At 38.8% G+C, this 225639-nt stretch overlaps 9 protein-coding genes and 1 long non-coding RNA gene across 12 annotated transcripts; 6 read left to right on the top strand and 4 right to left on the bottom strand.

Moving 5' to 3' along the window:
* Window positions 1–10505: 10505 nt before the first annotated feature.
* On the bottom strand, window positions 10506–40539 carry sec24c (SEC24 homolog C, COPII coat complex component). Of its 2 annotated transcripts, XM_063002973.1 has the most exons (24): window positions 40223–40539; window positions 37575–37756; window positions 37340–37426; window positions 35808–35928; window positions 31665–31831; window positions 30507–31187; window positions 29116–29255; window positions 25928–26039; window positions 23736–23863; window positions 23483–23621; window positions 23272–23387; window positions 23041–23165; window positions 22420–22611; window positions 22220–22313; window positions 22012–22128; window positions 19723–19893; window positions 19504–19600; window positions 18770–18915; window positions 17824–17962; window positions 17611–17729; window positions 17343–17522; window positions 15259–15450; window positions 15064–15153; window positions 10506–13746 (listed from the first exon to the last, which is right to left on the bottom strand). In XM_063002973.1, exons 2-24 carry the CDS (start codon window positions 37735–37737, stop codon window positions 13606–13608), a joined length of 3657 nt encoding a protein of 1218 aa, XP_062859043.1. In that variant the 5' UTR covers window positions 37738–37756; window positions 40223–40539; the 3' UTR covers window positions 10506–13605. The 2 variants fall into 2 exon arrangements, with proteins under 2 accessions (XP_062859043.1, XP_062859044.1); XM_063002974.1 differs by lacking the exon at window positions 37340–37426.
* On the top strand, window positions 40431–51584 carry hexd (hexosaminidase d). The gene is made up of 13 exons (XM_063002975.1): window positions 40431–40626; window positions 42117–42246; window positions 42339–42454; window positions 42558–42645; window positions 42761–42925; window positions 43511–43694; window positions 44768–44839; window positions 45666–45864; window positions 45957–46039; window positions 46807–46885; window positions 48086–48196; window positions 48305–48394; window positions 50089–51584. Exons 2-13 carry the CDS (start codon window positions 42172–42174, stop codon window positions 50258–50260), a joined length of 1434 nt encoding a protein of 477 aa, XP_062859045.1. The 5' UTR covers window positions 40431–40626; window positions 42117–42171; the 3' UTR covers window positions 50261–51584.
* A 4687-nt stretch (window positions 51585–56271) lies between these two features.
* Window positions 56272–69351, top strand: kctd2 (potassium channel tetramerization domain containing 2). The gene is made up of 6 exons (XM_063003709.1): window positions 56272–56834; window positions 59169–59277; window positions 60642–60733; window positions 62905–63000; window positions 63521–63646; window positions 68139–69351. Exons 1-6 carry the CDS (start codon window positions 56463–56465, stop codon window positions 68166–68168), a joined length of 825 nt encoding a protein of 274 aa, XP_062859779.1. The 5' UTR covers window positions 56272–56462; the 3' UTR covers window positions 68169–69351.
* Window positions 69352–84441: 15090 nt separating this feature from the next.
* On the top strand, window positions 84442–103560 carry slc16a5a (solute carrier family 16 member 5a). Its single transcript, XM_063003708.1, has 5 exons — window positions 84442–84622; window positions 86876–87297; window positions 90913–91056; window positions 93970–94800; window positions 103208–103560. The coding sequence occupies exons 2-5, from the start codon at window positions 87012–87014 to the stop codon at window positions 103459–103461; spliced, it is 1515 nt and encodes a 504-aa protein (XP_062859778.1). The 5' UTR covers window positions 84442–84622; window positions 86876–87011; the 3' UTR covers window positions 103462–103560.
* A 4055-nt stretch (window positions 103561–107615) lies between these two features.
* tap2t (transporter associated with antigen processing, subunit type t, teleost specific) lies at window positions 107616–121853 on the top strand. The gene is made up of 12 exons (XM_063002972.1): window positions 107616–107689; window positions 109459–110468; window positions 111310–111424; window positions 111509–111639; window positions 112054–112259; window positions 115485–115682; window positions 115786–115914; window positions 116051–116239; window positions 117125–117298; window positions 117777–117936; window positions 118032–118168; window positions 120927–121853. The coding sequence occupies exons 2-12, from the start codon at window positions 109937–109939 to the stop codon at window positions 121134–121136; spliced, it is 2181 nt and encodes a 726-aa protein (XP_062859042.1). The 5' UTR covers window positions 107616–107689; window positions 109459–109936; the 3' UTR covers window positions 121137–121853.
* faap100 (FA core complex associated protein 100) lies at window positions 121795–131999 on the bottom strand. 2 transcript variants are annotated; one of them, XM_063002970.1, is made up of 10 exons: window positions 131985–131999; window positions 131630–131782; window positions 131442–131554; window positions 129265–129926; window positions 128919–129170; window positions 127286–127442; window positions 126325–127198; window positions 123953–124069; window positions 123780–123866; window positions 121795–122303 (listed from the first exon to the last, which is right to left on the bottom strand). In XM_063002970.1, exons 2-10 carry the CDS (start codon window positions 131774–131776, stop codon window positions 122172–122174), a joined length of 2541 nt encoding a protein of 846 aa, XP_062859040.1. In that variant the 5' UTR covers window positions 131777–131782; window positions 131985–131999; the 3' UTR covers window positions 121795–122171. The 2 variants fall into 2 exon arrangements, with proteins under 2 accessions (XP_062859040.1, XP_062859041.1); XM_063002971.1 differs by lacking the exons at window positions 131442–131554; window positions 131630–131782; window positions 131985–131999 and adding an exon at window positions 131131–131289.
* Window positions 132000–142479: 10480 nt separating this feature from the next.
* Window positions 142480–174451, top strand: acsf2 (acyl-CoA synthetase family member 2). Its single transcript, XM_063003707.1, has 16 exons — window positions 142480–142691; window positions 144096–144291; window positions 145889–146017; window positions 146110–146163; window positions 146246–146364; window positions 146823–146985; window positions 147099–147194; window positions 148666–148817; window positions 149947–150038; window positions 150186–150262; window positions 166541–166648; window positions 168657–168808; window positions 169011–169152; window positions 170904–171014; window positions 171136–171204; window positions 173789–174451. Exons 1-16 carry the CDS (start codon window positions 142585–142587, stop codon window positions 173837–173839), a joined length of 1818 nt encoding a protein of 605 aa, XP_062859777.1. The 5' UTR covers window positions 142480–142584; the 3' UTR covers window positions 173840–174451.
* On the bottom strand, window positions 153455–159651 carry chad (chondroadherin). Its single transcript, XM_063003706.1, has 4 exons — window positions 158869–159651; window positions 154661–154824; window positions 154398–154543; window positions 153455–153510 (listed from the first exon to the last, which is right to left on the bottom strand). The coding sequence occupies exons 1-3, from the start codon at window positions 159649–159651 to the stop codon at window positions 154402–154404; spliced, it is 1089 nt and encodes a 362-aa protein (XP_062859776.1). The 3' UTR covers window positions 153455–153510; window positions 154398–154401.
* A 523-nt stretch (window positions 174452–174974) lies between the features above and the next one.
* Window positions 174975–177771, bottom strand: armc7 (armadillo repeat containing 7). Its single transcript, XM_063003704.1, has 4 exons — window positions 177743–177771; window positions 177204–177291; window positions 175730–175873; window positions 174975–175598 (listed from the first exon to the last, which is right to left on the bottom strand). Exons 2-4 carry the CDS (start codon window positions 177280–177282, stop codon window positions 175252–175254), a joined length of 570 nt encoding a protein of 189 aa, XP_062859774.1. The 5' UTR covers window positions 177283–177291; window positions 177743–177771; the 3' UTR covers window positions 174975–175251.
* A 275-nt stretch (window positions 177772–178046) lies between these two features.
* Window positions 178047–179228, top strand: LOC134321861 (uncharacterized). The gene is made up of 2 exons (XR_010013935.1): window positions 178047–178250; window positions 178622–179228. It is a non-coding gene; the product is annotated as an uncharacterized LOC134321861 (long non-coding RNA).
* The last annotated feature ends 46411 nt before the right edge of the window (window positions 179229–225639 follow it).

Here is a 225639-nt window from a genome sequence, read left to right as displayed (position 1 = left end):
GTGATCAGAGTGTGGCTCTTCGTACACAAAGCTGATCCACATATGAATTCGCCTGGTGCAGGTGAAAAGATGCAGTCAGGTACTGCTCACGTGTCGGAGGGGGCGTGTGTCAGTTCGTTCTCCTCAATCAGGGCAGGGGTCAAAAGAAAAAGAAAATTTTGGCATTTTTGATGTGTGATGAGATGATTTTAGGCTATTTTATCATTTTTAGACAATAAAAAGTAAAAAAAAATTCTTATATGGATAATTATTCTAGCTGGTAAAGTGGGTACCATAAAGCAGCGAGAATCCTGGATACCTGGGTTAATTGTCGCTTCCAGTCACTATACATAAGAAGTTTGCCATGTTCCTCTGTGCATGTGTATCGTTCCTCTGAACCTCCCTGTGTCCTCTCACCTCCCAAAAACAGTGGGTACACAAAATTACCCTTTGGTATGATTAATTAAGTAAACGTATGAGTGTGTGTGCTATGTATTGGTAGCTTTGCTGAGGGTTTATTCTAGCTCCAGACCGACCATGAACCCGTTCAGGATGGCGCTGTTCATGGCAAACATTCATCATAAAGCACCAAAGTGACCCAGGATCGGCAAGGGGAATTGCTGTGAGGCATACTGCTGGGTTCTCCTTTGCGAGACCTCAGCATGTATTAGACAAGGTAATGGATGAGCTAGGGGGCCTGGGGAGTGTGAAAGGGTGCAGCTCTCCCTCTTCATTCTTCCTTCTGTTCTGTTTTACTGTTAGCACAGCTTTAGACTGACTATAGGCAAACCCCAAGCTCATTTGACAAAACCATGGCCATCTGCATACCTCTTATAACAAGCATAAACAGTAGGCACTAAAAATGTAAACACACTTCACCTCTGTATTTAATATGTTGCACCAGAAGAAAAATAGGACTAAAATTTTAGCATTGTGCTAAAATGCTTTTTTAATCAGCACTGTGTAAGTAACATCGGTCTGCATTTTGCAACCAGGACAGGTAACTAAGGACACACACTCACCAGTGACCTAAATCGTGCACAGGTAGTGATGCAAGAGGAGACAGGTGGTCATCCTGGTGGGCGGGTAGAGCTGTCTGTCCACAAACACACACACTAATACACACGTACACACACACGCAGATGGCCGCAGAGTCCTGCCCCCCATCCCCCGCCCCCCGCATCTTTCAGACTCACAGCTAGCTCATTAGTAAGTCTCCAGACATTAGACAGGAGCCCTAAATTTATGCAAAAATTTAAGTTCTTGGTTTAATAAGGAGGTAAGAGGACAGAAGTGTTGGACAGAAGATGTAAAACAGGGAGAGCAGCATCTACTGGACAAACAGCAACAATGCAGCATAAGAGAAGATGCAGCACAACTACAGTACTTGGTTAGAAACAGCTCTGCACCATCACTAAAAAGGCCAGAATCAGTGAATATTCATGACATACCAATCGCAAATGCACCTATTTATCCTGCCATCCCAACCTCACACCTCTAGGTAAATCATTTAGGTTTATTATTGCTTGAGTCTATTTCACTGGGTTAAAGGTAGGAAACACCAGCCTATCCCAGAGCAGACAACACACATTCAAACACACAAACTCACACCTAGGGCAATTTTAGTAGCTCCAATTGGCCTGACTGAATGGTTTTGGACTTGTGAGAGAAAACCGGAGCACCCGGAGAACATGCAAATATGACACAGAAAGCACCCCGGCCGCCCGACAGGGCAATCTAACCAAGGCCCTCTTTGCTGTTTAAGTGACAGTTCTACCCACTGTACCAACGTGCCACCCATTAATAAACTTAAAATAAGAAAGATCAGAATGGGAAGCTTTGTACATCATATTTAATTCACAAAATCTTAACTTTAACAATTGACAGTACTGGTATTATCAATAATAAGTGAGTATTATCAATAATGTGTGAGAGAAATCTGGTACTTCGATGTTACTGTTTTAACACAGTCTGAGTCATTTACTTATAAATAAATTTACATTTAGCAGACGCTTTTATCCAAAGCGACTTACAATTATGACTGATAAGAGTTTGAGCAACTAAAGGTTAAGAGCCTTGCTCAAGGGCCCAACAGTGGCAACTTGGCACTGGTGGGGCTAGAACCAGCAATCTTCTGATTACTAGTCCAGTATCTTACTGAACCCCTCAACTCCACTATACAGATAAACACTTCATTTAAAAAAAGAATTGTATTTCTTTTTAACTATTGTTCAATTCTTTTGAAAGCCAAAGTATTAGACAGTGTGAAGATGTAAATGATTTAGAGTAAATTGGTCCTTGCCCAAGTGATTAAGCCATGTTTAACCTTTTCAAAAAATGTTAGGCATGGTAATATTTTCCAGAGTCAACGTTTCATGTGCTTTGGCTTTCAAATTTTTAAAAGATTTTACTCACTAACCTAGATTTGCCCACACTGGGTAAAATCTGGGCATAATAAGAACAGTACCAAGGACAGAACCGAGATAAGAACAGGAAGAGCTGCATCTGCTGGACAGACATGTTAAATGCAGCATTAAAAAGGTGACAAACACCTATTTTAAAGTACCACTGGTGTTTTATTTGAATATGAATAATTAGTAGCAATAAATTATTTATGATAAATAGTTTAAAACACTACATTAAAAATTATTGGGACACCCCTTTAAATGCTTCAATTCATGTTTTGCATCTACAACAGTTCCTAACAGGTATGAAACATTAATTAATTAAAGGAAATAATATGCTTCTACATTTGCAGCAACATTGTAGGGATCAGCAAGGTAAATACAAGCTGCTGGGTTGTTCCATTTCAAAATGCTTTATTTTAACTATTTTTCAGCCAGCCTAGTTGAAGCTATTTCCCCAATTTCTATTGCAATCTTTTTAACACACAGGAAGCAGACACCTCTATTCAACTGAACACTGGCAATTGCCATTGACACTGGGCACAACAAAAACTCTTCCTACTTAAAAATCTCTGATCGCACTTTCAATGAGCACTTTGAGCAGCACTGTGGCTCACAGCAAGAAGATCCTGGGTTCAATCCCCATGTGGGCCAGTCCGGCCAGGTCCTTTTTTGCGTGGTTTGCATGTGCTCCCCATGTCTGTGTGTGTTTCCTCCAGGAGCTCCGGTTCCCTCCCACAGTCCAAAGACGTGCAAGCGAGGTAAATAGGAGATACAAAATTGTCCATGACTGTGTTTGACTTTAAACTTGTGAACTGATAAATCTTGTGTAACACGTGCCTACCATTTCTGTCATGGATGTAACCAAAGTGTAAAACATGATGTTAAAATCCTAATAAATAAGTAAATAATAATGTCATGACTGTACCCTTTTCATCTGGTGGCCATAACGCTGAAACTGAGGGTAACTGGAATGATGAGTGATGAGCTCTGAAACAGTTCAGACTTAGGGTGTCAAACAAAAAAGGAAATATATTATTTGATTATGGCCACGCCAGCTCCACAAACAAGGCAAACTGGTTTACTGTTTTAAAAGTCTGATTTCATAGTCCACTTTTTGTTTTGCCATTTCTTTGGGAAGCCTTTTTTAAATGTAATTAGAACTGATAATTGATGCTATTGACTTCTGACCTTGGATAAATGTGCAATAGAGTAGGGAACTGTGCTTGCAGTTCTTGGCAGTGCATTCTGGTACTTGTAGTTTCAACATCCTGTATACTGGCAGGCCGGATATAATTGTACCTTGGGCCTGGTGTTGTTTGTTTGTTTATTAGGATTTTAACGTCATGTTTTACACTTTGGTTACATTCATGACAGAAACGGTAGTTACTCATTACACAAGATTCATCAGTTCACAAGGTTATATCAGACAGTCTTGTTAATTGTGTCTCCAAATCACCTCACTTGCACGTCTTTGGACTGTAAGAGGAAACCGGAGCACCCGGAGGAAACTCATGCAGACACGGGGAGAATATGCACACAGAAAGGCCCTGGGCCGCCCCACCTGGGGATCGAACCCAGGACCTTCTTGCTGTGAGGCGACAGTGCTACCCACTTAGCCACCGTGCCGCCGGGCCTTGTGTTTGACATGTCTGGTTTAGACTAAAGACACTGGAGATACATGATAAGCCTGACTGTGTTTCATTATACTGTACACTCACACATTTGTAATAACAATATACTCGAATTAATAAAAATAGCATTTACACATCTTTCTTCCTCCACTTACTAAACAGTGTTCCCCGGGGCCTGATCTAATCACTACAGGCACTGATTCAGAACATCACACAGATTCAGTGCATGAGGAGGCTGGTTAATAAGATCTCATTAATGCTAAATGTCTTTTGCAGAATCTCACAGCAGGTGTGAAAGACTCAAACCGACAGAGAGAACGGAACAACCACGGCGATGCTGCCGAAGATATCGCCCCTTACTTTATGCCTCACTACGCACGCTACAAATGTGTAAAATGATCAGAAATCTCTTATGTGCAACATGGTGCTTTAGAGGCAGAGAAATTAGACTTGATTTGTGTGTATGGAGGTTGCGTATGAGAAAACAAATGGAATTAGCATAGCTGAGCAGGTGTTCATTTAATTAGATCCCCGTATGAGATCGAGAGGGGGTGTGTGAGAAAAAAACAGGCGGAACAGAAATTAGTGTTTGCATATGGCTGGAGGACTGGAGAACTTTAGTGTGTGTTTCTGACTTGTCTTGGACCCATTAATATACACTGATCAGCCATAACATTAAAACCACCTCCTTGTTTCTACACTCACTGTCCATTTTATTAGCTCCACTTACCATATAGAAGCACTTTGTAGTTCTACAATTACTGACTGTAGTCCATCTATTTCTCTACATACTGCCTGCTTTCACTCTGTTCTTCAATGGTCAGGACCCCCACAGGACCATCACAGAGCAGGTATTATTTAGGTGGTGGATCATTCTCAGCACTGCAATGACACTGACATGGTGGTGGTGTGTTAGTGTGTGTTGTGCTAGTATGAGTGGATCAGACACAGCAGCGCTGCTGGAGTTTTTAAATACTGTGTCCCCTCACTCTATTAGACACTCCTACCTAGTTGGTCCACGATCGCTCATCTATTGCTGCTGTTTGAGTTGGTCATCTTCTAGACCTTCATCAGTGGTCACAGGACGCTGCCCACGGGGCGCTGTTGGCTGGATATATTTTGGTTGGTGGACTATTTTCAGTCCAGCAGTGACAGTGAGGTGTTTAAAAACTCCAGCAGCGCTCCTGTGTCTTATCCACTCATACCAGCACCACACACACTAACACACCACCACCATGTCAGTGTCACTGCAGTGCTGACAACGATCCACCACCCAAATAATAATACCTACTCTGTAGTGGTCCTGACCACTAAAGAACAGGGTGAAAGCAGGCTAAAAAAGCATGCAGAGAAACAGATGGACTACAGTCAGTAATTGTAGAACTACAAAGTGCTTCTATATGGTAAGCGGAGCTGATAAAATAGACAGTGAGTGTAGAAACAAGGAGGTGGTTTTAATGTTATGGCTGATCAGTGTATTTTCCCTGACTCGTCTCCGCCTTGCTCACTCAAGCTACTATTCATGTTGTGTAGAAAAGCTGTCTGCTGTTATTATGAACGTTTTCTATTTAATAATACTGCACAGATCATTAATTTATTGCACCACTTCTAAAACCCAATAGTTCTGTTGCTTTATCTCAAAGCCGTAGCCATGAACTGAACATTGAGGGGGGCCAAATGTACCTGGGTGTGGGGGATTGGGGATTCCTGCCATTCTAAAACATTTCTGCCATCCATAACTGATAGGAACACTGCATAATGTTAAGATTCGTCAAAGCTAGTAAGTGTTTATTATTATTTATTTATAATATGTTTATTTATCATTTTCACATCAGTTTATATATAGGGACATCTTAAGCATATCTAAATATTGGAATCCCCCACTATATATACAGCCTTGATTTATCTAAAAGAATTAAAAATAAATATTGCTCTGTTATAAACAGCATATATAATATTGTTTTTAAGTGTTATATGCTAGTATGTCTATTATAAACCATTGATGTGTAATTATGAATAAAATAAATTTTACTATATAACTACTTGTCCAGCAGTAAAACCCATATTTACTTAACATATCAAAATAAAATTATTTCAATTCATAAATGCACTGATGAGCCAAACATTATGACCACCCACCTAATGCACTACCACTTACCAGATACTGAGAGATGTTCATTCATCAATGTCCATTGATGTTACCAGCAGGTCTGTACACAACTACTGTACACTGTTATCATCCCATCACCAGTATTAAAATGATCTGCAATTTAAGCCCCGGTAGTCCTTCTGTTAGTCTATACCAGACGACTGTAGTTATCTTTTGGTATCAATGCATCTTAGAAGTCCAATTGTGTCCCCCTTCTCGGGCCACAGTCAGCAGGTACACAGAGATACGATTTGGTCCAAAGTCATTTAGGGCTTTAAAGCTTACTCTGCACACAGGGGCACCATCACGCTAATAATGGAGAAAAACTCACCCGCTCAGGTGGCTCAGCGGTAAACCACGCTAGCGCACCAGAGTTGGGGTTTCTAATACATCATATCGAATCTCAGCTCTGCCTTCCGACTAGGCTGGGCGGCTGCATGAACAACGATTGGCTGTTGTTCAGGGTTGGGGTAAAAAGTCGGATCATAGGTCCTCATAACTGGTACAACTGCAGCCCCTGCTGGCTGACTCATGGCACCTGCACAGGCCTGAGGAATAATGCTGATGGGGGTGTGGCCCTCCATACACAGTGCCCGTCGGTGTATGAACTCAACTCGTGCAGGTGAAAAATGCAGTCCGTACTTACTGTACGTGCCGGAGGGGGCGTATGTCAGTTGAGAAGCGTCCTCAGTCAGCGGTGAAGGGTCAAATCAGTATAGAGGACGCATTCAGGGTAATTGGACATGACTAGATTAGAGGAGAAAATTGGGGGGGGGGGGAGTGGGAAAAATTATATATATAAAAAAAAAAAAAAAAAATATATATATATATATATATATATATATATATATACAGTGTATCACAAAAGTGAGTACATCCCTCACATTTCTGCAAATATTTCATTATATCTTTTCATGGGACAACACTATAGACATGAAACTTGGATATAACTTAGAGTAGTCAGTGTACAGCTTGTATAGCAGTGTAGATTTACTGTCTTCTGAAAATAACTCAACACACAGCCATTAATGTCTAAATAGCTGGCAACATAAGTGAGTACACCCCACAGTGAACATGTCCAAATTGTGCCCAAATGTGTCGTTGTCCCTCCCTGGTGTCATGTGTCAAGGTCCCAGGTGTAAATGGGGAGCAGGGCTGTTAAATTTGGTGTTTTGGGTACAATTCTCTCATACTGGCCACTGGATATTCAACATGGCACCTCATGGCAAAGAACTCTCTGAGGATGTGAGAAATAGAATTGTTGCTCTCCACAAAGATGGCCTGGGCTATAAGAAGATTGCTAACACCCTGAAACTGAGCTACAGCATGGTGGCCAAGGTCATACAGCGGTTTTCCAGGACAGGTTCCACTCGGAACAGGCTTCGCCAGGGTCGACCAAAGAAGTTGAGTCCACGTGTTCGGCGTCATATCCAGAGGTTGGCTTTAAAAAATAGACACATGAGTGCTGCCAGCATTGCTGCAGAGGTTGAAGACGTGGGAGGTCAGCCTGTCAGTGCTCAGACCATACGCCGCACACTGCATCAACTCGGTCTGCATGGTCGTCATCCCAGAAGGAAGCTGACGCACAAGAAAGCCCGCAAACAGTTTGCTGAAGACAAGCAGTCCAAGAACATGGATTACTGGAATGCCCTGTGGTCTGACGAGACCAAGATAAACTTGTTTGGCTCAGATGGTGTCCAGCATGTGTGGCGGCGCCCTGGTGAGAAGTACCAAGACAACTGTAACTTGCCTACAGTCAAGCATGGTGGTGGTAGCATCATGGTCTTGGGCTGCATGAGTGTTGCTGGCACTGGGGAGCTGCAGTTCATTGAGGGAAACATGAATTCCAACATGTACTGTGACATTCTGAAACAGAGCATGATCCCCTCCCTTCGAAAACTGGGCCTCATGGCAGTTTTCCAACAGGATAACGACCCCAAACACAACCTCCAAGATGACAACTGCCTTGCTGAGGAAGCTGAAGGTAAAGGTGATGGACTAAACCCAATTGAGCACCTGTGGCGCATCCTCAAGTGGAAGGTGGAGGAGTTCAAGGTGTCTAACATCCACCAGCTCCGTGATGTCATCATGGAGGAGTGGAAGAGGATTCCAGTAGCAACCTGTGCAGCTCTGGTGAATTCCATGCCCAGGAGGGTTAAGGCAGTGCTGGATAATAATGGTGGTCACACAAAATATTGACACTTTGGGCACAATTTGGACATGTTCACTGTGGGGTGTACTCACTTATGTTGCCAGCCATTTAGACATTAATGGCTGTGTGTTGAGTTATTTTCAGAAGACAGTAAATCTACACTGCTATACAAGTTGTACACTGACTACTCTAAGTTATATCCAAGTTTCATGTCTATAGTGTTGTTCCATGAAAAGATATAATAAAATATTTGCAGAAATGTGAGGGGTGTACTCACTTTTGTGATACACTGTATATATACAGTGTATCACAAAAGTGAGTACACCCCTCACATTTCTGCAGATATTTAAGTATATCTTTTCATGGGACAACACTGACAAAATGACACTTTGACACAATGAAAAGTAGTCTGTGTGCAGCTTATATAACAGTGTAAATTTATTCTTCCCTCAAAATAACTCAATATACAGCCATTAATGTCTAAACCACCGGCAACAAAAGTGAGTACACCCCTAAGAGACTACACCCCTAAATGTCCAAATTGAGCACTGCTTGTCATTTTCCCTCCAAAATGTCATGTGATTTGTTAGTGTTACTAGGTCTCAGGTGTGCATAGGGAGCAGGTGTGTTCAATTTAGTAGTACAGCTCTCACACTCTCTCATACTGGTCACTGAAAGTTCCAACATGGCACCTCATGGCAAAGAACTCTCTGAGGATCTTAAAAGACGAATTGTTGCGCTACATGAAGATGGCCAAGGCTACAAGAAGATGCCAACACCCTGAAACTGAGCTGCAGCACAGTGGCCAAGATCATCCAGCGTTTTAAAAGAGCAGGGTCCACTCAGAACAGACCTCGCGTTGGTCGTCCAAAGAAGCTGAGTGCACGTGCTCAGCGTCACATCCAACTGCTGTCTTTGAAAGATAGGCGCAGGAGTGCTGTCAGCATTGCTGCAGAGATTGAAAAGGTGGGGGGTCAGCCTGTCAGTGCTCAGACCATACGCCGCACACTACATCAAATTGGTCTGCATGGCTGTCACCCCAGAAGGAAGCCTCTTCTGAAGTCTCTACACAAGAAAGCCCACAAACAGTTTGCTGAAGACATGTCAACAAAGGACATGGATTACTGGAACCATGTCCTATGGTCTGATGAGACCAAGATTAATTTGTTTAGTTCAGATGGTCTCAAGCATGTGTGGCGGCAATCAGGTGAGGAGTACAAAGATAAGTGTGTCATGCCTACAGTCAAGCATGGTGGTGGGAATGCCATGGTCTGGGGCTGCATGAGTGCAGCAGGTGTTGGGGAGTTACATTTCATTGAGGGACACACGAACTCCAATATGTACTGGGAAATACTGAAGCAGAGCATGATCCCCTCCCTCCGGAAACTGGGTCGCAGGGCAGTGTTCCAGCATGATAATGACCCCAAACACACCTCTAAGACGACCACTGCTTTATTGAAGAGGCTGAGGGTAAAGGTGATGGACTGGCCAAGCATGTCTCCAGACCTAAACCCAATAGAACATCTTTGGGGCATCCTCAAGCGGAAGGTGGAGGAGCGCAAAGTCTCGAATATCCGCCAGCTCCGTGATGTCGTCATGGAGGAGTGGAAAAGCATTCCAGTGGCAACCTGTGAAGCTCTGGTAAACTCCATGCCCAGGAGAGTTAAGGCAGTTCTAAGAAATAATGGTGGCCACACAAAATATTGACACTTCAGGAACTTTCACTAAGGGGTGTACTCACTTTTGTTGCCGGTGGTTTAGACATTAATGGCTGTATATTGAGTTATTTTGAGGGAAGAATAAATTTACACTGTTATATAAGCTGCACACAGACTACTTTTCATTGTGTCAAAGTGTCATTTTGTCAGTGTTGTCCCATGAAAAGATATACTTAAATATCTGCAGAAATGTGAGGGGTGTACTCACTTTTGTGATACACTGTATATATAATGGAGGAAAACTGGTCTAAAATTTGCAGTAAAATTTCTAAAGGATCTTCACTGATAATTATTTTCCCACCAAACTTAACAGCTGACAACTAGACAACTATATATGATGATGATGAAGTTTGTGTCTAAAAGAGAACAAGTTTACAGTAATTTTCTTTTTTAAAAGTAATATTTCCAAAACCCATTTCCAGAAAAGTTAAAAGGGATATTTTGTAAAAAACAATAAGGAGTCTGTGATTTGTTAATTCTCATGAACCTTTATTTAACTGACAAAAGCCAAGATGGGTTGTGGCTCACTACTTTATACCAAGTTCCTGAGAAAAATTAAAAAAAAATGTCTAAGCGCAATATTGCAAATGACTCAGGGTCTTTCACAAACTAATACTGTGACATAATTTTGGGAATCTCAAGACTGGAAAACCAGCATCTCTTGTGGTATGGGTGGAGGCGGGGGGTATCAGTGACCACAACATGGGTGACTTGGATATGTGTAAAGGTTCCAGCAACGCCAAGGTGTATATTTGGATTTTAGAGAGACACTGCCAACAAGTCAATGTTGTTTAGATGAGTGTAGTGACTGTAAAGTGTGAAAACAGGAGGTTTCATATTTTAACAGTCCATTTTTATTGGTCATCTCTTTGTCAAACTTCTCCTGTAATGCCATTTCTGAGCACATACAATTTCTAATAAAGTTAATATCAGAAACAATGCACACTGTTACATCAGATTGCTTCCAAAGGTTCTGATATAATAACTGGATTTATTACATTGGAAGAGCCAACGATTTTTGTTTTTTTAAATGTAGGTATTTATTCAGAATTGAAGGGGGGGATAAAACGTGTCATGAATTCTAAATTAAAACCACAAACACTGGTGATGAAGTGCGATATGGTGCAAAAGCAGGCATGGAGATGGTACAAATAATTACAAAAAAAAACAGAATAGGACAAGTCAATATTTAAAGGCAGATCCCTCCGTTCTAAAAGAATTTCACAAGGATCTGATTTTGTACATACGGTTGAGATTACAGTAGGACAGTAAGACACACCCTCCCGTCAGCGATCATCTTAAAGCTCGAACACTTTGCAGACACTTGTATCCAAAACGACTTATGACTGAATACAACAAGAATTTGAGAGTTTGGGGACCAACAGTGCAACTTGGTGGAGGTGGGGTTTGAACAAGCGACCTAATGATCACTGATCCAGTACCTCAACCACTGAGCTACCACTGGCCAGTGTATACATGTTAGTTTTGTTAAAAAGCAGTTTGATTATGAGGTTAAGATTAATAAGCTCAGATGATTCATGGACCAGAAACCAGTCTCTGTCATGGTGGTTAGGAACCTCTGCTGTTGAGGACTTGGCTCAACAATGAGGAAAAAAAGTCTAGGATGGTGCAACTCTTCCATTCTAAGTGTTCGTAGGTACTATAATGAGTCACTTGTACTAGCTGAAACCCTCCAACAAAGCACACTAACCGAACATCCTTTTTAAAATGTGATTTTAATTATGTACATGTTATAAATGTGATGACAAGATATTTGGTGTTGATTGCTTTTCAGATCACAATCCTGCACATGCTTAAAAATGGTTCAAAAATAGGCAGTTGTAAATCCCTCCCGCCACCCGTTCTATATGCTTTTATTGTACAAAGATAATAATCAATAGAAAGATGGTAAGGACAGAGGCAGCCGGGTTTAGGTCGGTGGAAGCCAGCACTGTAACCCTTCTGCCCCAGGATTATAACTCTTCACATGAGATTTAGAAAATAATATCTGATTGTAAAATAATCCATGATGCATGATACAGGTTAGCACTGGGTCATAACCTAAAAGAGAAAAGAGGAACAAACAAACAAAAAACCCTGCATTACAGTACTTTTAGGCCAATTTTTTGGGATGCACCAGTGGCCACATACAGATGTTACCCATGCGTTCACAGCAGCAGCAATGAAGTGTCAATTTCGTCACTTAGGTTAGCTGCTTTTGTTACAAAGATCCAAACAGTCTGTTGTTTAAAAGATGCAGCATATTACAAAAGAACAAACATTAGCTATACGTCAGGTTGCCAGGTGTCAATAAAACAGTCAGTTGTGGTTAAAACACACAACTGAGACAGACCTTGTTTCAAGGCATCCAAAACACCAGTCATGTTCAATTTGCTACAGCCAAGCTATACTTATTAGGCTGAATGACTGGCAGCCATACCCACCAGCAACATGACAAGGTGAGGGATTGCTACTGTTGTGAATGCTGATTGGTGCGGCAATAAATGCTCTAGTACTGAAGCTTTCTGCTACCACCTGGACTACAATTCCCATCCTCTTTACAAGAAGCTCAACTGTATTAAGTCTAACCAGTTGGCTTATGTGTGCTCATCTGGCCAGTCAGAAGTTTCTAGTAGGACCCATACACTCTCCACAATAGGAGAATCCTACATCCATTCTCAGAGCTCCCGCTATATGAATAACCACCTAAAACAGAGGCTGAAAACGGCCCTTAAGTGTCTACTAGACGAATCGAGGCATCAGGCTCTCTCCATTACATCGGTATACATTCCAGACTAAGCTGATGCATAGAATTTTTATAGTGAGTGTTATATCAGAACAGTTAGACGTACGGACAGTAAACGGCACACCAGAACACTCTGCTTATGAAATAATCTCCATCAAAGGGACGTTGCACACTTTAAAATGAAGCTTAGAATGACAAAAAAAACAACACAAAGACTGGGGGGGATTGTGAGTGAAAAATGAGATGGGGTACGCAAGACCATGGATAATACGTAGGAAGGGAAAGAAAACAAAAGATGGAAAGCAATAAGTTATTCAGAAGCATTAATTTGTCTACGTTCATTCTACGTTCAGAATTTTGTATTTCACTGTTAAGAAAATCAGGTTGAATCAATAATGCTGTCTACTAGCAGCTACAGTGCAGGGCAAGTGTTTCCACACAGTCCACACACACACACACACACACATTTATAGCCCGTTCACCTGCATCCTCATCAACACAATGTGAATCCTGCACCTCAGCTTTTGATTTGATTTCTGCTGGATCATCAGTTCCTTCAGTTATGGGGATTGGTGGCTCACAGAAAACATCTCTCATACATCCATTCGTAATGAATTCATCCACACACTCTTGCTTACACACATGTGCGCACACACGTGCGCACACACCTTCCCCAAAACCGAAACAAGACACACCAGAATGTGACAGAGCATAGAGAGAAGTGATTTTGTCCCTCACTCTGGAGGAGGTTACATTAGAGTAGAGATGAGGGGAGGACAGATTTTAATATGCCAAATAAAAAAAGAGAGAAGCGGGGTGTTCCTAGCTCAGGAGCTGGCGAATCTCCTTGTGCATGTGACACAAGAAGTCCACGTAGGAGGAACCGCCGCTGTTGTTCTTGTCCTCTGCGAGGAAGTGCTTGAAGATGAGCTCCAGTTTGTCCTCCTGCTTTACTACAATCAGCTGGAAAGAGAAGGAAATATTAGTATGGATTTCCAAACTGTTCCAACTGTACATATCTCCTTGATCAGATCAGGGGCTGCGCAAGACGCGGCGGATATAACTGGGAATTGGAAATGACTAGCCTGAAAAAAGTAATGTAAACAACTTTCAAGTGTTCAGATCAATGTACAGTTCACACTACACAACCTGATCTCTAGTAATCAGAGTCTTAGAAGTCATGGTTTTCACACTACACGATTGATCAGTGATGGGGGAACACACACTACACGATTGATCACTATTAGGAACCTCAGACGAGTCTGTCTGGTCCCCCAAACTAAGTTTTGTCACAAAAACACACAAAAATTGACAAGAAGAATACACGTCATCAAGAGTTGGACGTTAATAAATATATTTTTTGCAGCGCAACATTGGTATTATGGTTTGGCAAATACTGCAAAGCTTGTGTATGCTGATGTATTCTGATAGAAACTATACCGACCAGGCATAACATTATGACCACTAACAGGTGACATGAATAACACTGATTATCTCTCATCACAGCACCTGTTAGTGGGTGGGATATATTAGGCAGCAAGTGAACATTTTATCCTCAAAGTTGATGTGTTAGAAGCAGGAAAAATGAGCAAGCGTAAGGATTTGAGTGAGTTTGACAAGGGCCAAATTGTGATGGCTAGACGACTGGGTCAGAGCATCTCCAAAACTGCAGCTATTGTAAGGTGTTCCAGGTCTGCAGTGGTCAGTATCTATCAAAAGTGGTCCAAGGAAGGAACAGCGGTAAACCGGCGACAGGGTCATGGGCGGGCCAAGGCTCATTGATGCACGTGGGGAGCAAAGTCTGGCCCGTGTGGTCCGATCCAACAGACGAGCTACTGTAGCTCAAACTGCTGAAGAAGTTAATGCTGGTTTTGATAGAAAGGTGTCACAATACACAGTGCATCACAGTTTGTTGCTTAAAAGGGCAGCAAAAGGGGAACCAACACAATATTAGGAAGGTGGTCATAATGTTATGCCCATAATTTTACATAAGCCTAAAATATATGCAAGTCTACAGGACCATGGAATGCATTAACAGGTTTGAATACCTTGAATACCTTGAAACTCAACGCCTTTTAAACTCTATGCCAGTCCCAGAACCAACTGACGTTGAGTTTCAAGGAACCACTGTAATACAAGCAAGCAAGTTGTGTGTATATAGTGTGTATATATAAAAAACAAAAGATGACCATCTAAACAAAAAGGGAGGTAAAAACACTGTACTGTAAAATACAAGATAACTGAATGAGTTAATGGCCAACATATGTCTTATGAATTTACCTTCATGTAGCGAGAGCGCTGCACACGGAACGTTTCAATAATCTCCCTCAGCCTCTGGGAGTATGGATTATCCAGCACCGGCAAAGACGTCTAACAGTATACAAAAGCACGAGTCAGACTTCACTATTCCATTTACTATTTATAGACCGTTAGGAGGTATTATTTTTAATATTATTATGTAATTAAAAGATGTACCATGCTGGGGTCGATTTGACTGAAGGCAGGGGTGCCAAAGATGTTCTGGAGGAGTTCCTGCTGTGTGTTAGCCCCCACCCAGAGGAAGAGTTGCAGGCCTGTCTCCAGCAGGTACATGCCACCCTTGGACAGTCTTTCCTCTGAATCCCTCACTGCCGCAGGCAGAGCGTCGCTGTCTACGTCCAACTCGTGCTACATGGACGAGAAGAGGTTCATGGTCATTTACACTGATCTACATACAAACTTGAGGGTTTATAATCTTTAAAATATGATTGTACTGTATAAATGTATGCAATTCAATGTTAGTGTGCAAGTGCATATTCTTTGTTAATTGGTTGCACTTTATTTTGAATGATATGTTTTTTTTAATACTAGGACCAAATCAGATCTAAATGACTACTGCAGGCTTATGAAATCAAAATTATAACAGGCCCATACTGTCAAAAAAATTCACTGTTTCTTCATCTAGCCAGATTAGAAATCTGGGAGTAATTTTAGACTCCACTCTGTCTTTCAAGCCCCATATTAAACATATTTGTAAGGCAGCCTTGTTCCATCTAAAGAACATTGCCAGGATTCGTCTCTTTCTCGCTTATGCTGCTGCTAAGACTATTATCCATGCATCTGTAACTGACTACTGCAATGCTGTACTTTACAGACTCCCTGCTCGGATTTTGAGCAGGCTGCAGTATGTGCAAAATCCAGCTGCAAAGATTATAACCCATACTAGAACCTTGGTAGTCTGCTTACGTATTGTTTGGTCTCTTTTAAACTCTTTTATACTTATTTTTTACTTTGATTTTTCTTAATTTGTATTGTACACTACCCTTGGGTGTCTTAAAGGTGCTTTTTTAATAATTGTATTATTATTATTAAAAATATGAACCCTCACATCTTGTCAACCATTACTGAGAGCACACTGTCCCAATGGCTAACCTGTTTGGCCATCTACCTCAGCCCTAGCCTATCACGTCTGTTCAGATGCCTGCCTGGCTGAAACAACCACAAAGATTAGAAGCCCAAATCTCATAGTGTAACATACTGCTGTGCTACTTGAGATCCCGCTTACAGGTTCAAGACCAAATAATTAGCTTGTGGCCAAGAACTGGAACATAACTGGCCATCAGTGGTACATTTTACCGCTGTGCCACCCAAGCACCATTATTGCAAAATTTGTGTAATACCTATATATTTACACAAATGCACAGTGTAAGGAAACTAAATAAGAAATCATAAATAACACTGTGAAATGAAAAATGCAGCTGCTTTGTTTTAACTGAATTAAAACTTTAATTATATACAGTTAGTGAATTTCTTGTGAAAGTAAGGCAGCATTAGATCTGATTAAGCAGAAGATTAATGGAATTGTCCCACTATACTGTTTTGGTAATGTTTAAGTACACTGGTTTGTTCTAGGCATTATTAACTATGTAAACACGAATACATGCACTTACACTGTTTCTATTCAGCTAATGGTTTCTGCATATCCTCAAAACAATGCAAGAAAAGCATTGTGCATGGTCCTTGTCATTAATAGTGGCAGTAGGTACATTTAGGTGGCAAAGCAGTCTTATATGATAACTCACAACCGCAGAGACCAGAGCTCGAGTCTCAGTGGTGGCACTGGCCTTGCCATTGACTTGATTGAATAAATGATGCTGTATCCCAAACCTTACAGCAAACCGTAATAACACTACTGGTAATGCCCCAACTTGACCAAGATGACTTGGAACACAACCTGACTGTACTTGCTGGTAAACAGGTTTTCCCACTGTTCTGTACCTTAGTAGAAACTTTATTAAACCTTAAAGCACACATAACAAAAACATAGGTGCAGGTCATAGCATGAGTGTGTACACAGATACAGCAGGTATAATCTTGGCCTATCAAATTTCAAAGTAATCCAAGATCTGTTTTTTGGTCTGACCTCATTTTCCATGTCCCAAATTAAAAATTGATTTACTAACGTCTAATGGAAAATGAAACTGTTTTACATAAAAACATTACAAAATACACAGAATTAGCTTCTTTTTATCCATACCAGGCCTTATGGAACATGGTGTGTGCCTGTATGTGTGTCTCACCATTGGAAGCAGGCGTGGATAAAAGAACACATGGCTCTCAGCCACGTCCATAGCGCTGACCAGCTGTCTCAGGTAGGCACGATCATCTAGTGAAACATCTGCCCCAGGTTGCAGCACATCACTCTTCACTACACAGTTCAGATACACAGGGAGCAGCTTCATGCACTCTGGTAAAATCAACTACACACAGGGGACACACAGGACACAAATCAATAAAACGTAAACTAGCACTGGTGGTTGTACTAAATAGTGGTGGAGATCAACTCACCTGTCCAGCAGAAGAGGGGCTAGCACAGTTCTTGCGATAGCATGCCAGGATCTGCGCACACTGGTTGACTAGACTGTCCCGCACATTCTTGGTAGGGTGGTTCAGAACACTGCGGAATGCTACGAACAGAGTCACACAAACGTTGGATATATTGCTAAAAATTGGAGCTCAGATATTTAGTAGTTTTGGTGACCAGCGTTGGTTCTTACTTACCAGATTTAGCAAAGAAATTTATTATGGTGTCTGTTTCACAGTTCCTGTACAAGTCAGACAGCTGGGCACAGCAGTTCACTGCCATATTGTGGACACGCAGTCGCCGCTGACCGCTACAACTGGTGTACAGGACAGCACACTGCTCACACAAAGAACAAGAAAAGACAAGAACAAAGAACGGTTAACAAAGATAAATGTGGTAAGATAATCACCATCAATAGTGTCAGTTCTATGCTGACGAAGTCAAACACAGATAGGGGATTTGGGACGCTGCCTCACTTAAAATAGCTGGACGCAATTCTGCATTATTTTCACACATAAAGATTCAAAGGCGCTCAAGTGGTGCTGCACTAAGACACATTAGCACATGAGAGCCGACACCTTGAACTCCGGGTAGGTTAGACACCTATACGAACAATGATTGACTCGTTGAGGGGTGGGAATGCCAACAAAGAGGGTCTCCTTATAACTGGTGCAGTTATGACCTCTGGCTGGTCGATAATGTATGCACAAAAAAGGGGGATCATTGAGATTGTTGCATGACTTGCACGATATCCATGCACGATACAGATCTCCATATGAGCTTGCCTCGTGCAGGTGAAAAAGAAGCATTGGGCTGCAGCACGTGTGTCTGGAGAGCCAGATCACCACATGCCCCCTCCCACATGTGTCCAATCTGTGGTCCACTCCCATACCCCCCATGTCAGTCCCACCTTTCCCTCCTTCAAACATGGCATTTAAAATAGTAATGGGTCCACCTTAAAGAACAGCTTCACCACAGGTTTACACAGAGAATTCTGAATACTAACCAACATGTAGAATCAGTATTTTTGTATCAGTTATTATCAGAGTATTTTTGTAGGTAGTAAAAAACATGAACTCTTGGTTATTTAGTTAAATTAGCTTTTTGCATGTCCAATTATTTTGTACACGTAAACACACTTACCTGGATAAGAGCACCAGTCTCCTCACTGAGCTTGTCGTCATGTTTGAACTCTACCGTGACCGTCTTGTCACAATCCAGACCTGCCAGCTCTACGTCTGTGGTGTTGCTCATGTAGAATGAGCCAAAAAAGTCTGTGGCTCTGATACCTGGCAGAAAACATACAAAAACACACCATTAAAGCCTGCTGTAAACCAATCATTTCTCATAGTCATGATTTAATTTTACAATATGGCAGATGTTTAGTCAAAAATATCAAAAACTCCAGAAACTTGAACAGATATTTAGAAAAACAAGCCACTATTTATTAAAAATCTAAGTAAGTCACAAACAACATCGGCCTAATGGTTAAGGTCCATTTTTCCTGAAACTCGAAATCATAACAGATTGTGATAGTGTAGTAGAAAGCATTTAATTTAAACATTATAACCCCTTTATTGCAAGGCTGTGACTGGATTTCGAGGATTATATCTGCATTAATTGTATTCATACAGATAAAGGATTATTACATAACAATAAAGGTGCACTCTAGGGGATTTAAACCATAAACCATTTAGAAAGGCCTATAAAAATAGGTACACATTTTAGGCATGTAAAATATGAATGTGTTTTAGGGCATATCAAACAGGGATTCGCAGAAGTTTCTTAATTGAGCACTTGGCAATCCCAGTAAAAATACAAAGTGTTTTATATAAGGTCAACATACATTCTCCATGCGAGTAGCCTGCTTCACTTACCAGTGCTAGTGCGGACACGCATCACTGCATCAAAGCCCATCTGCTTCTGAACAGCTCTTCTCAGATCATTCAGGAAGCGTTCCTGATCAGACTGCGCCTGACAAACAAAATATTATGAAAAAAATGACAGCATGTCTATATGCATTTTATGATCTCACCCATTAAGAACAGCCCCCTTCCCCCGATAAGAAAGCTTCAAATGCAGTGATTGATATTTACCTGAAAATATGTGTATTTGTAAATGGAACCTCCTGTTGAGGTGGGCACCACTCCTAACGTCGCCACGTCCACATACTGATTAGGAAAGAGGAACAGATCCACACAGCAGCCCTGTGCTACACATTCCTTTGTCAGGTTAGCGTAGAAGTTTATCTGGGGCTGGAATAATGACTAAGAGAAAGGAGAGATTGAAATAAATACAGATACTAAATTAAAAGCTTTTTAACACTTGCATGTTTTTGCTGTACAAATACAGACATCATGGCAAACACTATGCAGAACTAAATAGATCACAACTTTAATAAATGTATTTGTTTATCCTGTGCATTACATTCAGTACTGCTATATTAGGCAGGTCCAATCCTTGTCAAGCATCCAAAACAGCTTCTTACTGTTCTTCTTACTTACTAACATACCGTATGTAAACATGGTATTGTAAATGTGTATTAAATATGCTAATTTCATAAGAACAATAATATCACCTAGAAATATGGGGGGAAAACACAAAAATCATCCAGCTAAAGGATTGCTTTATTTCTTAACAAGGAGAGTGCTTGGGTGGCACAGCGGTCTAACACACTAGCACACAACTGCTGAGTGTTTGAAAGTTGCAAGTTCGAGTCTCAGCAAGGCCACCGACAATTTGCCACAGTTGAGGGAGGGAAGGTTGGGCACATCCCACTGCTGCTGAAATATGCGATCTCTTGGTCTGGTCCAGGCACTTGCACAAGTCAGGCCGTGGAAGTCAGATGGACTTTATAAGGTTCTCCATTAGGGCTGCAACTAACGATTATTTTAGTAGTCGACTAATCTGACGATTATTTTTTCGATTAGTCGACCAGTCAGCGATTATTTATGTCATACCCTCCATCTCTGCCTTAACATAAAACCCTGTTATGTTATTTAAGTTCCAATATCAAATTAAAATAATGACCCATGAAACATGAATATGAAACTTAAGCTTGATAGTTTAATTAAATATATTTGAAACATTAATACACAATCACAATAAAAAAAATTCAATGAAATAAGAAAGCTTTGGACAGCATTAGAAACTGTTATGTTTCAGAAGTTATCACTCTGGAAGTCAAAAACATATATAACGTGGTTGAGAAACATGTGAATGCTGTCTGTGAAGATCTCAGCCATCTGAGGGGTGCATGAAACTCTTCTCTTCTCATCCACACGCCATTGCTTAGTGCTATTAATAGAAAGCACAAAAGAGAAAGCTGTATTAATTATTACAAACTGAAGGCTATGTATCATAGTTTATTACAAATAGTGTACTGGCTATGCCAACTAAACCATAACAGGTTAAATATCTTAACTGAATTATCTGCTGAGCTAACTAGCTATCATTAAGTGGAGGAGGCTTATTATTTAGAATGAATGCTCTTATTAACGAGAGCAAAAAATATGGAAGACGAGACAGGGTAACGTTAGGCTATAATGTTAAGTTATATAACATTACTCATATAAATGACTGATTAACTATTGCACTTAATGTGTTAGCTAGCAAACAAACCTGAAAAATAGCGAACTCTTAGATAGTTTTCCGACAAGTACTCTAGCATTAACAAACATTAACTACGTTGGTTAAAGCACAAAGTGGTGTAAAAACTTACCGTAATAACGCTGCTCATCACAGCTGCAAGGCGTTTCACCGCAGTGCCGGCGTGAAACCACAACTCTGCTCTGTAGTGTCTGCGTCCAGCTCGTTTCTTTGGGTTATTTTGGCTGAAATACTTGGCTGAAAGTTTCAGTCTCTCTATCTTTGCCTCTCTCTTTATAAACTCCCCGCTGCGCCATGGAAGCGATGCTGCGCCCCCTGCAGTTCCTTTAGTGCATTGCATCAATAACGACTAGTCGACAATGAAATTCCACATCGACAAATTTTTATAGTCGACGTTATCGACTACGTCGACTAATCGTTGCAGCCCTATTCTCCATATGTGATACGGCTTTGTGTGGGAAGCCAATATGAGCATGTAATGTTCTGGCTCTTCTAGATCAGATCGGGGTTTGTGCAAGAGGCAGCAGATTCACAATCAGAAATTGAAATTGGCTATATTGTGAGATAAAGAGGAGTGAAACTCCAGGAAAAAATGAAGAAAAAAATAAAATAAAATAAAACATGGTTTGTTAGGCCTTAAAAAGCACATGATTTTATCTGAGCATGACAAGCATGCAGAAAAACTGTAATGCGAAAGACCAGTCTTTTGAACCAGTCAACCACCCTGTCATTGCTACTTGTTACATAAATGGAAGAAATTGAAACTTAAATTTTACCTTTTCCTTGTCTGTGCCCACAAGTTTTTTATCCTCCCTGTTCTTCAGCTTGCCAGGAGCCTCAGCAATGGGCAGAGAAGTGTGGAAGACGAACAGCTTTCCAGCACAATCTGCAGCCTAAAACCAACAAACCAGTATTCAAACACTTATTGCACTTGCACGTTATGCTGCATAGTGTCAAACGATCAATCCCATTTTGTTTTAATACCTTTAGGGCTTCCAGTCCTGCCTGGATAACAGGGGCAAATACTGTCTCTGTCTCTCGTGTGTCAGCAAACATCTCAGGAATCTGGTCCAACAAACTGGAGACAGAAAATAACATCAATAATTGGTCATTAGCAAATAGAATAAGGGAAATAACATTGATATTGCCTTTTGACAAAAAGCTGAACAAAAAGTAGGACTTACCTTTCAATGACAACCCTGGAGTCTGATACATTGACCAGAAATCCATCGAGCAGAGGTACAAACATGTCGGCCACATCTGATACTACCATCATCTGAGGCTGGGCTAGAGAGGCCTTCACATTGTAGAAGTGCAGGACTTTGTTGTAGGTTACAAATCCTACTCGAACATTGGACTCCATATTGGGGTTCTCTCTTTGGAGGGGAAAAAGACAATGTTAGGAGACTTGCTTCGGTAATAAATATGCACCATTTTACAAGCTTTTATAAGTTTTAAGACAACCTATTATCAAATACAAGTAAAATTGCATATATATATATATATATATATATACGTATATATAATAAAAAGTCTGAAAAGCTATAGAACTTTATTTTCTTTTAACAATATTTTTTCTAAATTAGATAGGATTTTTTACTAGAGACATAAAGCATCAAAAGACAACACTAAAATCTAAGCTCTTAGTTTTAATTTAAGGATAAAGTGCAAAAAAATGTTTACACATTAACATTTATATAATTAATTATTTATGGTGCTCAAACAAAAAGCAAAATTTGACCATTAGATTAATTATTATTGCAAATTCCTACTAAAAATAAACACTTAATTCTATAAAACTGTACCTGGGTAAGTAGTTCAACAAGCTCTTAAGTTCCTGGCATACAATGCTGACCATGCCGCTTTTCACAGCATTGTATGACACATCAATCAAGAAGACATATGCAGGAGGCTGAGGAATCTTATTGTTCTATAAAAAAATAAAAGCAGAATAAATAAAAATAAATACAGACAGTACTTACTACTAAATCTGCTCCAATCCATCTAGAGCCTAAAATAAAACAGGTCACGCATACCTTACAGTAATCCACTGTGGCTGCAAACTCATAGCTGCCCATAGAGAGCTCTGGGCGCTCGTAGCAGTCTACACGCTTTCCTGTGTGGTCCAGATGCTGAAAGTAATGAGGAGGCACTGTAGGAAGAAAAAAATGTGATTAACTGATTATGTCGACCAAAATAATATACAAGAGAGCCTGACATGCTGCTGCTAGATCTTAGCTGACTCACCTTCTGTGACACAACTGCAAAAGCCACACTGAAAGCGCCGCCCTCCCTCGATGAACTGCATGTAGGGACACATGTAGGCCTTACAGCGGTTACAGCGAATGGGACCAACTTCTCCATGGTCAACAATATAAGGAGGACTCTGAAAGAAATACATATGAGAAAAAAGCATAAACAATGAACAAAGCTAATGCAGACTTACGCCCAGATTCTAGACAGGGAAGGTCAGAAAGTGAACAATGAAGCAATGTTTTACCTCGTCTGAAGGGAGAGTAGCCAGGGGTTTGATGACTGCAGCCAGCGGCACCTGGGACTGTTTGGCCATGTCTGAGGTACATGGTATGTTATAGGCTGTGCAGCGGATATAGCGGGGACTCGAATTTCCTTTAAACAGAGACAATAAACAAGCAGTTATGAACAGCTAAATTACTGCACAAACAACATTTGAATAACCTGTAAAAAAGCATGCAGGTGGATATACACGCATAAAGTTATATACATACATACACATATACAGTGTATCACAAAAGTGAGTACACCCCTCACATTTCTGCAGATATTTAAGTATATCTTTTCATGGGACAACACTGACAAAATGACACTTTGACACAATGAAAAGTAGTCTGTGTGCAGCTTATATAACAGTGTAAATTTATTCTTCCCTCAAAATAACTCAATATACAGCCATTAATGTCTAAACCACCGGCAACAAAAGTGAGTACACCCCTAAGAGACTACACCCCTAAATGTCCAAATTGAGCACTGCTTGTCATTTTCCCTCCAAAATGTCATGTGATTTGTTAGTGTTACTAGGTCTCAGGTGTGCATAGGGAGCAGGTGTGTTCAATTTAGTAGTACAGCTCTCACACTCTCTCATACTGGTCACTGAAAGTTCCAACATGGCACCTCATGGCAAAGAACTCTCTGAGGATCTTAAAAGACGAATTGTTGCGCTACATGAAGATGGCCAAGGCTACAAGAAGATGCCAACACCCTGAAACTGAGCTGCAGCACAGTGGCCAAGATCATCCAGCGTTTTAAAAGAGCAGGGTCCACTCAGAACAGACCTCGCGTTTGTCGTCCAAAGAAGCTGAGTGCACGTGCTCAGCGTCACATCCAACTGCTGTCTTTGAAAGATAGGCGCAGGAGTGCTGTCAGCATTGCTGCAGAGATTGAAAAGGTGGGGGGTCAGCCTGTCAGTGCTCAGACCATACGCCGCACACTACATCAAATTGGTCTGCATGGCTGTCACCCCAGAAGGAAGCCTCTTCTGAAGTCTCTACACAAGAAAGCCCACAAACAGTTTGCTGAAGACATGTCAACAAAGGACATGGATTACTGGAACCATGTCCTATGGTCTGATGAGACCAAGATTAATTTGTTTGGTTCAGATGGTCTCAAGCATGTGTGGCGGCAATCAGGTGAGGAGTACAAAGATAAGTGTGTCATGCCTACAGTCAAGCATGGTGGTGGGAATGCCATGGTCTGGGGCTGCATGAGTGCAGCAGGTGTTGGGGAGTTACATTTCATTGAGGGACACACAAACTCCAATATGTGCTGTGAAATACTGAAGCAGAGAATGATCCCCTCCATCCGGAAACTGGGTCGCAGGGCAGTGTTCCAGCATGATAATGACCCCAAACACACCTCTAAGACAACCACTGCTTTATTGAAGAGGCTGAGGGTAAAGGTGATGGACTGGCCAAGCATGTCTCCAGACCTAAACCCAATAGAACATCTTTGGGGCATCCTCAAGCGGAAGGTGGAGGAGCGCAAAGTCTCGAATATCCGCCAGCTCCGTGATGTCGTCATGGAGGAGTGGAAAAGCATCCCAGTGGCAACCTGTGAAGCTCTGGTAAACTCCATGCCCAGGAGAGTTAAGGCAGTTCTAAGAAATAATGGTGGCCACACAAAATATTGACACTTCAGGAACTTTCACTAAGGGGTGTACTCACTTTTGTTGCCGGTGGTTTAGACATTAATGGCTGTATATTGAGTTATTTTGAGGGAAGAATAAATTTACACTGTTATATAAGCTGCACACAGACTACTTTTCATTGTGTCAAAGTGTCATTTTGTCAGTGTTGTCCCATGAAAAGATATACTTAAATATCTGCAGAAATGTGAGGGGTGTACTCACTTTTGTGATACACTGTATAAAACCACAAAAATCCTATGCAGCACTTAATAAAATAATAAAATAATTGTACAATAAATAAGCAGTACTAGCTTTAGAAATGACTGTGCAATGTCATTCTACAGGAAAGCAAACAGCTTCACAAAAGCATTGTAAACAACATGTATGTAAACCCAGTAACACTGTAATACTTTTGACATGCATTGAATAATTGTTTGCATTTACCATTTTTGCATGCTGCTTTTTTACAAGGTGACAAAGAGCATTGTGATACAGGTTTTGGCAGCCTAAAAAAATCAAACAGCTCTTACCTTGGTCTTTAACCTGAAAGTTTGTAGTGACAAGGGGTGGGACTTGACCTCTGACCCCAGTGATGAAAAGTTCACTGCCCTTGTTTGCTTTGTCATCCTCGATCACCTGGATCTGAGAAAGCAAATCCCATAGAATTCACTCAAAACTCTCAGCTTCCCCACTGCTTTACACTGAGACAAACCAAGTCTAGAGATCTTACTTCTGAATAAAAAGCTGTTAGACATTGAATCATGCAGAGGCACAGACACACAAAGCTTCTACTGGCTCGCTAATAGGTCAGTCATGAAAAGGGTGACAGAAGCATGCAAGGAGAGAGGGAGGGGCAAGGAACCAATCAGTGATGGGCAGAAGTAGCCGACTACTTGAGGACTTCATGTGGTATTACTTAACAGAACACTACTTTAAATTCCTAACTGGACTTTCATTGAACTAAAAGAACAGCCAAAGCCTGGTGTTTATTTTACATAACAATGAGAATCCATCGTGTAGCACTGGTCTACTCTTTGTTTTTTATTACGTAAACAAAATGAACATAGCAATATTTTAATATTAGTTTAAATTGAGAGCTATACAAAACAGTCATTTATTTTATTGCCTGAATTCCAAATACCATTCAGCTGGGAAGGCAGTTACCAATGTATGTAAAATCCAGACACTAAGGTGGAGCAGCAGTGCTTACTGAAAAGATCTGGAGTTTGAATCTCAGAGCTGCTGTGTGCCAGTAGGACATCTACACAGACAAAACTGGTTAAGTCTGTTTGAGGGGCCTGTCCATAGTATATACAGTGTTTTCAAGGAAACCAGACCCACCAGGATAAAGGTGGCAGAGATGAAAATTAATGTCTAAAATTCAGAATAAAATGCATTTATGAAAAGGTCATGCTTTAAATAACCAATCAAATACTTGTTTATGCATTTGTTAAATTACACGACTATAAATGACTCCTGCCCATCACTTACACCAATAACCTGTAAATATAGTAACTGACTGTAGTAACATGGTGTGATCCTGCATTGCAATTTATTTCTAGCCTCTTTGTTATGACTGGACTGGACAGTCACTTTCATAATCACAAAAATCTGGGCAAAACAGTAGAACCTATGAGAATATCCACTTTACAACAGCATGGCTAAACTTATTTCCTTTGTTGCACTTTAGCACTTTCTCTTCATTCAATCAGTTTATTTGTCTTGTTTTTACACCTATAGTTCTCTGCTCTGGTACGAATCAGTCGATTAGTTCATTAACTTGGAGTGTTTCCCACTTGGTTCAGTTTCTTTTCACAAAACTTGTGACAATGTTTTTCTCCACTTACTGGTCTAATGAGTCTGAGGTGGGAGCAAAAAAGTAAATACAGGAAAAAGGTCCTGTGTTTGACAGGTTGATATTTCTATGCAATTAAACGTGGAGATGACAGTAGTTCATAGCTGTGGCAATTATCTGTGCAATATGGCAGGCTAAATTACATCAACAGAATGCTGAATTCACTTTGAGGGCACGTCTTGAAAATGCTAAACTGCTTCCGACTTCTGACGGCTAAGCAGAAGAAGGGAGATGATATTAAGAACATACAACAACATGCTAGCTGGGTCAGATTGAGGTCAGACCATGTTCTCACCACAAACTGCTCAAGAGTTTGCTTGGGACTGGACAAAGAACACCTCCTCTTTAGGGTCTCAGGTACAGTTTTGGTTCGCACCCAAGTACGATTACTGTGTTCATATACTGTTAAATAAATCGCACCAAAGGGGAAAACGAACCTGTTCAGCCAACCGCTAATCCCAGACATTGCGAATTGTGTCTGTGTAGACGCCTGACTGGCTGAGACCACCCGAGTGCCCACTATAAAAGTAATATAAATATTTTCAAAAAAATCCACTTAACCAACAGTTTTGTGGCATTCCGGGTTCTGACAGCCCTGGTTTTGTACGAACAATTTTATACTGGTCCTAACTTTAAACCCAATTATGAATATATTTATAATATAATATATATAATACTTTTTTTATATAAAAAGCATTAAGGAACTTTGCAAGAAACAAATCTTTGATTTCAGTAAGCAGCTCAGATTCTGCATTAAAAAAGTGGACACAGGGTATCAGTGTAAATCTTTATGAACAATGGAGCTTGTAATAGCTTTGTTTGTTTGTTTAATTCTTAACACCATGTCAGCTACTATGGCTATTATCATGGCTGGACAGTAGACTCAGTCTTTAAATGTGTGTATAGTATTATTATTATTTTTTATAACTTATATGCTTGTAGTAGGTAAAAACAGATTTCTCAGACCAATTAATTGCCAAGTAAGTAACTACCACCAGCACCGAGCAGGACCATGAATTTGCCCTTTAATTATATTATTCTACATGATTCAGTAGCAAACTGTGCTTTAAACCACTGACTTCCAAGAGTAAATCCCCAACAGTCAAATACATAATCACACACAAACAATGGCCCACAAACCCCGTAGATTTCTTTAGCTTGATTATTTCTACTAGAGGTCATTGGTGTTTTCAGGAAACTGGTGGAGAGGAGAAAAGGTAGGAGGATAAAGGTTCAGGTTAGTGCAATAAAGACGTGCAGAGAGACACATGGCACTTACTGGGCTGGGAATAGCGTCTGGGTCTATTCTATGTCTTGTTTTCTGCACAGGCGGTATGTCAGAGGCTTGCTTTACATTTTTAACAATTTAGTCCAGCAAATTAAAGAGAAGAGAGGAAAGCCAAAAAAAACAGAAAGAGAGCAGAGAAGAGATAAACAAACGTGTAACCACAGTTACAGTAGCTCTGCTGTCAGACTAGAACAACAATGATCAATCACCTTGTCTAGAAAGCATTTCTAGTATATATGGATGCAGGTACGGCTAGCAGCACATGCAATATTAAAGCAAAACATTTAAGCCCTGGCAAATTTGAATGTTCCGCCGTAGTGCATGCACATCAGACACAGGAGACTCCAGAGCATGGTTTTGCTTACACAAACCACTCCACATACTGGAACACTTTACCCACATTAACACAGATAAACAAAAATCAAGGATTATGGTGTTATCTGGAGATGTGTCTTTTAAGCATGTGGTGGTGTAAAGACAGCAGACGTCTAACACGTGTTCGACAGTGGCAGCAGAGTGTGCACCGTGTAAAAGGCTGAGTGCTTGTGTGTCAAACAATAGTAATGTGAATGTACCGGGCTAGGAATGGAGTCCGGATGAAGTCTCTTCTGTGCAGGAGGAGCAGGGGCTTGTGCAACGGATGGAGCTCCATAGCCCTGTTGTCCAGGATATGGTCCGCCAAAGGTGGGCTGAGGAGCTCTCTGTCCAAAAGCACCTGGACACAGAACATGTACACGATCAACAACCCTGAATACTAACAATAAATTAGTTAGTTATTAGTATAGAACCATGATGTAACACATCAACCCCTCACCAAATCAATACAGAACTATTAATAATTTTTAATAAATTTGGGTACTGAGGACACCAATTTGTAAGTTTTGCAAGCTGAATTTTTAGCCATTTAAACTTGAAACAAGACTTTAGCTGCCCAACCAACCATGACCACTGTTGTCTGATTCTTCTCTTCATAATGCATCATACATTTTCAAAAGAAGTCAGATCTGGACTGCAGGGAGACCAGTCAAGCCCATACACTCTGTGTCTACAAAGCCACAATGTTGCAGAATGCAGACTAAGGCCTTACAATAATCTAGCTGAAACATATATGAACTTAGAAGAACAAGTCGTCACCTCGACAGCAGTATATGTCACACTAAATCTCAATGTATACATTGATGCATCAATGGTACCTTCACACATTTGCAAGCCACGCAGACAATGGGCACTGTTGCATCCCTATACCCTTATGCCTATAATTAAGGCCCTACCTAATTAATGGCTGTGAAAATTAAACTTTATGGTTTGTGTTTAGCGGTTTAACGTTTTTTATTCGTGTAGCATTCAAGTGTCTCACGTTTACTGGTTAATTTGCACTATGAGGTGTCCTAGCAATCCTACGGAAATTAATTTAGCAAGCGGTTAGTCAAAATGACCAAGATGTCAAAGTCTAAAACAGCTAAAAACACAACTTGTGTAACTGAGTTTGAAAAACTCCCAACCAATTCTGTGGACGCAGAGGGGTGCGTGTCCAAACACGGATGAGAATTTCGCAATATAAATTATATATTTATATCTCTAAACACATAAAGCGGTGCCTCAGCTGGTCCCACATACACACATGGAGGTGTGCTGTATTGTCATGTAGTAGAGGTGTAGTCTTATTGATGGCCTAACATTTCTATTTGGAACACAACCCTACAGGCCATTTGTCCAGTGCAGTACTGTAAATAGAGGCACATTCTGCAGCACAAGAACAAAGTGATTTTCATTTAAATATTAAAACATATTAGTGTCCATGGTTTTGAAATAGGGCATGTTTATGGTCAAGTGTCCACATATTACTGGTTAAGTATTTTAACAATAACTGCTAGGCTGTGATTGAATGTGTAAGGAAATAAGGCCAGGCATTGAAAGCGTTTGGGATGCATGAAGTCTGATGACACAGTATGGTTAAGTCACTTACCATTTTGCTGAGGTGGATAGCCCTGCATTCCTGGCTGCTGTGGAGGCATTCCTGCAGCCCCAGGGAACATACCAGGCTGTGGAGGACCAACATGGTTGGCTTGGGACATTGGAGGCCCCTGAGAGGCCATAGGTGGGCCCTGCATGCCTGGATGCGAGGGCCTGGGTGGAGCACCCCCTTGGGGTGGAAATCCAGCAGCGCTAGTTGGTGGAGGGGGGAGACCAGAATTGAAAGGTGAAGGTTGAGACAAGGGTGGTATGCCTTCCTGGTACTGAGATGGGGTGGACGTGGGTGGAGGCCCACCAGTGAAAGCAGAAGGCTGAGAAGTGGCAAGGGGTGGTCTAGGGTAAGAGACTTGCCCTGGGGGTGGAGGAGCTCCAAATGATGAAGTGGCAGCTGGAGGTGGTGCTGAAGAAAACTGAGACTGTGCAGGAGGGACAAAAGGGGCAGTCTGCTGAGAGGCCAGAGGTGGGGCAGGAGCAGTGGAGAAAGCTGGGGCTGCTGATGCAAAAGGCTGATGAGGAGGATTAGAAGCTCCATAGTAAGACTGAGATGGAGTGTTTGGGGTTCCCTGGATAGGTGGGGGACGAACAGGACCAGTGGACATCGGGGCTACAGAGGAAGGTGGAGCTGAGGGTGTATAAGGTGTAGCGGCGGGAGCCTGGGAGCTGACAGGTGGAGCTGGAGGAAAAAAAATTGTTCTTTAAAAAATGACCTAATAAAACTTCAATAACACATTATTTATTTATTTATAAGGATTTTAATGTCATGATTGACACACTTTGGTTACCTTCATGACAGGACAGGTAATTACTTGTTACACAGGATTCATCAGTTCAAGTTTAATGTCAAACACAGTCATGGACAATTTTGTATCTCCAATTCACCTCACTTGTATGTCTTTGGACTGTGGGAGAAAACTGGAGCTCCCGGAGGAAACCCACACAGACAGACACGGAAAGAACAGGCAAACTCTACACAAAAAGGAGTCGGACCGCTCCACCTGGGAATCAAACCCAAGACCTTCTTGTAGTGAGGCGACAGTGACATACACATAGAGACAATGTATTATTTTGTTGCATCGTGGCCCTGGAGCCACAACATTTAGTCTCATAAAATTGTTAATAAACATGCACAAGTAAAACAGAAAATAATTACCATAGCCTGGGCCAACAGGGGAGGGAACGGTGGTTCCAATCTGCATGCCTCCCAACTGATTGGTCATCTGCTGCACACCGGTTGGTGGCACTCCAAACTGGTTATATGTAGGCTGAGGACCAGACAGGTTCATTGCCCCTTGAGTGTATGGCTGAGACACCGGTGGCCTAAATAGTGAGAGGAAAAACAAAAATGACAAACCTTAAATACAAACAACCTTTAGTTACCTCTCCTAATAGCTTTGGAGTCAATTTGGCCCCACTCACTATTAAACACTGTTAAATAAATTAACAATTATTTGATTCATATTTAAGGAGTTTTCCTAATTTAATGGGGAATTAACAAATGAACATGTCCTGTATCATGTAAAATTAACAGGTATGCATGTTGCACGCAGTGTTCTTTGGGGTTACCCTGGGCTGTTTAAAACAAACAACAACATTACACACATTTGTTTTGGTCGTTTTGGATGATAGCATTCACAACCATTGAATTTGGTCCATTAAATCTTAAAAAAAAAAAAAAAAAAAAAAAAAAAAAAAAAAACTTCCCTCCATTTAAGGGTCCTAAACTAACAAAACTTTACCTGTAGAAGTGTGAAAACCACTGATAGTACACTTGACATGAGGATGGGAAACCTAATTCCCCTTAGAACTTTTAACATTGTCCCTGCCGTGGGAACAGAAGAATATGGTTTCTAAAAGGACGTTGATTGTTCACACATGGGGAGGAGCACATGTATAAAAGCTTGCACAGCAGCAGGTCGTCACAACTCTTTGTCAGTAAAAATGACAGAGGACAAAACTCTTACAGATGTTCCCACAAATGTGCTTGTAACTTGCTTTGTTTTGTCCTTTTCTCCAGTTCAGCCAACAGCAAATCTGGAGACTGTGTTGGTCATTATACAGCCTCCCATCTGGTTCATGTTCCCTAAGGTAGTTCATAACCTTGGGGTGGATGTACAATTACTAATACAATAAAAGCAATTAAGGCTTCAGGGCCTTGCACAGGGGCTCAACAGTGGCAGTGGTGGGGCTTGAACCAACAACCTTCCAATCAATAATTTAGCACCTTATCTGCTGAACTACTACTGCCCCATGGATGAATGTTTCAGGTCTTTTTCTAGCTTGACCAACAAGACATAGACTGGAGTACTGATGGAACTTGGATACCATATCATATTTCTGTGCCATGCAATACCTTTGATCTCTCAGATCTCTTTCAGATTTAGCAGCACAGCAGCCTGCATGACGAACTGAAGATATCCACATACATATTGATACTTGGCTTAGTTTGCAAATTTCTGCTTAAAAAAGGACCCACACTAATGGTATTTTATAATGCCAGCAATTTACTGTATCCTGCAGTGCAGTATTTGCAATACTGTCTATTCCAAAAGTGTTACTAAATGGTTGGGAAGTAATCAATGTTTAGGACACCTGTAAAAATTAAAAAAAAAAAAAAAAAAAAAATTCTGTAAAAAACTCCAAGTTGTTAATCAATGACTTGTTCCTGATGAAGCCTTTTGTTATAATAAATTTTAAAAAAAATAGGATATTCTGCATAATACCTAATTATAAAATGTAGGGGTGGGTTTATAAAATCGATTTTTCGATTCGAATCGATCTTTATTTGAATGATCCGATATCGATTCATATAAACGCGAGATCGATCTTTTAAATACGCCCCTTTTTACGGTGCACACGGAAATCTGTTACCCTTTTAATTTCGCGTGACCAGCCACTGTTTTTTTGCGCAACGAGATCTGACCTGCACATCAGAAGCTCAAGTTATGCCTGGTTCACACTACACGATTTTTGCCCTGATTTTCGCTCGGCGACGGGTCAGCGCTAGGTTCGGGAGGAACTCGGTGTTTGATCTGCGATCAAAACTCGGCTCTCAATCAATGTGAGAAACAGCGAGGGGAAACACAGGGGAGAGGTTGGAAACAGGTGGAGCGCAATATAGTTTCTATCAGAATACATCAGCACACGCGAGTTTTACAGTATTTCTGACCTGATCGTTCTCTACAAAACAAAATATTTATTAACCTCCAACTCACTATAGAACAAGCCATGCTGCTCGTGTTGCCAAATCCACTCAGATTCCTTTATTTTTCTCCTTTTTCTACATCAGCGCACAAACTTTGATCGTTCGCTACTTGTTGATGTGCATGTTTGGACGTGGTATCATTAAACCTTTCATCACTTCTCACGTGTGTTTTCGTGACAAAACGTAGTTTTGGAGACCAGAGAAGCTCGCCTGTGATTCCAGTTGGAGATAGATGGTGTAGTACAGGGGTCATCAAACTACGGCCCGATGCTTTAATTTGACCGGCCCCTTTAACCACAGCAGCAATACATGTTGTCTGGCCACTGTTCATCTTCGAACTCACAGTATTATAACGGGGAAAAAAATAACAAAGGAGTCTCAGTAGATTATACGGCAGCGATCCAACGGGTGGCGCTCCAAGCATGAGGAGAGTGATTGGCGCATCAATAGAGACATGAGTGACCGCAGCCACTGTGGGATTTCGTTATGAAAATCCTCGTGTCCTGTGTTAATTTGTGTTAACTGATTTTTTTTAAGGAAACACTGTATGAGGTAGGATAATGGAAATTATTAAAATAAATAAAGTTTCTGCATTATCATTATGAACTACAATTATACAAAGCCCAGACAATACATCCAGTATACATAGTAAATAGCTTTTTTGGGTGTCTTTACTATTTCACCCGCGGTCCGGCCCCCCGAAACACTGAAGAACAGTAATCTGGCCCTTCGGTTAAAAAGTTTGAGGACCCCTGGTGTAGTGTAAAACCCCCCTATCACCTGTGAGTCGTGCAGTGTGAACTGTACAGCGACCCGGCAAATCAGAAAGTCGTGTAGTGTAAACTTGGCATAAGCTGTTCAACAGCCAGGTGTATGTTTACATTACATTTACAATGTTGTAGCGTGTCAGACATATAAAATAATAATAAAAAAATGAATGTTACTGTTTTCTGTTTTGGATTAATTATTTATGTAAACAAAATACACAAATATTTTTAATAATGAGTTTTCTTTGTACAATTATCACATTCGTTCTCTGAACATCTTTACATATTTAAACAAAACCTGTTAATGTAACTCAAATATGCCTAAATGTGTTGAATCGAAATCGAATCGAATCGGAAATCGAATCGAATCGAAACCTTGTGAATCGAATCGATCCAGGAAATTAGTGGCGATACCCAGCCCTAATAAAATGTGTTCATCACACTCAAGTGTTTGCTACTTTGCAACTTTGTTTAAAATCTACATTCAAAATGCAAAATTAGCTCTGCTCAGTGTTTTATTTATCTTACTTTATTACATTACAGTCACATTAAGCTGTTTTTATGAAATAAAGTGTGAACCCCTACTGATACTTGAATTTTGATTGTGGTTAACCATCGACTGGTGACGGAAGAGGGTTATCGGTTAAAAGAAATTGGCTACAGCATGAGCTCAACTTTGCTACAGTTTATGACCAACTTTTGAAAAGACCGTCCACAGAGGTTACAACAGTTCCTAACAGCTAATCTTTTTGGTTTATAAATTTTTCATAGTCGTAGAGACTGAGTTAATAATAATTTCCATATTTCAATAAACCTACTAACTTCTGTCTGAAAAATAATGCATATCAGGATGACAAAAGCTAAACAAAGTAATTACTCCCATCCTCTAGGGCTGGTTTAGAAACAGTATCAAATGCAACATGGCCCTTAATACACTATGAGGGCGGGATGGAAGGAAAAAAATAAGGATCAAATTGCATTTTATATGCACACTGGAAAACACAGCAACTTTAAGTGCATCATATATTTATGAAATTTATGACCTAAAAGAAATGAACCTAAAAAAAAGCACCGTAAAATTAAATCAACTCCGATGCACATCAGAAAGTTGATCGTTATCAGTAAAATTAGACAACCAGACTAAAACTGCCCACTATTTTAACAAACTTTAGTCTCAACAGAACACTGCATGACGAACACTCTATATTTTTTACATTTCATTTGTATAATATGCATTTTCTAATTTAATTGGAACTGTTAAGGACACATCATCAATATGAAATAGATCATATCTAGCAGTCAAATAAATGTTTTTACACTGCACCTCTGTGAAGGGGCACCCATAGGTGGTGGTGGTCCATTCTGTACATCACCCTGCCCAAACTGAGAATATGGCTGAGCAGCAGACACTGGAGGTGCATCGGATGTTGGAGGTCCTCTCATACCTGCAAAATATGGAGTATGAATTAGAACTCATCCAGTACACATTCTTAAGTGGATATATGGTGGTATATATGTATGGGGGGTCGTACAATGCCCAGGTCTGACCTAAGCGCTGACCAACTTCATATTTTACAGTTAGAATGCTGTTATGTTCCTGATGGGTCATTTGAAATATAAGCAACACATGACACTTGGGAAATGCCTTTTCTTAATAAGGATTTTTCCTCTCCAGGTTTTCCCATAAAGAACTGCAACTCTGTGTCAGTGCCTGGCTTATTTAGTGTGGGGTCTTCTAGTATTAAGTGTTGGTGTGTCGATCTGGACAGTCCCTTCTACATCTAGTGTAGATAACTTGGCCTGCACGTTTTCATAATGTATTTTTGGTTTATTCCTGATGTTGGGGTAAATTTAGTGTAGTTTATTGTTTGTGTGTTCCATTCAAGTTGCCATTTATTTTGAATGTAGTCATTTATAAAGGGTTTGATGTCCATTGATAAAAGTTTGAGGTTAATGAGGCATCCAGCATAGTCTAATATCAAACTTTTTTGACTTTTTTGAGTTTTGATTATTGTTGGGTGTTCGGCTGTGGATGTGTTGAGAGCCTCTCCAAGTTTTCCCATTAAGAACTGCAACTCTGTGTCAGTGCCTGGCTCATTCACCAAATTACAAAGAGTGGCCTGACCTAAGCAGTAAACCTGTATTTTTTTTTTATTTCTACACATTTATAATGGACTGAACTGAGCTCCGAAATGTGTTAAGTGCTTTTGTGATTTTTTTTTTCTTCATTTGTAATGACTGTGATATTGTCAGAATTTTATATTTATGTGGACATACTTAACTATACTGATAGACCAAATTTTTCCCAGCAAAGTAATTTAAAACAATGTCCTTTTACACTGGAGCTAACCATCAGCAAATTTACTAAATCAACCAGGTAGGTGTTGACATTTTTTCAAGTCATTTTATATTGCTTTTAAAGCAATGTACAATGTTATAAATCTTTTAATGAACAATAAAAGGGGTTTCATATTTTGTAAAAGCACAATACTAGTCATTTTAAATCATCAAACATTTTACCTAGACATTGTATAATGTCTCCAAGTGAAACGTGATATTGACATGCATAAATAGAGACAGAAAAGACAATCTTAATAACCCAAAGTTACCAATGACTTTGCAAGGAATTCATATAGGGTAAGAAAGGGACAGAAAAAAAAAGACAAAAACTAAATTGATTTAATTGGAAAAATCGGGTGACAGTGTCTGATTCTGAGTGATGGCCTTAGTGGAAGGACAGTGGGCTTTAATAGAATCCTGGTGAGACATAATCCAGCTATCCTGCACTGTACTGTCACTATAAACCACAGGGAACATGCAAAAGAACAGACAGTCCAGCACAATTAAATCAGTTACCCAAGTCAACAGGAGAGGAAGAGGACAGGTCAGTAACTAAGTTTGCAGTAAGAGCCTTAGAGGGAAAGCTTGCATAAGGAGAATAACCTGAAATACAAGAGAGAGAAAGTAGTGAGAAAAAGTAAGTGAAAAAGCACAGATGAAAGCCAGGGGGCACAGAGATGATGGTTCAAACCTTACATGGATTTTACACAGTGCTGCTGGAATAACCAATAAAGATGAGAATTAGCAGTACCTTGATGTGGGCCTGATTGGTAATTAGAGGCAGGCCCATTGTATGGAGCTGCATAACCTCCTGGCACCTGTTGACCCCCGTAAGCGGGCTGGGCGTAGCCCTGGTAGCCGGGTTGTGGCTGCCCATAAGGAGAGGCCATGTGAGGTTGCTGGTTGACATTCATTTTCAGTTCATCACTGAAGCTGAAAAGAAAAATAAAGAGAAAATGTCAGGCTTGTTTTAACTGAACTTTTTAAACAAAAGCATAAATCAAACAAACATCTTTGTTGAGTTAACTGGTTTATCATTAATATTTTACCCAACACACCCAAGTTTTCAAAGCAAACACAGTTTAAAGCATCCCTTGTATTACCAAATTCTTAAAACTAGAATACAACCAGGTAAGAGTAAAGTAAAAGTATGTCCTGCTACAGTATGTTTTATACTGTATGTCTTATAAGCAAAATATTATTATTATTTTTTTTTTGGTTTTCAGGCATTGTCAGTGGTAAACTGTTTTGTGTGTGATACAGTAATAGATTATTTCACATTAGCAACTAGGACCCACAGTTTATTTTATTTACTTAAATCTGCAGACATTTCTCTTGTTTGAAATAAGTTTTAATCTGGGAAAGTGAGTAAATATGTAAAAAAAAAACAAAAAAAACACAATATATTAATACTAGATACAAATCCAGGTAAATGTCCTGATAGGACATGACATTTACCATATGACAAGACATTTACCAAGAATTTAAATGTCACATCTCTAATTACTCAATCAATACATAATAACTATGATTTACCATTAACATTATCTCACATACCTTAAAGCAAATACTGGTTAAGAAATGTTCTTAGCAGTATCAGCTAATAAAATAATCAAGCATGTGTTTTGTGGCCTTTACAGATGATCCACTCCCTGATACTGTAGCAGTTTCACAAAGACGTTACACTTCTGAATAATTCAATGAAATCCACACCGTAACACTGTACAGTGGGTAGTGTGTGTATTGTTTCCCTGACATCATGTGTTGGTTAAGATAGTTACTACGGCATAAATATGGAAAACCATATAATCAATACAGAACAGTTTCATCTTAGCAAATTTATTCATTATACAATTTCATATTCCACTGAAATTGGAATTTTTGGGGCTGTATTTTTGGGGCTTTGTAGCAAAGTGGCTTGCTAAGTAACTACTATATGTGTGTATTAATTAATCTGAAATAAACACTACAGCACTACAAACTTAAAATGTTAACAGGAATCTATGCAGCACAAGAATAATAAACTAGTTATTAAAATGGGATGGGATCATGGGAATATTGTATTTGTACATTCTAGCCTTAATTTTGCATACATGTATTATCAATCTTAAGTTGACGTAATGTTACAATCCTTACAGACGTCCTCCTGAAACACTACTGTAATGGTACAAAGCAGATACATGACTAGAATTATCCATTTTCAGATTTTTATCATTCTTTCCAGTGTTTTTTTTTTTTTTTTGTAGATTAATGTTTTGAACATTCTGATTCTGTTTTTATTGCCGGTAATACACCAGCTTATGGTCTTACATTTACCTGACCCAGTAAACGACTGTCTCAGTTTAAACCATTTTGCAATCATTAAACTTGCAAATGTATAGGGAGCTTCAGATATTTCTGCCAAATTGCCACATATACAAGGTAATCCACAAATATAGACCACTGCAGGTCCAGTATGTACATATTTACACTAGCAGGATTTACCAAATGCTCTTATCCAAAGCTAAATACATTTGTGACAATGAACAATTCAAGCAATTGAGAGTTAAGGGTCTTGCTTGGGGGCCCAACAGTGGCAACCTAAAAGTGGTGGGACTTGAACCAGGAACCTTTCAATGACTAGTCCAATAACTTTACCCTTGATAGCTAACTACACACGTTTATTACCAGTATAAAAAACTTCTTAGATAAATATAGTACCAAAGCAACTAACGACCCATATAAATAGTTGGCACTGAAACCAACGCTGTTTATCGAAATTGGTGGCACTTACATTATATCCCATAATATCCATTTAACCTGTTCAACACACTAGTACTGTAGTTTGTAGTTTAAGCCACAGCCCACATAGGTGCTTATTAAAGTTATTTATTTTTTAAAACCGTTGAAGTTGGGTTTATATGCTAAATAAACTACTGCAAGTTTATCATTGACATAGCTAAAAGTAAGGCAAGCTTATTTCGCACTAGCAGATTAATTCGTATTTTGGGCCATAACATAAAGGCTGCATCTCAAACCTCATAGTTGTTCACTACGTAGTATGTGAAATGAACATTAAAGTGGTGTCTACATCACCACACTACTTAGTAATATATTGTGCGGTTTGATACGCAGCCGAAGTGTAGCCAGATAGCTAACTCATTGGCTAGCTACGCTACAAGCTAGTAGAATCCAAAGCATACATATTCGACTAAGACAGGAGCAGCTGGTTGACATGCCCAAATAATAACATTAAATAAATTATCTTAGCAGCCAACGTTCAACAGACATTCCACTTAAAGTCGACATTGAGTAAACTACCGGTTAGAGTATGTGCTAGTTGGCTAGCGTCTGTGTAAAACTGGATAGCTGGGGCGCTAGCTAAGTCTGTTAGCTGTAAATAACTAGTTCATGACTTACCTCCGATATAAACCGATATTTAAATAGACACTTCAAAGCAAAATCCCTCCTTCTGGTGGATTACTGAGATCCACAGTCGATCTAAAACATATGCGAGAACAACTGCAGAGAATCACCGCTAGCTAGTTCTGTTAATCCTTCTCTTTTACTCGATTCCTACAGTCGAAGCTGCATTAGCACCGCGGTGACATTCGCGCCGGAAACACAGCAACTTTGTGCCACGTCCACATCCGGATCCGTCAGAGTTTGTCTCTCGACGTCATCTGTTATGGATGTAACACCTTGAATGTGTGCGTGTAAACACCCATGTGTGTAAAAGAAGCAAGTGTAGGTAATTCTGCAACAACAACAGCTGTAACAGCAGCAGCAGCAGGGTTCATCAAGAGCACACAGCGCAGACAACGGTATGCAAACACGTGTTTACTCAAAGCTACTCTGTACGTGTCTCTATTCAGTCCTGCTACTGAGTGATCGAGCCAGACATGGACTCTTATAAAAGCTATCTGGATTAAAGAAATAACAGTGATGATGCCTTATTGCTTTGTTTACACCCTGATCAATCTGCATAAACACGATCTGTTGTTTAGAGGTTTGCAGAACACATTGTGTGTGTGTGTGTTTTGTTGATTTGTTGATTTGTCTTGAACCACCATTATTTACCTGACAGTGCAAACAAAACCTTTCATAATTTGGCTGACCAATTGGATTGTATTTTGTAAATATAAACACATTTCTGCAACACTTAAAAATAAATAAAATACACTCACTGTCCATTTTATCAGCTCCACTTACCATATAGGAGCACTTTGTAGTTCTACAATTACTGACTGTAGTCATCTATTTCTGTACATACTTTTTTAGCCTGCTTTCACCCTGTTTTTCAATGGTCAGGACCCCCCACAGGATCAGACACAGCAGCGCTGCTGGAGTTTTTAAACACCGTGTCCATTCACTGTCCACTCTATTAGACACTCTTACCTAGTTGGTCCACCTTGTAGATGTAAAGTCAGAAGAGACGATCGCTCATCTATTGCTGCTGTTTGAGTTGGTCATCTTCTAGACCTTCATCAGTGGTCACAGGACGCTGCCCATGGGGCGCTGTTGGCTGGATATATTTGAAATGAAATGAAAGGGGGCTAACAAAGCATGCAGAGAAACAGATGGACTACAGTCAGTAATTGTAGAACTATAAAGTGCTTCTATATGGTAAGTGGAGCTGATAAAATGGACAGTGAGTGTAGAAACAAGAAGGTGGTTTTAATGTTATGGTTGATTGGTGTATATATCATTTACACTATTTTAAACATTCATTTTAAATTTTTCTTGTTCAGCATTTAGCAGGCGCTTTTATCCAAAGCGACCTACAGTATACAGTCTAAGCAATTGAGGGTTAAGGGCCTTGCTCAAGGGCCCAACAGTGCCAACCTAGCAGTGGTGGTGTTTTAACCAGCGACCTTCTGCTTACTAGTCCAGTACCTTTACCGCTAAGCTACAACTGCCAACATTCCACAGTAAGCAGGTAATTGCTAACACTGTGGGTACTATGAACCACCAAATGCTCAGTGAATGCAAACAAAAATAATACTGTTGTTAATCAATTGATTCAATCAAAAATTTCTTAATTAATATTCAAATAATTTAGGTCTTTTTCTTATCTACCATACATAATATTGTGTACATATTGTGTACACAGACATGACTGGGGGCTGAGTGTCCAAGGGGGGTGTGTCTGAAGCCCTGTGATAGATTGGCAATAGGGTATTCCTGCCTTGAACTCAGGAAATCAACATGAAATAACAAAAAAAAAGAAATGAACAACTTTTAGGTAGTGTGATGCGTTATAGATGTTATAGCTTTCATGTAGATGAATTTAATAAACATTCTATAATTTCAGGTTCTAGAAATACTACCATCAACTGTTTGTTACTGATTGCAACTCAGGACATGCTATGGAGGTTTCCGCCAAAAAATTGGTCCACTTGGATTTGAAGGGGGCACCTCCCAGATTTGACTACTTATGTGAGGTACAAAAAGCACAAATCTTTTTATTTACTGTATTGTATTGGTATTTGATTTTAAAACACTGTAGATTTCACCATAGTCTCTTACCCCTCAGCTGATCCAGCTTTTTGCTGATCTTGGTGCAGATGGCATCCTCATTGAGTATGAAGATATGTTTCCTTATGATGGTGAGCTGAAGATTCTTCAATCAAAAGCCCATCCTACCTACAGGTGAACAAGATGTTTTGTGTTCCTTCAGACTGCCATTAGGAATAAAAAGCATTTTGAAATTTCCTTTGAAAGCCTGAAGTTCTTGTCACTGACCCACTTACAGCACGGAGGAAATTATTGCCATTCAAGATGTCGCAAATTCCAGAGGGTTGGAGGTCATTCCACTGGTGCAGACATTTGGGCACCTTGAAGTAAGTTAGTAAATAATTAATTAAGTAAGTGAGCTGTCAGTTATGTTACATCATATCAGTTATTGCGTTTTTATACAAATGTACTGATGCAGTGTTTCATTATTTCCCCTACCAGTTTGTCTTGAAGCATAGCACTTTCAGCAGTTTGCGAGAGGTAAACCACTGCTTAGGGACTCTGAACCCACACAACAAGCAAGGTCTTGCGCTTATACTGGAAATGCTGCACCAAGTAATGAAGCTTCATCCAAAGACTACCACCCTGCACATCGGGGCAGATGAGGTACGGCACAAGGCATTACACTGACTGTCTGCCTGACTGTGTTACTGCATTGTGGGTTTGATAAATGTCTAGATAACACTAGACAGACTATGGTTTTGGGGCCCCTTGTCATTTGGTGTGTCAAAATTTTTTAGATATACCATGTTTTATGATAAAATACCCACATACATCGTTTTGCATTCACTCACCCACTCATTCACACTCGGGGACAGTTAACAGCAACCGATTCTTCATAGTTTTGTGTGTTAGTAGGACACCAGAGTATTCAGAGGAATCCACACAGCACATGGAAAACAATGCAAATCTCTTCACAGACAGTGTCTGGGATCTGTTCCTCATGACTTATGTTGCCTTTTACTCTACCAGCTGTGCCACTGTTGTGCCCATTTTGTATTTTTGTTATACACAATGTATTGGACCCAGTTCTTGTAGTCTCACTCTTTGTGTCAATGTGTTAGAAAATGTCTTGTATCTCTTTTTAGCAAAAAAGTGCATGTGTGGAAGTAGCTTAAGTATTCCTATCACCCTCTGTAATAGAAATCACTATATGTAATTCACATAGTAAATAATTAAGAGATTTTCTAGGTCTACATGCTTGGTGAGGGAGAGGAGTCCAAAAAGTGGTTAAGCATTCCAGGTCACAGCATTCACAAGCTGTTCCTCAAACATATCACTGAAGTGGCAAAGGGAATACATCAGAGTTACCCCACCCTTAACCTGATAATATGGGATGATATGCTCAGAACCATGACCTCTGACACAATCAAAGGTAAACACTAATACATTCTTACTTTGATTTTGTTTTGCTTATGTAGGATAGAAATGCATTGTTGTGTTTGTTTATTAGGATTTTAACGTCATGTTTTACACTTTGGTTACCTTCATGATGAAAGGTTACACATGATTCATCAAGTCAAGTTCAATGTCACACACCCTCACACCATTTCCAATTCATCTCACTGTATGTGTTTGGACTGTGGGAGAAAACCCACGTAGAACATGCAAACTCAACACACACAAAAAACCCCACCCACGCAGACATGGGGAGAACATGCAAACTCAACACACAAAAGGAAACCCACCCACTCCACCTGTTAATCAAACCCAATGCTACCCGCTGAGCCACCGTGCCACCCTAAAATGCATTAAAACACATACACCTTTAAAAGACATGCATATCAGGGACGTTTGGGGATTTCAATGATTTCTGGATTTCTATTTCTTTTCTGTTACTGAATAATTGAAGCACATACAATTTAGCACCATAGATTACTAATTTGGTAGGGTAGAACATTTAAAGTCATTTATAGTTGTGGCATGGCCTTCTAATTTTTAGTTAGTGAATATGATTGATACACTGAATACACTACTGCACCCTTTACAAAGTACCTGGTGTAATGATCACTTTGCTATGGTGCTCATTTTTTACAAGGCCATTCAGTATGTATAAAGTAAAAGGTCTTCAGATTTGTGACTGTTCTGTATTTGACTAAATAGTTTAAACAAATACATATTTGACCAAAAGACCAAAAACAGGTCTGTCATGGATTAGAAGCTGCTAGAACAAAGGTAACACTGTCCACCTTAAAGCTTGTCATCATCTTGGAAAAGAAGCCATTGCTCTACGATTGAGTCCTTAATTTACAGATGTGCAATGTAGGTTCCATAAACAAAGTGGCAGATCGTGTTTCATGAGATAGTTATTTGCTTCTTTTGGTCAAATATGTAGTTGAAAAACCCAAAGTCTGCCATGACTTACATGTCACTTTACACATACATACCTGTAAGGTATGAGCACAGCGAGTATACCCAGTTAAATGTCTTTATATTTCATTTTTGCAGAAAGTGGTCTAGTTGGATTAGTACAACCCATGCTGTGGGACTACAGTCCTGTAATGGATGTGGCCAGCAATAGTAAGTTTGCTTTTGATACTGACTTCAACAAGTCCCTAAATATGAATAAATATGAATTACAACACATATGAATTAACACAGTGCAGTTTTAGCTATTTTATAAAAATATAACTATTTTCTCACCAGTGCATTGTTCATGGTACAACACTGTCAGAGCCTTGAATATCAGTGGATATTTTTGACCTTTTTGAACTATAAAGCCTGCTGTAAACATTTGGTTTGTTTATTAGGGTTTTAGGTCATGTTTTACACTTTGATTACATTCATGACAGAAGAGAGTTACAGGTTACATATGATTCTCTGTATCCACCAGAAAAAACATCATACCAGCAGCCAAAACAAGGTGGTGTTGTTAGCGTGGCTCTCCATGCATGATAAAGCTCTGTGCAGGTCTCGCTTGCCAGTTTCTATGCCGGGCTGTGCAGTGTTGGAGGAAGTGTGTACTTGTACTCGGCCCTGGTGCGGCCATATCTGAGAATTGGAGATTACTAGATTGGGAAAAAGTTTATACTGCAAATAAAGACACAAAGCAGTGATTTGTAAACTATATCTTTATTAGAAATTTATTTGAAAACAATACGAAGAATAGATTGATGATCACCGCTATTGATTTGTATGTATGTATGCTAATTCATAATGTAACACCTGCAACACATTCCAGGAAAGTTGTGACTGAGGCAATGTAACTAACAGGTGATGCTATCATGATAATAAAAGGCTAAATCATTTACAAGCAAAAATGGGTGAAGGTTCACCACTTTGTGAAACATATATTGTATTAAGGCAGGTAATAAAATAATGACGTGTTTGTTTTCTTTTCACTCAGTTTCACTAATGGAGAAATACAAATCTGCTGGTTTATCACAACAGTGGATTGCAAGTTCTTTCAAAGGTTCAACCACAGTGTACACATGTGTTACCAGCACCCAAAGGCATGTGGACAATCACATTCAGTGGTTAAAAGTGATTTCTGGTCTCTCGCCTGGTATTGAGCTACAGGGTATTGCACTCACTGGATGGCAGAGGTACTTTAATATTTAGACTATAATTTAGAAATATTCTAGCTGGTATTTTGTATAGTTACTGTTTTATGTTTGTTTGTTTTTTTTGTCAATAGATACGATCATCTGTCTGTTCTGTGTGAATTGATGCCCCTCGGCTTGCACTCTCTTGCCTCATGTCTGCAGACACTTCAGTATGGTTGGTCCCTGCTGTTTAACAGTTATTTTGCAAACATTTTATTTAGAAACTACATTTCAAGTTAAAGGTTAATTGGCACTTGTTAAATTGCAGTCCTAGAAGTCCTGAGAATCATTAGTAATGATTGAAACACTTTATGTACATACACATTTGCTGTATTTAAGCATATCCACTAAAAAGGGAAATTGGAGATCAGGCCTTGAAGTTAAATGACATGTAGTTTGATTTGTTTTAATATTTTACACTGTGTTTACATTTATGACCGGACAGATAGTTACAGGTTACACATGAGTCATCATTTCTAGTTCAGTGTCAGATACCATGACGGGCAGTTTTGTATCTCCAATTCCCATATCTTACATGTCTTTGAACTGTGGGAGGAAACCAGAGCTCCCGGAGGATACCCACATGGACACAGGGAGAACATGTACATACAGAACATGTACAACACTCCATACAGAAAGGACCCAGGCCACTTCACCTAGAAATCAATCCCAGAACCTTCTTGCTGTGAGGCGACAGTGCTACTCACCAAGCCATCGTGCCGCTCAAATTACATTATGGATCTTTTTATAGAATCTGAGTTTCTGTATGCATATTTTTGACCCAGCTTGTCTTTTAAACCTTACAGCTACTTTATCAAATAACTAATTTAAATTAATTATACCCCAAAACTGCCATGACATTTATGTTCCATATAAGTTCCTATTAAAGTTCATACTACTACTCTGTTCCATGTAACTTGTGGATCACTATGGATACTGCAGGAAGCTTTACTCCGGAAGCACAAAGCAAGGTGATGGAGGTGCTGTGTAGTGCCACAACAGAAGTAGAAGACACAACAAGGTATTACACTTTAATGCTTGGAGTTTTATTTACTGTATCTCCCCGAGTCCTCAATTATGTTGTTCAGGCATCTATATGCAAGTGAAAGCATTTTTAGGATTCTGTGAGATAACTAATTCCAGCTCTCCATCAGCAGATGTCAGCATTCATCTTCTACATTTAGCTTATTTACTGTTTTGTTTTTACCTGTAAAAAAAAACCTAAAGAATTCCATGCCTGTCGTGCAATTCATCTTTCACTTAAAAAGATATTAACATTAAAAAAACATTTAAAATAATAATAATAATAGTAAGAATGTCTTTATTTGTCATATATATACATATACACGTCTACAGTACAATAAAATAATTTTTTTGCGAATTCCAGCTTGTTTGAAAGCTGGGGTCAAAGTGCTGGGTCAGCCATTGCATGGCGCCCCTGGAGCAGACAGGGTGAAGGGCCTTGCTCAAGGGCCCAACAGTGGCTGCATAGCAGAGCCTGGATTTGAACCGACAATCTTCCAACTGATAGCCCAAGGCTCTACCCACTAGGCTATCACTGTCCCATGAAGTAACATTTAAGATTGTAATTTTTTACCCCGACTGACTTAGTGCTTATGTGCTGTAGTGTCGTTAGAATCCCCAAAGTGTCAATACTGGAAGGAGAATAGTTCTCCAATCTTAAATACAAAGCCAACAGCATCCTGTGATCAGAAAGTGTCCACTGATAAAAAATCTAGATTAAAAAATCTAATCTAATGGGTGCTAACAGCCTATGTGTTCCTAATAATGGGGGCAGTTAGTTTAAAGAGTATTTAAAAATTCCAACAACCCTTCTGCACCCAATCTAATCATATTGGAATAGCACAAGCTATCATGTCATCACCATTCAGTGTCATTCAGTTCTGAAAATAGTCCACCACCCAAATATCATTTGGGTAGTGAGATCCTATTTTATAGGCTTGAAATTTTTGCAATATTGTTACAGTCTCACTCTATACACAATGAGCATTATATTTCAGTGCATTACTATAGTTAACATAGTTATACTGGTAGTAAATAAATTAAATAGCCCCAATTAGTCAAATGATGTAATGCTAGAAAACATGTATTTTTAAAATCCATTAGCTAAGATTGCCCGGAACATGTTTAAAACCTGTATAATACTTATTGATAAAGTTTACACTGTTTCATTTGGGTTGTTGATTACTTTGTGGTTTAGGTTGTCTCAGGGTTCCTCTGGATCCTATCCTGGAATGAAGCTATCTGAAATAATTGTAAATTTAACAGCGATGCTGGAATCTGAAGAATTCAGACACTTTGAAAGTAATATGTAAGTTGCTACAATCTACGTAGATGTATGTGTTAATCAGTGAGTACAAAATGTAAAACCAGGTAACAAAAATATTTAGTACTGTTTATTCTTACTCTTTCTCTACAGGTATGTCAGAGGCTGGTTGTCTCCTTATCAACGACAGAACAAAATTATGAATCCACTAATTGCACCACAAATTCAGCTACAACTAAAAATGTAAGCTTTCTTAACCTTTATAGTATTATATAAAATACATTTGTTGGAAATGTTTGTTATTACAAATCAGGGCTAAAATATACTAATAGTCATATTAGTAAATGTGTTTTAGTAAATGTGTATACTGAAAATGCATTTCCCATTCAAAATTGTATTAGGGGTCTATTCTTTCTAATTTGTTTTTATCCTCATATTGTACATTTTCTTGTGTGTGACTTACGTTTTAGTTGGGAAAGTGATGGCTAAAAAGAATTGTGATTTGAGTGTCTGTGATGTTCCATATAGTGTTTTTTATGCATTTCTCTCTAATGATAAGACACATTAATATACTATAATAATAATAATAAAAATAGTACTACTGTTAATAATAGCAATATAGCCGCTCAGGTGGCACAGCGGTAAAACACAAGCTGAACACCAGAGCTGGGATCTCGAATACATCGTATCGAATCTCATCTCTGCCTGCCGGCTGGGCTGAGAAGCCACATGAACAACGATTGGCCTGTTGTTCAGATAGGGGTGGGATATAGCCGGATAGGGTCTCTCTCATAACTAATGCAACTCTGCTGGCTGATTGATGGTGCCTGCACAGAGATGGGAAAAGAGTGCTGTCAGGGTGTGTCTCTCCATACACAGTGCTGATCCGCATTGCACTCGTTAAAGTGTAGGTGACAAAATGCATACGGCTGCTGCCCACGTGTCAGTGGGGGCATGGGTTAGCTTTGTTCTCCTCAATCAGAGCGGGGATCAGCATTGGTGGAGAGGAAGCGTGACACAATCGGGCAATTAGACACGCTAAAAAGGAGAAAAAGGGGAGAAAATGCATAAACAAATATATAAAAAAATAATAATAATATAAATGTTCCTTATAACCATTCATTTCCAACAATGAAATACAGTGGTACCTTGAAACCCATCATCAATTGGTTCTGGGAGTGGCGTTGAGTTTAAAAGACATTGAGTTTTAAGGTATGTTTTCCCATAAGGATGTATGGGAAACCTGTTAATGCATATATTTTAGGCTTATGTAAAATAATGGGGTTGTTTTTGACACCTATACACTGAAAATAACACAAATATAATATAAAAACACTGACATAAAATTAAAAAACCGGCTCTTTACCTTTACTTCTTTATTGTTTTCTTATGCTTTTTAATTAGTGGAGAGAAATTATGAGGAGTAATAATTAAGAGAGTTGCGTGTTAAGAGAGTTAAGAGAGTTAGTGTTCCTGTGTTGTTCTATTAATACATTAAGTCACATTAAGCTTTTTATAATGATAAGTGTTTTAGACTCTCTCGGAAAAGCTGATTCTCACAATTTCTCAGAAGTAAAACGGTGAGGATAATCCAGATAAACACATATATGTGGACACTTTCAGAGTGGATTTAATGGTTATTCCACACAAATGCAGATTTGTCTCGTATTCGCACTTTAATGACGTTTTACTGCACCCTTCATGCTGAGCACTGAACAAAGCAGCAGTCGCACACACGTTGAGTTTAAGGGAAACGTTGATTTTAAGGGTACAGGGTGTTGAGTTTCAAAGATTTTTAGTTTAGGGGACGTTGAGTTACAAGGTACCACTGTATATCAAAATGAAGGAATTTATTTTATGAATGAGCTATTATTAATATTATTATTTAACAAGTTGTTTTATTTATGTATTATGTACTCCTTAAAAATTGTTCCCAGGTTTGTAGAAGCAGTAGAGTTTAAAGTGCAGGAGTTGAGGGCAGAGATGGTACTGCTTTATCCAGACACAACCGTAGAGGAATGGATTGCTGAGCATGTCACTCTAGTACTGAAGCCACTGCAAGATTTACTGAAGGACATTCACACTGCCATGCAGGATATGGGAGTTTAAACCAGAGACTATACAACACAAATCAGGCACTGCATTTTGGGTAATAATTCCCAATAATTGTTTACTGATAATGTCCAGTAGAATGTCTATGTGAATAGAATTATTAAATATATGTAATGCATAACAAAAGGGTTTTACATGTCCAAATGTTTGCAATTTTTGCTAATAAGGTTATGTTGGTTGAATTCAGGATAATTGATTTTGTTAGTAGAAAGACACTGGTTATGTTAATTAAACGTTTTTATGTATTGAATACAATGTGACCATTTTTAAAATTGTAATGATGCTGGGTCATCACTTTTTTCTGTTAGAGATTTTTTTTCTCTTTTTTTCCCTCTTTCTTTCCTCCAATTTTCTCCACCAATCTTGTCGTATTCAATTATTCTGATTGCGTTACGCTTCACCTTTAACGATACAACCCTCCACTGCTGACTGAGGAGCTTTGCAACAGCCATACACGTGTGCAGTACCGACTGCATCTTTTCACCTGCACGAGGCAAGTTCATATGCCCTGAGCCTTGAGCATGGAGATCACAACTGCCACAACCGATCAGCATTATTCCTCAACTCTGCGCAGACGACGTAAAGGAACCCCACCCTGTGAACAACAGCCAATCTCAGCGTGCTGGATGGCAGAGCTGAGAATCAGTACGATGTGTTCGAAATCCCAGCTCTGGTGTGCTAGCCTATTTTGCCACCTGAGCAGCAGAGATTTTTATTTGAACAAAATATTTACAAGTTCCAGACATTTGATCATAATAAGAAGAGTGTGGCTGTTAAAATCCTGTTTTTATACTGAATTCTGTTTGGTCAATATATTAAAAATTTTTTACAAACTAAATGGCTACATCCCATACCAAAGCCCCCTGTTTGGAGTACGTCTATGGGAATTTGCACCTATTTAGTAAAAAAAAAAAAAAAAAAAAAAAAAAAAAAAAAAAAAAAAAAAAAAAAAAAGCAGCACTTTTTACATTACCAACTGGGGCGGCACGGTGGCTCGGTGTGTAGAACTGTCGGCTCACAGCAAGAAGGTCCTGGGTTCGATCCCCAGGTGGGGCGGTCCGGGTCCTTTCTGTGTGGAGTTTGCATGTTCTCCCCGTGTCTTCGTGGGTTTCCTCCGGGTGCTCCGGTTTCCTCCCACAGTCCAAAGACATGCAAGTGAGGTGAATTGGAGATACAAAATTGTCCATGACTGTGTTCGATATAAGCTTGTAAACTGATGAATCTTGTGTAATGAGTAATAACCATTCCTGTCATGAATGTAATCAAAGTGTAAAACATCTTCAAAGTATTCAAATCCTAATAAACAAACAAACAAACATTACCAACTACCCCTGTCACTGCACATCAAACTTTGACCACAATTAATTACTGCTTATGTAGTTTGTTTATGTTAGACCTATATTGCCATGACTTTAAAGATTATTTACCTTGAAATTTTTTTTTTCAATTTTACCTTTTTTAGCTTTGAAACTGATAACACCTGGAATATGGACACTAGTTTGCTTTTTAAAGTCACCTTAGCCACCACTGTTTCATCTTGGTTAGCATCGCTGTAAGTCCTGTGCCACTCAGACAAACTTCATACAAGGCAGGAATACACACAGGATAGGACACCAATCCAACACACAACACAACTTACTCACATGTAGGGGCATGTTTAAAGCTTCCAGTCCAACTTCTGCATGTTTTGGGGATTTGGGGGTGACTGATGTACTCAAAAGAAAATTCACATAAACAAGGTTTTTGGGATCCAGGTGCTGTGTGGCACCTTTTCCACTTTCTGTGATGCCACTAGGTTATTATGCCAGTTATAGGATTCGAAATTTTAATTTACCAACTACCCCAGTCACTGCACATCACACTTTGACCACTATTCATTACTGCTCTATAATGCTCTATAATGCCATGGCATTAATTATTTACCTTGAAATTTTTTTTTTTTTACCTTTTTTAGCTTTTGCAACTGATAATACCTAGAATTTGGACACTAGTTGGCTTTATTAAAACTAAAATGTATGTACACTGCCTGGCCAAAAAAAAGGTCACACTAATATTTCGTTGGACCGCCTTTAGCTTTGATTACGGCACACATTCGCTGTGGCATCATTTCCACAAGCTTCTGCAATGTCACAACATTTATTTCTTTCCAGAGTTGCATTCATTTTTCCCCAAGATCTTGTATTGATGATGGGAGATTTGGACCACTGCGCAAAGTCTTCTCCAGCACATCCCAAAGATTCTCAATGGGGTTCAGGTCTGGACTCTGTGGTGGCCAATCCATGTGTGAACATGATGTCTCATGCTCCCTTAACCACTCTTTCACAATTTGAGCCCGATGAATCCTGGCATTGTCATCTTGGAATATGCCCGTGCCATCAGGGAAGAAAAAATCCATTGATGGAATAACCTGGTCGTTCAGTATATTCAGGTAGTCAGCTGACCTCATTCTTTGGGCACATAACGTTGCTGAACCTAGACCTGACCAACTGCAGCAACCCCAGATCATAGCACTGCCCCCACAGGCTTGTACGGTAGGCACTAGGCATGATGGGTGCATCACTTCAGCCGCCTCTCTTCTTACCCTGATGCGCCCATCACTCTGAAACAGAGTAAGTCTGGACTCATCAGACCACGTGACCTTCTACCATTGCTCCAGAGTCCAACCTAATGCTCCCTAGCAAATTGAAGCCGTTTTTGCCGGTTAGCTCCACTGACAAGTGGTTTTCTTAAAGCTACACAGCTGTTTAGTCCCAATCTCTTGAGTTCCCTTCGCATTGTGCGTGTGGAAATGCTCTTACTTTCACTATTAAACATATCCCTGAGTTCTACTGTAGTTTTTCTATGATTTGATTTCACCAAACGTTTAAGTGATCGCCGATCACGATCATTCAAGATTTTTTCCCGACCACATTCCTTCCTCGAAGATGATGTTTCCCCACTGTCCTTCCACTTTTTAATAATGCGTTGGACAGTTCTTAACCCGATATATACAGTATATATATATATATACATATATATACTGTATATATATATATACAGTGTATCACAAAAGTGAGTACACCCCTCACATTTCTGCAGATATTTAAGTATATCTTTTCATGGGACAACACTGACAAAATGACACTTTGACACAATGAAAAGTAGTCTGTGTGCAGCTTATATAACAGTGTAAATTTATTCTTCCCTCAAAATAACTCAAAATACAGCCATTAATGTCTAAACCACTGGCAACAAAAGTGAGTACACCCCTAAGAGACTACACCCCTAAATGTCCAAATTGAGCACTGCTTGTCATTTTCCCTCCAAAATGTCATGTGATTTGTTAGTGTTACTAGGTCTCAGGTATGCATAGGGAGCAGGTGTGTTCAATTTAGTAGTACAGCTCTCACACTCTCTCATACTGGTCACTGAAAGATCCAACATGGCACCTCATGGCAAAGAACTCTCTGAGGATCTTAAAAGACGAATTTTTGCGCTACATGAAGATGGCCAAGGCTACAAGAAGATTGCCAACACCCTGAAACTGAGCTGCAGCACAGTGGCCAAGATCATCCAGCGTTTTAAAAGAGCAGGGTCCACTCAGAACAGACCTCGCGTTGGTCGTCCAAAGAAGCTGAGTGCACGTGCTCAGCGTCACATCCAACTGCTGTCTTTGAAAGATAGGCGCAGGAGTGCTGTCAGCATTGCTGCAGAGATTGAAAAGGTGGGGGGTCAGCCTGTCAGTGCTCAGACCATACGCCGCACACTACATCAAATTGGTCTGCATGGCTGTCACCCCAGAAGGAAGCCTCTTCTGAAGTCTTTACACAAGAAAGCCCGCAAACAGTTTGCTGAAGACATGTCAACAAAGGACATGGATTACTGGAACCATGTCCTATGGTCTGATGAGACCAAGATTAATTTGTTTGGTTCAGATGGTCTCAAGCATGTGTGGCGGCAATCAGGTGAGAAGTACAAAGATAAGTGTGTCATGCCTACAGTCAAGCATGGTGGTGGGAATGCCATGGTCTGGGGCTGCATGAGTGCAGCAGGTGTTGGGGAGTTACATTTCATTGAGGGACACATGAACTCCAATATGTACTGTGAAATACTGAAGCAGAGCATGATCCCCTCCCTCCGGAAACTGGGTCGCAGGGCAGTGTTCCAGCATGATAATGACCCCAAACACACCTCTAAGACGACCACTGCTTTATTGAAGAGGCTGAGGGTAAAGGTGATGGACTGGCCAAGCATGTCTCCAGACCTAAACCCAATAGAACATCTTTGGGGCATCCTCAAGCGGAAGGTGGAGGAGCGCAAAGTCTCGAATATCTGCCAGCTCCGTGATGTCGTCATGAAGGAGTGGAAAAGCATTCCAGTGGCAACCTGTGAAGCTCTGGTAAACTCCATGCCCAGGAGAGTTAAGGCAGTTCTGGGAAATAATGGTGGCCACACAAAATATTGACTTCAGGAACTTTCACTAAGGGGTGTACTCACTTTTGTTGCCGGTGGTTTAGACATTAATGGCTGTATTTTGAGTTATTTTGAGGGAAGAATAAATTTACACTGTTATATAAGCTGCACACAGACTACTTTTCATTGTGTAAAAGTGTCATTTTGTCAGTGTTGTCCCATGAAAAGATATACTTAAATATCTGCAGAAATGTGAGGGGTGTACTCACTTTTGTGATACACTGTATATATATATATATATATATATATATATATACAGTATATATATGGGTGATTCTTCAGTTGCGGGCTTTTAGAATTTTAAAATTTACCATCTTAACTTTTGAAAAATAAAATTAGTAATAATTTAGTTTTAATTATGTCAAGATAATGCTTACATGCTTTAGAGCAAAGACTTAATAATGGCTACAATTGAGCTTATATAGAATTTTAATATTTCATATTTATTTGTGGCATAGCAAAATGTCATTATGTGTTGGTAATGACGTGTTGCGGTAATGACAAGTTTTACTTTTTTAAAGAAAAAAACTATCAAGGCCATGGATTTGCTAAAGCTAGTCAACAGCTAGTACAAGATGCACTTTAAATACATATAAATAATGTGTACATTTCTTTTTTTTTTTTTTTTTGGTAAAGTACTGCCATACTGATGTAAATGGTAATGACGCTGAATAAATATACTCTATGATCAGGAGGAAAACATGATTACATTACTCACATTTCCAGACATTAAAATGTCAATCTTCTCTCATGGCTGGCATGTGCTTCCTTGCGAGTCTTTGTTTCCATGGTTACAACATAAACAAGTGTTACCTTCAAATGATTCCCTACAGAAACCATACACTGTTGCGGTAATGACGATAATGCTGGGGACAGTAATATATTGCTCAAAAATATGCATAGGTTGTACAAATATGAAAAAAATTTGTTTCTTTTTAAGTTATTATAAAACTCATATTGTTATTTTTATAATGAATTGATCAATTTTAAACATTTTATTAGAGCAGAGAAGTTTTTAAGTCTGGGATGGCGACAAGGCCAAAGTAGCAAAATATTGATGTTTAAATCATCATAAAAAATTAAAATCATAATTATTTTTGTATGTGATTTTTTTAGTGATGCAATGAATGATCTTTTTAATACCTAAAATATTTGTTTTGTAGTAAAGTATTTCTAACACAAATGTATAACCTAGGGACGTAAAAGTTCCCCCAATTGAAGAATCACCCATATATAAACGTAAATAAATTCGAGAAAAGGGCAAAATAGACGCATTTTAGACTTTTTATCCCCACTGTATATGTTTATGAACTTATTTGAAGGCAACATAATCAATTCTGGCAAATCTAGAGCATTTTGGAAGATGAACTTCATGCTTTTATTATGGATGCTGAAGCTCGACCCGGAGGTTTTATGTTCCAGTTCCTTCATAATATTTGTAGGGAGCTAGGCTACATGAGTCGTTTGAATAAACAAAGCGGATCGGTGTTTGTTTTTGTCTTTTCTTATACAGAATTATAAAATATGTCTCACTGCAGTGTTATTATCTCAGTCAGCGTTTTTATCTGGTGTCAGCTGTGTGTTTAGAGCTCGGCTGGTTCATTCTGTAACGCCCTACAGACAGACACCATTAGAGAAGAGCGATCTGTGTGTGTTGGTGAAGGAATTAGGTGAGGTGGGTGAGACACATCACTGAGTGCAGGAGTTATTGTTGGTGTGAACGGGACATTATCAGGATATTAAGATCATGGCGGAGTTACAGATGGAGGCTAGTGCAGGAGGCCTGTTGGAGCAGACAGAGCACCGGGAGAACCGCGGCTCCCTCAGTATTCTCCTCCCGTCACCCAGCCTGGTTCTACCGACGCGCAGCGGAGCAGCCAGCCCGGGTCTGTCAACCTCTAGTCCGGGTCTGTCCGCCTCCAGAGCCGCGGTGTTCGGCTTTCCCGTGAAGAGCAACCCGACCTCCCCGTCCGACCCTGCAGAGAAACCGGGCTCGCGGTGGGTCCGCCTCAATGTCGGTGGGACCTACTTTATCACCACCAAACAAACCCTGTGCAGGGATCCCAAATCTTTTCTGTACCGACTGTGTCAGGACGACCCTGATCTGGACTCAGATAAAGTAAGAAATGTCTTATTGACTCGGGATTCTAACAGCTTAAACCCCTCATTGTGCCATACAGTTAACCTTCAATTAATATTATAGGTCCAGTCAATTATTTATTTACTCTTTGGTTACATTCATGACAGGACAGGTATTCACTGGTTACACAAGGTTCATCAGTTCACAAGTTTAATGTCAAACACAGTCATGGATTTAATTTAGTATCTCCAATTCACCTCACTTGCATGTTTTTTGGACTGTGGGAAGAAACCGGAACACCCGGAGGAAACCCACACAGACACGGGGAGAACATGCAAACTCCACACAGAAAGGACCCGGACCTCCCCACCTGGGGATCGAACCCAGGACCTTCTTGCTGTTAGGAGACAGCGCTCCCCACTGAGCCACCGTTCCACCCGGTCCAGTCAATAGCTCACCCACACACACTTGTAGGGAACACGTGTTAATATTTGAATGATTTTTGTTTTTTTCTATCACTACGCCAGAGACATAACAATAGGAAAGTCTAAAAAGCTTTGATCTCAGTATGTTCATCATAGATATTTACATTTACATTTTCAGCATTTAACAGACGCCTTTATCCAATGCGACTTACATTACAGTTACAGTATACAGTTTGAGCAATTGAGGGTTAAGGGCCTTGCTCAAGGGCCCAACAACAGCAGCCTGGCTGTGGTGGGGCTTGAACCAGCAACCCTCTGATCACTGGTCCAGTACCTTAACCACTAGGCTACAGCTGGCCCCACGTTAGGGTTCACATTAGGATTGTAACATTAGTCACACATATGCAAACAGTTGTCTGCAAGAATGACATACTTAGTGGGCTTTTAACAAGGTTAGGAACAAAAAAGATGTAGTTTTATTATATTCTCATACTGAAGCTGCTGGATCACAGTTGACATTAAGCTTTATGTTGACATAAAGGCTTTTTGTGCAAAACTTGTCACTGTAAGACTCGATTGAACTTTTGTTGCTAATCATAATGACAATTGAAAAATACTTTTGTGGTCAGACAGGTTATTTGGCCACAATGACTAAATGTACGGATGATGTAAAAATCTCGACTATTTATTGGCTGCTATCCAATCATTTCATGCATCATTTGATCCCATTGTTTCCATAAGCTGTGTGTCTGCACCATTATGACTAATCCCAAATGTACCCATCAGTTGGCAACAGACAGTGGATTTAATGCATCCATTGGATGTAAATAATATGGAAAAGTTGATGTTCAGTTAATGATATTATTTCATGATCTACATTTCTCAAAGATTTAGGTTATGCGTTTTATGTTGCTTTGTAATCTAACCCATTAATTGGTAATATGATTTTTTTTTATAGCTGAGTCATGTTATTCAACCTTATTTTACTCCCCTGTTCATCTCTGTCTGTATTTGAAATTTAGTCCACTCTTGCATCTATGATTGCCTGTGTCTGCGGGGAACTGGTGCCTTGTTTTGTCTATTCCTGTCTTGATCCCAGTGTTTCCTGTTGGAACCAGACCTGACTTGACCCTGACCAGGATAAAACATTTAATACAAAACAAATAAAACGTTTTGAAATGGTGTCTGATCAGATATGCAAACTGTCTTGTAGCTGAGCTCATCAGTGGGTAGCACTGTCGCCTCACATCAAAACCCAGGTCCTGGGTTCGATCCGCAGGTGGGGTGGTACGGGTCCTTTCTGTGTGAAGTTTGCATGTTCTCCCTGTGTCTGCCTGGGTTTCCTCTGTGAGCTCCGGTTTCCTCCCACAGTCCAAAGACATGCAAGTGAGGTGAATTGGAGATACAACATTGTCCATGACTGTGTTTGACATTAAACTTGTGAACTGATGAACCTTGTGTAATGAGTAACTACCATCTCTGTCATGAATGTAACCAAAGTGTATAAAACATGACGTTTAAAAAATAATAATCTCGACAATAAGACGCTTTGCAAGTCTGTATAAGTTCAGGATTCACAAAGCTGCAGTTCCCCATATGCAAAGGTTTTATTGAGAATTCAGCATGTGTATAAGAAGCAGGTGTAATGTCTGGGAGTAGAGAGCAATTACTCCAATTATCCTCACGTGTACAGTCTTAGACTGCAGTGCCCCATTTCTGTGCCTTTATTCCTGCTTTAGAATGTTCTTGTGTTTCTATGTGTAGCTCTATTTAGGTCAAGGAGTAGATGAAAGACATGAACTAAAAAGATGAATATAAATATTACCCAATAATTACTCCTCTCGACATCTGTATAATAGGAGAACACAGAAAACATCCAATTAAGCTATGATATAAGGTGAAACTGTGGTCTTTTAATTATAACCTACAATTGTTTTTTTCTGTACAGGATGAGACAGGAGCTTACTTGATTGACAGGGACCCCACATACTTCGGCCCCATCTTAAATTATTTGAGGCATGGAAAACTGATCATCAACAAGAACCTTGCAGAGGAGGGTAAGATTGTCTGTGTTTTGTCTATCATTATATGATTGTTTTCAGAAGAACTCTTCTGTAGAGAGAGAATACAGAGTTCGATGGTAAAGGATGACTTTGCTGGAACTTTGGTTAAAGTAAAAGTTCATCGTGGGGTAAATTTAAAGAAGTCATTTGTCTATTACTGTCAAAATGTACCTCAGCAGTCACTATTTTCTATATTGTAAATGCATCTTTACTCACTGCTGCCTTACTGATAGCCTTCACATCCAAGCTTATTGGCTAAAAACATCGGGACTAATAAAACTCACACTCATCTCACCAAATCCTATATTTTATACTTTCACAAATCATATAATTGGGCGTATAAATCCTCTTTAGTGAACTGCTGCATTTACACTTGGCACCCCTTTACCACCCACTTCTCTGAGGCCTTCACACTGTTTGGTATACAGTGGATGCAAGCAGGGCTAATGTTGATAAAACAGTTACACACAATATGTAGGGATGCTGCCACTTTTTATATTAGGAATTGTTTTTAATTGTTTATATTCAAAGATATCCTCTTTATTTATATTTAATTAATGTGTAACACCTGAATATTTTATTGTAGCTGCTCCAGATATTGTCACCATAATGCTAAATCACAAAGCTTGTTTAAATTAAACATTCTTTACCGGAATTTATCATCTTTGTTAATGTAGACAGAAATAGTATGTGTTTACCATATAAGATTAATTTTTGGTTCAGTTAAACAATTTAACACAAAGCAGATCAAAGACCAGATCATTTTATGTGTAAACCTGTGCACAACAGAACTTAAAAAAATGATAGATTAAAGTATAGTTTTTTTTGCTTTGCACACTTCAGAAACTGTTTAAGAACTTTAATCAGAATCATCTGTTTTTTTTAAAAAAATTTTAATGCATTTTCCTCCCGATTTAGCGCACTCAATTTTGTCTTCCGCTTCTACCAGAGATACCAGATTGCATCCGAGGAGAGCACGTCGCTGTACACGCCTCTTCCGACACATGCACAGCCCTCCTCTTCTCGCCCCTGCTTTCTGCACAGGCATCTCTTCCGCCAATCAGGGTCCTTACAGGGTCCTTATGAAGACCCACCCACCCACACGTAGTCCGGCCCCCACCCTGCAGATAAGGTGGCCAGTTAGTATCTGCTGCAGGCACTGCCAATTATGCCCTCTAGATGGTGCCCAGCCGACCGGAGGCAACACTGAGTTTCGAAACTTGGTGCTGGTGTGCGAGCGAAATATCCCGCTGCGCCACCTGGGCGCTATAATAGTCTGTTTTCCAGTTGCAATATGCTCATTTTAAATACAAGAGGCTGTAACAACCTATGTGTTTAACAGTGATTGTCTCTTGCAGGTGTTCTGGAGGAAGCTGAGTTTTACAACATTGCATCGTTGGTGAGACTGGTGAAGGAGAGAATACGAGACAATGAGAACAGGACATCTCAGGTGAGTGGATTAAAACATGCAATACAAATCTGTGAAAATACACAGCTGTGGCTTAAGTCCCATAGTTTTTCTTTTCATTACTAATTTACATTTAAAGTTGAAGATAAAAACCTCAACATGTCTTCAAAAAATTGAATATATGAGCTACACACTGAAATGTGGATCATATATGGTCTGTACTTGTTATGTAGTATAGGGCAGTTGTAGTCTTCTGGTTAAGGTACTGGACTAGTAATCAAAAGGTTACTGGTTCAAGTCCAACCACTACCAGGTTGCCACTGTTGGGTCCTTGAGCAATGCCCTAAACCAGTGTTTCTCAACCTTTTTTCAGTCACGGCACCCTTTAAAAGTTTTCAAAATCTCAAGTCACCCCAGTCTAAAATTTATTAAAAAACTTACACTCTGCATCCCTCGTACTGCTAACACACAAAAACACTACAGGGAAGAGACGTACTGTGGTTGCATTGCATTAAGTTTCAGAAAAATCCTCTCTTGTGCAGAGATGAGCCCGTGCTTGTTTCTGCTTTAAAACATACGTGCCATGAACCAATCAGATTTAACATCATTAAACAAGTTTATAGTTTATTTCTCAATTATTTATCATTATCCCGCTACCACTGCTCATTGTCTGCATGGTTTCTCTGTAGCTCGGTTATGGCTCTCAAACTTAAACTCAAAAGAAGCTTTATTGGCATGACAAATAAGGACATTCGTATTGCCAAAGCAAGTTAGAGAGAAATAATAAAAATAACAATAAAAAAGAACAAATATATACAAAACAGTTACATGTGCAAAATATTAAATATAATAAAATATTAATAAAAACAGTGCAAAATAATAACAATAAAAATGATAATATTTACATTAATGAGGTAATAACCTCTCTCTCTCTCTCTCTCTGTGTGTGTGTGTGTGTGTGTGTGTGTGTCGCTTGCTCTCTCCGCGATACTGAAAGTGATTTGAATTTCGACAATAAACAGCTTTTATTATGACTGATTAATTCCCTCTACTGATGGAAGCGGAATGGTTGAATTACAGCCGATAAGAACTACAAATATATATTATAACGGCTCCCAGAGGCGCGACTCGGTTCCTTTTGTTCATTTTAAAAAGCCCTTCAATAGAATCGGATCGTTCGTGAACGACTCATCACTATAGGCAACGCACGCAACCCGCGTTGACGTTGTAGCATGGGGAAAGGGGCGTGTGAGACCATTTTTGATGTTTGAGGCTGCTAATGGTCTACATTTTCATGATAAGTTGACTTTTTTTGTATTTTAAATTTTATTTCATTTTCAATATCAGTAACGTCAGAATATTTTTGATGGCACCCCTGACGAAGCCAGACGGCACCCCGGTTGAGAAAGGCTGCCCTAAACCCTCAATTGCTTAGACAGTATACTGTCACATTACTGTAAGTCGCTTTGGACAAAAGCGTCTGCTAAATGCTGAAAATGTAAATGTAGCTTAGAAACTGTAATAAGGTCAGCAGAGCATTGGTGACTTTTTTGCACTTTTATGCACTATGAGCCTCAGCACTTCGCCGACATCACTCAGTAACTTTGTGGTCTGCTACTTTGTGGCTGAGTTGCTGTGATTCCTAAATGCTTTTACTTTTCAGTAATACCACTCACAGTTGATCGTGGAATATCTTGAAGGGAAGAAATTTTACTAACTGAATGTTGCAATGGTGGCATCCTATTATAGTACCACTTTTGAATTCAGTAAGCGCCTAAGAACGATCCATTCTTTCACAAATGTGTGTAAAGGCAGACTGCATGGCTGGGTGCTTAATTTAATACACATGTGGCAATGGGACTGAATGTAATGCATGAAGTCTATGAATAACAGATGAGTCCTAATATTTTTGTCCATATAGTAAAGCTTCTCCAGCTGTTTGAGTGAAACGTGAAGTGTCCCATGATATGTGTATTTTACACAAATGTGTTTTTTGTACTTGTATTAATTCTGGAGTTGGTTGTATCTGCAAGCGAGATCTCTGTATAATACTGGAACGCTTGCACAAATTTTGAGCATTGAGCAGTTTTGTTCTACATCTGTTTATAGTTTCTTCATGTTTATGCTTGACTTTTTTGCATCACTTCAGTTTTCAGTGTCTGTATTTTGAATTGTAAAAGCAGATCTAGAAATAAGAGCTTTTGTATTTTCAGGGTCCTGTAAAGCATGTGTACCGTGTGCTCCAGTGTCAGGAAGAAGAACTCACTCAGATGGTTTCGACAATGTCTGATGGTTGGAAGTTTGAGCAGGTGAGTCTCTTTCTTTTCTTTGTGTGTTCTTGTATGTGCTTGTGTGCATTTCTTTGTATGTGTGCATGTGTGTGGTCCTGTTTACCTCTGATGACCCCAATTGGCGCTTGGTGGGGGGCAAGGAAGTATTTCACTTTCTTTAAATCTATAAGCTTTTATTCTCTGGCTCTTGGAAATGACATTTGCAGAGTGGAGGTACTCGGATGTAATTTCAGTCTAAGTGAATTGGTCTTTATTAGATAAATGCTTGAATGGGTCATCCGGTCCTTTATTCATTCACTCAGATTAAAAGCAAATCTTTTGTAAGTCTACTGATTGTTTTTTGCTAAGTTTAAGCCCACTAATTTCTTTCAGGGCCGAGAATCAATGGCAGACTGTAAGTTTATGTCGTGGCCTGTTTTTGCAGTCCTGATAAACGATTTGTATACCAGAGTCTCTTTGCGCTTGTCACCCTTTTACCTTTGTTTAGAAAACTGTTTACAGTGGCATCGACTTCATTCAATGTCTTCACTTTTTCCAGCTTATAAGCATTGGCTCATCTTACAACTATGGAAATGAGGACCAGGCCGAGTTTCTGTGTGTGGTTTCCCGGGAACTCAACAACTCCACTAACGGGATTGTTATTGAGCCGACCGAGAAGGCTAAGGTGAGATCAAGCCAGGAGGTGAAGAGTTTAAAGCTTTTACAGTCCAACTTTTATGATGTTAGATGTTGTTCTTGTACATTAGACACGTCATAAAAAAATTCGACAGGTCCTCACTAATTACCTCCAAATAAGTGCAATCACAAAGTTGTAAACAAATCTGAGCAAGAATCAGTATTCTTGGCTCTGCAGTATACACAGATCAGCCATAACATTAAAACCACCTCCTTGATTCTACACTCACTGTCCATTTTATCAGCTCCACTTACCATATACAGTGTATCACAAAAGTGAGTACACCCCTCACATTTCTGCAGATATTTAAGTATATCTTTTCATGGCACAACACTGACAAAATGACACTTTGACACAATGAAAAGTAGTCTGTGTGCAGCTTATATAACAGTGTAAATTTATTCTTCCCTCAAAATAACTCAATATACAGCCATTAATGTCTAAACCACCGGCAACAAAAGTGAGTACACCCCTAAGAGACTACACCCCTAAATGTCCAAATTGAGCACTGCTTGTCATTTTCCCTCCAAAATGTCATGTGATTTGTTAGTGTTACTAGGTCTCAGGTGTGCATAGGGAGCAGGTGTGTTCAATTTAGTAGTACAGCTCTCACACTCTCTCATACTGGTCACTGAAAGTTCCAACATGGCACCTCATGGCAAAGAACTCTCTGAGGATCTTAAAAGACGAATTGTTGCGCTACATGAAGATGGCCAAGGCTACAAGAAGATTGCCAACACCCTGAAACTGAGCTGCAGCACAGTGGCCAAGATCATCCAGCGTTTTAAAAGAGCAGGGTCCACTCAGAACAGACCTCGCGTTGGTCGTCCAAAGAAGCTGAGTGCACATGCTCAGCGTCACAACCAACTGCTGTCTTTGAAAGATAGGCGCAGGAGTGCTGTCAGCATTGCTGCAGAGATTGAAAAGGTGGGGGGTCAGCCTGTCAGTGCTCAGACCATACGCCACACACTACATCAAATTGGTCTGCATGGCTGTCACCCCAGAAGGAAGCCTCTTCTGAAGTCTCTACACAAGAAAGCCCGCAAACAGTTTGCTGAAGACATGTCAACAAAGGACATGGATTACTGGAACCATGTCCTATGGTCTGATGAGACCAAGATTAATTTGTTTGGTTCAGATGGTCTCAAGCATGTGTGGCGGCAATCAGGTGAGGAGTACAAAGATAAGTGTGTCATGCCTACAGTCAAGCATGGTGGTGGGAATGCCATGGTCTGGGGCTGCATGAGTGCAGCAGGTGTTGGGGAGTTACATTTCATTGAGGGACACATGAACTCCAATATGTACTGTGAAATACTGAAGCAGAGCATGATCCCCTCCCTCCGGAAACTGGGTCGCAGGGCAGTGTTCCAGCATGATAATGACCCCAAACACACCTCTAAGACGACCACTGCTTTATTGAAGAGGCTGAGGGTAAAGGTGATGGACTGGCCAAGCATGTCTCCAGACCTAAACCCAATAGAACATCTTTGGGGCATCCTCAAGCGGAAGGTGGAGGAGCGCAAAGTCTCGAATATCCGCCAGCTCCGTGATGTCGTCATGGAGGAGTGGAAAAGCATTCCAGTGGCAACCTGTGAAGCTCTGGTAAACTCCATGCCCAGGAGAGTTAAGGCAGTTCTGGGAAATAATGGTGGCCACACAAAATATTGACACTTCAGGAACTTTCACTAAGGGGTGTACTCACTTTTGTTGCTGGTGGTTTAGACATTAATGGCTGTATATTGAGTTATTTTGAGGGAAGAATAAATTTACACTGTTATATAAGCTGCACACAGACTACTTTTCATTGTGTCAAAGTGTCATTTTGTCAGTGTTGTCCCATAAAAAGATATACTTAAATATCTGCAGAAATGTGAGGGGTGTACTCACTTTTGTGATACACTGTAGGAGCACTTTAAAGTTCTACAATTATTGACTGTAGTCCATCTATTTCTCCACATATCTTTTTAGCCTGCTTTCACCCTGTTCTTCAATGGTCAGGAGTTTTGCTGCTGGAGTTTTTAAATACCGTGTCCACTCACTGTCCACTCTATTAGACACTCCTACCTAGTTGGTCCACCTTGTAGATGTAAAGTCAGAGACGATCGCTCATCTATTGCTGCTGTTTGAGTTGGTCATCTTCTAGACCTTCATCAGTGGTCACAGGACGCTGCCCACGGGGCGCTGTCGGCTGGATATTTTAGGTTGGTAGACTATTCTCAGTCCAGCAGTGACAGTGAGGTGTTTAAAAACTCCATCAGCATTGCTGTGTCTTATCCACTCATACCAGCACAACACACACTAACACACCACCACCATGTCAGTGTCACTGCAGTGCTGAGAATGACCCACCACCCAAATAATACCTACTCTGTAGTGGTCCTGGGAGAGTCCTGACCATTGAAGAACAGCATGAAAGGGGGCTAACAAAGCATGCAGAGAAACAGATGGACTACAGTCAGTAATTGTAGAACTACAAAGTGCTCCTATATATGGTAAGTGGAGCTGATAAAATGGACAGGGAGTGTATAACTGTCCATTTATTAGACATGCTATTATTATGCTTGTTGCAGGAGAAAATGAGTCCTTGAGGCATCAGTAACATACCATATTACTGGTATGTTAAAAAAAAACATACCCATTTTCAAGCAAACAGAAGACTTTTGTGGTTGGTTATTAAAAGTCACCCTGTTATGTCAGTTGTTTATTGACAGAGCCTCAAGGAATACGGACAAGAAAAATATGAGATAATATTAATTTTGCAATACAATGCATCATACTAGTATGATGTAATTGTGGGTGTTGTTCCACAATTACTCACAGCAAAATGTGGCTGATGGTGGAATGTTTAATTTTCTTGATTTATTTTTCTTGACTATTCTTAAAATAGAATTTTGTATTCTTATTTTGTAGTCTTAAGTAAAAACCATTAACGTCCAAAATAAGAATAAATAGAGAGTATAATAACAAGTATATTATAAATAACAAGTACACTGTGCTGCATGAACACAACTGGAGCAGTATCAGCCCAGAGACGAAGGTACTGGACGATTGATTAGTAGGTTACTGGTTTAGGCCCCACCAAGCCAAGCTGCCACTAACTCTAAATTGCTTGCATTGTATTTGCTCACAATTGTCTGCTAAATGACTTAAATGCCCCCCTTTCTGATACAAATAATGTCACCTTGCATCAAAACTGTTCGTTTTTTTTTATTATAAAACCTTCAGTACTTTTATGACCCCTCTGCAGTTTGCCTCCCTACGTGTGTGGTTGCCAGCAATTAATTGCACACACAAAGCTATACCGTTTATGGATAGTCACGTACGCGTTTCTCCACGGCTCGTCTCGACGCATGGGGTTACTGAGAAACCCTATTTGACCCCTCCTGTCTGAGTGTCTGACCAGGCCAGTAGTACAGCTGAGAAATAAGGAGCTCCAACTCTGCAGTGGTAGGCTAGTGTTACACTAGCTGTGCCACCCAAGCACCACTGGTCTGAAGTATAACGCCAGTGTAAGGGTGAGGGCGGGGGGGGGGGGACAATGTCCACTATGTTACCAATGTCACATGATGCATGACATCACATCGCCACAGTTCTAACAATTTTAAAATCAGACAAAATTAATTCTGTAGTTCTCCAAAAAGCTACTGATAACATTACTCAGGGTTTTACGCAATCATCACATTTTTCATTTTTGTCTTACTTACACTTCCGCTTTCCGCCATCTTTCAGCTCCAGTTGAATTATGGGATAGATTATCAGACCGCAGTGTGCTGTGTTTGCATAGTTAAAAATGGTTGTCCATGCAGTAGGTCATCCATGTACTTTTCACATACTGTTTAATGAATACTACGTATTTGAACACACTACTCACTTTTGCGTACTGCTTTCATGTACTGTTCAGTATGGAAGTATGCGATTTTGGACGCAGCCATTGATTTAAAATTTTATATCAGTCTGATTCACAGTGTGCACATGGGCATAATATTAAATCTTTATTTGATATGTATATATGTATATATTAGCATTTTCCCGATTTCCCTCCCAATCTAATCATGTCCAATTACCCAATTGCATTACGCTTCCTCTCTACTGCCACTGACTTCCACTCCTGACTGAGGAGAGCTGTGACTAACAACCCCCCCCGACACGTGTGCATCTTTTCACCTGCACAAGACGAGTCCATAAGGGGCTCAGTCTTGCGCATGGAGAGTCACACATCAATCTTCATTATTCCTCGCCCCTGAGGTCGTAATTGCACCAGTCATGAGGAATACTTTCCGGCATCCAACTGTGATGGACAAGCCAATTATTGTCTGTTTGGGCATCCAGCCGGCCAGTAGCATAGCTGAGATTCTAACTCACGTTCGAGATGTCAGCTCTGGTGTGCTAGTGTGTGTGCTGCACCACCTGAGTGCCAATATGTTTGGTTGACTTAAAATCTGACTGATTTATCAATTTTTCCTTTGTCTTTTTTCTACAGATCCTTCAGGAGAGAGGTTCTCGGATGTAAGGAGACCTTCATAGCTGTGCCCACCCTGATTTTCCCCTCCTCTCCTTTACTCAGTGCTTTCCTTACCGTAAAGCTGACTCCATCAGCTCACATGGCTGCCCTTCCTTTCTCTCATCCTCCTCCCTTGTGCCTTTTCACACTGGGGGTGTCCCGATTCCCCCTCCCTGCAGTGCTGCAACATCACCCATTCAGCACCACCACTAGACATCACTGCTACTATCAGAAATCCTTAAGAGCTTATACGTCAGATCTGTGATGACCCGAGACTGTTCGTGATGCGGACGGAGGAGTCCAAGTATGGTTACCCATAGTCATCCACTATGCCTCGGAACGTGATCATAAATCATTTCATATCCTAATCGTAACCATCTTTAATCTCTGTTGTTGCTGGCATGCTAGTTATAAAAATGCCTGTGCCCTGGTCAGCTAGGCTGTGTCTCAATCACGGAAATCTCCTCAGGACTTCAAGAGGGGGGACAGGAAAATAGACGACAGAACTTATCACCCCTTGGTTCCTACTCCACTCGTCATAACAAGCACATTGACTCACTGTGTAGGTCGAGTGAGTGAAAATTAGTGGTAGCACTCGCTCGGTATCATTTCAGTGTCTAGCGCAGCCTGGCACAGCCTTTAAACATGCAGCACCAGTGTTTGGTTTGCAGTGTGTGTGTGTGAGTGTCTCCTAAGTTGTTCAATCCTCTTGGAGCAGTCCAGGAAAGCATTAAACAGGAAGGGAGGACACGGGCAGACAGTTTCCCGGTTGGACATCCCACTGCTCTGATGCTACTTTTCATCCTGTGGGTGTTTTTTTTTCCACCCCTCCTTTCCTGGACATGGTTTCAAACACCATAAAACTGAAACATGCAATGTTGGGGGCATGTAAGGATCATCAATATAATTGTATTACTAAGAGTTTAAATGCAAGTTACTTATACAGTACAGTATATTGACATGTACCATAACAGTCATATTTGACTTCGGGAAGCTGAACTGACCCGTGGTTTTTGTCTATTTTGTCCAGTGCCTCGTCACTTGTATGTATATTTTGTGTTGTGTTCTCCCTCGAGCTGTTCATATATGACTGGAAAATAGGACATTCCCACAGGCTAACGTATTTCACACTATTTCTTAAGAATATTTAAATTTTTTATGTATTTGCATTATTTCTTTGTCCTGTCACATATGAGCTCTGTGAGACTGTTGATAGACAAAGTGCTTTGACTTGCATAGATTCAAGTCAAATCAGAACTACATGAGTGGTTTCATATGTGTTTGTTTATTAGTTTTGCTTAAGCACTACCTAAATGCTTTCAGTGCAGTAGCTTTTTTTTTTTTTTTTTTTTTTGGTGTTTTGATTTTCAGTTTTGAACACATTATTTAAAAACTGGTCTTATTTTTGGTTCTGTTAATATAAATATAAAAAAGGACATGACATGGTTTCAATAATTAAATCCTCCTGCGTGTTGGTTGCTTCAGTAGTTAATCGTACTGCTGTTAACAGTCTGCGTCAAACTGGCTGACTGATGGCGCCTGCACAGAGACGGGAAAAGAGTGCTGTCAGGGTGTGTCTCTCCGTACACAGTGCTGATCTGCATTGCACTCGTCGAAGTGTAGGTGACAAAATGCATACGACTGCTGCCTACGTGTCAGAGGGGGCATGGGTTAGCTTTGTTCTCCTCAATCAGAGCGGGGATCGGCATTGATGGAGAGGAATCATAACGCAATCGGGCAATTGGACGTGCTAAAAGGGAGAAAAAGGGGAGAAAATGCATAAACACAATATATTTATATAAAAAAATACAAGTATTATTGAAGTGGAGAACCCTAAGCTTTTATTGGTGGGCAAACTGCTGCCTAATAGATATAGAAACATAGTACAACTGTATTAATAAAGGCATTTAGCACATTCAGTGCAGCACAGCATTAGGTAATATGTCAAAAAGCTTTTTTTACAAAACATATCTTCCCTACATTTGGATTAAATTCATTAGATTTATATACAAATTTATAGGCAGTTGTAGCCTAGTGGTTAAACTCCACCACTGCCAGGTTGCCACTGTTGGGCCCTTGAGCAAGGTCTTTAACCTTTAATTGCTTAGACTGTATACTGTATGTCGCTTTGGATAAAAGCATCTGCTAAATGCCAAAAAATTTTATGTAAATACAAATGTCTCAAAGATATTGAGGCCAGCACTGCCGGAAAAGCTCAATTTAAGTTTTCAGCTGTTTGAGATTAGAGATTTAACTGCTTATTAATACAGGATTGGAGACGTGTACAGGCAAACCCTGACTGCCTAGGGTCCTGCACAAAGATCAGAGCCCCTGATTGGCCAAAACTTATTAGAGTTCTGTACAAATGTCTCAAAGAGATTGAGGCCGGCACAGCCAAAAGTGTTTAATTGGGTCTTGTGATTATAATGCCTTTGACATCGTTGTCATACCAGTATTGGCATTGTCTTTATTATCTGCTCCTAATTTATCAGAATTTTTTTAACTTGACTAGAAAAATATGGATGAATTTGGACATCTCTAAATTTGTACAACACACTATATTGTCAGGAAAATAGCATTTAGGAGCCGACTGCTCTTTCTTGCTGTCACAAGGCTGCCGTACTGATGTGACGGGCTCACAGAGGCATCACCTCACCTCAAGTTTGTGGTGTGTCTCAGTGTCACTTAACTAAGGAAAACACCCTGACATGTTCGGAAACCAAAATTGGCACAGCACAATAACTTATAAATAATAATGAATATTTAGTGTTATGTATGTATTATGTTAGAATTAGTTGAAACAATGTAACTAAGCCTTTTTTATAATCATATTAACAGAAACAAAAACAGACAAGTTCTCTGTTTTACATTATTGGTTGTCAAAGGTACGTGAACCACTTTTTGTCTGTTTTTTTGACTGTTTATAACTTAAAGACTTGTTTGATAAGTTATAGTGGAGCAGAATTGAATGTTAAGGGCTCTATTTTGCAGAATGAGATGATTGCCCTTGTGTCAAAATGCACACATTGTACTACTTTAGGTAGTGTGCTTCTGTGACGTTTAGACACCAGGTTCAGTATTTGGTCCTTCTTACACAAAATTAATTGCCCTCAGTGTTTGACTAGCTTCCAAACATTTACTAGTAATGTCACACCTTTGATAATTCACCTTTGGAACCTTCAAAAAGTTGCATCCATGCATCCTGTTGCATCCTGTTGCATCCATGCACAATCTTACCTGGAAAAATCCATTGCACAATGTAATATATAACAAATTTCTTACATAATAGATTTGATATACAAATAACTTTGTAATTCTGAACCACTTCAGTTTGCAGACATTTCTCCTCTTAGTTGACTTTTAAAATTTGTCCGTTTTTAATCAGCTGCCTTTTAGTGTCAGTATGGCTTATCTTATATCTTATGTATTAGGTTTTAACCACTCACACACCATCCCAAAATTATAACCAGGTTCAGACTCGGTACGCTACAATGTCAGTCCACCTACGGTTTTGACTACGAGAGTCTGTAAATTATTAGACATAATCCATAATTGTTCAGCTACTTGCCTACTACTCTAATAGTTGTTTGCTGTTGAGTATGCAGCAATCATTACTTGGTAAAATAGACAGCATGTGACTACCAGAAAGTGCAATGCATTATGGGATCAGAATTTTATTCAAGGCCTGTAGTTCTATTTACTTGTGTTACCGTCATTAAAAGTTGCAGTTTGTGTTGAATTTGGAGAAACCACTTGTTTAATTAGTTGTGTTGAACTATTTTGTTTGTTTATTAGGATTTTAACATCATATTTTACACGTTGGTTACATCCATGACAGAAACGGTAGTTATTCATTACACAAGATTCCTCAGTTCACAAGTTTAATGTCAAACAGTCATGGACAATTTAGTATCTCCAGTTCACCTCACTTGCATGTTTTTGGACTGTGGGAGGAAACCGGAGCTCTCTGAGGAAACCCACGCAGACACAGGGAGAACATGCAAACTCCACACAGAAAGGACCCGGACCCGGCTCCACCTGGGGGTTTGCTATACATTTTGCTAATTAATCTAATTTGCAATGGGGTTGGTATAAGTTTGATTGCATCTGTAAATTATAGTTTGATTGGCAGTTCATGATTGTTGAGTTTTGTTGGGCTTGTAGTTAAAATTTGTTTGAGTGCATTATAGGGCACAGAGCCAAACCCACCTCAACAGTAATAAACTACAGCTTCATTACCTGAACTGTATAAAGGACTGATGGGAAACTTTCTGTTTCCAAAACAAGATCTATAATAGGTCAGAGCTAAATAAGTTACCTGGATTTTGTCCTTATCTAGTGGTACTTTTTGTGTTCTTCGACTTTTTGTCACTAGAAATGTGTTGTTTTCACTTGGTGGTAGCACATTGTAAATACAACTAATATTTTCTCTCAGTTCCTGCCTGTGTGTTAGTGGAACAGTAGAGTGTTATGCCACGCACTCAATGTGTGTAAACCATATCCCCTGATTACCTTTATCCTTATACTTAGTCATTTTAAGTATTATTTAGGTCTGGTGTGCTAACTAACTCACAATTCAAATAACTAGAAATGACTGAAAATGCAGCACCAGATATTCATCTAAGGTCCAGATTTGCACTGGTATAAGTTCTAAAGCTCTGTACTAGATGTCACTGTTGCTGCCTGACAGATGTTTTCCTAATTGTGTTTTTTAAACAACTGCACTGTAAAATGCAGGATGCATCAGTATAAATGTAGATTTGGCAACATATTGACAAATTTAGCCAGATTAGAATGTCATCCAGAAGTATCTGACGTCCTGGAAACTTCCAAGCGAATGTTGTTTGCATACTGCTTACTACATACATCTGTTAGGTGGGATTTAGTATGGTAGTTAGCATAGAATATCATTCCATAACAAGTCAAACTTCTTGTCTGAAAGGAGTTTAAATTGGCTATTACTAAAAAATAGTGAAATCTTAGAATATGCTATTCAGTATTTTTACATACCTTTTATGGTCAGTATCATATCAAAGTGTAACGGCATGCTTTGATGTTGGTTATGTTATTTGCATCTGTTGAAAAGCAGTTGATGTCAGTGTGAAGCTTGTTTAATCCCACATACAAAAGCACTTATTTTCTTTGTGTTAACATTGGTATTCTATCTTTGCCTATTAACTGCCTTTATGTGTTGACCATCAAAGCAGGAAAAGTCTTTGCGATAGAATTTCACACAGTAGAGGTTCTCAGGAGGATCACTTTTCAAGACCTAGATTTAAGGTCCAAGATCAAGACAAGCTCATCCAATAGAAATGCTCTGAAAATTCTTGCACAGCTCAGTGAGAAATCCGACTTGTTGATATTCATCCCCTGAGTGTTTTTATGTTTTTATAGTCTGTTTATCAGCCCTCCGAGCTGCTACAGGACAGCGAGATTTGATCTGCACCACTGTGCTTTTTGAAACATGTAGCAGGGGGGATGTGGTGATGGCTTGCAATAGGTATCCTGGTAATGTGTTTGTACTATACACACACATCTTTCTGTCCTATTATCGCTGTCTAACAATGTGTGCAGTATTTTTTATTCTGATATTTTCATTCATACAGTGAGGTTAAGACAAATACCTGTTTAGTTGGGCTTTCAGGATGCTTTACTGTTTAAATATTATTAATGTATGTTCAGTACTGATACAGTACTTTTATAGATTTCTGTGTACTGTTTCTATGTTTCTACTTATGTCTAAAAAAAACGCTAAGATTAAAGTTGCAGTATGTAACTTTTGGTGGATTTGGAGAGCTTCCTGGTAGGAATGTGTTGTTCTAAGTATTTTGTGACACTGATTGTGCTTCACATCTTGCCCATTTGCTGACTCCTTATTTAAGCAGGGGGTAATGTGAAAAATGTGAAAATATGCAACAGACCAAAACAGAATTGGTGTGTATGTGTATTTTCAGGTAGCAGCAAAGGGGGAATCATCACTGTGCTCATGCATGGCAGTTGAGATGAAATAAAAGTATCTGTTGCTCGTCTATCGTCAGTATTCCCGTTACATCCCGTTAAGTCGCTCCTTACTCAACCCGTTTTAGCCGATTTATAAAAAGGTATGGGCCATGCCATGCACTCCAGATGTAAACATGCACTGAAAAGACTGCATCCCAAATTATAGCTTATTGTAGGTTAATAGAATTGAGATGTTATAAAATTTGTTTGGGTGCATTATAGGTCACAGAGCCAAACCCACCTCAATAATAATAAACTACAGCTTCATGACGTGAACTGTATAAAGCAATGCCATTCACTCCAGATGTAAACGTGCACTGCAAAGACTGCATCCCAAATTGTAGCTTATTATAGGTTAATACAGTTGACATATAGAGTCATTAAGTATGTAAAGGTGTAACATTTATATTAATGCAATGTTTTAAAGAAGCACAGGAGGATTTATAAATAAATAGTTTATATTGAAAGAACGACAGCCAAATCTGTAAGGTCTCTAAATGCTTTAGATATTTAGACATTTCTTTCAAGAGTATTGTAAATATTCTTAGTGGGGGCAAAATATTTGTTTGACTATTTTATTCAGCATGCTCATTAAGCTTTACATAACATCATAAAAAACTTTTTTCCAGTTGACTTTTCTAATTGAAATGTTTTTAATTGAATTATATCTAATCATAAATCAATATCATAATTTAAATTGCATCGAGCCGAGTGTATTGTTACAAACCCTTAATGATTCCACAGGTTACACAAATCTGAAAAGCTTGTGCCAAGCCAGACCCAGAAAATGACTTTTAATTCATATTTCAGGCTTCAGAATTCTATCAAAAACATTATATACTGCCACTTTAATATTTTACTTATTGCACTTTAAGTGTGTCTGTGTCTTAAATATTCTGTTCAGCAGCAGTCGTTAAGATGTCAAGTCAACACAGTTTACTTTGGGTCATTTAAGTACAGTGATGTCATAGTGGCCGTTAACTTTTTCCACTTCTAATTAATGGAAGACTTTGTAATAATATATGAGATATAAGAGTATATAAGAAATTGTAACTTTTGTGTATCATTTAGCACTTATGGCAACTTAATTAAGTTATTGTTCATCTTTTGTGGTCCTCTCATTTGATTGTTGTCAAACAAAATATATTGAAGCGAAAAGATGTTTCTTTGTGGGGAGGAGGGAGGGCGCTGCCGATATTCGTGATCATGTACACTTGTGGGGTGGGAAGGGGCCTGTGTTTTTGGTACGTGAACTTGAACGCATGCTTTGTGTTAGAGTATATGATATCCTATACTGGGACTTTGTGGTCGTCTGGGGGTAAAGTGGTGCATGGGCCGAGAGTCGGGATGATGTGTTCAAGGATAAAATTATAGACCGTGAGTCTGTTTTTGTGTTTCATTTCATCTTGTTTAAACAAGATTATTCCTACCATGAGATTTTTATAAAATAATTAGCACTAACTAAACAATGGTGAACAAGAGGCCAAGAATGAATAGAGTCATGAGTATTTTATTCATTAGTTTCTAAGAGTAAGAGATAGTCATGTGCATGCTTCGTATACAGTACACAAACTCGTGTGCATGTGCACACCTACAGAGAAAGGCTTTTGAACATGTATAACTAATCTGCTTCTTACACCAGATGTTCTGAATGTGTTAAGTTATTGACTGTATTGATGTCATGTGTTATCTTTTGTCCAAACAAAGTTTGTGGAGCTAAGTGTTCTGGAAATGAATAGTCTTGGTCAGACCGTACTTAATTTTTTATTATTATTGGTTTCGGATGCATTTTATTTTTCAGTGTACAGATTGCAATGAGGAAAACAAAAATGTCTGATTTTTATCATAAAATGTATTTGTGTTCGAAATGTTGTTGTACCTTTCACCTTATCACAGAACTTTGTTGCAATTGTTTACCAGAGAACTGAGCATGTATGTACACCGTATCGGAAAAATAAACCATAATGTTTTACAGAAGCAGAAAGACTAGTAGTTGTGGATATTTGTAACGTGCTGGTAGCCTTCATGAAAACCCTATAAACTGAACCAGTGTCTGTTTATTTATGCTATGCTTACAGGATGAAGCCAACACTGTGATCCTGAACAGCTTGAACAGCACTACCAATCTTCTGTATTTTCAGTTATAGGGCAGGTCTATTCATCTGGTCATTGAGGTCATTATACTGGCCCTATTATTGTTTCGTTACAGTAAATCATCCCACTGCAGTATCATTAACAGTAAATTATGTAATTGTCTTGTTCCCATGTTCAGAATTAGCTACACAGCCTGTTGTGAAAATGTTCCGGTCTACAGGAAAACTACAAAAAACATTTTTACAATGGGTGAACCTAAAAATGTTTGTTTAATTAGGATGCTAAAGCCCCTGTGTTTACCGTGCACCTGTAATCCACACACAGACTTTTTACCAGGTTTAAATATCCACCGTTTGTGATGAATAAAAAATAATCATAATATTAGTAGTGTATGAATATTTCTCTGAATACACACACACATACATATATGTACTGTATGTATACACTGACCAGCCTGATCATTTAAGAACAGAGTTAAAGCAGGCTTAAAAAGGTATGTAGAGAAATAGACTGTTTTTGATTTTTTCTTAGACAGGATGTACACTCCCGGCCCATAAATGGGTAAAACAGGTCAAGTCATAATTAATACTCGACAAGTAAAACAAATGTAAGATGAGTCAAACATGGCATTTATACTGTTGGCATAAGCTGTGTAAATATTTTTAATGCCTGATTGTATGACTCATTTTATTACTAATGATTTTTTACTAATGATTTACTTTTTATTGCAGCATTGCTCATGTTTCTGTTTAATGTCTTCATTTCGTCTGTTTTATTGATGGCCACTTCCCGGACCTGGGTTCAGTCCATCAGCTTCTAGTCACTGTGTAATTAATGTATAATTTTCTTTCTTCGTAACTACATGGGTTTTCTGGGAATGGTTTCCTCCCACCTTCTCAAACATGCAGAAGGTAAAGTGGCTACTCTAAAATGACCCTTGGTGCTTGTATGTGTGCACTCTGCCCTGTAATGGATTGGTTCTCTGTTATGGGAGTATTGATGTGTTGCATCCATGTTTCTGGGTTTTTTCCATACTTAATGAAGCAGATCATTTATTCCTTTATCCTTAGTCACTGATGAACAAAATGTGAATGCCATTATGTGAAATGACCTTTATTAATAGCTCTGTAAAGTAAAAGTGTGTGTTACTCTGCTACAGATTGGCACCCCATCCAGGATGTTACCCTGGCTTCTGCCCAGTGTCCTTTGTGTATGCTCTGGACAGCATATCTTTGCTAAATGGTTTACTTCTAATTTCCACCCAACATTTGCATTAGCCCAAAGTTAACTTTTCTTCAACATCTGTGCCTGTTTGACAAGTTTGGTATAGAGCAATTCCAGTGCACCGTGAGTCATTACCCCAACCTCATTAAACACTTTTTGAATGAACTTAAGTGTTGATTACAAGCCAGGCATTGCTGTCCAACATCAATACCCGATTTTGCAAATACTCTTTATGCTGAATATGCACAAATTCTGAGAAAAAACCTCAAAGATCTTGTGGAAAGCCTTTCCAAAAGAGTGGAGTGGGATATCCAACATATCGTGGTCAGGTGTAAAGATTCTTGTGGAGCAAGATGTGACCTGATAGAATGTTCTTAAATAAATACATTTCATTGTTTGAAAAACAATAAATATGGGCTTGTTTACTTTGGATTAGAAGAAGTGAAGCTGACTGGGAGGTAAGTGTTACAACAGAGCCCTGGTCATATGATGCAGTGCCTCTGCCTTTATCAGCCCTGAGGTGGTGCAGCAAGCCAGGTCCTGGTAACCTTGATTTAATCCTTGCTTATGGTCATGGTTGGTGAGTTTCAGATAAACTCCCTGTGCCTGCATAGTACAGAGCATTTCTTCCACCTTCCGAAAACATGTAGACGGTGATGTGTCTTGGTTAAAATGCCATCAAAGTTCTAGTTAGTAAGTCCTATCTGGCATTCAGAGTTGTCATGTGGTGCCCTAATTATATTTCTAAGATGATGAGTATAAATAAAATATAAAAGTGAGAAAAGTTGTTCTGGACAGCTGCCAGGACCCCAGTAATATCCCACTTTTTACCCATAATGGCCCCACAAAAAATGTTGGCTGGGAAGATGACTAAATGTCAGTGATTACTGTTGTAAAATTGTTAATTCAAGTTTTAGCCACACTGTTTGCAAAGACATTTGTATTGGGTATACAATTACTCACTTTCTTAACCACTTTTCCAATTAGGGTCCCCAGTCCATCGCAGGACATACACACACACACACACACACACACACACATACACACACCCATTCACCTATAGGGCATATAGGTGTAGGCATAATTCAGTGTCTCCAATTAACCTGACTGCATGTTTTTAGAGCCAGGCAGGGACAAGAGGCTACAGTGGGGCCAAAAAGTATTTAGTCAGCCACTGATTGTGCAAGTTCTCCTACTTAGAAAGATGAGAGAGGTCTGTAATTTTCATCATAGGTACACTTCAACTATGAGAGACAAAATGAGGGAAAAAAAATCCAGGAAATCACATTGTAGGATTTTTAAAGAATTTATTTGTAAATTATGGTGGAAAATAAGTATTTGGTCACCCACAAACAAGCAAGATTTCTGGCTCTCACAGACCTGTAACTTCTTCTTCTGTCCTCCACTCGTTACCTGTATTAATGGCACCTGTTTGACCTCGTTATCTGTATAAAAGACACCTGTCCACAGCCTCAAACAGTCAGACTCCAAACTCAACCATGGCCAAGACCAAAGAGCTGTCGAAGGACACCAGGAAGAAAATTGTAGACCTGCACCAGGCTGGGAAGAGTGAATCTACAATAGGCAAGCAGGTTGGTGTGAATAAATCAACTGTGGGAGCAATTGTAAGAAAATGGAAGACATACAAGACCATTGATAATCTCCCTCGATCTGGGGCCCCACGCAAGATCTCATCCCGTGGGGTCAAAATGATCATGAGAACGGTGAGCAAAAATCCCAGAACTACACAGAGGGACCTGATGAATGACCTGCAGAGAGCTGGGACCAAAGTAACAAAGGCTACCATCAGTAACACACTACGCCGAGAGGGACTCAAATCCTGCAGTGCCAGGCGTGTCCCCCTGCTTAAGCCAGTACATGTCCAGGCCCATCTGAAGTTTGTCAGAGAGCATATGGATGATCCAGAAGAGGATTGGGAGAATATCATGTGGTCAGATGAAACCAAAATGGAACTTTTTGGTAAAAACTCAACTCGTCGTGTTTGGAGGAAGAAGAATGCTGAGTTGCATCCCAAGAACATCATACCTACTGTGAAGCATGGGGGTGGAAACATCATGCTTTGGGGCTGTTTTTCTGCAAAGGGGACAGGACGATTGATCCGTGTTAAGGGAAGAATGAACGGGGCCATGTATCGTGAGATTTTAAGCCAAAACCTGCATCCATCAGTGAGAGCATTGAAGACGGAACGTGGCTGGGTCTTCCAGCATGACAATGATCCCAAACACACCGCTTGGGCAACGAAGGAGTGGCCTAGCCAGTCTCCAGACCTCAACCCCATAGAAAATTTGTGGAGGGAGTTGAAAGTCCGTGTTGCCCAGCGACAGCCCCAAAACATCACTGCTCTAGAGGAGATCTGCATGGAGGAATGGGCCAAAATACCAGCTACAGTGTGTGCAAACCTGGTGAAGACTTACAGGGAACGTTTGACCTCTGTCATTGCCAACAAAGGTTATGTTACAAAGTATTGAGTTGAACTTTTGTTATTGACCAAATACTTATTTTCCACCATAATTTATATATAAATTCCTTTAAAATCTTACAGTGTGATTTCCTGGATTTTTTTTCCTCATTTTGTCTCTCATAGTTGAAGTGTACCTATGATGAAAATTACAGACCTCTCTCATCTTTCTAAGTAGGAGAACTTGCACAATCAGTGGCTGACTAAATACTTTTTGGCCCCACTGTATGTTAGAGGGGCCAATTACTTTCTGCCCAAGTGGGCATTAAGAGGAAACAGTCGATATTCAATAGAATTCAACATTTTATTTATGCAGTTTTCAGTCTACATTTTCTTGAGTTTGAAGTAAACAGATCAACAAAGAATCACCATTTAAGGCATTTGCTCTGCTTAAATGTCATTTATTCAGTCCTTTTCTTTTTCATATTCAATTTGATTTACATATAATGTATTCCTAGGGGGGCCGTAGGGGGGGCCAAGCTGGTTTTCACAGGGGTACTGGCTACCTCTATTCTATTCTATTCTATTCTATTCTATTCTATTCTATTGAGCATGGTGACCATATGTCCGTTTATATACATGTACAGTGTATCACAAAAGTGAGTACACCCCTCACATTTCTGCAGATATTTAAGTATATCTTTTCATGGGACAACACTGACAAAATGACACTTTGACACAATGAAAAGTAGTCTGTGTGCAGCTTATATAACAGTGTACATTTATTCTTCCCTCAAAATAACTCAATATACAGCCATTAATGTCTAAACCACCGGCAACAAAAGTGAGTACACCCCTTAGTGAAAGTTCCTGAAGTGTCAATATTTTGTGGGGCCACCATTATTTCCCAGAACTGCCTTAACTCTCCTGGGCATGGAGTTTACCAGAGCTTCACAGGTTGCCACTGGAATGCTTTTCCACTCCTCCATGACGACATCACGGAGCTGGCGGATATTCGAGACTTTGCGCTCCTCCACCTTCCGCTTGAGGATGCCCCAAAGATGTTCTATTGGGTTTAGGTCTGGAGACATGCTTGGCCAGTCCATCACCTTTACCCTCAGCCTCTTCAATAAAGCAGTGGTCGTCTTAGAGGTGTGTTTGGGGTCATTATCATGCTGGAACACTGCCCTGCGACCCAGTTTCCGGAAGGAGGGGATCATGCTCTGCTTCAGTATTTCACAGTACATATTGGAGTTCATTTGTCCCTCAATGAAATGTAACTCCCCAACACCTGCTGCACCCATGCAGCCCCAGACCATGGCATTCCCACCACCATGCTTGACTGTAGGCATGACACACTTATCTTTGTACTCCTCACCTGATTGCTGCCACACATGCTTGAGACCATCTGAACCAAACAAATTAATCTTGGTCTCATCAGACCATAGGACATGGTTCCAGTAATCCATGTCCTTTGTTGACATGTCTTCAGCAAACTATTTGCGGGCTTTCTTGTGTAGAGACTTCAGAAGAGGCTTCCTTCTGGGGTGACAGCCATGCAGACCAATTTGATGTAGTGTGTGGCGTATGGTCTGAGCACTGACAGGCTGACCCCCCACCTTTTCAATCTCTGCAGCAATGCTGACAGCACTCCTGCGCCTATCTTTCAAAGACAGCAGTTGGATGTGACGCTGAGCACGTGCACTCAGCTTCTTTGAACGACCAACGCGAGGTCTGTTCTGAGTGGACCCTGCTCTTTTAAAACGCTGGATGATCTTGGCCACTGTGCTGCAGCTCAGTTTCAGGGTGTTGGCAATCTTCTTGTAGCCTTGGCCATCTTCATGTAGCTCAACAATTCGTCTTTTAAGATCCTCAGAGAGTTCTTTGCCATGAGGTGCCATGTTGGAACTTTCAGTGACCAGTATGAGAGAGTGTGAGAGCTGTACTACTAAATTGAACACACCTGCTCCCTATGCACACCTGAGACCTAGTAACACTAACAAATCACATGACATTTTGGAGGGAAAATGACAAGCAGTGCTCAATTTGGACATTTAGGGGTGTAGTCTCTTAGGGGTGTACTCACTTTTGTTGCCGGTGGTTTAGACATTAATGGCTGTATATTGAGTTATTTTGAGGGAAGAATAAATGTACACTGTTATAAAAGCTGCACACAGACTACTTTTCATTGTGTCAAAGTGTCATTTTGTCAGTGTTGTCCCATGAAAAGATATACTTAAATATCTGCAGAAATGTGAGGGGTGTACTCACTTTTGTGATACACTGTATATATTTTATTTATGCATTTTTTCCCCATTTTCTCCCTTTTAGAGCGTCCAGTTGCCCGATTGCGTCACGCTTCCTCTCCACCAATGCCGATCCCTGCTCCGACTGAGAATAAAGAAAGCAAACCCACGCCTCCTCCGACACGTGAGCAGCATGCCTCTTATCACCTACACTTTGACAAGTGCAGTGCAGCTCAGCACTGTGTACGGAGAGACACACCCTGACAGCACTCTTTTCTCATCTCTGTGCAGGCGCCATCGAGATCCCAGCTCTGGTTCCAGCGTGTGTTTTTACCGCTGCGCCGCAGCCCTATATGTCCGTTTTTTATCTGCCTGTCCGTAGTCTGCCGTAACGCCTGGACAGACACATATTTGTTCTCTTTTGAAAGCTTACTGAATGCTTACTTTAAACTGGTGTAAACCATCACTTTCTGTGAGGACATCCACCAATTTATTACAGAACGTCCAGCCCTGAAATGCTAGTTAATTACTAACTTTTGATACCTGTTCATGCTGTCAACATGCCAAAACAGAAAAGAACGTACAGCTCTGTGTGGTCGGTTCACCACCCTTTCATTTCGAAGAGAAGGAAAGATAAATTTTATGCTTTTTGTACTAAAGTATCTCAAGTAGACTGTGGTGAATAGAACATTCATTAAAATGGATATTTTCTAGTTCATTTGCTTGCATCACAATTACATCAATTAGGGTTTTAATTTTGTGTGATGTAGACACTATCTTGACTGTCTACTGTCATGCCCTCCTTTTTTGGGGTCTTACACACAGGACAGGGACAGTGGTAGCCTAGTGGGTAGAGCTTTGGGCTATCAGCTGAAAAGTTGAGAGTTTGAATACCAGCTCTGCCATGCAGCCACTGTTGGGCTCCGCATGATGGCTTACCCTGCGCTCTGACCAGGGGCGGCTCGTTCCTTAGGGCGATCGGGCGACGCACCACCCAAGGGCGAAAGGGAAGAAATTTTTCTATCACAGCTGTGACTGTTCTGGAGTCTGTCATGCCTCGGAATATCGTCCAATCAGCGTCGAGTTGTGTTCCGTACAGTACCGCCCCTTTTGGGGTGATTTCAGTCTAACTGAAAATCGCCCCGGATTGCTCTCATAGACTCTCATGTTAAGGCTCTTTTTTTCGAACTGCAGGCGCTGCAATACATTCTAAATGGCTTCCGGGAGGGCTCGCACTTACGTGCTTGCGTCACACGTAACCTGGTGTAGCGATCTCGTCACCATGACTACTATTACCTCAGTTCGGAGCAACTTCATCGTAGTAATCAGGATAAATTAGCAACTTAAGAATTAGGGCCACCCAGACCAAATTTAAACATCAAGTATCTACAAAGGGGCGGAAATCATATAAGTTACACGTAAATTACAAGTAAGTAATATAATTTTTAAATTGTGAATTGTGATCGCACTTATTGTATCTCCCCAATTGTTTAATTGTACTTCTTTATTTATTGCACATCAGCCCAGATGCCAATCTTTATTCTGGATCTGCTGCACCTAAAATAAAATGCTATCTGATGAAGACTGAATTAAATTGTTAGTGTGAAGGCTTTACTTCATTTTATGATTAATGGCAAAGCTGGTCTCTCTCCATGTTCAAAGTTATTTGTGAGGGCAAACTGACAGATGACTTAAGATGTTAATTGTTTAAGCTTTAATTTACCCATTGAACGGGTCACCTTGGCCATCATTGCAACAATTGCCCCCCCTGAGAGATTTGGCAGGAGCCGCCACTGGCTCTGACCCCAGCTTCCGAAACAAGCTGGGATACACGAAGAAAGAATTTCGTTGTACTGCACGTCTGTATATGTATATGACAAATAAAGGCATTCTATTATATTAAATTCTATTCTATGTCCTCCTGCTGGGGGTTATGAAAGTGGCCACCCTATAACTGAGGAGCAAAATGTAACCCGACGGTCAGATGCCCTTTTCGGACTATGTGGTAAAAATCGTACTTTAGATTGTTTGCAGAACGTCTGCTATGGACAAACGGACAGAAGTGTGTGTGTATGACTTCTTTACTTCACATTTGACGAAATAAAGCCGTGTGTTACGAAAGATCCTGGTTATATGATGCGTTTTCTCCGCCTTCGTCAGCCCTGGGGCCACAGGAACTGCCACCATGACGCCTCAGCACAGCAGCACAAAACAAGCGCGCAGCCTTCAGCTCACGTTACACATTACACACAGCCTGCCTGTACTATTTAAAGGAGCCGCGCCCGCCTGATCAACACTGCACCTCCAGTACAGTTTAAACCCGTTATAATCTCATCATGGAGGCACCAGGAAGAGGTTAGAACGTTCTACTAACCGACCTAACAGCTCGACACAGTGTTTAGCGTCCATAGAGTCTTATAAAACAGCGGCTTCAGCTACAGAGCCATGAGCAGACATGCCGACGACTGTTCTGACTGAAGGTAGGATCCTGTTTTTACTCAAATACACAAAGCACTACAGCCACAACAGTGTAAATAATTCTGCACCTTTAGGGCATCTCTTTATCTCCTCATCTCCTCACTGCTTTATACGTACTGTGTTCAGTGAAACTTATAACTGGATTTATAACTGCACTAAGCATTGCTGAAGTTTAGTGCCCTATACTGGACTAAGTAAACACAGAGAACATAGTGTACATATCAGCCTCATATATATAGTTTTTAAATACATAAAGATTTTGAAATGCAATTACATTGTTTAAGGATTTTACAGAAACATACTGTAGCCTGGGATAACTGTGGGCTTCCCTGCACAGCACAGGGAACACTGTGTGTACACTGTATGTGGTTACCTGGGTTTGGGATTGTGAGTAATGTGTACCTGGGAGTGGGTTGATATTAGGGTGAAGGATAATTGCAACTGGGGTGAGTAGGGTCCAATTGAAACTGTATCTCTGATGACATTTGAAATCCAGTACGACTTTATTAATTGCATGACCCACCAACTTTCATAAAGGTCAGATCACATGTGATTGATATGCAGTTGTTGGTGAGGAGATCATGTAGTGTTTATCTGTTATCTACGAGATGGTGAATTGCACTTTTCTATGCTAAGTAAAGTTTTCTATAACCCTCTAACTGACCTTTAACGTTCCTCTATTATAGAGGCTTAGTGTTACTCCTGACTCACAGCAAGAAGATTCTGGGTTTGGTTCCCATGTTATACTGTCCCGGTCCTTTCTTTGTGGCCTACGCATGTTCTCATTTACATTTACATTTTCGGCATTTAGCAGACGCCTTTATCCAAAGCGACTTACATTTCTGTGACAGTCTTAGCAATTGAGGGTTAAGGGCCTTGCTCAAGGGCCCAACAGTGGCAACCTGGCAGTGGTGGGGCTTGAACCGGTGACCTTCTGATTGCTAGTCCAGCACCTAGGCTACAACTGCCCTTAACAGTGTCTGAGTTGCCTCTGGTAGCTCTGGTTTCCTCCCACAATCCATAGACATGTAGGTTAGGTAAACTGGAAATACATAATTGTATGTGACGGTGTTTGAGACTGAACTAGACGTGATGAATCATATATAACCATATATAACAAAATTAATTGCCCTCAGTGTTTGACTAGCTTCTAAACATTTACTAGTAATGTCACACCTTTGATAATTCACATTTGGAACTTTCAAAAAGTTGTTAACCTGTTGCATCCATGCACAATTTTACCTGGAAAGATCCATTGCACATTTACATTTACATTTATTAACCGCTAGGCTACAACTGCTGTTATTCAGTGTCTCCAGTGTCTGAGTTGCCTCTGGTAGCTCTGGTTTCCTCCCACGATCCATAGACATGTAGGTTAGGTAAACTGGAAATACATAATTGTATGTGACGGTATTTGAGACTGAACTAGACGTGATGAATCATATATAACATGTAACTACATGTTCTGTCATGAATCTATTCAAAGTGTAAAACATGACATTAAATTCCTAATAAAACCAAAACAAAATGTACTATGGGGACAAATAAAAGGGCTCATAAAAGCCACCAGTAGACATGTTTGGAGTTGTCAACTGAAGACAAATACCACCTTTTGTTTCCAAATTATTTAAAAGTATATCTAAAAGACAAGGCGACGTGACGCAGTGGTAAATAGCTTAGCTTTCTGAGTGCGTTTCTAAGTTTGTTTACATTTAACAAACAAAAATAAGTTTGTCATTGAAAGCAATGAAAAGTGATTTATAGATTTTAGTTGTTTTTTTTAATGCTGATGGGGGTGTGGCCCTCCGTGCACAGTGCCCGTCAAGTATATGAACTCGACTCGTGCAGGTGAAAAATGCACTATCTGTGCTGACTGTGCGTACCGGAGGGCCACACCCCCATCAGCATTATTCCTCAGCCCTGTGCAGGCGCCATCAGTCAGCCAGCAGGGGCCGCAGTCGCACCAGTTATGAGGACCTATGATCCGACTTTCTTACCCCTAAGAACAACAGCCAATCGTTGTTCATACTGCCGCCCAGCCTAGTCGGAAAGGCAGAGCTGAGGTTCGATACGATGTATTCGAAACCCCAACTCTGGTGAGCTAGTGTACTTTACCGCTGCGCCACCTGAGCGGCCTAGATTTTAGTTTTTGTTGTATTTTTAAAAAGTGTTTTAACTTTTTCTGGAAAAACATTGTGCAGACTGTCTTGTAGATGACTGTAATTGCTCAGCTAATATTTTATCTTTTCTTACAGAGAGCTTTTGGTGTTGGAGTGGAGATCTGGAGGTCCTGAGACGAATGTAAAAATGATTAACCATGTATCTAAACCCACACTGAGACGACCCCAGCGACAGAAGTAAGGGGCAGGTGATCACACTCCGGTAGCAACTATGGCACCTCAACAAGCACCAGGGTCATGTGATACAGAACCAGACGAGGCCGACGATGCCGGAGCAGAGACCCCACTGGCTCAGGAGCAACCAGCGGCGTTTGATTCTCCTGATGGAGGCTGGGGCTGGGTGGTGCTGCTGGCTACCATCGTAGTTTTAGCCCTGACTCTGGCTTTCCCATCCTGCATCGGCATTTTCTACACTGATCTTCAGGTCGAGTTTAGTGCCAGCAATAGTGAGACATCATGGGTGCCATCCATAATGACAGCAGTCCTGCATGCTGGAGGTAATCATCATAATCATCTCATTTTGTATTTGAAGATCAAATATAGTAGGACCCACATGTATAATTTGGTTTGCAAACTGCTTTTATTATAAGACAAAAAAAAAAACCTAGAAAAGCAAGAGTGTTTAAACTTTTTTGGAGATGACCTGACTTTACAGTATTAAAATAATCAAGGACTCTTGGTTACTCTTTGCCAAAGTGGTATTTAATAATTATTAAATTAAAACCATGACACAAACCAAAAATCATTAATGTATAAAACTGGAGCTTTAAAACATTTGTAGACTGAATGTTTCTGAAAGCTGGTTTCTAATTTTTAAAGCATATAATCACAAAACTGCATCTTAAACTTAAACTTCTGATTCTGAGTAATAAAACTAATAATAGAGGTTTAGTTTTGTTTCAAACAAAATCATTTAACCCCAACACTTTCAATATCTTTGCCTAACCTCACAAATGCTTATTTGACAGAATGAGCATAGTTTCAAAAAATTTCCCACACTTTATAACCTTCCCACTTTACAAGCCTTTCTAGAAGAGTGGAGGCTGTTATAACTGCAAACTCAGGCGAACTTTATATTATTGTCCTTGGTTTTTAAGTAGGATGTACAAGTCAACATAGTTTTGACCATATATATATAACATAAACAATACACAAACACATAGGTAATATCTTGATATATTAGTGATTTTTAAATTTAAAAATATGTAGTATTTACAAGGATTGTGTGTTTGTTTTTTATTATTGATGTGTAATGAGAAACATGAGAACTGAATGTTGCGTCAGATTTTATTATCTCTGTGTGTCTTGCCTTTGACTTTTTACCTCTGGTGAAGAAAAAAAGGAAGTTGTGGTAATAAGTTTACATCTTTTTTGCTTCGTAACTCTGATATGTACAGTTGCATTTGGAAATATGAAAACATATTAGTAGTCTTAGTGAACAGAGAAAGAATATTTATTGATACGTACAAGCAATTTTAGTTAGCTTAGGGTTTAGGACAGGTTAAGGGTAATGTTTCATGTGTTTAGATTAGCATTAGCAGTTAGCATTTAGCATAGTTCATGTGTTAGTGTCTTGTGTACCCTGTCTTGTCTATAGTTATTTTGAATTAGCGTTTTCTATAATAAACATCTCTGCATGTGTGTCCACCCTCATGTCTAGTCTTGAGTCCATTGTTACATAATAGCCTCCCTTTAAATACCCACAGCATCTTCCTTAAATGCCTCCAGCATTTACCCTGCAATAAGGTTAATTATCCTGTGGATAATTAGCTAATTGTCCAATATTCATGAGCAGGTGTTTGCTTGACAACATAAACAAAACCATCTCAAACATGTGCACCCGCCCAGAGATAGGGGCGTAGCACATACACATGAGGGACCACAGAGAGGCTGGATTCATGACAGCCCCTGGCAACCCTAAAGTATTACAAATATTCTTCAAAAATATATATATAAAATATATAAAAAAAAGTAACTGTATTTTGAATGCTGATTTTTTTAAATTAAATACAACCAACTATTTGTTGTATTCTGAATACATTGTAGAAGTTTTTTTATTGCTCTGCCACCCTATTGGCTTTGTAGTTATCTGTCACATAGGTTTGCAAGCTCACGATGACTGTGTGCATTAGAACTATATACGTAAAAAAAAAAAACCTTCAAAGTGCATTGTGGGAGTGTTTATTTTTTGATATGCCATGTTTTATAAAGGTCATTCATCTGAGTCATTTAACTCACCTCATTAGTGGTCCGACCTTCCTAGGTGCCAAAGTCAAAGGGAAGCTTATAGGTTATATTTTTAAATCATGGGCACTCATTTTATAAAGCCATTCTTGTGGCTTTAATGGCCTCTCTAAAAGGCTTTTCACAAATATATGGAGTGTGTCTGTGGAGACTGAAGGACAATCGGTCAAAAAAACATTTGTGCTCAGGTAGTGCCATTGAGCATTCCAGTTCAACTTAAAGGTCTTCACTGTGAAGCTCACTAAAGTTCCTCCATATCAAACTTGCTAAATTATGTCTTTATGGATCTCACTTTACACACAGGGCCTTTCAATGCTGGAGGCAAATCATTTGTTTGATAGAATTTTACACCTGTTGGCATCTGATAACTAATTGTTCTGATAATAATTAGTTAACAGTGGTTCTAATCTCTTGCCTCTTACTGTACTGTACAAAGAAAGACCACATGATTATAGTATTTAATCCCCAGTTTCTGAGAAGCTTTTACCATTTATCTTGTGTTTCTCAGGTCCTTTGTGCAGTGTATTAGTGGAATGTGTACATTAGGACTAAATATGCAAAAGAACTTCAAAGTGCATTGTGGGAGTGTTTATTTTTTGATATGCCATGTTTTGTCATTTAACTCACCTCATTAGTGGTCCGACCTTCCAAAGTCAAAGGGAAACTATAGGTTATATTTCAAAACCATGGGCACTCATTTTATAGTTAAACCCCATCCTAGTTAGTGGCTTCTCACGAACATATGGAGTGTGTCTGTGGAGATTTAAGGCCAATCAGTCAAAAGAGCATTTGTGCTCAGGTAGTGCTATTGGACGAGTCCTGCATTCAGAATTCCAGTTCAACCTAAAGTGTTCACTGTGAAGCCCACTAGCATTCCTCCAAATCAGACTTAATAAACCATGTCTTTATGGACCTCACCTTACACACAGGGCCTTCTAAAGCTGAAAGCAAATAATTGTTTGATAGAACTAATAGTGCTGATGTTAAGACTAGTCAGTAGCATGCAAGAATTATAGAGTTCCTCCAAATCAAACTTAATAAACCATGCACAGGGCCTTCCCTAAACCGATACAACAATGCTGGAAGCAAATTTGTTTGATAGAATCTTACACCTGTCAGGAACTGATATCTAATAGGTCTGTTCAAATACTTTTGGCCATATAGTGTATATCATGCAATGTTTATTTTTTGATATGCCGTGTTTTAAAAAGGTCGGAGTCATTCATCTGAGTCATTTAACTTTGGTCCAACCTTTCTAGATGTGCCAAAGTCAAAGGGAAGCTATAGGTTATATTTCAAATCTCTCGTTTTATAGTTGTGGCTTTTCACGAACATGTGGAGTGCATTTGTGAAGATTGGAGGCCAAACAGTCAAAAGAGAATTTGTGCTCATGTAGTGCTATTGGATGAGATTTGCATTCAGCAGGTTTCACTGTGAAGGACATTCAGGTTTTACTGTGAAGCCACTAGAGTTCCTCCAAATCAAACTTAATAAACCATGCACAGGGCCTTCCCTAAACCGATACAACAATGCTGGAAGCAAATTTGTTTGATATAATCTTACACCTGTCAGGAACTGATATCTAATAGGTCTGTTCAAATACTTTTGGCCATATAGTGTATATCATGCAATGTTCCTGCTTTAATTTTCCATGAACTGAATCTAAATTAAAAGCAGTAGTTCTAATGTTAAGACTAGCCTGTAGCATGCAATAATTAGTTTACTAAAAGCTTGCTGTTTGCTGTACAGTGGTTCTAATCTCTTTCCTCTTACTGTACTTTTGTAAAGAAAGACCAGATGATTATAGTATTTAATCCCCCGTTTCTAAGATTTGTTTGAGCTTTTAACATTCATCTTGTGTTTCTTAGGTCCTTTGTGCAGTATATTAGTGGAACGATTCGGTTGCAGGGCAACTGTGATGATAGGAGGAGTACTAAGCGGTTTAGGAATGGCGTCAAGCTCTTTTTCACATTCCATCATGGAGCTTTACATCACAGCTGGGGTTATTACAGGTCAGTACATGCTACACAGACAAAATATTTGTGACTTAACAATGTGAATTAAATCATTATGTAATTACATAGAATTGTTCTATGCTGTTATTTTATCTGAATTCTTTTTTAATCACAAGTTAAACATTCTCGTAGCTGTATTTGCTCATCTGATTTGCTCCTAGGTGTAATACCCATTACAATGTATTACTGAAGCATACTCTAATTTTTTTCTTTCGGGGTTGCCCTAGCGGATCATTAAACATCAGATGTTCCTTCTCACACCACCGTCCTAATTTTTATTCATATTTGGGACTAGCACTGAAGGCCAACTGATAAGTGCACCTCCCAATGACTAGGCTGTTTGGCTACCCCCTCCTTAGACATAGGCAATCGAACCCATGTACAGTATTTTATCACTGCACCACCCGACTGCTCCGAGCATGTTCTCATTTATAATTTATTTATAATTTTTTTGTTTTTAAATAATTTATTCATTAGTGTCATTATAACTAATTAATATAGGAGTATAAAAATGTACAAAACTTTGTTGGACTTCAGAAATCAGACAATGGCTAGAACAATCAAAATATACTCACACTAATTGTAAAAGGAATTACTAAGAAGTGGGGCTGTAATAAACCTGCCCAGACACGAACGTGTGTTTTGCTCCTACACACAGTAAGGGGGGTTATTATTGAAGCAAAAAGAATTCCAAGAATTCCAAGAATTAGGAAATTTGCATAAATGGGAGGGTCCAAATCTTCCCAAATCTACCATGAGACACCACCTCTAAAGCATTTTCTTTCATAAAATACAAACAAAATGCACCTGTACTTTCTTCGAGGCTACTGCAACTGTGACGTGAACCAGGTTTAACGTTGAGATGAGACAGAAATAGAGGTTTGGAATGAACTGGAACATCAGTTGAGTTCTTGACCAATATGTGTATTGATGTCCAGCCATACTAATGCTTTATTTGACTAAATGGACACAAATTTCCACAGACATATTTTAAAGTCATCTGAGAAGCCTTTTCAAAAGAATGGCTATAATGTATTCTTCTCACAATGTGTCCAAAATAAGAGCTTCAGTTTGGTTATCTGGGTTTATTTGTGAGAGGTTGGGATTGATTTGGTCAAGGATCCATTTGTTTGTCTACTTTGCTGTCCAAGTTTTTGCCAGTACCACAGATCAAAGGCATTGATTTTTCTCATGTCCTGTTTTTTTACTGTCCAGCTTTCACATCTAAGGACCACTTTGATATTTCTTCGAAAAGACAAATCTTTACATCTAAAGATCTTCTCTAGTTCCTTTAATCACTGTGCTTCTTACTAATGGTTTATTTAGTAAAAACATGGGCGGCACAGTGGTAAGGTGGGTAGCACTGTCGCCTCACAGCAAGAAGGTCCTGAGTTCGATTCCCTGGTGGTGCGGTTTGGGTCCTTTCGTTGTGGTGTTTGCATGTTCTCCCCATGTCTGTGTGGGTTTCCTCCCACAGTCCAAAGACGTGCAAGTGAGGTGAATTGGAGATACAAAATTGTCCGTGTGTTTAAGATTAAACTGATGAATCTTGTGTATCCAGTAACGACCTGTCCTGTCATAAATGTACCCAGACTGTGTAAAACATGACATAAAAATTCTGATAAATAAATAAATAGTAAAACATGCAGTATAACTACTGTTTAGCTAGTAGTTATAGGTGTATCACTTATCTTCAGGTGGTTCCAGTGTATTTTTATGTTTTAAGGTTGTTTATAACAGTTGTGTGGAGCAAGGCACAGAAACGTATGTTCCATGACAGGATTCGGGTAGAAAATAAAGGCCCTTAAAAGGAAACATGGCACTGTGGGGTGGTGCAGTGGGTAGCACTGTTGTTTCACAGCAAGAGAAGTTTGATTCCCCAGCCTGGTGTCCAGGTTCCTTTCTGTATGGAGTTTGCATGTTCTCCTTGTGTCAATGTGGGTTTTCTCACACAAATCCAAAGACATGCAGTCAGGTTAATTAGAGCTACTAAAAATTGCCCAGTTTAAATATGTGTGTGTGTCTGCCTTGTGATGAGCTGGTGACCTGTCCAGAATGTTTACTACCTTTCACCTAATTAATCAGACTCACCACCACCACTCTGACGAGGATGAAACAGTGGCAAACAAACAATGAATGATTAAATGAATTAACTTGAGTAGCACTGTTGACTCTTAAGTGTCAAAAAATTTAAATGAATACTTGATTGCCTTGCTCTGGATTTCCATATTATTATTATTTCTCCATTATTATTATGATTATTATTATGATTATGATTATGATTATGATTATTATTATTATTATTATTATTAATTTCTCCATTATTATTATTAATTTCTCCATTATTATTATTTCTCCATTATTATTATTATTACAATTATTATTATTATTTCTCTATTATTATTACTATTATTTCTCTATTATTATTATTATTATTATCATTATTATTTCTCTTATTATTATTATTATTTTATTATTATTATAATTTCTCCATTATTATTATTATTATTATTTTTCTATTATTATTATTTTTCTATTATTATTATTATTATTATTATTATTATTATTTCTCCATTATTATTATTATTATTATTATTTTTCTATTATTATTATTTATCTATTATTATTATTTCTCTATTATTATTATTTTATTATTGTTATTATTATTATTATTATTATTATTATTTCTTTATTATTATTATTATTATTTATCTATTATTATTCTGATTATTATCTAAAGAAAGACTCTAAGATGCTGTAATGTTGGCAAAGAAATGTTGCACAAAGTATGAAATATTTATTAATTAAATTATTTTTTACCAACTTGTAATAGATTTAAAACTAGATTTAAAATATATTAAATATCATCAGTAGAAACCGTAATGATACCAAATATTTTTTCTCTCTCAGGTCTTGGCTTTTGTTTCAGCTTCCAGCCTGCCGTCACTATCCTGGGTCACTATTTTGTCCGCCGCCGTGCCTTCGCCAACGCCATGTCATCTACAGGCACAGCTCTGGGCCTGTGCACGTTGCCCTTCCTGGGTCACTATCTGCACAGTCAGCTGGGCTGGAGGGGCAGTTTCCTTGTGCTGGGTGCTGTGCTTCTTAACTGCTGTGTCTGCGGTGCTGTCATGAGGCCTCTGAGGCCGCGAAAACGCAGACAACCCAAGGAAAAAAACAAGAGCACTGCACCACTGGCTGAGGAGCGACTGAAGGGACAGATGTGGGCAGCGTGGAAGAGTTTAACGTCCTCTTTCCATAAACACATGGCCTTTGACTTATTCTGCAGTAACCTTCACTTTCGTGTCTTCTCACTGGGCATTACCTGGATGATGCTGGGCTTCGTGGTGCCGCTGGTGTTCCTCGTACCTTACGCTACAGATAACGGAATGGAGTTGAGCCGCGCTGCCCTACTCCTCTCTGTCTTGGGTTTCATAAACATTTTTGTGAGGCCACCTGCCGGCATTCTCTTTAGCATGCCCTGGTTTAAGGGCCGCCATGTTTACGTGTTTTCAGGTGCGCTGCTACTGAACGGACTGAGCAACAGCATCTGCTGTATCTCTGCGTCTTTTCCGGTTCTTTTGGCTTATGTAATCAGTTACGGACTGTCCATGAGCATGGTGGGATCTCTAATGTTCACTGTGCTGATGGATATAGTGGAGATGAGCAGGTTCCCTTCGGCACTTGGCCTGCTGTCTATCATGGAGAGTGTCACGCTGCTGATTGGGCCGCCCTTAGCAGGTACAACAATAACATTTACAAATTTTACACACTCAATCACACACATACACACACATTTTGGGTCAATTTAGAGCAGATAATCTACCTTCTGAATGTTTTTGGAAGAAATCGGAGTATTCCATAGACATAGAGAACATAAAAAACTCCCTATAGACAGTGAGTGAAGGCTATGTTTTTGCAATTTAGCAGAAGCTTTTATCCAAAGTGACAGTACTGTGACAGTATACAATCTAAGCAATTTAGGGTTAAGGGCCTTGCTCAAGTGTCCAACAGTGGCAACCTGGCAGTGGTGAGGCTTGAACTGGCAATCTGCCCTTTACCTATAATGAAGTGACAAAGTTTTTACTTTTTCAGCTTTTATTTTCAGCCCATTTTCCTTTCGATTTAGCGCACTCAATTTTGTCTTCTGCTGCTGAGAGATACCAGATTGCATCCAAGGAGAGCACGTCACTGTACACGCCTCTTCCAACTTGTGCACAGCCCTCCTCTTCTCACCCGTGCTATCTGCACAGGTGTCTCTTCCGCCAATCAGGGTCCTTACACAGCATATGAAACCCCACCCACCAACACATAGTCCGGCCCCCACCCTGCAGAAACTGTGGCCAATTAGTATCTGCTGCAGGCACTGCCAATTATGCCCGCCAGATGGTGCCCAGCCGACCGGTGGCAACACCGAGTTTCAAACCGAGGAATTCAGAAACTCGGTGCTGGTGTGCTAGCGGAATATTAATAAATTATGGAATTTCATGTTTACCAAAGCAATCAGACCCTTTGTGGCCGGGTGAATCCAGTGTGCTTGATTTATGCAGGAGATGTGTCTAGAACTCACTTAGTCTTCCTGTTGCAATCTAAATTCTTTGTACATAATTTGGAAAGGCACACATATGGGTCTACAGGGTCCCACAATGTACGCATTATTATAGTAAAGTCTGTTGACCTTCGTGAACTTATTGTGGCAAGGCACAGATCAGGGCGAGGACACAGAGCAATATCTCAGGCTTTGTGTGTTCCCAGGATAACACTGGCCTTGATAATTTTGAAGTGAAGGAAGGTTTGCACAACCTTGAAATTTCTGTGTGTTGGTATTCGAGTCACATTGGGTAGCCGGGCAAGAAAGGCCTTGGTCAGGGAGGTAAACAGAACTCAGCCAGACATCCCAAGTTGCAAAAACTCATTGCAGGGAGGTACCCCCGGACACGGATCTTGACCCCAACCCCCCAAGCCCCAAAAAAAAAAAAAGAAAAAGCCAAAAAACCTCTCACACACACCAAAGGATATGGGTGATAACAGAACTTTTAGGAGCTGCTAACTGAGCTACTAAGCTAACTGTTCGTGTCACAAACACATTAATGTGTACTACATAGTGCACTAGATAGTGTGAAAGATAATAGATTTATGTTCCCTACATAGTGCACTAGATTGTATATTAGAAAAGAATTTATGTTCCTTACTTAGTGCACTAGATAGTGTACTAGATAATAGACTTATGTTTCTTACATAATGCTTTAGGTAGCGTATTAGTTAACGGATTTAGGTTCCCTACATAGTGCACTAAATTGTATATCAGATAACGGATTTATGTTCCCTACACAGTGCACTAGATTGTATTTCAGATTACAGATTTATGTTCCCTACATAGTACACTAGATCGTGTATTAAATAACGCATTCATGTTCACAATATAGTGCACTAGATAGTGTATTAGATAACGCATTCATGTTCACTACATAGTGCACTACAAGGTATAACTAGATGATGATTTGTGTTCCTTACATAGTGCACTAGATAGTGTATAACATAATTAATTATGTTCCCTACATAGTGCACTAAATTGTATATCAGATAATGAATTTATGTCCCCTACATAGTGCACTAGATTGTATATCAGATAACGGATTTAATACGCGATCGGGGAAAAAAGTCTGTGTTGCCTGCGTGTGTGTGTGTGTGTGCGCATGTGTGTTCGCGCTCCTGGCCGCTCGTTCTAGATTCCGGGAGATTTTATCTGACTTGCGGGCATCAGGTTATGTATCAGGCGCTATGTATATGCGGGAGCCTCCCGAACTTCTGGGAGACTTGGGATGTCTGCTCAGCAGTCAGTCGTAAATTCCCGTGCTGAGTTGGAAGAACCTGTTAAATAGAAAACCATCTCTGGGAGCCTAGTGGGTAGAGCTTTGGGCTATCAGTCGGAAGATTGTCGGTTCAAATCCAGGCTCAGCTTTGCAGCCACTTTTGGACCCCTGAGCAAGGCCCTTAACCCTGTCTGCTCCAGGGGCACTGTACAATGCCCCAGCTTCCAAACAAGCTAGGATATGCAAAAAAATAATTTCACCGTACTGTACACCTGTATATGTATATATGACAAATAAAGGCATTCTTCTTATAACAACAAAGGATATTTTCCTGTTCCAGCATCCTGTTCCAGCAGGTACATGGTTTGATAAGATTGGTGCCTGACATGCACCCCATTAAAAACCTGTGCAATGAATTAGAATATTGATTGATCGATCCTCTAGTCCAACATCAGTGCACACATTACAACATGTTTTGGAATGGGTGGTCAAACAGGCTGTTCAGATGTCATGATCAGGTGTCCAATTACATTTGTCCATGTGGTATACTTTGAATAACATAGTAAATTTTTTACTTTATTCTACCCTGTCTTGTCATGTCTGCTTTCTGCTGGGGTGAGAAAACCTGTCTAAGAAGTAGGCTAGTAGATAAATAGTTCCTTCTCTGGTTCTGTAATCATTTATTCAGTAGTTTTTACTCTGTTTACTCAGGTATGATTTGAACTAGGGCTGGGAATCGCCACTAATTTCCTGGATCGATTCGATTCCGATTCACAAGGTTTCGATTCGATCTTCGATTTTCGATTCGATTTTTGATTTGATTTTTGATTCGATTTTCGATTCGATTTCGATTCGATTTCGATTCAACACATTTAGGCATATTTGAGTTACATTAACAGGTTTTGTTTAAATATGTACAGATGTTCAGAGAACGAATGTGATAATTGTACAAAGAACACTCATTATTAAAAATATTTGTGTATTTTGTTTACATAAATAATTAATCCAAAACAGAAAACAGTAACATTCATTTTTTATTATTATTTTATATGTCTGACACACTACAACATTGTAAATGTAATGTAAACATACACCTGGCTGTTGAACAGCTTATGCCAAGTTTACACTACACAACACTCTGATTAACACCTGGTCGCTGTAATGTTCACACTACACGAATGATCGGCGATGGGGGGTTTTACACTACACCATCTATCACCAGGGGGAATCACAGGCGAGCTTCTCTGGTCTCCAAAACTACGTTTTGTCACGAAAACACACGTGAGAAGTGATGAAAGGTTTAATGATACCACGTCCAAACATGCACATCAACAAGTAGCGAACGATCAAAGTTTGTGCGCTGATGAAATAAATGAATCTGAGTGGATTTGGCAACACGAGCAGCATGGCTTGTTCTATAGTGAGTTGAAGGTTAATAAATATTTTGTTTTGTAGAGAACGATCAGGTCAGAAATACTGTAAAACTCGTGTGCTGATGTATTCTGATAGAAACTATATTGCGCTCCACCACCTGTTTCCAACCTCTCCCCTGTGTTTCCCCTCGCTGTTTCTCACATTGATTGAGAGCCGAGTTTTGATCGCAGAGCGAACACCGAGTTCCTCCCGAATCCCGAAGGTTGGTACCCGTCGCCGAGCGAAAATCAGTGCAAAAATCGTGTAGTGGTCATAACTTGAGCTTCTGCCATGCTAAACTGATGTGCAGGTCAGATCTCGTTGCATGAAAAAACACTTTAATTAAAGGGGGTAACAGATTTCCGTGTGCACCGTAAAAAGGGGCGTATTTAAAAGATCGATCTCGCGTTTATATGAATCGATATCGGATCGTTCAAATAAAGATCGATTCGAATCGAAAAATCGATTTTATAAACCCACCCCTAATTTGAACCAATATTTTCTCTTCATCCACTGTAATGATGGAGCGCTCACCCGATTTCCTCTTCCTTATATGTTTGTAAAACACGAATGACAACTTTCAGCATTTAATGTTTAGACTGTAGTAATGTATCATGTAATGTGTCTTTGTCCAAACACGCATCTGACAACCTAAAACCCACTTAAACAAAACACAGCACAACCAGGTTTCCACAACAGATCAAAACTAAACACTAATACATATAAGTTCTGCTTAAAAGTACAGTTGTTCATTACAACCAGCACAATAATGCTCACCAATTAAGTTATGTGCTTCAGAGCGGATCTGTTCAGTTTCTCTCCTGCTGCTACATTTTATGCGTGTGTTTGTTCTCGTGCCGACTTGTGGATGTACACGGAAGGGAATGGAAAAAGAATGGAATGTTCCTTGCATGTGAAAGGAAAGCCTTAGGGCAGGTGCCAGGGCCCTGGGCTCTCCTAAACCTGGCTGGCTGAAACTGGCTGAGTTGCTTGAACTGGCTGGGTTGTGTGAGCACCATGCCAACTGTCCAGTAGCTGCATAATAAAACCTTCTCACGTCAGTAAATCGGATCACTTGAGAGACGTCAGGAAATTTTTAATTGAAAGTATTTATTCATCCAGTATAATGTACACGCCTGTAGACTAATGGGACAGTGCAGGTCTAGTGGGTAGAGCTTTGGATATCAATCTGAAAGTTGTGGGTTTGAATCCTGGCTCTGCTATGCAGTTACTGTTGGGCTCAAGAGCAAGGTCCTTTTGGCACAAGTTGGGATATGAGGAAAATGAATTTCTTTATACTGTACACAAGTATATCTACATGTGTATATAATAAAAGCCTTCCATCTACCTTTATTATTATTACTAGACGTCTATTACATCAATCCCTTTTACTTAATTACATGGTAATTTTGTATGATTAATCTCTAGGTCTGTTTAATCTCTAGATGTATCAGACCAGTTATTAGAAGGTTGCTGGTTCAAGTCCCACATCTGCCAAGTTGTCACTGTTGGACCCTTGAGCAAGGCCCCTAACCCTCAATTGCTTGCTATGTGAATGGTCACAATTAAAAGTTGCTTTGGGTAAAATTCTCCAAATGTACAGAATGCCACTATGACATGACAGTTTCAGCCAATATAGTTTATATACTTTTAAAACAGATGGTATATTAAAGGCATCATTTTTTTAAAGTAAACATTAAATAAGGGGCTTCCCCTTATACGTATTAATAAAAATTTTTATATTTAATACAACTACAATTATTCTAAATATACATATGCACTTACAGAATACAAACAGATAAATAAAATAACATTGGTAAGTAACTTTCTATTGGGGAAATAACAGACTCATGTCTAGCATGTTCTGTGTACATTCTGCAGACAAAACGTCAGTTTCCCCCCCCCATTTTTCTCCTGACTTAGCATAGTCAATCTGTCTTCCGCTGCTGGGGATCCCTGATTGCACTCGAGGAAGGTATATTTCCTGCTCACGGTTCTTCTAACCCGTGCGCAGTCCTTAGCGGACCCTTTTCTTATTCACTCATGCTTCTGCACAGGTGCCTTTATCTGCTAATCAGGGTCCTTGCACAGTGTTTGAAGACCCCACCTACATAGAGTCTGCTACAGGCACTGCCAATTATGCCCACTGGATGCAACTGGTTGCAACACCGAGTTTCGAACCGAGGAGTTCAGAATCTCGGCACTGGTGTGCTAGTGGAATATCCCGCTGTGCCACCTGGGTGCCTGAAATGTCAGTTTCTACTTTAAAATAAAAGAGGAAAGTCAGCTCTAAAAATACATTTTTATAATTAGTAGAAAAAAATGCATTTGTTACTTTAATTTGCATAAAGCTTGCATTCTTACAGTGCATTAAGTGCTAATTAGGGCCGAAAGAGTCTAATGTGCAAAGCAATTGCTAAATAACACACTATAATAAACATAACTACAGTGGGGGCAAAAGTATTTAGTCAGCCACTGATTGTGCAAGTTCTCCTACTTAGAAAGATGAGAGAGGTCTGTAATTTTCATCATAGGTACACTTCAACTATGAGAGACAAAATGAGAAAAAAAAAATCCAGGAAATCACACTAGGATTTTTAAAGAATTTATTTGTAAATTATGGTGGAAAATAAGTATTTGGTCAATAACAAAAGTTCAACTCAATACTTTGTAACATAACCTTTGTTGGCAATGACAGAGGTCAAACGTTTCCTGTAAGTCTTCACCAGGTTTGCACACACTGTAGCTGGTATTTTGGCCCATTCCTCCATGCAGATCTCCTCTAGAGCAGTGATGTTTTGGGGCTGTCGCTGGGCAACACGGACTTTCAGCTCCCTCCACAAATTTTCTATGGGGTTGAGGTCTGGAGACTGGCTAGGACACTCCAGGACCTTGAAATGCTTTTTACGGAGCCACTCCTTCGTTGCCCGAGCGGTGTGTTTGGGATCATTGTCATGCTGGAAGACCCAGCCACGTTCCATCTTCAATGCTCTCACTGATGGAAGCAGGTTTTGGCTTAAAATCTCACGATACATGGCCCCGTTCATTCTTCCCTTAACACGGATCAGTCGTCCTGTCCCCTTTGCAGAAAAACAGCCCCAAAGCATGATGTTTCCACCCCCATGCTTCACAGTAGGTATGGTGTTCTTGGGATGCAACTCAGCATTCTTCTTCCTCCAAACACGACGAGTTGAGTTTTTTTTTTACCAAAAAGTTCCATTTTGGTTTCATCTGACCACATGATATTCTCCCAATCCTCTTCTGGATCATCCATATGCTCTCTGGCAAACTTCAGACGGGCCTGGACATGTACTGGCTTAAGCAGGGGGACACGCCTGGCACTGCAGGATTTGAGTCCCTCTCGACGTAGTGTGTTACTGATGGTAGCCTTTGTTACTTTGGTCCCAGCTCTCTGCAGGTCATTCATCAGGTCCCTCCGTGTAGTTCTGGGATTTTTGTTCACCGTTTTCATGATCATTTTGACCCCACGGGATGAGATCTTGCATGGGGCCCCAGATCGAGGGAGATTATCAATGGTCTTGTATGTCTTCCATTTTCTTACAATTGCTCCCACAGTTGATTTATTCACACCAACCTGCTTGCCTATTGTAGATTCACACTTCCCAGCCTGGTGCAGGTCTACAATTTTCTTCCTGGTGTCCTCTGACAGCGCTTTGGTCTTGGCCATGGTTGAGTTTGGAGTCTGACTGTTTGAGGCTTTGGACAGGTGTCTTTTATACAGATAACGAGGTCAAACAGGTGCCATTAATACAGGTAACGAGTGGAGGACAGAAGAGCTTCTTAAAGAAGAAGTTACAGGTCTGTGAGAGCCAGAAATCTTGCTTGTTTGTGGGTGACCAAATACTTATTTTCCACCTTAATTTACAAATAAATTCTTTAAAAATCCTACAATGTGATTTCCTGGATTTGTTTTCCTCATTTTGTCTCTCATAGTTGAAGTGTACCTATGATGAAAATTACAGACCTCTCTCATCTTTCTAAGTAGGAGAACCTGCACAATCAGTGGCTGACTAAATACTTTTTGGCCCCACTGTATACAATGGTACAAAGTCTGTATAGTCATCTGAAGAGGGGTGGTGGTGAAGGGATTACAAAAATGGCCTGGATTCAGCTTACCTGACCAGTGTCTGCACAGATTCAAAAGCCTGTCCTCAAGATTTAGCATCTCATGATTCCACACACCCAAAACTAAAGCAACTGAAAAGCTGAGGCCATGACATAAAGTTCTGCTGGATCCCAGGACACTGTGGCCTTAAATGAAATGAAAAAGCAGACTTGATAGCAAAGCAAGCCATAACATCTTCGCTCCAACAATGTTCTTACCCAACATCTGATCTCAGACCAGCCATAAAAGCATACACCAACACACTATACGAATTTAACCCTACCATAAATGCTGATAGAGCTTAAAACCCCAAACAACGCCAGGAACAATGTATATACACAAAATGCCGCATAGGACACACCAAATTGGCCCATACATACTTGCTAAAAGAAGACGAGGCCCCCACTTGCCCCCTCTGTAAATCGAGAACTTCTATTAAACACATCCTCTACTCGTGCCAACAAATGAACACCATCAGAACAAAATTCTACAATACAAACAGCTACAAGCAAATCTTAATGTCAGTACTCCCCTAAAAACTGATTAAATTCTTGGAATCACTTGCAATTAAAACTGGCATAAAAGTTATATATTAGTCATACATAGTCACACAAACACTCTTAACCACTATATGCACATATGCACCACTTTCACGGTTAAATTATCTATTAGCTAGTCATGATAACAGCCATAGCAGCTGACATGGCGTTAAGAATTAAACAAACAAACCTGACCAGTAATGCAGCCCAAGGTTAAAATTGACCTGTTATGTCTGTTTTTTTTTTCTTTGGTTTAGGCTGGCTGGTGGACAGCACTGGTCTCTACACGTACATGTTTGTGGCCTGCACTATCACAGTGGTTTCATCAGCTTTATACCTCATGATATCTTTCTACTGGCTTGATCGGCGTGTTGCAGCACAAGAAGAGCTATCGGCATATACCCCCGCTACACATGAACTTTCAGCCTCTGATAGACAAAGAATCCCGGTATCTGCAGAAGAAAAGGACAAGCAGCCTGTGGTAGAAACTGAGCGTGTCACCACTGTATGACTTACCACGCCCTGAGTAGCTAAGTTAGTATACGCTCTTTGTGGCCTGTATCAAATAAATAATTATTATGCTCACTAGTTTTGTAACCTAAATAATATTTAATGACCATTCGACTGTCAAATGCTTTTATTTTATTTCAAGAGGAAATATTATGCCTTTAAATAGTCAGATCAATAAGGTAATATACTGTACCTTATTACTGTACCTTATTAATCAAATGTTTCCAGAGGAGATGCTAAACTGTATTGATTTTTGGAGGTCTGACTTTTAGAAACCTTTTCTGCATTAATGTTTAGATTTGGCATTCTGCAGCGTTTTCCACTGTAAAAGCAGCTAAACATGACAGATTATTTAATCTTTATTCAAAAAGCCCACACACCCATGGAAATATAAAAACACCACTATTTTTTTATCAGCAAGACCTTAATGAACATAAAAAAGAGAAAGACGCTCTTATTAAACATATACACTGATCAGTCATAACATTAAAACCACCTTGTTTCTACACTCACTGTCCATTTTATCAGCTCCACTTACCATATAGAAGCACTTTGTAGTTCTACAATTACTGACTGTAGTCCATCTGTTTTTCTGCATGCTTTGTTAGCCCCCTTTCATGCTGTTCTTCAATGGTCAGGACTCTCCCAGAACCACTACAGAGCAGGTATTATTTGGGTGTTGGATCATTCTCAGCACTGCAGTGACACTGACATGGTGGTGGTGTGTTAGTGTGTGTTGTGCTGGTATGAGTGGATAAGACACAGCAATGCTGATGTAGTTTTTAAACACATCACTGTCACTGCTGGACAGAGAATAGTCCACCAACCAAAAATATCCAGCCAACAGTGCCCCATGGGCAGTGTCCTGTGACCACTGATAACAAACAGCAGCAATAGATGAGCGATCGTCTCTGACTTTACATCTACAAGGTGGACCAACTAGGTAGGAGTGTCTAATAGAGTGGACAGGGAGTGGACACGGTATTTAAAACTCCAGCAGCGCTGCTGTGTCTGATTCACTCATACCAGCACCATGTCAGTGTCACTGCAGTGATGAGAATGATCCACCACCCAAATAATACCTGCTCTGTGGTGGTCCTGACCATTGAAGAACAGGGTGAAAGCAGGCTAAAAATATATGTAGAGAAACAGATGGACTACAGTCAGTAATTGTAGAACTGAAAAGTGCTTCTATATGGTAAGTGGAGCTGATAAAATGGACAGTGAGTGTAGAAACAAGGAGGTGGTTTTAATGTTATGGCTGATCACTGTCAGTGCCATGACTGGAGCAAGGATGACATACAGAACTCTGCTTCTGATAAGACAGTAGCTAGTAGTGCTTTTCAGGCTTTTTGTGAAAATGTAGGTGAATTTACCTACTAACTAGAATGGACACCAGCTATATGATGAAGCTATCTTTAACACACAAGCAACATTAGCTAATATTTGATGGTGAATTATACTCTACCTTAACAGTCGGCTTTGGGTCAAAATATTGCAGTAGTTATTGTTGGCACATATCCACCTGAGCTTCATCTGTTACACACTATTCTTCTTCTTCCTCTGCCTTTGTCCCGTTCGATTCCGGGGTCGGCTCTCGGCGGATCATAATCCGCATTGATTTGGCACAATTTTTACGCCGGATGCCCTTCCTGACACAACCCTCCCTATTTATCCGGGCTTGGGACCGGCACTACAATGCACTGGTTCGTGCATTTTAGCGGCTAGGTGCGTATAGTACAATTCAGTGTCTCCGATTAGCTGCATGTTTTTGGACTGTGGGAGGAAACCGGAGTACCCGGAGGAAACCCACGCAGACACGGGGAGAACATGCAAACTCCGCACAGAAAGGACCCGGACCGCCCCACCTGGAGATCGAACTCAGGACCTTCTTGCTGTGAGGGGCAGTGCTTCCCACTTAGCCACCCTGCCACCCATCTGTTACACACTATTGCAGAGAATAACTGTGCTGCTCTTACATGAATGTGAAGAAGAGTCAGATTTAGCCTAGTCCAATTTTGCCAATATTGCCTTTGTCTCACAATGATGTTTAAGCTCCTTTAACTGTTGGAATGTAATTTATTACATTTTTCTTAGCACTATTATTGGTCAGTTACGTAATTGTTGGTCATTGGTTTAGTGGTATTCATTAGTGTAAGATTTTAAGTGTTCAGAAATGTTTATTTTGTATATTTTTTTTACGCTTGCCAAAATAATCTAAATGTCAAAATCATCTGTCAGTATTTTAAATAACTTCTGATCATGTTGATTTCTATTTATTAACTATTTTTTTTTATCTAACAAAGTTGAGGAAACAAGACAGCTTGTTTTCAGAAATGTTCCTGTTTACATTTATGCTTCTGATTTGTTTGTCTTCTCCACCAACTCTGAATAATTGCTTGTATACCTTCTCTACCAATCTGGAAATCAGATTTCATTTCTACATTGTATCTTCATGTTAACCATGTACTCAGCTTACTCATTGCATTGGAAGCTGCTAAAAATAGAAGGAGTTACTGTCTGTGTTAAATGTCATAATGTTGCAATTTCTCTGCACAATATCTGACACACATCACTGATGTTACAGTATTCAGTGTCATCTCTGCGCTGTGACTTAGGTGCTTGAAAGTACTTTACTGTTAATGCCTTATATAATTCTATCAGGGAGCTGAACGCAAATCTAGTTAAGTGTGCAAGTATGAGTGTATTTCTGTACTCCCAGTGTGTTTGTCTGCACTGTACACCAAAGTCCTGCTGGTTTCAAAGTGTTTAAAGATAAAAACAGATTTAATGCTTTTCATATTACTTATCTTAAATGTTTATTTTCATTGTCACAGTTCTTAGGTTTTTTCTTTTTTTAGCATTTGCCAGCACTTAAAGCATTTGAAAAGGCGAAAAGGGCTATGCTCTAAATAGTATAAATGTTATACTATGTTTTACATACTTAATAAAACCAAATAAATACTCATGTTTTATTTTATATAAATAAAAATGACAAATAAAAAGGTGTGATGCAAATCTTTCAACCGCATAGTTTTCAAAGCTAGACATTCATTTTTGAGAGATGTTTCATACAAATTCTTTTTTTTGTTGCATTTTTCCCAATTTTCCTCCCAATCTAGTCGTATCCAATTACCCAAATGCATTATGCTTCTTCTCTGCTGATGTTGACCCCCATTCCTGACTGAGAGCGAGACTGACACACGCCCCCTCCGACACATGCGCAGTAGCCGACCGCATCTTTTCACCTGCACGAAGCGAGTTTATATGCGGATCAGTTTGGTGTATGGAGAGCCACACCTTGATCAATGCATTATTCGTCGACTTTGTGCAGGCGCCATCAACCAGCCAGCAAATATTGTAATTGCATCAGTTGTGAGGTCCCTATCTTGCTTCCACCCTGCTGTACGAACAACATCAAATTGTTGTTCATGTAGCCGCCCAGCGCACTGTCAAGTTTGAAATGTCAGCTTTGGTTATCTTAGATAACTTGTTTGCAGTAGACGTCCTGTTATCTGCTTGCAACACTAAAACAAACCAAACAAAAACAACCTTGAACTTCTAGTACTGTGATATGTGGTTTTGTTTTCTTCCTCATTAGGGTGTGTATGAGGATGCATAACTGACAGTGGTAGCTTAGTTACGTGCAGGAAAAGAACTAAAGGTTTAAAAAAGCAGGTAAATCAACGCCAGTGTAAAAGTCTACATGGGGTAATCTCTATTGGGTATTGTACAGTGAAATCTTAGGAAGCTCTTTTAAAAGGGCCACATATATGGAATATAAAAATGCAATTATTTTAAAAAAAAAGTACAAAACCCATTTCCTGTAAGATTTGTAAAAAGCAATAAAAAATAATATGTGATTTGCAGAATATACAGTAGATCTGCACAGGCCTATGTGAAGTCGAGCTAACTGAATATTGGGTTCTTGCTGTTGTTAGCTGCTTCCCTCTAGTGGTTGTGTAACAATTTACAGTATATACGCTGAAGTAAACAACAAAATTCCATAATACGTTAACAGAATACAGGAGTTATTTTCGTATGCTCATTATAATTTTATAATTATATTATAAAATATTACAAATACATGTTAATTTTAATATTTGAAGAAATAGTGTGGCCTGTTTGTCTGCGTGTGTTTCATTCCAGCAGGAGATGTGTTCGCACTACACTAATGAAAGTGAAAGTAACACTGGAGAAACCTGCAAACGGAACAGAAAGACTCAACGGTAAGATCGTTTACCTCAATAATAGTGTTTTTGTCTATGTGAAAACACCGTATAGTATTATGTTATCTTATACTGCTTTTTAATCATATATGTCGTTATATTAGTGATATGTTGAAAAATTGCTCAACCGCCATTAGCTGGTTGTTGGTTGCTGGTTTTGTGGCTAAATATTGTTCTATGTTGTTCTATGCTAGTTATAGATCGTATTACCACAGAAACCAGCATATACGTGTTCCCAATGCAAAAGTGCTGGTCTTTGACCATCAGAAACCAACAAAAACGTGCCCACACTCAAACGTGCTGGTCTTCGGTTGGTTTTTGACCATCAGAAACATGTTGCAAACACAAAGGTTCTGTTCTTTTACCACCAGAAACAAACTTAAACTTGTTCCAAACATAAAGTAATGGTATTTGACCGTCACAAACCATCAAAAAAACGTGCCACCACACCAAAGTGCTAGTCTTTGACCATTAAAAACCCATCAAAAACGTTTCCACACACCAAAGTGCTGGTATTTGACCATTGCAAACCATCAAAAACGTGCCCACACACCAAAGTGTTAGTCTTTGACCATCAGAAACCATCAAAAAACGTGCCACCACACCAAAATGCTGGTCTTTGACCATCAGAAACCATCAGAAAACGTGCCACCACACCAAAATGCTGGTCTTTGACCATCAGAAACCATCAAAAAAGTTTCCACAGGTAGAAGTGCTGGTCTTTGACCATCAGAAACCAACATAAATGTTTTCACACACCAAAGTGCTAGTGTTTGACCATTGCAAACCATCAAAAACGTGCCATCACACCAAAGTGCCGGTCTTTGACCATCAGAAACCAACAAAAAATTTCCACAGGTAGAAGTGCTGGTCTTTGACCATCAGGAACCAACATAAATGTTTTCACACACCAAAGTGCTAGTGTTTGACCATTGCAAACCATCAAAAACGTGCCCACACACCAAAGTGCTAGTCTTTGACCATCAGAAACCATCAAAAAACGTACCACTACACCAAAGTGCTGGTCTTTGACCATTAGAAAACAACAAAAATGTTTCCACAGATAAAAGTGCTGGTCTTTGACATCAACAAAACACAAACAAATGTTAGTGGTCACTAATAAACACAAACTGTAATGTGTGGTTTAGCTCAACACATACTATTTGGAGTCCTATTAACACTAGAGGTGTTTCAGTTGCTTAATCAGGAGGTGGATATTGACTTCTATTTGTGAATTGAACAAATATGACATGCAGGTAAGACTTGAAGCCCAGCCAGTGGAGCTGTGCAGCACAAACACAACCTGTTGTACCACTGTGTGACCCAGCTTATGATAGGATTATAGCTTGAAAAGATGAGCTATAGTTTTGAACTTGATGGTCTGGTAAGTGTACACAGTGGTGGAAAATTCCCAGATGCTGCACATAAGCATTCATGTAATAACTATCTCAGTGAATCACTGCCGTGATGTGAGAGGTTTAATACACACATAATATGTTTCAGAGATGGTGCTATAATGGTGACTGTTTCACTGATGAACAGAGTAGAGTCTGAGTAGCAAAACAAAAGGTGGACTACAGACTTGAAGTGTTTACCCATGTGTACTTACACTATATGGACGAAATTATTGGGACACCCCTTCTAATTTTTCAGTTCATGTGTTTCAGCCACAACAATTGTTAACAGGTGTAATAAATCATATATATTTAGGAAAATGTATGCTTCTGACTTTGCAGCAACATTTTAACACAGGTATTTTTCTGTTCCAGCATTGCCGTTGCTCTGCACACAAAAGCAAAGTCTGTAAATACATAAAGAAAACCTTGGCTTTAAGAAACACCAGTGGCCTGCACAGAGCTTTGACCTCAGCATCACTGAACAGCTTTGGAATTAACCGGAACATCAATGATGCTTTCTTGACCAACATCATTGCCCAATTAGTCAAATGTTCTTTTGACTAAATGGGCACAAATCCTCACAGATACTGTATTTTAAAGTCTTGTAAGAAGGCTTCTCAGAAGATTGACTTTAGTTATAGCTGAAAAGATTGCATACTTTAATAGGTCAAACTTTGTTTTTAGGATGGGATGTTTAATCTTCTGATCATGTGTCCAAATATTTGTCCACATAGAGTTTATGGTTGGTGAAGTTAAAAAAGGCCAGTAATTATAAGTATGTTGTATCTAATACATTGGTAACAAAGTGTGCATTACTGCATTTGCTTTCAGATAAGTAAAGTGTTCTACAATGGCTGAGTTAAGTAAAGGTACACTTTGGACCACATATGGAGTTCTCCTCTTCTTGGACCTGCTTCTCTGGATTTTACTATGGATTGCACTTTTGATCTCTGAAAGCACTTTTCTTGTCAGTCTGTCATCGCTGTGGATTTTCAGGGCTCTGAGCTGGGCCATGTTTCATAAAATCAGTTCATTAATCCTGGACAAGCATTTAAAGCAACTGATAAGACGCTGGGTAGCACTGTTGTGTTTTTTGCCTCCTGTGTTTGATACCACACAAACAGTTCTTTTTAAAGCCATCTGTGGCTTTAGTCCTGTACCTGTACCCTCCATGGTGCTCCTGAATGCAATGACTGCCACTTTGATTCATGCGCTGTGGGAACTGGCATTTCCTTATAGTGGTTCAGCTAAAAGTGATCCAAAGAAGAAGAAAAAGAAAGAGCAAGAGGCCAAAGCACTCCTAATGAGAGTGATACACTACTCAAGACCAGACTTTCCTCACCTAGGGGCTGCCTTTTTCTTCCTCACCCTGGCAGCATTATGTAAGTTCTATATCTGTGCTTAAGTGTTTCTTAACTAATAAGCTGTGACGTTATGTGGTTATGGAAACCTTATTGCACTGCAGCCAAATTGTGTAATATAATATTTACTTAAAGAAAGAAAACCATATACAACAAAGTCAAAACCATATACATTTTTTTGAAAAGCTGGAGATTTTACACTGTATTACACTGTAAGACCCACGGTCCACTTTATTAGACCCATTTGTATATATTGTTGGTACCTTGTGGACTGGTACGCCTTGTAAAGCCCATGGAAAATCTGTGATCAACCTCCTGTTAGCTCTTTGCCAGTGATCTGACAGCAGTGCCCTTTTAGCTGGATATATTAGGTTACTGGGCTATTCTGAACTCAGCAGTGACGTTAAGGTGTTTATCATTATAGCTGCTCTGCTTTCATTTTGTACCAGCACCAGATACATTACAGTCATATTTGTGCTGAAAATAGTCTTTTAACTAAACAGTATCTGGTATACAGTGGTTCTTTGGTTGTCCCCTTTTAATGACAGACAGAAATGGGGTACAAAGTCGAATCAAATTTATTTGTATAGCACCTTTTTCAATTGACATTGTCTCAAAGCAATTTTACAGAATCCAGGACCGACAGACCAAAAACCCCTGTTGAACAAGCCAAGGGCAACAGTGGCAAGGAAAAACTCCCTTAAAATTACAGGAAGAAACCTTTAGAGGAACCAGACTCAGCAGGGACCCATCCTCCTTGGGTGGCCTGGAGAATAATTTGAATGAAATAGAAATAATTTGAATTCTTCTAGTTTGTATACACTAAAATCAGTGTTACATGATTTTGCACTTTGTCTTGCAGTTGAATCCTGTATCCCATACTACACTGGGAAAATCATTGATGGTTTAAGTGAAAATTACCAGTACAACAAGTTCATGTGGGTCATTGGATGCATGGCATTTTACTCTTTTGGAAGGTAGGTGCATCAATGCATTTCTTTGCAGTCTTTCTGAATCAGTGTAAAACAACTCTGTAATCCAGTATGTTTGGTTTCTTCCAGCTCTATGTTTACTGGCTTGCGAGGAGGAATGTTCATGTGCAGTCTAAGCAGATTAAATAAGAGAGTTAGACATATGCTGTTCCAGAATCTGATGAAACAGGAAATCAACTTCTTTGAAGACAATAAACCAGGTTATGCATAAAATAACATGTGTTTTTGGCTATTGCACATATATAATAGTTGTTTTGATTTTCAACAACTGCGTTATCCTGGTCAGGGTCGCAGGAGGCACGATTCCACCAGGAAATACTGGGCGCAGCAAGGCAGGAATACCTCAAACAGGGTGCCAATCCATCTCAGGGCTTTGCCCTTCTCCCTCCCTGCCCTAGACATAGCCAGTCATAATTGTGTAGACACCCGGCTGGCCGATAGCACCGCTAAGATTTAAACCCAGGTCTCAGCTGTGATGGGCTAGTTTAATAGACTGCTGCCCCAACCGGATGTCTAAAAATGGCTGAGCACTGTGTGATAAATAACTGACTTATTTGCTCATTGAGTGTGTATAGATTTCTCCTTCACCACAGACCTGTTTCTTCCCCTGACAGGAAGCCTGACTTCGCGATTGAACTCAGATACAGATAAGATGGGCCGCTCTATAGCCATGAACATGAATGTGTTTGTGCGCAGTCTGGTTAAGTCATGTGGCATGTTTGTGCCAATGGTGAGCTTGTCCTGGCAGCTTACACTTCTCACATGTGTGGAGATGCCTCTTCTTGCTGTATTGCAGAACTTTTACAGCAACTATTACCAGGTAATATGTTTTTAGTAGACACATTTCTTTTTTTCGTACGTCAAGTTCTTTATGTAGTTATCCTATGATATTAAATGAGTGGCAATAATGTGATATACAATTTAGGATTGTCTCCATCAGACAGGGCCAGTTGTGTCTGTTGAGCGCTGACCAAGCATGACATTGTTGAGACTTAAACCTAGTTTTCAAGAGTGTTGGGCCAGCTTAATACAGTGATGTGCTAACTGAACCCTGGTAAACCTGGTTAATGTGCAGTCCTTCTAAGACCTATAGTAGCAACAGCTCTGTATAAACAGTCACTAAATTCTGACTTCACTAGAATAAAGCCCTACTGACATGCCATTACAGAAATAAGAAACTTAATAAATATAACATCTGCATTAAGAAAAATGTATAATGTGTTTATTAACTCTGCTCTGTGTAACAGAGGGCTATAGACAGTAGACGAGGGCAAACGTTTATTTCTAATAACAATAGACAAGACAGGTTGCACAAGACAAGACACACCAACACATAAATTAAGCTAAATGCTAACTGCTAATGCTAACTACATATAAAACATGATCCTAAACCCTAAGCTAAACTACACCCTGCAAGCTAACACGAATGCTAATGCTACACACAAACTAGGCTATGACATGAAAAAAAGACAAGATTAACCAAGATTCCTAACAACATACAGTGTATCACAAAAGTGAGTACACCCCTCACATTTCTGCAGATATTTAAGTATATCTTTTCATTTGACAACACTAACAAAATGACACTTTGACACAATGAAAAGTAGTCTGTGTGCAGCTTATATAACAGTGTAAATTTATTCTTCCCTCAAAATAACTCAATATACAGCCATTAATGTCTAAACCACCGGCAACAAAAGTGAGTACACCCCTTAGTGAAAGTTCCTGAAGTGTCAATATTTTGTGTGGCCACCATTATTTCCCAGAACTGCCTTAACTCTCCTGGGCATGGAGTTTACCAGAGCTTCACAGGTTGCCACTGGAATGCTTTTTCACTCCTCCATGACGACATCACGGAGCTGGCGGATATTCGAGACTTTGCGCTCCTCCACCTTCCGCTTGAGGATGCCCCAAAGATGTTCTATTGGGTTTAGGTCTGGAGACATGCTTGGCCAGTCCATCACCTTTACCCTCAGCCTCTTCAATAAAGCAGTGGTCGTCTTAGAGGTGTGTTTGGAGTCATTATCATGCTGGAACACTGCCCTGCGACCCAGTTTCTGGAGGGAGGGGATCATGCTCTGCTCAGTATTTCACAGTACATATTGGAGTTCATGTGTCCCTCAATGAAATGTAACTCCCCAACACCTGCTGCACTCATGCATCCCCAGACCATGGCATTCCCACCACCATGCTTGACTGTAGGCATGACACACTTATCTTTGTACTCCTCACCTGATTGCCGCCACACATGCTTGAGACCATCTGAACCAAACAAATTAATATTGGTCTCATCAGACCATAGTACATGGTTCCAGTAATCCATGTCCTTTGTTGACATGTCTTCAGCAAACTGTTTGCGGGCTTTCTTGTGTAGAGACTTCAGAAGAGGCTTCCTTCTAGGGTGACAGCCATGCAGACCAATTTGATGTAGTGTGCGGCGTATGGTCTGAGCACTGACAGGCTGACCCCCCACCTTTTCAATCTCTGCAGCAATGCTGACAGCACTCCTGCACCTATCTTTCAAAGACAGCAGTTGGATGTGACGCTGAGCACGTGCACTCAGCTTCTTTGGACGACCAACGCGAGGTCTGTTCTGAGTGGACCCTGCTCTTTTAAAACGCTGGATGATCTTGGCCACTGTGCTGCAGCTCAGTTTCAGGGTGTTGGCAATCTTCTTGTAGCCTTGGCCATCTTCATGTAGCGCAACAATTCGTCTTTTAAGATCCTCAGAGAGTTCTTTGCCATGAGGTGCCATGTTGGAACTTTCAGTGACCAGTATGAGAGAGTGTGAGAGCTGTACTACTAAATTGAACACACCTGCTCCCTATGCACACCTGAGACCTAGTAACACTAACAAATCACATGACATTTTGGAGGGAAAATGACAAGCAGTGCTCAATTTGGACATTTAGGGGTGTAGTCTCTTAGGGGTGTACTCACTTTTGTTGCCGGTGGTTTAGACATTAATGGCTGTATATTGAGTTATTTTGAGGGAAGAATAAATTTACACTGTTATATAAGCTGCACACAGACTACTTTTCATTGTCTCAAAGTGTCATTTTGTCAGTGTTGTCCCATGAAAAGATATACTTAAATATCTGCAGAAATGTGAGGGGTGTACTCACTTTTGTGATACACTGTATATGATTACAATACAAGATTCTTAAGATACCGAACAAATTACCCATCACTACTATGACAAAGTATTAGTCAATATTCATCAAAATGCTGCTGAATGATCCAGAGGCAGAGGTATAGCTGTGGATCATTAGCGTTACAAACCAATCATAACAAAGAGACATCATGTGCTCCCTGAGACAGGGGTGTGGCACATACACATGAGCTCCGGGAGGCTGGATTCATGACACTCTGCTACTTAATCTGTAAATTAGTGTAACTCCTTACAACCGTGTTGATTTTAAAATAAATTATGCTACCAGCATTTACACTTATAGCATTTGTTTTTTTCCAAAGTGACTTATAATTGCAAACAATTGAGGGTTAGGGGCCTTGCTCAGGGACCCAACACTGGTAATTTGGCAATGGTGGAGATTAAATCAGCAACATTCCAGTTAATAGTTTGGTACCTTCATCACTTAGTCACTGGTTCACAACATTTAAGTAGCATTGTCTTAAAACTAGACATCTCTAAAGTTTGAACCATAGGTGACATTCAAAACAACACAGCAAGAATATAGTAATATAAGTAGTATATATACAGTATATATAGTAATTATTAGTATAATATATTCTATATTGTATAATAATATACTATATTATAGTAATTATTATAGTGGTTATTAATTTGTTTATTAATTTGGTAAACTATTTTGTATGGTAGTTTGCTGTTCTTGACACATAACAGAGTTATTGTCCACCCATCTTCATTGCCTTTATCTAAATCAGATTTCCAGATTTGTTGTTGTGTGATTGTGGACACTTGGCTACCAGACATAATTTAGCTTTAACAAGCTATAATGTTTTTATTTACTATTCATTAGTAGGAGGTTTGAACATCTGTTTCTCTTTCTGTCATAATGAGTAGAAAACATCTAGGGAGCTGCAGGACTGCATGGCCGAGATTGAGCAGCTGGCAACTTCTACAATTGGCTCTATAAAGACAGTGCGGAGCCTCAGGGCTGAGGCTCAGGAGCTAAAGAGGTATCAGGAGGCTCTGGATCGAAAGCTCCATGTTCTAAAACGCAAAGGCTTTTACAGTGCAGTCCACCTCATTCTGCGCAGGGTGAGGCTTTGCATGCTCTATATGCTCCATTTTTTAAGGTTGTTACTATTAATTGGTGTTTGTTATAGATTATATTATAGCTATATTAATTGTCCTGTTATAGATGCTAACGTTGAGTTTGAGGGTGGCAATGCTTTTTCTTGGCCGACGTCTCATCATCTTAGGTCAGTTAACCAGTGGAGGCCTACTGGCTTTTCTGCTCTATCAAAGAGACATGGTGACCAACATGAGGGTGAGTATAATACATGCTGTCCATGTAATTATTATGTAGCACAACAAACTGTGTTTATAAATACTATTTTAATAAATACATAGAGATATGATTCTTACTGTTCTAACACGGTCATTTATGTTGGTTTGGTTGTCAGCAATTTGTCTACATCTATGGAGACATTCTGAACACAGTGTGGTCAGCAGAGAAGGTGTTTCAGCTGCTAGACAGACAACCAAAGGTGCGGGAAGCAGGTGACGTGGTGCCTGAGAAACTGCAGGGAAAAATCAATTTTGATAAAGTTACGTTCTCCTACCCATCACGTCCTGAACGGAAAGCACTTCAGGTAAATGTTTCTACAGTTCTCTTTTTTGATGGACTGCTAAGGGAATGGTATTCTTGTATAAATGGGATGAATCTAATTGCGGTCAGAACACACTATTTAGTGTGTAAAAATATTTAGTGTGTAAAAATCTTATCATGAGCTTGTTAGAAATCCAAGAAACAAAACATGGTTTTTAATATGGAGTTAAACATTTTTCTCTGTGGCTATTACAGCCTCTAGTTATCTGGAAAGGCAACTATTAATATATTTTTTTAATCTTTAATGACAGTTCATGCTTAAATTTTCTCTTATGTTGCTGAATTCAAGAAAAAGATGTTGGCTAAAATTCATCCGCAGTAGAGAGTGGTTGATTGTAGTTGTTGCTGCTAGTTTAGGGGGCAAAGACTTTTGGGTCATATAGGTGTTACATAGTCTTATCATATATAGATAAAATTCTATATAAAATACTTTTAGGGTGCTCGCACACTAGCATACCAGAGCTGACATCTCAAACTCATGAGTTCAAATCTATATGACATTTGATTGGCTTGTCAGAGGCTGCAATTGGGACCTCTACTAGCTGATCGATGGGGGATAATGGAGATCAGTGCGTGACTGTTGGTGCACCATACGGATCTCCATATGAACCCACCTCATCCAGGTGAACGTGTGTCAGAGAGGGCTTGTGTTTAACACACCCTCCTCAGTTAGGAGTGGAGGTCTGCAGCAACAGAGGAAGCAAAATGTAATCAGGTCATTGGATTTGACTAAATTGGGAGAAAAATTGGGAAAAAATGCATAAAAAACCTTTTTTTTCAAAACTGTTGGTATTTGTATTAGCTTTTTTAAAAACCCTAACCTATATAATAGTTTTATTTGTCACTTAATTTAAAATGGTTGTGTCAGTCTTTGAGTGTGGAGCTGAGACCGGGCAAGATGACAGCATTAGTGGGACCTTCTGGTGGAGGCAAGACATCTTGTGTCAGTCTGCTGCAGAGGTTTTATGAGCCTCAGGAGGGTGAGATACTGTTGGATGGTGTACCAGTTCATGAATACCAGCACCAGTACCTGCACAGACAGGTAAACACTGTAACAAGGACATTAATATAACATATACAGGCACATGATGTTTGGGGGAAACAGTTGAAGTCGAGCTGTTATTAGACATGTATGTCAGGACAGTCACTAAGCCCATGGCGATATAAAGCTCATTTGACTGTGGACAGTTTACCCATGTTCCAGCAGCTTTGTATTCATGGCACACCTGTTTACAAACAAATCTGCTTTTAGTATAAGTGGACAGCTTGGGATTTTTCTCCTGACCTTGCTTCTCATACTCTTAAACAGGTGCAGTCAAACTAGTTCTATTTACATGGGCACAGAGAGGTCACCCACTGTCATAATCACTGGCAAGGACCACAGAATTAATAACCCAGTTTGCTGTGTGTATACTTTGACTTGGCAGATTCTCAGAAAACTCAAAACAAAAAATTGTTCATCATGGTGTGTAACTAAGTGAGCTGAAGCTAGGAGTTTAATGCTATTTCTCTTGGTGCAGATGGCAGCTGTGTCCCAAAATCCAGTGCTGTTCTCTGGCTCTGTAAGAGACAACATTGCATATGGACTACATGATTGCACCTTAGAGAGAGTGAAGGAGGCAGCCAAGAAAGCCAATGCCCATGATTTTATTTCCAGCCTGGATCAAGGCTACGACACAGGTCAACATTTCATTTAATTTATTCCCCTAAATCAGAATAGTATGAGAGACGGAACACGGGTTTACATGTTTTATGTGTGTATTCCTGTGCTTTAGATGTTGGAGAGAGCGGTGGGCAACTGTCTGCAGGACAAAAGCAGTGTATTGCTATAGCCAGAGCTTTGATCCGTAATCCAAAAATCCTCATTCTAGATGAAGCTACCAGTTGCTTGGACATCAGCACCCAGCATATGGTATGTACATACACACTCCATAGACCAGTTACTACAGTTATCACTAAAAGCTTGGACATAAAGCTTGGATATATGACATCCTTAGTCTGCACTCATGAATCCATAGATAGACAGATAGGCTTATGGACGCCCAAGACTTGATAAACGAAGACTAGTCTGTCTGGTCTGATCCCACAAATGCTGAGTCAATGCTGGCTATGATAGAATGGTGTCAGAACACACAATGCATCACAGTTTGCTGTGTGTAGGCCTACATAGCGATAGACCAGTCAAAGTTCCCATGCTGACCCTTTTACATTGCTGAAAGCACCTACAATGGGCATGTGAGCATCAGAACTGGACCATGGAGCAATAAAAGAAAATTGCCTAGTCCAAACTGCCGCAATGACAGGCCATGGACTTGTTAAAGCAACTGTTTCCTTACTAATTAATAGGGATGCATCGATACCATTTTTTCCCAACCGAGTACGAGTACAAGTACATGTATTTTTGTACTCGCCAATACCGATACCGATACCTATTTAGAATGATGCAATCTGGAGCATTATGGAATAGTGTAGTTTTTAGTGTAAAATAGTGCAGTGGAACAGTTGCTTGGGTTGCCATCACTAATTGTAAAAAAAACAAAAACACCGCACAGCCATCATTGAGAAAGCTTCTGACAAGCTAACGTAAACGTTCATTAATAAACGCACGTAATTAACGCTGTGCACATCATACATGCGATGCGATTCTGCTGATTGAAATATTTACTTTAAAAAGATAATACAGTCCGATCCCATCTGAGCCGATTCTATCAGCACATCCATTCGTGGTTCACCTCGGTAAATCGTAAACGACTCTGAGTCGGCTCCCGCTCTGTGGTAATAACCAGTATAATTAAGCCTGAGCTTTATAATGTAAGCGAGTCACACAGAATGTTCTGTAGTAGTTGGTGTTTATTTACAACCGCATCATTCATTATAACAGTAAACACGGAGAGACTTACGCTGTGCTTAAAATGAGTCGACTCCTGAATCACTTGTATCGACACTGTGAACAGAGTATTAAAGACACAAACACGTCCTATAACAGCGGTCGCTGCTTTTGTAACCGGTTATCTTCGCTGTTAGCTCTATTTTAAGTTTTTTTTTTTTTTTGTCAAACGGAACTAAATAACATTAAACGTGCGTGTGAGCGTGGTCAGTGAGAATAATTCAATATGTCTCCCGTGGGTGAAAAATGAATTGCTTTCGTTTTAGAAGTAAAAAAATGTCGCAATGTCACGCCCCCCGGTCAGGCACTCGCGCCCCACAGGTTGAAAATCCCTGCGTTAACGCAGCAACGTGCACTAGGCACAAGGTGTCGGATGTTTAGTATCGGAGCCTCGTTTGCGAGTACGAGTACCAGTTAATGAGCGCGGTATCGGGCTAATACCCGATACTAGTATCGGTACTCATGCATCTCTACTAATTAAACATACACACTTCCCTCTGAAATCAGTGGGAGCCACTGATCCTTGGAGCCACTATAAAGTTTAGGAACATTAATGCAGGTGTAACATCGTTACCAGTTCGACGTGATAGGGACACTTAGTGGACACCCTAGAGCCGACCCTCTTAATCAGTAATGCTATTGTCCCAACACACAACAGCATAGAACAGTACAGTGGCAGCCCACTGCAGAAACGTACACAGCGAACCTCTGTTTCTCAAAAAATGTAGGAGTATCTGGCTCTTTTTCTACACAGCATTGATATTAGGAAGTTTATTAAATTCTGTTGTCCAAGTTCACCACAGATATTTGCATACATGAGGTGGCTGGTTTGTATTCTTCATCAAAAATGTTTTTTTTTTTCTTTATGCTTAGTTATTGGGCAGTGTGAGGCTCAGCATGTATGTATATCTGCTATGCTTTGATAGATGGAAAAAAAATAGTACCTAGAACCCCATGGCAAGTACATGCCGAACTCACAAACAATGAAGTAATTTGAAGTCTGATAACAATCTTTTATTGTAAAACTTATAAATATATAAACAGCAGTTTACTCCTGGTCTCTTTATTACCCTTATGGTCGACATATATCTGCTAAATACATGCTACACAATTTACAGAGATACTCTTTACTACTGTGGTTTAAAGTCTCACCAATAGTAAAAAGTACAGTGGAATCAGAGGGTATTCAGACCTCTTGTCTTTTGGGACTTCATTGCGTTTAGGATTTCATTTTTAACTGTAACTGCTATTTTTTACTCATCAATTTACACCTAATCACCCATAAGGACAAAGTGAAGACGTGTTTTTTAAGAGTCTCAACAATTCATTAAAAATAAAACTTATTTACATAAATATTTAAACCCCCTTATTCATAACTTTGTAGAAGCCACTTTGGGAGCAATTACAACTGCAAGACTTCTTGTTGTGTGGTAAGTAGGCTCAGCAAGTTGAAAAAGGCAATAAGAAAAAATATGTAAAAACTAAATGTAGCCGTATTTTTTTTTAAAATGGGGTGGTAACACATCAAAATTAAGTCTGCATTTGACAAACATGACCATAAGGACAAGAAAGAAGAATAATGAATCAAGTGTAAATGTTAAGTGCTATATTGTTATACATCAATCACATGTAATTAATCATAGCACTATTCACAATTGCTGATAATTAAGTATAATGAAAGTGTTTATTTAAATAGTTAACTGACAATTATTTCTATTTTTAGTTTAGTAAAACTGTTTAGTATTTAGACCATTGTAATAACTCTGCAGGTTCTTGTTTCCAGGTTCAGAAGGTCCTGTCTTATTTAGACGGTCATACGGTTCTGGTGGTGGCTCATCGTCTGCAGACTATAGAGAAAGCCGATCACATCATCTACGTGGAAGGTGGGATGGTTGTGGAGCAAGGAACACATGAGCAGCTGATGGTTGAAAAAGGACGGTATTACCAGCTTAGAGAGAAACTGTTTACACTCCATTCAGAGCAGCAACTTTAAACATAATACTAAATCAGTCCATGGACTTTTAAAAAATGTCAGATTAACTATACACAGAAGCATTTACATTATATTGGTAAAATGTAAAAAAAGTGTAAAATGAAGTATTTGTATTACACATCTCCTTCATTCACATGTCACTATGTGAATCTGCTACTCTAAACTGTATCTTCATGTTAGTTTGAATAATTAAGTGTTTAAATATCTGCAATGAACTGACACCCTGTCCTGGTGCTCCAGTTTTACGCAGTGTTCTTAGAATTAGATCTGGACCTTAACCATTGCTAGCATAAAGTGCTGAAATAACGTCAATGAATTAATGATGTAATTTGTGGGTATATTAATTGTGCCAAGGATCCAGTGGTGGTTTTACCATTCGGGAAGCTTGCATTTAATATTAGAAGAGTAAAGATGAGAGCCTGATGATGATATATAAAGTTGAAATGTATATATTTGTAAATAATACTCCAGGTGCATTTCATTTTTTGTTATTCAAAGTAAAAGCAAAGTTATCACCTTTTTTTGACACAACAATGAGGTCATTTTACTTATTTAAAATATTGGTTACCAAACTTGTGTTTTTGTATCTCCTCAGCAGCAGCAGAGAATTAAAATTATAACATATTGTAATATAATCATAGAGAGAGAAGCAGCATCTTTTAGTCATTTAATTTTTGAAATACCAAGATTTCCATTGAATACTTGTCTCTTGCTAGTAGTAAATAAACTTTTAATCAATGTTTCACATCTTTATACTTGTGGTGTTGAAAAACAATTATTATGTATTATGCAGAATTACAAACCATTGTTATTCAACATGAAGACCTAAACTGAAGAAGTGCTAAACACATGAAGCTACAATTGTATTAGGATGCAATTCAGACAAATTGATCAGGTGTAAACATCACAGTATTTTTGAAAGTCGATGTTTTGATTCAAAACGTTAAACAGTGTTTAAGTGAATAATTAACCAGTTAACCAGTTGTTAAAATACTTGGAATCATGTTTTAAATCAATGTACACCAGTGTGATCTGTTAGATTATAACCAGTGGATTCTGTCTCAGTTGCAAGTAGAGCTGAAACAGTGACTCGGGTGCTCTTGTTGGTTTCATCCCTCCATCAAAAGCAGCTGGTTCATGGCAGTCCTGCAGATCCTTAAAAACAGACTGGGAAAAAAAGAAGCTTTTAGTGAGTCACAGCCAGATTTTTTTAACACACTTTGGTTACATTTATGACAGGACAGGTAGATTACACAAGATTCATCAGTTCAAATTTAATGTCAAACACAGTCATGGACAATTTTGTATCTCCAATTCACCTCACTTGCACGTCTTTGGACTGGGAGGAAACCGGAGCTTCCGGAGGAAACCCACACAGACATGGGGAGAACATGCAAACTCCACACAGAAAAGACCCGGACAGCTCCACCTAGGAATCGAAACCCAGAGCCTTCTTGCTGTGAAGTGACAGTGCTACCCACTGAGCTCAGTTTCAGGTGTATAAAATCAATTTTATTCCATAAATAATAAAAATTTATTCCATGGTTTCTAATGGGGTGTCCAACAAGGCCATGGTCTGGTGTCCACATACATTTGGTTATATAATGTATTATTAAAAATGAAGTGAGTGGTTAGCATTGATGCTGACCATTAATGCTGAAAGCACGTAAGCTACATCCACATCTTTCAGTCCTAAAAGATGTGTAAAAAAATATACAGGATTTTACACCACTTTGCCACTAGAGCTGGTCTGCTTCACCTGAGCAGCCAAAGTCTGCAGTCCCTTGTGAAACTACTCGATCTTGGCAATCTTTAACATATGTCTCTACAATAAAACAGGTACAAGCCCTATGTGTATTCAGCACCACTGTGAGATTGCATGGGGAACAGTTTAAAAGAGGCTGCAACTGGCGTTCTGTGTGCCCTCACCCTCCCAGGTAAATGCCATGTAATAGAGGAGACTTAGCTTGTAAGTGGGAATTGAAAACAACTAAACTAGTACAAAATGAAGCAGGAAAAAACAACCAGGTGGTGCAAATGCATTTAAATTATTGTCCATATTAATTATAGAGGAATAAGTTAAAATGTTAGAATAGTTCTTTTTTTTTTTTCTTTCCCTTTTTCTCCCCCTTTTAGTGCATCCAATTATTCAATTTGCATCGTGCTTCCTCTCTGTCTATGCCGAACTCTGCCCTGACAGAGGAGATCGAAGCTAACCCATATCCCCTCTGAAACACGAGCAGCAGCCAGATGCATCTTTGCCACTCACACATCGATGAGTTTGGCGCCACCTAGCGTTGCATGCAGAGACACACCCTAAGGGCACCCTCCCTCATCTCTTGTGCAAGCGCCTCTAATCAGCCGGCAGAGAACGTAATCGCATTCTGACAGAGAGACCCACATCCGGTTCTTTGTCCCACCCCCCATATGAGCAACCGGCCAATCGTTGCTCATACAGCCGCCCCGCCTCGAACCAGGGAGGCAGAGCTGGATTCGATACCACGTACTCAGAATCCAGCCCTGGTTGCAGCGCGTCTTTTTACCGCTGCACCACCTGAGCGGCTAGAATAGTTCTTTAAAGCTACAATAGATGGTGATCTCCGGTGGTTGGTGTACTGTGGTGTATTGAAATTTTGGTTTTACCTCAAGATGCCAAACAGCCTCACATAAGCGCTGACATCTCAGCTGTGCAGAACTCTCACATTTTTCACCAGCATCTTTAAGAAGCACCTGATAAAGAAGTTCCAAATTCATTCATTTAATCTTGCAAAATGGGTTACATGTTTAAAAAAGTTGGCATTTTGTGTTGTCTGTACCTGTGCACGCTGTAGCACAGCGTGATGTAATCCACACACGGCTGCCATGGATGAACTTTCCACTTGAACCTCAATCACAGGCAGAGGCCCTTGAGCACTGAAGTCACTCAGTATGACCTGTAAGCATTGGCCTGTGGCATTACTACATTAACAGTGGCAGTACTAAAACACAGTGATCAATTATTATATGTATTATAATATAATATAATTAAATTGTATATGATTGTTAGGATTTTAACATCATGTTTTACACTTTGGTTATGTTCATGACAGGACATGTAATAACAGGTTAGAAAGATTCATCAGTTCAAGTTCAAGTTCAATGCCAAACACCAATGACAGTCAAGAGTCAACTGCCTCTTTCTGTTCTTGCTCTCGTGGAAGGCGGTCGCACTTCTCTCTCCTCCCTTATCTTTCCTGCTTGGCTTCTCCTGTATCGTCTTGTCTCGTCTACTCTACTCTACAGGGATTCTCTTAGCACTGCTCTTCAAAGAGCAAATTATGGAATTGGTTAAATGGTCTCTGAATGCTATTGACACCATCTTCTCATCAAGAAGTTCGGGTTCGGGGGAACCCACATGCGGAACGCAGATGGCGGGATACGCGATGGACTCATGGGAGAAGTGGAGGGTCGTGTGCCTGGCACCTCTTTCGTTAGAGGACATAGAGGATGTTTACCTATTCGGAACTTTGATTGTGGGGTTTTTGCTGATTGGATTAGGCTTTACCCTGCTGTATCGGGAAATTAAAAGAGTTGGGTCAGTTGTCAAAGGTCCCCAGAAACTGCCCAATTTGATTGATATGATGGGCAGAGCCGTTGGAACTCAGACTGTGACTATAAATCGCAATATGGATTCCATCTTGGAGAAACTAACGGCTATGCAACACGGTTTGAACCAGAGACTGACTCAATCTGAGAGCATGTGTTGAGAAATTTTTACTCGTGCTCAGATTAAAAAAACAAATCATTTCTGCTCTTCGGCTTACCCTGTAATCAGCATCGGCCTTGCTGATAAGGAAATTCCTCCAGAGGATCTGTTGCTACGGGTCATCTCGTACCTACCCTCCCCTGCTCTCTGGCTGTTTTTCATTCTGGGTAGCAACTGCTGTAAACGCCATCTTATCGCGAACTTTGTACAGACTTTTTGCTTACAGGAATGAAGGACTGGCAGAACATTTTCCCAACCCCCAACCCAACGTCTCCACTCTTAGCTTAATTCCACCAATACGGCAGGACGGGTCTGCAGCGCGCGCTGGTTATGGCTGCGAATCGCCGGATGGCTGCTTGTCGTAGTTGGTTACTTTTCATCAATCCCCACATCCCTAACCCGTGGCTGGTTGTGTGACTATGTTATGTTCTTATGTTTACATGTGCTTGTGTGCTGTAAGGGGCTTTTTTTCGTGTTACCATAGTGTGGTTTTTTTTTATCTCCTACTCTCCCAATGTGTTTATTATTTCTTGTTTCTTATCCTGTCTTCCCGTCCTGTCTCCCCCCCCCTTGTCATATTGAATGTTCTGGACGGGTTGACGGCTGATTTCGCTGTAATTGTACCTGTTGCAATTTATAGTGACAATAAGGTTACTACTACTACTACTACTATCTTGTATATACTGTCTGTTCGGCCCGCTTTCCAGACGCAGTGACTGGACGTTGGGGTGGATGCCGTGGAGCTTGTTCTCGGTCTGCATTTACAATTCATTCTGCCACATTTTTTTTAATGCATTTTCTCCCTTTTTCTCTAGATTTTTTTAACACGTCCAAATTTTTCACCCAACTGCATTATGCTTCCTCTCTACTGGTGCTGACCCCCGCCCCGATTGAGAAGAGCAAACTGACACACGCCCCCTCTGACACGAGAGCAGTAGCCAATGCATCTTTTCACCTGCACGAAGTTCATATGCAATCAGCCCCGTGCACGGAGAGACACACCCTGATGAGCATTATTCCTCTACTCTGTGCAGACGCCATCAATCAGCCAGCAGCGGTCGTAATTGCACCAGTTATGAGGTCCCTATTCGGCTTCCTCCCTGGATGAACAACAGCCAAACGTTGTTCATATAGCCACCCAGCCCAGCCCAGAATGGCAGAGCTGAGATTCGATACGATGTATTCGAAATCCCAGCTTTGGTTCTGCCACATATTTTTAATATAGGCTGTGATTAGTGGTTTCATGTCTGATGTGAGGGAGTTTGCAGTTCATGTTTCCCTCCAGTTGATGTATTTGCTATCTGGTTTGCTTTCTCATCTGCGTCAATGCTACGTACAATTCTAAATGACACCCTAGAATCCACAGCAAACTAGAGGCTAATTTATACAGCAAGTCCATTCAAAATGTACAAACTTATGTAACATCTATAACCACAAGCCCACCTCTTTGGTCAGCAGTCTGACCGCGTGTCCGTCTGGCCCATAGACACACACCACTGGACTCTGTACTAGCTTTTGTCCATCCTCCTTAGAAGTTCCACACACCAGCCATTTCAGCACAGAGATGCACAGCACCGCACTGCTGCAGTTCTGGATGTTGAGTCTGCTTCTCAGGAGATCTGACGATATGTTAATTGCTACCGTGTAGGGGGCTGTATTGGGTACAGCTTCTGTGTGAATCTGTCTGGAACTGAGAAGCATGTAGGTGGCTTCCCAAGAGCTTATCTGTTTGGGAATACCTCCACTTTGTGAACCGGGGTCTACTATCCTTAAAGCATCCAGCCAGTCCAGTGTTAAAGAACTCAGAGGCAGACTGATGCAACTAGTGTCTGTGAGAAGCTGAGACAGTGGGACATCATTAGCACAGAATGTTCTGGATTTCTCTGGGTTAAATAAAGATTGTAGCGAGTAGACCAGCAAGCACTGGATCTGAACTGGTAGAAAAATGTCACCATCACTATCGAGAGGTACAGTCACTTCTATTTTTTGGCCACAGTCTAATTTCTTTAAAGTAAATGAATAAGTTCTAGATGTTCCCCCTGTGTGGAGAGAACAGACAGACTGCACTTGAAGGCAAAGTGTCCACCCTTGGTCCAGAGCACATCCACTCAAGTTTTCCAATATACAAGTAAGTTCTAATGAATCTTTCTGAAGCAAAGTATTCCATTTAGGAAAACCATGGCAGCTGATTAGAGGCTTGTCGTTGCAGATCTCTTGATCCTTACTGTTTAAAAGCAGGTGGCAGATAGTAAGGACTTGGTTTAAACACTTCAGTGTGTCATTCTTCATCTGCAGCTGGTGTTTCAATGCTGATGCTCTGAAAAGAAAAGTCAGTGTTATTAAAATGATAAAATAAAATGCTCCAACAACAAACAATTTAATGCAAAACATTTGAGTATTTAACCTTTCCCAGACATTTCCAATGCCAGCCAGGAGGTCTTTCACCTTCTGGCCTGCTTGTAATGAAGAAAGCCTAGACAAACATGCTTTGCCCGGCTCCTGAGGGAGGGACACATGAAGGAGTTTTCCACTGAGAGACACTGCCAGCATCTGCACACAGCCTGCAATTTACACAACAGAATAATCAAGTATTTTAATAGAACTGAACCAAACTGAGTGAAGGATTACTAGGCAACTCATTTTTCACTGAGCAACTATAATAAATACTATCAATTTAAAAGCCCTGATGAATCAGTAACAATCAATTCTTCCCTAATGCCACAAGATAATAATATGATATAAAGAACACCTTAGCAGAGATAATAAGAGAGAACCAGTTATATAGATTAGTGTTAGTACAGTTTGGTACAGTGGCTTGGTGGGTAGCACTGTCGTCTCACAGCAAAAAGGTCCCGAGTTCAATTCCCAGGTGAAAGGATCCGGGTTCTTTCTGTGTGGAGTTTGCATGTTCTCCCCATGTCTGCATGGAGATACAAAATTGTCCATGACCGTGTTTGACATTAAAGACTTGAACTGATGAATCTTGTGTATCTGTCCTGTCATGAATTTAACTACAGTGTGTAAAACATGACGTTAAATCATAATAATTCATCTAAGGACATTTCCAATATTTTTACTGACCAACTTATTACAGTATTGCACTGTATTTTGGAATATAAATAGGGACATGGCATGTATAGGACAAGGGCATGTTTGTCACTGTATTATATCACCTTTACTATCAATTACACTTTTCATTTGTTCATTTGTTTCATTCTTCCTTGGCACGAGACCTCAGCTGCTCAACAGTCCATAGTTGCTGTTGTCTGATTCTCATCAATATGTCCTTATGATTCACTATAGAATTTCAATAGGAGACAAATCTGGACTGCAAGCAGACACACACACTCTGTGTCTATGAAGCCATGATGTTGCAGCATGTGCAGAATGACACCTGACTTGCTGACAGACTTTATAGCAGCGTATGTCTACCTAAAATCTAATATAGTGGCACCTATGCACTCTTTGCAATAGTTAAAACATAGACTTAGCTGACCATGGCACGTTTCCTGTCTTTTGGTCTATCGGAGATGAGCTCAGGTTGAGAGAATTTGGTGGTGTTTCTCCACAGAAGCTATGACCTTATTTTGGGGATAGCTGTTTTCTGAAGTACTCCTGAGCATGTGTGGCTGTATTTATCACAGTAGATTGACGGTTTCTCAAGCAGTGCTACTGAGAACTTCAATGTCCCACATATTCAACTGTGGTTTCCTGTATCTCCCTACATGGACAGAGATTTGTCGTATTCCTTGTATCCTTCCACAATATTATGTACAGTAGATGGTGAAAGAGCTAAATAATTTCCAATCCTGTGTTAAGAATGTGTAAAACTGATTAACAATGTTTGACTCAAAAGAGTAAGTCATACTGCATAATTTCTGGCAAAGACAGAGCAATTGGATCCCTTCTTTTATGGCCACTCATGACACTCTCACCTGTGAACTTTTTACTCTTATTTTGCCACAACCCATATAAATAAAAATGTTTATATTTACAAAATACAATCAAGTTGGACAGATACCACTAAATTAGTTTACCTGTATGACTGACTGAAGGCTCAGCTATTGAGATTACTCGACACACATTCAGACAGACTGCATTCTGTGGGAAAACAGAAGGCTTCTCTTGTTTGGTGCTCTTTGCCTCTGATACTGTTGTGACGTCTGATGATGATGTAAAGATCTTGCTCAGGGACAGAGTGAACATGTTTGTAAAGGTACTGTAGTATAGATGTTCACCATCGACACAGGCACACACAACAGGATTCTGCACTGTATGCTCAATGAAATCTTTTAAAAGATCAAGATAGTTTTCTGTTAGCACAAAATACAATTTAAGTAATAAAAAACCTACAGCAAACACGTCTAAAACTGTAAAACTTACTGTAATCTGCTGGCTTTCCATCAGAAGTTGTTTGATTAGCTCTGACCAGCAGGATTCTTCCTCTCTGACCAATCACAACCAGACTTTGTGGACCCAGCTCCCCAATCACAGAGGTGCCAATATATGTGACTGGCTGCTCCAAGCTGTACAGAATCCTGATCGGTTGCTTGAGTTCTCCCCTTGAGGTGGTAAGTGCGGGAAGGAGAAGAGGAAAAAAAACAATCCGCCCATCGGGTAAACCACAAAAAATGACTGGAGAATTTACAAGAGCTGCATCAACTCCAAATAAAAGTCTAAAAAGGAGAGAATTGAGATAGTAATTATGTTTATTCCTATGCTCCTTAGAGGAAGAGCTGGGGTAGATAGATGTTAATGTTGGAAGTGAGTCCAACATCCAGTCTCTGGCATCTGTTGTGTTGTTTGGAACTGTTGCAACAGCTGGGAATGGGAACCCTGCAAGCTTCTGAATTAGTGTGGATCTGGTTGAACAACTTGCTTCCTTATAGAGGTTAAAACTCCAGGTAGAGTCTTGCAGACTGACTGTAACCAGTACTCCCTCTGTTATAATAAAAGAACTGACATTCTCATCTTTGATTACAAGTCTTATGGAGTCTTTGGAGACCATGGATAAGGCAGGGTCATCGCAATGTCCAGTGGAGGAACTGTGGATGAAATTAAAAATAAAAACAATAAGGTCAATTAAATCTAGACTTTATTGAGGCTATCATTTGATATTTAAATTATAACATCAAGACACATGAGGATCATGGGTAAAGTCATAAAATAATTTAACATTTAAGTCTTTTTTGAGCAATCTTATACATTTCCCCAATATATAGATATGCACAAAATGTTCCTTTCAATATACTAATGTAGAAATTATAAATACACATATTTTAATCACTTGCTTTGCATGTTGTTAGGATCCGTCAGTGTTCGATTCATGGCTACAGCCTTGTTTGTTTAACTGATTTTTGGGTATTTACAAGTCATAGTGATCCTAGGAAAATGGCCGCCAGACAGGATGTAAAGTCACCTTCCCAAGACAAAGTAAGCATCCCTACCAAGTAACAGTTTAATTTTCAGTGAGAATAAAAGAAATTGAAAGTGCTGCTGGTAAAAATGGCATTTGACTGCTAGCCTTATTTGCTTTAAACCTGATAACTGTCACAGTATAATTTAAAACTTGTAATTGTATTGGGTTATAAAATCTTATCTTATATTTTAATTACTTAAAATAAATGTATCTCAATGTGTGTAATGGGTCTTTTCTTTTAACAGAAAATACTCTGTTACTGACATGGTAGAACCAGATGTAAGGTTTTTTTTACAAAGCTGATAAATGGTAGAACCAGATGTAGGGTTTTTTTTACTACAAAGCTGATAAATGGTAGAACCAGATGTAGGGTTTTTTTTACTACAAAGCTGATAAATGGTAGAACCAGATGTAGGGTTTTTTTTACTACAAAGCTGATAAATGGTAGAACCAGATGTAGGGTTTTTTTTACTACAAAGCTGATAAATGGTAGAACCAGATGTAGGGTTTTTTTTACTACAAAGCTGATAAATGGTAGAACCAGATGTAGGGTTTTTTTACTACAAAGCTGACAAATGGTAAATCCTGCTTTAAGATTTTTCTTTTTACAAAGTTGACAAATGATAGAACCAGTTTTAAGTTTTTTTTTTTTTTTTTTTACAAAGCTGACAAATGGTGGAACCAACTTTTAGAACAACGTTGTTACAAGTTAAAGTGTTTAATTCTGACTTTCCATACATGTTGTAAATGTTGAAATCAGCCTATGTTAAAATGGTTTACTAAGAGACGAGGGTGGCTCGATGGCTAAGTGGGTGGCACTGTCGCCTCACAGCAAGGTGCTGGGTTCGGGTCCCAGGTGGGGCGGTCCGGGTCCTTTCTGTGTGGAGTTTGCATGTTCTCCCTGTGTCTGCGTGGGATCCCTGCCACAGTCCAAAGACATGCAAGTGAGGTGAATTGGAGATACAAAATTGTCCATGACTGTGTTTGATAGAACCTTGTGTGAACTGATGAATCTTGTGTAGTGAGTAACTACCGTTCCTGTCATGAATGTAACCAAAGTGTAAAACATGACGTTAAAATCCTAATAAACAAACAAACTAAGAGACTAAACTTCTCTAGATCTGTTTTAGATCATCATTACCTGGAGTTCTGTGAGACAGGGGTGCAGTAAAGTCCACCATCCTCACACAGAGCATACAGCTGATCCTCACTAACAGCCAGAGATCTTACAGCTGAATTAAACGTCAGTATAGTCTGTAACAATATAAAACATGTCCGGTAATTTAATCAACACCAAAATACTGGAAGAACTTATAGAACAACACTCACATGTACTCTTTTCTCTTGTCCGCTAAATACAAACACTTCTTCAGTCCCGGTGCTTAAATACACATCTGCTCCTTTGCGGATTATTTTAGCAGAAAGCAAGTCTCCAAAATCTGCCCAACACTCCACTGAGCACCTCACAGCTTCCATAACGTGCTGTCATTCAGATGTAAATGCACTGTTTAATGTATATATACATATATATATATATATATATATGTTCTGTGTTAGTATCTAGCTTTGTATATACAGTACTACTGCATTTCATGAGGAAGCCTGACCCTGACGTGAGGAAAGAAAAGCGCGCTGCTGAAAATCAGCCAATCACAAAAGTGTTCTTCTGTTCCTCTAGACTTACAGCTCAGTGTTCCGCCCTCTGCTGGTCTTCATCTGATTCACACAGTAGATCCACGCAGTGTTGCCAACTTAGCGACTTTGTCGCTATATTTAGCGAGTTTTTAGACCCCTCTAGCGACTTTTATTCAAAAAAGCGACTAGCGACAAATCTAGCGACCTTTTCTGGTGTTATTGGGGACTTTTGGAGACTCGGACGTGAAAGCACATATCGTTCTGCAGTTACTGTTTTGTTGATTTATAGATTTGTCTTACCGAGCATGCGCACATCTGTTTTTGACTCGTTCAGTGGAACGGCGGTTAGTAATGTATGGTTTTAGTTTTAATTCCTTTAAAAATTTAAAGTTTAAGTATATGTAATGCCGTTATGTGACTTCTTTTTTATTCTATTTCAGAACTATACAAGGTGCTCAAATTAGCTATACTTGATTGCATACAGTTGAATAACAGTTGTTTATCTAATGCTATGTGTTAACGTTTTCTTTAACCAGGTTTATACATGCGTTCAGTGATTTTCGAGCGTTTTTCATACATCTAGGGAAGCCAATCATTTTTAAATAACCATCTGCGACATTACAACACAAAATGTATTCGGTTGTGCTTTCTTAGCAGTTCAACTGGTACATTGAAGGTTGTGTCTAATAAAGTTTATTTTATTTTTTATTTATTACGTTATCTTGTTTGTGGGTGATTCTTCAATTGGGGGAACTTTTACGTCCCTAATTTATAAATTTGTGTTAAAAATACTTTACTACAAAACAAATATTTTAGGTATTAAAAAGATCATTCATTGCATCACTGAAAAAAATTACATACCAAAATAATTATGATTTTCATTTTTTATGATGATTTAAACATCAGTATTTTGCTACTTTGGCCTTGTCCCCAACCCAGACTTTAAAACTTCTCTGTTCTAATAAAATGCTAAAAAGTGTTCAATTCATTATAAAAATCACAATATGAGTTTTATAATGACTTAAAAAGAAACAAAATGTAATTTTTTTTTTCGTATTTGTACAACCTATGCATATTTTTGAGCAATATATTACTGTCCCCAGCATTATCGTCATTACCGCAACAGTGTATGGTTTCTGTGGTGGAAAAGAATTCCAGAACCTAGACAAAGACACTCAGAATAAAATCAGACTACACAATGGAATAATGCAAAAAAAAAAAATCAATTTATTAACCAAAGTAACAAACTGTTGCAACAGGGCACCTTCTTACCAACAGAGTAGGTCTATCGAACCAACCAGGTCTGTAGGCATAGGAAAATGCCCCGAGCCAAAGCATATACACTCATATTTATACCATATGTTCATATCGTCCGTTTTCTTGGGCGTTACTCAGGCATTAACACTTGCAAAGAGTGACAGTTGACCCCTCCCTGAGGACTGATGTTATTTGGGCCCCAATATGCTCATGTGGTGAGGGCGATAACGAATGCCTGACTAAGCTGTTTCCCTCACGAACCACTAAGTTCATGAAAAAGTCATCTTTGCTAAAAGATTCTTTTAAGGAAGTTCCATATGGACTAGACTTTCGATCCTTTTACTTTCAGGAACCTCTTACCCTTAATTCCCTTTTCGATGCTTATTATTAAGACAGTTAGGGTCAAGAAAATGTCAGTCCTCAGCACACATACATACTTCTTCCTAAGAGTCACATGAACCCTTTGTTCTCACATTTAGATATGTCAGCAATTAATTCTAGATCAGTAATGCAAGTTCGAACATTTCATTAGTGATAAAATAAGGATATACTTTTCATGTATTAGTACTTAGATGATATGAATAATTCAAGATATAAGATGTATTAAAATTTTCTGCGTCATTTCTGTAGGGAATCATTTGAAGGTAACACTTGTTTATGTTGTAACCATGGAAACAAAGACTCGCAAGGAAGCACATGCCAGCCATGAGAGAAGATTAACATTTTAATGTCTGGAAATGTGAGTAATTTAATCATGTATTCCTCCTGATCATAGAGTATATTTATTCAGCGTATGGCAGTACTTTACAAAAAAAAAAAAATTTACACATTATTTATATGTATTTAAAGTGCATCTTGTACTAGCTGTTGACTAGCTTTAGCAAATCCATGGCCTATCTAGTTTTTTTCTTAAAAAAAGTAAACATTTTCATTATCGCAACACGTCATTACCAACACATAATAAAATTTTGCTATGCCACTTCGCCAATAAATATGAAATATAAAAATTCTATATAAGCTCAATTGTAGCCATTATTAAGTCTTTGCTCTAGCATTATCTTGACATAATTAAAACTAAATTATTCCTAATTTTATTTTTCAAAAGTTAAGATGGTCAAAAGAGCCCGCAATTGAAGAATCACCCTTGTATACGTAAAACAATTTTGTTGCTTTTTCCTTGTCAGTTCTGTTCTAATTATTTGTTCCTTATTCCATGTGTTTTGTAGCTATAGATAAGATCTGTGTGATCTATAGTTTTTCTCACTGGGATCTTATCAAACAGGGTATAATAAATCACAGAGGCAAAACCTTAGAAGATATCTAGCCCTTAGCTACTTTCCTTAAGGAGTTGGCAGCACTGGATCCATGTTTAAGTTTAAACCTACTGGCATGATGTTTGAAGGTACATTATCGCCAAAGTACAACCCCAAATCAGAAAAAGTTGGGGCAGTATGAAAAATGCAAATAAAAACACAGTGTTCCTTACATTTACTTTGACTTTTATTTGATTGCAGACAGTTTGAACCCAATATATTTCATGTTTTGTCTGCTCAACTTCATTTCATTTGTTAATATACAGTGCCTTGCAAAAGTATTCAGCCCCCTTGAACTTTTCAACCTTTTGCCACATTTCAGGCTTCAAACATAACGATATGAAATTGTAATTTTTTGTGAAGAATCAACAACAAGTGGGACACAATCGTGAAGTGGAACGAAATTTATTGGATATTTTAAACTTTTTTTAGAAATAAAAAACTGAAAAGTGGGGCGTGCAATATTATTCAGCCCCCTTGCGTTAATACTTTGTAGCGCCACCTTTTGCTGCGATTACAGCTGCAAGTCGCTTGGGGTATGTCTCTATCAGTTTTGCACATCGAGAGACAGAAATTTTTGCCCATTCTTCCTTGCAAAACAGCTCGAGCTCAGTGAGGTTGGATGGAGAGCGTTTGTGAACAGCAGTTTTCAGCTCTTTCCACAGATTCTCGATGGGATTCAGGTCTGGACTTTGACTTGGCCATTCTAACACCTGGATACGTTTATTTGTGAACCATTCCATTGTAGATTTTGCTTTATGTTTTGGATCATTGTCTTGTTGGAAGATAAATCTCCGTCCCAGTCTCAGGTCTTTTGCAGACTGCAACAGGTTTTCTTCCAGAATGGTCCTGTATTTGGCTCCATCCATCTTCCCATCAATTTTAACCATCTTCCCTGTCCCTGCTGAAGAAAAGCAGGCCCAAACCATGATGCTGCCACCACCATGTTTGACAGTGGGGATGGTGTGTTCAGGGTGATGAGCTGTGTTGCTTTTACGCCAAACATAACGTTTTGCATTGTGGCCAAAAAGTTCGATTTTGGTTTCATCTGACCAGAGCACCTTCTTCCACATGTTTGGTGTGTCTCCCAGGTGACTTTTTATAGATATCTTTGAGAAATGGCTTTCTTCTTGCCATTCTTCCATAAAGGCCAGATTTGTGCAGTGTACGACTAATTGTGTCCTATGGACAGAGTCTCCCACCTCAGCTGTAGATCTCTGCAGTTCATTCAGAGTGATCATGGGCCTCTTGGCTGCATCTCTGATCAGTCTTCTCCTTGTTTGAGCTGAAAGTTTAGAGGGACGGCCGGGTCTTGGTAGATTTGCAGTGGTCTGATACTCCTTCCATTTCAATATGATCGCTTGCACAGTGCTCCTTGAGATGTTTAAAGCTCGGGAAATCTTTTTGTATCCAAATCCGGCTTTAAACTTCTCCACAACAGTATCTCGGACCTGCCTGGTGTGTTCCTTGGTCTTCATGATGCTCTCTGCGCTTTAAACAGAACTCTGAGACTGTCACAGAGCAGGTGCATTTATACGGAGACTTGATTACACACAGGTGGATTCTATTTATCACCATCAGTCATTTAGGTCAACATTGGATCATTCAGAGATCCTCACTGAACTTCTGGAGTGAGTTTGCTGCACTGAAAGTAAAGGGGCTGAATAATATTGCACGCCCCACTTTTTAGTTTTTTATTTCTAAAAAAAGTTTAAAATATCCAATAAATTTCGTTCTACTTCACGATTGTGTCCCACTTGTTGTTGATTCTTCACAAAAAATTACAATTTCATATCGTTATGTTTGAAGCCTGAAATGTGGCAAAAGGTTGAAAAGTTCAAGGGAGCTGAATACTTTTGCAAGGCACTGTACCTCCATTCCTGCATTTCAGGCCTGCAACACATTCCAAAAAAAAGTTGGGACGAGGCAATTTAGGGCTAGTAATGAGGTAAAAACAAAGTAATTATGTGATTCCAAACAGGTGATTGTAATCATCCAAGAAAGGCTGAGTCTTTGATGAGCAAAGATGATCAGAGGATCTCCAGTTTGTCAACAAATGTGTGAGATTTCAACAAGACAATGCAAAACCACATGCTGCACACATTACAAAGACATGGCTGCAGAAGAAGGGGGTACGGGTACTGGACAGGCCTGTCTGCAGTCCTGACCTGTCCCCAATACAGAATGTGTGGAGAATTTTTAAATAAAAAATGCGACAACAACAACCCAGTACTGTTGCACATTTTAAGACGTGTTTGCAGGAAGAACAGAACAAAATAAAACCTGAAACACTAAATCACTTGGTCTCCTTGGTGCCAAAGTGTCTTTTAAGTTTTTTTTTGCATTTTGCATTTTCTATGCTGTCCCAACTTTTTCTGATTTGGGGTTGTACATAGAGACATAAATAAAACAAATATTGCCACATGCTCAGGAGAATTTCAGAAAACCACTGTCACTTAAAACAGTCCACTGCTGCATCAGGAAAATTAACACAAACCCTATGCAAAAGAAAGCCATACATCAATTCTTTGCATAAATATCAGTTTCTCTGGGCTAAAGCTCGTCTTAGATGGACCAAAATAAATTGGAAATATGTGCACTGGTCTGATTAGACCATGTTCCAGCTTGTTTTCTGACTGTTGAGCAGCTGAAGTGTTGTCTAAGACAAGAATGGGTAAAATTTAGTACATATCGCCAATTTCCAAACCATTAAAAAGAATAATTAATAGGAACAGTGATGTAACACTGTAAAGATGCATTGGCAGTAACTGTATCTGATGCAGTTGCATTCCTTTTTAGAGCTGCTGCAATATTTGGAACTCTAGAAAATCTCTCACAACTGACAGCAAAGCAATCTGTTGTCTTGGATTTTTTATGCTTCTTCTTTTAGTTCCTGGATTGAAGACATAATGCGTTTTCTAAAATTACAGAAAATTAAGTTCACTTTACATTGGTCAACAAACTGTTTTAATGTGTATTGGGCGTGGGTTTCCTCCGGGAGCTCCTGTTTCCTCCCACATTCCAAACACATGCAAGTGAGGTGAATTGGAGATACAAAAAATGTCCATGACATTAATGTCCATGTTTAACATTAAACTTGTGAACTGATGAATCTTGTGTAATGAGTAATTACCTGTTCTGTCATGAATGTAACCAATGTGTGTAAAACATGACGTTAAAATTCTAATAAATAAATAAAATAAATAATGTGTATTGGAAGCCATTTATAGAGTATTCTGACACTGTTTCCATTTCTCATTATCTAAATACCATTGCTTTTTTTGTCTAAAGACAATGTCTTTTAGCTACCATTATCTCCAAGTGATTACAGTTCTTTGTTTTCAGGTGACCTTGACTGTTAAATTCTCTTACTCCCCAGTGAATCTTACATTTCTTACATTATTTTCATGCCATTGTTTTAAAGCCATCAGAAAAATCTTTTAAAAATGAGGTCAATATATGATTCACATTATTAAATGTACTATAGTTTTCACATTGATCATAATTGATTACTTCTAAGAAGAATAGTTTCTGTGTGGAGTCTGCATGTTCTCCCCGTGTCTGTGTGGGTTTTTTCTGGGAGCTCCAGTTTCCAGTCTGCTGGCTGGTTGATGGTGCCTGCACAGATTCGAGGAATAATGCATTGATCAGATTGTGGCTCTCCGTACACAAAGGGGAGGCATGGTGGCTAAGTGGGTAGCACTGTCGCGTCACAGCAAGAAGGTCCTGGGTTCGATCCCCAAGTGGGGCGGGTCCTTTTTGTGTGGAGTCTGCATGTTCTCCCCGTGTCTGCGTGGGTTTCCTCCGGAGCTCCGGTTTCCTCTCACAGTCCAAAGACATGCAAGTGAGGTTAATTGGAGATACAAAATTGTCCATGACTGTGTTTGACATTAAACTTGTGAACTGATGAATCTTGTGTAATGAGTAACTAGCGTTTCTGTCATAAATGTAACCGAAGTGCATAAAACATGACATGATAAATATGGCTGCTCAGGTGGTGACATTTCGAACTCGGGCTGGGCTGGGATGGGCTGGGCAGCTACATAAACAATGATTGGCTTGTTGTTCATACAGGGTGGGAAGTTGGATAGGGACCTCACAACTGAGTTCAGTTAAACATATGAACTCACCTTGTGCAGGTGAAAAGATGCAGTCGACTACTGCACACGTGTCAGAGGCGGTGTGTGTCGGTCTCACTCTCCTCAATTAAGTGGAGATTGGCATCAGTGGAGAGAAAGTGCAATGCAATCGGGTAATTGAACACGACTGGATTGGGAGGAAAATTGGGAAAAATGCAAAAAAAACCCCATTTAATTATATCAATTAATCTTCTACATAAAAACTATTCTACATAACTCATAAATAAAGCTATAAAAAGATTTGCTGTTTAAAATTCTCATAAAGCTTTTACATAAATAATCAACAAGGTCTGTTGGGTGTTCTTTATGAGTAAATGCACATGTAGTAGTGGGGAAAGAGCAGAAGATCTGTTTGCAAAACTGGCTTTGAAAAAAAAACCAGATGTTAAAATTTATTATGATTAATCTTATTATTTAAGAAGTTCTATACATCACCTATAAGGGAAAATCACTGTTCTTACATTTATGGTTTAATAACGATATTCTGTTCATTCACCAGTTACTTGATGATTGTTAAGAAGGTTTGTGACTCTATTTCTGATGGACTTCTGTCTTTACTTAAAAGTAACAATAAGTCAACAACAGACTTTTCTTTATGTAACTATGTTATAGCTTTGAATGGGGTTGATATAGTAGATAAGAAATTTAATAATAATTTTATAAGGCAGCTCTTATCCCTTAAATGCACTCCATTTATAACTTTCCAGTGGTCAGCTCAACAAAGTAAAAACAGCAGCTCAATTTGGACTCTCCCTTACAAATATGTTCTTAATAACAAAAAAGAGCTGATTTATAAAATTTTACACACGTTACCCGGTTAATACAATTTTGAGTAAATTTTATGATGTGAGTGATGCGTGTGTTTTCTGTAAAGGGGCTACAGAATCCACTGAACACTTATTTTTTGATTGTGTATTTTCCTATTCTTTCTGGGTTGATCTCTTCCTAGACCTAAAAAGAAGATGTGGTAAGGAAATTCCTCTGAAAGGCCAATACAGTAGACCCTTGAGTTACGAAATACGTGACTTCACGAACAAGTTGACTCTGAGCATCTCTCTCTCTCTCTCTCTCTCTCTCTCTCTCTCTCTCTCTCTCTCTCTCTCTCTCTCTCTCTCTCTCTCTCTCTATATATATATATATATATATACAGTGAGCGAACATTCGGACAGAGGACGGTGTTTTTCCGATGTTTTCTTTATATTTTGTAAAATTCAATATTAAAATGTCCCCAAAGAATGTGCAGAGAGAGCTCAGTGTTGAGAAAATGAACAAATCTATTACATTTGTTGTATAATTACTTCTGCCAGTAGCTGTTACTGTGTATCAGACAGAGGAGACAGTGAGTGAGAGAGAAGAAGGAAATTGGCTGAGTAAAGTATTCTTTCTTTCCTGCATGCAGTTACACCTACAAAACACAATACTACAAAAATAAAGAAGGAAATAATAGAGAAATATGAAATTATGTTATTGTTGTTTCTGGTAGATACATTTTATAAAAAAGAAGGAAATTTATTATGGTGTATGGTACAGCACACGTACTGTACTGAAATGTGATGTGTTTTTATGTACAGTACAGTACTACTTTGTATTGTTGTTTATTATTTTTTATTACATTAATGTCTATTCTAAGATTTAATGGAAAATATACTTGTATTTATAACAAAAAAGACCATTTAAGACATTAGAAAGGTTAGGTAAGGGGGTGGTTTGGGAGGTCTGGCACGGATTAATTGTATTTACATGATTTCTTATGGGAAAAATAAGTTTAACTAACAAACATTTTGACTTAAGAACAGCCCTTCGGAACCAATTAAATTCGTAAGTCAAGGGTCTACTGTATGTTTTATTTATTTTCAATGACCCTTTATTTAACTTTGTAATTAACATGATCATAATTTTAGCCAAATTTTATATACATAAAATGAAATTTGCCAGAAAAACACCTACATATATGACCTTTGTTAGAACGGACTTGTGTAACTATATAGATACATTGGTACATTTCCGACAGAACCAAAATAAGAAGTGTTGTAGATCTACAGTATTTCATTGTTAAAGCTTTTCAATTTTATCTGAATCCCAAATGGTATTATTTTTATGTTTATTGTCTTTTGTTTTTCTCTTTTTTTTTTTTTCTCTCTCTCTGTTGAATGATAAATATTGAACTTGAAGTTATGTCTCACTTTTTACTGTATGATGCGGAGCCCCTAAGGCAGTGGTGTCCAAACTTTTTTCTAGGAGGGCCAGATTTGATAATGTGAAAGTGCCCGAGGGCCAACAGTCCCTGATGACATTATTTTAAACAATAAAATATGCATATAATATGCTGTTATTTAATCATTTTATTTTTACAAAGCGAACAACAACCAAATGTAAGCATTCAGGTGCCAGACATGGTTTGGGTTTAAACTATAACAATGCATGGCTACCCAAGGAGTATTTCCTGGCATACATGATCATAAGACAAAACAGAAAAAAAGACGTTCATATTAAACAATCCTTGACACTGTGCTTAAGTTATCTGGCTAACTCAGAAATCATGCTTTTTAAAATATTTTGATCTAATATTGTGCACCAATAAAGCATCAAAACACAGATATGATTATTTCATAAATCTATTAAGAAAACATTCTAATACTGTTATGTGCAGAAACATGACTGGGAAATACTGTTCTAAATTACCATTTAAAAACCTATAAATACCTGAAACAATCAAGTATCTTTACTTTGTAAATCAAGTTATTGACTGTAGCTATAAAAAAGTTCAATTGTGTTAATTAATACAGTCCGTGTAAACGCTTAGTCCATATAAATATCAGATACAAAAGTGTTTTTAAAACACTACAAACATTACAAATATAAATCATGTTTACAACCATGTGATTGAATAACCTGAATAAACTGTAGAGATGAAACATCACACAGCAAACGAGTTTCGCTTCTTAAACAGTACCGGAGGAGAAGGAGGCGGAAATAAGCGGTTTGATGGACAGGTCTAGCAGCCAATGGAAATACTCGTTAAAGAGCTGCGTGATTTCATTCATCTTTTAATTGGTTATTTTGATATTTGCTGCTATGGACAGACAGAGATTTATACCTACAATCAAGACATGTAAAAAAAGTGAAAACCGCTAAAAGTGTTTCTAATCAAACAGCGACGATAATTTATTTTTTCTGTTTAACTGTGCTGGCGGGCCACAAGTAATGTAATTTAAGACAGAAGGCGCGGGCCGTATAAACATGCCTGGACATGCCTGCCTAAGACGTCGCCTAAAAAAAAAAAAAAGGCCACGCCTTATTAACTTGTGGGAACGAGTTAATTAAGTCGTGGCCATGACTTAGTAAGGAGTGGGAATAAGATCGTGGCCTCGACTTAAAAAGGTTGAAACAGTTGAATATGGTGTGATCATCTATGGCCTGGCCATGTACATGAAATCCCCTACAGCATATATCCGATTCTGTATGATTTTTGTAAGCTGTGAAAATGAAAGGATCTTGTTACCACACCTTACTAAGTGGTGGCCACGAGTTAATAAGATGTGGCCACGCATTATTTTTTTTAGGGGATGTCACCTTAGGGGCTCCGTAGTATGACTATGTTCGATTGCTATTTACATTTAATAAAAAAATAAAAAATAAAAAAGAAGTTCTGAGTGAAAGGAAAGATCCATATGGTGGCGGTAATGCACAATAATATAGAATGGCAACCGCTATACACAGAACAGGAACAACAACCATCTCTGAGTCTCTATATTAGGATTAGGACTACAGTAGAGTAGAGCTGAGTTACTCTACAGAGCTGCAGGATCGTTTTCGTTGCATTGTGTGAATTTGCGTTACTGTTTATCGCTTTTTCTAGAAGCGAGTTAAACCAGCAAACCAGAGCGTCGAGCTCGAGGCATTGATTTTAATACACACGTTTATACGTGAAGATAAAACCATGTGGCTGAGGACTGTGGCAGCTGTGCGGTCTACTGGTGTTATTTCCAACACTCCAAGACTCCTGCACCGAAGATGGATCCCTGTTTTATCTACTCAACCGAGCTGGTAAAAGAGAAATGTATACAGTTGTTGCAAGAGTACATAAGTGGTAACAGCATGCTGATGAAATTAGGGTGGAAATTATAGGTCCTGTTTAATCCGCATTTATACGTTTGTTTGTTTGATACACTTTCACTTACAGAACTATAAATTGTGCTTTCTGTTGACTTACACCGTTTTAAAGTAACTGCACATTAGCTCGGGTTAACACATATGTTCTGTTGTAAACTTTGGAACGTTTGTTTATTGTTGATAAGTTGGCAGTGAGTGGGTGCGCCAGGTCGTTCTGGAAACTCTGAAAGCTTTTGTTTAATGCCTCTATTCAAGTGCACTAGTAGCTTGTAAGATATGTGTGACTCTATACCCTAGACAGTGCACTACTGTGTAATGTAATGTAAACTACTGACCAGTGAATGACCATTAAAGGTTTTGTGCAACCTTCCACTGCTTTTAAATCTAGTTTAAAAACCTGTTTATTCTAGTTAGACTGTGTTGCTTTCAAATGATTGTGATTGAATAAAGCACAATATAGCATGTAATATAAGAAAAATAGTCAGTAATGGATGGTGTGATGTTACACAATTTGCCAACAATTTGTATTTCACCCAGTCAAAGAACAACGCTGCAAACCTCCTACTGTTCTAATGTAGGGAGCAGAACTGTGACTCATGTATGATGTGGCATTCCTGCACCTATGTCATTCACATCTAGGTCATACTTGTCCCCCAACCGCAAGTAACACTGAACACTTCCAACTTGTAGTTTAGATAAGATAAGACTTTATTGATCCCTTGGTGAAATTAACTTGTTACAGCAGTACAAGAGAAGGGTGGTGAAAAACAGAAAGAAAAAGACAATCAAGTAAAAAAACCTTACTAAATGAAATAAATGTTTTTTCATTTTTCAATCTGCTTTGGAAAACCAGCAAGTGGGGCCATGTTAATTTTATTTAAAAAGTACAACAGGTATGAATCACCACTCCACCTGATGTGGCAAACAAAACCAGCCAAACTGTGACTCAAAAGTTACAAATTATTTTTTTTGTGGAGGGGCTGTCACTCACTTCTTGTCAAAATAATATTTGGGGGGCGCTTAGGTGGTGCAGCGATTGACCTGTTGTTCATATAGGGGTAGGGTAGTAGTAAGCCGGATAGGGTCTCCTCGTAACTGATGCAACTATGACATCTGCTGGCTGATTGATGGCGCCTGCACAGGGGCGGGGAGGGAGTGCGTTGATCAGGGTGTGCCTCACAGTACACAGGGCTGATACACATTAGCACTCGCCTAGTGCAGGTGTAAAAATGCATACGGCTGCTGCCCAGGAAGCATGATGCAATTGGATGCGCTAAAAGTCGAATATTTCTTTATCTGTTAAGATCATTTCATTTATCCTTTTTTTGTTTCACCCAGTGGTATCCATGTAGACACACCACCCAGTGTTCCAACCCTCACAACCAGCTATGCCCATGGCGTCACATCCTTCTCCATGCAGTCTCTCACGGTGGGAAGGAGCCTGCAGCTCAGAGCAGAAAAGACCCCTGATGTTGAAGCTGTCATCTTCCTGCAAGATAACATCAGGAAAACCTTTGCTGAGTTTCAAACCGATGTAAGTATGCATCATCAATTTTCTTGCAATTCTAGCCAGAACTGTGCAGAATGAAGTCTTATTTCAGTTTGTACACACATATTGACATTATTCTATTGTACAACTGCCATATAATGTCAGTTAAAACTAATAATTAAAATATTTATTAAATGTATCACTCTTCTGTTGATTTCTGTTGAATGTTTACATAAATTAGTTGATTTAGAGTAAATATGACCTACAAAAATGTAGCTATTGAAATTGTGATAGTTCAAAGCTTAAACAACAATTACATTAATGGTATTAAGCAGACGCTTTTATCCAAAGCAACCTATTATTTTGACCCTAACAGTACAGGCAATTGAAGTTTTTTTTTTTTTTTTTTTTTTTGCCCGCTTCGGGGGACCAATTAAACTTTATTAGTATTAATACGAAGTACTAATAACTGTGGTCATTGTGAAGAGGGAAGATATACATCACATATAATAAGCAGATAATAATATAAGCAGAACAAAAAGGGGGGGGTTGAGAGGGTCATTGTGTAGAGAGAGGATATACATCACATAAGCAAAACAAAAAAAAAAGGGCGGGTGAGAATGGAGATAAAAAAGGAGTGTGTGTGCGTGTATGCGTGTGCGCGTGTGTGTGTGCATGCGTGTGCATAGGAACATTCGGGTATAGGTGATATATACATAGAATGGTTATAGATATATAATGGTTGTGTTAGTGGTGTGTGGGTAATCTGTTGATGAGAGCTGATGGAGTCACTGATGTAAAAGGTTTTTCAGTGCTGACCATGTTTTCATGTGTTCGTGAGTTCCGTTTTGGTTGGATGCTGATATTTTTTCCATTTTCATATGTTCTTTGCGTAAGTTTTTCCATTGATTAATCGTGATATTTTTCCATGATTTCCAGTTTGTGAGGATAGTTTTTTTGGCAATGGTTAGCGCCACTTAAAGTGCTCTTGTTTCATCCTGGTTTGGATTAGTGGTTGATGTGTCGCCTAATAAACAGAGTGATGTGGATAAGGGGTTGGGGTGTTTTAGTAGTGGAGTCAGCTGATTGAAGCAATTGAAGTTTAATGGCCTTGCTCAGGGGCCCAACTGAGGCAGATGTGAGCGTGAACCAGCAACCTTCTGATTACTAGTCCAATGCCCTAGCTGCTAAGCTATCAGTGCACATGTGAGAACTTTTGGAACTTCTCATCTTTTTAACTGAAAAGACGTTTGATATATTTTGTAACTCATAACTGATGTAATTACAACCTCTGCTGGCTGATTGATGGTATCTGCACAGAGATAAGTGAAAAGATGTAGTTGGCTACAGCACACGTGTCAGAGTTATGTGCTGCACACGTGATGTGTTAGTCATGACTCTCCTCAGTCAGAGTGGGGGTCAGCATCAGTAGAGGGGAAGTGTAATGCACTCGGGTAACTGGATATGACTGGATTGGGAGGAAAATTGGGGGGAAATGCAGCTCTCACCTGGGCCAAATTTAACATTAATACATTTATTTATCATACTTCTAGCATATTATTAATTCTGAATGCAAGGTTTCTACACACTGCTAAATCAAATCTTGTTTTATTTTAATTAATAAATCAGTGGTTTGTTACAGGTGGATCAGGCAGCAGCAGGTCTGTTGGCACTTGGTCTAAAGAAAGGAGATCGTTTGGGCATGTGGGGACCAAACACATACGAATGGATTCTTATGCAGTTTGCTACAGCTAAAGCTGGAATCATTCTGGTGAAGATTATTTAAGTATTTATTCATTGTTTTTGCACAACAGGTGTTGTGAACAGAATATCCTCATCAGTTATTTATTTGCTATTTAACAGGTATCAGTGAATCCAGCTTATAAAGTAAATGAGTTGGAGTTTGCACTTAGAAAGGTCAGTGCATCTATTAACCCAAGTTAATCAATTTTTTCCATCCAGGTCTTTTATTAATCAAAGGTCGTATCTCTTGATTTAGGTGCAGTGCAAAGCCATAGTGTGTCCAACTAATTTCAAGACCCAGGAGTACTACAACATGTTAAGTCAGCTCTGCCCTGAAATGGATACTGCACCCGCAGGGGGTCTTAAGAGTGCCAGGTGCACAATAAACACAGCATTACAATACAAACCAGACCGGACACTCACATTTCTGTACTTTACTTTTCCTTCAGCAATTTGCTAAAATATTTACATATTTATTTTAACAGACATTAAATATGTAAACAAAGATTAAATTGGGGTGATCCTAGCCTAAATAAACCTAGTTAAAATAAAGCTGTGAACACGATACAGTCAATCATGTGCTCAGAAAAGCAAGCAATACATTCACCAGCCACACCCACAACCCCTGAATTCCCTGGTTGTTGAATAAACTGAAGATTACATCGCCTGACTTATACACAAATCCACTGGACCATAAACTCATGTTAGACTTTGGTCATGTGCATTACCTTTTGCTGAAAGTGCATCTTTAGTGCATGAAAAGTGCATAATAGATTTTTTTTTTCTTAGTATAGAATCACACAAAAGCAAACTGTTTGCATTGCTCTGTTCAGATTGCCAGATTTAAGCACAGTCATTCTGACTGACAGTAAGCAACCTGGAGCATTTCACTGGACTGAACTGATGCAGGCAGGTAGCAGTCAGCATTACCAAGAGCTACAAGACCTCCAAAAAAAGATAGACTTTGACGATCCCATCAACATCCAGTTCACATCGGTAATGAGTGGTTTTTAAATCAAGATTAAGGCCCGTGTTTCAGTAATCTAGATAAATCTGTTGTTTTAATGATATCTCAAACATTAATAGCTTTTGAATTTGTTTGATTTTAGGGAACAACTGGAACTCCTAAAGGAGCTGCTCTGTCACACCACAACATTGTCAACAATGCCTACTTTATTGGCTTGCGTACTGGCTTTGAATGGAGGGTAAGCACATGCTTATTGTGTGGTGGAGTTTGAACTCTGTGCGTTACAGTTACCAGGTTTGTTAGAAATCCACTGCAATGACTAGTAGTCCTGCAAGGCCTACTTTTAGTAAAATCTGTTGAAGAAAAATAAAAGACTTGGTTTAAGCAGGGGTGAAAGCAAAGTCTTAATAATGTGGGTCAAAACTTTTATTTTATGTTTATTAGGCAAGCTGTGCTTCCTGAAGTCAGAATTGAAAGAACTGGCAGTGATTGAAATTGGCTGTGTTCCAAATAGTACGTAGTAAATGGTATTGTTGCACACTATAAAGCACTTTGGGATGAGGTTTAGGATGTAGCCCAGCTACCACTCACATACTTGGTAATCGGTGTCCACCTGTCCTAACCATAAAATAACTCATAGATAAAGTGTGACACATTAGAGCTGGGACACATTTACTGTGTTACTGTGTGTGACAGTAAAAATGAGCTTTTTTTAATTCTAAATTTGTTTAGAGCCTATTTTTCTCCCAATTTAGCATTTAGAGACCCCAATCATGTCCGAGAAGGGTATATTTTGCCTGATACACGCTGCCTTTGACATGTGCGTAATCCACCAACCTCTTTTTGTTTGACCATACTTTGGTGGATTCGCATGTGAGGCCAGTCTCGTACATGGAGAGTCACACGCTGATCTCCAAGTTGCTCCACTTCTTTATAGGCGCCTCAGACTACTAACCAGGGCCCTTGCACAGCATCGAAGACCTCACCTCCTTTTTTAGTCAGGTCTTTTCCCACTCGGCAGGCAAGTTGCCAGCCATTAGCAGAGCTAAGATTCGACCTCGGAGAGTTCGGAACCCCAGTGTTGGTGCACTAGCGGAACTAGCGGGTGCCCCAGATTATAAACCTGTGAAAAAAGTTCCTAAAAAGTAAAAAGTACCATCCCTTATCAAGCCAATATTTCTTTATAAGTATTCTTAAAAGTCATCCTACAGGAGCACGTGCACTGGACACACTTGCATAGTAGTGCTGTATGTGCAGTGAGCACTTTTTTTGTTTTACTGAGAAGGGTTAGTCTGGCTAGCATCATGCTTTTTGCATCCGATATTGAATTTCAGAGACAATACAATATATGCTACAGAAATTTGTAACTGCTGCATGGCTGAAAGAAAAATTAGGATCTGCATTTGAGCCAATTGGTGCACTGTTAGCTATTAAAGCAAAAGAAAAATACACAATAGTGTTTAAAACATCAGACTAAGAACTGAATAAAATAGTAAGCCAATTTCAGTAGCATTATTTTTTAAGTTTGTTATTTTTTCAAGCTGGAGATGATTAAAACCCTTTGCTGGCACTTGTAGGTGAAGCGATGCTTGATAGACAGAAAAAGTCTGATAAAACTTATATTATAAAACTTGATAAAACTTTGTCTGAAAAATAATGATTTGCAGTAGATATGCATTTCTTGACTGGCTGTCCGCATTGTTCTACAGAAAAAGATACGAGTCTGTGTTCCAGTTCCGTTGTACCACTGTTTTGGCTCAGTAGGTGGAGGAATGGTGATGGCAGTACATGGTATCACGCTGGTCTTTCCCTCCACTGGATATGATGGGCGGGCCAACCTCGCGGCCATGCAGAATGAAAAGTATGCCAGCATGTTATCTTACTTTGATTTCATTCTGCATTTTCTATTTCCAGCATGTATGCCAGGTCACTTGTAATCATACTTGAAGTGTGGAAAACATCTATGCAATTAAATGTGCCTAGAAGCAGGAAGCTGTACTTTTACTTTTTATATCTATTTTATAGATTATTTTATAGGGTTTTTTAATCAACATTTAACACAATATGTAGTTTTTTTTCTTTCTATTTATGCATTTTCCCCAATTTTCTCCCAATCTCGTTGTATCCGATAACCAGGTCGTATTTCACCTCGATTGCAGCAGACCTCCACCTCCGGGTGAGGAGGGCTGTAACTAACATGCTCCAACTTGCTGTTGAGCTAAGTCATGCACCGATCTCCATTATACACCATCTCTGTGCAGGCGCTATCCAGTGCTTTCCATCACTATCACCAAAACCCTAATTGCGGTTCTGAGGTCAAATACCTGCACAATAGAGCAGTGAAGCTGTTGCTGCCTTGTAGGGGCCCAAAACCTTACTAAGATTTGGTACTTTATTTGGTCACAAGTCAGTAGATTCATAATTAGGCCACATGTATTACCACATTATAAAAGTATAATTTTCCCACAGATTCCACCTCATAACTAAGAAACAAACATTCATGAACACAATGTTTCATTTTATTAAGTGAGTGTTTAAACTCCACAACCTCGATTTGTTTAATGTGGTATTGTTATGTACATAATATAGTTATTTGGGTCAGGTACTTAAATCCCACTTTTTATGTCTTAACGTGAGCAAGTGAACAGTTAGTCAGCCTGCATACTTGGCTGTGATGAGTAAATGCTACAGACTATTTAGTACCCACTCCATCAGAACAGTCACCAATGTTATTTTGTACATGTAACCAGTGCTGCAGACTGCTAAATGTTTGCTTGCTGACCTGCTATTATGGGATTGCAGTGGGGCATAAAGATGTTTTCATAGCCTATATACATATGAAATCATAGATTACTGGGTATAAAAGTGTAGCTATGTTCCTAGGCCATTTCCAAAAGTTTCCTAGCCAATAGCAGTTGCATTGTCCACTGTCTCTTTCTATGATTTACATACAGTATGTGTACTTAACAAAAATGTTTAATTCGTTGCAGGTGCACGTTTGTGTACGGCACCCCAACCATGTACATAGATATGCTTGGTCAGCCTGATTTGGCCAAGTTTGACCTGTCGTCTGTTGAAGCAGGTAAGTCATTCGGTGCAAACGCACATCTCAGACTTGGATTTGATTTTAAAGAGCTCTACTGTGAAATATCCACAGTTTTACTAATTAATTTGAACTATGCAAATATAATGCATGTTATACAATGTTATGTGTCCTGTAACTTGACAGGAATTGTTGCTGGTTCTCCATGTCCTCCTGAAGTAATAAGGAAGGTCGTCAAAGTCATGGGCATTAAGGAAATAACTGTAAGTACTGGCTCCAGATTAAAAATGTCAAAAATATGATTAACATTTTGTGGGTTAATAAAGTCTGAAAAATCACTTTCATTTTCTAATGATGAAGGCTTATGGCTTCTGTTGTAGAATAAAATATGTAACATATTTGTAATACAGTTTTTGTTAAGTATATTTCTCTTTGCCAGCCAAGTACTGTATCACTGTAATAATCATTGGCTTAAAAGGATTTGACTACAAGTGTTAGTTGCTTTATTTAACAACCCATTGAAGGACAAAAGAATTGATTAATAGAAAAATATGGCACTGCTGGCTATATAGAATCTGAACATTTTCCAGGCACACCAAGTGGTCGTTTTCTTAATGTTCAGAGGGATATACTGTCCACATTGAGAGTTCCATACTAACACTATAATAATTTCTGAAGGGAAATTCAGGTTAATCAGGTTTATACGTGTAAAACAAGGCATCATGGTAATAAACAAAGTAGGAGTTAGGACACTTTGTGGTACAATCAAGCTTTTTTACTGTGACACTTCCACACTTTAATGTAAAACCTGATCATGTTCTTGATGGACATCCATGAGCTTTACAATGCCTCCACTTTTCACTCTTCTGGGAAGGCCTTTCACAATATTTTGGAATGTATTGAAGTATTAAGTTATAGTATTGAAATATTAAATTAGCAATAAATTGAACGCTATTCTGATTCACTAGAGGGAGACAAATGACTTCACAAAAGTGTATTTTTTTATTCAAGCGTTCCCTATTTTAAAAATTAAACTACATTAGTTGTTTATTATATTAATATATTAATACTTATTATTATACTATGCAGTCAGTATCATGCATCTTTATGGAAATCACAAAAGACTTTTGTACAGGACGTTGCCAACCTTTATGTCATTGTGAAGTTCTCAACCTGGATACTGTTGTTAGAATTATGATTAAGAAACAATACAACAGATAAAATTCTAATTAGATGCATTTACTAAATGACCAAAGTAAGACATGTGTAAATTGAATGCGAGTCTGTTAACAAGTGTTACACGCTGTCCTGAACCCCCTTTTTATTGCAATGCAAAGATTTTACTGACAGTCAAAGAGATGTTTTTTGTTGTGGATTGTTGTGGCCATCATATGACCACAATGATTACGTTCAGATGTTTAAGCCACTCTCATTACTAACTTGTTGCTGTAAAATTGGCTACATAAAACAGTTTGGGTAAGGCTCTTTCCTGTTCCAGACTAACTGCAAAGCCCATAAATACATGGTTTGAAGAATTTGGTGTAAATAAACTTCTCTGGCCTGCATAGAGCCCTGACTTCAACCCTAATAAACACTTTTTGAATGATGATTGCAATGTTGATTGCAAGTCTGTCAGGCCTTCTTGACCAGCACCCCTGCCTGACCTCACAAATGCTTTTTTTTTTACTGTTTGGGCACAAATGGTCATAGACACACTCTAAAATCATGTGAATTTTGTGGATGAATTCTTCCCAGAAGAGGGGAGGCTGTTACACTGCAGTGGGGGCCTACTCCATATTAATGCCCATGGTTTTAGAATGAGATGTTTAGCAACGTTATGGTCAGGTGTATACTTATATAATGTGTAATACAAACATACCATGTCATGAATAAGTTAAAAAAGAAAAAAAATATTGTTTGAAATTAAGCAGCTTTTAACTGCACACAAAATATTGTGGCCTGTGTATTGAAGGGATAATCAGATATTGTTTTGGCACCTCTGTGTTCTTGATGTAAAAATAAAAACGTTGACTAGAGTGGGAACCTGTGTTAAAACTATTTCTTAGTGTCTTTAAATAGTTGGTGTACTCTCCTCCTGTGTCCATGCGGGTTCCTTTAGAAGGTGGATTAGCTGCTCTGTATTGCCCTTAGATGTAACTGAATGAGTAAATGCGTGGGTGTGTGATGCCCTGTGATGGACTGGCGCTCCTAGTAGCCAAACTGGATTCCTGTGTGGTTCCCAGATAAAACACATTATTATCCATTCTAAGCTTGAACAATAGTATTACTGTACTAGGCAGTATCATTCTGTAGATCAGAACATCAGTCACTCAGGCAACTATATCACACATCAGTAAAGATTACCTGGATGTTTATTGGAAAGCGATAACGAGCAGCTCTTACAGTAAAGTAAATGTCAAGATAATCTGGTAATGTACACAATACGGTGGCTTGCAAATATTCAGCAATACCCTTATTAATATATTTCAGTATATTTTGCAAAAGCATGGCGGGGGGCAGGAGGATTTAAAATAGAATAACATTACTACTCACAAATAATGTAAAATCAGTGGGTACCCTGAGTTTTTTGCTGTAACGAGACACTCCCACCTAGGGGTGATGGGGGACAGTAACACCAAAGTGTGTTGGAAATGGAAGCAGTGTTTTCATTGCTTTTATAACGATTTCTAATCATTTCTTTTTTTTCCCTGTGTGGCCCGGTAATGAATGATGCATGGACCGTTGGGAACCACCAGGTATTTTCTTAATTAATGTTCTCACTTAAAGGGTTATTATAAATTAATTGTTAACAGGTGTTGGAAGTGGTGTTATGAGGTATATTTTCTAGGTGCGTATTTGGCCCTCATAATGCCATAGTGCATCCCTTTGTGGCCACAATTTGCCAATCTTAAATCTCAAACTTGAACTTGACAATAACTTTAGTGAACTTTACTGGCCTTAGTCAGCAGATCTGAATCCAACTGAGCACCTGTGAGTGTGGCAGAATGAGAGAACAAGACTGGCAAATCTGCTGCCAACGTGTGATGCAATCATGTGAATGTGAACTGAAATATCAGAAGTGTTACTAATAGTTTCTAAAAACATGCTGACCATGAAGAACTGTGGCTGTTAAAAAAAACAAACAATGAGTGTATGTTGCTCTGTAAATACTGTAGCTCAATTAATGGAGTTTACATGCATGTAATTGTTTATCTCTCTGCATTGTTAGTACTAACCCAAAAGCTCTGCTTATCTCAAGCTTGGATGTGTTTGATACTTTGTTTGTTATAAGCTTGTGGTCATGGTAACCCATTGACCTTTGGACATTAACTCTTGATAAAAAGAATTAGGCAAAAGTCTGTGTTTCTATTATGAACGGACCACGTTTACATGCATGCCACAATATAGAACTAAAACATTAAAAATGGACAGATTTGAAGTACAAAATAGCCTTTCTTCCATTCTGTGCACATGAAGCCGGTCCACTGGACAGGCATCTGCTCTGAGACTCCTGTGGAAGACAAAAAGAAAGAAGTCAAATTAAATAGCCAAGCGAACACTACAAACCCCTTGAACACCAGGGTATCCTGGGCTGGCACTAGCCGTAGACCCAAAGTTCAGCATGGGAGTCACAGTTTATTAGTGTCAGACAGGAATCAAGGACAGAATCATAATCGGGCCACCAATCGAGCACACACATAATTCTATTCCAAGGAGATGATTAACTGACAACGTATTTTGCTCATTTATAAAGTGCTTGAAGGTTTTTTTTTTTGTAGGGATGGATACAAATCAATGGAAATCCATAATAATACATACATTATGATGAGCTGATAAGGATTAAGGTCAGTTTTTGCATTTTAAACAGCTGTATTCACCGGTGTACCTTCAGACAGGTCCATGCCAATAAAGTTCAATGATTTTTAAATCTGCTAATAAGGGAGTTGTGGAAGGTGCTTTGCTTCATTCTGGTGTTTACTGACCACTCAAATAATAGTGGAAGACCACTTTCACCATGGAGTCTATGAGATGGCCACTGTATTTTAAAGTTGGCATCAGACATAATTATAACAGTGAAGGCCTCTGCCCTCTAAAAGGACATCTGGATGTTTAACAATGCAAAAATATAGAAAAGTGGATCTAAAATCGTCTGGAATGTGGAATTAAGGGGTTCAATGAATAATTACAATGTTTTATTGTTTGTTGGTCTGGCAGATTGTGTTTACTAAGTTTGCACAACATTTTATGAGTAATTATTGCAGAAAAACAAGTTGTTCCAAAGGGAGAAACATCTTGGAGAAAGTAACTGGAGGAAGATTGATTTCAACACTGATGTAACTTGTTGGTTTCTTAGGTTAAGACCTATATTTTATTCATACTGTGAATTGAATCAGTTACCTTTTCAGAGTTGTGCTTTCTTCTTGTCTTTTTTTGGCTTTGTTTTGCACCGGCTGAAAGCAGTGCTGTCTCTGATTTGCTTGCCTTTCTGATTTCCAGGAGATGCACAAACTGCATCAGTGCGATGACGACCGGTGTCCATCCATCTAGATATGCAAAGAAACAAATGTATGCTAGTGTTTTAAATCTGATGATCAAATCTAATAGTTGATTTAAGTGCTTTGTTGTCTGTGGTGGTTGATGTAGAGGTGGTTTGCCTTTACTTTCTAAGGTTGGCTAACTGGCAGTTGCAGGTCCATGGGTTGTTGAACAGGGTGAGGTTCTGCAGTGCGGTGAAAACCAGACTGTTTGGTAGAGTCTTCAGTTTGTTATTCTCAAGATGCAGAGACTTTAGTGCTGTCACACCCTCAAAAGCAGCATTGGAGAACTAGATGGAAATAAATAGTAGAGCACAATTCATTTCTTTGAAAAAAAAAAAAAAAAACCTGAAAGAAATACATTGATCTGTTGACAGTAAAAACTATTATTTTAAAGGATAAGTTTGGACCATTCACAGCAATTAACCAGTTGACCCCACGGGTTTTGAGTAAATCTTGATTTTGTTATCATACATCCACCATTGTGTGACTTCAAATGACTTTCAGTACTGAAGGATGTACCTGTGACCCACTGTTAGCTTCTTGGCTTACGCTGACTGATTAAAAATTGAAATATCCTGCTTTTTGTGGAAGTCATTATGCCATGCAAGCTACTAAGATTCCCAAGACCTTTGGAAAAAGCCCCAGAACATCACAGATCCTCCCTACTTAAAATGGGAACATGGCAACAGAAGTATTTCTTCTGTAAAACCAACCTAAAATATCCAGCCAACAGCACCCCGTAGGCAGCGTCCTGTGACCACTGATGAAGGTCTAGAAGATGACCAACTCAAACAGCAGCAATAGACGAGCGATTGTCCCTGACTTTACATCTACAAGGTGTGAATTTGTGCCCAATTGATGTTTCACTTTATTTTAAAGGTGTTGATTGGAGTTAAGGTCAGGGTTCAGGGATCTGTTTGCAATATGGTGAAACACTCTAACTAAATAATTAGGAGGGGTGTTCACATACTTTTGGCCATTTGGTAAATGTTTGGTGGAAAAAAGCTGAGGTATTCAAACCCAACACCTTGACCTTGACAGCACCTACTGTCAAACATTGTGGTATTATGGTCTGTGGCTGTTTTTTTGCAATGCAGACAGCTGTGGAGATAATAAAGAAGGAAGCTTGTTAACGGCTATAACTGAAAAATAGACTGAACGTGCCAAGTGACGTATAACTGTTGTATGTATATATGGACCTAGTAGATTTGTCATACTTTTTAAAAAGCCAAACCAAACCTATGGAAGAACAGTTATCTTCCCGGGGCAGAAAGAGTTAAGAGTCATTCTAATGGCTCCAGCAGTGGCAGTTTGGCAGAGCTCGGATGTCAGACCTCAATCTTGGATCACTAATCCTAACTGTCCTTACCACTTCTACCAGTTTTTCATGTTCAGTTGATTAAAAGTACTGTGTAATTTAAATCCGGATTTCAGTCTCCTCCACTGTGTAGTGTATTTTTGTCTTGGTTAAGTAGAGAAATGAAATTCTGCCAAATAAGCAGCATGTTTTGACAGTTTGCAGTTCCTGTTCTAGTTCTGTTCATGTGGAATTAATTCCAGGCAGTGTTTATGTATTGTGTTTGGTCAATGTGCATTTTATTAATTCATTTACTTGCAGCCACATCTTGCTTCGATTTCCCCCCTTTTGAAAGTGAGGGGGTTGGAGAGGTTGTTTTCTATGAAAGACTTCTTACATGCCTTCACCAGGGCTCTTCCTGTGTAAACGTTTTTTGTACTGCCATCGCAACCCTCCATTAAACTTCATACGCATTTGCAAGGCTGTTAAAAACTTCACCAAGGTGGCAGAGCGATGCTGCATGGTGTGAAGAAGGTTCAGCCTAAAGGAACAGGGTGGTTTCGGTGCATACACATCGCAGACATGCTGTCTCATTGGGAGTGTGTTTGTGATGCATAAGTCCAAAAAGATGTGCTTATTAGGGGGACTTTTTGGAAATTTCCAGTAAAGAAAAGGAAATCAAGTGGATCGCTCGAAAAGTTGGAAATTTAATGGTATGGAAGTTGACTTCCAGCACAGAGAGAGTGTTTTTGCGCCCTCTCGCACCTCTCCTCCATCAACCTGCTCTCATGCCAAAAGCGACAGCAAAGAACTACTTGTGCATTCAGATGAGGCAAAAACATCCTAAAAATACCTGTGCTCATGAGCCTCAAAACAGCCCATCACTATTTACCTGTCTCCGAACCTTTACTGACCTGTTTACAGGGTGCCTCTGGTGAGGGGAAAATCACAGATTTCAAAATAACACTTGGTTAATTAGTCGATGGAGGGCAGGTTTGGATTGGAGCCAGCAAGCAAACAGATGCTAAAAATATACTTGATATTGCAGTTGCTTTCATTCATTGCGTTTTCGTGTCATGACATACACATGGAACAAAAAAATCCTTTGTTAGTTGTCAATGCACAGTACCCTTCAAAAACCGTGGTTGATCCCAAACCAGTAATCTCCTTTACATTATACCATATTGACACTAGTTAGTAGCTAGGCAAACAATTATGATTCTTTTTTTTTTTTAATTGTTTAACTAATTTGACCCAATTTGGATACTTTTAATTACCCAGCGCAGTTGCATGACCCCCTGCTGGCCGGGGAGGTCCTCAGGCTAGCACAAGCCTGAAGTGTGTGAAGCTGCCTGTCTTCTATTTACACCAGCCAGCAGTATCTTCTTACCCTATGTTCAGACCGGCAGTGATTTTTTGCTTCTTGTCGTTTTAATCATTTATCGCCCGGTGTTCTCACCAGTAGTATCATCATCACCTAAGGGCGTTTGGTTGCCATGGTTTAACTGATACCAAAAAAGAAAGGGAAAAAAATGCCATGGCAGTACAGCGTACTTTACTGCCTAGTATCAACAGAGCATATATAAATAACAATTTCATCACAAATCAATGTATACTGAGTGTACCATTTCACGGTGGTGGAGATAATGTGTGTACCACTCAATGCTCAGTTTTGTTTTGGTAATCGCCTTCATTTAGCTCCTAATTTGCATAAAGTTAAAAGTTCCTTAATTTTTTCATACCCACTTTACATAGCTAACATTTGCTCCACTGATGCTTTGTCATGTCACTTCGTTGCTGGTCTGAACATAACTTTTATAGAGAACTGTACAGCATGCAGATGACCATGCCCCTCTCTTTGTACTCCTACAGTGCTTCACACAGCAGAAGTCAAAACAGCAGCAAAAACAGATTTCTGATCCAGCCTTCCCTTTCTCAGACAGTTTCAGTGGTGGGTGATGGGTGTCCACATTCATTTGTTTCGTATAGTGTATTTGTATTTTAAATTGTAGCAAAACCTGGTGTTCTCACAAAGTAAACAACCAACAAATATGTTAAAAGCCATTTAGCCATTTAGGGAGACAGTTTATGACTTGATTCATGAGGTGGTTTCTTACCTGCCTCATTAGCTCAGAAATATGGTATGTACACTCCGTTCACATATGCCAGACCACAAGGAAACCGGACCATAATGTAGCGAGAACTTTATAGAGAGAGCTTTCAGGGATAGCCCAGAAAACACATATTTTTTCTACTTTAATTCCAAATGGCCAAAATGTTTTTTTAAAGTTGTGCAAAGCCAATAATAAAAAATGGCATTTAAAAATAATAATCGTAATAAGTCTTATTGCATCATTAAGTAGGATTGATCAAAATAATTAGAAATGTTTTACCCTAATAGAAAGACTTAATATCAGTCCAATCCACTGATGTATTTTATGCCATAAGTGTAATGACAAACATTCACATAGACAAAGAATCAAAACTCAAAAGATAGTTTGGAAATGGCCCAATGAATTAATTCTTTAAGTCTGGTGCCACCCGGAAACACTTGATACATAGCAGAATTCCATTGATAATTCATTGCTAGGCAATACATAGTAGTAATATAATCAGGGAACAAATTAACAACCAACAAATACATAAAGAAACAAATTTGTATTTTATTTTTAACTAGAATGTTGTTTATATAGTGATAGTATAATTAAAATATTATATTTAAAAAGTGGACAAATAAATCAATTAATTTTTTGTTTTTTTTGTGGAGGAAAAATGATTAAAGTTAATTAAAAAAATTTGATAGGGTGCAGCTCTCTCAATCTCCCCCGCACCCTGATTCCTATGTCCCTTAAAAACGAAGACAAGTATTGCAAAATAGTCCGGCTAGTTACTAAGATATATTCTTATTAGAACATTGTTATCCGTCAGCCAATACTATGGCTTTGAAATTGGCATCAGATATAAATATACCTAAATATTTTGTAACCATCTTATTCCCATCCAAAGTATCTGCATACAAGACAGAGCAGCTTACCTTCTCCAGTCCCATATCATTGAGATGCAGTTTTTCCATATACCGACCAAAGCTTCTAAATGCATAATCAGGAATCAAACGCAATGGGTTTTTGGACAAATTGAGCTCCTCAACGACACGTAGCTTGCTCATGGCCTGGACGGGATATGTCGACAGCTTGTTTTGATCCAGAGTAAGCATGGCCAGGTTTTCAACTTCGTCAAGACTGCCAGGTTGAATTGAACTTATCTCATTGTGACTCATATGCAGCCAGCGCAGGTCTTTAGCACCTGTGAAGATTCCTGATTGCAGTTCTCTGATCTTGTTGTTGTCAAGCTGCAGGGTAAACAAATTTATCAGGGGGGAGAACATGCCTTTGGAAAGACCTGAGATCTGATTGCCATCCAGGTGAAGATAGGTAAGCTCGGTGAGGTCATCGAAGGCCCCGGGTTTGATGGTGCTGATCTCGTTGTTGGAGAGGTAGAGGTAAATGAGATTTTTAAGGCCCTTGAAAGCCTGGCTGGCGATCTCCCGGATCTGGCAGTGCTGCAGGTGCAGCGAGATAAGTCCCTTCATTTCACTGAAGCTTCCAGTAGCGAGCGAGCCCAGGTTGTTGCGCTGCAGGTTGACGAGGCGCGTGGCCTCAGTGATGCGGGGGATCTTCTTCAGACCTACGTTGTCACAGATGACATGCTGCAGGTCACCGTGACAGTGGCATGGACTGGGACACTGGCTCTGGATACCTGTTATTAAGGTGGTAAAGATCTGGGTACACAGTAGTAACTGGAGTTTTGAAACCTGCATGATGACCCTGTTTCTTCTCTCTGTCCTCCTGCTGTACTGAAGAGTCCTGCAGTTGGATAGACAGCAGCAGAAATCCACACAGTATAAAAAGAGGGAGCGAGAATGTAGCGAGGTTGGGAAAGAGCTAGAGGTGAGCAAAAGTAAGGAGGAGAGAGGGTGTGAGACTGCAAAAGAGGCAGTGCATAAGAATTGACTTGAGTCTTGGAGAATGACTGTTGTTTTATTGACACTGTGGTTTTAATGTTTACTTGTAGATTTTTTGGCCTTAGTTTGGGATTGGTATGTTGTGTAATCTGCTGGAGAAAGTAAGATGTTTTAAGAAATTAAACTTCCAACAGGTAAGCAATATATGAACAGAAAAAGACTGGAATTGGAATGGAATAGACCCAAATATTCTATATTATATTGTGTTTTTAATCATTTTAAGAGAAAATTGCAGTAGGGATGTAACAGCCAGCGACACACATTATGCCCCTAAAATTGTAATTACACCAAACAGAAACTAAACTGTGTTGTTTACAGAACAGACATGCTTCAGTTTAAATCAGTGTTTTAATCCACACCAACTCTGTGAGCCACTTTATGTAAATATTCTGTTCATGTAGAAATCATGATTGGATTAACTGGTAAAATATGTATTTGAGAATTAGATCATGTTTATTTGCAGCAGTTCATTTGCTGGCGCAACAACACAAAAAAAAAGTCGCCAATCTACATGTTTAAAAAGGGAAAGTTGCATATTGAAGTAATAACAAACTAGTAATGTCTGGGCACCCAGGTGGTGTAGCGGGATAAGCCGAGATTCTGAACTCCTCGGTTTGAAACTCAGCATTGCTACTGGTCGACTGGGCACCATCTAGTGGGCATAACTGGCAGTGCCTGCGGCAGACACTGATTGGCCACCGTGTCTGCTAGGAGGGCGGGATGACCGGACTATGTGGGTGGGGTCTTCTAACGCTGTGCAAGCACCCTGGTTAGCAGACTGATGCCACCTGTGCAGAATGCACGGGCGAAAAGCAGATTGACTACGCTAGGACTGCGCTAGGGGCGGAGGAGGCAACATACCCTTCTCGAATGCAATCAGCGATCCCCAGCAGCGGAAGACAGATTGACTACGCTAAATCGGGAGAAAATGGATAAAAATTGCATTAATAAATAGAAAAAAAGTTATATCTAGCTTTTAATAGAAAAACCAACAAATACAAAACCAGACTCTTTTGTGTGTTCTTAGCTTTGGATCTATAGAGGTATCTTTTATTTTCTATTTTTTATTTAATTATTTCTCCCATTTTTTTCTCCTAATTTTAGCATAGCAAATTTGTCTTCGGCTGCTGGAGACCCCAGTCACCTCCAAGAAAGCTAGACTAGCCTGACACATGCTCTCTCTGACATGTGCGCAGTCCACTGACCCCTTCTTATTTACCCATACTTTGGTGGATTCGCGCATGAAGCTAGTTTTGCAGGCGGAGAGTCACACACTGATCTCTGTGTTTTCCCACTTTTGTGCAGATGCCTTGGGCTACAAACACAGCATTGAAGACTCCACCCCCTTTTTAATCCGGTCTGTTCTCACCCAGCAGACTTTAGTGGCATATTTGGTGGGCTGCAGGCACTGTTAATTGTGGCACCCAGTTGACCGGTAGCAGAGCTTCCAAAAACCAATATAACAACCAACTACAGTGAAAATTAACAATACTTAAACATGAAAACTGCACGAAGTATATAAACATTAAAAGGCATTTAAAAAATTAAATCATATAAATGCATCTTTAAAGACAAATTATGTCTATTCGTACCATACAGTCTTAACTTGTGTGGTCTAATAGTGCATGGCTGGTAGAGTTTTAAGTGGGAACATTGCTTTTATTTTTAAAGTTATTTTTAGTATAAGAATCCTGGAGCTGTTTACATGCTGTGCCAGCTTTTGTGTGGTTAGACGAGCCTGCAATGCATTTCTCACCAGAGCTTCTATTGCTTAGCAGTCAGCGTTAAGAGAAAAGGCAGTGGACTGCTTTGCAACACATAATCATAGCCAGATGTTGGACTTAAATTGGTCTGCTTTCATTCTGTCTGTCACATTCTTCTGCAAAAATATCTCCTTCTATTTCAAATACTCCAGGTATTTCAGGCTGAAAAAAATGTGGAGTGCTTTTATACCATGCAGAGTTTTAGAGTGATGGGCATTACTGAGTAACTTTTGTTTGTAGATTTTATTGGTTTCTTGGTAGGGTTGTGGTAAAGCGAAAATAGAGTTGTAAAACACATAAACAAACACACAAATCTTCAAGTGTTCCTCCATCACTTCAAACATACAGTTTGTGTTGCAGTGGCAACTAAGTGATACCCCCATCCAACATTCCCTCAGGAAAGACAAATTGTAAATATAGAGTACCCGACCAGGTCAGTGGCATTGTTGAAAATTCGTATAAATAATTTCTTATAATTTTCCAACAACGCATTTACTCCTCATTTTAATTTCCTACATATGCTCAACTGAATTGTCTAAAGCATGTTGCCCATGGTGTAGTATAAAGCTATAAGTTATTAACCATATTTAGCATTATTAAAACAAAAATTGTGGGATTGTTTTCCACTGCCATGTCAGGAAATAGTTTAAATACCTCACATAATAATACCATCTAGCCACCAATAATGTACAGCCTTTTAGGCATGTCTGGCATTTGGGTTAAATCACGAATATACGACTTTTTCACTGTAATTGAACCAGACTCAAATGTATTTGTAACCACGCCAAGACCACCCCGTTTAAGCGGTCTCAGGTTGTGCTACTTAAATAAAGCGTACCAGAGGAGCAACCACACCCGGGTTTAATTAAAATAGACTAAATCGTGCAGGTGTTAGAGTGCCTTCAGATATGAGGAATGTGTGGTTACTAATATAGTTAACAGTGCTGCAAAGGGGTAAAATTTGGGATTATTCCAGTGGAACTGAGTAGACAAGGGAGTCATTGGAATGAAAATTGTACAGTAGAATGATAATTGTCTTGGGTGGGCCCGAATTAACATAGTCATATGTGTTTGACCATGCATTGATAACAAAAATGGAGAATGGCTGTTTTTGATTGACCCTGTGGTTTATAATGTTTACTTGTAGATTTTTTTGGCCTGAGCTTGGGATTTTATGTTAAGTAATCATGCTGGAGGAAGTAAGATGTCTTTAGAAATCAAACTTCCTATAGGTAGGCAATATGTGAAAGGCATAAGACTTTTGGCACACATTAAAAATGGAATTCACCCTAAAGGAAATAAATAAAAATATTTCTCTTTCCAATCAGCTTAGGAAAAATTGCAGTAGGCATGTAACAGCCAGCGACACACATTATGTCCCTAAAATAGTAATTACCTCCAACAGAAAAGTTTTTAACTATGCTTTTACAGAACAGACATGCTTTAGTTTAAACCAGCCTTTTAATCCACACCAACACTGTCAGCCACTTAATATAAATATTTTATTCATGTAGGAAGTCTTTGTATTAACTGTTTAATTAAATATTTATTTGACTGAGTAAAAGTTGGGATTGTTCCAGGGGAACTGAGCAGACAAGGGAGTCAATGGAATGAAAATTGTACAGTAGAATGATAGTCATCTTGGGTGGGGACCATGAATGAACCTGCCAGAGGCTTAAAATTTGTACTGGCATGCATTAACATAGTCATGTGTGTCAGACCATGTATTGATAACACAAAAACCTAAGAAAATAGGTTCGGTGTAAATAACCAGGATTTCCTTTTATTGTATTGCTTTGGTGTTAAAATTTTTGGGAAGAACTACAAAAGAACACTTGTGGCTAGATTTTTTCTTATATCTGTCTTGTCCTTAAACATTACATGTAGGAATTTGTGTTATACAGTCACATGTTAAAGCTGTATTCACATGATGTGCTGCAAATTTACACACACCATTCTATTGTTTCCTAAGGAGCTGCACTTAGTGCAGATTTACTGCTTTGGCGCTTGGTTTTCACAGTTTGCTGCTGCACTCAAAGTTCAGTCTTGCAGGCATGAGAATGAGCATAAGAATCAGAAACTGCAGATGTGAGAATCAGAAACTGATTCAAATGTAAATCAGTTTCTCGCTGCCATGTCTATGCTTGGTTTTTAATCATCATATGAATAATTTGTGTCATTGGTGGCGCTTTAGATGCTGATTGAATGTTGACCCAGTGAATACACTGTCATTATTGTCAGTTAATATTGTGTATTGTTGTTAATAATATGAATAAATGTTTATTTTATATGGTGCCTTCCCAAGCTCAAGGACTTTTTACAACACTTAAACCTACATGTGACATTCAAAAAGGTGTCTGTGTGTGTTGGCAGAAGAGGTACAGATAGAAAGCCATGCCTTAAGGATCATAGAGTACATCCCAGAGTGTAGAAATAGAGTATTCAGACAAGCTTTGAACTTGCCACTTGCACAGCAAAATTGCTTTGTTCTTGCTGTGCAACTATCATGTGAAAGGCCTAAATGACATGCTCAGTCTCACAGTGAGGGAAAAGCAAAACACCTGTCATGTAAGAACCCTTGTTGTTCATACTACCGCATGCTTGAATACTTGGTTTTGATTGATCAGAATGTTTTAAATCCTTTCAATAGCATGACTCTGATACAAACAACATAGCCCCACTGCAGGGTAAATCACTTTGAGTATTAACACTTATTTTAAAGCATCAGCTAATTTGTAGGGATATGTTTGTCTGACATTCCATATTTATAAACATGTAGCCAAGCTGACATCTAAATGGAATAAGAAAATGACTGTATTGCTGTTGATTTTAGCTCTGTTAGGGTTTGGGATCTGTGTCTCTAATCATGAGGCTGGCTTTTATCTGCCAGATGCATGCAGCTGGATGTTAGTTCAAAACAGTGTAGTGGGGTTATTTACACAGGTCATAGCTGTCTCATTGTCACTTTGAGTGGTGTGTCTGTTCCATTGAATGTAGAATCAGTATCTGAAGGACTGTTAACTCATATTGTGTCTCGTACCATATTCATATAATAAGAATAGTTAATACATTTGTATGAGGTGGGGAATCATGCAGAGAGTAAAATTATAAGTTGTTTTTTGATAAATCCATGTTTGCAATAACAAAAGTGTATTGCAGATAGTCTATATCAATAAATGTGTTAAGCAAAAGGAATAAAATGAATAATGTCTGGTCTGCATTACACCACCTGTCTTTCATTATTGTCCTATTACAGTATGGATCATTACACATTTTTTTTTCTATTTAGTTATGCATTTTCTCCCCATTTTACTTCCGCTGCTGGGGATCCCTGATTGCATTCGAGGAGGGTATATTTTCTGTTAACACCTCCTCCTAGCCGTGCACAGTCCTTGCGGACCCCTTGTGGACCTTTTCTTTGTTGCCCATGCACTCTGCACAGGCGCCTCTATCTTGCACAGTGTTTAAAGACTCTACTCACATAGTCCGGTCATCCCACCCTAGCAGACACGGTGGCCAATTAGTGTCTGCTGCAGGCACTGCCCGTTGTGCCTGCTAGATGGTGCCCAGCTGATTGTTGGCAAAGCCGAGTTTTGAACCGAGGAGTTCAGAATCTCAGCACTGGTGTGCTAGTAGAATATCCCGCTGTGCCACTTGGGCACCTAGGACCTGTATAAGTACAGTTATTAATTAAAAGGTTGGTGGTTTTATACCTACCACCTGTTGGGCTCTTAAACAAGGCCACTAACCTGCACTTGGTTAGTATTCTGACTCGATTGTAAATTGTATTTATTTGGATAAAAGCCTTGTAAAATGCATTCATTCACTGTCTGTTTTACCACCACTCATCCTGTCACGGTGGGTCCTATTTACTAAGCAAATCACCCCTGACAGGTTGCCAGTCCATCACAGGGCAAACACACATACATTAACACACTCACACTCAGAGCAATTTTGTATCTCCGCTTAACCTGACTGCATGTCTTTGGACTTGTGGGAGGAAACCGGAGCTCCCGCAGGAAACCCACGCAGACACGGGAAAGACATGCAAACTCCACATGGAAAGGAATCAGGACTGCTCAGGACTGCTCCACCTGCGAATTGAACCCAGGACTTTCTTGTTGTAAAGAAAAAGGGCTACCACACACATGCACATATATAAATATGATCATACCAGTTAAAGGTCAAATGTATCATTTTTTTCATAAAAAAATGCATTATGTTAGTGATTTTCATTTATCATACATGTCCGCCATGAATGTTAGTAAAATGTCTGGCCCAAGGGTTTATGAGCACTTGGGCCCTAACTTCAGTGTGTTTATGAACACAGTGGTTGCCCTAAGGACAAGTGGAATCTAGTGTTTGCTTAACAAATGTAACATTTTATTGAGAAACTGAATTTTCTAGCATTTCAGTTCATACCAGGTCCAATCTCAGTCTGTTATAAGTCTTCAGAGCTGACTTTTCCTCAGAACTGTGCTAAGTCAGAAATGATCCCTGCTGATTAATGTGTATATACATTTATAAAGTCACCACTGCTACTACTTTAGAAGTACTTTGTACTTCAGTGTTGAGATGTTCATCAAAGCTTAGTACAGTGTCACAGACTAGCCAGTTCTCAAATGAGCACCACATACCTCACCTGCCCTCCAGGCCAGGTTTCCTTTACATGCTGACACAGCTGGCTGCCGCCCTTACAGACAGTTTGGCAAAGCCTGCAGACTGAGGCTGGACACTGAAACCCAATACACAGAAAGGTGTAAACATTCGAATCCAGACATAGATTTGTCTGAAACTGAGTAAGGGTGCTGAGTGGCTTAAAAACAGTTTTGCTCTATTTTTAGAGTGGCTGGTTTTGAATGGTTCTGCATGACTTTTGTTTTTAATACTTTGTGTCAAATTGTGTTGCTGTGTTTGAACAGATTGCGTATGGCACCACAGAGAACAGTCCAGTAACCTTCTGTGGCTTCCCAGTAGACAACTGGGATAGAAAAACCGAGACTGTTGGATGTGTTGGCCATCACCTTGAGGTAAACACATTCTCTACATCAGCTCATCCCTTAAGTTTATTTACACATAAAATAATAAAAGAGAATAGCAAACCAACAAAAAACAGTTAATGCATAATATTAGCTAGCACTTTCAAATGTACACAGAGAATATTGTAAAGAGTATAATTTATTAATAACTAGTGATAAAAGCACACAAAATATACCACAATCATTATATTTATTTATTCGCCAAGTACCAGGTATTCAAGGAATTACTCTTAATGCAGGTGTCAGCATATTTTAGATCTAATAAAAATTTTAGAAAGGTATACTATATGTTAACATAGAATAGAGACATATAAGGACAGTACACTATCAAAACTTTAAGTACAAATGTGCAATGGAAATTTGTTGCAATAAAGAAAACTCAACATTAGGCTACTTCTTAAAATATCTCTTTTAAAAAACTGCTTTAATAAATACCATGTCTGATATGTAAAATTAATTAATAGTGACGTTATATTTGACACACTATGCCGTAAAGGTGAAATTTGTGACGTATGAAACTACAGCATTCAAATAACCAGCAATTACTGCAATAATTCAGCACAAATACTTCCAAGAACACCATACTCACAGTGAAATATGGTGGTGGGTGCATCATGATAATAGACCACTTTTGCAATTAGTACTAGTGCATTGCACATCATTTAAAAACCATAAATCTAATATGTATGTTCCAGAAATATATAATATTGTTGATATACTATATAAATGCCCATGGTTTTGGAATAAAACGTACAACAAGCTAATGATCAGGTGTCCACATTCTCTTGGTCATATAGTATAATTGAAGAGAATTCAGTTTAAGTGGCCAAAAACAAAATCCAGACTTTAAAAAAAAATACCCCAAACCTAAAGTCAAAATAACTCAAGTCTGCCAGTTTCCTGACTTAAATCTTATTAAGAATAGGGCATTTTAAAATTGCACCACCAAGACCACCAGAGGGACCCCGTAACCACAGGAATTCTGATTTCTCAAGGGGAATTTAATTCATGATTATTTATTGCTGGCGTCCTGAGGCTAAAACAGTGGCTTTTCAACAAAGTTAAAATGTTGTTAGTTATTATTATCCGAACACTTTTTCCTTTACAGATTTTATGTTTATGTACTTTGTCATTGTTATTTCAAAATAAAAGTGTCAGTAGACGTATGTATGGATGTATGCACTGGAAACATATGGAATTCTATGGAATTATTTTTAATTATAATGACTGTGAAACCTCGATTTAACAAACTAAAAGGGGGGTGCCATGGTCCATAAAATGTGTTTGTCCGATTTTTGCAGGAAGGGGTGTGAAAATGTACAAAAACACAGCACTAAGGTCCACAAAAGTGCTAAACATGAGCATATGATAAAGACTAAAATGAAAAATGTAAATAGATATGTAAATATGTAATGTAAAACCTGTAAATAAAAATTAAAATCAGTGTACTGTACTACTGGGGAGAAATTGTATTTACTTTGTGTGGTGGAGGAGATGTTTGTTTTTTTGCTGTGATTGTATAGTGGGGACTCAGGGTATCCACTATTCTGAATTTATTCTGAGTCTGAAGCACTGCTGGTGGCTACTGGAGCAGTGCTGCTGGTGCACAACTAATCACTGGAACTTGCAAAAATGATTCATGAAACACATAAAAAAAAGGCGAGAACAAAGTGAGCCTCCCGACAAAATAAAGCCTATCACTCATGTAAACAGAGAGACGTGCGCTGGCTAGCAGACAATTACTGATCTACTGATCTTGGTATGCTTCTCGGGGAATTTTAAACAATCGGACCGGACATTTGTTTTTCCAGATTTTGTCTGTTAAATTCGAAATCTGATAAATTAAGGTCCGTTAAATTGAGGTTCCACTGTATATACAGTATAAAGCCTTGGTAAAACGTGAAAATCTAAATAAATGCATATACACATATTAGTTTGTATATGGCCATGATAACTATATAACGCAAGGCTGGTCGTTTTTGTTTTGTGTTGTTTTAAGGCAAAAGTGGTTGACCCTACAACTGGACTCATTGTCCCTCTTGGAACTCCAGGAGAGTTGATGATCAGAGGTTACGGTGTCATGCTGGGATACTGGCAAGAAGAAGCCAAGACCCGAGAATGCATTACTAAAGAACGCTGGTATAAAACCGGGTAGGTTTGTTTGGGTATGAAATGTTCTGTTATTCTGCGATGGACTGGCGAGCTTTTCATCCAATGAATTGGACCCACTGCGACCCTAAGCAGGATAAAGTGGTGGCAAAACCGACAATGAATGAATTAATATTATATTACTTTTAGCATGGTGGACTGTTCTTTGATTTGTATTTGAATTTTGCGTTTTTATGTTTCACAGTGATACTGCCAGTTTGGACTGCTTCGGCTACTGCAGGATAGAAGGACGGATCAAGGACATGATTATCCGTGGAGGAGAAAACATCTATCCTGCTGAAATTGAGCAGTTCTTGCACACACACCCTAAAGTCCAGGAAGCACAGGTGATCATACATGCACAGCATGCCTGAGCTTTTTCATTGCCTGCTACTTTGTTCTGTACTTTAACACCATAAACATTTAATACAAAAAAGGGTCTTTGATGAAGAACTTCTTTGCTTACTAATTTATTTACTAATTTATTAACCCATTTATTCTAATAAGGATCACAGTGGATCCGGCACCACACAGATGCACTGGGTACAAGGCAGAAATACACTCTGGCTATAGTGCCTGTCAGTCACACATTAACACTCATTTTTTTAGGTCACTTACTCCTAGGGGCTAATTAAAGTAACCAAACACATTTTGAAGGTGAAAATTTGGAGAACACTGACCTTGGGAAATTATGCCAAACCCATCAGAGACAGTGACCTGAGGCAAGGTTTAAACTTCAGTCCCTAGGACTCTGGTTTTGTGTGGCACCCCCCACTACAGTGTCAGCTTTTTAGCTTATTTATAAGTAATAGACCTGTCATGATCATTACAGTCTAGCTGCTGATTGTTAGTCATGAACCTTACTGAACAGCAACTCTTATTGTTATGAAATGTAAGTGTGTGGTTCCCTGTTATGGATTGAGATACTTTCCAGGATGCATTTCTGTCAAGTGCCCAGCGTTTCTGGGTGTGTCTGGACCAGGACGAATTGGTAAAAATGAATGAATAAATGCACACGTCAGCTAACTAAAGCTATGTGGTAATATCATGCTAACTTGTTGATTTCTCAAGGATCGGGATCAATAAAGTATCTATCTATAAAGTATCTATCTATCTATCTATCTATCTATCTATCTATCTATCTATCTATCTATCTATCTATCTATCTATCCATCTATCCATCTATCTTCTATACAGCTCCTAAATAGCAAGCTAGTAGTACAAATAGTAAATATATGGTGCTGAATTTGTAGAGGATTTCTAGAAGAAGTTTGTGGTATTGTGACATTTTGTCTCAGATCACCTCAAAGTTATTGGATTGTTTTTATATGGTGAGAAAAAACACAAGAAATAATAAAAAGCATCACTGAGGTTATATTTTGTTAAGTATTTAGGTTCCAGCTTTAGGTTTCCTTAAGTTCTAGCCTAACTGTGCCCTTGTGCACTAAGCGAGGTCCATAGCGCCTGCACAGAGGCCTGATCTTGACCTCAATAAAAGCCATTGGGATCAATTGAAACATCATGTGAGGCAGGTCTTCTTGTCGAACATTAGCGCCTGTCCTTACACATTATTGAATGAATTGGCACAAATTCCCTCTGAACACTTTAAAACCTAGTGGAAAGCCTTCTTAGAAGAGTGGGTGGTGGTGTGGTCATTATTTGGGTGAGGGTATTAATAATAATGCAGATGGTTTCAGAACAGGCTGTCCAACAAGTCATAGTCTGGTGTCCACTGGCATTTGGCCACACAGTGTCTTTTTAAGTCCTATTAACTTTAATGGGGAATTATTATTAAAAACAAGTATTGTGTTATGGCTAAAGAGAACGAACACCAGGAAGAACAACGCCAGCTGCTGTTAAGAAGGAGGATTATACACTGGCCTCCTACACAACAACAAATGCAAGTTTTGACACAGACAACACTGCTGGTGTTAGAATACATCATAACAAAGCTGTAAGATGGTACAATGCAATTTAAGTGCAGAGCTTACTTATCTCAGGACAGAAGTACCAATAAGTTAATGCAATGATCACCATCTAATCAAATAATTGCACAGGGTTTTCAGAGAAACAAAGTCACATATCCTGTTGTTGGTAGGTGATTGGGGTGAAGGATGAGAGGATGGGTGAGGAGGTTTGTGCCTGCATTAAACTGAAGACTGGTCAGGAATGCACTGCAGAGGACATCAAGGCGTTCTGCAAAGGGAAGGTCAGTTACATATTTCCTGTTCTAACATCAGTTTTAACCATCAAATGATGAACATGACTGAATATCATATAGGTACATATATATTGATGTAATCTTTTGATTTCTATTTATTTATTAACAGATTTCCCACTTTAAGATCCCACGCTATGTTACTTTTGTTCAAAGCTATCCTCTAACAGTGTCAGGCAAGGTAAGTGATACATTTTGGAAATAAACTTTACTTCAGCAAAAACTAGAAAGTATTTAAGTAGGCGCTTAGGTGGTGCAGCGGTAAATTAAGCTAGCCCACTACTTTCGGGATCGGCTCATCAGGGGTCTACATACAGACATGATTAGCTATGTCTGAGTGGCCCGGCTGTGGTTCCACAATGGATCGGAGTCTTGTGCGGGATGTGCCCAGATATTCCCAAAAGTTGGACCCACCTCGACCCTGACCTGAATACTGCGGTTATAAAACATGAAAATAAAAAATGTAATTATTCTAGTTATGATTATGGTTACAAAAAGTCAACACCCTTAACATGCATGCACCAGTTTACCAACATGAATCCATTTGATCAGATACATTTCCCCAAACTGTAGCCATAAAGTTGGCAGCGTATAATTCATTTTATATAATTTATATACAGTGGTGTTCAAAAAAATAGCAGTGATTTTTAAAAAAGCAAATGAAGCACAAAATCATTATAATAACTTTTATTTCCATAAATGCAAATGCACTGAAAATACTACACTTTCAATTCTAAATCAAAACATTAACAAAATTTTGCCAGTTTGTGTTAATCCTTTACAGAAAATGTAAGAAAAATGAATTTTAGGCTGTTCAAAATAATAGCAGTGCCAGCATTTTTCTTTAAAAACTCAAAAAATGTATCTATAACATGAAAAAATGTTTGAGGTTTCACTTTAGTTTGAATTACTGAACTAAGTTGTTTCCGAGATCTGTGTTGCATGGAGTCGACCAACTTCTGGCACCTCTGAACAGGTATTCCAGTCCAGGATGATTACACTACATTCCACAGTTCTTCTGCAATTTTGGGTTTTGCCTCAAAAAACGCGCTTCAGATGTCAGCCCACAAGTTCTCTATGGGATTGAGGTCAGGGAATTGGGCTGGCCACTCTTATTACCTCAATCTTGTTTGTCTGTAACCAAGATGTTTTGGGTCATTGTCACTCATTTTAAGGACATTTCTTCTTCGACATAGGGCAACATGATCTCCTCAAGTATTCTGATATATTTAAACTGATCCATGATCCCTCGTATGTGATAAATAGGCGTAACACCATGGTATGAAAAACATCCCCATATCATCTTTTTGTACCACCATGCTTTACTGTCTTCACAGTGAACTTTGGCTTGAATTCAGTGCTCAGGGGTCGTCTGACATACTGTCTATGGCCACTAGACCCAAAAAGAACAATTTTGCTTTCAGTCCACAAATGTTGAGCCATTTCTCTTTGGACCAGTTAATGTGTTCCTTGGCAGATGTTAACCCATTCAGGACACGTCTGTTTCTTAACAACGGAACTTTGCAAGGAGTTCTTGCTGGTAAATTGGCTTTACTTAATCATCTTCTGTACTTACTGGTAACTCCAGATGTTCCTTGATCTTTCTGGAGGTGATCATTGGCTGAGCCTTTGCCATTTTGGCTATTCTTCGATGCATTCGAACAGTAGTTCCACGCTTCCTTCTGCATCTTTCAGGTTTTGGTTGTCACTTCAAAGCATTTGAGATCCTTTTAGCTGAGCAGCCTATAATTTGCTGCACTTCTCTGTATGTTTTTCCCCTCTACAATCAACTTTTTAATCAAAGTACGTTGTTCATCAGAACAATGTCTGGAACAACTCATTTTACCCAGTATTTCAAAAGGAAATGCGCTATGACCATCCTATGCAACATTTGCCACCCTCCTACATTAAATAAGGGCCAAAACTGACACCCGTTCTTCTGCAGAATGAATGACTTCACCAATTGAACTCCTCACTGCTATTATTTTGAACAACCCCCTTTCAATCAATGCTTCGATTACTCAGAATGAGTGGCATGCATGTCCTAATTGTTGGGTTTGTTTTGTTTTCATTACTCTACTACACTTTCAAGTAAATTTTTTGCCATGTAGAAATATCACTTCTACTAAAAACAGTGATTTATCAGGTTAATGGTGTTGGACTGCTATTTTTTTGAACACCACTGTATATCTGGGCAATGGGTGTGAATAATTAATCCACACATATTTGGCCATTTATTGTATTCACGTTATCATCACGTTTACTATATGAATGTAGTGTTCATTCTGTAGTGCATGAAGTTGACATTAAACTCGATTGTGTGTATAATATTTTAAAAGGGTTGTTATAAGCTTATCAATGGTTAATTGTTGATTAAAGACTGCTGGGTATTGGTTAAAAGAATTTGGCAAAATTTGCATTCTTAGAACACCCAGGACTTTATGTTGCTGTTTCCACAAGATTAATTCCATTCCATCTGTGTAAGTACCTGGAGAAATTCCTTGTGGTGACCACCTTTTTATTTCTCTCTGTAGCTACTTTGGAAAAAAATGTAAAAAATGTAAGAGTGGTGTTTATTTAGGTCTAATCACATCGATCTCTAGACTGGAGAAATGTAAGCAATTTCCCTGTCTGCAGAAAATCCACAGCAGTGGTTTCAGTATTTTGGGGCAGCCGTTTTTGCATGACTCCTGCTTTGTGGTTTTGTGTGAATAGTCGGAATCTAAAATAGCACTGAATAAATTACTTTCCTTCACCTTTTTCAGATCCAGAAGAACAAACTGCGAGAGCAGACAGAAAAGCAGCTGGGACTGTAAATAGAAGTGACTTGGTGTTTTTTAACAATTGAAAAGCCAAAGGTTAAAATACAATGTGCCACCTACATTTATGGCATTTAGGAGACACTTTTATAAAAAAAACAGTATCGTCACAAATACAATTTTAAGCAATTGCGGGTTAAGGGCCTTACTCAAGGGCCCAACAGTGGTGCGGCTTGAACCAGGGATCCTCAGATTACAAGTCCAGTGCCTTTACCGCTAGGCTACAACCGCCTTTATTGTAACTATAACTGACTAACATTTGTTACAATGTTATCTGTATATAATGTTCAAATATTTCAGGCATTTTTGACATGGATTGATGTTGCCAGTTGTGTTTTCCTGTGATCTGATTTGCTCCATGTCTGCAGAGTTCAGGAAAAACAAACCTTGCCTCAAAGTTTTATACATGTTTTTATTTAGTATATGTGATGGTGTTTAACTGTCAGTTGTGTATAATGGAATGAAAATTCTGTATGCTAAAGAAAGCTGCTCTAAACTTTTTAGTACATTTGGGTTCTTACTGTACATCATAAATATTATCCTTCATTTACAGTATGGTGAAAATATGAATATTAATTATTTTATAAATATTAAAATTTGATTTTAAACAGAGATTTACCAAAACACGTTTCTGATTTGTTGATTTCTGTGTTTAGCATGCCTATTTATGGAGCTATTTTTATGACTGTTTTGACTGAAACCTTATTTGGGATGTCTTACAGTTCTTTTACAGTTTTTTTTTTTTTCCACAATGGCCATATATTTTATGGTTATATTTGTAGTTTAGAACTATTTCAGTCTTCATCCCATGTGTCTGCTGAAAAGGGAGACATTGTGAAGTGGACTCTACATACTTTTGTGGGAAAAATTATGGCAGTTGCAACTGTGCAATTGTTAATTAGCCAATTAACTAACAGCAGGCCAGTGCATACGATGAAACACAACATGGTCAAGGGTTTGTTATGGTATGTCCACATCAAACATCATAACGAGAGAAAAGATGTGCTCAGTGACTTTAATCATACCATGATTTTAATGGCAGATGGACTTGTTTGAATTTAAAAACAAAAGTGGTTGGAAGCTTTGCAATCCAAATCATACTTAAATTTCTTACTCAAAGTAAAATTCCATAGCAATAATTTATTAAAAATTTCATTAATAAAAGTGATCGTCACATCAAAATCAACCCATCAATTCATCCATCCATAGTGTGTGTGTGTGTGTGAATAAGATAGGATCTTATAGCACAAAACAAATATTTTGAGCAATCTTGTACCAGTTTTCTCTCCAAGTACTAAATTGTGATGTATAAGCGTTCAAGCCTTAAGACTGTTGACCAAGAGCTTATTGTCCATCTTTATAAAGTTCAAAGTTCATTGCAGACCGTTCCAGTTCTGAAGTAAATGTTTCTAATCTTTTGGCAGAGGAATTCCAACTACAGACTGACTGTGTCCTTGCATCAGTTCATTGGCTTTATCGATCTGATCCTGAGTGCAGTAGTCCTGTAGGAAAACCGAAGCCAGGTTACTGAGGCGAGGATTCTGTGAATGTGAGAAGCGCAACATGCATTGCACTACTGCACTGTCTGTGGTCTGAGAGCGTGAGGTTGCCGTGGTAAGATTCATCAGGGTTGTGATGGCCGAGAGAATGGTTTCATCTCTGTGACTTGACAAACAGCCCATCACTAAGGGAATACCTTCACTTTGTAAAATCTGATCGCGACACTCATGGTACATGCTGAGGTTACACAGGCCACCTGAAGGCACACAAACACAGTATAAGACAAAATGAGTAAGGCAGAGATCCAATGCTGGTAGTTTATCACAAGTAAAATCACATGCGTGCCTGGATCGACTTAACATTTTGTAGACATTTTCTTTTACTAACCAATTCCAAACTCCACAAAGTTCTCATTTTCTTCTGTCAGCATGTCCAAGAAGAGTTCGGTGACCTGTAGCATCTGCAGCACCTCCATGTTACGTGGATCATAGGCAAAATTGGCCAGGTTGGCCAAAACTTGCTCTTTAGCATCTTAACAGAATGTATAAAAGAGGTAGAGATGTTATTACAGTTCATAAGAAAAATGTATCTGCCCTGTTTCTATATCCTCACTAAACATTACATTAATTTTCTAGGGTTATGTCATTTTAAGGTTGGCTGCATTTGTACAAACCCCACTTCCAGAAAATGTTGGGACAGTTTGTAAAATGCAGTCAAAATAATCCGATTTGTTAATTCCATTGAACCTTTATTTAATATACAAATGTACAAAGAAAAGATTACTCATGTTTTTACTGACCAAAATGGAGAATTTGACGGAAGCATGTTTACCACCGTGTTACGTCACCTTTTTTTGCTTTGTACAAGACATCCACTGGACAAACGTTTGTGGCTGCCATTGTCTGATTCTCTTTGTTGTGATATGGCATACATTTTTAATAGGAGACTGATTGTCAAGCTCACACAGCCAGTGTTTATGAAGCCAAGCTGTTGTAGTACAGGCAGAATAAGGCCTGGAATTGTTTTGCTGAAATAATCATTGGAGCATAGGTCTGTCTAAAATACCAGTATATGTCTCTGCATCTCCTCACATCTATGCAAGCTACCCATGTTGTGGATACTCATGCAGCCAATACCATGACAGATTGTTGGCTTTTGCACTCAAGCTTTGGCACAGAGAACCCAACACCCCAACCCGTCCCAACTTTTTTGGATTTGTTTATATTTACAAATTACAATGAAGTGGGTCAATGAAAACATTTCTTTTTTACTGTTTGTCAGTTAAATGAAGACAATCAACATATCGTTGATATTTGTTTTTATTGCATTTTTAAAAGAAGTCCCAACTTTTCTGGAAATGGGGTTTGTATAATGCAGTCCATTACATACATCATGCAAGCACTTTTTGCACTATTCCAATTTGGATATTCTAAATTTTTATGTGCACTTAGGTGATGCTGACATGTGAAGCCATTAGCAGCATCTTAACACTAGCCAGAGGTGCATTCTCACAGCAAGCCTCAGCATGTATGAAGGATCACACTGCATTCTAAGTACTCTTCACCTACTTGTGCCAAAGTTTGGACAAAGTCACAGTTGCAGTAAAAAAAAGGGCTTTACCTTTTCTTTCACTGACATGGCTAATTATATCTGTTAAGCATGAACCCAAGAGTCAAGATTTGGTGGTGGCAGGCTAGAGTATTTGATTGATCCATGACCCAAGTACCTTACTAAGGCTTTTAGAACTATAAAACCATATTATTAAAACAAACACAAACTAGTTTACAAATTAACATTTCAACAACAAAAAAGTAACCATTCATGCATATAAAAGTAATTTTTTGTGGTAAACTGATGATACCTTCACTGTCAGTGTCCTGAAACTCAGTTACCAGCCCCTGCAAATATTCAAACTTGTCTGATGAGCAAAATCGATCCATTTCTGCTATCTGGAAATTTGTAAACAAAAGGAATTGCATTGATTATATAGATCAGATCTATTAAGTATGAATCTAGTATTATTAATTTTTTGACCAGTGTTTCATAAACTGTTTTAAAGGTACATTCAATCTAGCCTAGTTTATGTGGGCCAGCATCTTTTAAATAACTTTAAAACTTCAGTGTGATTTTATTGTTACCTTCAGAATAAATGTGTGCACTTAATATAGGTAATATTTACTAAGTAATAGATAATAGTTTATTAAATAATCGTTTGTTTTTTCTCTGATTGAACCATTTTAACAGCAGTACATTTTCCTATAGCGAACATGTTAATATGATGCACATTTTAACGTCCTAAATCAAACTCTAATAACTACATAGCGCACTAGGAATGGAATATTTGTTTTGTAAAGATCATGTATAAAAATAATCTACAAATTATTTGCAGTCACTGCACACCTTATATTCTGCAATAAATCAGTTTTACAAAGATGCAGCCTTGGGTAAACAGGATATCTCAATTAATTTTGTAGTTTGTAGGGAACACAGTGCTATTCAGGACACAGCCCGATCCTTCCTGAACTACTCATGCATTTTAAGAAGTACGTCTGTAATTTTCTAAATTATTTAACTCAACATTTTATGATCGAGTTGCCGTTAAAATACTGTATGTTTTCTGAAAAAACAAAAAAATTAAACCAAGCAATAATAGTTAAGAGCACAGGCGGTAATGTGAAGCTGAAAGTGTTCCCCGGAAGAAGTGCGTACGTGACTGGAGGTCAAAGAGTAGAAGCTGTGCATGCAAAGACACTTACCGAAAAGCCCCTTTTTCTTGAGTTTCTGCTTCAATAATTTGAAATCAATATTGCACCATGAAACAGCACAAATTATCAACCAAAAAACGCCTAACAAAACCGCTTCTCTTTGGTACACTGATCGCAGGACTGGCGACAGCTTTCTTCAATAGGTAACATGCTGCGTTCACGAGCTCTGTAAATCCTTGTACACTCTTAAACGTATGTGCTGTTAAACAGAAATATTAATCAAATGTCATTTGCTGTATAAGTGCCTTGTTTTTAATTCAAGTGATAATTTAAATTATTGTAATGGAAAATTTGGCAGTGGTGGCAGAACTTGAGTTGCAAGGTCACACATGTCGAAGTGTATTAATTATAAGTGGACGATATGTCAATAATAATATAATACTTAAAAATTCCTATTTTCCTATTCCTATTACTGTATTCTGATACTAACATGCCTGTAGTAAAGTTTTAGACTTTTTATTTATATTTAGAAGTTCTACTTCGAAACACTGTGTTACTGATTTTGTTTCTGAAGGCACCTGTTCTTTGAAGACGTGGAAGAGATTCGAACCCAGGAACGAGTTCGTAATAATGCCAAGCGCTTAGAGGTGTTAGAAAGGAGACAGAAACAAATGGAAGAGCTGGCAGAGAAGAAAAGTGGAGACAGGTGAGATTGTCAGACACCTTTGATGTAAAAGCATATCAGCTCACCTGTTTTGGAAGCTGGAGGAAGCATTGTCTCAGCCAGACCAAAGCCTCTAGCATCATATGTATTCTCCTCTTCTGAGAACTGTTGTTTAATGAGCAAAATCTGCCTTACACGTGGTAAAAGGAAAGTACCCTTGCAGCTGAAGTCTAAAGGACACCTAAGTTTTTGTGCATTTAAATGTATTCACTGGTGTGTGGACATCTTCAATCACCTGCCTATCAAAAACACACTCCGCCACCGGTCGATTGAAGTTCTCGATATAAATATGCCAAATGGAGCTTACCAATAAGAGAAAAGTGTTACTGTGTTTTTTCTAAACACAGGAGAATGTTGGATTGTAATTTTTAAAATTTAAGAAGTGTGTATAAGAGTGTAAATATGATTTTCTTGTCACAGTAACCATTGCTCAGTAAATAAAAAACAAATATTTGTGTCAGAGTATATTTTGATTATAAAAGCTAATTTTTAAATATAAAACAGTCATGAAATGTATCATGATTATAAGGTTGGCAGTAATAATTTGAATGCATGCATACAAAAATATAAACAGGGAAATGGATATTCTGATTTTACTTTTTTTCGTTGACATACATGCCAGTGACACCGAGGAGATTAAATAGTAAATCAGTAGTTAGTCAATCATAATTCACTAAAGATCTAATAGTGACGTTCTGATATCATTCTCAGTACTGAATTGTTACATCCTCAAAAATGAATATACAGTGTATCACAAAAGTGAGTACACCCCTCACATTTCTGCAGATATTTAAGTATATCTTTTCATGGGACAACACTGACAAAATGACACTTTGACACAATGAAAAGTAGTCTGTGTGCAGCTTATATAACAGTGTCAATTTATTCTTCCCTCAAAATAACTCAATATACAGCCATTAATGTCTAAACCACCGGCAACAAAAGTGAGTACACCCCTTAGTGAAAGTTCCTGAAGTGTCAATATTTTGTGTGGCCACCATTATTTCCCAGAACTGCCTTAACTCTCCTGGGCATGGAGTTTACCAGAGCTTCACAGGTTGCCACTGGAATGCTTTTCCACTCCTCCATGACGACATCACGGAGCTGGCGGATATTTGAGACTTTGCACTCCTCCACCTTCCGCTTGAGGATGCCCCAAAGATGTTCTATTGGGTTTAGGTCTGGAGACATGCTTGGCCAGTCCATCACCTTTACCCTCAGCCTCTTCAATAAAGCAGTGGTCGTCTTAGAGGTGTGTTTGGGGTCATTATCATGCTGGAACACTGCCCTGCGACCCAGTTTCCGGAGAGAGGGGATCATGCTCTGCTTCAGTATTTCACAGTACATATTGGAGTTCATGTGTCCCTCAATGAAATGTAACTCCCCAACACCTGCTGCACCCATGCAGCCCCAGACCATGGCATTCCCACCACCATGCTTGACTGTAGGCATGACACACTTATCTTTGTACTCCTCACCTGATTGCCGCCACACATGCTTGAGACCATCTGAACCAAACAAATTAATCTTGGTCTCATCAGACCATAGGACATGGTTCCAGTAATCCATGTCCTTTGTTGACATGTCTTCAGCAAACTGTTTGTGGGCTTTCTTGTGTAGAGACTTCAGAAGAGGCTTCCTTCTGGGGTGACAGCCATGCAGACCAATTTGATGTAGTGTGCGGCGTATGGTCTGAGCACTGACAGGCTGACCCCCAACCTTTTCAATCTCTGCAGCAATGCTGACAGCACTCCTGCGCCTATCTTTCAAAGACAGCAGTTGGATGTGACGCTGAGCACGTGCACTCAGCTTCTTTGGACGACCAACGCGAGGTCTGTTCTGAGTGGACCCTGCTCTTTTAAAACGCTGGATGATCTTGGCCACTGTGCTGCAGCTCAGTTTCAGGGTGTTGGCAATCTTCTTGTAGCCTTGGCCATCTTCATGTAGCGCAACAATTCGTCTTTTAAGATCCTCAGAGAGTTCTTTGCCATGAGGTGCCAAGTTGGAACTTTCAGTGACCAGTATGAGAGAGTGTGAGAGCTGTACTACTAAATTGAACACACCTGCTCCCTATGCACACCTGAGACCTAGTAACACTAACAAATCACATGACATTTTGGAGGGAAAATGACAAGCAGTGCTCAATTTGGACATTTAGGGGTGTAGTCTCTTAGGGGTGTACTCACTTTTGTTGCCAGTGGTTTAGACATTAATGGCTGTATATTGAGTTATTTTGAGGGAAGAATAAATTTACACTGTTATATAAGCTGCACACAGACTACTTTTCATTGTGTCAAAGTGTCATTTTGTCAGTGTTGTCCCATGAAAAGATATACTTAAATATCTGCAGAAATGTGAGGGGTGTACTCACTTTTGTGATACACTGTATACAATAGATTTGTACCAAATGTAAAGTGTGTTACAAATTAAATGTGTTATTATTATTATTATACATATTAATAAAGCAGCAGATATTATAGACACACACACACACACATTACACATTGTCAAGCTCTTTTCACTTTTTAGAATTGAGCATTAGTTTCTTTGTAAAAAAAAAAGTAAAAGAAACACTGTGCTATCATTTTACTTTAATTCCAGCTATCATTTCAAACCAGTTTTATGTATTTAAATAAATAACATTGTGTAGAGCTTTCTCACACTAAATGTAAAAACATAAGGTTTACACAGACCAGTACAGCAGAATAAATTGCCAGCTCTGTTATTGAATGCCATTTGCATTTGACCCTGTCTGACAGTCATTGATAGTAACATGTCCTTTAACATATTCTCATTACGGTAATATCTCTTCCACGGTTATATAGTATATATAGAGTCTTAAGTTTATTAAATGTCTTTGGTGGCATCTTTCAGATGCCACATTATGTCTCTACCTGCTTTGTACTATTGATGAATATAAAACAAGTCTGTAGAAACTGACAGTTTTTGTAGTAGGACAATACTCATGATGGACACATTGTATTAGATGTAAGAGAATATGTTTTTATAATAAAAACAGGGTCATATCATATCACACTTCCCAGATCCAGAAGAAAATGAACTACAACTAAACATAAGATGTGTGGCAACTACTTTTGTACCTCTGTACCGCTAATGACACTGAACAATGAATTCCGGTATATTAATCTTCATCAGTGAGAAAACTACTTGTCTGGAAACTACTGAATACCACAATTTAATACACATATGATACTTTTTCCAAAAGCTTAATCAGTTATTAGTCTAGATTAGTCAAGAGATTAGATTAAGTCCAAGAGATTGGACTACTGAGTGGCATAAAAAAGGAAAATCTGCAATGTTTTCTCCAAAATAAAAAGGGACGGTCCAGAGAGTGTGGTATCTGAGGTTCTTTATGGATGTTACTTAATAAATTCAAGGCTCAGAATCAGAATCTGACTTTATTGGCCAAGTATGCTCACACATACAAGGAATTTGACTTAGGTTACACGGAAGCTCACAGTGCACGAAAACACAACAAAATCATCTTATCACACACACATCTTATCACAACTCTCTCTCACACACATTCATACCTGTAAAAATTAACATGTGCAATATAGAAAATATATAAATGGATAGTGAGTGTCAAAGACCAGTGTATGGAATGTTGTGTGTCATTATATAAATTAAATAAGTAATTTGTAAGTCTACAAGTGTCTTGAGGATGAACACGTTTCTTAGCATAGCATTTTTGCTTAGTGACATCATTTTAGCTCTTTTATATTGGTAGCTGTTGTGCAGTTGGTAAAACTCAATAATTTACATTTTCAGCAGACGCTTTTATCCAAAGCGACTTACAGTACTGTGACAGTATACAGTCTGAGCAATTGAGGGTTAAGGGCCTTGCTCAAGGGCCCAACAGTGGCAACCTTCTGATTACTGAACCAGTACCTTAACCACTAGGCTACAACTGCAATAATGACATAGTTATGTTTAATGTCATTCTAAAAAATAGAGATAAAAATTCCAAAATCAAATATTAAAAATAAAAAATCAAATACTAAAAAAAAATGCCTGTGTTTCCTAATTTTTGTGTGTTGAGTGAGTGAAGGCGTGATGTTTTATAACGGACTGCTGCCTTATAATGCACTCCAAGTATTTTTCTGTTATGCGTTTCGGTGTAAAAGTCAATAATGAGGTAAGAAGGTGATTGGTTGCAAAATTGCAACCAAACCAAGAAGTCTATTTTGCGTCCAGCATAGTTGGTGAATGGTGTTTGCCTTTGACCTACCTTGGCACTCTGACAGCCCATCACTCAATCTGTAAAGACAGACGCTTTGTCAATTCAGTTTCTCAACATGTGCCTACACTTTTCATTTTCATGCCAGTTTAATAGAGCCCTGTTGGCCTGTCTTACTCGGTGGAAATGGTTTGAGTGACAGTGATGAGACTTAAGTAGGGAGGATCTTTCATGAAGCCCCTGTATGATAGACACTTTAGTGGACAGAACAGTGTCTCTCCTCAGAGCTTCCATTCCATTTAGACACCAGTACACAGATCAAAATGAGTCAACAGCCAGGGGAATGAGTACAGCTGCAGGAGCAAAAAGATTAATTACCCAGACACTTTTCTTCTTCTAAGGTTGACCTTAGAGTGATTATGCCTTTTAATTTGTATAATTAATATTCTCTACCAAAGAGAAAGATCCTCCATAACATTGCTGGCTATTTATATACAATGCACATAATAAATCAAGCTGATTTGTTATCCTTATTATGGTGTTTATATTTACACAGATGCAATCTGAAAAATTCAACTCCTTCACCTTAAAAGGTATTGTGGTGATGTCATATGCCTCGCCTTTCTTTCACCAGACAAAAATGCTGATATATATGGCCAAACGGTTCCAGTTTGGATTGGTCACTCCATAGAACTGTGTACCAGACCTCTGCAGATCTATTCAAATTCTTTCTGCCATATTCCAGTCTACAATTTCTGTGCTTCTTGGCCAAGAGTGGAGTGCATTGTGGAGTTGAGCCATGAAGTCCTTGCATGCAAAGTGATTTTCCTATGGTTGTCATTTGTCCCAGCCTTCATCAGGTCATCTTGTAAGTCTGTTGCAGTAACACAAGAGTATGTCCTTATTTCTTTATAGTAGTAGGAGTAATGTTGATCTTAGGTAACACTTTAACTTGTTGATAGTTAACTAGTAAAAGATATGTGGAGATAAGCTGTTTCCAGCTTCACAAGGATGAATAGCCCATTTCTTTGTAAGGTCTATCAGTATAATTGAGCCTGTCCACATTACAAATGCAAAACTTATTTTTGAAGGAAAGCTAAAACTGGAGGCGTTTTTAAGCCTATTGACTTAAAAACAACTCTATTAAAGCAACATTGGAGTAGCTAAAAATAAAGAAAATTTCTAAATCTCAAGCATGACCTTGAGACCAGCAAGACCCCAGAGTTGTAAACCCATTTTCCATTTCCAACTAACCTGCCAAAACAATTTTTACATATCCAAAAAGACTTCTTGCTGTCAAAGATGCATCAAACAAGTACTTAACAAGACAGTAAAACTAACAAATTGTTACATTTCAGTAAAAAAAAATTAATAGAGCACCCAGGTGGTGCAGCGCAATATTCCACTAGCACACCAGTGCCGAGATTCTGAACACCCTGGTTTGGCAGTGCCTGCAGCAGACAATAGTTGTCCACCGTGTCTGCTGTGTGGGATGACTGGACTAAGTGGGTGGGGTCTTCAAACCCTGGTTAGCAGATAGAGGCACCTGTGCAGAAATCATGGGTGAAAAGAAGGGGTCCGCTAGGACTGTGCATGTGTCGGAGGAGGCGTGAGCAACAACATACCCTCCTCAAATGCAATCATGGATCCCCACGCTAAATCAGGAGAAAAAAGGGGAGAAAATGCATAAAAAAAAAAAAAAAAAAAAAAAAAAGTAATAGTATTTTTGGAGTTTGTGAAGAAAATCTGATATAAATATTTAAATCTTTACTATTATAAATCGGAGGTTGTGACATATTTATGTGAGGTAAAAAGTTTAGGGGCTAATTTATTATTTATGTGTAATTTATTTTCTAGTTTTAAGATTTAACTTACTTTCACAAGTAATGTCGGTTCAAAGGCAAGAGTACAAATGATGTATGTATTGTATTGTTGGTTTTAGACACATTCAAAATCGTAGTGTTCTAAGCATTGGTTTTGCAAATCCTAAATGTATGTAAAATGTTTACAGTTTAAACCTTTTTGTTAGCTGGGATACACTGAGCTGGAACAGTGGCCAAAAGCAGCCTTATAGCATGTGCATGGGCATTAATGCATGATACTAATAAAGTCTTAGTTCAGAAGTGAGGGAGGAAAGTTGCAAACTCCTGGGGGTTTGTGGTATTATAATATAACATCAACGATACTGTCAGATTTACTTTAGGTCCTCCAGGGGGCACTAGACTATTCTTAATGGAATTAATTTGCCCCTTTAAAGCAGTGTTATTTAAACATTTTCGTTTTCCCCATACATTTGGTAAAGTTTAAATGTCATCCAACTAAAGTTCACCACATTCTACTATTCCCCTCTTGCCCTACTCCTCCACCCCTGGTTCCACCAAAGGGAGACTTTCCCAGAGTTTTCAGTTTTCATGAGAACGGATGAATTTTAAACTGTTAGGTAATTTTACCCAACACAACAATTACTAAACATTGTTTAATCTTATACTAGTGATTGAATGTTGTAAGGGTAAATTCGAAACAGGTAGTTTTAGATCAGAAAATTAAGGATTCAGCTCTACCAATCTGCCACTGATGGGTCCCTGAGCAAGGCGCTCAGTTGTTTTCAAACCTGCCCTTTGACCCCAATTACCCAAAAAACTACACTGTGCTAACAAAACAAAAACAGAATTGTCCTCTACACTAGTATACATTCGCTATATGACCAAAAGTATGTGTACATCTAATAATCTTATAAAAAACTAGACATTGCTGTAGAACTGATGAAAAGACAAGAAGAAAACTGGTCCGGGAGGCTACCAAGAGGTCTACAGCAACATTTAAAGGAACTGCAGGAATTTCTGGCAAGTACTAGTTATGTACTACATGTGACAACAATCTCCCATATTTTTCATATGTTTAAGCTGTGGGTCTTTTCTAACAAAGAAAAATATCCAAACCAGGCTACATTTTGCAAAAGCATGTGGGAAAGTGTGTTATGGTCTGACGATACCAAGGTTGAACTTTTTTGGTCATAATTCCAAAAAGTTTGGCACAAAAACAACACTGCACATCACTAAAAGAACACCATACTTGCAGTGAAGCATGGTGGTGGCAGCATTGTGCTTTGGAGCTGTTTTTCTTCAGCTGAAACTGGGGCTTTAGTCAAGGTGGAGGGAATTATGAACAGTTCTAAATATCAGCCAAATTTGGCTGAATGATTGAAGATATGCTGTCATAAAATCAAAAGGTGCTTCAACAAAGTGTTAGTTTAAAGGTGTGTATATTTATACGACCACGGTATTGTACATTTTTTATTTTTATTTACCCACCCACAGATTTCAGAATGTTTTTCAACTGAATTGTGCAAATTATAGGTCACATTAAAGGTGGAAAAAAATCTGAAACTATTTACATCAAAGAAACATGGCATTGTAACAGGGGTATATAAACGTTTAATATCCACTGTACATTTAACACTACTTTTACATTTAACATTTTTGGACCACCTGTTATTATTCAGACTGGGCTTTATATCATATACAGTGTATCACAAAAGTGAGTACACCCCTCACATTTCTGCAAATATTTCATTATATCTTTTCATGGGACAACACTATAGACATGAAACTTGGAAATAACTTAGAGTAGTCAGTGTACAGCTTGTATAGCAGTGTAGATTTACTGTCTTCTGAAAATAACTCAACACACAGCCATTAATGTCTAAATAGCTGGCAACATAAGTGAGTACACCCCACAGTGAACATGTCCAAATTGTGCCCAAATGTGTCGTTGTCCCTCCCTGGTGTCATGTGTCAAGGTCCCAGGTGTAAATGGGGAGCAGGGCTGTTAAATTTGGTGTTTTGGGTACAATTCTCTCATACTGGCCACTGGATATTCAACATGGCACCTCATGGCAAAGAACTGTCTGAGGATGTGAGAAATAGAATTGTTGCTCTCCACAAAGATGGCCTGGGCTATAAGAAGATTGCTAACACCCTGAAACTGAGCTACAGCATGGTGGCCAAGGTCATACAGCGGTTTTCCAGGACAGGTTCCACTCGGAACAGGCTTCGCCAGGGTCGACCAAAGAAGTTGAGTCCACGTGTTTGGCGTCATATCCAGAGGTTGGCTTTAAAAAATAGACACATGAGTGCTGCCAGCATTGCTGCAGAGGTTGAAGACGTGGGAGGTCAGCCTGTCAGTGCTCAGACCATACGCCGCACACTGCATCAACTCGGTCTGCATGGTCGTCATCCCAGAAGGAAGCTGACGCACAAGAAAGCCCGCAAACAGTTTGCTGAAGACAAGCAGTCCAAGAACATGGATTACTGGAATGCCCTGTGGTCTGACGAGACCAAGATAAACTTGTTTGGCTCAGATGGTGTCCAGCATGTGTGGCGGCACCCTGGTGAGAAGTACCAAGACAACTGTATCTTGCCTACAGTCAAGCATGGTGGTGGTAGCATCATGGTCTTGGGCTGCATGAGTGTTGCTGGCACTGGGGAGCTGCAGTTCATTGAGGGAAACATGAATTCCAACATGTACTGTGACATTCTGAAACAGAGCATGATTCCCTCCCTTCGAAAACTGGGCCTCATGGCAGTTTTCCAACAGGATAACGACCCCAAACACAACCTCCAAGATGACAACTGCCTTGCTGAGGAAGCTGAAGGTAAAGGTGATGGACTAAACCCAACTGAGCACCTGTGGCGCATCCTCAAGTGGAAGGTGGAGGAGTTCAAGGTGTCTAACATCCACCAGCTCCGTGATGTCATCATGGAGGAGTGGAAGAGGATTCCAGTAGCACCTGTGCAGCTCTGGTGAATTCCATGCCCAGGAGGGTTAAGGCAGTGCTGGATAATAATGGTGGTCACACAAAATATTGACACTGGGCACAATTTGGACATGTTCACTGTGGGGTGTACTCACTTATGTTGCCAGCCATTTAGACATTAATGGCTGTGTGTTGAGTTATTTTCAGAAGACAGTAAATCTACACTGCTATACAAGGTGTACACTGACTACTCTAAGTTATATCCAAGTTTCATGTCTAAAGTGTTGTCCCATGAAAAGATATAATAAAGTATTTGCAGAAATGTGAGGGGTGTACTCACTTTTGTGATACACTGTATGTTAGGTACATCTTAAATATTTTGCTCATACTGTAAGACATTGGTAGTGTCACGGTATAACATTAATTACTAGAATTCACATTGTACTGTTTGTATTGAGTGCAGCACTCAATAAGTACTTCCCCTCTGGCAGTGTAAGAGAAAGTTGATCCTTATTATGTTGGACCGGAAAGTACAATATGCTAAAACATTCATTTAAAAAACAAATGAAATATTTAATATTTTTTGCTTCAAATGACAAAATGCAAATGAACCCATGAAAATTTTATTAACTAAATATTCAGAGCGTTCTCAGAGAACAACAGAACATAATTACACTTTTATTATTGCATTCTGCTTCAAGATATTTACATAATTGTGGCGACATGAAAACGAACCTCTGCTACATTAAAAGGACACAAATATGAAATCTTATATTGTTCAGATAGGTATCTTCCCTGAAGGGAACTATTCGAAACTTTGGGCTCTTTGCCTTACCATATTCTGTCCCACACCAAGATTTTGGTAACCCTTTTGATTTTGATTACAAATCCTACTCTTTACCATACAATTATCTAGCAGGTATGTTGCATATACACTGATCAGGCATAACATCCTACCTGACCACCTTCCTAATATTATGTTGGTCCCACTTTTACTGCCAAAACAGCCCTGACCCATTGAGGCATGGACTCCACTAGACCCCTGAAAGTGTGCTGTGATATCTGGCACCAAGATGTTAGCAGCAGATCCTTTAAGTCTTGTAAGCTGCGAGGTGGGGCCTCCATGGATCGGACTTGTTTGTTCAGCACATCTCACAGATGCTCGATTGGAATTTGTAGGCCAAGTCAACACCTCAAACTCGTTGTTGTGCTCCTCAAACCATTCCTGAACCATTTTTGCTTTGCGGCAGGGTGCATTATCCTGCTGAAAGAGGCCACAGTCGTTTCAATGAAAGGTGGTATGTGTCAAAGTAACATCCACATGGATGGCAGGACCCAAGGTTTCCCACAAGAACATTGCCCAAAGCAACTCACTGCCTCTGCCAGCTTGCCTTCTTCCCATAATGCATCCTGGTGCCATGTGTTCCCAAGGTAAGCAACGCACACGCACCCGGCCATCCTTCCTTGGACTATTTTTGATAGATTACCCTCACCCTAGACCGGGAACACCCCACAAGAGCTGCAGTTTTGGAGGTGCTCAGTCGTCTAGCCATCACAATTTGGCCCTTGTCAAACTCACTCAAATCCTTACGCCCATTTTTCCTGCTTCTAACACATCAACTTTGAGGATATGTTCACTTGCTGCCTAATATATCCCACCTACTAACAGGTGCCATGATGAAGAGATAATCAGTGTTATTCACTTCACCTGTCAGTGGTCATGATGTTATGTCTGGTCGGCGTACACATAAAAAACAATAAAATGCATTGAATTAAAAAAGGGACTTCAGTTATTTAAGTATTACATGTCTTAATGTGGTTTAATTTTTTTTGTACAGTTATGCAATTACAAACCTCATTTCTCAAAAAAAAAGTTGGGACATTTCGGAAAAAGTAATAGAAACAAGAATATGAATTGTTACATTTTCTTAAACCTTTATTTAACGGACACAGAAAATACTTTCAGTGTTTTCACTGACCTTTCAGTTCCTGGGATGGGTAATATAAATGATAGAATATAAAAAGCCTTAATAGAATTTTTTGCTTCCAATTTTGTGGCAGCAGTTTGAGGAAAGGACCTGCATAAAGTGAAGTTCATATAGACATAGTGTATTCATTTTGATGTAGAGGAACTCCACTGGCCTGCATGGAACCCTGACCTCATCCCAATTGTACATGAGATGAATTGAAACGATTGTGAGTCATGATTTCTCAACCAACATCAGTGCTTGACTTCAGAAATATATATTTTTTGACTGAATGGGCACAAATTCCCAGACACACTCTAAAAGGGTGGAGGCTGTTGTAGTTGCAAAGACCCTGCAGTCACTTACGATCTGATTGGTGCCAGGTATGGCATTTCTGTTTTTCCTATCAATCATGTGGGGCCAGTCGATTCCAGTCGTATATGAGCTTGTGTGATTAAAGTAGGGAGGAAAGCTTCCAAGCATTTTGACCTGCTCAAATATATTGCATATGCCACAGCTAATAAGATCTGGTAGGTTGGATCCATTTGACCCAGAGAAAGCACATGCTAACTGTAATCCATCTGGACTAATAGTTGTCCGGTGATAAGAGGCTGTCAAAATATGGCTGTGCCAAAATTTGGGATAACGGGGGGTTAAATACCCTTAAATCAACACAACTGCCAACAAATAAGTTCCTTTTACAAGCTCATTACAGACATTACATACGTATTTGGTATAAGCAGTCTGACCAAACCATCTACGATCTAGTAAAAGCTTTGACAGTAAGTATGCCACAGCAAAAATCTACATTGCAATCAAATAGTATTAATCATTTATAAATGTTATTAGTCTGTCTGAGCATGGTGAAAACCACATGCTGTGTGTAGTAAATGTGACTTATAGAGGTATTGAGCTATTGTGGTAGTGTTGAGAGAATGCTGGAAGATGACAGGGCAGATGGTTTATTAGAGATGAGCTGGAGATTCAGCTGGAGGCACTGAATTAGAGAGGGGAGAGGGGCAATCTCCCAGCCAGGTGCAACAAATGCACACAACCTTGCTGATTCAATGGGCTTGTATCCATCCACAATTACCACACCGACCCACAGGGCCGTGCCATTCACTGTGATTGTGCAATCCTGCTCAAAATGATATGTGGCATATACAGTATGTTGGGAATATAATAGTGTCGATGTCCCCTAAACTCGAACTCTTTGAAACTTGACGCACTTCGTGGAGAAAGTTGTACCCTTAAACTTGACATGTTCAATTTATTTATTTAATTTCAAAATAACAATGAACAGTCGCTATGTTCAGTGCACGGCTTGAGCGGTGCAGTAAAATATCATCAAAGTGTGCATATGAGACAAATCTGCATTTGTGTGGAATAAATGTGAAATTCACCCTGAAAGCGTCCACGTGTGTCTGCGTTTAGCTGGATTTTCCTCAATGGTTCACTTTTAAACTTGTGTTACAGCTCGAGGTGCTGAGAAATTGTGAGAATCAGACACACTGAAAAAACAATGGAGGCTGTTATAGTTCCAAAGACCCCACAGACACTTGATGTTACTATCTGATTAGTGCTACTCTCTGGTTGCCAGGTATGGCATTCCTGTCTTTCCAATCAATTATCTATGAGCCTGTGGGATTAAACGTCATCAAAGTGCGACTATGAGACAAATACGTATTTGTGCACAGTAATCGTCAAATTCACTCTGAAAGCTCCACATGTATGTGTGTTTAGCTGGATTTTGAGATTGAGAAGATCAAGCATCTCCACAATTAAGAATTAAATAATAAAAAATATGCAGGTTTTATTGTATTTTTTATTGATTTTTAACTGTTTTGCAATTGTATTTCAGTGGGTTTTTTTTTAAAATATTTGTTATTTTCAGTGTATAAGTGTCAAAAACAACCCCATTATTTTACATTAGCCTAAAATATATGCAGTTCCATGGGACCACGAAACGCATTAACAGGTTTCCCATAAATCCTAATGGGAAAAATTAACTTAAAACTCAGCGCCTTTTAAACTCAACGCCACTAACAGAACCAATTGACGTTGAGTATCAAGGTAGCACTGTATTTGGGCTTAGTGATGTTTTTGATTTAGTAATTAATATGTAAAATGTTTCACTGACATTTAATGCATAAAATCAGTAAGACAGCTCAGTGAGAGAGCTCAGTCAGTTCTTCCCTTTATGTGCACTTCAAAGACTATGAATAATGACAGTCCTGTCATGTCTATGTCCTCTTTGCCCATAATTACACTGCCCTGACAAATACAAGTTTCCAAATGTGAATTGCAACCTTTTCACCTGGCAAATACCACCAAGTGTATATCAATGAAGGAGATTCAATTTGAAGATAGAGGATAATAGGACCCTTTTGAGTGTGCATAATAAACCCAGCTCATTCTGTCAATGTCACTCTTAGGTCTTTCTCTCCTAACTGACAGGTTTATGACTTTAATTTCACTAAACACCCCACTTAAATCAAAACGTTCATTTATTTCATTTATTGTGAGTCCAGAGCCTACTTAAGAAAACTCTGTGTGCAAATCAAGAATAAAGCATGGCAGGGTGCCAGCCCATCATGGGGTGTAACACATCCACTAATAATAACATTTGGTTTGACAATGTAGCATAGTCAATCCACCTACTAACATGTTATAACAGGGGGTAAGAAACCAGAGTACTTGGAGAAAGTTATGACGGGAAGGTAATAAACCCTAACAAACAAACTTTGGTTGTGTTCCTATATAACTTAAAAATAACATAAATATTTAACAGAATGGTAGGTTAAGACTGAAAGTGTTAGATACAGTGGTACCTTGAAACTCAACGACAGTTGGTTCTGGGACTGGCGTTGAGTTTCAAGGTATTTTTTCCATAAGGATGTATAGGAAACCTGTTAATACGTTCCATAGTTTTGTGGAACTGCATATATTTTAGGCTAATGTAAAATAATGGGGTTGTTTTTGACACTTATACACTGAAAATTACACATATATGATATAAAAACAACTTACAATTTCTCAGAACCCTGAGTAAAACCATGAGGAAAATCCAGCTAAACACAGATACATGTGGCGCTTTCAGAGTGAATCTGATGGTTATTCCACACAAATGCAGATTCGTCTCATATGCACACTTTGATGACGTTTTACTGCACCGCTTAAGCTGAGCGCTAAACAAAGCGACTGCTCATTGTTAATTTGAAATGTTGAGTTTAAGGGTACAAATTTCTAGACGAAGGGCATTGAATTTAAAAGATTTTGAGTTATGGGGATGTTGAGTTACAAGGTACCACTATATATGTTTTTTAGGTAAATAATATTATTAAATGGTTATTATTACATTCTGCAGGTACTTTGTGTCTTTACCTGTCTTGTCCTCAATTCCCTAATTCAATTTTGAACTGGGGCAGTACTGGTGGAGTCAGTGATGCACAGCAACATGGGTTCTTAGCATTTCATTTTTGCATCCATGTGGGTTTTCTTCAGGTACTTCATTATCTTTTCACCTCCCAAAAACATTCTCTAAATTGCTCCTAAGTGTGAGCGACTGAGTTAATGTGTGCGTGTGTGTTGCTCTGTGATAGACTGGTGCCCTGTCCAGGATGTATATCTGCTGTGTCTGGTGTTTCCCTGTGGTACCACACCAAATACGACCCTGGTCATGATAAAAAGGTTATTAAAAATAAACAAAAGCATAGCACACATGCCATTTTCAAGAATATTGGATTGAGTTAAAGGTTAAATATTTAATTTAAAGTGGTAGTTAAACATGGGGGTTGGGACCAAAGTGGAAAGGAAGTAATTTCTGTTCATGTATCCGTTTACACACTAATTAATTTAGTTCCTTAATTATGCTGGTTTGATTGTAATGGATTCTGTTGATTAATGATGCCAAAGGAAGGTTCTGTCTCATCCTGAAAGCAATTACCACCATGGAGCTCTTACCTAGCCCTGATCTTCATACCCTGTGTCTCAATTTTCTGCCAACTTAGATTACATTAATTCAAGCTAACAGTTTTAAATCTGCTTTGGCTTTCATACCTTAGGGACTCAGATATTTGTAGTGCCCTGTTATTGGCTTTTGGCATTTATTCATGTATCTGTTCTTTTTTAATGCATCTTCAGTATCTAATTAACTCTTGTCAAAGTTTTTTTTTATTATCTAAATATATTCATATACAGGTGTGGCCAAACTATTGGTACCTTTCCACCTTAAAAAAAACCCCCACTTTTTTTTTCGAATCACGTTGATGTAGATTCCCATCCTTTTGTAACACAGTGTTTTACTGGATTGCAATAACAACAACAATAACAAAAATAAAAATAACAGTAATAATAGTAACTTCATTATAATACTTTTATTGTGGTCTGTTTTTATACAGTCACACCATAATGGCTCTTTTAAGTACTTTTTATGTATACTGGAACCACTCATTAATTAAAATGTAGGTACTCTGCAATCAACTTTGTAACATTGGATTGTAAGTACACATCAATAATCCTTATATAATTACATAATACAGTGTTTTATGTTTAATGGAAGGACAAGTTGCATTGCTTATTGAGTTCTTGGGAGAGTTAAAAATAAATAAATAAACCAGTCCTCCTCCATTTCCACACCTGCAGTAGACCCTCCTGTTGCTGTCACATTAAGTTGATGGAATGGCATGAGTAGAAGATGACACTGTGACGTCACTAAACGTTTTACCTCTAATAAAGTATGTGCTTGTATGTGCATGACAGGCAGCATATCTTTCCACAAGTGCTTTCAAACCCCATGCAGCTTGCAGATGTCATCAGTACATCTCTCTGTGGGGGCATGATGAGCTCATTAAGGGTGCTCAATATAAGGAAGAGGTTCCTGCTGAACTGATAACACGCGATTCATACCTGATGCCTGTTTATAGCACATTGACAGCTTTAGCTCTTTAGTTTGTAACTCCTGAACACCAGTTGATCCAAAATATTTAAAATATATTATTATATTTAAATAATGTAGACACCTATATTACCTATATTATCTCATGGTTTTTATTTAATTCATATTTTTAAAAAATCCAGTAATAAATTAAAATCAAGTTATAATTACTAATAATATCAATATGAATAATATATTTTAGCCATATTTGTATTCGTGAAGAAAAACTGTATATAAGCTAAAGTCTGGCTCAAAGAGAAAATTATTAATACGGTATCTTAAAACAACAGATCCACCGGAACATTTACATTTACACTGTGAGTAAAAAAGTGACCTCTGTACCTTTGCTTATAACTGTGACAAAAGTTGATAAATTTTTACAGTTCCCTCACTGTTGGAAGCAACGACGAGTTTATTTACTTAAATATTGGTTACGACTGAAAAACATGCGTATCAGTGACAAAAGTTGATCAATTTTTATAATTCTTTTACTATTGGAAGCAACAACAAGTTCATTTTACTTAAATATTGGTTACAACTGAAAAACATGCGTACCAGTGACAAAAGTTTGCTAGTTCAAGAACTGATGCTCAGCCAAGTGGACAAACCTCAGACCCATCGGTCAACATGTCAAACTTCCAGAGAAACTGGACTTCAGGCATCAGTCTGAATTATTGCAACAGTAAAATAATTTTGAAAATGGATCAACATTTGTCAAAATTATGCGTAAAGATACAAAGGTCCTTTTTTGACTCACAGTGTACATTTGGGTAAACACAAGTTTTGTTCCGCCCTTTTACTCATTTTGTTTCTACTATATCTACTGTACTATCTAATTGAAAGCCTAATTAAAAATGTAAAAATACATGTTAACGTTAAAATGTATTAAAAACAATACAAATATTAAAGAAACCCTAATCACAACTGACACTGTATGTATTTCTTATTTGTTTTTTTGTATTCAAGGTAAAGAAGCAAATTTCTTGTTTTTTTTCTTTTTGGTCATACTATACATGACTTTGTTTTAGCAATGTGTTCGCTTTAACATCTCTTCAGTCTTTAAAGTAAAACAAATGATCTAAAATAATGTAAGTGAAGGTATTTATGTTATATACCATGTCTAAAATAATGTAAGTGAAGGTATTTATTTTATATACCATGTCTAAAATAATGTGAGTAAAGGTATTTATTTTATGCACCATGTCTAAAATAATGTAAATGAAAGTATTTATTTTATATACTATGTCTAATATAATGTGAGGGAAGGTATTTATTTTATATACCATGTGTAGCTATTTTTCACACGGCTAAATGTTCCTTTTTACACATTGTGACAGATTGACGAAAATAAATAAATAAATAGGTAAACTAGTTAGAGCCTCCAAAACCTGTCTCTGGGTATTGATGTCTGTTGTGAGTTAATAAGATGTCAGAGAGATTGATGGTCGAGCTATTGGAGAAGGGGAAGGTTTGGCATGAGCAGGCGCTGGGTGCTTTTATGAAAATTGGCTAAAAGGGCAAAAAGTTGCAAACTACATAATCAGCATCAGAAATGTCATGGAATTGTTTACTGTTTTTTAGCCTAACATAAACTCAGATACACTGAGAATCCAAAAATGTGGAATATAGATTTTTTTTTTTTAATAAATAAATTTGGCACTGTGGAATAATACTAAGCAATATTACTGAGGTTTTTAACCTAATCTTTATATTTGTTTTGCCATACTAAAAGATTTTAAAACCTTAGTTAAAACCTTTCTTCAAATGTACAAACACCATTTCCAAAAAAGTTGGGACATTTTGTTGAATACAATAAAAGCTAGAATATGCAGTTTGGTCATTCTCTTGAATCTTTATTTAACTGGCTGATCAACTTTATTGTATTTTGTAAGTATTAACAAATGTATAATCTGATGCCTGAAACACCCTAAAAAAGTTGGGAAGTGGCATGTTTACCACTGTATTACCACCATTTCTATTGATTCTTTTTATTAAGGCACATGTCAAATAACACACATATGCACATTTGCAGATACAATTTCTTCCAGATGAAGGATTGGGGAGAAAGAGCCCCAATAGTGATTTCACTTTTTAATCATTTGGAAACTGAGGACACTAATTGTTGCATTTTTGCAAGTGGAATTGTGGTTCATGGAGTTCCTGGGTAAAAGACACCACCTTGATAACAACGTACTTTTACATTTATGACATTTAGCGGACACTTTTATCCAAAAAGGTTTGCTTATAAAAGCAACTGATTACTAGTCCTGTACCTCAGTCACTGAGCTCTCACTGTTGTTATATAAGTCTCTCTAAAATGCCTTCACATGAATGGTACTGTAGTCATGGGCACAGCTGCACCCCCATACCATGACAGATGTTGACTTTTGAACCTTTTGCTGATAACTGTCTGGATGTTTTATTTAATCTTTGGCTTAAAGAACTGCTCTTTACTAAAGTATTTCCCATAAGGCTATATATCATGATTTCCTGTTACCAGTTCACATGCTTATTGTGGAATAATGTTATATAAATGCTTCACTCTTTTGTGTGTTGCAGGCATCAAATAAAACCATCAAGTTGGTCAGCCAAAATGTTAAAATTCATTGTTTAAGGAATCTCGAGAATGAACAAGTCACAGATTTTTCAGTCACCTTTTACAAAATGTCTCAACTTACACCCAACATACACCTTGGACCGGTTGGCAGTCTATCACAGGGCAAACACACACACACACACACACACACATATACACACAGAAGAAACTCATGTGGATAGAGGAAGAACATGCAAACTTCACACAAAAAATGACTCTAGTCGCAGGGCTGAGGAATCAAACCCAGGTCCTTCTTGCTGTAAGGCAATAGTGCTACCCACTGTGCCTCCATTTTTTACATTTAAAATTTGGTAATCTTTTGCTGGTAAAACTGTAGCTGTCTTACATTTTTAAACACACCAGGGCCTGACTGACTTCCTTAAAACAGTAATAGACTTCCATTATAAATAAAATACATTTTTCTAGCATGGGGATGCTGTGTAAGGTTAAGAAATCACAGATGTCTTTATCAATCACTTTCACTAATCATCAGATGGGACATTTCATACTAAATGTTTCAGTGTGACTACGTCGGTGTTTTGTTGGGGATCAGCTTGTCACATGTTGAATTTATCTGTCAGTTCTCTGAATAGAATGGAAGCACTGGCCTTTGCTGAATGAAGGCTTTCCCATGAGATTTTTGTTTATTTTAAAAATAACTGGACGACCGAATCCAAAGTGTAACTCTCCAGTGAAGTGGAGCAGAATTCTCTCTGCGTGAACTTGACATGTTATCTCCTGGGCCCATCTCAACTCACCTAAATTAACTCCCTCTCAGGATTTGTCAAAGATTTGGCTAGACCTAATTTAGTTCACATTGGAATGTATATTTTGTCACTTCTTTCTTATTCTCTCTTTCTCCGTAGTACTGATCCAAGAGAGCCTTGTCTGTCTTTTCAAATCACACATCCATCACTCTGGCACTCGAGCGGAAGAGATGGGGTCGAGATGAGATAAGGGGTGTGTGTGGTTGATACCTCGGACTATGTTCCCCAGGCTGATTCCCAACCATGTCAGAATAGAAGCCATCTGCTCTCTTTAAAGGATTTGCTTTAAATCAGGTGATGAGGAGCAGAGAACAGAGAAAAATGCCTCAGGTGTACACAGTGAAGCTACTTTCAGTTCCTCTCAACAGAAACCTGTTATATCCATGTAGAATATGAATTTTTTTTAAAGTAATAAGCCATGTACTTGCTTAATATGGTAATCTAGGTGTGGTTTAGTACCAAAGGGTGCTAAAAATAGGCATCTTATTTCTAAAAAAATACTCTGCTCTTGTCTCTTGCTCTACTCTTGTCTATTTAAAATCAACTGATCCATGTAATGTCAGTCCAGACTGAACTGGACACTGACCTCAGACTTTCTCTCACACTCACAATAACTGTGACCCCGTTATTCCAAAGAACATGGACATATGGTTATCATTGGGTTTTTGGATTTACAATAATTGTAAATCATAGATACCTTTAACACCTGACAGTGAAGAAACATAACTGCTTATTTACATACAGTATATGTGAAAAAAAACCTCTGAATTAATTATTTAATATGCCACTAACACTCATCAAGCACGTTATTAGGTACCCCAATCTGTTTTGTACATCAATAACTATTTTAAAAGCTACAGCTACAATATATATGAACTTTGTGGCTAAACACACTGTGTTTGACTGTTGCTTTGTACACTGCTACCCCTGTGCCCCCATTTATCAATTAAAATAATGGACAAATCTCAGTCCAGAGTGTTTTAGATGCAGCGGTGTTGCTGGGATTTTACTTTACAAAGACCTCTTTATTAAAAAAAAAAACACCCTGTTAGCACTCATTGTGGTTGTACAATTAAAGACAAAAACTGTGTGTTATTATTTCTCTAGTCTTTCATGCAGGTTGTTGGGTTTATATATGACTTTGCATGTGCACTGGAGAAGGTATTCTTCAAGGATGTTGATGATGCCATGGAATATTTTCCCAGGTGTATAGTGGGTCTTTCTTATTGTCGATTCATGTACATTAAGCTGAGGCAAACTAACCAAGCTTTGGTTGACTTAGACGTATGTTTGGGATTATTGTCTTAATGGAAAGTTCAATTATCACCAAGGTTCAATTTCACCACAGGAGGCATCACATTCCTCCTCAAACTGCCTTGGTATTTCTGTGAATTCATGATGCCAGTCCCACGGTCAAGAGTGCCAGTTCCTGTGGCAGTAAACATCCCCACATCATCAAGCCTTGCCTTTCCAGACAAATGGCTTATCCATATAGCCAAACAGTTGCAGTTGCAGTACTCTAGTTAACCCTTTCTCTGCTTCTTGGTACAGCATGGCATGTGTCGTGTAGTCTGACCTTGGTTGGTAAGTTATTGTCTTATGGTTGCAGGATCACTTGTGATTATGGTGAGATTCAAGCCCGGAGTGGCTAATCGGGAGATTCGGGAAGATTCCCGATGGGCCGGCTCATGTCAATCTCGAGTTTGGGCCGGTTGGATGGGAAAAATAATTTTGACACTTATCTAATCTTCTTTTTGCATTAATTCTCCATTCATCTGACAGCGCAGCCCCTACATCGCAGTAGATTAGATGGGTTCTACCATCTGATGGAATTCTCCCCTCCCAAATGTTTAAGTTGGTTTGGCCCACGAGGCGTCTTTTCTGGAGCGCCGGTAAAAGTAAATATAGCAACAGAATAGCACAAACCATCAGTCGGTGGTGATGGAGGGCAGGAAGAGGCTAGGTGGAGCCGAAAAGGCCAGGTTAAAAAAAAGAAAGGCGTTGGAAGAAGATGCTGCCAAATGTGCCAAATTAACAGACCTGTTTTCCAGAGGACAGACCCCATGCAGCCGGTATTGCGCAACATTTGCAATGTCAACTTATCATAGTTTATTTTGTAGAACCCAATACACACCATTAATCACAAATATCCAGTTTCAAGCATGGAATGTTTTTGTTTAAACTAAGATAGTTATTTGTAATGTAAAATATAACGTAGAGACATGATATATACATGATATATGTTAAATTCTTCAGACATTCAGAAAGATGTCAGCACGATAGCCTAATTTATTTTAACAAATGGAGACAAATAACCTAAATCACTATCAATTTTACACCATCATAATATAGGCTAAATTGTTTAAAAAAAAAAAACTTCAAGCATGTTATGTTATTCAGCAAAATAGGCTAACCCTTAATGAAATGTTTTTTTTAGCCTCAGAGCAGCAGATAAGCCATGTCTCATGTCTATAGACAATGACACCGTTATTAATAAAGTTATAGAAACCAGTGCACTGCTGAGGAGGCTTTTGATGCTGTATGTAGCCTACTAAATATGCGTGTAGTAAAGCTTAGTGTAAACCTAACAATAGAGCACCTCTCTGTTGGGAAGACAAATGCAGTTTTAATTTCAAATTATTTTTATTTCAACTTATTGCTCCTGTAAAAATGTAAATACGTTTTCATCTTTATCAATTTTTTTTTACCTTTTAAATCTTTATCTGATTTAAATTTTAATTAAACATGTTTAAGTGAAGTGTTTTCTGTTAACTTACCAACATATACCTGAACTTATACCCAATAAAAAGGCATTGTAAGAGCTAGCTGCTGTTTCATTTATTTAAATTCCTCCTGCATGGAAAAAGTGGGCCGGGTTTGGGCATGAAACTCCCAGGCTGAAAAAGGGGCCCACTCCGGCCCTGGTGAGATTACTAGAGCCTGTGGATGAAATACTGGGCTTCTTCTTATAGCCAGGCAGGTTCTGCTGCATCAAAACTTTGGAACTTACAGACTACACTCCCAATGTTATCACTGATCAGAACTGTTTGTTTTTGTGTAAATACCAGTGTGTTGTGTATTTGTTTATGTCTTTCAGTGTAGCATATGAACTGATCTTTATCCAGGGTAGTCAGTATGGCTGCACACAAACACCAAGATGTCACCTTGATGCTGCCACTGTCAACTGTACTAACTGAAAACCTGAAACTCTGTTTGACAGCCCCACAGTCTGGTCAAATAAATACAAAGATAATTTTCATACATTACATGTAATTAAACATAATCAATATTAGGCTAACTACTATTAACACAGTTTTCTTAATAATTAAAAAAATATCACTTCTTAAATCAGCTTCAAAAAGGCCAACTGTCACTTCATTAACATAGCTTGTTAATTTCATTTACAAAGCAATGATCATTGGGGGCATGTTATAATGTCAAAGTGGTAATTATGATCCCACTGTGAGTTATTTTGCATTATGTAAAGAGGGCTGATATTTTATGTTATTTCCCTGTTGATGAAGACATTAATTACAGCTGTGAGCAAAAGCAAAAAAAAAACCCAGATCAAAGTTATTCCTGGCATCAAGGTCCATGATGTTTATAATTCCAATAGCTCGTTCATAAATACTTACATGAGAGATACTTAACACAGCATATTATCATAAATCCTGTTATAACATGGCATGATTTGGCAAACATACATTAAGTCATCTTTTGAATAATTAATTTGAAAAGAAGCATGGTTATTCCTTTAAAGAATCTAGTAACCTGATTATGGTATATGGCATCAGGTACTCCATGAAATCTGACTGTCTCTGCCAAAAAGCTAAAATTGGGTTGTTAGATCTTTCAGCGGGGCAATGATCCAAAACATGTCAAAATCCACATAAAGTAATGTAATAACCACAGAATAAAGAGATTACAGGGGTACCTTGAAACTCAACGTCAGTTGGTTCTGGGAGTGACGTTGAGTTTAAAAGATGTTGAGTTTCAAGGTACACTATATTGCCAGAATTATTCACTCACCCATCCAAATCATTGAATTCAGGTGTTCCAATCACTTCCATGACAACAGGTGTATAAAACCAAGCACCTGAGCATGCAGACTGCTTCTACAAACATTAGTGAAAGAATGGGTCGCTCTCAGGAGCTCAGTGAATTCCAGCGTAGTACCGTGATAGGATGCCACCTGTGCAACAAGTCCAGTCGTGAAATTTCCTTGCTACTAAATATTCCACAGTCAACTGTCAGTGATAACAAAGTGGAAGCGATTGGGAACGACAGCAACTCAGCCACAAAGTGGTAGGGCACGTAAAATGACAGTGGGGTCAGCGGATGAGTTTGAGTATACAGAGTCTATGTTCGTCTCCAAAGCTTTCCAACACACACCAAAAATTATGTTGCAGAAAAAATATGAAAGATGAATTATTTGTACTTAATAGTGTCATTATTCAATACATTTGTGCCTTTTTGGCTCTAAAGCTCTGTCAGACTCTGTCCATACACATGAGATGTACCCCTCCCCCATTTCTTCACATCAGTCTGTTGCGAAAGCAAGCTAAATCACTGAGTAAAACCAGTACGAAACGACTCTTTTCAAATGAATTGTTCATTGGAATCGAATCAGGGAGTCGTGAGTCACCTTATCTATGGTAAAGATTCATTCGTTTTGCTCACTCTATTTCATTATGGTGTCATGAATCCGTTTCAGCGATTCAGTCGTGGTTCAGGTTTTGAAAAGCAGCTGTGTAAACCAATCAGAGCTTCTGAATTCAGATTTTGGGCGGAATTTTAGGTTTTCGTTAGTTAGGTGGACAAACACAGTTGGAAATGGATTAATATATTCTGGAAATATTCTGGAAACATACAAGATGGCCACCAAGAAGAAAAACAAGTGGATTATATCCCTAATGGAACAACACGGATGTAGATTTGGTCTCAATTTTCAGGTATGCAGCGGTTATGATTTTATGCTGCCCTGTGGTTGGTCTGGGTCGCGGTGCTGTTGTTTACCGTTCACTTTCATTTGACAATGATAGCAAAGCACTTCTTCAAAATTGTTATGCTCATTTATTTGAAGTAAACCGGACAGCATTAATGTGAACAAAGTGACAGCCGCACACTTTTTTTTAAGTTTTGGTAAAAGTCGGGTTTAGGTACAAATTTCTTGACGAAGGGCGTCGAGTTTCAAATATTTCCAGTTTAGGGAACTGGTACCACTGTATAATTAAATGTTAGTCTATATTCTTAATATCTTCTACTTAACCTTTTTTGTTTTGCTACATAATTCTGAAGCTGAGTATGGTAATTGAAAAAAAAAAAAACATAAGGCAAATGGAGATAAAAATGTACAACATACATCCTAGTTTTAGGAAGTTTGTGCTTTTCTTTTGTACCTCAGCTTACTTTCTGTTTTCTTTTATTTTTAAATGCTCCTTTCAAGTAATTTAATGTATTTAATGGCAACATTGTGGTGGTGCACTCCACTAATAACAATTGGTCGAAAACATCTAAATATATAATTAGAATTTTGTGTTTTCTGATTGACTAATATCTGTCTGTTCAAATTATCTAAAAGTGTAAAATGTAAAGAAAAATTGTCTGTTTATCTAATAAACCATACAAAAACCATACATGTAGGTGTTCAGATTTCCAATGATTCTTAATAACCAGTAGTTATCAGTCTGGGTACAGGTGGGTGGTTACACTCACACACACACACACTCACTCACACACACACGCACACACACACACACGCACGCACACACACACACTTCCAAATAGCAATAAGAAAAATTATTTAAAAAATGGTAGAATGCTAGTTTTCCTGTACATAGAACAGAAGTCTGCTGATTTGTATGCATGTAATGATATGACAGGATATAACTTACTTGGTCCTGATAATGAATCCTGTGTATGTTGGAATGAATTAGCTGGTGTTTGACATTTACAGAGCGGTTGAAAACATCTTGTAGTTATTCCTCAAAAGCCAATTATATTTGTGCAACTGAGTCATTTTCCATTCCTATCATTTGTAATCTGTGAAAAAGTAAGGAATTTAAGCCTTAGCATAAAGTCAAATTTTGACTTAAAGTCTGCAAACTGTACTGCAATTTATAGCAAAGTTTCTGGGCTGTAATAAATCATTAGTGTTATGGACAGTACACACTTATTTTTAGCTGACCTCTAATTACATTGGCAGTAATTGTTCGCCTCATGTCACCTTTATGCTGCACTTATCAGAAGCAACAGAAATGCATCATTTATGGCCATTAATTTATGTTTAGTCTTTACTTTTACTGTTGTGATAACCTGCTAAACCTTCCCGCAATCAATCAGTGGAACTTTGATTTCCAAAGATAAAAATGTAAAAACGTGTTAGAAAAATTAATACTTTTTAAATGCACTGTGTAAATGCAGGTCTTTACCACTTTACCAAGGGAATTTATTTGTTTGCTTGTGTGAGTGTCATGGGAAGGTGACTCAGTTGTGTCCTGTCATACTGAGATTAGAGTGAGTAAGATTAAAGTCTGCCCCCAGCGTCTCCCAATCACTGGGGACAAAGACAACACTGTGTGACAAATACTCTGTGTTATTTACCTTCCCCAAACACAAGATTTTTCTATAAAGGGTTTGACTTGGGGACTAGTAATGTTTTAGGAATACCTTCAAAACATCAAGTTTGATATAAATTGTTTGCAGAGACTTGCTTTATTCAGTTTAAGCCAGGAGCAACACAGATCACTTTCTATGGAGTTAAAAAAAAAAAAACCCACTATTGGTCATCACTGATTTATATTCATTTTTTTTTTTTTTCTGCTTTTCAAAAATGCTTTTGTTGTATTTTTACAATATTACAATACAATATTAAATTCAAAGGTTTGTTCAGACTGGAACAGTTGTGCTTGTACTCAGTTTTCTTATTGGCCAAATGGTTGCTTTGTAGCAACCACTTTAAGTCAGACTTTCTCGCAGTGGAATGAATATTGTGCACAATTTAGTGTCTCCATTTATGTCTCCATGATATAATTACATTAGCAATACTCATAATAACAATATAAAAATATATATGTAATTATTATCTCAATCTTTTGAGTCTGTACCTCACACTTACCTGGTTAATAGCTAGAATTTAGGGAACTGTAAAAGCAAGAAAATCACTGGGGATTGCAACCAAACATCCAGCAACAGCCTGGAATTCCATTTAAACCACCTTGCAACACCCTAGTAAACACTAGAAAATCCATAGCGACCATCTAGCAACAACTTTGCAACTACCTTAAACACAAAAGCAAATAGGAAATATTTTAGGTTATATGTGGACTCTCATACAAATGCATTGTTACTATGTTTGTTAGTTAATAGTTTGCATGTCTGAATCACTATCTCAAAGACATAATTAGTAATAGTAATAGTAGTTGTAAAAGTACAGGAGTTCAAAACCATGACTGTTTGTGATCTATTACTATACTGTATATTACTGCATGTGTGCAACTGTTGTGGTGCAGCTTATAAAATAGGAATACTATAGGTGTAGAAATAGTGATAATAGAGGTGCTGTTCATTGCATATTGTTTCATTGCTTCATTCTTACTTCCCTTATCATTTGTCCTAAGAAACATTGTTCAACTTAGAAAATGTTGAACAAATTTGGCTACAAATAAAAGGGATGTTTGTGGTGTTGTGGTGAGGGCAGTTATAGCCTAGCGGTTAAGGTACTGGACTAGTAATTAAAAGGCAGCTGGCAACCCTCATTTACTCACTATATACTGTCACTCTACTGTAAGTCACTTTGGACAGGTGTCTGCTAAATGCCAAAAATGTAAATCGTGTTTAATTGTTTCTTAAGTGTTCTCAAAGGTTTTAATACATTGGAGAAAGATACAGATCTAAAAAACATAGCTTTTTCATTTGAGACATTAAAATTTTCTTTGAATTGCAATTTAAGGGACAAATATAGAATATTTTTTTCCTGAATTCATAATTTGAGATAAGTGTTTAAAACCACTTATTAAATAGGTAAGTGATTTACTGCTAAATTGTTAATAAAATCTAAAAAACAAAAACCTGAACTTATTGCATAAAATATAAATGTATCTTTAGTAACCACTCCACTCTGTGAAGATGAGTCCAGTGTCATCTGGAAACGCTGGCCACAAGACCAAAATACACCCTGACAGGCAGCCACAGCTTCATCACAACTGACTTACTTATGCCTTACTTAAGGCAATTAAGAGTAGCCTATACAACTCCTACATGTTTTTCAAAAAAGGAAGAAAACTGGAGGTAAACCAGCATGACACAACAAAAACATGCCAAACTTCTCAGAGACAAAAGCTGATGCAAGGTTTAAATCCCCAGACGATGTGTTGCACCATCATGTCGCCTTAAACATACAGTTCATACCATGCAAGCTATTTAATTGGCAATTAAGATACTCACAGATAATTGTTTGTTCTTCATGGATGGCCTGCTATCTCAGCTATAAGAGTGTTATACGGACCCTTAACTCTGGTCATTATCTTTACAGAATTTTGCATGTCTTCTCCTTGTTGCATGGGTTTTCTTGAGATACCTCACATCTTCCTTAAAAATGCAGAATGTGAATTGACAATTTAAAATTTCCCTAGATGTAAGTTTATAGGTTATTATGTGTTGCCTTGCACTTGACTGGAACCCTATGCAAGGTGTTTTCCTGCCTTGCGCCCTGTCTTTCCAGGTGGCACCAGGTCCAATGTGAACTTGACCAGGATGCATAAATGTTTCATATTGTCTGTTTCTCTAAAATTGCTCTAATATTCACACAGAGTGGGACCTCTTAGGGTGCGTTCAGCTGACTTTAATATCATCCACTGCCTCATTTTTTTTCCTGAGGAATAAAAGTGTCCAGCTGGTAGTTGATTACATTTTTTGGTACGTCTATAGAGGCTGTCTGCTTCATAAGGGACCATCCTTGGTGGTCCCGCTTTAATTAACTCGATACCCAAGACCACAGATGCACAGTTCTTTAACAGGGCCTGATAATTTGATAAGTTTAAATAGAATAATTAATGAAATGTGTGGATATATTTATGTATAATGCTAATGTACATAAATATGCTAATGTTGCTAATGTTTATATATGTATATATGTATATATGTTTATATATACAGTATATATACAGTATATACAGTATATATATATATATATATATATGTATATATACTACGGTGGCCGAGAAGTGCAAAACAAATTTACATTTCAGAAAACAAAATTACAAAAAAACTAAAACAAATTTACAACAAAAGCAAAAACAAATTTACAAGTGCTCGGGTACCCAGTGTTTGTAAATTTGTTTTGGCATATGTAAAAGTGTTTCAGCACTTGTAAATTTATTTTCGGCATATGTAATTTTGTTTTCTAAAATGTATATTTGTTTTGCACTTCCCGGCCGCACATTTCTGACGGAAAAGGCAGGGACAATAAACCGGAAGTGCGTGTTGCTTACCTGCTGTCAATCAAACTGTTTCTCAGCGATAAAGTGAACGGAGTTTGTGATGGTGACGATAAACAAGGTTTTGTCTAGTTTGTGGAAATCATTTTATCCAGTTGCCCCGCTATTGTTTTTCTTGTGGAAAGTTTTGTGCAGATGTTTAGACGTGGCGTGTGCATCTCTATTTACCGTCCGCTCTTCTAAACATCTAAGGAATTCCCACAAGAACAACAAAAGCGAAATAATGAAAATCATTAACACAAAATGGACAAAACATTGTTTATTAGGGACGGAACATCTGATACCGAGGCTTTAAAGCTTGTTTCACTTTTGTAACACTGGACTCAGTGTATCGGAGCTTATATAAAAGCAGCATGTGCGGGACTGATGAAGCTTTGTGCTGAATTTTATCTCACTCACTATATAAGAGACAATCAAACCAGGGTTACCCACCGTCCTGTAACATACACAATCCTTCTTTATCTGGAGACTAAACGCCGCGTTCTGTATTGAACTGATACAGGACGCTTTGTTCCGTATTTTTATCAATGGGAGACAGTGTGATGTATAAAACAGAAGGAAACTGCTGCTTAATTCATTATATTAAGTAGTGTTCACTTTTATTCTTAGTAACGTGACATAACCTGTTTAATAAACCGCTGTATGTGTAGCACAGTGGGCGGAGTGCGTTGTTTTGCCTAAAATATGGTTCTGACTTATTATAAAGAATGAAAATAATAAATTTTAAACACCATAAATAAAACCTTTGTTCTCATGACTGTGTAAGGTCCCCCCCTGCTGCTATAACCAGCGCACACACACCGTTACTAAGAATAAAAGTGAACACTACTTAATATAATTCCCTCAGTCTCCCATTGATAAAAATACGGAACAAAGCGTCCTGTATCAGTTCAATACTGAACGCGGCGTTTGGTCTCCAGATAAAGCAGGATTCTGTATGTTACAGGACGGTGGGAAACCCTGGTTTGATTGTCTCTTATATAGTGAGTGAGATAAAACACAGCACAAAGCTTCATCAGTCCCGCACATGCTGAGTCCAGTGTTACAAAAGTGAAACAAGCTTCAACAAGCCTCGGTATCAAATGTTCCGTCCCTAATAAACAATGTTTTGTCCATTTTGTGTTAATTATTTTCATTATTTCGCTTTTGTTGTTCTTGTGGGAATTCCTTAGATGTTTAGAAGAGCGGACGGTAAATAGAGATGCACACGCCACGTCTAAACATCTGCACAAAACTTTCCACAAGAAAAACAATAGCGGGTCAACTGGATAAAATGATTTCCACAAACTAGACAAAACCTTGTTTATCGTCACCATCACAAACTCCGTTCACTTTATCGCTGAGAAACAGTTTGATTGACAGCAGGTAAGCAACACGCACTTCCGGTTTATTGTCCCTGCCTTTTCCGTCAGAAATGTGCGGCCGGGAAGTGCAAAACAAATTAACATTTTAGAAAACAAAATTACATATGCCGAAAATAAATTTACAAGTGCTGAAACACTTTTACATATGCCAAAACAAATTTACAAACACTGGGTACCCGAGCACTTGTAAATTTGTTTTTGCTTTTGTTGTAAATTTGTTTTAGTTTTTTTGTAATTTTGTTTTCTGAAATGTAAATTTGTTTTGCACTTCTCGGCCACCGTAATATACAGTATATACTGTATATATATACGTACACGTACACGTGTACACGTACACGTACACCGATCAGCCATAACATTAAAACCACCTCCTTGTTACTACATTCACTGTCTATTTTATCAGCTCCACTTACCATATAGAAGCACTTTGTAGTTCTACAATTACTGACTGTGGTCCATCTATTTATCCGCATGCTTTGTTAGTCCCCTTACATGCTGTTCTTCAATGGTCAGGACTCTCCCTGATGGTGTTGGATCATTCTCAGCACTGCAGTGACACTGACATCGTGGTGGTGTGTTAGTGTGTGTTGTGCTGGTATGAGTGGATAACACACAGCAGCGCTGCTGGAGTTTTTAAACACCTCACTGTCACTTCTGGATTAAGAATAGTCCACCAACCAAATATATCCAGCCAACAGCACCCAGTGGGCAGCATCCTGATTTTACATCTACACTGTGAACCAACTAGGTAGGAGTGTCTAATAAAGTGGACAGTGAGTGGACACAGTATTTAAAAACTCCAGTAGCCTGCACAGCCAACCACATCCCAACCTTACTTAACACCTTTGAGTTGAGTAAGATACAGATAGCGGTTCAGGTATTTCCGTCCTACATCAGGGCTTGACCTTACAAAAGTGTTGTTGGTTTTATTAAAAAAAATCCAGTGCAGTTATAGGGAATTCTGTCGATCAGTCTGTCTGTCTGTCTGTCTGTCTGTCTGTCTGTCTGTCTGTCTGTCTGTCTGTCTGTCTGTCTGTCTGTCTGTCTGTCTGTCTCTGTCTGTCTGTCTGTCTGTCTGTCTAGTAAGCATAGTTACATTGGTCCCTTTATTTGATGCAGATTTACAAAAGTGGCCAAATTAATTGTGCTTTAATGTGCCTTTAATTGACTTTAGCGGATGCTGTCATCTATCAGACATGGCTATCTCATGGCAGTTTATTTCGCTCCCAGTTTCTCAGGTGGCTCTGCTTATTGCGCCCACCTATTTGCTTTCAATCTGTCAGCACCAGGTTCATGCGTAAGAGAGGATGGGTGTTTGGCAAACCATCTTTCACATGACACCCAAATGCTGTGTCCCATCTGCCAGACAGGCGTCCAGGCAGGTACCGGCATTTGGCAAAGGCTTATCTCAGACACTATTCTTCCTCTCCCTTCCCTGTGTGGCTGTGTTTTCTTTTTTTCTTTAAAGAATCATTTCACCCTGTTCGCAGGTCTTCCTTTGGGCTTATGAGGTCAACTGCCATCCTGGTGGACAAAGAGGGCTTCATTTTAGTGGTAAACTATCTATTCTATTATCTTTAAAGAGATAATAAAGATGTTGAGACAGCTCTCTTGTTAAACAGTTAGGTGTGGTTCACTGCTCTTGTGTTTTAGAGGTAATGGCAGGAAAAACAAACGTGACAAGCAGACCTTAGAGGGGACGTAATTTGTAATCTCCTTGTGAAAGATGGTTGGCTCTGAGTTCCTGCAGCCCAGAGGATGGAAGTGGCCTAATTTGGGATGGTGATTATCAGTCTGTCAGTTGGCCTTATTAAAGGTGTGAGTGACCTGCCTGCCACTGCGGCTTTGTTGACTCACTCACTCATTCACAGTCAGCAGGCTCTTCTGTCTAGAGCCCAGCTTATTTTTAACTATCCACACCTATCATTTCTCAGATTTATAAAATGTTGATGTGTTAATAATTAGACTAGCATGACCCACTGTTTGAAGCCTTTTATAGGACTTGTTCTTTGTTTAAACACTTATCTTTGTTCAATGTTTATGACTGACATTAAAAAGTATGTTTTGCTTTATTCTAAATGTAATTGTGCAAAATTCCTCAACACCCACGTACCCACCACATCGTTCTGGATTAGTCTTTTTCTTAATAAATTGTGTCTTTCTCTCAATACAATTGTATCTTTTATGAATCTTAGCAAGATGCAGTATGAGCTTTGACTTCTGCATTTGTATAAACTGGATTTACATTGTGTTGAAAAGTATTTATATACCTAAACTACTTTTAGATTTTTAAATATAGTAAAGTATATTTTTCCTCTGTGACCTTTAAAACATAGTCTGCATTACGTGAAATAAATTTTTTTTTAACAATTTATTTATTAGTAAATAGTATTTATTCAATATATTGAAAATAGTGATCCACACATATAACACATGTGTATCAATAACTTCACAAAAAATATTAGTTTCTAATGAGACTGTTTAGGCATTAAAAATAAGTCAGAGATATAATAATAGTAATATTTAAAACATTGACCATTACATTGGAGCTCAGTTCTGTTTATCATAAGCCTTTAAAACTACCTCCAAACTCTGTAGCTTGAATCACCCCACCGAACATCAACGTCAGTGTAAAGGGCACTCATTAGAACAGTGACATAATATGATTTTGATCATAAAACAACCATATTTAAGTCATACAGAACAGGTATATGTGAAAGAGTTTTGAGAAAAGTTTCTGCCAACAAAAGGAAATCTGTGGAGTATATAAGGAAGGATTATTGCATAAATAGTGTTAGGAGTCCTTCACAAAAAAATACTTTATGTTCTGTTCTATCCTCCTTCATACTTGGTAGAACATGACTGATGTGAGAGTTTATACTTTTGAGCATGACGGTTTTAGAGTTCTTTTACACAAAGATCAAGGACATAACTGGCAAAGTGGAAGTATGCATGGAAAATAACAGCATATTCTCCTAGTAATTAATATTTACTTTAAAAAACAGATGTGTAGCCATTTCATTAATATCACATAATGTGTTGAAGACAACTGGTGCCAAGGTCTTGGGCAAACCTTGACTTGAAAGGGCTGATGAGGCTGCAGGTTTGATTTCAACCAAGCAGGTGCCTTACATAATTTCACGCATCCATCATTCAGACTGAGTATATGTAGCTCCAGCTTAGTTTGATTTCAAACCTGTAAACAATGTTGTACCCTTGCACATTCTCGGTTAAGATTTTATGAAAATATTTATTCATTCACTTAATCATTTGCAGTAACTGCTTTATCTTAATTAGGATTGCAGTGACCCTGGAACCTACCATAAACATGTGCAAGTCAGGAATTTTCCTTGTGTAGTGCACCAATCCACCCCAGGGCATCACACACTACTAATTCACTCACAACCAAGAGCAATTTAACAAAGCCATTTCACTTATGAAAGGCTGGAGAAAACCAGGCTGGAGAAAATCTGTGGAGACAGAAAGGATATGCCAAACTCATTACAGGCAGTGACCAGATGTGAGGATCAAAACCAGGTTTTAAGAACCCTGGAGCTGTGTGTCAGTTATACTACCTGCTGTGCCACCAAGTCACATCTATAAAATGCATTTTGCTTACAGTATGCAGTAAAAATGATAACATTTATGTGTGTATTAAGCATAGGGGTATTAAATGCATTTGAATTTGGAAGTTTTCCTGTAGAAATTTTTTAAAATCAGGATAATATCAGGATACTGTTTCATAACATGACATTTGCGATTCAGGTCGGTAACTCAAACAATAAAAAGTGTCCATAAACAATGAAGACAATGCTGTGGACTAACAATATTGAGGTAAAATAGACCATAATGCAAATTCCATTAAACTGGGTCTGATCGGGATTTAAGTGGTTATCAAAATTAAATTAATTAATGATAAATATTTAAAACAAAGTCTTTTCTCCATGTACTTGTCCATATACAGGGGTTGGACAAAATAACTGAAACACCTGGTTTTAGACCACAATAATTTATTAGTATGGTGTAGGGCCTCCTTTTGCGGCCAATACAGCGTCAATTCATCTTGGAAATGACATATACAAGTCCTGCACAGTGGTCAGAAGGATTTTAAGCCATTCTTCTTGCAGGATAGTGGCCAGGTCACTACGTGATGCTGGTGGAGGAAAACGTTTCCTGACTCGCTTCTCCAAAACACCCCAAAGTGGCTCAATAATATTTAGATCTGGTGACTGTGCAGGCCATGGGAGATGTTCAACTTCACTTTCATGTTCATCAAACCAATCTTTCACCAGTCTTGCTGTGTGTATTGGTGCATTGTCATCCTGATACACGGCACCGCCTTCAGGATACAATGTTTGAACCATTGGATGCACATGGTTCTCCAGAATGGTTCGGTAGTCCTTGGCAGTGACGCGCCCATCTAGCACAAGTATTGGGCCAAGGGAATGCCATGATATGGCAGCCCAAACCATCACTGATCCACCCCCATGCTTCACTCTGGGCATGCAACAGTCTGGGTGGTACGCTTCTTTGGGGCTTCTCCACACCGTAACTCTCCCGGATGTGGGGAAAACAGTAAAGGTGGACTCATCAGAGAACAATACATGGTTCACATTGTCCACAGCCCAAGATTTGCGCTCCTTGCACCATTGAAACCGACGTTTGGCATTGGCACGAGTGACCAAAGGTTTGGCTATAGCAGCCCGGCCGTGTATATTGACCCTGTGGAGCTCCCGACGGACAGTTCTGGTGGAAACAGGAGAGTCGAGGTGCACATTTAATTCTGCCGTGATTTGGGCAGCCGTGGTTTTATGTTTTTTGGATACAATCCGGGTTAGCACCCGAACATCCCTTTCAGACAGCTTCCTCTTGCGTCCACAGTTAATCCTGTTGGATGTGGTTTGTCCTTCTTGGTGGTATGCTGACATTACCCTGGATACCGTGGCTCTTGATACATCACAAAGACTTGCTGTCTTGGTCACAGATGCGCCAGCAAGACGTGCACCAACAATTTGTCCTTTTTTGAACTCTGGTATGTCACCCATAATGTTGTGTGCATTGCAATATTTTGAGCAAAACTGTGCTCTTACCCTGCTAATTGAACCTTCACACTCTGCTCTTACTGGTGCAATATGCAATTAATGAAGACTGGCCACCAGACTGGTCCAATTTAGCCATGAAACCTCCCACACTAAAATGACAGGTGTTTCAGTTATTTTGTCCAACCCCTGTACATGTAGGTAACCAGAATGGCAAGGAGATATTGACTTTCATCTGTACACATTACAGGTGCTGTAAAAACCTTACCACCTCATAAAAGTGTGTGTATATACACTGATCATCCATAACATTAAAACCACCTCCTTGTTTTTACACTCACTGTCCATTTTATCAGCTCCACTTACCATATAGGAGCACTTTGTAGTTCTACAATTACTACAAATCCATCTGTTTCTCTGCATGCTTTGTTAGCCCTCTTTCATGCTGTTCTTCAGCACTGCAGTGACACTGACATGGTGGTGGTGTGTTAGTGTGTGTTGTGCTGGTATGAGTGGATAAGAAACAGCAATGCTGATGGAGTTTTTAAACACCTCACTGTCACTGCTGGACTGAGAATAGTCCCCCAAACAAAAATATCCAGCCAACAGCACCCTGTGGTCCTGTGACCACTGCTGAAGGTCTAAAAGATGACCAACTCAAACAGCAGCAATAGATGAGCGATCGTCTCTGACTTTACATCTACAAGGTGAACCAACTAGGTAGGAGTGTCTAATAGAGTGGACAGTGAGTGAAAACGGTATTTAAAAATTCCAGCAGCGCTGCTGTGTCTGATCCACTCATACCAGCACAACACACACTAACACACCACCACCATGGCATTGTCACTGCAGTGCTGAGAATGATCCACCATCTAAATAATACCTGCTCTGTGGTGGTCCTGACCATTGAAGAACAGGGGGAAATCAAGCTAAAATGTATGTAGAGAAATAGATGGACTACAGTCAGTAATTGTAGAACTACAAAGTGCTTCTATATGGTAAGTGGAGCTGATAAAATGGACAGTGAGTGTGTAGAAACACGGAGGTGGTTTTAATGATATGGCTGATCTGTGTATATACTTTTATGATGAGGGTATGTTTTTACAGCACCTATAATGAGCACAGATCAGATGAAAACCTTAGAAACCTTGGTGGGTCAATGTCAATGTATCATATTCACAATGAAAACAGATGCCTCAATCTGCTTATTCTCTCAACCACAGACAACCTTGTTTTTGGAGAGGAAATTATCAAGTCAGGCCATCCTGTAAGAAAAATGACAGATTCGGAGAATATTAGGTCAAAATCATGAAATATCACCCCAGATCTGGTCTGGTCTCTCGGTCTGTACTCGGTTTTCTCACATAGAATACAAATAGCAACAAAATAATGACACTCCTGTACATTGTATCTTTGTTTCTTGACATAAGTGACAGTTTGCAATGCCCTTGAAAAGTATTACCTGACTGATCATCCATTAACTTTTGGACCCCAAATTTCCACATCCTATTTAATCATGTTTGTCTGAACATAAAGGTCTTGTTACATCCAATTTGACTCCACTCCATTGTGAGCATGTCGACTTATTTGACACAAAGGACAGGATGCACAGAGTGACTGGGTAATGTCGTGCTCTACTGACTGCTGTTAGCACCTTTTTCTAAAGACTTTAATTTAGTTTGCTATCAGACTCCCCTTAGACAGCTCATCTGTTTTAATGACATGGTACAAAGTTGACCATGAAGCAAAGTTGAGCAAATAATGCGGTAAACATTTAGAAGAAAAGTCTCCATTTAGGGCTTATTTTTGTAAGTCTGTATCTGAGGATGGTAGGGTCATGAGGAGGGAAACAGATTGCCCAGTGCCTTTGAAATAACTGTGCTATCACATTAACAGTACAAAGACATAATGCCCAATAAAAACTTTTTTAACAAGGCTCTTTTTTCTTTGAAAAATCAAAGTTAAATAGGCTCATATTATTTCAATGAAAAAGAAACTGAAAAATGATAAGTGACTCAACAAAAGTAATAGTTGCTATGAATATTGTGCTTTAAAGGTTTTCAGTCTAGCGTTTTTAGGGTTACTATATAAAGGTGAAAACTACAGGTGGCGCAGCAGGATATTCCACAAGCACACCAGTGCAGAGATTCTGAACTCCTCGGTTCAAAACTCGGCGTTGTCACTGGTCGGCTGGGTGCCATCTAGCGGGCATAATTGGCAGTAGACTCTAATTGGCTACCATGTCTGCTAGGGCGGGATGACCGGACTATGTGGGTGGGGTCTTCTAATGCTGTGTAGGATCCTAAATAGCAGATAGAGGCGCCTGTGCAAAATAGAAAAATGGGAGAAAATGCATAAATAAATAGAAACAAAGGAGAATATGTATATTTAAACTGGATTAATATTTGAGAAACAGCAGGGGCTAAGGTAATAGGCATATGTATTATGAGTACTAAAATACAACAATAGAGCTTTAAAAAAATAATAATAATAATTTTTACGTATGAGATTGATTTTTAGATTTTGCTTCTGCTCCTCTACATGCTGGCTTTGCGATAGCTCACTGTCTAAAGATGAAAAAGATTAACCTTATTAAACCCATTATTGTATGAAAATCCCATTAAAGGGTTATTTAATTGTTTTAGCTGGTGTTTTTATCTGCACAATTAATTCTTAGTAAAACTTCTTTAATACATCCACTAATTACAGCAGGTAAGCAATCAATTAGTACAAGACATATTTACATGAAGTGATCATGTTAAATATTGTTTCAAAAGAGCTGAAATAGTATCTGAATTTTTTTTATTTCTGTATAATACTAAAATGTTAAATGTCTTAACCATAGTCAGATGCACAGTTACTTAATAACACTCAGATCGGTTACTTAATACACTACACTACTTACCCTCCAAAGAAAGTACCAGAAGAATATGGTCTTGAAAATGGTACAATTGAAAACTCTTGTTACTATATACACTTCAGCCAGTTAACAGCGCCAATAAGTAGCATGTCTGCTCTTAGCTGCATTAAATCCTCTGTCCTATATATAGTATGACACACAACACTTCTTAAATGCCCACAGTCTTTCCACTTTAGTCTGAATCACAATCACCAGTAAAGGTTCTGAATACATCTATTCCAATACCAACCATTCCTTTCTGTCATATAGAGCATTAGCCTTGGTTAGGGGTCAGCCCACTGTAAAACAGCACTTTAATCACAACACAACAATAATAATTTGTCACAAAAACAAAACTACCATAGAATAAATGTTTCTTTAGACAATCTCTAAAGGCATCTACGTTGGTCTTGGCCTCAGTAGCATTTTGGTAAATCAATTCTAGCATCTGTACACACCGGATATCTGATATACAAGCACAGTTTAAATGACATCCAGTCAAATAACCCAGACTTGTCAAGAATAATGATATTGATGATATGTATCTTCGTTCTGTCAGTTGTTTGTGCAGATAATCAATAGAAACCCTATTGTTGTGTTTTTTTATGACACATGTAGCTTTCAGTTATGTTTCTTAGCTTTGTCTTAGAGTTGTCACAAGGGGTTGTATACAGAACGTTTGACTTAACAACTTATGTTCAAAAATCAGTGGGAAAAAATATCTATATAGCTTTGCCAAATCTGCATAATCTTAAAGTATCTTTGGATTAATGTGAGCAAGCTTATTAAAGCTTATAACACTGTCAAGATTTAACCCTGTGAATTATCTTTTGAGTCATTTTCTTAATGAATACTGACATACCAGCAGCAGCAAGCATGTCTCCGTAAGCTTAAAAATTGAGAAATAACAAACTGACTAATAAAGCATGTAACATTTTATGGGTAAATATGCTGGATCACACTGGGTAAATGTGTGGTGTACTGGGATTGATTGGCGCCTCGTCTAGGATAGGAAACATTTACTGTACACACATTATGCATGAAAAAAGAAGCAAGTAAGTGGCAAGTCAGTGTGAACATTAAACTTCAAACAACACTTTTCCACCTGATACACTTATACCAGAATCGCCCCGTGTCTGCGTGGGTTTCCTCCGGGAGCTCCAGTTTCCTCCCACAATCCAAAGACGTGCAAGTGAGGTGAACTGGAGATACAAAATTGTCCATGACTGTGTTTGACATTAAACTTGTAAACTGATGAACCTTGTGTAATGAGTAGCTACCGTTTCTGTCATAAATGTAACCAAAATGTAAAACATCCTAATAAACAAACAAACTTATACCAAAACAACATACACTCTAATGTCATTACCATGTTCATTGCATTGCATTGCTGAGAATAATTCTCCATTTAAATAACATCTAATCTGAGGAGTACTATTGCAATCCATTCGTATTTATAAATGGGGTACAGGGGGGTGAAAAAGTGTACAGAGCAACAGATGGTTTACGATCAATAGTTGTATACCCAAACAATCATCTGTATGGTAAAATAATTACAGAGTTTAGAGCTTAAAGCAGCCAATACACCTATTTTAGGGAGATGAAAGAAAACTGTATTACCCAAAAGAAAGCAGGGCAGATATACAAAGAACATGCAATCTACTCAACGTCTCAAGATGACAATTGACCCATTTTGCCATCAGCACCCACTGTACCCACCTCACTACACTGCCACTGGCAAATCTATTAGGTCAGACATTAATCCAGGTGGCTTTACCTCTTTTTAGAAACCTGGTCAGTAAATCACAGCTCTAAACAGGATGCAACAATAAAGGACCAGTGATTTACCAGCCAAAGAATATTTCTCTCCAGTCACTTTGGGAAAAGGCTTTTGCTGTTTAACATCAATTTAAATGTTTCCCCTTTAGAGGTTTTCTCAGTTCTTGTTTTATCAGAGCAGCAGCACCATTAATCCAATGCTCACATGGTGCTTTAAGGGTGCAGCTGTAAAAGACCTCAGTGCACTTTTTGACTGATGAGAAGAATTTCAGCACTGTTAAATGGGTTTTCCTCAGGCTGCCGTTTTGCTCTAGATGAGGACACATTAGCCTGAGAAATGAAAATGATATCATAATGAAAACAGAACAACTTTAAATATATAACAGACATTTTAATGCACTGATCTGACTGCTGTCCTAAGGGTTTTAGAAAGAAAAATAGGTTAGATTTTTAGAGCATACCATATTGTAATTGTTGTAAAGCCCACCAACATTGTTATTTATATTATAAGTACAGTATATTACTTTAAGTATATTATTTAAACAATTTCTCCAGGTACTCCAGTTTCCTCCCACCTACTAACAATGCCAGTGAATTAGCTACTGTATTTGTAAATACATGGACGTGTGTTGCTGTAATGGAATGACACCCTGTCTTAGATGTTTTCCATCTTGTGATGAATGCTTTTAGGATTAAGCCACCATTGGTATACAAAGCTAATTCTGTACAGTGGTACACCAGGTTGTGTGGTTGCCAAACAGTACCAGGGTTCTGGGTTCTCTTCTCATGTGTGCTTTAAGTGTGTCTGGGTTTCATTAGCTTTCTTCCAACTTCCAGAAATATTAAAAGGATTTTCTAGCTGCTCTACGTTGCCCAGAGGTGTAAGTTAGTAAGTATATTAGTATAGGTACGGTGTCCTGTAGTAACTGACTGCATCTATAGAGTATGTTCATACTCTCTGGCCGTTGTTTCTGATTAGCACTGAAACCACTGCTACCTCAATCAGGATAAAGCTGTTTTTGTTTGTTATTTGGTAACATTTTTTGCTTTTGTTTTAGGGGTCACCACAGCAAATCATTGTGTTTCACATACCTGACGTGACACAATTTTATACTGGATGCCCTTTCTGATGCATCCCTTCTTATTTTATCTGGGCTTGGGATGGACACTGAGAGTGCACTGTGAATGTCCCCCTCCAGGACATAGCTACTCTTGCCTGTGTAGATGCCCGACTGGCTGGTAGCACCACTGAGATTTGAAGATGACTAAATTAATAAAAAAAATCAAGTGATGTGACCAACGCTTTTCAAAAAAACTACATGTATCTTTTTGTTCATCTCGTCTCCAGTTCCCTCCTGTTGGAATCATGCTGCTAGAACTGCCCCATGTTGGCAGGGGAGGGCTGAGACTATCCTGCACACATTTTGCCATGCGCATAGTCGCTGGCAGCATCTTTTCAATAGTGAGAGTTGCATCATGTTCAGAGTGCCACACCAAGCTCTACAGATAATCTTTTTGTATTACAGGCACTTCGATCAGGCAACAAATCCAGCCATTAATTTTTAACCTTTTCCTTCCAGACCTTCCTGATAGGGTCAAGGTCAAAGGTTCTGTTGTGCTGTTGTTAGCTGAGATTTGAACTTGAATTCTTGTAGTGGTGGCATATTTTAAATCCTGTTTGAAATAAATAGGTTTTGCTATTCTTGCTCCTTCATGTCCTAATACTGTATACAACCTTCCCACAGACTGTTGTGTACTGCTAATAGAATATATAAATATATTCAGATTTGATTAAAGGCAATTAGACTTATTGTCCTATTTAAGTTTAATTAACTAAATGAAAAATAACTTATTAATTTAACTTAACTTAGTAATTGGAGTGTACTTAAATAACATTACATTTTCAATGTAAGGGCAGTAAATTATGCCATGGGTAACATAACAAATGGGTACATATTATTTGCATTCTAAACAAGGTTGCAGTAATTTATTCATTCATTCATTTATTTATTTAATAAACAAGCACACAACTTAGGAACTTTTTCAGTGTCACTGAGTGGATAAATGGAGTGACATGCCCTCCCCCAACCCTCACATTACTGATCAGTAATCAAGTGCACTCTATCAACTGCCAGCCAGGATGATGGAGCGCTGGCCGGCCTCAGCAATCACAAGCGAGAGGTGTATGGTAATTAAAATTGAATCAGAGATTCAACCAGGGTGACACACATGGTGCAGTTCTAATTGAGCCAGCAGAAGTCATGCCTCGTATTTCCATTAACCTTAACAAACTACCACTTTAACCCTGTTGTACAATGTCACAAACATTTACCTCAAGTCAAACTTTAATATGCCAAAGTTCAAGTGTTATCTCAACTCATTCCCTTACATTTACTCCTGAGGGAAAATTGTCTCTGAAAGATATAAACAGCATTTAAAGCTTACCTTTGTACAAAGAGCTTACTTTGTATAAGTATTTCTTACTTATTTAAATCATCAAATCAAAGGTTATATGCAAACGAACAAGTTACAATATGTCAACACATTATTATTATTATTAGGGCTGGCACTGATCCGATACTCTGTATCGGTATTGGTCCGATAGTGGCCCAATTTACTGGATTGGATATCGGAAGAAAACGTGTAATCGGATCCGATACTGTTGCTTAATGTAAATAACAATGTAAAATCTAAAAACACTGTTTAAACACAATAAAAAAACGCTTTATAAATGATAAATCGCTCACCTGAGATAAAGAATCTATCTTGTCCCGGCTTAAAGATCTCTCACATCCTCAACTATTAATCCATTAATAAAATAAAACAAACTACACCATTTCCCGTTTAGCCACAGACATCCTCTTCAAAATCCAGCAGGGCTTTTAATAAGCGCGCTTTGGTTTTTAATAATCTAAAAACGTGACAGAACTTTAACGGAAAATCTCAACTCTGCGTCAATTCTAATTGGTCCATCGCGTTTGATTGACATCCACATCTTTCAATTGTAGACACTTTGGACGACATGCCGTAAAGCGAGATGTGTCACGTGAACAACAGCTCAAACGTAAGTGAAACCAAAAATGCTGCTAAATGTTCTGTGTGTAAAAGTTCAAATTAAAACAGCAGTTTTGCCGAAGTGTGATGTTGTAGGATCTGTATTTATTCCTTTAGAATATTTGTTTCACAGTCTGAGCATTGTTATTTAGATAGCTAGTTTAACCATGGGGCATTGAGACATGTATTATTACTGCTTAGCTGTTTGAGATAAATGCCGGTATCGGATTGGTATCGGTATCGGCAGATACTCAATTTGCAGTATTGGTATCGGACATAAAAAAGTGGTATCGAGCCAGCCCTAATTATTATTACAGTAGTTGTATACAATTCATGAGAACCCAAAAAAGAGAAAAAGGGGGTTAGGTGAATGTGTAGCATGTATTTGTTCAAATAAAGGACACCTTGCCCTTTACGTAGCTGTGGCTAATTTCTACTACAGGATGGAGAGGCTTCTTCAAAGTATCATGTCTCAGAAGTCATTTTCTTTGGGAAATCCTTCCCTGGGGCCTCAAAATTAAATATTCTCACCCTTTCTCTCTTTGTCTGTCTGTTCTATCTTACTTTCTTTCTTTTTGCTGCCTTCCTTGTCGTTTCACCAAGCTGGGGCTCTGCTGCAATGTCACTTTATGCAAAACATTTATTAATTCATTCATTTTCAGTTTTACCACCGCTTTATCCTAATCAGAATAGTGGTAGGTACAATTTACTGGGCAAAACATAGGAAAGACTCTCATGACAACCACACACACACACACATAGGGCAATTTTTATTTTTAGTATCTCCAATTAATGCATGTCTTTGGATTGTGGGAGGAAACCGGAACTCCCAGAGAAAACCCATGTAAAGAAGAAAATACTCCACACAAACAGGACCCAGACTGGGAATGAAATTCAATTCTTGCTGTTAGGCAACAGTGCTACCCACTGAGCCACTGTGCTGCCCTTAAACTAGTCAGGTGGTGTTACTAAGTATGTATAAACTGCACTACAGATGATAAACATACACACTATGTAGCACATAGCCAGGTAATCACTCATGTGAGCTGTGTAAACAATATCAAAACCATGTTTTGTGCTGCTAAAATACACCTTTAAGAGATCTGAATTAAAGGCTTACCTGGAATTTGAAGACTTGAATTTGAGTGAAAATGTTTTTTTTTGTTTTTATTTTAAATCGTTTGCTGAATTATACACCATTCCTTATTTCAAACTTAGCGGATGGTTCAGGCTCTTAATTAGAAAGGCATTTGTTTCCAAGTGCTTAATGGCAACTCACTAATTTGTGGCCTCACTCTTACTAGCGGCGCATTACATGGCAACCTGGGGGCTGCTAATTTGGTGACATGTAATGAGCCAAGGCAACTGCTGTGTCTGTCACCTTGGAGGGACAAAAAAACAGAGACATAAACAGTTGCAGGGTTTATTTAAATAGTTCTGGATTTAACTGCTTAAGTGTGAAACACACAACAAAACACATTTATGTTTCATAACTATAGCAACCTGCTCTATGTCATTATTTAGAATGCAACCCACCTAAGTATGTTTGTGTTTGCTTGTTGCTTAATCAGTTTATTTTAAATGATTTGTTTTTGTATTGTGTAACTATTTCATATATACTTATTAACACAATGAGTTAACTCTCATTGATTATCGTACTTTAAATAGTGGCATTGGTGCTGTGTCTGCAGGAAAATCGGTTCATTTGTATCTCTTTTTGTGTTGTCCTGTATCGTTCCTCTATCTCAGGCACACAGAACTGATGATGTATTGCCTATATATGGCATTAGACTCAGCCCTGGCACACATTTTTATACATGGTGAAATTGGCCACTGCAAACACATTTGAAATTCCATTTCAAGATGGAACCTCTAGCAGTGAGTTATTTCAGTGTGTCAATGCAGCAAATGCAGTAATAAGAGAATACACACATTTTTAAGCTATTCAGCCCAGTGTCCTAAAGATACACTTCATTATAGCATACAAACACTGATCAGCCATAACATAAAAACCACCTCCTTGTTTCTACACTCACTGTCCATTTTATCAGCTCCACTTACCATATTGAAGCACTTTGTAGTTCTACAATCCAGTCCATTCTCTACATACTGTTTTTAGCTTGCTTTCACCCTGTTCTTCAATGGCCAGGACCCCCACAGGACCACCACAGAGCAGGTATTATTTAGGTGGTGGATCATTCTCAGCACTGCAGTTACACTGACATGGTGGTGGTGTGTTAGTGTGTGTTGAGCTGGTATGAGTGGATTAGACACAGCAATGCTGCTGGAGTTTTTAAATACCATGTCCACTCACTTTCCACTCTATTAGACACTCTTACCTCGTTGGTCCACCTTGTTCATTTAAAGTCAGAGACGATCGCTCATCTATTGCTGCTGTTTGAGTTGGTCATCTTCTAGACCTTCATCAGTGGTCACAGGACGATGCTAACTGGGCGCTGTTGGCTGGATGTTTTTGGTTGGTGGACTATTCTAAGTTCAGCAGTGACAGTGAGGTGTTTAAAAACCCGATCAGCATTGCCAGCAATGTCTTATCCACTCATACCCAGCACAACACACACTAACACACCACCACCATGTCAGTATCACTGCAGTGCTGAGAATGATCCACCACCCAAATAATACCTGCTCTGTAGTGGTCCTGAGAGAGTCCTGACCATTGAAGAACAGCATGAAAGGGGGCTAACAAAGCATGCAGAGAAACAGATGGACTACAGTCAGTAATTGTAGAACTACAAAGTGCCTCTATATGGTAAATGGAGCTGATAAAATGGACAGTGAGTGTAGAAACAAGGAGGTGGTTTTAATGTTGTGGCTGATCGGTGTATATTTAAATACTCTACATGATCACAGGTATTTGGACACCTGATCATGAGCGTGTTGGATATCCCATTCAAAACCTTGGCTATTATTATGAAGCTCTGGAAAATAATTTTCCGTTTGTCTGTGGAAATTAGTGCCCATTTTGTCAAAAAGCTGGTTGTCAGGGGCTGACGTTGGGTGAGAAGGTGATTTATTTGTGCAAAGAATTGTAGGTCATTGTAGGTTTAGCTGAGAGACCACCACCTACGTATATGACATCATAAATATCACAACAGCAGAAAGAAATATGTGCTGTGATTACGTTCTAGAAAATAATTTTGCATGTGTTTGTGGAAATTAGTGCCCATTCAAAGTTTTTGTGAGGTCAGGGGCTAACATTGTGGCTCACAATTGATGTTCCAATTCATCTCAGACTTGGGCTCTGTAAAGGCCACTGGAGTGTCTACACAGCAAACTAATTAATCCATGTCTTAATGAACATGCTGAAATAGAAAAGGACAATCCTTAATTTGTTGACTCAAATTTGGCAAGATATATTAATTTTAACGCTGGGTATGGTTACAACACCTAATTTCAAGAGAAGTTATAAGGGGTATCCACATACTTTCTGCCATATAGTCTTCCTGTGAATGTTTTAAATTTTAATTAAGTTTAATTTCATTCAGGTCTTTCTCTTTAAAAGATGTTTTCGTGAACGATCCATATAATGTTTTGGACTTTTGGACTAAACATATTGCAAGCACATATCTCTAAACTAAAGTAATTAAGATTTGAAAGGCACTGTATGTTAAATTAAATACAGATTTGCATGAATACATAATGACTGTAAATCTGTATAATAATAATTACCATGATGTAATGCAACTTGATTGTTTTATTACTGAACTACCCCAAGAAGATGAAAACAAACTGTAAATGCTTTAAATGTCTGCATTAGTATAACACAACTTTAATAAAGTTTAAATATTCTAAACTTTTAAAACAATTTACTAAACTTTAATATATTGGATATTAGTCACATAGAGTAATTGGTAATTCTTGAAGCCTGATGCATTCGTCTCTTTTTGCTACCTCATCTCATGAAGCCCTCGATGAAGCACTTTGTTAGCGATTCCCACCACCAGTAGCGAGCAACCGTGTTCAAGTAATAGACTGCATATCTAAGGAATTGT

The sequence above is a fragment of the Trichomycterus rosablanca genome, chromosome 10 (assembly GCF_030014385.1).
Source record: "Trichomycterus rosablanca isolate fTriRos1 chromosome 10, fTriRos1.hap1, whole genome shotgun sequence".
NCBI lineage: Eukaryota > Metazoa > Chordata > Actinopteri > Siluriformes > Trichomycteridae > Trichomycterus > Trichomycterus rosablanca.
The sequence above is the reverse complement of the archived record's forward strand: the minus strand, read 5'-3'. Positions and strand labels throughout refer to the sequence as shown.

What these genes read in the sequence shown, in the direction of transcription:
- sec24c (XM_063002973.1), bottom strand. Translation starts at nt 37,737, where the DNA reads ATGAATGTCAACCAGCAACCTCACATGGCCTCTCCTTATGGGCAGCCA. An exon ending in CTATCCACCTCAGCAAAATG is followed by an intron (nt 29,256 to 30,506) that starts GTAAGTGACTTA and finishes TTCTGTGTCCAG; the next exon opens with GTGCTTTTGGACAGAGAGCT. An exon ending in CTACTCTCCCTTCAGACGAG is followed by an intron (nt 23,622 to 23,735) that starts GTAAAACATTGC and finishes TATTTCTTTCAG; the next exon opens with AGTCCTCCTTATATTGTTGA.
- hexd (XM_063002975.1), top strand. Translation starts at nt 42,172, where the DNA reads ATGGAGGTTTCCGCCAAAAAATTGGTCCACTTGGATTTGAAGGGGGCA. An exon ending in TCTGCAGACACTTCAGTATG is followed by an intron (nt 46,040 to 46,806) that starts GTTGGTCCCTGC and finishes TGGATACTGCAG; the next exon opens with GAAGCTTTACTCCGGAAGCA. An exon ending in GAAGTAGAAGACACAACAAG is followed by an intron (nt 46,886 to 48,085) that starts GTATTACACTTT and finishes TTTGTGGTTTAG; the next exon opens with GTTGTCTCAGGGTTCCTCTG.
- kctd2 (XM_063003709.1), top strand. Translation starts at nt 56,463, where the DNA reads ATGGCGGAGTTACAGATGGAGGCTAGTGCAGGAGGCCTGTTGGAGCAG. An exon ending in CTGATCTGGACTCAGATAAA is followed by an intron (nt 56,835 to 59,168) that starts GTAAGAAATGTC and finishes TTTTCTGTACAG; the next exon opens with GATGAGACAGGAGCTTACTT. An exon ending in ATGAGAACAGGACATCTCAG is followed by an intron (nt 60,734 to 62,904) that starts GTGAGTGGATTA and finishes TTGTATTTTCAG; the next exon opens with GGTCCTGTAAAGCATGTGTA.
- slc16a5a (XM_063003708.1), top strand. Translation starts at nt 87,012, where the DNA reads ATGGCACCTCAACAAGCACCAGGGTCATGTGATACAGAACCAGACGAG. An exon ending in AGCAGTCCTGCATGCTGGAG is followed by an intron (nt 87,298 to 90,912) that starts GTAATCATCATA and finishes TGTGTTTCTTAG; the next exon opens with GTCCTTTGTGCAGTATATTA. An exon ending in GATTGGGCCGCCCTTAGCAG is followed by an intron (nt 94,801 to 103,207) that starts GTACAACAATAA and finishes TCTTTGGTTTAG; the next exon opens with GCTGGCTGGTGGACAGCACT.
- tap2t (XM_063002972.1), top strand. Translation starts at nt 109,937, where the DNA reads ATGGCTGAGTTAAGTAAAGGTACACTTTGGACCACATATGGAGTTCTC. An exon ending in GCATTTTACTCTTTTGGAAG is followed by an intron (nt 111,425 to 111,508) that starts GTAGGTGCATCA and finishes GGTTTCTTCCAG; the next exon opens with CTCTATGTTTACTGGCTTGC. An exon ending in ACATGGTGACCAACATGAGG is followed by an intron (nt 115,915 to 116,050) that starts GTGAGTATAATA and finishes TTTGGTTGTCAG; the next exon opens with CAATTTGTCTACATCTATGG.
- faap100 (XM_063002970.1), bottom strand. Translation starts at nt 131,776, where the DNA reads ATGGAAGCTGTGAGGTGCTCAGTGGAGTGTTGGGCAGATTTTGGAGAC. An exon ending in GACAAGAGAAAAGAGTACAT is followed by an intron (nt 131,555 to 131,629) that starts GTGAGTGTTGTT and finishes ATATTGTTACAG; the next exon opens with ACTATACTGACGTTTAATTC. An exon ending in ATTGGAAATGTCTGGGAAAG is followed by an intron (nt 127,199 to 127,285) that starts GTTAAATACTCA and finishes TTTTCTTTTCAG; the next exon opens with AGCATCAGCATTGAAACACC.
- acsf2 (XM_063003707.1), top strand. Translation starts at nt 142,585, where the DNA reads ATGTGGCTGAGGACTGTGGCAGCTGTGCGGTCTACTGGTGTTATTTCC. An exon ending in GTACTGGCTTTGAATGGAGG is followed by an intron (nt 147,195 to 148,665) that starts GTAAGCACATGC and finishes ATTGTTCTACAG; the next exon opens with AAAAAGATACGAGTCTGTGT. An exon ending in GAACGCTGGTATAAAACCGG is followed by an intron (nt 168,809 to 169,010) that starts GTAGGTTTGTTT and finishes TATGTTTCACAG; the next exon opens with TGATACTGCCAGTTTGGACT.
- chad (XM_063003706.1), bottom strand. Translation starts at nt 159,651, where the DNA reads ATGCAGGTTTCAAAACTCCAGTTACTACTGTGTACCCAGATCTTTACC. An exon ending in ATGATATGGGACTGGAGAAG is followed by an intron (nt 154,825 to 158,868) that starts GTAAGCTGCTCT and finishes ATTTCCATCTAG; the next exon opens with TTCTCCAATGCTGCTTTTGA. An exon ending in CAGTTAGCCAACCTTAGAAA is followed by an intron (nt 154,544 to 154,660) that starts GTAAAGGCAAAC and finishes TTGCATATCTAG; the next exon opens with ATGGATGGACACCGGTCGTC.
- armc7 (XM_063003704.1), bottom strand. Translation starts at nt 177,282, where the DNA reads ATGGATCGATTTTGCTCATCAGACAAGTTTGAATATTTGCAGGGGCTG. An exon ending in TCAGGACACTGACAGTGAAG is followed by an intron (nt 175,874 to 177,203) that starts GTATCATCAGTT and finishes CATTCTGTTAAG; the next exon opens with ATGCTAAAGAGCAAGTTTTG. An exon ending in CTTTGTGGAGTTTGGAATTG is followed by an intron (nt 175,599 to 175,729) that starts GTTAGTAAAAGA and finishes GTGTGCCTTCAG; the next exon opens with GTGGCCTGTGTAACCTCAGC.